Here is a 219,535-nt window from a genome sequence, read left to right as displayed (position 1 = left end):
GTAGGGTGCCCTGAGTCCATGCTGCCAAGACAGCCCCCATCTGGGTGGGGTGTCCTTTGGAAAAGGGGTTTGTAGAGAATGTGAAGGGGAACCCTGGAAGCCTCTTCTGCACGGGAAGGAACCCGGGGGCATGCTCTCCCCCAGACACGCCTCTTCCATGCCTCCACACTGGTCACCTCTCTTCCTCTGAAGGGAGGGCTTGGTCGAGTTAGTGAATGTCAGAGCCCACTTTTTGCTTGCCAGCTGGGGTTGAGGCTCAGGAATTCTCTGAACTGAGCGTCCTCCCCAGCCTTCCCAAAACCCTTCGGTGGGTTTTTTTTATCCCAAGCCTGAAGGGTCCGGTTGAGAAACGTGGAGAAAAAGCAAAACTGGCAGATCTGCGACTGCGGGGGCGGGGGGTAGGGCGGGGGGGTAGGGCTGAAGTCCAAGGGTAAAGCCGTTCCACCCCTCTAAGGCTGGATTTTCCAGCCTGCCGGGGAAATGGACTGGTGAGGCCAGTGGAAGGTCCCATGTGAGCCTGTGAGCCCTATTTGGACAATGGGAGTTGGGGGGGAGGGGTTGGGGAGGGAGGCACGGAGGCTGCCCAGTGAGGGGCTGGGGGTGGTTGCTGGCCCCTCTGCGGAATAGCGCATACAATGCAGACATTGATGTGTTCCAGTGAGCTGGGCACATCCAGAGAGCCCTGGCCTCGAGAGCATGGGGCAGTGCATGAAAACTCGGAAGAAATGCAGCAGGAGCTGCAGCTGGGTGGGGTGCACCTTCCTGGGTGGGGGAGGTGCTGCTGGGGGCGGGGCCAGAGAAGAAGCAAGACAGGCCCCGCCCAAAGGCAGGGGGCCATGAGGCCAGGGTCTCTGACACGGAGGGCCTGGAGGTCATGGGTAAGGCCAAGGGTGTAGGGAAGAGCGTCAGATGGGCTGGGGAAGGGCCCTGGGATGAGACCTGGGTCTGGCTCACCTGAACCCCTCCGAGTTTTAAATTTTTCCTTCACTGACTTCAGGGTCGGCTTTTCCCCTCCTTCACCATCGCCTCCAGCTGCAGTCTTCGTGGTCTCACACACCTCCAGCATCTCCCTCTCCACCCCAGTGTGTTTTTCCTCTTGATGGGTTGTCAGGCGGCCGCTGGGTCTCAGCCAACCGCGGAGGGTGCAGTGACCAGGGGTGGGGCCCGCCTGGCCCCGCCTCCCAGGCAGCCCCACCCCCTGACTCCCAAACCTGGTTTCTCCCTCCTAGGAACCCCAACCCTCACGGTTTTCCAGGGCTCCTGTGTGAATTCAGCAGGGCCTGAGACAGGAAGTCCCGGACCTAGGGCCCCTGTAGGTGAAGGTACTAGAGGAGGAGGCAGGGAGGCTGCGGGACTCCCTGTTCCGGTGCCCCTCTTACCCCTGGGCCTCCCCGCCCTCTCCACTGTCTGCCTCTACCTGGGCCTGCTCCGTTGACAGCTGCTGCAGCAGCTGGACCAGGAGCAGCTTCTCCTGCAGAACCGCCTGGTGCAGCTGCTCAGCCTTGGAACCCAGGTGACGGTGGGCATGCACATCCTGTTGGATTGCAGTTGTCTGCTGCATTGTATCGTCCTGCACCTGGGGGCAGGACATTGGCAGTGAGGACAGGCGCGAGGACCGTCCAGATCCCAGCCAGGAGATGCAGGGCTCAGTTTCTTACTCCCGGGTCCAATGCCTAGACAGCACCTGCCTAGACATGGGATCTCTCCCTGCCTACATCCCTTATCCTACCCCACAGCCTCCCACCTCCAGGACCCCTCTCTGTGCAGTGTGGGCCAGTCCGCACCCCCACAACCCTTCAGTGGCTGGCATCCTGGCCTGTCCTACCTCCCAAGAACTCAACGCGGGCTCTTGACCTTACCAGCCCATTTCACAGACCAGGAAAGTCACAGCCTAGAAGGCTGCAATGTCATGCCCCAAGAAGAGCCTTGGGTGGAGGGGAGCTGATGGCCGGCAGACCCCTGTACCCTCTCACAAAACTCTTGGTGTTCGGCAGCTGTTCGTGGGCTCGCAGTGAAGATGCGGGAAATATTGCCCAGACCCCTTCCACTGTTGCTGAGACACAGATCGAGCCTCGCCTGACTCAGGCCACCCTTCAGTCCTCAGCCTGCAGGAGGCGCTGCCCCCGGCTCCTGTCGCCCCAGCTCAGTCCCCTCAGTCCCCACTCGCATCTGCAGTTCTTCTCTAAGCCCACCCGTTGTTCCTGGAACCTCTTGGCCCCCAAATGGACTTGGGGGCTTGTCATAAGCAGGACCTCAGGTGGCTGAGTTGTGGGTGCCCCAGGGTCGGTGCACCTGAGAGGGAGCAGACAGTCAAGGACCCCAGACCCTCAGCCCCACCCAAACTTCATGGTCCACAGCCCCGACTCTTGGTTCCTCCTGCTCATCTCGGGGGCTGCTCATTTCTCACCGCCATCTGCTGCTCTGGGCCCCTTACAAAGTGGATTCTTTCCTGGTTTGGACCCACTGGAGCCCTCCTGGCAGTGCTGGAAGGGATACTAGGGACAACTAGAAACAAGCGTTCTATGTCCTGCCCCTAGAGCTCTCTGCATTTCTGTGCTCATAACATTCTGGGGAGTGGACAGCCGACCCCGATCTCTCCAGCTGCCCCACATAGGGGGACCCTGAGGTGCAGAGGGTGGGTGAGGTTCTCTCAGCTGCTGCTCCCGGCCTGTCTCTTCATATTTCCCCATGCCTCATTCACAGGGCGCTTCCCTGGATACTCTAAGCCACCCCTTTCTGCCTTGCCTTCCCCATATCTATCAGACTTGAAACCATGATCCCATGACCCCAACCCCCAAACTCACTAACCCAAACAAGTATAAGGCTCTCCCGTGCAGCATTCTGTTTTTTTTTTTCTTTTTGGGTCACACCCGGTTGAGGCACAGGGATTACTCCTGGCTCATGCACTCAGAAATTATTCCTGGCAGTGCTCAGGGGACCATATGGGATGTTGGGAATCAAATCTGGGTCGGCCACATGCAAGGCATATGCCCTACCCGCTGTGCTATCGCTCCAGCCCCACATTCTGATTTTTTAAAAATATATGGGGCTGGAGTGATAGCACAGCAGGGAGGGTGTTTGCCTTGCACGCAGCCAACCCGGGTTCGATTCCCAGCATCCCATATGGTCCTGAAAGCACCACCAGGAGTAATTCCTGAGGGCATGAGCCAGGAGTAACCCCTGTGCACTGCCGGGTGTGACCCAAAAAGCAAAATATGTATATATATATATGATGTTTTAAAATATATATATGTATGTTTGTAAAATTCTTCTCTTTCAGCTTGTTGGTCTGTCCCAAACATGGAGCAGGGCGTGATGTGAATGGTAGGACAGCTGGGGCAGGGTCTGAGACCCCAGGGTCTTGCTTTGAATCCCCAGCTGCACAGAGTTCCGGGCAGGGTCAGGCCTTACTCCTGAGCACAGAGCCAGGAAAAGCACCTGAGTACTGCTGCCTGTGGCCCAGCGCCGTACCCAGCTACCAATAATAGAACACCACAGGAGTGGACACGTGGAGGCAGTCATGGCCAGGGCACCACCTGCACTTCCTGCACCCACCGCTGTCTCTGCTGGCACAGCACATTTATGGGGGGCACGTGCCCCACAGGTCAAAATTCACCTCCTGGCAGGGGTGACTTGCTCTTCATTTTCATATGTCAGTTTGAGGTCCACCTGCTTCTTTTTCGTTGTTCTCACAACTTTAAGTTTTTCCATTTCCATATTTAAAGCAAGTGATATTAGTTTGTGATTTATGATACCCCTACAAAGTTCCTCTTTAACCTAAAGGCAATATCATCTAAAAACAGAAATTAGGTAATGACATGTTGAATGATCCTCAAAGCAGGACACGTTTGAACCACTGCTCTGCTCACCATGGACTGTCTCTAAACTCAAATCTGGCTCCCAATGTCCCTGCTCCTGTAATGATCCCAAAGCCTCAGGTAAGCTCCGGATTTTACCGCAGATAATGTACTACACATGTCCTTTGAAAACTTCAAATATAAGCCATTCATTTCTTTAAAAATGTATTTTCATAAAATCACTGTGGCTAGACCTTTACAGAGCTGTTCATAATTAGATTTCAGTCATCCTTTGTTCCAACACCCATCCCTCCACCAGTGCACATTTCACAGCACCAGTGTCCTCAGTTTCCCTCCCTTCAACATCCTTCCTCACCCAGCCAACCCAGGCCCTCCTCTATGGTAAGACACTTTTCTTCTCTCTCTCTGTCTCCCTTTTTGCAGTTTACAATACAGATACTGAAAGGGTATCAGGAATATCTCTTTGTCTACTTTTAACACTCAAGGATTTCAACTTCGGACAAAAATAGAATTGTTATTTCAGGCAGTTTTGCTGACAGAAGAACTGGGAATGGTCTCTGCTATGGACAACCAGGGATCTGCAGATCTGCAGTGACTAACCACAGCCTGGGCCCTGGTCTGAGTGTCCAGGCAGGTCCTGAAGATCGGGAGGTCTTCCAACCCTGAATAGGGATGGGATTAACTCCTGCCTGCCAGGACACTCCTACAGAAGATGAAGGCCCGAGGCCACCTGGGTTCACTAAACTGGCTGGTTTCACATCTTCACAATGGCCAGGCCTGGGTAACCATGACATGACAGGTAAAATATTCATAGTGTTATAAGTGTGTCACCACAACCTTTGAAAAACAGGGTGGAGGTCTGGTGGGATTTGGGGGATTGGAAACTGTCCTGAGATGCCAATACTTCTCCTGAGCTGCCGGCAGTCAGGGCTGGCACCTGCCCAGCACTCCCCTCCCCATGCCCCTCCAGCCTCCCATAGACTCCCTGATCCCAAGTAGGTGAGAGACAGGCAAAGTCTAAGGTGGCAAAATGGGCTGCTTCCTACCTGGCAAAGCTGCCGGGCGTTCTGCTGGGACCAGGCGGCTGGGTATGAAAAAAGACCCGCCCAACCGCAGGTGAAAGAGGCTCACATGGCAGTGGCAGGCAGAGCGCTGAGGTACCAGCCAGCTTCTCATGGCATAGAAATGGGGATAGGAGACAGACCGAAGGAACTTCCCTACTGGCAAGTTGTGACTGACAAGTATAGGCAGTTAGAGGCCATTACAAGTTAGGGTTTGCGGTCAGTTCTTTCAGCCCACATTCTCTTTTGAACATGTCCTCCCTTCACATCTTACCAAGTAACTTTCTTTCAGGAAAAACTATCTTGCAGGAAGGACAGGTTGCCCAGAGGGTAGGGCATTTGCCTTGTACACAGACGACCCAGATGTGACCCGGAGTCCCGGGCAACACAAATGTTCCCCTAAACCCCACCAGGAGTCATACAAATACAGAGCCAGGAGTGAGGCCTGAGCACCACTGTGTGTGTCCCTTCAAAAAAGTCCAAGAATAACAAAAAGAGGAGGGGAAGTGGGAGGTGGGGTTGGTGCTAATTGACACGTGACTTCTTGGTACTCGCTGGAATGTTTGTGAATTTTACATGCACCATTGTAAACGTGCATTCCTTTTGGGATGCAGTACAGAAAAACAACAGTCAGTTAAAAATTTTATTTTGAAAAAGATAAGAGCGGCCGAGAGATAGTACAGTGGGAAGGGCATTTGCGCTATCTGGGTTCGATATCTGGCATCCCATAGAATGCCCCTTGAGCATGGCCAGGACTGATCCCTGAGTCAGAAACAGGAGTGAACCCTGAGCACCGCTGGATGTGGCCCCCAAACCAAATAGACAAGCAAGCAAGGAAATGTAATACATCAAAATCTAGCATACAGGTGGTAAGGTGTCTGCTTTGTGTTATTCTAACCTGGGGTGATTCATGGTACCTCATATGAACCCTTGAGCACCACTAGGGGTGATCCCTGAGCACAGAGCTTCAAAACTAACATAGAAGCTGGGAAATGGTATAGTGCTAAGAGTGCACGCCTAGCATGGCTAGTGGTTCAGTTATTTGGGTTTTGTGTTTGATTTTGATTTTTGCTTTGATTTGCTTTGGTTTGGAGGCCACAGCCAGTTGTGCTCATGGCTTACTCCTAGCTCTGCACCCATGGCTCTGCAGACATGGAGGGCTCAGGGGACACCAGGGCATGCCAGGGGTCCAGCCCAGGTCACCACGTTGCATGATATGGCAGGGTGAATTGGACCCTTTAGGCCAGTGAGACCACCCAGTGTTTCCCGCCCCTCACACTCTGCTCCTAGTCTGTCTCTCAGAGAAGCAGATAGAGAGTTCTGCTGGCATGTTAGATCATGGCCAATTACTATAAAGTCAAGGCAGTGGACATGACCATTTTCAACATCCCTGGTCTGAGGTAGACAATTCCCATTCTCTTCTCAGCCTATGGGAATTCTGGCTGGCGTCCCTTCAGCAGACCTGAGAGAGAGATGGAACTGATGGCTTAGCCTGGCTTAACCTCCTCTCCTTCTGGCAGGGAGCAGGACCCAGGTGGACAGGCCCCTGGTGAGTGTGAGAGCATGGAGGGGGCCAGAACACTCCCCTTTTTCAGGCCCCAGCCATGCCAATACTCTGGCAGGTTAGAATCATCAGGCACTTTGTCTAAAAATAACTTGATAGAGGAAAATTCATCAATAGTGAGTTCTGGGTGTTCATCCTCCCCTTTTTTAAGGAGAGCAAGGTCTAATGGGTTGAAATCTTTGGAATTTGAGAAACAGAGGGAGGAGTCATTTAAGTGCAAGAGCACTTAAGTGCTAGTCATTTAGAGTGCAGATATAAGGCTGTGAGGTATGAGAAACTTCTCAGTTTTTATTTTAGTTTCCTCTTCCATAAAGGCTCATACAGAACTCTAATCATGGCATTCACTAATGCCCACTGTTTCAGAACCTTGTATACATTGTCCTTTGCCCTCTTAATCAAGGGTGTTAGCTTTGTATTCATTTTGTTTCATTTTCCCACTTACCATGTTAATGTGGGGGCTTCCCTGATCATTAGCTCTTAACACCATTCAGGTCCCTATTCAGGTGCCACTTTGTCACCATCCCATGGTGACACAGTACCTGGGAGGGATGGACTATTCGAACATGGTCTAAGGCTGATAGTTCATAGACACGGACGCAGACTATTGACGGGAAAGCAATGGATCAGGCGAATGACTGGTGGTTCATCGACAAGTTTATTCAGGACAATCAGTGAATAAAGGCAAAAGCAGGAATGTGATAAAGGTAGATGGAATGGAAAAAGGTTTGGCAGTAACAAATAGATTCAGGTGGACACAGACTCTGCATCTCCAATCTCCCCGAAACAGAAACAAAGCTTAATCTCCTTCAAGGTTTCTAAAGGCAGCCATGAAGGTTTCAGGCAAGACACATCCCTGAGTCCAGCCAAAGGGGAATTACTAATCTGAACCATTCCAAGAGGAGCTATAGGACCACTGGTGACAGTCAGCTGCCATTGTCTGGACTTTGAATCTGAAACCATTGCTATTGTCTGGACTTAGTTCCAGCAGCCATTGCCTCTAGGAACCCTGGAGTGATCACACGGGTTACTCAGTTCAGGGATGTGCCCCAGGACTGCAATAAGTGGGGATAAAGCATTTTTTTTACTGTGGTTGAAATTGGTGTTTCCCTACTGATGAGTAGTGTTGAGCCTCTTTACATGCTTCTAATAGCCATTTGTCTATCTTCTTTGACTAAATTTCTACTTAAATATTTTCCCCATTGTGGGGGGCCATATTCAGTGGATCATGGGCTCTACTCTGGGCTCCGTGCTTGTGGTCAGTCCTGGGGTGCACGAGGGCTCACTACTGGTGACCTTGAGTCCTAGGAGTCACTCCTGATAGAGCTCAGGGGACCACGCGGTTTTGGGGATCCAGGTGGAGTTAGACACGTGCAAGGCCTGTACTACCTCTCTGGCCCCATTTATTTTATTATTTTTTAGTTCTATAAAGACTAGTACTGGAACTCAGTCTGCGTTTATTTGTTTGAGCGGCCCTCCTCCCATGGTGCTGGGGTGATCACGCAGTGCAGAAGATTGAATATAAGCTCCAACCCATGCCTCCCCCCCCACAGTGACCCAGTTTACTGTGGAACAATCATTGTGAACACCCACAATCACAAGATGTGGTCCACACCTCTGCCTGGTGTGGACTCTTTGATGAACAGAAAATGCAGCTCATAGGAATAGAGAAGACAATAAGAGCAAAGTGCTTGGATGGGGCTCCCTGGCCATCCCAAGGCCCTGCAAATGGGCCACCATGGACAGAGTGTTGTCCAGAAGCTGCAGGATGAACTCCAGACCCCACTTCTAGGTCCAAGATTCCTGGTTCTCCAGGATGGGGACACCCAGGGGCTTCCGCTTCGGCCCCGGGAGCAAGACCCTGGGTGCTTGTGCAGGGGACAGATTGCCCAGGTGCTGCCAGCCTTGGACCTGGGAGTCAGTGCTGACCTCCACATCCCTGGGCCCAGAGCAGGACGCCCCAGCTGCCTGTCCTCACTTTCACCATTGTGCCCACAGGTGGGATTGCAGGACAAACAGGTGAGTGTTGGCGGCAGCAACGGGACAACTATCCCCTATTTCCTGCAATGGTAGGTGGCCTCTGACCAGTATCAGTCTCTGAGAATGAGCGACTTGACCAGCAGGTGCTACTGCAAAGTCAGCTCCTGGATCGACTGCAGCGAGAATGAATCAGGACAAGGTGAATAAGGAGAAATGACAGGAGGAGCTGTGAAAGACCCACTGTGAGGCCAAGAGCCTGCCTTGGGTGAGGGGAGGAAGGACAGGGCAGGATGCCATCCACTGCGGGATAGGAGGGGTGTAATCTGGCCCTTACTGTACAGAGAGGGTCCTCATAGAGGGGAGGCTGCCAGGTAGGATTAAGGGCTCAAGGCAGAGGGAGGCCCTATCTCTTAGGCCCTGGGAGAAAGACCCCATGGGGGTCTGGGGGGGGGGGTGTCGGATTCCTGCATCTTCTGGCTGGGATCTGGTCGGCCCTCCTGCCTGTCCTCACAGCCAAAGTCCTACCCACAGATGCAGGTGCAGGACGAGACGGTGCAATGCCCATGGCCTTATTGCTTAGCTTCTGCTGCTACCTAGAGCATCACAAACTGCAATCCAAGAGCACCTGGATGCCAGCAATCACCTGTGTTCCAAAGTGGAGCAGCTGCACAAGCTGGTGCTTTAGCAGAAGCAGTTCATGAACCAGCTGCAGCAGGTGCTAACAAGGCAGCAGGCCCTGCTGGAGGCAGCCTTCAGGGGGCCGAGGGAGACCCAAGTGAGATAGGGGTCACAGGCTCCCAGACAAAAAGGGGGCAGCCGGCTCCCACCCTGCCGGCTCACCTAGTACCTTCACCTTCAAGGGTTCCTCAGTCAGACATAACAGGAGAAAAGCAGCTCCAGGCCCTCTGGAATCATAAGGATACCCCGAGAAAAGTGAGTGACAGGTTCCTCAGGTGGGAGACCACCCCCCCCCCCCCCCGGCCTTGGAGGTCAGGAGGCGGGGCTGCAGAGGAAGCAGAGCTTCCTCTTGGTGAGGCCTGTTGACCTCCCTTGGTTGTCTGAGACCTTGGACACATGCTTCCAAAGTACGTCCTGTGCCAGAAGCATGGAGGAGGAGCCCTTTGGCCTTCGAACATAGTGGAGGTTTGTGAGACCCTGAAGTCTGTTTAGCTGGAGGCTACGTACGAGGAGACCGGCTGGAGGAGTGTGAGAAGACTTTGGAGCTGGAGGCTGCGGTCCATATCTAGGCTTGCGGGGACAGTAGAGTGTGTGAGGATCCCAAGAGACTCTATTTCTGTCTGAGGAACAGGAGGCCACAGACCCCTGACCCGGGACCCAGAGTGACCCGACTACAAATCACACAAATCCAGCTCGTAAGCACAAGTTCAGCTGACAACCTTATTCACCATTAATCCCCTTATTTTGCTGCACACATGAACTCTACCCTCTCCAAATCCAAATAATTCAGCCCCATCCGTCCTTCCCGCCCTGCTCCTTCCCTCAATGCTCTGTCCCACCCTCTTCCCTCCCTTCTCTTTCCACCCCCCCCCACTGCACTCAGTACTAGACACCAGGGTGTGGGGGGGCAGACCCCCTAAAGACACAAGGTATTATTAGGTGGGCAGAAATGACCGCCACCTAAAGACACAAGAGTTCAGGGAGGCAGAAAGTCCCCCATCACTAGACCCCATGGATTGGGGGGACAGAATTATCCCACACCACTAGACTTGAGTTGTGAGGGACAAAAATGTCCCCCACCACTAGAACCCAGGGATCAGTGGAATAGAGGTGTCCCCCACTACTGGATTCCAAGGATTAGGGGGACAAATATCTTCCACTACTAGAAACCTGGAATGTGTGGAGAGGGGATGCAGAAATGAAAACTGGGCCAACTCAAATCCCAGTCCTAATGATTTCTAATGATTCAGTCCTAATAACTTTTTGGGGGGGTAGGGGGGAACTCCCTGTGGCCTGACTCTGCCTTCCACCATGTAACGGCCTCCTCGCCTACCCTCTAGTTCACAGACCCAACAGGGCAACAGGGCAGCGACCCCCAGGCTGCTGAAAAGCTGCGTGCAAAAGAAGAATTGAGAAACATGAGGTGTGGGAGAGGGAGAGATGGGGATACCAGAAGCACCCCTGTGTGAAGTGAGGGATGCGAGAGACCCAATTCTCTGAGCTCAACAATAGTCGAGACAGGCGCAGGCTGAGACAGACAATTCTAAGAAGCAGGTGGATGTTCAAACTGATAGGTGGAAGGAAAGAGTGAGGTATTCCTTCCAGGAGGTTCCTTGCGGGAACACGTCCCCCCCACCTCCAGATTCAGGGATTGTGCAGGGGGCATGGTGCCATGGCCATGCCCACCCAACATGTCCAATCCCATGGTGTTCTTTTATTGGGGGGCAGGGCGTTGAGCCAGAGCTCCTGTGGTCAGGAGCTTTTCCTGGCTCCGTACTCAGGAGTGAGGCCCGGCAAGTGCTCAGGGCTTCCCTTGTGGTGCTGGGAAATCAAAGCAGGGTCCCTGAATGCCTAAACCACTCTCCAGCTGTCCTACCATTTCAAGAGGCCAGTCTCAGAGAAACAAGCTGGAGACAGGAATTAAAACAACATAAAACCTATTTTTAAAAATATGGAAGCCCACATTGCAGAGCTTCATGTATGATTGGATGAGTGAGTGTGGGGGCTGGAGTCACGAGATCAGAGCTTTCAAGTCTGTGACGTAGAGGGCGGGCAAGGCAGAGGGGTGGCTTAGAGTGTCCAGGGAGAGGCCCTGTGAACGGGGCATTGTGAATGGGGAGACAGGCTGGGAGCAGGAGCTGGGCGAGTCTCCCTGACCCTCTGCACCTCGGTGTTCCCCTGCGTGGGGCAGCAGGTGGGGATCCACTCCTCCAGAATGTCATGAGCATGAACGTGAAGAGAAAAGTAGGGCCCGGGCCTGGAACCCTCCTTTCTGCCCTGTCCTGGTGCCCCCTTCCAGCAGTGCCAGGCGGGCACAAATGGTTCCAAACAAGAAAAGAATTGATTTTGTGAGGAACCCAAAGCAGCAGAAGGCTGTGAGAGAGAGCAGCCCCCCAAGATGAGCAGGAGGAACCCCAAGTCCGAGGATGGGGGCCCAGGAAGTTGGTGGTGGGGTGAAGGCTCTGGGGGCCTTGACTGCCTACCCTCTCTCAGGTGCATTAGCCCCGTGGTGCCCCCAGCTCTTCCATCTGGGCTACGGAATATGAAAGAACAGCTACAGTGGAGGTCAGGAAGTTTCCACCAGATCCAGGCAAGATGCAGGTTCGTCTGAGGTACGAGGACACTGACCTGAGTCTACAGGAGCAGGGGCAGCATCCCCGGAGGGGGCTGTGGTGTGGGGTGAGCAGGGCTAGGTTCAGAGCTGCATCTTAGACGGAATGGAACATGAGTCGGGAACCGTTCCCACGCCCTTTGCCCACCCCATGAGCCCTCCAGCAGCTGGCTGAGCTCTGGGGCAGATTGTTGAGACTGGGGCACGGCCCTTCTGGAAAGCCTGCTACCCTCCGCCCGAAGCCTTTCTTGGCGTGAGAGGCTTCTGATGTTTGGGTCTGGACTTTCCTGTCCAGAAGTTCCCCTGGGAGGACAAGAGACCTACTTGGATTATGGGGCCGGGGGAAAGGACAGGGCAGGAGGCCTCCCAGTGATGTTGACTGGCCCATCCTGCTCCAAATGGTTCTGAGGATGTGGGTGGCAGCAGGGAAAGAGACAAGGGCTAGTTGCCCGGGGAGGCCCCATGTCTTAGGCCCCGGGAGCAAGAACATCAGGGCTGGTTGCACCAGGTGCTGCCTGCCTGGGCCTGGGAGTCTGAGCCTGCCTCTCCTGGCAGGGATTGGGCGACAGGCACTCCCAGGGTTGTCACAGGTGCAGGCGCAGTGCACCTGCAGCGACAGCTCTTTCCAGCAGCACTGGGCCACCGCCCAACAGCACCTGGGCTCTGGGAAGGAGTAGCTGCCTCACAAGAAAGATGAAGAAAAGGAAGATTTAGAGACAACAAGGCGTGGGCTGATGGGGACGCGGGTGAGAAGGGCCGTGGGCTCTGGGCAGGAAGGCGGCAGCCGGCTCCTCCTGCTCCTCACCTACTCTCTTCACCTTCAGGGGTTGCTCAGTCAGCCCTGTAGGTGAACTGGAAGCGGCAGTTATCCACCCCTGAAATGGCAGATACCCTGAAAAGGGTGAGTAGCAGGGTCCCAGGAGGGAGAAGCCACCTACGGGGGTCAGGAGGCAGGGCTACGGGGGAGGTGGAGCCAGGTGGGCCCTGCCCCATGCCACTTCACCTCCCCTTGGTTGGTTAAGACCACAGGGCTGCTCCACAGCCCAACAGAACCAGGATGTCAATCATGGGAAATAGACCATGAAGACTGAGGAAGATCAATCAGATTGTGATGCCCATGAGATAAGGAGGCTGGTGCAATCGTGAAGGAAGAGGAAGGGAGCACCGAGTCAAAGGAACAAAAAGCAAAAACCCTGAGTTTGGCATGCAAACGGATCACCCAAGAGGCCATGGTAAGCATGACACCTGCTCGGAGACCCCTGTGACTGCCCCTCCTAACGCTTGGTCTCCCTCCTCAGAGTTCTCTCAACCCCCAACATCCCGCTCAGGAACCAATGGACAGCCACACCTTCCTTGGAACCCCAAGTGTCCTGTGACAGTCAGAAGGGACTTCCTAAAGACACCCTCATGCACACCCCATCCTCCCTGTTACCCAGAGATGGAAATCACACCTAGATAAAAGGGCAATGTGAGCCAATACACAGAAAACCTGTGTCGGCAGAAGATCAATCAGACTGTGATGCCCATGAGATAAGGAACCCGCAGACACCCGGCCCAGGGCCCCAAGTGACCTGCCTGGAAACCATGTTGTCCCCTAGCATCAGCAATAGTTAAACTGGGATTCTTACTGACCTGGAATTCCATTTTTCATCAACCCTGTCAAAATCTTATTCACCTACCCCAACCCTGTCCTTCCTCCCTCTTCCTTCCCACCCTTCTTCTCTCCACCCTCCTCCTTCCCGCCCCCTCCCTTCTCCCCTCCTTTGTCCCTTCCCATTGAGGGAGGGACACATATTTCGATAAGGGGCTAAACAAAGCAGTTGCAGACTTGCCCCCATGGTAGGGATGCTGCGTGCTAGGAGTAGCTAGATGACCCAAACAGAATAACATTGGGCCTCAGACCCTGCATGTAAACAAGACAGACATCCTCCAACACATCCATATGTGCAGGAAGAAACTGAAACCATAAATCGTAATAATAATAGTAGTAAATCCAAGAAAAGAATTTAAACATCCAAAATTTATCCAAAATTGGGACTCAAAAGTCTCCCTGAAGTTAGTCAAACCCCCACCACACTTGGCAGCAGGGGAGTACTTTTCCCGAAGAAAAAAGATGGAAGTGAGAGAGGAACACCAATGGGCACCGTAGAGCATGGCAATGCTCTTGCCCACAAACACAAATGGTTCTATCAAATGCCCATCATCAGCTTAGGAAGAAGGAACATGTGTGCTGCGATGGACACATGATCACTAGAAGGGGCAGGAATGAGCCTCCCATAATACCCCAGGCATTTGGGAGACACTGTCACCTACAACAGACTCTGTGGAGTTGCAGGGGGCTAGAATGTCGTCAACCTAGGCACTTTGTTTTGGGGGACAGACATACCCCCTGGAGGCATCTCAAACAAGTGACAGACATAGCCCCCATTGTAGGCACCTGACCTGGGGGACAGAGCTGTCCCCTAGTGTAGGCAATGTGTTCTGAGGGACAGAGATGTCCCTAGTGTAGCACCTCAATCTGGAGTACATACACGAACCTCAATGTATGTACTTGGTTCAGGGGACAGACATGTCCTCCCCTGCAGTCATCTTGATCCAGAGGACAGAGATGTCTCCCTGTGTTAGCACCTTGATATGGAGGAACAGAAATGCTTCCCAAAATGGGCACCAAGTATCTGGGGTTAGATGTGTCCTATCCCTAGGATCCTTGATCACTGGGACAGAATTGTCCACCAACTCTACAGTCTGTGTTAAGGGTTACACATAAGCCACCCAAAACTAGACACAGGGAATAACTCCTGGATGCAGAAATGTTAGTGCTAGACATCACGGATCCAAACGTCAGAACTGTCTCCCACCCCTGAACACCAAGTTTCAGGGTCAGAAATGCCCATGCCCCCTCAACCCTCTAACCCAGTCAGAGAAGATTGAGACAGGAAATGATCACCCCCTTGCCCTGAGCAGGCCTGATGCAACAGACTTTGGTGCTAAATGCTTCCCCACCTCCTTTTACTTCTGAAATTTAGAATTGTGGGAAAAGCCGAAGTAATAGCAGGTTGTGAGATGCCCTTGCAGTGGGCCAGGACATTTCCCCCCATTTTGACTTAAATTTATGTGCAGAAGGGGCCAGAGAGAAGGCTCAGGTGACTCAATGCAGACTTTGAGAGCTGGAGGTTCTAGTCCATTCCCTGGTACCACATGGTCTCCCAAGCGCAAAGCTGGAAGTAACCTGAGAACCCCTCCCCCCGCCTCCAACAAGAGCAACTCAAATACATATTTTGGGCAATGAAGCTCAATAAAGCAGTTATTGGGAGGTCATGTGGAGGAATATATCCAGTAAATGAAACTCAATACCACAGCTACTGGGAAGGCGTGTGGACCAGCTCCGTGCCTTAGAGGAAACCCTTGTTCTGAGGGTCTCATCCTCTCCGAATAAGGCACTTTTAGGGCAAAAACACCCCCTCATGACCATATTAAAACTAGACTATGCTCAAACCTTAGTCTAAGGGCTCCCACAGCCAAACCAAAGTCTGAGCTGAAAATTCCCCCTCCATGGTTGCACAGTCTCTATTCTTTGAAAGGCCCGCCTGTAGCTAATGGGGGCTGGAATCATCAGAGTTCGAGGCACTGTTGGGGCTGTTTGGGGTACTAACGAATTGGTGGCAGAGGAGAGAGTAGGGAGGAGGTGCTGGTTCCACTCTCCCTGACAGCTACTGTCTTGTTTCACTCTTGTTAAAGTCAGTGGATGTGGATCCATACTGGGCTGTGTGGGTGTGTGTCTCTGGGCGGGGCGGGTCCTGCAAAGGAGGGTGCTTGCTTTTGGATTGTGAGGAGCCCGTCCCATGGGGTCTCACCATGTTTTGAGCCTGTACCTGTTATCTCCCTGCCTCCTGGGAGGAGCCTGTCAGGAGACCCCAGGGGTCCACTCTAAGGGACATAAGTCTCATAGACCGCTGTCTTCAGGAGGGAGGGCAGGATGGTAGCACCACACAATGCTGCCTTCCAGTGCAGCCCCTCCATGGTCCCACCTCACCGCCCCCCTTCCCGTGCCTGTTCCCCCTGTCCCTCTCCGCAGTGCCGCCCAGGGAAAGTCCCCACCTTGCCCCTAGCTCAGTGGGGGCCCTCCAAGTGCACCGCTACAGGCCAGCAGAAACTGGGGAGAGTCCAGGCATGTGCTGTCTGGCCAGCTTCCCGGAGGGAAGTTGTCAAACAGAGCTGTCATCTGGGTCGGCTGATGCTTTAACATGTGTGACGATCTGGGGCATTAAGTCTGCAACTTTAGGAACTTGTAGGGGTGCCAAGCACCTGGGGTCCGGCCTTTCCAGAAGGGGTGGAGAGCTTAATGCAAGTCAGCTTTGGCCTCAGTGCCCCGATAGTGACTTGCTTTGACACCAGAGATGGGGTGGGATGGAGGTGAGAGTCACTTGCCCTTCCTCGTACGTGTCACCTTCTGAGTTTGTTTGCTTTGGTTGGTGGTGAAGATGACGCTAGAAGCACACATGCCTTTGCTTTGCAGCAGCTCTGGGAGTGTGAGGAAAAAAAAAATGAACTCATTCCCACAAGAGAGCAAAAGCAGTGAGACAGCAGCCGTGACACTGTTAGTTGAGAGCTATCACTTGTCCAAGGGAGTAACTCCTGCCCTGGGCAGCATCCCTGGGAGAGGTTACTCAAGACCATGGCGGAGTGGATAGGGTTATGGAAGGAGGGGGTGCGACCACCACAATCTCTGGTGGTTCTGGTTGTTAAAGTGCCAGGACCCTGCCCTATCTGCTATGGTTCGCAAGGCCTCAGCGCGGGGTCTGAGGGGTGGGGGGGTGGGGTCACTCTCCTGGGCAAGTTTGGCCTTTGATACAAAGTTAGGAGATTAGGGGAGGAGTTTTCCTTTGGCCACCAACATGGTAGGGACCTCAGAAGCCAAGCTCCTGTGTCCTTTCTCCTGTCTCATGCCATGGGCAGACAGATTAGACCTTTCGCTTACCATTCAACTGTGGCTCCTCTGTTGAAGCGACCCCTTAATTGGAAGTATGGCTCTGGTTGGGGGGGGCAGAGGAGGATTATGGAGCCATGCTCGGTTCCTCCCCTCTTCCTGGACCTGATGAGAGGGACTCCAGTCACAGTGAGAAGAGTGTCGCCTTGAGAAGGGGACACTTCAGGGACAGTGGCCATGGGCCTGTTCGGGATGACCCTTTGTTCTTTCCTGCAGCATGTAAGGGTCCTCTGGGGCAATGAGCTGGAACCTACCCTCTGCCCCTCCCCATCCTCCACCCCTGACCCCTGCTCCTGCTCTGGCTCCCCTCTTTCTCCCTGGCCCTCGTCTGCCATGCCCGTCTCGCCTCCTCTAGACGAAGGGCACACTGGAGGTGCTGGGGTCTGACATTAACCACCTCAGTGCAGTAGTGCTGTCTCCATTGGAAGAGTGGCAGTGCCACCCAGCTGCCATGCTCTCTGCCAACTCCTCCTGTGCCCCAGGTGCCACTGCTTGAGTGTCACTCTTTTTCCTTTTGGTCTTGTCTTGCTTTCTCCCCTGCTTGGTAGTGAGGCTGGTGAACTCCCCTCGTGACTTAGGTGAAACCTCAAGAAGGATCTGTTGCTTTGTCCCGATCCACCGCTGCCTCCCTGGGGGCAACTGGGAAGTCTAGGACTGATGGAGTCCGCAGTGAGACTCTACGCAGCACAGACCTCACGTCCTGGCAGTGCCACTAGGCAGCCATCAAGCCACACCTGATGTTGTTCTTTGTGGCATGGGAGTTAATCCCCACCACCCAATTTCTCAGGAGCTGTGGACTGAGGCTGGAGTGAGGAATTGCTCTTTGCAGGAAAGGAAAGTCAGTCCTGGGCTTTATCCAGGTGTTCACAAGATGGGTTTTCACAGCTTTGGGCTATTGATTTTACTACTTCCCAGAAATCCATTGCCTTGGAGGGCCCTTCCCTCTGTACCTGCCTGCCTCCTATTCCCCACTAGAGATTTCATCGTCTTCAATATTTCAGAGGAAAGTGGGTGAAGGTCCATCTTCTGTAACTTCTTCATGCTGACAAAAGGACTATTGACCCTGCCTGCATAAGGGATGGAATCTCACGCAACCTTCATTTTAATGGAACCCAGGCAATGAATTGAATGAGTTTTCGAAGCTATCAATATGTGAAAGTAAAATATCAGATCAAATAAGGCAGAGGAATGCCACTTTAAAATGATTATATCCTGGAGGAGTAAAGGACCCTCTCTGACCTGGTAAGGGCAGTGTGGTTTGCTGCTTTAGAAAACACTCTCTCTTGGATGGTAAGACTAAAGTTGATTCAATCCAGTTCCATCAACTTGGAAAGGAGTTCTCAAAAGACTGTCCCTGTACTTTCACACCATCTAGAATGTTAGACTCATTGACAGTATTGTCTGGAATGTACATGCAGCACTCAGTCCTTATGATAGCACAGCTTCTCCCTGAGGGGCTGTGAGTATAGCTAAGGTCATTTGGGTTTAAAGGATTGCTTTCCTCATTTGACACATTTCTGAATTAATGAGAGACTATTATGGGTGTCATTCAATGCCTTTTTCATATACTTCGTCAAGATCTCAATATGCTCAGCAACCTCTTCTACTTCAAGTATTTATGGAGAAAGGAAAAACCCAAAGGATAATACTCTAAAAAACTGACCTTGTCCAGTGGTGGACCATTTGCTGGAAATTGGCTGTTTTATGGGACTGGCCTATCAGTGCATGTCTTCCCTGTCCAGGTAAAGCTTAAAGTCCATCTGTGACTTCCATCCAGTGCCAGAGGTTATGTCTACACAACCAGTTGGAATCATTTGGTGCTAACCATCTACTTCTTGGCCTCCTTGTCCAATCTCTTGCAAACCAGTCAGTGACTTTAGATCTTGAATTTGTTCATACATCAAGGACTAGAGCCTCCCCATGTTTAGAAAATAGTCATAGTATTTGGAAGTTGATGGGCAAATTTTGTTCCCAACATACTGTAGCTATTTTACTTAGGGTCCCGGTAGAAGGAGTCATCCACATGTACTGATCCCAGATGAAGAAAGTTCTTCTTCATCGATCTAATTCTCTTGGATGGAGTTTAAAGGTTTTTGGTGGTTTTTTGTTTGTTTTTGTTTTTGTTTTTTTGCTTTTTGTGTCACACCTGGATATGCACAGGGGTTACTCCTGGCTCATGCACTCAGGAATTACTCCTGGCGGTGCTCAGGGGACCATATGGGATTCTGGAAATTGAACCTGGGTTGGCGGCGTGCAAGGCAAACGTTCTACCTGCTGTACTATCACTCTGGTGTCTGAAGTTTAAAGTTTTGATGAAGTTGGTTGCTGTTTAAGATGGTCATTGGCCACTAGATGAGTCTGGTAAATAGAAAATAACTTCCTGTGTCCAGGTTCTCCTCTGGACATAGAGACACCAGGCCATTCCTTTACATTGGACCTGGTTATAGAGATGTTTAAAGAAAGAAATAGTTACTTATAAAGATTTATGAGTTCCTGAAGAGCTTCCCAGTCAGTTCCTTGAAATTGAGACCCCTACTTGGGCAGCCCCGAGGTGCTAATAGGGGCAGACACCCACATATCCAGCATGGACTCTAATTTCTTTCTTTGGCATACTGCTGGTCCCTCTGTAGGAATATGTTAGGCCCTGTTTCTGCCAGGTGCATATCAATCATTTTTAGGAATAGTTTCAAATAAATAGACATTCTCTGATGGGAGAAGTCTTTTCTAGCTTGTCTTTAAGCAAGTTTTAAGTCTCAGTGGATTCACAGGAGTAGATCACCTTGTTCACTGTCAGAATCTCATCTTTGCTTGGTGCAGATTGAACTGATTTTATTCTGGAAAGAAGAACCCGACTAGAAATTCCATTAAGTTTCACAGCCATGGGAGAGCTCAGACAAACTTGGTAAGACCCCTTCCACTTAGGCAACCGTTGATCTGAAGGTAAGTCAGTATTCCAAGGTTTTAGTAAGATCCAACTTCCAGGCTACAATTTGTTTGGACACAGTTATTTGTTTGCTTGTTTGTTTTTGCTTTTTTATAACCCGGTGATGCACAGGGGTTATTCCTGACTCTGTACTCAGGAATTACTCCTGGCGGTGCTCAGGAGACCATATGGGATGCTGGGAACCAAACACAAGTCAGCTACGTGCAAGGCAAATGCCCCTATCTGTTGTGCTATCGCTCTAGCCCCTGGACATAGTTCTTTGTTCAGGCTCAGGCAAAGCAGCATTCCCATATTCCTGAATTGCCTCCTGCACTTGTTGCAGATTAAAAATGTACTTTCTTACTTCTAAACTTTTCGAGTCTAGTTAGAAATCTACAGTTAAAAGGAGCCTGCCATATAGAAAGTCAAAGGGACTAAGTTGAAGTTGGGCTCTCCGTGCCTACTCTGTGTCTGAGGATGGCCAGAGGCAAGAGGGGAAAGCTATGACTCAGAGGTTTCCTGACACAACTTCACTAATATCCTTCCAAGGGTGTGACTGAATTCCTCCACCTTTCCTGATGATCGGGGATGCCAAGTTGTGTGGAGTTAATCATTTTTTGAGCAGACGCTGCATCCTGTGTGGTTTTAGAAGTGAAAGAAGTTCCATTGTCACTCAGTAGTAACCTGGGCAATCCAAGTGTAGGGATTATTTCCTTAAGAAATACCTTAGACACTTCTCTGGCTTTCTCGATATGGTTTAGAAATGCTTCTACCCATCCTGTGATGCTGTCAGTAAGAGCCAAGAGATATTTGTCGCCTGAACAGTTAGGCATCTGTGTGGAGTCAAGCTGCCAATCCTCCCCTGGATAAGTTCTTTAATGCTGGACAGGTAGTGTTAGGAGAGAGAGCAAGAGAGGCGGCCGTGGCTCCCACTAAGTTCATTAACGGCACATCAAGCACAGCTCTGACTACTTCTATTACTCTTCTGGTCAGCCCCTTCCCGTGGAAGATAGTTTTCACTAATGTTGTTAAAGCATCTCTTCCTAGGCAGGAAGCTTCAGGGAATCCCTTGATAATTTTCCACTGCATTGGTCCAGGAATAAGCGCTTTTCCTTGTTTGGTGAACCATTCATTAATTGTCTGCAGGCTGCATGACCTTTTCAGTTACCTCCTGCAGATCTCTGGTCAATCCTCTTTGTTAAACAGAGAGAGAGAGAGCAGGGATCAGGATAGGGCTTTGCCTTGGGAGTTAATCTCCTGCCCTAGTGTCCCAGCATCTTTCACTAGTAAGTTTTGTCCTATCCATCCCACAGTGGGCTGAGGTGCCCAAGACATACAGAGGGTGCAGCTGCCTCCTCCCCGAGACCATGCAGATTCAGTCTGGTCATGGTGAACTAAGCCTTACTGATTCAGCACTTTGATTTATGCCAGTGTCTATGCCAGTGCCACCCTTGACGATATGTTCTGCTGTGGAATCTCAAGTAGCCCTTTAAAGCTCTGTGACCTAAGAGTGCTAAGTCATGGAGCTACAGAATCACGCCTGAGAGGAGGACCTGTTAGGGTGTGTATGTACGTACACTTTCATACAGAGGTTATTCCATTCCTGCCCCATGCCGCCTAGAGATTGCTAAGGAAGTGTACCTCCACAGCAGATTTTCACCCATTGCTTCTTTCCTCTTGGAGTTCTTCAGTGCATTCCTTTCATGGACACCACTTGACAATGCCCAGGAGGTCCCCAGGTCACTTCTAGGAAATGTAAAGGAGAGATGGCAGCCTTGAGAAGGGGATCTTCCACTTTCTTCCAATCCATCTCTACCATCATGGGAACGACCAGGAAATCTAGGACTGATAATTCTGCAATGAGACTCCTGCTGCACAGACCTCATGTCCCCCAGCCCTATTAGGCAGTCATCAACTGAACAGCTACATGTTCTGCATGGAACGGGAGTTAATACCTGCCACCCAATTTCTCGGGGAGCTGTGAACTGTGGCTGGAGTGAGGAATGGCTCTCTGCAGGAAAGGAGAATTAGTTCCAAACCTTATGCAGTCCTTAGTTCCGGTGTCCATAAAGTGGGCTTTCGCAGCCAAGGGGCTATTGTGGTTTTATTACTTTCCAGAATTCATTGCCATGGAGATGCCCTTCCCTATCTTTTTTTTTTTCACTTTTCCCTTTTCCTCCTTTACAATCAGGGAGCAGGGGCTGCGGAGATATGGGAAATAAAGTGGGTAGGACACTTGCCTTGTACAGCGCTGATCTGCTAAGTTCCCCCGAGTCATGCCAGGACTGATCTCTGAGTGCAAAGCCAGGAATAAGTCCCGAGTACTGCCGGATATAGAAAAAGGGAAAATTCGCATGCTACAGAGAACAACATGAAGAAAAAGGAACTTACTACCAAGATACTCAAATTGGGAAGAATCAGGTCAGCTCCCTTGAGAGCCCACAGTGCCAGACCAGGCCCCGTCTTCCTCTGAGAATCCAAAGTATGTCGAGGGAGAAGATAAAGTCGGGGGCCCCTATGTGCTGAAGGAGCCCCGGGCATGGGTCTCCCTCACACTCTCTGCTATCTCCCACCTTCACCAAGTCCAGGAAGTGAAGGGCTGGTCCCACTCAGCACCACAGAGGCTGGGTCCTTAGTCCCCTGATGTGGAGTTAGGGGCTGTCAGATCCCTGCTTTTGATTCAGCAGTCTGGGCTAAGGGTTCAGGAACTCGTTGGTTGAAGGCCCCTACCCAGCCCCTCCAAACCTTTTTGCAGGTTTCCACCCTGTGGGGGACCCAGAGAGAATCAGAGCTGGCAAAACTACTAATGCAGCAGGTGAGGGGCCGGGGTCCTAGGGTCTGCACCCTATCAACTGGGCCAGGGTCTCTAGGGCTCATCCTGGCCCAGCCCAGACCCTGTAGGGAAGCATCCTGGTCTTCCCACCTCCTCACTCTCCTTCCAGTTCACTGAACCAAAAGCAGCAGAAGCAGGCAGAGACCTTCCGGCTGAGGCTTGGAGCTCTATTTCAGAACGAAGAACAATGAAGAATAATGGTATAACCATTACCTGAGCCCTATTCCCAAAGCAGAAAGTCCAGGACAAATTTGCAAGCCCCCTGCCTGGATAGCTTATAGACCCACTCCCCCCTACTCCCCTTTATGACCCCCTCCCCCACATATGCCTTCTTAGCTCTCCTGTGGGACAAGATGTTTCACCCCTCAGGACCTTGATTTTTCTGTCTGTGAAATGGGCTGGTGAGGCTTATGGAAGGTGCCCTGTGAGGCTGAGAGCCCTACTCAGATGATGGGGAAGAGGGACAGGAGGCCACCCAGTGAGGGGCTAGGGTGGCACTGACCAGCACACAGGTGCACCACAGTGTAAAGAGCATGTCCAGGAACCACTGGGACTTCTGCAGGGGGTATGAGCAGAGAGAGAGAAAGAGAGAGAAGAGAGAGAGAGAGAGAGAGAGAGAGAGAGAGAGAGAGAGAGAGAGAGAGAGAGAGAGGAGAGAGAGGGCACCCTGTTTCAGTTGGGAGAGGCACCTGCCTGAGGGAGCCAGAGAGGGCAGTGGAGTCTCTTGACAGCGAGGGCCCAGGGGTCATGGATAAGGCCTGAGGGACAAGAAAGAGTCCCAGGCATGGGGAATTGGGGGTGGGGACAGGAACTGGGCCAGGGGCTGTGACCTGACACTGAACTGGGGGGGGGGGGTCTCCTAGGAGTTGGGAGGCTGCAGTAATTAGGCTGGGGGCTCCAGGCACAGGGAGGCCCCATCCCTTTTGTCCTCCCAGCTAGAACTCCTGATCAGGGACAGATTGCCCACGTGCTGCCTGCCCGGACCTGAGCATCCATGTCTGCTCCCGCAACTCCTGGCTGGGACCAAAACGGCCCGCCGGCTGTCTGCTTTCCCAGCATCCTGCCCTCAGCTGCAGGTGCAGGAGAGAGAGGCTCACTCACTGCAGCCCCAGTTTTACCTAGACCATGGTTCCTGGCCGTAGCACGTTTCCCTGGGAATAGGAGGAGCTCGAGAAGGGGCCTCTTGTGGACAGTCCAGCAGCAGCAGAGGAGAGCAGCAGCTGAGGACTTCTGGGCAGGGAAGCCTGCAGCTGGCTCCTGTCCTGCCTCCTACCTTCTTCCCTGACACTTAGAAGCACTGTAGCACTGTCCTCCCATTGTTCATCAATTTGCTCAAGCGGGCACCAGTAACGTCTCCATTGTGAGACTTGTTGTTACTGTGTTTGGCATATTGAATACGCCACGGGGAGCTTGCCAGGCTCTGCCGTGCTGGCAGGACAGTCTCGGTAGCTTGCCAGGCTCTCAAGAGGGACGGTGGAACCAAACCTGGGTCGGCCGCGTACAAGGCAAATGCCCTACCCACTATGCTGTTGCTCCAGCCCGATGCTTAGAAACTCCCAAAAAAAACATCAAGAGGAAAAGTAGTAGGCCCAGGCCTGACTGGATGCAGTACTGATTCTCGTGAGGGCTGAGTGGCGGATCCCCGGGAGGATGAAGCCTGGCCGAGGCTCCGTTCCACATTTGCTTTTCCTCATACCTTTTTTTCACTAGGTGAATGAAAAGAACCAGCCAATGAGCCTGAATCGTGACGGGCAGGCAGGCGGGCGGTGTTGGCGTCTCCTGTTGAGGGGAGATGGCAGGTGACTACTAATGGACTTTATTGGGTGGAAACCCATACCGTAAGGCCTGTAGCCCCAGCCCAGCCTCACAGTTGCCTGCTCTGGCCGGCCGAGCCCTCTCTGCCTGACCAAGGCTGACGACTCCAATGCCCTGTCCATGCCCCCACCACCATCAGCTTCTACATTTGCTCCATGGCACCCCACTCCCTCCCTCCCTCTGTCAGCACCCCCTTCAGGTCTCGGTTACTCTAGACCAGGGCCAGAGTTGGCTGGATGGACCAGGGACCTGAACCGAGTTCCAGCAAAGAACTGGGCAAGCCTGGCAGCTGCAGGGGCTGCTCTTTGTGACTAAGCGCAGGGAGCCCCAGAAGGGTGCCTGGAGTGATGGACGGGGGTGGTCAGACATTTCCTCAGTGGCCGCTCCCCCCATCCTGTCTGCAAAGCTGCCTTTGGTTAGGGCTGGTCCCAGCCTGGCTCTCTCCTCCCCGTGCCCTTTCAGCCTCCATCCAGAGACTTCTCTAACCCTTGAATAATGAGAGATGAGCCCTAAGGGAGCAAAATGGGCCAACTCCTACCTGGCAAAGCAGCTAGGAGTCAGCTGGGGCCAGTCTGGAGGGTGGGGCAGCAGACGAGCCCGGCATGGGATGACAGCACTCTCCTGCCAATGCTGGGCAGGGGCTGGGGAGCAGCTGACACTGGCATCCTGCAGTGGCCTCAAAGGGTCCAAAGATGGGGGTGAGGAGGGCTTAAGGGAACCTTAGCCCAGGCAGTTACTTCCTGTCAGTTACAGGCAGTTAGAAGTTACAGTTGGTGGTTTACAAGTCCCTGTTGTCTCCTGTGGTTTTTTTTTTTGTTATGCTATATTTCAGGGGTCACACCCAGCAATGCTCAGGGGTTACTCCTGGCTCTGCGCTCAGGAATCACTCCTGGCAGGTCTCACGGGACCATGTGTAATGCCAAGGATCAAACCCGGGGCTGTAGTGTACAAGGCATATGCCATACTCGCTATACTATCTTTCTGCTCCCTTGTCTCTTTATTTTTGTTTGTTTGCTTTTTTTTTTCACGTTTGCTTGTTTATTATTATTATTATTTTTGGGGGGGTGACAAATGGCATTGCTTATGGGTTACTGCTAGCCTTGTTCTCAGGAGTTATTCCTGGTGGTGCTCAGGGGAATATATCGGGTGCCAATGATTGAATCTAGGCCAGCCATGTGCAAGGCAAATGCCCTACCCATCATATGTATTTCTCCATCTCATCCCCACTCCATGTTATGTCTGTTGAACACATATTTATCTCTGCTTTCTCTCTCTCTCTCACTCCCTCTCCCCCCGTCTCCTTTCTTTCTCTTTCTTCTTAAGTAAGATAGTTTTCATTAAAAGACATTTACCTAGCAAGATGTGACTGGAGAGTAAAAAGAATACTTGTTCAACAGAGAACATAGGCTTCTCCAGAGTGGAAAAAAGCAGAGAGAAATATGTGGTCAAGAGACATAATAGTGCCCCTGAGACACACCCAATTCCACCAAGCTCTAATAATCCTATATTGCTTTTCTTTTTCCTTTGTGTCATTTGCATGGTTTAGCAATGGTCTTTTTTGTATAGACACAGGAAGACAGTTGATGCTATGCTTTAGTAACATGGGAGTTAATTGACTCCAGATAATATTTACTCCTGGACACCCAGCATATTTACCTGACTTAAGCCTCAATTTTCCTTACATCCTAACACCCTCCAAAAAAGGGTCCCAACTGGATGGATCCAGGGCAAGTTGTAAGCTACCCTGGCATCGAAAAGGGACAAGCTAAGCACCTTAAGTATAATAAGTTAAGAGCATGGTCATGGACAAACTCTGTCATGACCCAAAAAGAGGTAACTGAATAAGGACACTGCTAGGGTTAGGAAAGCCTAACCTGGCTGACAACTGTGGTCTGGGATATATAGCGAGATGTCCCCAGGCAGAGCCAACACTTAGGCTTATTATATATCTTACTGTGTTCTTACAAAATGACTAGAAATATAAGAAGTGAATTTACTATGATTGGTTAAATGGATTACTAGCTGAGGAAATAAGAAAGCAATATACCCTAGATGGAATCTCGCCCTTGAGTGGATTTCCTAGTAATCTGGAGTGCTGAACCCTCAGATGAAATTTTTTTGTCCTCGAGTTAATCCCCTAGAATTTCCCCTGAAGGTGTGGCTTTTGTCTCATTTTGCTATGACAATGTTCAACTCCACCCATGTGTAGCCCCATCTTTCATGATTTCTATATAACTAAGGGGTAAGAGGGGTAGAGGACTTTGAGGCCTAGAAGGAGGAAGAAGATAAGGAAGAAGAGGGCAAAGATGAGGACAAGGATGATGGAGCTATGATGACTGGGACTACGACCAAAACTACGACTATGGTTGTGCTATATGGGCAGAGATCAGACTACACTGGGGAGGAGAGAGAAACTGACTATTGACCAACCTGGGTCCCAGCTCCTGTTTCTTCTTCCCCTGGTCCTTTGTCTGTCCATTGCCGTCATCCAGCCTGGGGAGGCAGCTCTCAGCCACTGAACACTTGAGTCCCGTGCTCCCCACGCTTTTCTTATGTGAAACTCACAAAGACTGAGTGCTGCAGGCACATGCCAGACAATACTGCACATGGGTCTACATTCTAGATGGTGTGAAAGTACAGGGACAGTCTTTTGAGGACTCCTCTCCAAGTTGATGGAACTGGATTGAATCAATTTTTGTCTTACCATCCCAGACAGCAAACCACACTGCCCTTACCAGGTCAGAGAGGGTCCTTTACTCTTCTGGGATCTAATCATTTAAAAGTGGCATTCCTCTACCCTAATTGATTTGTTCTTTTAGATGTTGATAGCTTCAGAAACCCAACCAGTTCATTGCCTGGATCCCATTAAAATGAAGGTTGTGTGAGATTCCATCCCTTATGGGTGGGGGCAGGGTCGACAGTCCTTTTGTCAGCATGAAGAAGTTACAGAAGATGGACCTTCACTCACTTTCTTCTGAAATATTGAAGATGATGAAATCTCTAGTGGGGAATAGGAGGCAGTCAGGTACAGAGGGAAGGGCCCTCCAAGGCAATGAATTTCTGGGAAGTAATAAAACCAATAGCCCAAAGCTGTGAAAGCCCATCTTGTGAACACCTGGATAAAGCCTAGGACTGACTTTCCTTTCCTGCAAAGAGCAATTCCTCACTCCAGCCTGAGTCCATAGCTCCTGAGAAATTGGGTGGTGGGGATTAACTCCCATGCCACAAAGAACAACATCAGGTGTGGCTTGATGGCTGCCTAGTGGCACTGCCAGGACGTGAGGTCTGTGCTGCGTAGAGTCTCACTGCAGACTCCATCAGTCCTAGACTTCCCAGTCGCCCCCAGGGAGGCAGCGGTGGATCGGGACAAAGCAACAGATCCTTCTTGAGGTTTCACCTAAGTCACGAGGGGAGTTCACCAGCCTCACTACCAAGCAGGGGAGAAAGCAAGACAAGACCAAAAGGAAAAAGAGTGACACTCAAGCAGTGGCACCTGGGGCACAGGAGGAGTTAGCAGAGAGCATGGCAGCTAGGTGGCACTGCCACTCTTCCAGTGGAGACAGCACTACCGCACTGAGGTGGTTAATGTCAGACCCCAGCACCTCCAGTGTGCCCTTCGTCTAGAGGAGGCGAGACGGGCATGGCAGACGAGGGCAAGGGAGAAAGAGGGGAGCCAGAGCAGGAGCAGGGGTCAGGGGTGGAGGATGGGGAGGGGCAGAGGGCAGGCCCCAGATCATTGCCCCAGAGGGCCCTGACATGCTGCAGGAGAAAACAAAGTGCCAATATGACACCAGACAAGCTGTGACCCTCTGTGAATGGGAGTGGCAGACATTCAAAGTTGGGAAGGTTCCAGAAATGTCTACTGACTACTGACATCAGGACCACTTGGACAGTCTGACAGAGTCACAGGAAGTCCCCAGGCATGCAGGGAAGACAGGGTAACATTGTACCTACACTCTCAGGGAAGCCTCATGGAAAGGGTGGGCCCCATGACCCCCAAGACAGGGCAACATAGGAAGGAGAACTCGATGAGGGTATCAGAGGTGCAGCCCTTCCCTGCTTTTGCTGGGCCCGAGAATCCATGGTCTCAGCAGATGCTGAGGGTTCCACATGGGAAACAAGCTTCTCCCTGTTCCCAACTTTAGTATCTTATTGGCGTTAGATCTCCCGACAGAACTAGAAGCACAAATAAATGTCCACCTTGACACTGTGTATTCCCCCTTTGGAAAATACCCTCTCCAGGCGCCCTCTAATGGCAGTATCCAGAGACAGGAGGAAACCTCAGTTACCGTGGACCCATTGCCCAAGGATTCAAAAACTCGGCCACCTTCTTCAGGAAGACCCTGGCTCTGGACTTAAGAAAATCCTCGTTGGAGCCCTGGAATGCACCATCCTGCAGTCTGTAGATGATTCAGTCCTAGTGTCAGAAGCCAAGAGGACTGAAAGAGAGCCTCAGAGGCTCTGCTCCACCTCTTGGTTGAGGCTGGGCACCAGACCTCCTGGAAGAATGAGCATTTAGAAGTGAAAAAAAGAAAAACAAATAACCTAAAAAAAGCCCTCTCAAAGCAGCAGTAGGGCTCCAGAGGCATAGAGGTTGATCCTCTTAGTGCCTGAGAAAGGGCACCAGGCTCTAGGTGCCCCGACCCTGAGTAGGGCCATTGGCAGAGGTCTGGGCATACCTGTCTCTGAGGCAGGGGGCTCTGATCTCTCGCTGTGCCACAGAGGTAAACAAACTATCTACCTCCAGGTCCCCATTCAGGGGTGACACTGATGAGTAACAAAGGGCCCCAGTGGCTACCAATTGCCCAGATGGCACAGTCCCTGGGATTATGTGAAAACCCACATCTAACTTTTGCGACTCTAGATTTTGGTGTGAAAACCCACTCTAACTTTCGCGACCCCAGCCTTTCTGCTTATTGGATGGGACCCCATCCTCTGACTTGCAAGAAGCAGTGGATTGAATCTCTTGCTGAGAACGACTGAACAGTTCAGGAGCAGTTTCCAACCTGAGGGGCATCCGGGTAAAGACCATAAGAAAGAAGCCCTGAATCTCTCTGGAAAGGCTGGGGGGGGGGGGGGGGGGCGCTCGGGGAGGGATAGGGACAAGCGTGAAACATGGTGAGATCCCATGATCCCTTAATTTTCATATTAAAAATTGAAATTTATTTCTTTGGATTTATTTTTGATTGGGTTTTCATTTTATGTTTTGAGTTTGTTTCTGCATATATGGATGTGTTGGAGACTGTGTAACTTTTTTTTATCCAAGTATTTTTTTAATTTTTTTATTAGTGAAACACCATGAGGTACAGTTATAGACTTATAAATTTTTCTGCTTGGGATTCAGTCACACAATGATCAAGTACCCATCCCTCCACCAGTGCCCATCCTCCACCACCACGGGTCCCAGCATCCCTCCCACGCCCCCATCCCCCCCCTTCCCACCCTGCCTCTGTGGAAGGGCATTCCCCCTTGTTCTCTCTCTCTTCTTTTGGGTCCTGTGTTTTGCAAGAGAGGCATTGAGTGGCAATCATGTTTGGTCTATAGTCTACTTTCAGCATGCTTCTCCCACCCTGGGAGGATCCTCCCAACGCCCTTCATTTGGTGCTCTCTTCTCTAGCTGAGGTTCCTTGGAGGCTGTGTAACTTCTTTACATGCAGAGCACGAGTCTCAGTGTTGTTCTGTTTGGGTCATCTCGCCACTCCTAGTACGCAGCATCCCTGCCACGGGGGCACATCTGCAATTGCTTTGTGTAGCCCCATAGCCTCAAAGCCCCATAGCCCCATTCCTCGATGGGAAGGGGCAGAGGAGGGGAGAAGGGAGGGGGCAGGAAGGAGGAGGGGGAGAGGATAAGGGCGGGAAGGAAGAGGGAAGAAAGACAAGGTTGGGGTAGATGAATATGATTTTGACAGGGTAGGTAAAAGACGGAATTACAGGTGAGTAAGAATTCTGTTGAACCATTTCTGACTCTTGGGGGGAACACATCACTTTCAGGCAGGTCACTTCGTGCCCTGGGCTGGGTGTCTGCAGCCTCCTTACCTCATGGGCATCACAGTCTGTCTGATCTTCTGCCAACACAGTTTGTCTTTGTCGGGTTGTTGGTGCAGGTCTGTGTTGGATCTGGGTGTGATTTCCGCCTCTGGGTGAGAGGGAGGATGGGGTGTGCATGGGGGTGTCTTTAGGAAGGACACTCCCTTCTGGTTCTCTAAGAACACTTGGGGTTCCAAGGTAGGTGTGGCCATAGGATGGCGGGGATCAAACTCAGATCAGCCACGTGCAAAGCAACAACCTCCCACTGTACTATCGCTCCAGCCCTTGAATTTCTTTTTTGAGGAAGTTTCTGTTCATTATTCCTCTCTGCATTTGTTTGATATAGTTGGGTGATATTTTCTTGTAAAGTTCTACCAATGTGCTATATAACTTGGATATTAACTTTTAATCAGATAGGTATTGGGTAAATAATTTTTCCCATTCTGTGGGCTTTCCCATATCTTTGTAGCTTAGACACCATTTCTTTTTTTTAAATAAAAATATTATATTGGTGTATCTTTGATTTTTCTGCTCTCTTTTCATGCTTTATATTTCGCTGACTTTTTTGCACATTTTTATTTTGTTTTTATAAAGTTGTTTACAATAATTTATTACATTTAATATTCAAACACCAATTCCACCACCATCGTACCTTCCCACCACCATATTTTAAATGTTAACACTCCAAATCTTAGAGGTACTCTCCTGGGGTCATTGACATTGTACTCAGGGGCATGCAGATGACAGGCTCTAGACATGGTGAATCCCATGGCAAGGGCCACCCACAATCTAGAAGCAACTGCCAACTGCTGGCAGGACACACCTCGCCCAAGACACATACCCACATGGCCTGGGATGGATCCATTTATTGAAACAAACTTGGAAATAGGACAGTGACTGTCAGAGAGTGACCCAGCATGCCTCCTTCCTCTCTCCTCCCCTCAATTCATGAGTGCCCAAATAGCCCCCAAAGAGTATCTAGAACTGGTTGCTCTGATGTTTCCAGCCCCCATTAGCTTCAGGGCTGCCATATGCAGAAACGGGACTGTGTACTGGGGAGGGAGAGCTCCCACCTCAAGCCCTTATTTGGCTTTTGGAGCTATCATGACTGAGGTTTGAGTGTGGCCCAGTTTAAATTTCTTCTCCCAACATCCCTGGTGACTAGAGGTAGGAGACATTTTTGTCCCACTGATCCCTGCGGTTTAGTGTTGGGGACCATTCTGGCCCCTTGATCCCTAGGTTCTAGTGCTGAGTGAAAGTGGAAGAGTGGGGAGGAGGGAGGAAGGAGGATGGTGGGAAGATACAGATATTGAAAGGGCATCAGGAATATCCCTTTACCTACTTTTAACACTCAAGGATTTCGAATTTGGACAAAAAATAGAATTGTTGTTTCAGGCACGTTGGCCAAAGGCAGAACTGGAAATAGTCTCTGCTATGGACAACCAGGGATCTGCATATCTGCAATGACTGACCACAGCCTGGGCCCTGCTCTCAGGGTCCAGACAACTCCTGAAGACCGGGAGGTCTCCCAACCCCAGATAGGGATGGGATGGACACCTTCCTGCCAGGACACTCCTACAGAAGATGAAGGCCCGAGGCCACTGGGCTCACTAAACTGGCCTGGTTTCTCATCTCCACAATGGCCAGGCCTGGGTAACCATGACATGACATGACATGACATGACATGACATGACAGGTAAAATACTCATAGTATTATACATGTGTCTCCTGGGTGGGTCACCACAGTCTTGGAAGAACAGAGTGGGTGTCTGGTGTTCTTTGGGAGGTCAGGAACTGTGCTCAGGGGCCGCTACTTCTCCTAATCTGCCGGAGGTCAGGGCTGGCACATGTCCAGCACTCCCCTCACGCTGCCACTTTTCTGCCCTAAGAAGAGCCTTCCACCTACCCCGTGACTTTCAGGAAGTGCAAGATGACATGTATTTCCTAGCCCTGGGGAAATACCATGTGACCTTCGGGGCTCAGGCACAAAATTTCCAACTGTGGGCTAGTGTTGGGTGAGGACTGGAAGGATGAAGCCCTCCACGTGCCCCCTCCCCTGCCCCAGGAACGGACCCTTTTGCAAGGTCCCTGAACCCCACGGCTCTCACAGCGGCAGGTATCTTGCCCTAGACTCACCACACTCAGGAAGACACAGGGGTCCCAGAGAGTGTTGGCAGAAGAGGGGACCTGCTTGGTATTCCACTGAGCAGTCAGCCTTGCCCTGGCCGTGTCCCAGGAGCTGCCTGTCAGCGCAGTGCGGGAGTGTGAGGATCCCACACGGGCCTCATCGGGTCTCTGCTGCTTCCTAGCCTGTGACTATTTGTCTCTTACATCTGTAATGTGGGGTCCCCGATAAACTGACTCTGGAATTGATCTTTTTATGTGGGTTTGAGGCATTGATTGCTCTAGGATGTTGACTCCCAAGTTCCAGGTAAAGCCCATATGTTTCCTTTGGTATTTGGCATGTGGTTCAGTGAGGATGTTGGGAATTTTCTACTGTGAAACTATGTAGACATACGGGCATCATTTCCCAGACCAGACTATCAGGGAAATGTTAGTTTTTCTCTCCTTGATGGCCTTGTTACGCTCTTGGGCTCCTGGCAAAGAGACCCCTACACAGACACTGCTTGATGCTTGATGCAGTCACAGGTGGGTCCTGATCTCATCCTGGACATTCATCTTACTAAAACTTCATTTTCTCAGTGATTGTCCTTGGTTCAATCATTCCCAAATGTGCATCACGTGGAGGGCCTTGGATGAACCTCGGACAGGCGCCAGGTGACCCTGATTTGGACAAGGGAAGGCCTAAGGTCCCACATGTGATATGGTCCAGAGTACAGCATGGGACAGTCTCTGGCCAAAAGAATGGTCAAGGACCCCTTGGGTCTGGGATAGGCAAAATAAAACTGGCCCCAGGCCTGGAGTCTGGGGAGTAGGAGCAGATGACATGTGCCCAGGAAAAGCCAACAGATATTAACTTTCATGCCTGACTTTACAGGAGCCATTGAACTCAATCTTAAGTCACAGATTAAAGGAATCTGTGAATCTCTTGCTGAGCTTATGCAAGATGACAGGCAACATTGATGAGAAACAAATTTCACCATTGCTGTAAACATTCAACAACAAGGAGGTGAAGAAACAGAAACATCTGCATCAGCAACTTGTCACCGTGTCCAACTGTAGAACCGTGGATCTTCTGGCAGGGAGACCTAGAGGCAGGCAGGGTGTGAGCAGGGCAGGAAATGCTCAGGTACTGAGGGTCTGCCCCAATGGCACTGCTCCCAGCACCCAGACTAGCCCTGGTCTCTTTGGTCACAAATACAAACAGTAATAGAAATGGGGAGTTGTGCTGAGCCCCCAGGGTCGACTCTCTGGTGCACTGAGCAAACACCATGGATTTCCTGAGGCTGCCAAAGCAGATGCAAACTCTGCAGGCGCCCGCAGAGACCAGACAGGGGAAGGAGACAGAGTCTGGGTGGGGAGGCGGGGTGCAGGGCAGGAATCCTGACAAAGGTGATCAGTAAGTGCTGACCTGGGCGCTAGTTTCATCTTGATTGACAGTGACCCTTGATGAGCATGGTGTCATTGAGAATACACCCTGGAGGTAGGATCCTGAGGGGGGGGGCAGGGGGGGATGTGCCTGCTAACTGTGCTCTGCTCATTTGCCTGAGCAGCCCAGAGGTGAAAACACATCACCCCATCCCCAGGGCTGATTCTGGTCTCCTCCCTGCTCTGTGTGCCCCAGAGGCCAGATGGGGGCTGTGGTGACTGGGAACAGGCAGAGGGTCTCTAACTCAACTGGCCACCCAGGTAGAAAAACTCCTTAAGGTCCAGAATGCCATGGGCACTAAGGGACCAGAACAAAACTGACTCCCTGGCCTTAGCTGTCTTTCCAATCTATGGGCCCTGGGCCTGCTCAGTGCCCAGCAAGGAGGAAAAGGTGTTTTCTCCAATGAGGACTGAACACTGCTCTGCTCCAATCAGTCATTGGGGGGGGGGGGGCTTTGAGCCAGTTGAAAGAATGAATTCCTGATGGGGGAGGGAGCTGGAGGCTGGTCAGGCCCAACTTTGGTCAGATTTGGCCACTCCTGAGGGCCTCACTGTAGAATGGGCAACTATCAAGGTCAGGCCAGAAATGAGAAACTGTCCCAGAGAGTCACTCATCACTGAGCATCGCCAGAAGATTAACTTGCAGATGCTAGTTTGTCAGGATCAGCCGCAGCGGGGTGAGCTAAGGGGGCTCACAAATGATTCTGTCTGCCAAGCCTAAGGGGAGGGAACCAAGCAGGCAACAAGAGGCAGAAGCGAAAAACTAGGCAGGACCTCTGAGAGACCCACTCTAGGAGGTGGAAAAGATGATTGGGTCAGGAATCACCAAATTTGACAAGAATCAAATGTGAGGTTTGCTCTGACAAAATGGTGACCAAAACCAAATGGCAACCGGCTGAGTGGACAGCAACATTCCTGGAGTCAGAGATCACCTTGTCCCAGGTGAGGAAGACAAGACTTATCGCCCATGTGGTGACAGGAAGCCACCAGGCCTCATTCCAGGGTCCTTACCAATGACCCACGAACAGATGAGTAGGAACAGACCAAGACAACTTAAAAGCCCCCTTAGTCTAACCCAGGGCGCGGGTGTACCATTGCCTCACCTGAGGTTCGGAGAGTCCGCCCGGGAGCGCCCCCAGCAAGCTACTCCTATTTCCTTAACTTTATTTCTATGGAGCGATAGCACAGCGGTAGGGCGTTCGCCTTACACGCGGCCAACATGGCCGACCCGAGTTCGATTCCTCCGCCCCTCTCGGAGAGCCCGGCAAGCTACCGAGAGTATTCGATATGCCAGACACAGTAACAACAAAGTCTCCAATGGAGACGTTACTGGGCCCGCTCGAGCAAATCGACGATCAACGGGAGGGCCTTTACCTTTACCTTTACCTTTATTTCTATGTCTCTGTCCCTCTGTCTGACCCAGATGGGGTTCCCAAATCTCTCACCGAGCAAGAGAGTGAGAGCAGGTTACCCGAGCAGGGATGGAAGAGGCTCACGGGAACGCTCAAACAATGGAGTTTAGAAACTGGAGTCACCACTGTGGGAGCACCTGAGAGCACTAGGCACCACTGTATGTTAGATGAAAGTTGTTACCGCAGAATCGAGGTAAACTGTAAACAACCTACAGAATTATGCTGTGACCTGCTAATGCCCGTTTGGGGGATAGCTGGATAGAGCCCGCACACATGGAATACACTGGGGTGCTTCTAGCAAACTCTTGGGTTCCACCTATGTCTTGGTGAGACTCTGTAAGATCCTAAGAGGAAAAACTCCCAAGACAGTCTTTCAATGTCCAGGGAGAACAGCTCTCCCCACTGGCAAGGGTGGATAGGGGTGAGCTGCTGATCCCCCACAGTCTCTCAGCTCCCCAAACCTCAAGGCAAACCTGGTCTTGGTGTTTCCAGAGCCCAGGGACCCAGAGGCAGGACAGGGGGAGCTAAGCCCAGAGCCCCAGTAGAGGCTGCGAGAGGGTGTGCAGGACATATGTGAGGTGTGCAGAACCGTGAGAGTGAATGGGCGGCCCCAGGCCCATGGTGCAGGTAGAGGGGCAGGGCTATGAACTGAGCACCGAGGGGTAAACCAGGAGCTGCCTGTGCCTGCCCTGGCCAGCTTTACCAGGAGTGTGACTCCCAGTAGCAGTGTGACTGGCAGGAAGGGGCATGGCTGACCAAATTCCTGGAAATGACTGGAACAGGATGGCTCTTCCTTCTGAGGCTGTGCCATCTGGTCTGACACATGGATCTGGACACACTTCTTGTCATCAGTAGAGTGTCACTCAGCCAACGCTGTTCCAACAGGTCCATGTGTGCAGGAGCAAAGAGGAGTCAGGGCCTGGTTCTCTATTACATGGGGTCTGACCGTGCTGTGATGGTGGCAATGGGACTTGTATTAGGGAACCTGATGGTCCACACAGAAGTGGGGCGCTACTATCAGGGATCAGCTCCGTACAGACTCGGGGACACTAGAAACATGTTCCATCTCACAGCCCCATCCTGCTCCACTGATAACACACTGTCTTCCTGCCAGGGCAGGTGCCATGGAGAGGGACCCTGGCTGAGGGGACAGCACCTTGGACCCACCTGCTGCAGGAGCACTTTCAAGTCCTCATCCTGAGAAACCTGATATGGCCACTAGGGGGCAAAGTGGGGTCTGTCCCTGGTGCCACTGCAGTGAGGGGATGGGGGAACAGGACCAGGGGCAAGGGGAGGCCAAGGAGGTGCTGCAGTGGAAGGCAGGGCTCTGGGTGCTGCATCCTGCCCTCCCTCCTGGGGACGCATCCGTGATTGAGACCTTCAACCCTTGGGGTGGACTCTCCTGGGGTCATTGACAGGCTTCACACAGGGGCAGGCAGGTGACGCGTCTTGGCATGGTGACATGGCCGAGGCTTCCCACAATCTAGAAGCAATTGTCAACTACTGGCCAGACCTGCCCCGCCCAGTGACACACACACCCACACAGGCCTGGGATAGATCCATTTATTGCAACAATCGTGAAAATCAGACAGTGGCAGTCAGGGAGAAAGCCCGCCTTCCTCCTTCCCCCTTCTCAGCCAGCAATACAAAGTCCCCAAACAGCCCCAAAGAGTGTGTAGAATCCGGTCACTGTATGGTACCAGCGGCCAAGCTTCAGGGCTGTCATGCGCAGAAACAGGACCCCACAATGGGGAGGGGAGAGCTGAGTTGTGACTTCTGACCTCCAAATCATTGTTTGCTAGTGCTGGGGGGATATATCTGCCATCCTGATCCCTCGGACCTTGTGGAGGGGACATTACTTCCCTCCGATCCCTCGGACCTTGTGGAGGGGGACATCTCGGGCCCCCCGATCCCTGGCGTCTAGTGGTGGGGGGGACATCTCGGCCCCCACCAATCCTGGCGTCTAATGGCGGAGGGCATCTCTGAACCCCCAATCCCTGGTGTATAGTGGTGGGGGGTGCATTTCTGGCCTCCCCCGATCCCTGGCGTCCAGTGGTGGGGGGAGGCATCTCTGGCCCCCCCGATCCCTGGCGTCAAGTGGGGGGGCATCTCTGGCCCCCCCATCCCTGGCGTCCAGTGGGGGGGGGGCAATCTCTGCCCCCCCCCTCGATCCCTGGCGTCTAGTGGGGGGGGACATCTCTGGCCGCCCTCGATCCCTGGCGTTAGTGGTAGGGGGGCATCTCTGGCCCCCCTCTGATCCCTGGCCTCTAGTGTTGGGGGCATCCCTGTCCCCCCGAATCCTGGAATGTAGTGGTGGAGGGGCATCTCTGCCCCCCCGTCCCTGGCGTCTAGTGGGGGGGGACATCTCTGGCCCCCCGATCCCTGGGGTCTACGGGGGGAGACATTTCTGCCCCCCTGATCCCGCGGTCTAGTGGAGGGGGAAACTGTGCCCCCTGATACCTGGGGGGCCCAGGGGTGGGGGCATTTCTTCCCCCACATCTCTGGGTCTCGTGAAGGGAGACTTTACTGTCCCCCTGATCTCATGTCTTGAGGTGGAGAATAGTTGTGGCTTTGCCCTGATCCCTGGTCTTGCAGTGAGGGATATCCCTGGTTCTAGTGGAGGGAGAAGAGCAAAGGGCAGAGGAAGAAGGCAGAACTCGGGTGGCGTGGGGAGGACGGGGCTGGGCTAGATCAATTGGGTGAGAGAGGCAGGGTGCTTAGGTGCAGTAAAATCGAGGTATCAGCGGGGTGTCAGGCTGCCAGTGGAGCTCTTGCTGACCAGCTGCGTTTTCTGGATTTTCGGCGGGTCATTACAGGACCTGGGTCCGATGTCAGTGGACTCCTCTTCCTTAAGGACAGCAACAGGAGCGTCTCCGGATCTCACACAGGTCATGGTCCCTGCCCCCTGGGACTTGACTGACTCCTCCAGCTCCTGGACTCTGGCACTCCTCCTGCCTGGCCCCCTGCGCCTCCTCCTTCTCTGTGGCCTCCAGCTCCTCACGTTTTGTGCCCAGGAGCACCTGTGTGTTGTTCGTATCCATGCCAAAGCCTTTGGACTGGATGGGATGTGGGGCAGCATTAGGGTCTCAGCCAAGCAAGGGAGGTGGGGGGCTGGGGGTGGGGCCGCCTGGCTCCCCTCCCCAGTAGCCCCACCCTCTGACCCACAGGGGCTTCTCCCTGTCACTCACTCTTTTTCGGGTCTCCTTTCCATTTCACCAGGTTCTGCAGCTGCTGTTTCTCCTGCTGAGTCCCACAGAAGAGCACCTGGGGTGAAGGCACTAGCTGAGGAGGCAGGTCTAGGGCCTTCCTGCCCCAGAGCCCATGGCCCCTCTCTCACCTGGTCTCCCTCAGCTCCCTGATGGCGGCCTCCAGCAGGGCCTGCTGCCTTGGTGGCACCTGCAGCAGCTGGTCTATGGGCTGCTTCTGCCGCAGCATCCGCTGGTACAGCTGCTCCTCCTTGGAGCCCAGGTGACTATGAGCATCCAGGTGCTCTTGTCGGCAGCTATGTGCATTCCAGGTACAAGCAGAATCGGCCCCAGGGAAGCCACTGGCACTGCACCTTTTCGTCCTGCTCCTGCATCTGTGGTTATAAATAAGCAGGTTATTTTTGATATCAGGAAAGAGCTTCCAATGAAGGCTATAACTTGCCACATTGGTTTTTTTTTTTCACTCGCCCATGTGCCAGGGCCTACTAATATCATCTCAGATTCAGTTTATGTTGGTCTCTTCCCTGGTATTGTAACTGAGTTTCTAAGTACATCATCAAATGCTATATAGCTCAACAATTGCTTCAGCAGCAACAGGCTCTTTTACAAAAGTGCTCTGAACTTGTTTTTATTACTGTTATCAGATCTCATTCTGGTCTTCCTGGACCTATGAATCGGGCATAGTTAATAATAAATAAATAAACAAATAAATAAATAAGGAGGAATGCCCCGTTTGAGTCAACTATTCTTTGACATTGTTTTCTTTAAAATTTTGAATTTACCTCAAGGGGAGCCATATACAGCAGCTGAAAAGCATTTTCAGGAAGATGCACAGACTCAGAAAATTATTAACTTTCTCCTAATTTGATTAAAAATTGACAAAGACTGGTTAGCAGGGAGACACCTCATTTGAGGAAAAGGCTATATTTTTCTTTCAACAGATAACTCCACTAAGAAGCTTTGGGTCCCATTGTATTTCATCAGGAGCCGAATTCATCTACCTGCATTAATTTTCAGACCTTTGCAGTCTTACAACTCTCTAAAGCTCCAAGCCATCGCCAAGCTGATTTCACTTGGAATTCACAAGGAAATCAGAAGAGCCAGCATCAGAAGGCCTGAAGCAATGGCCTTTAACGTATCATGAGATCAAATTAAGAGCATTCCTTATACCCTTCTCTTATATGTTGTGGATTGGACAACGCCTGGACCCCATATTTTGGATTAACAATTCTTTACTTTTACCCTCTCCTTGGAATTCACAGGTGCCTCATCTCCTGAAGGAGGAAGGAATGACTTTTAATAGGAAAACCTTTTAATTTCTCTCTAGGGTAACTGTTTCTCTCGGAGTTTCCCCCTGCCTCTTTCTCTACCCCCAGACATGGAGATGAACCAAACCCCAATGCTCAAAGCCTCTGATAACTTTTAAAAAGTGTTTTTTCCAGACATAAGCTAGGTTGTACATCTATGACTGCCGTGAACCTGAACAGAGAATGGCTGCATTCCCCTGCTGAAGAGCTCCTGACAGAAGTTGTGATGCTCCTGTTCCAGTGCTCCCTGCCTGATCCAGTGCTTCCTGAAGTTCATAGGACTCTTTGACAGTTGTTTCTCTGGGACTCATTGCTGGAACTCATTGCTGTGACCACTACTACTGATGTTGCAAAAACAACTCTTCAAATTGTGATCTGGACACCTCATTTCTTCAAAAGGCGACTAAATGACTCTGATTACACTTGAACAGTGCAGGACTATTGGACACTTTACAACAAGCACTGCTCTGGGTTCTGGGGCGAACTGAAGTTTTACTACTACTACATATGTTTTGTGATTGGAATTGTTCCTTTGTCTATTTCAAATTTTTGTGTTTTTGTAAACAGAAAAGGGTGAGATGTTGGAGTACACGGAGCTTGGGTTTATCAGATTGTACCCATCACAGTGCTCCCGAGTCACTCCCATTACTTTGTCTCTCTGTAACCTCTTCTATGCTCTCTTCCCCAACCAATTTGTAAGGTCTCATCCTTCTTAGACACTGAAGCTGTACTGTAAGTTAATATTGTCTTTCTCCTCTCCTTATGTCTTTTGAGCAGTTTACTTTAATGCAATGTCCTTTTGTATAGATACAGGAAGACAATTAATTAATATGCTCCGTAACTTAGGAATTGATTGGCTTTGAATGTTATTTACTCCTGGGCATCTGCCTTCTCAACTTAAGCCTCAGTTGCCCTACTTCCTAGCACCCCAAGGGCAGGGTCCCGGCGTGGGACTGGATGGAACCAGGGCAAGCCGGTAAGTTATGTGCTACCCTGGCATCGCGATGGGCCAGGCCAAGGTGCCACGATTCTTAACTATAAGTTAAGAGTTTGATCATAGGCAAATGATGTCATGATCCAAAAGTAACGACAAGACTAGGGCCCTGCTGCTAGGAATAGGAAAGATGTCTGGCCTGAGCACTGCAGTCTGAGATTGAGATGGCCCTAGGAGAGCAATTCTATAAGCTCAAAGTATTTCTTGCTGTGTCCATACAAAATGATTAATATTATGTATGCTTATGTTGGTTGGACAAGGAGAGGAGAAACACGTCCTAGAAGCAGTTTCCTGTGTGTCCTGACTAGCTTGGATGAGACTGCTTTTTTGGAGATGTAGATTCCAAGCTCTAGCAGACTGGTCTTTGTTGTGCTAATCTAAGTGCTTGTAGCTTGTGAAAAGGTGAGGCCAGGATTACTGGCCTGCAGATGTAAGGAAACAATGTATGTTTGCAGCCTCAATGTTCTTTCTGTAACTCCTTTTGATGACATCATTATATTGCGCCCTTTAGAGGTACTATGATCTATATAAGGGAGATTTCAGGGCTCTCTGGGGGGACACTTGCATCAGAGAACCTGGGAAGATGGGGCTGAGGACAGAAGATGAGAGAACAAAGGAGCACATGCTTGAGGATTCCTGAGGCCTCCACGACATACAGCTCTTCCATGTAATAAACGGCTGCTAAGATCAACCAGCTTGGCCTCGTTTCCTTCCTTCGCCTGACCATCGCCATCGACCTCCCTGGAGTGGGGAAGCGGCCAGACCGCCGGCCCTTTTATTTTTTGTGTGTTTACACAGGACAGTGTCTGTGAGGACAGGCAGGAGGACCGACTAGATCCCAGCCAGGACATGCAGGGCTCAGACCCTCACCCACAGGCCCCCATGGGGTCTTTGTTCCAGAGCTGGGGCACAGGAATGGTCGGACACAGGTGGACACCACGGGGCAGCCTTGTGGGGAGAGGAGGTTCGGGAACACGTATGTCTGGCTGAGAATCAAATCCATCTCTGATGGTGGGGCACAGGGTCACTGTGGACTTTGCTGTCTGGGGAGCGTGTGGGCAGTGAAGGGTTCCACACTGGGGGGAGGCTCTGGGCAGAGAAAGTCCATCCAGTCCTTGAGAGGTTTGGGAAATACCTGGAGGTTTGAAGGTCCTTTACCTGAGGCATGATCTGGCCACTAGGGGGCCTGGCACCCACGAAGCATTGGGGGCAATGTGGGGGCTCTTCCAGGTGGGCACTGCAGAGGGGGTGTGGACGCAACAGGCACCATGGGCATGGGCATGTCATGTCAGGTTCTCATCCATGGTGAGACCCCCACAGGACAGCTCATGCTTCATCAAGAAGCATGAGCCGTTCCCTGGCAGGACCTGCTCCACCCAATGCCACACACCCACACAGGCTGGGATGCATCCATTTGTAGAAACAATCTTGGAAACAGGACAGTGGCTGTCAGGGAGACTGATTCAGCCCTCTCCCCTCTCTCTCCTCTGCCACCAATTCATGATCCCGAAACTGTCCCAGGGAGTGCCTAGAACGCAGTTGCTGACTGTTCCAGCCTCCATCCTTTTCAGGACTTCCTTTCCCAGAATAGAAAAAGTGCACTGGAGGAGGGGGAGCTCTCGGCTCAGACTTTTGCTTGGTCTGTAGCCCATGAACTGAAGGTTTGAATGTTGCCTCATTCTACCTGGGCCAAGGAGGGGTAGATGGTTGTACCCAAGTGCCGTTTTGAAAATCAGATGCTCTGAATGAGTGTTTCCCCTAAGCACTGAGATCCTTCCAAGTACTGCTTCATTGACCCTCATGGCCTGTGTACATACCTGAGAGGTTTGGGGTTTTGGGCTTCTTCCTCCTGAGGACTCTGACACACATTTTCAGGACACTTTTCTGTCAAAGCAGCAGCCAAGTCCTGCCCTGAGTCAGGCCACTATGGACTGTCCAAGTGGACTGTCACTGCTCAGGCAGAGTCACGACTGGAGACCCAGTGCTGTCACCTCCTTCCCCTCCCTCACCCCTACCACCTAACAGGGAAATTCCTCTTATGGCCTCTAAGAATTTGAGCAGTCCTTCCTTAGGGCACTGGGAAAAGGCCGGCCCTGTCTGCTTGCAGCACTTTTCTTTGGGTGTTAGCACCACACCCAGACATGCTCAGGCTTTACTTCTGACTTAGCTCAGGGACCATACCTAGTGGAACTACGGGGGCCCATTGATCCAACGTCAGCAGTGCGCAAGACGATCACTTTATCTGCTGGACTAATGCCCTGCTCCAAGCAGTACTTTTCTTTCAGCTGCTTCCCACCTAACTCTCCTTCCTGTAGAGTTGGGCTCCCTTAAAGATGCCTCACTCCCCCTTCTGTACGGCACAGTGCCCAGGGAGACAGCCCCGTGGAACCCGAGGCTTCCACTCCCAAGCACTCTCAGACTTTTCAAGAATGGGCCCCAGGGATATTGCAGGGGTTAAGGTGCTTGCCTTGATGCGGCCCAGCCCTGTTCAAGTCCTGATACTAGGATCTCCTGAGCCCTGCTGAAGAGGAGAGGGGACCTCTGCCCACACTTCCCGCAGGCTAACTTCAGACAGGCTACCCTGGAGAGCAGGAGCTGCCATGAGGCATAGGGTCTGGGAGAGACGAGACAGCCACGGAAATCACCCGGGATGTCCCAGAGGTGGTCTGTCACACTGTTCAACTTAGAAACCTGGGAAAATCCCCCAAATTTTCCTACGTTATTGATATGCTCCAGATCTTCTCTGCACCAAGAAAGCTTGGTCATTTCTTGTTCCATACTCTCCTGTCAGCTGCTTGCTAATACCCCGTCGCCCATCAGATCTGCTGTAAAACTGATCTCTTGCCTTGTGCGGTGTTCAGACTTTGGAGCTGTTCATTCCATTACCACTATTATCTCATCATGTTCTCCCACTTGCCAAAATGTGCTTTTTTTTCCTTTATGGGTCACACCCAGCGATGCACAGGGGTTACTCCTGGCTCATGCACTCAGGAATTACTCCTGGTGGTACTCAGGGAACCATATGGGATTCTGGGAATCAAATCCAGGTCAGCCGCGTGCAAGGCAAACACCCGCGTGCAAGGCTATCACTCCAGTCCCTGCTGCTTGGTTTTTAGTTAGCCTTAGGCAGAAATTTTGGCAAAGTACGTATGTGTTCATAGTTGTTGAAAACTCAAACTTATATTAGTGCTGCAATTCTCATTTGTGAAACAACAAAACTCACTACCAAGCAGGGAAGAAAGTAAGACAAGACCAAAAGGAAAAAGAGCAACACCCAAGCAGTGGCACCTAGTGTACAGGAGGAGTTGGCAGAGAGCATGGCAGCTGGATGGCACTGCCACTCATCCAGTAGAGACAGCACTACCCCAGTGGAGTGGTTAAGGCCAGGCCCCAGCACCTCCAGTGTGCCCTTGGTCTAGAGGAGGCGAGAACTGGCAGGGCAGACAAGGGGCAGGGAGAAAGAGGGGAGCCAGAGCAGGAGCAGGAGTCAGGGGTGGAGGATGGGGAGGGGCAGAAGGCAGGCCCCAGATCATTGGCCCAGAGGGCCATGCCATACTGCAGGAGAGAACAAAGAGCCAATATGACACCAGAAAAGCTGTGACCCTCTGTGAATGGGAGTGGCAGACAATCAAAGTTGGGCAGCTTCCAGAAATGTCTACTGACACCAGGACCACTTGGACAGTCTGACAGAGTCACAGGGAGTCCCCAGGCAGGCAGGGAAGGCAGGGTAACTTGGTACCTACACTCCCAAGAAAAGCCTCGTGGAAACGATCGCCCCATGACCTCCAAGACAGGGCAATATAGGAAGCAGAGCTCGATGAAGGTATCGGAGGTGCAGCCCTTCCCGGCTTTTGCTGGGTCTGAGAATCCATGGTCTCAGCAGATGCTGGGGGTTCCATATGGAAAACAAGGCTCTCCCTGTTCCCCACTTTAGTATCTTATTGGCGTTCGATCTCCCGACAGAGCTAGAAGAGCAAATAAATGTCCACCTTGACACTGTGTATTGCCCCTTTGGAAAATACCCTCTCCAGGCGCCCTCTAATGGCAGTATCATGCCCCTCTGCTGATAAACTCATGCTAGGAGTGAGCCTCCAGAGACAGCCACAATGTCGGTAGCCCATGAGGTGTGGCTAGGGATAGGGAAAGATACTGCGCAGGTCTGGGAGGCAGGAATAGTGGTGGGATGCAGCTCAACTGGGAGCAACCCATTGGCCTCAGTTGAGAAGTCAGACCTGCGCCGAGTCAGTGTGGTCGCTCCTTCTGGTCACCTTATGGTACCCAGCCCTTCCACTCTCTTGAGTCTATTTTCCTCTAGTGCCTAATGATTGACAGGCCCGAACCTCAAAACATGTGTTTCTCCCTTTGCAAATTGTTCCAGGAAGCAGACCCCCGTTTGTCTTTTGGCCAAAGGATCTAGAGACAGGAGGAAACCTCAGTTACTGTGGACCCGTTGCCCAAGGATTCAAAAACTCAGCCACCTTCTTCAGGAAGACCCTGGCTCTGAACTTAAGGAAATCCTTGTTGGAGCCCTGGAATGCACCATCCTGCAGTCTGTAGATGATTCGGTCCTAGTGTCAGAAGCCAAGAGGACTGAAAGTGAGCCTCAGAGGCTCTGCTCCAGCTCTTGGTTGAGGCTGGGCACCAGACCTCCTGGAAGAATGAGCATTTAGAAGTGAAAAAAAGAAAAACAAATAACCTAAAAAAAGCCCTCTCAAAGCAATTGTAAGGCTCCAGAGGCAAAGAGGTTGATCGTCTTAGTGCATGAAAAAGGGCACCAGGATCTAGGTACCCTGACCCTGAGTAGGGCCATTGGCAGAGGTCTGGGCATACCTGTCTCTGAGGCAGGGGGCTCTGATCTCTCGCTGTGCCACAGAGGTAAACAAACTATCTACCTCCAGGTCCCCATTCAGGGTTGACACTGATGACTATCAAAGGGCCCCAGTGGCTACCAATTGCCCAGATGGCACAGTCCCTGGGATTACGTGAAAACCCACATCTAACTTTTGTGACTCTAGATTTTGGTGTGAAAACCCACTCTAACTTTCGCGACCGCAGCCTTTCTGCCTATCGGATGGGACCCCATCCTCTGACTTGCAAGAAGCAGTGGATTAAATCTCTTGTTCAGAACCACTGAACAGTTCAGGAGCAGTTTCCAAGCTGAGTGGCATCCGGATAAAGACCATAAGAAAGAAACCCTGAATCCCTCTGGAAAGGCTGAGGGGGGCGCGCTCGGGGAGGGATAGGGACAAGCGTGAAACATGCTGAGACCCCACGATCTCTTCATTTTCATATTAAAAATTGAAATTCATTAATTTGGATTTATTTTTGATTGGGTTTTTATTTTATGTTTTGAGTTTGTTTCTGCATATATGGATGTGTTGGAGGCTGTGTAACTTTTTTTTATCCAAGTATTTTTTAAAATTTTTTTATTAGTGAAACACCATGAGATACAGTTATAGACTTACAAATTTTTCTGCTTGAGATTCAGTCACACAATGATCAAGTACCCATCCCTCCACCAGCGCCCATCCTCCACCACCACGGGACCCAGCATCCCTCCCACCCTCCATCCCCCTCTTCCCACCCTCCCTCTGTGGCAGGGCATTCTCCCCTTCTTCTCTCTCTCTCCTTTTGGGTGCTGTGGTTTGCAAGAGAGGCATTCGTGCCCAAACAGCCCCCAAAGAATGTCTAGAACTGGTTGCTCGATGTTTCCAGCTCCCACTAGCTTCAGGGCTGCCATATGCAGAAACGGTGCTGTGTACTGGGGAGGGAGAGCTCCCACCTCAAGCCCTTGTTTGGCTTTTGAAACTATCATGACTGAGGTTGGAGTGTGGCCCAGTTTAAATTTCTGCTCCCAACATCCCTGGTGCCTAGAAGTAAGGGACATTTTTGTCCCACTGATCCCTGCGGTCTAGTGTTGGGGGACCTTTCTGCCCCCTTGATCCCTAGGGTCTAGTGCTGAGGGAAAGTGGAAGAGTGGGGAGGAGGGAGGAAGGAGGAGGGTGGGAAGAACTGGATCAGGGCTAGATTAGTTGGAATTGAAGAACACAGGGTATATCATCAGGGTAGAAAAAGTGGGTTAATGGTGAACAAGCTGTCCAGCAGAACTCAAGTGGACGAGCTGGATTCTGGTTATTTGTGGGCAGGTCATTACAGGACCCGGATCTGAGGTCTGCGGCCTCCTGGTCCTCACAGACAGGAACGGGAGGTTCTCTCTGGGTTCTTCACACAATCCATGATCCCTCTCCCCAGGTCTGGACGCCAGACCTTAGTCTCAGACCTTAGTCATCCAGGTCCTTAGTCTTCTCACACGCCACCAGCCTGTCCTACATGACCATCATCTCGAGTTCCATAGACGTCCTGGTTTCACAAACCTCCACTATGTTCACCTCCAACTCCGTGGGCTTCGACACTGGATTGACTGTGGGGCACTCCAGGGTCTCAGCCAAGCAAGGAAGGTGGAGGCATCTCAGGGGTCCCGACTGGCTCCACCTCCAGTATACCCCACCTCCAGATCCCTATCAGGCACTTCTCCCTCCTGGAGACCGACCCCACCACTCACCCTCTTCAGGGTACCCTTGGGATTCCCAACACTCACCCTCTTCAGGGTACCCTTGGGATTCCAGCAAGGCCTGGGGCTCAGTTGCTCCTGATTTCAGGACTGAGGATCCCCTAAAGATGAAGGCACCTGGTGAGTAAGCAGGTCTAGGGCCGGATGCGCCTTCCTGTCCCTGAGCCCCTGCCCACCCCCTCACCTGGGTTTCCCTCAGCAACCTGAAGGTGGCCTCCAGCAGGGCCTGCTGCCTTCTTAGAACCTGCTGCAGCTGGTCCATGATCTGCTTGTGCCTCAGCACCTGCTCAGCCTTGGAGCCCAGGTAAGTGGGACATACAGGTGTGGGGTTGCCGCTGTGTGCTGCTTTTTGTACCAGCAGAAGCATTCCAGGCTGCAGGCACTGCACCTTCTGGTCTTGCATGCACATCTTGCATGTCATGAAAAAGGGCCGAAGGCTGTCCAAATCCCAGCCACAACATTCAGGGCCCAGACACTCACACACAGGCCCAAGAAAAACAGCACATCGGGTAACCTGTCCCCTGCACATACCCCTGGGGGTCTTTCTCCCAAGGCCTAAGAGATGGGGCCTACCCCTACCTCGACCCAGCAACCTCCCCTCTCCTAGGACCCTCTCTGTGCAGTGAGGGCCAGTCTGCACCCCCACAACCCCTCTAGCCTCTTCTAGATTTTGATACATTATAGAGGGTGGCGTCCTGGCCTGTCCTTCCTCCCACCACCCCAGGGGGCTCCTACCCTCACAGTGGGTCTCCCCCGGCACCTTCTGTCATTTCTACATATCCACCGTGTCCTGATTCACTCCCCTTGCAGCTGATGGAGCTGGCTCTGCAATAGCACCTGCTCCTCCTCCTGCTCATTCTCAGAGACCGACACTGGTCAGAGGCCACGTCCTACTGCGGGGGGCCGATATCCTAGACCTGTTGCTGCCGCAGACACTCACCTGTTTGTCCTGCAGTCCCACCTGTGGGCACAAGGCTGGGAGTGAGGACAGGCAGCCAGGGCATCCTGCTCTGGGTCCAGGGATGTGGAGGTCAAGCACCGACTCCCAGGCCCAAGGCTGGCAGCGCCTGGGCAATCTGTCCCCTGCACAGGTCCCCATGGTCTTGCTCCAGGGCCCTCAGAGATAAGACCTCCCTTGACTGAGGACCCTGTCTCCTGTCCTGTGCTCAGGGATCACCCCTAATGGTGCTCAAGGATCCATAGGAGGTGCCAGGAATCCACCCAGGATAGAAGTATGCAAAGCAGACACCTTACCACCTGTTCTAGCTTTTGATATATTACATTTCTTTGTTTGTTTGCTTCTTTGGTTTTGGAACCACAGCAGGAATCAGTCCCAGTCATGCTCAAGGGCCTCTATGGGACGCCAGAGATTGAAGTCAGATAGCCCAAGTGCCCTTCCCGCTCTACTATCTCCCGGCCTCTTTGATCTTTTTCAAAATAAAAATTTTAACTTACCGTTGATTTTTCTACACTGCATCCCGAAAGGAACACCAGTTTACAATGGTGTGTGTGAAAGTCCCAAATGCTCCAGCGGGTCCCACTGCAGTCAGAACCACTCCTCTAACTCTTCCCCCTTCTCTTTTTGGCATACTTGGACATTTTTGGAGGGACATACCCAGTGTTGCTCAGGCCTCACTCCTGGCTCTGTATTCATCGACGACTCCTGGTGGGGTTTCGGGGATCATATGTGGTGCCCGGGGTCACATCTGGATTGGCTGATCCACAAGGCAAATGCCCTACCCTCTGGACTACCCCTCCAATCCTGCAAGATAGTTTTCTTGAAAAAAACTTACTCAGTAAGATGTGAAGGGAGGACGTGTTCAAAAGAGAATGTGGGCTGAAAGAGCTGACCACTCCCCCTAACTTCTAACGGCCAGTAACTGCCTGTACCTGTCAATCACAAACTGCCACTAGGGAAGGTACCTTGGGCCTGTCCCCCACCCCCATCTCTGTACCCCGAGAGGCCTCTGCAGGTCCCCTGCAGCATTTTCCCACTTCCACATCTAATGCAAATGAAATTTGTTTGCCATTTATAAATGCCCATACAGAGTTTCCCCTTAAAGTCAATGAAATAATCATTTTTTAAAAAGAAATTAAGTAATGGCATGTTGAATGGTGCTCAAAGCAGGACCCATTTGAACCACTCATCATGGACTGTCTCCAAACTCAAGTCCAGCATCACAGTTCTCCAATTCTATAATGATCCCAGCGACTCAGCTGAGCTCTGGATTTTACCTCAGAAATTGTACTACACATCTCATTGTATACATCCAAATATAAGCCATTGTCCTCTTAAATTTTTATTGAATTGATGTGAGATAGACCCTTACAAAGCTGTTCATGCTCAGGCTTCAGTCATCGTTGTTCACCCATCCCTCCACCAGTGTACATTTCCCACCTTCAATGTTTCCAGTTTCCTTGCCATCAACCCGCACCTCTCTACCCAGGCCAGCCTTTTAAAAAAAGAATTTATTAGTGAAACATCATAAGGTACAGTTATAGACTTACACATTTTTGTGTTTGAATTTCAGTTATACAATGATCGAAACCCATCCCTCCACCAGTGCCCATTCTCCACCACCACGGATCCCAGTATCCCTCCCAACCCCCCTTCCCCCCACTCCACCCTGGCTCTGTGGCAAGGCATTCCCTTTTGTTGTCTCTCTCCTTTTGGGTGCTGTGGTTTGCAAAAGAGGCATTGAGTGGCAATCATGTTTGATCTATAATCTACTTTCAACATGCTTCTCCCATCCAGGCAGGACCCTCCCGACACCCTTTACTTGGTGCTCCCTTCCCTATCTGAGCTGCCTTTTCCCCCAGCATGTGTGGCTGGCCTCCAAGCCATGGAGCAAACCTCCTGGTACTTATCGCGACTATTCTTGGGTGTTAATCTCCTATTTTGTTACTTTATATTCTACAGATGAATGCAGTCTTTCTATGTCTGTCCCTCTCTTTCCGACTCATTTCACTTAGCATGGTACTTTCCATATAGTACCATTTGTATGTAAATTTCATGACTTCATCCTTTCTAACAGCTGCATTGTATTCCATTGTGTAGATGTACCAAAGTTTCTTTAACCAGTCATCCGTTCTCAGGCACTTGGGTTTTTTCCAGATATTCAGGTCAGCCTTTTTGGAAGATATTTTTATTATCTATCTTTCTCTCTGTTTGTTTCTGTCTCTGTCTGTCTCTGTCTCTGCCTTGTTTTTCTCTCTCTCTCTTTCTCTCTCTCTCTGTCTCTCTCTGTCTCCCTTTTTGTGGTTTACAATATAGATACCGAAAGGGTATCAGGAATATCCCTTTACCTACTTTTAACATTCAAGGATTTCAAATTTGGACAAAAATTAGAATTGTTGTTTCAGGCACATTGGCCAAAGGGAGAACTGGAAATGGTCTCTGCTATGGACAACCAGGGATCTGCAGATCTGCAATGACTGACCAGACCCTGGGCCCTGCTCTCAGGGTCCAGACAAGTCCTGAAGATCGGGAGGTCTCCCAACCCCAGATAGGGATGGGATGAACACCTGCCTGCGAGGACATTCCTACAGAAGATGAAAGCCCGAGGCCACCAGGGCTCACTAAATTGGCCTGTTTTCTCATCTTCACAATGGCCAGGCCTGGGTAACCGTGACATGACATGACAGGTAAAATATTCATAGTATTATACGTGTATCTCCTGGGTGGCTCACCACAGTCTTGGAAGAACAGAGTGGGTGTCTGGTGTTCTTCGGGAGGTCAGGAACTGTGCTCAGGGGCCACTACTTCTCCTAAGCTTCCGGAAGTCAGGGCTGGCACATGTCCAGCACCCCCCTCACCCTGCCACCTTTCTGCCCTAAGAGGAGCCTTCCACCTACCCCGTGACTTTCAGGAAGTGCAAGATGACATGTATTTCCTAGCCCATGGGGAAGTACCTTGTGACCCTGGGGGCTCAAGCACCAAATTTCCAACTGTGGGCTAGTGTTGGGTGAGGACTGGAAGGAAGAAGCCCTCCAAGTGCCCCCTCTCCTGCCCCAGGAACAGACCCTTTTGCAAGGTCCCTGAACCCCACGGCTCTCACAGCGGCAGGTATCATGCTCTAGACTCACCACACTCAGGAAGACACAGGGGTCCCAGAGAGTGTTGGCAGAAGAGGGGACCTGCTTGGTATCCCACTGAGCAGTCAGCCTCGCCCTGGCCGTGTCCCAGGAGCTGCCTGTCAGCGCAGTGCGGGAGCGTGAGGATCCCACATGGGCCTCATCGGGTGTCTGCTGTTTCCTAGCCTGTGAGTATTTCTCTCTTGCATTTACAATGTGGGGTCCCCGCTAAACTGATTCTGGAATTGATCTTTTGATGTGGGGTTGAGGCATTCATTGGTCTAGGACGTTGACTCCCAAGTTCCAGGTAAAGCCCATGTTTCCTTTGGTTTTTGGCATGTGGCTCAGTGAGGATGTTGGGAATTTTCTGGTGTGAAACTATGTAGACAGAAGGGCGTCATTTCCCAGACCAGACTACCAGTGAAATGTTAGTTTTTCTCTCCTTGATGGCCTTGGTATGCTCTTGGGCTCCTGGCAAAGAGACCCCTACACGGACACTGCTTGATGCTTGATGCAGTCACAGGTGGGTCCTGATCTCATCCTAGACATTCATCTTACTAAAGCTTCAGTTTCCCAGTCATTATCCTTGATTCAAACATTCCCAAATGTGCATCACGTGGAGGGTCTTGGATGGACCTCAGACAGGTGCCAGGCGACCCTGATTTGGACAAGGGAAGGCCTATGGTCCCACATGTGATATGATCCAGAGTACAGCATGGGACAGTCTCTGGCCAAAAGAATGGTCAAGGACCCCTTGACTCTGGGATAGGCAAAATAAAACTGGCCCCAGGACTGGAGTCTGGGCAGTAGGAGCAGATGACGTGTGCCCAGGAAAAGCCAACAGATCTGACCTTTCTTGCCTGACTTTACAGGAGCCATTGAACTCAATTTGAATTGACAGATTAAAGGAATCTGTAATTCTCTTGCTGAGCTTATGCAAGATGACAGGCAACATTGATGAGAAGCAAATTTCACCATTGCTGTAAACGTTTATCATAAAGGAGGTGAGGAAACAGAAACATCTGCATCAGCAACTTGTCACCGTGTCCAACTGTAGAACCGTGGGTCTTCTGGCAGGGAGAGCTGGAAGCATGCTGGGTGTGAGCAGGGCAGGAAATGCTCGGGCACTGAGGGTCTGCCCCAATGGCACTGCTCCCAGCACCCAGACTAGCCCTGGCCTCCTTGGTCACAAATACTAACAGTAATAGAAATGGGGAGTTGTGCTGAGCCCCCAGGGTCGAATCTATGGTGCAATGAGCAAACAACATGGACTGCCTGAGGCTGCCAAAGCAGATGCAAACTCTGCAGGGGCCCACAGAGACCAGGCAGGGGAAGGAGACAGAGTCTGGGTGGGGAGGCAGGGTGCGGGGCAGGAATCCTGACAAAGGTCCCCAGCAAGTGCAGACCCGGGCACTAGTTTCATCTTGATTGACAGTGACCCTTGATGAGCATGGAGTCATTGAGAATATACCCTGGACGGTGGGATCCTGAGGGCGGGGGCTGGGGGGGATGTGCCTGCTAACTGTGCTCTGCTCATTTTTCTGAGCAGCCCAGAGGTGAAAACATATCACCCCATCCCCAGGGCTGATTCTGGTCTCCTCCCTGCTCTGTGTGCCCCAGAGGCCAGATGGGGGCTGTGGTGACTGGGAACAGGCAGAGGGTCTCTAACTCAACTGACCACCCAGGTAGAAAAACTCCTTAAGGTCCAGAATGCCATGGGCACTAAGGGTCCAGAACCAAACTGACTCCCTGGCTGCAGTTGTCTCTTCAATCAATGGGCCCTGGGCCTGCTCAGTGCCCAGCAGGGAGGAAAAGGTGTTTTCTCCAATGAGGACTGAACGCTACTCTACTCCAATCAGTCATGGGGGGAGGGGGGTTTGAGCCAGTTGAAAAAATGAATTCAAGATGGGGGAAGGAGCTGGAGGCTGATCAGGCCCAGCTGTGGTCAGGTTTGGCCACTCCTGAGGGCCTCACTGTAGAATGGACATCTCTAAGAGTCAGGCCAGACATGAGAAACAAGCCCAGAATGTCACTCATCACTGAGCATCGCCAGAAGATTAACCTGCAGGTGCTAGTTTGTCAGGATCAGCCGCAGCGGGATGAGCTAAGGGGGGCTCGCAAATGATTCTGTCTGCCAAGCCTAAGGGGAGGGAACCAAGCAGGCAACAAGAGGCAGAAGCGAAAAACTAGGCAGGACCTCTGAGAGACCCACTCTAGGAGGTAGAAAAGATGATTGGGTCAGGAATCACCAAATTTGACAAGAATCAAATGTGAGGTTTGCTCTGACAAAATGGTGACCAAAACCAAATGGCAACCGGCTGAGTGGACAGCAACATTCCTGGAGTCAGAGATCACCTTGTCCCAGATGAGAAAGACAAGACTTATCGCCCACCTGGTGACAGGAAGCCACCAGGCTTCATTCCAGGGTCCTTACCATTGACCCACGAACAGATGAGTAGGAACAGACCAAGACAACTTAAAAGCCCCCTTAGTCTAACCCAGGGCGCGGGTGTACCATTGCCTCACCTGAGGTTCGGAGAGTCCGCCCGGGAGCGCCCCCAGCAAGCTACTCCTATTTCCTTAACTTTATTTCTATGTCTCTGTCCTTCTGTCTGACCCGGATGGGGTTCCCAAATCTCTCACCGAGCAAGAGAGTGAGAGCAGTTTGCCTGAGCGGGGATGGAAGAGGCTCACGGGAACGCTCAAACAATGGAGCTTAGAAACTGGAGTTACCACTGTGGGAGCACCTGAGAGCAGTAGGCACCAATGTATGTTAGATGAAAGTTGTTACCACAGAATCGAGGTAGCCTGTAAACAACCTACATAATTATGCTGTGACCTGCTAATGCCCGTTTGGGGGTAGCTGGATAGAGCCTGCACACATGGAATACTCTGGGATGCTTCCGGCAAACTCTTGGGTGCCACCTGTGTCTGGGTGAGACTCTGTAAGATTCTAAGAGGAAAAACTCCCAAGACAGTCGTTCAATGGGAGAACAGCTCTCCCCACCGGCAAGGGGTGAGAGGGGTCAAGCTGCTGATCCCCACAGTCTCCCAGCTCCCAAACCTCAAGGCAAACCTGGACCTGGTGTTTCCAGAGTCCAGGGACCCAGAGGCAGGACACGGGGAGCTAAGCCCAGAGCCCCAGTAGAGGCTGCGAGAGGGTGTGCAGGACATGTGTGAGGTGTGCAGAACCGTGAGAGTGAATGGGCGGCCCCAGGCCCATGGTGCAGGTAGAGGGGCAGGGCTATGAACTGGGCACCAAGGGGTAAACCAGGAGCTGCCTGTGCCTGCCCTGGCCAGCCTTACCAGGATTGTGACTCCCAGTAGCAGTGTGACTGGCAGGAAGGGGCATGGCTGACCAAATTCCTGCAAATGACTAGAACAGGAAGACTCTTTCTTCTGAGGCTTTGCCATCTGGTCTGACACATGGATCTGGTCACCAGTAGCGTGTCACTCAGCCAAGGCTGTCCCACCAGGTCCAGGCGTGCAGGAACAAAGAGGAGTCAGGGCCTGGTTCTCTATTACATGGGGTCTGAAGGTGCTGTGATGGTGGCAGTGGGACTTGTATTAGGGAACCTGATGGTCCACACAGAAGTGGGGCGCTATTATCAGGGATCAGCTCTGTACAGCTCGGGGACACTAGAAACATGTTCCATCTCACAGCCCCATCCTGCTCCACTGATAACACACTGTCTTCCTGCCAGGGCAGGTGCCATGGAGGGGGACCCTGGCTGAGGGGTCAGCACCTTGGACCCACCTGCTGCAGGAGCACTTTCAAGTCCTCATCCTGAGAAACCTGATGTGGCCACTAGGGGGCAAAGTGGGGTCTGTCCCTGGTGCCACTGCAGAGGGGAAAGGGGAAACAGGCACCAGGGGCAGGGGAGGCCATGGAGGTGCTGCAGTGGAAGGCAGGGCTCTGGGTGCTGCATCCTGCCCTCCCTCCTGGGGACGCATCCGTGATTGAGACCTTCAACCCTTGGGGTGGACTCTCCTGGGGTCATTGACAGGCTTCACACAGGGGCAGGCAGGTGAAGCGTCTTGGCATGGTGACATGGCCAAGGCTTCCCACAATCTAGAAGCAATTGTCAACTACTGGCCACACCTGCCCCGCCCAGTGACACACACACCCACACAGGCCTGGGATAGATCCATTTATTGCAACAATCATGAAAATCAGACAGTGGCAGTCAGGGAGAAAGCCCGCCTTCCTCCTTCCCCTCTTCTCAGCCAGCAATACAAAGTCCCCAAACAGCCCCAAAGAGTGTGTAGAATCCGGTCACTGTATGGTACCAGCGGCCAAGCTTCAGGGCTGTCATGCTCAGAAACAGGACCCCACAATGGGGAGGGGAGAGCTGAGTTGTGACTTCTGACCTCCAAATCATTGTTTGCTAGTGCTGGGGGGATATATCTGCCATCCTGATCCCTCGGATCTTGTGGAGAGGGACATTTCTTCCCCACTGTTTCCTGTGGCCTAGTAGGGGGGGACATCTCGGCCTCCCCGATCCCTGGTGTCCAGTGGTGGGGGGCCTCACTCTGGCCCCCCCAATCCCTGGCGTCCAGTGGGGGGACTCTCTCTGCCCCCCCATCACTGGCGTCCAGTGGGGGGGCCTCTCTCTGCCCCCCCGATTCCTGGCGTCCAGTGTGAGGGGGCCTCTCTCTGGCATCCCCCGATCCCTGGCGTCCAGTGGGGGGGGCCTCTCTTAATGGCACCCCCCATCCCTGGCGTCCAGTGGTGGTGCGGCCTCTCTCTCTGGCCCCCCCTCAATCTCAGGCGTCCATTGGTGGGGGGGTCTCTCTCTCTGGCCCCCCGATCCCTGGCGTCCAGTGGTGGGAGGCCTCTCCCTCTGCTCCCCCGATCCCTGGCGTCCAGTGGGGGGCCTCTCTCTCTGCCCCCCCGATCCCTGGCGTCCAGTGGTGGGGGGGCCTCTCTCTTTGGCTCCCCCGATCCCTGGCGTCCAGTGGGGGGGGGCCTCTCTTAATGGCACCCCCCATCCCTGGCGTCCAGTGGTGGTGCGGCCTCTCTCTCTGGCCCCCCCCTCAATCTCAGGCGTCCATTGGTGGGGGGGTCTCTCTCTCTGGCCCCCCGATCCCTGGCGTCCAGTGGTGGGAGGCCTCTCCCTCTGCTCCCCCGATCCCTGGCGTCCAGTGGGGGGCCTCTCTCTCTGCCCCCCCGATCCCTGGCGTCCAGTGGTGGGGGGGCCTCTCTCTTTGGCTCCCCCGATCCCTGGCGTCCAGTGGGGGGGCCTCTCTCTGCCCCCCCGATCCCTGGCGTCCAGTGGTGGGGGGGGAGTCTCTATCTGTCTCCTCCCAATCCTTGGCATCCAGTGGTGGGGGGGGCCTCTCTTAATGGCACCCCCCGATCCCTGGCGTCCAGTGGGGGGGCTCTCTCTGGCTCCCCCCAACCCTGGCGTCCAGTGGTGGGGTTGCCTCTCTCTCTGCCCCCCCGATCCCTGGCATCTAGTGGGGGGGCTCTCTCTCTGGCCCTCCCCAATCCCTGGCGTCCAGTGGTGGGGGGGTCTCTCTCTCTGGCCCCCCGGATCCCTGGCGTCCAGTTGTGGTGGGGGCCTTTCTGGCCCCCCCCGATCCCTGGCGTCCCGTGCTGGGGGTGCCTCTCTGCCCCCCCAATCCCTGGCGTCCAGTGGTGGGGGGACCTCTCTGGCCCCCCCGATCCCTGGCATCCAGTGGTGGGGGGACATCTATGGCCCCCCCGTTCCCTGGCATCCAGTTTTGGGGGAGACATCTCTGGCCCCCCATCCCTGGTGTCTAGTGGAGGGGGTGTCTCTGGCCCCCCTGATCCCTGGCATCTAGTGGGGGGGACATCTCTAGCCCCCCGATCCCTGGGGTCTAGGGGTGGAGACATTTCTGTCCCCCTGCTCCCGGGGTCTAGTGGAGGGGGAAACTGTGCCCCCTGATCCCTGGGGGGCCCAGGGGTGGGGACATTTTTTCCCCGACATCTCTGGGTCTAGTGGAAGGAGACTTTACTGTCCCCCTGATCTCCCGTTTCTTGAGATGGAGAATAGTTGTGCCTTCGCCCTGATCCCTGGTCTTGCAGGGAGGGATATCCCTGGTTGTAGTGGAGGGAGAAGAGCAAAGGGCGGAGGAAGAAGGCAGAACTCGGGTGGCGTGGGGAGGACGGGGCTGGGCTAGATCAATTGGGTGAGAGAGGCAGGGTGCTTAGGTGCAGTAAAATCGAGGTATCAGCGGGGTGTCAGGCTGCCAGTGGAGCTCTTGCTGACCAGCTGCATTTTCCGGATTTTAGGCGGGTCATTACGGTACCTGGGTACCTGGCCACTCAGCCTGGCCACGCTGCCCTCACGAGTCCTGCAGCCTGAAAGGAACCCCAGCTCCCCCATATCGCCCGTGCCCACTATGGCACCCCCGAGTGCCCCTGTCCTCCCTGCCCTGAGCACATTCAGGCCCCAGTGGTCTGCGGCTGTCTCCTGTAGCTCTGACATCTCCCCCTCTCACTTTCGCTGGGCTGAGAATCAAATCCATCTCTGATGGTGGGGCACAGGGTCACTGTGGGCTTGTGCTGTCTGGGGAGCCTGTGGGCATTGAAGGGTTCCACACTGGGGTGAGGTTCTGGGCAAAAAAGATCCATCCAGTCCTTGAGAGGCTTAGAAAATACCTGGAGGTTTGTAGGTCCTTATCCTGAGACATGGTCTGGCCACTAGGGGTGGGAACCCAAGTAGCATTGGGGCAAGGTGGGGGGCTCTCCCTGGGGGGCACTGCAGAGGGGGTATAGACAGGATAGGCACCATGGGTGGGCAGTGACAGGCTCTGGACATGGTGAGACCCCACGGCACGGATTCCTCATCATCCAGAAGCAGGAGCCATTTCCCGGCAGGACCCGCCCCGCCCAATGCCACACACCCACACAGCCTAGGATGGATCCACTTATTGAAATAGTCGTGGTAACAGGACGGTGGTTGTCAGGGAGAGTGGCCCATTCCCCTCCTCTCTCTCCTCTGCCACCAATTTATGATTTCCTAAACTGCCCGAGACATGCCTACCACTCAGTTGCTCTGACTTCTAATGTCTGCTGCTACAATAACTTATTAGTCCTTGTTTCTGGCAATTTTTCAGGTTTTACTGTTATTATTCAATCTCTTTTATGTATCATAAAGTTTCTCTTTCTCCTCCTTCTTCCTCTCCCTCTGTTTCTCTCTCTCTCTCTCTCTCTCTCTCTCTCTCTCTCTCTCTCTCTGCTTCTTAAAGTTTTCCATTAGCAACCCCTTTTTGTTAGGAAATTTTTTCTGTGGCCCCTGATTTTGAGGTATGTAAAATAAGGATACAAATATTTATTTGATAAATCATAAATAAATTTATTTGATTTTTTCTTTCTTTTTGGGTCACATCCAGCGATGCACAGGGGTTTCTCCTGGCTCTGCACTTAGGAATTACTCCTGGCAGTGCTCGGGGGACCATATGGGATGCTGGGAATTGAACCTGGGTTGGCCGCCTGCAAGGCAAACACCCTACCTGCTGTGCTATCGCTCCAGACCCCTACATCATAAATAAATTTAAAGTAAAACAAGTATCTTTTAAGTTATGCAAACCCCATGTGTAGTCTTGATCTACAGTTTAAGAAGCCAGGCCTGGTGCTCACACAAAGTGCTACCCTTATTTCTACACATATGTGAACAAAAGTGTGCACACATACATGCATACACATATTCCATCTTTTACATACACGTGCACACACATAAACTTGCACACTTATACACATGCACATACAGTACAATCCACACATCTATACACATGCACACACACACCATGTACATACAGTGCCATCCTCACATCTACACATGAACATAAGATTGAGACTTCGGGCAGGAAACGCAGGTCAGGGATGGGCCGTTACCTTCCAGGTGTGACACCCTAGATTCGATCCCCCGTACTGAAGGGAAAATTGCAAGTTTGATAGAATGCTGTTGGAATATAGCTCCAAATATTTTAGGCTTAACATTGGTTTGCCCTTTCCCCTTTGCCACGAGGAACTCCGGTTTATTACAGTGCTCGTAAGGCACTTCCATTCCGTTGTGTTTATCTATAAATTCTTCCCTATGCTCTCCTCCCCAACCAGTCAATCAGCTTTTCACTCCTAATCAGTATCTTTTCCTTTGTAAGGTCAGATCCTTCTAGACACTGAAATTGTACTGTAAATTAATATTGCCTTTCTCCTCTCCTTATGCCTTATAAATAGTTTACTTTAAAGCAATGCCCTTTTTGTATAGATACAAGAAGACTGTTAACACTATGCTTTGTAACTTAGGATTTAATTGGCTTTGAATATTATTCACTGCCAGGCATCTGCTTTCTCGACTTAAGCCTCAGTTGCCCTTAGTTCCTAATACCCCAAAAGCAGGGTCCCGACGAGGAACTGAATGGACCCAGGGGAAGTGGTAAGCTACCCTGGTATCGAAATGGGCCAGGTCAAAGTGCCACGATTCTTAACTAAAAGTTAAGAGTTTGATCATAGACAAATGCTATCATGATCCAAAAGTAAACAATGAGATTAGGATCCTGGTAGGGGAGGGAAAGACTATCTGGCCTGAGCACTGTAGTCTGAGATCGAGATGGCCCTAGGAGGGCAATTCTATAAGTTTAAGGTATTTCTCACTGTATCCATACAAAATGATTTATATTATATATGCTAATATGCTTGTTGGACAAGGAGAGGAGAAACACACCCATGGGATTCCGCTCGAGGGTGGGTCGTCCTGCTGAGAGAGGATCTGTCCTAGGAGTGTCTTTCCCTGAGGGAAAGAATTCTACCTCTATTGATTGTGACCACACCTATGTGTAATTGTTCCCCCAATCCCTCATCCTGGGTGATATAATGAGACTGTAGAATGGGCAAGGGGAGGCAGAGGAGAGAGAGACCTGAGTGGATGGAGAGAGGATTGGAATAAACTGCAACTAAGACCAACCAGCCTGGCCCTCGTTTCCTTCCTTCGCCTGCCCATCGCCATCGACCTCCCCGGGGTGGGGGAAGCAGGGTGAGACTATCAAACGCGGGTGGTGGGAGAGACAGAGCCACCATCGCAGCTGTGCCCTTTTTGAGTTTACACATCTGGCGTCTCTGGGTGGGCCCGAACCACCAACCTTTCGGTTAATAGCCGAAGCTGTGCCCTTTTTGAGTTTACACAGAATGCTGCATGAGAACTCACTCCTCAGCAGACTGGAGCAGGGCAGTGTCCAGCCCTGGGCCCAGTATACACTGTGACTCAGACACAACAAGGCAAGTGGCAAAGCCTTTAGAGGCTTTTTCTCAAGAGGGGTCATTTACTCTATTTGTTTCTCCTTTTGTTTCACCAGGGGGTGCTGAGGACTCACAGCTGACTCTGCACTCAAGGGTTCTCTCCTGGTGGCTCCAGGGATCAAATGGGGTATGGAGATCAAACACTCATCTACCGCATGCAAGGCAAAAACCTTACCCACTGGACTGTCTCTCTGGCCCTGAGGTGAGTAGCTTGACTTTAAAGTCTAGTCCAGTGCCATAGAGGAAAGGGGGATTTCCCATGGAGACAGCTGACAGCACCCTTTAAGTAGAGAACACGCTGGCTATTTTAGAATCCAGGTCCCTAACCCATGTGGAGGATGCTAAGTAGGAGGAAGCTGTCTCAACCTTGCTATGATATTTCAGGCCAACTCCCTTCCCTCGCTGGCCTCCTGCTGATCCCGCCGGCTACATCAGCACAGGTTTCTGGTGCCTTCCAGATCTGAATCCCTGGGCCTAGGATTTGGAGTGATTTTCTGCCAATAGGTTTGCGGGGCCAGAGCGATAGCACAGCGGGTAGGGTGTTTGCCTTGCAAGTGGCCGACCCGGGTTCAATTCCTCTGTCCCTCTCGGAGAGCCTGGCAAGCTACCGAGAGTATCCCGCCCGCACGGCAGAGCCTGGCAAGCTACCATGGCATATTCAATATGCCAAAAACAGTAACAGCAAGTCTCACAATGGAGACGTTACTGGTGCCCACTCCAGCAAATCAATGAACAATGGGAGGACAGTGCTACAGTGCTACAGATTTGATGGCTAAGGCGATTAGGTTTCCTAGGTGGACAACACCATCTCGTGGGCACGTCAGAGTAATACAGTAGGGACTGGTCAGACCCAGGGTTGATGCCTCTCCCTTAGTCCCACAGGAATATGCTGTTCCTCAAACACCATCCCTGGTCCATGAGATTGGCACCACCTGGAGCTTGTGAGGTGGCAGCATCTCCCCTCCTGGGCCGGATCCTGCCTCTTCACAAGGTACAGGTAAGTCTGTGCACATCATAATAAGCCTGAAAATAACTGCTTTTCCGAAAGAGAAAAAGGAAGCCAATGAATTGGGAATGTTATGTTTCATCCGTATTCGACCAGCAAGAAACATGCAAGTAGCCCATTTAAATAAAATGAATCCTACCCAGCTGACACAAAGGGGCTTGTCCAGCGACAAAGGTTCAGTTTCCTGGGAGACTGAGCACCTGCTTTGCATGAAGGTTGGTTCCAACACCCCTGGGAGCAACCCCTCAATACAGAGATGGGAGTAACCCCCAAGCACTACTGGGAATGGTTCCCTACCCTCAGTCCCCGAAAATGTTCTTGGGAATTGATAAAGGTTTTTTTTCTTTTTGGGTCATACCCAGAAATTCTCAGGGGTTACTCCTGGCTTTGCACTCAGAAACTATTCCTGGCGGTGCTTGGGGGACCATATGGGATGCTGGGGATCGAACCCGGGTCGACCACGTGCAAGGCAAACGTCCTGCCCACTGTGCTATCACTCCGGCCCCGGGAATTGTTACAGGTTTTTAAAAGGGAATCTTTTCACCTGGTAAGCAGACATCTTCCAGAGAGAGGGTCACCTCTGAAACCAGTTCCAAACGCACCTGCATCATTTACAATATTAGTCAAATAACCCACTGGACCAGGGAAAGCAAAATTCCAGGCCACTCTGCAGAAATCTTGTTTTCTGGCCCCCATAGTCCCCTCCCCTCGAGAGTGAGCAGAACCTGGAAGATAATGGGATAACATTTTAAAAACACGAATTTTGTAGGATGGCATTAAGGCCCCTAATCAGTTAACTTTTTACTTTTTTTTAATGTCAAATGAAGTTGACTTTTTAACCTCATCAGCTGACTCTGAACTTCAATCTCAATTTAACTTTTAACTTAAAACTTAAATCTTTTTCAACAAAGGAAATTATACTGGGTAGACCTGATTTAATTCAGTGAACCCTAAAAAGAAATAATATCATTTAGCAACAGACCCTCTCCTACTGGCTGAATCAGCAGCAAACTCATGCTAATGGAGAGGGGTTAAAAACAACCAATGGCCTCTTAGAGTTGTTTTAAGTTGCTGAATCATAAAATCTTTCAAAGCTGTTATTAATATATTCTGAGAACTAAGGAAATCTGTTCAAAGGATTAATGGAACATGTGTTAACATTAAATCAATATATTGGGGATCTCAGCAGAGAAACAGACATCATCAGATGTTTGAAAAACCAGAGAGATATTTGGAGTTGAAAGTACTGTAACTGAAATTTAAGTCCAAAAAACTCACAAAGCTTCATGATGTCAACAGGTTTGAGATGGCAGATGATGTGAAATGAAAAGATTACTCATTAGACATTATCTAACTTAAAGAACAGAGAAAGGAGCAGCAAAACCTAAGACGAAGACCATCCCATATTGACTTTTTAAAGCTCTTTTTCTCAAAATCTCAGTGAATCCCAAGGATGATAAACACAAATCCACTACACCTAGACATCTATTCTTTTTTTGTTTTGTTGTTTTGGAGTGAAGATAGATGGTCGGTAACTACACCACCTCCGCTTTGCTGATGACATCGTTCTAATAACACCAAACATCAGCCAAGCGGCACAAATGCTGAACGACTTTAACCGTGAATGTGGAAAGGTCGGACTACAGCTGAATCTTACGAAGACAATGTTTATGAGAAACAGCCTTGTTCCTGATGCCCCATTCGCTCTCAACGGAATGACCATCTCCGAATGCAACAGCTATGTGTACCTAGGTCAAGAAGTCAACATGACAAATGACCTGGCACCCGAGCTGCGCAGGAGGAAGAGAGCGGCTTGGAACACCTTCAAGAACGTCGAAGAAATAGCTAAGAGGACGAAGAACCTCTGGCTCCGGGCATATCTCTTTGATTCTACTGTTCTTCCTGCATTAACATATGCCTCAGAGACCTGGACCCTACGCAAACAGGATGAGAACGCTATTCAGGTCTCCCAAAGAAGAATTGAAAGAGCTATGCTTGGAATATCACGTTTCACTCAAATGAGACAAAGAATCCGGAGTTCCGACATCCATAGACGATCAAGAATCAGGGACACTGTCTCATTTGCCAAGGTGTCAAAAATCAGATGGGCTGGTCATGTAATGAGATTTAAAGATGACCACTGGACTAGAGCTGTTACCAACTGGATTCCACGGGATGTCAAAAGACCGCGTCCTGCCCACCTACCAGATGGTCAGACTTCATCAAGGTCCTGAACGATCGGTTTGAGGTTCTTCATGTTCCCAGAGCGAACAGATGCCATTGGGCTACACTAGCAGGCAACAGGGACAAATGGAGACGTTACTGGTGCCCACTCGAGCAAATCAACGACTAACGGGAAGATAAGTGATTAAGTGATTAAGTTTTGGGGCCACATCAAGAGATGCTCAGGGGTTATTTCTGGTTCTGTACTTAGGAATCAATCACTCTCGGTGGGGCTTGGGGGACCATCTAGGATGTCAGGAGATGAACCCAGGTCGCCTGTGTGCAAGGCAGTGCCCTTCCCGCTGTGCTATCACTCTATGTTTACACCAAGAGACATCCTAAACTGTTAAAACACACACACGCACACGCACACACACACACACACACAGAAAAATCGTAAAGCAGCAAGAGAAAAATGACTCGCTACATATAGGCAAATGGCACATATATGGGTAATATAAGAGAATGTGGGGCTGGAGCGATAGCATGGTAGGTAGAGCATTTGCCTTGCATGTAGCCAACCTGGGTTCAATCCCTGGCACCCCATATGGTCGCCTGGGCACTGCCAGGAGTGATTCCTGAGTACAGAGCCAGGAGTGAGTCCTAAGAACTGCGGGAAGTGGCCCCAAAACAACAACAAAAAAAGTAAGCAAAATAAAAAAGATAGTCCATGATATCACAGTGGGGGCGGGAGGGTTACAATTCTACTGATGCAAATGTGCTGTCTTTTACTGGAAATAACAGGAAGAAGTTGAAAAGAGTGTGATAAGTTCAGAAAGCATATTATGGGAACCCCTGAAAAACACGGCTATGAAATCCACAGAAAACATTCTCTTCTCCACGAGGCTGACAAAGAAGTGGGTGTGGCCTCCACCAAAATAAATAACTAAATAGCCTTTATTTTTTTCGTTTCGGGTCACACCTGGCAATGCACAGGGGTTACTACTGGCTCTGCACTCAGGAATTACCCCTGGCGGTGCTCAGGAGACCATATGGGATGCTGGAAATCGAACCCGGGTTGGCCACGTGCAAGGCAAACGCCTTACCCTCTGTGCTATCGCTCCAGCCCCAACTAAATAGCCTTTTTATTAAATATGTAAATACGTCAGTAATCTCTAAATGCCCAGAAGGAACCAATGCCAGATTCCTAGATTTTATCTATCTACAGGGAGGAAACACCCAACCCAGCGTGTGAGGTAGTACCAAGGGATGCAAAGTACATGCCGTGAGTCTGATTTCCTGGGAACTCATGCAGACATGCCCTGGGAACTACTGCAAGTACCAACTTGAATTATATACCTCTTTTCAAGAGGAAATAAAACAACACAATAGGAAAAAAATAATAGAAAAATATTTGAAAATTTTAATTCCCTGAAAACCACAAGTGAACATTTGATGGTTACCCTTTGAAAACGGGGGTAATTGGGAACGGTGGCAAATGTTTCCAAACCAGTACCAAGTGCATTCACATTATGCACCGAATCCCACCCCACCTTAACCTTGGCATCGGAGGAAGGCAGCTGAGTGGGCGTTCATGGTGGTGGAAAATGGGCACTGGTGGAGGGATGGGTATCTGATCATTGTATAATTTAAACCAAAGCACAAAAAATTGTAAATCTACAACTGTAAAAAAAAATAAAATAAAATAAAGGGGAAAAAAATAATAAAAAAAAAGGGAAAAAAAAAAAAAGAACCACTGCTGACGGCTTGAGAGGGTGCAGTCCCATAAGAGTGGCACAAACTTGTCGTTGGATTCCTTCTCGGCCTGAACACATTCCTTCGACTGTTCGTGAAACAAAGAACCATCCTAGGAAAGATCACAGGCAATTTCAGAGAATGACAAGTGATTGCTCACAGGATTTTTCCTGAAAATGTGTTCTTGCAGGGCTGGATCAATAGTACAGCAGGTAGAGCATTTGCCTTGCACACCGCTGAACCGGGTTCGATCCCCGGCATCCCATAAGGTCCCCCAAGCACTGCCAGGAGTCGTTCCTGATTGCAGAGCCAGGAGTAACCCCTGAGCGTCGCCAGGTGTGGCCCCCAAACAAAAAAAAATAAATAAAATTTGAAAATAATTTTTTTAAAAATGTGTTCTTAAGCCTGTGGATCTTTTTTTTGTCCTTTCAGAAATATATATATATATATATATATATATATATATATATATATAAAATGTCTGCACTGGGTGAAGGAACCCAGAAGGTCTGGGGCACGGAGGTACAGCCTGTCATACAGCCTCCCTCTGACCCAAGAATCATCACCCTTCCAGACTCCACTTCTCATTCCTAACTGTAACATTTTTCTACCAGAAAATGTCCTCTACTTTCTTCTCATACATAGAATGAACCCTTTGTAAGTATGACAGAAGAATCTTCCCATCCCTGGGGCCAGGCTGAGAATGAATCCAAGGAAAGAGGACAGGTTTTTTGTTTTTTGGGGTTTTTTTTTCATTTTTCATTCTTATTTGTCTCCTCTTCAGTGCTCAACCGTGCTTGAATGAGCCAAAGCTACAGCCGAATTACAAATCTCCTCAGGGTCCACAGCAGAGGGGGTCACAGCATGAGGGACCTACTGCCTCTTGGGCCTGCATCCACTGCCTGCTCCAAATCCACGGTGATGGAGAACAGACCCCAGCGGGGGTAATGTACACTGCAAGGAACATTTCTGTGGGGGGTGGGATGCTCAGGTCCTCAGGGGTCACTTCTAGAGGGGCCTGGGTATCAGAGGTGGTGCCAGGGATTGAACCAGGGATGGCTGCCCACAGGACAAGCACCTTAGTAAACCCCTGCCTGGCCCTGTGCTACAAGTGACCACTCAGCGCCCCTGCCTGGGCTTGACAGCTTCCAAGGAAGCTGCCGGCTATCCACCGAGTCCTTCCTAGAGTTGGCCAAAGCTATGGGTACTGCCCTCGTTTTATTTGGTTCACCTCTTAAGTTATTTATTTACTGGAGGGGGTCCTCTAGAGCACTCTTGGGATAGAAAACCGTGGAGATTTGGGCCAAGCAGACCATCTTCTTGAATGCTAAGACCTGAGGAGGTGATGCTTAGGTCCTACAGTGCTGGGGCCACCAGGGCCATCCCAGTGATGCTCAGGACCTCCAGGGCTGCAAATGGTGAAGCTCAGGAGGGGCCACGTGGGATAAATCCAGGGCTGGGTGTGTGCTTTGGTGACCCCTGTAACCATCTCCCTGCCGCTCCCCCTGATTCCAGAGCTGGGGAAGATGGGGGTGAGATTTACAGAAGTAAAAGTTTCCCCACCACCCCAACTCTCCCCCCACAGGATCTGCCCTCACATCTGCTTTAAGGAGACCCCATTCCAGCAGCAGCAGCAGCAGCCCCCAGGTGAGTCCCAAGCCCCGCCCAGCCCCCAGCAACTCCAAGTGAACAAGAGAAGACAGACCAAGCATTAGGGATCCTGCAAGACAAAGGCCACAACAGTTCCCCATCCCACCCCACCCCCATTCCCAGTATGTCCCTTATCCCAGCATGCCTGGAGCCCGCTCCTCCCTGAGACTTCCAGGGTCTACTACAGCCCCAAGACTGACAGCATGGATGACACTGCCCACTCACCACTCACCGGGCGCAGGAGGAAGTAGTGGTTCTCGGGGACCAGGTCCTGGCAGAGCTCCATGACCAGGCTCTCCCCGCCCGCCTCCACCGCCAAGCACCCCTCGGGCTGGTGGGTGTTGTACCGGATCTCCTTCCGGGATGTATACTCGAAGAACTGCAAAGGAGCCGTCTGTGGGCAACGGTTACTGTCGGCCATGGAGAAATGGACAGACACCAGGCGGGATCAGAGCGCAGGGGCCAGGCAGAGAGCCTGAGTGTCCAGTCTTGAGGGTCTGGGAGTGCCTGGCCAGAGTTCCCCAAGGTCCCCTTCTCATGCTCTGCTTCTTCCCTGGGTGTTTGAGACCCCACACAGTCCCTACCCTTGAGCTGGCCAGAAAACGGACGGTCTCAGTAGCCAAGTGGGCAACTCTGAGGCCTGAGCTGCCCTTTCTCTTCTCTGGGCTTTTCTGCCTCTTCCCGGAAAACTTGAGGGAGTTTGATCCAAGGCAATGGCACCGTGGAATCACTAAAATGTCCTGTGCAGGCAGGAACTGCACTGCCAGGGAGAAGGTAGGCCTGGGTCACACAGGGAGACAGGGTGCTGGAATCCAGCCTCTCCGGCCAAGTAGGTGCCCTCCTGAGCCGACCCAGATCTGCAGGGTTTTCCTTTTTCTTCCTCTAACTGTAGGTATTGGTGCACGGTTAGTCATAACTTCACAAACGGGTTTCTCTGGGTCCTATCAGGCACTGCTTGCTCCGTTTTCTATTTCCCAGATGTTCTACAATGAGTCTGTATTACCTTTGCACGCAGAGAATCAGTTCATCTCACCGCTCCAGAATTACATGGTGCAGGGCCAGAGGGATAATACAGTGAAGAGGGTGTTAGCCTTGCTGACCTGAGTTCAATCCCTGGCATCCCATATGGTCCCTTTAGCACTGCCAGGAGTGATTCCTGAGTGCAGAGCCAGGAGGAACCCCTGAGTATTGCCAGGTGTGACTCAAAAACAAAAATAAAAACAAACAAAGAACTACATGATGTGAACCACCAAGAGGCCAAAAGGCACAATATTCCCAAAAAAGACATCTGAGCATGCATGGATCATGCAAGAGGAAATCATCAAATATAAACCATAAACATACAATGATGACAATTAGTTAAAACACAGAAGCCAGAGTCTGTGCATAGGAGAAAGAGGGACAAGAAACCCATCTTCATCCTAAGGCGTTTCTCTAGGTCCTCTCGGGCACACTTGCTTCACTTTCTATTTCTCAAATATTTTACAATGAGTCTCTATTACCTTTATAAATTGAAGAGGTCAAATATTCACTTTTTAAAAAAACACACATAGATGTGCTGAAAGATAAAGGACCAAACATAATGGCCTCTCAGTATCTGTACTGCAAACCATAATGCCCAAAAGTAGAGCGAGAGTAAGAAGGAAATTGTCTGCCATAGAGGCAGGGGAAGGGGGTGGCAGGAGGGACACTGGGAACATTGGTGTTGGAAAATGAGCACTGGCGGAGGGATGGGTGTTTGATCATTGTATGACTGAAACTCAATCATGAAAGCCTGTAACTGTATACCACAGTGATTCAATAAAAAAATAATAAAAATTAAAAAACAACAACACACATAGATTTTCCCCAATTTCCCTCTTTAAGAGGCTCCCAAGACCTTGAATCCAGGGCCCCCTGCTGCCTTTTTCCAGAGAGAAGCGTCACCTACCTGGTTCTGGCCCAGGCCGTGACAGGTGTACAGAATGAACCTGGTGCCCCACAATCTGGTTTTCATCAGGAGGATTATAGTCAAAGCAGAGTCCTTGCAGTCCTTTATTCTGGAGCTACCAAGAAACATAAGGGGAGTTTCCAGTTCAGGTTTACACACAACTGAGTCAACCCAGGATGCTGCGGGAGGAGAAACAGGGAGTGAGGAGGGGACGGCACAAGAACCAGGCCCAAAAGTAAGAGCTTCTGGGACCTGAGCGATAGTACAGCAGGTCAGATGGCTGGCCTTGCACATGGACAAACCCCAGCACCCCACAGGACCTCCTGAGCACCGCCAAGAGTGATCCCTGAGCGCAGAGCCAGGAGTAAATCCCTGAGCACCGCCAGGCATGGCCCCCACACCAAAAATAAACAAATAAGTAAATAAGAGCTTCCTTAATTTATTCATTTTGGATTTTTTTGGGGGGGAAGGAGGGGAGCATCACATCTAGCAATGCTCAGGGCTTACTTCTGGCTCTGTGCTCAGAGATCACACCTGGTGGTGCTTGGTGGGGAATCCTATGGGGTGCTGGGGATAGTGCCCAGTTTGGTCACGTGCAAAGGCCTGAAGAGCATCATGCCCCATCATCCTCTCCAGGGCTGCGCTTGGACAAAAGAGAAATGCAGTGGGATGGGGTGGGGTGGGGATGCAGGAGACAGAGGCAGGGCGAGCAAGAGTAACACACTCCCTGGGGCAGGCAGCCCACGACGGCCTCCTGATACTCTCGGCACCTCGGAGACCTGGACACTTCACAGTGGCCAAGGATTTGATCGTATTCAAAGCCCGCTGGGCTCTGACCAAAGGGCTTCCAGAATGGGGGAAGCAGCGTCGCCCAGCCGTGCAGCCCAGGAGAGGGGAGTCTCTACCTTGGTGTGATTTCTCTCCAGAGTGAATGGCGCACTGGGGCCGGAGAGGGTCTGGGGGGTGAGGGCACTTGCCAGGCAGGCAACCAAGCCCCAGTCTGATGCCAGCACCATCATGAGTGACCCCTGAGCACCACCGGGTGAAGCCCAACCCCAACCCCCACAGCCCAAATACTTCCCATTTGTGTGCAGGGGTTGGGGAGGGGGGGAACGGGTGTTTAGGCCATACTTCGAGGTACTCAAGGGCCACTCCTGACGGTGTTCAGGGGCCCACGTCTGGCACCGGGGATCAAACTAGGGTTGGCCACACAGAGGGCAAAGCTTAACCTTAACCCCGGGACTATCTCTCTGCACCCCCCCCCCCAAAGATTTCTTTTCTCTTTCTTTTGGTGAACAACAGAAGTGACTCTCCTTTTCCTGCCCCATCCTCCTCTACCCCCCCTCCGGTCCCTAAGGACCCCTGAGGTGGGAGTGACTGACTGGTCCAGACACTGAGACTCGGGTGTGAAGTGATGTGATGGGTAGAGGTGGTGTGGAGAGTCCAGGCAAGCCTCAGTCTCCTCATGCACAAAATCACAGGCAGAACCTGACTCTCGTTCACATGCTCCCACGTGAGCGAGCTGAGAGCCAAACCCAGCCGGGGGAGGGGAAGAGTCGGGGAGAGGGCCGGGGCTGGGGAGCCCAAGGGACCCCATCGAGGACCTGCCCCATGCAGGGCGTGGGGACCCTGCCGGCAGCCCCCCCGGGCGCAGCCCTCTCACCATCCCGAAGCAGCCGGGCCGGTCCTCGGGCACGTGCAGCTCAGGATACACGTTCTCCAGGAACCACCTGAAGTCCTTACACTTGAGCTTCTCACGGAGCTGCTGCCTCTCGGTCACGTCGCCAAAGGACTCCTAAGGGGGGTCCATGCGGTCAGCCTGAAGGTCCTCCACAGTCCCCCACTCCACCCCACCCCAGTCCTGGGGCGTGACGATGCCCCCAAGCCCCAGCTGTGCAGATGTGGGTGGGTGCCCAGGCAGAGAGCTGTGGCAGCCTGGGTACCACCCCCCCCACACACATACACGCGCACACACACACACACACACACACACACACACACACACACAGGGTTCCCTGTTGCCCAGCTCCAGCATGGGGAGACCCTGTGCACCTCGATGGTCATGAAGCACCTAGGACATGATGGGAGCCCCAAACCCCAGCCCTGTGGGCATCCCTGGACACGCAGCACTTCTTCAATGGGACAGATTGAGGAAGGCTGGCTGAGGTAGACACGCATGCAAAGCCAAGAGATGGGGCTGGGATGAGATGAGATAGCGCACATATGCATGACCCATCCCCGGCACCACACACACACACACACACACACACAAACACACACACACACTCACACACACATACATACTCTGTGTTGAAGAGATAGCTCAATGGTCAAGAGCACAAACAGGAGGCCCAGGTCCGAGTCCCGGCACGGCAGGGAACCCCCAGCACTGAGTCAAGGGTAGACGCCAAGCACCTCCAGGTGGGGGTCCAAAGTAAAAAGGAACCAGAGAGCTCGTGCAAAGGGCAGGGCGCTTGCCTGGCAGGTGGCCACCCTGCCCTGGTCCCTGCCACCTTATTTGGTTCCCAGAAAAAAAATCGGCACCGCTGTCCCTTGAGTACAGAGGCCGGGCACCAAGCATCACCCAAAGAGACACTGCCGAGACCCCACCCTCCAGGGCATGAAACAGGCGACCCCCCCCCACCCCACTCCTCACCCCACCACCCATCCCTGCCTCACCCACCCCCATGCACACGCGGGCTCCAGAGCGCAGCCAAAGAACAAGGGAGCGGCCCCAAGGTCTAGAAACCAGAACCAAGACCACAAGCCCATGCACTGCTTGCTCATGCGCGGGGCTCACAGGGACCAGAGTGCGTCCGGCCAGGAGCCCGTGGGTGGGTGACAGTCCACACGGGCTGATTACCTGATCTCCTAGCCAGAGAAGAGAGGAAAGCAGCTAGGAAGGAGAGAAGTTGGGAAGGGAGAAAGAGAAACTGCCAGACACAGGAAGAGCAGCCTGGCACCTGGAGGAGAGGCAGAAAGACCATTAAAAGCGCACCTCAAAACCCAACGAGGTAGACTCATGCAAGGGCAGAGGGGTGTGAACCACCACACCCCACCACTGGCCCCCAGGATGAACCATCCAGAAAAGCAGCTGAAGCGCTGGAGACACAGTACAATGGGGTTGGGCACCTGCCTTGCATGTACCTGACCCAGGTTCAGATTCTGGCAGCTCCGACCGTCCCCTGAGCACCGCCAGGAATGAGCCCTGAGTTTGGGTTTCAACCAAATTCAAAAAGAAAATTTTTTTGAAAAAAAAGACCCAAAAGGAGAGTACCTTATGAAGGGAGAAGGAAAGCCCTGCGTGGAAGATAAAATTTCTATTTGGTTCACTCTTTATGCAAAGCTGGGATGTTCTATTACTTAAAAAAAAAATTCCAGGGGCCAGAACACTAGTACAGCGAGAAGAGCATACTGCCTGGCATGGGGCCAACCCAGGTTCAATCCGCGGCATCCCATATGGACCCCGAGCACAGATAGGAGTCATCTCTGAGGGTAGAGCCCAGTGCAACCCCTGAGCACCACTGTGTGTGGCCCCAAAACAAAACAAGCAAGCAGAAAAGATGAAAAAATACCTCACAAAAATTAAACAGAGGGGCTGGAGCGATAGCACAGTGGGTAGGGCGTTTGCCTTGCACGCGGCTGACCCAAGTTTGATTCCCAGCATCCCATATGGTCCCCCAAGCACCGCCAGGAGTAATTTCTGAGCACAGAGCCAGGAGGAACTCCTGAGCATCGCAGGGTGTGACCCAAAAAGCCGAAAAAAAAATTAAACAGAAATTTTTAACATCATCAAAAAGCATGACCAATGGCATATGGTCTTGAAATGTAATATGCCAGACACAAGTTCATTGGGAATCCCACGGAAATGGCGGGGGTTCTCACAGAACTGTCCCTCGGGGATTCTGAGGGCAGAGGGCGGCCTCAGGGGGTTCACTCGTTTAGAATGTGACTCTTGCTCCGGCCTGCACGTCCAGCCACTGAACCTGACCCCTTTAACAAGCTCTCCCGAGAATCCTTCTCGGTGTCAGACTCTGAAAGTCACCCTGCTACATACATACAGAGGCGACTTCCTAAAGAGCTCAGCAAGCCTGGCGACCAAAGGTGGACCAGGAGGCAGGATGCTGTGTCTGGGGCCAACCTCGGCCCAGGGCAGCAGAGGGAAAGAAAAGAACCAGGGGACCTAGGAGGTTCCTTCCCTGCCTCCTGCTTTTCTAGTTAAAAGCACGTTCTGTGAGAAGGTCAGATGAGAGAAGCACATATATAGGCTGTCCACGTGTCCACTCTCAGGACACTGGACAAAAGGCCAAGGCGGGGAAAAGTCCAACAGGTTTTCATGAAATCCAGAGAGACAGAGGCATGGAGAGAGAGAGAGAGAGAGAGAGAGAGAGAGAGAGAGAGAGAGAGACAGACAGACAGACAGACAGACAGACAGACAGCCATGCACGGCTACAGAAAGAGACAGAGACAGACACAGAGCCACAAGAGAGTACAGGAGAGGCTAAACACGCACAAGGGGAGACTAGAACACTTACCCGAAAGGAGAATTCGAGGTTTTCTCCGCCCCAAACTTCCATTCCTGTATCATAAGACCCCAGATACTGAAAATATTTCTTACTCACAGCAAACAGCCCACCAGCCATTGTCGGGGACCTGGAAGAGTTGCAACACATGCGTCTCAGTGCCAGCCGCAGGAACCCTTACCCAGGCCTGATCTGCCTTCATCAGTCTGGGAGCACTGGTGGTGGGGGGGCTCTGCTGGGAGTCCTAGCTGGGGAAGCTCCCAGACCCCTCCAAATAATCACAGAACTGCGTGTGATGCATGTGCTCTCGAGGGGTCAAGGGCAGGGACAGCTGTTTCCAGGGAGGAGAGGGTACAGGTCCGGGGCGTGTCCAGTACAGAGGAATGAACGGTGCTGGGAAGGCCTCAGCATGGGCAAAGTCTAAGCATGAGAGGACCCCGGCAGCTGCAGATGGACCCGGAGAGAGGGCGGAGAGAGCACATGGCTGGGAGGGTGGCGGGGTGGGCGGTGGTGGTGGTCTCACAGCAGAGCCCAGGCACTCACAGATGTAGCTGGGGGCTGCTGGAGGCCATGAAAGATGATTCTAGCACATTTTCCTGAAGCCCTCGATTCCGCCAACCCCACTGAGCAGGCATGGCATCTTCCCCGGCCCCCAGAGGTGGCTCAGGTCGAAAGCTGGAAGGGAAGCACCCCAGAGTGCAGATGTGGGTGTGGGAAACTGGTGGCAGCCGGGTCCCTGTGGTGGCACTGGGAGTCCTCCCAGCACTGCAGGCTCAGAGTACACGGGGAAAGGTCAGTGGGACTCCTTGGTGGGGGATGGAAGAACAGGAGGGAGGGAAGACCAAGGAAGGGAGAGAAGAGAGAGAAAAGGGAGGGAGAGAAGGATGGAGGGAGAGAGAGAGGGAGGCAGAGAGAGACGGAGGAAGGAAGGAAGGAAGGAAGGAAGGAGGGACAGAAGGAGGGAGGGAAAGAAGGAAGGAAGGAAGGAAGGAAGGAAGGAAGGAAGGAGGGACAGAAGGAGGGAGGGAAAGAAGGAAGGAAGGAAGGAAGGAAGGAGGGAGGGAAAGAAAAAAGGGAGGGAGTGAGGGAGGGAGGGAGGGAAGGAAGGAAGGAAGGAAGGAAGGAAGGAAGGAAGGAAGGAAGGAGTGGGGGAGGGAAGTAGGGAAAAGGGAGGGAGGGAGGGAGGGAGGGGTGTCAGCATGAGAGCACTTTCACATGGCTTTAGGGTATAAGATTAGGGAACAGGGTGACTGAAACACGCAAGAAAGCTGAGATGATGTGTGGAGTTCATGCACAATTCAATCAGCTAATCAGTGGCTGAATAAATAGCAGTACTCCTACATTAAAAAAAAAAACTGAGATGAGACTTTGGGAGGGGCAGGCAACTGACCATGAAGCTGCTGCATTTGTCCATGTGTGTGGGTGTGTGCACATGTCTTCATATGTGTGCACTGGGGGAGGGGTTGGAGGGAGGGAGTATGTCTCCACATCATAGGCTGCATCTATGACCTGACACATGATCCCTCCTCCTCTGCCTCAGTCTCTAAATCTGCTGTGTGAGGGGCAATGCCAGCGGCCCCCCAGTGGCCACTCCAGCAATCCGGGTGTCACCCTCAATCCGTCCTTTTCCCCAGATGTCAATCAGGTTCTCCAAATCCCCCCACCGCCCCGGAGGTCCTCCCACCCCCCAGTCTCAGCCTCCGTCTTCTCCTGCGCCCGCATTTCTGACGGGGAAGTCTGCAGAGCCTCCTAACACATGCCTGGTCCCTGCACCCCATTCTGTGCCCACCAGCTCCCTCACCACGAGGCACCAGGAGTAATTCCTGAGTGCAGAGCCAGGAGTAACCCCGAGCCTCAGCAAGTGTGGCCCGAAAACTAAGCCAAACAAATGAAACAGAACGCGAGCAGCCGGGCTCAGACCCAGGCTCACCCACTGACCAACGCTGGCTCTCGGCCGCCCTCACCCTGCACCCTCACCCATCCCCTAACTGGCTTCAGTCCCACAGAGGCCTGCCACTAAGTGCTCAGAGTCGTCACCATGGAGTCGCCACCTGACCCAGAACCCCACGCCCACGTGGACAGCCGGAAGTGGCAGCCAGCCACCTCGGGCCCTGGAGACTGGCACCAGTCCAGGGGGCAGGGCACCTGTGATATCAGTCCTCCCCGGGGCATGGCACACAACTCCTGAAAGGCGGACACACCCACCGGAGGTGAAGGGGCCAACAAAACCGGCCACATTGACACAAGGCAGAATTATGGGTTCCCAAGGCAAACATCTCGGGACCGGCAAGAAGGCAAACGCGAAGGGACAAAGCGTGGTGGCCTCATTCACGTGAGGCGTCTGGAAGGGGGAAAGTTTTTGTGGGGGTGTGTTAGAGGCCATGGAGCCGTTAGGGGCTGGGGTTGACACACACCGCCTGACGGTTGGAGAGATTCTGCGAGGTCGAGGGAAAAGCGCGCTTGAGTCTCCCAAGTTATATATTTAAGAACGGTCAGAGCAGTACATTTTAGGATACATACTTCACCCTATTTTTATTTATCTTGTTTTGGCTTTGGCTTTGGGACCACACCCGGCAATGCTCGGGAGCAACTTCTGGCTCTGCACTCAGGAATCACTCCTGGCGGTGCTCGGGAAACCATAACAGGGTGCCTGGGGGATCGAACCCAGGGCAAACTCCTGCAAGGCAAGCGCCCTACCCACTGAACTATCTCTCCAGCCCCCTCACCTTTGTTTTTAAATAAACAAAATAGGCCAATGAATATGAACCCCACACTTAGAGCGGGGTGGGTGTAGAGTAAAAAAATAATCAGCAGATGCTTTAGAACAAAACCAGGTGGGGCCCCAGCGAAGCATCCGTGCCCTCCCCCGGGGCGTCTGCTGCAGTTGGTGGGGGGGGTTACGCTCCCAGCCAGTCCTGACCTGATGACATCGATGGGGGACCGCATCCGCTTCCGCTCCCGCTCAGGGACCACGTGCCACGTGAACAACAGCCACCAGTCAAAGCCACCACTCTGAGGCTCTCCGGAGTTGCCCAGGTACTCAAAAGTGTTCCAGTCAATCACGTCGATCACGGGGCACACCACCGCCGTCTCCTCCTCCCCGATCCTGCAGTGACCACACACACACACACACACACACACACACACACACACACACACACCACCCAGATATGGCCAGGACCGGAGTGACCGGGAACACCCGCGCCCCTTCCAAGCCATGCTCGCTCCCACTGAGGCCCAGTGTGTGCCCTCAGGTCCCCTGCTTCTGGACCCTGCATGGCATCGGTCCCCAATGCCACCCTCCAGCCTGGGATTCAGAGGGAAAGCGAGACACGATGATGGCTCTGCTCTCAGCCCCTGGCACTGGCCTGGGCCCCTGGGAGTCCAGCTGCCGGGACCCTCTTTGAAGCTGGGGAAGAGAAAGAAGCCATGAAGGGAGCCAGAGTGGGTGAGGACAGGGATGGGGAGGGCAGAGAGCAGCAAGGTGAGGCTGGGGGCCGGATGATGGACACCGACACCTGGGAGAGGAGACAGTGGGTGCATGTGCTTCCAGAGGCCAGCTGCGCAGACCCTGAACCCCCCCGCATCCTTGTCCACGCCACATGGGGGCACAGCCCACCTGGAGAAGTCTGGGGGTGGCCTACAACAGTGATGCAGCATCAGGAGGGAGGAAGTGGAGGGAGTAAAGTGGGTCTGGGGGAAGGGCAGCCTGGAGTGGTTCCCCTCCCCCCTGCATTTAAAACCCTTTCAAAGAATGATACTTAAAAGCATAGTTTAAGACTACAGGGGTAAGAAGATAAAAATAACCCAGGCGAGGGCCATCTGCTTCCTGTCCATGATTCTGCTCATGGTTTCCTAGTGACGCTAAGGAAGGTGGACGCCAGAGACACAGGACCCCAGGGAAGGTGCCTGCCCGACAGGTGGCTGCCCTGGTTCAATCCCCGGGACCCCATGTGGTCCCCTGAACACCACCAGGAGTGATCCCTGAGCAGAGCCAAGAGTAAGCCCTGAGCACTCACGGGTAAGCCCCTTCACACACACAACTCCCCCCCCCAAAAAATACAGGGGCTGGAGCCATAACACAGTGGGTAGGGCTTTTGCCTTCCACGGGGCTGACCCGGGTTTGATTCCCAGCAGCCCATATAATCCCCTGAGCACCACCAGGAATAATTCCTAAGTGCATGAGCCAGGAGTGACCCCCTGTGCATTGCCGGGTGCGACCCATAAAAGCAAAAAATAAATAATAAATAAATACATAAGAGAAATTACTGTGAATCACCATTTCTGTGGGTCCCTTCAGGCTTGAGGAGCCCCAGGCAACACAGGTACTGGATGACCTGGGAAAGTCAGCCCAGCATGAAGGAAAGAAGACCAAAATGTGCTGCCTAGGGCTGTGATCTGATAAGATCCACACCATCCTGTTCTTGGCCTCTCTGCCCACGGCAGCAGTTTTCGACTCAGGCACCTGACCAGCGGCAGTAAAAGCAACTCCCCTGCACCAGTAAGCCGTGGGTACAGCAGCTCCTGATGCCCTCGAAGGCTCCCAGCCCAGGGTCCCTGATCATGTGACCAGGGATGGAGCCGTGGCCTGAGACTGGGGGACGGGGCAGCCAGGCCGAGCCCGAGACCCATGGAGCTGGGTCTCCCGTGTTCCCACTGGGCACCGCCCACGCAACTCTGCAGCAGTGGCTCCAGCCAGCCCTCGTGGCACTCGCAGTGGCAGTCCAGGAAGGTGAGGACGTCGCCCTTGGCCCCCGAAGCCCCGAGCAACAGGGCGCGCACCAGGCCCTCCCTCTTGGTGGCGCGGATGAGGCGCACCTTGGGCAGGTGGGCCAGCTCGGCTTCCAGGCGCTCCTTCAGGTGCTCTGGGGAGGAGAATGGGGCAGCCGGCTCACTCCCGCCCTGCCCGGGCAAGGGAAGGCTGGGATGGAGAACTCTAGAACAACCAGCAACGTTCCCACGTGCCCCCCTTGGACCCAGACCCCCAGGTCTCAGGACTGTCAGGACTTGGTGCCCAGCTGGCTCTATCGGCATCGCCTCACGCTCACCTGCCCTGCACTCTGTCATGGGCAACGCTGTCATGGGCAACGCTGAATGACCCCGAATACTCTTCCCACGATTTCCAGCCGAGCACATGGCCACCACCCCAAAGACATCAGTCACCCAGGTTAAGATGTGTGATCCCCAACGCCCCACCTGGTCCTCTGAGCACACCAGGAGTGAGCCCTGAGAACAGTGCCAGGAGCAAGCCCGGAGAACCGCCCAGCAGGCCCCAGAACAAACAAGCGAGACTACAGTCCTGAGCGTGCCCTGCAGCCAGGTGTGGCCAGGTGACTGTTCTTCTGCAGGGTGGGAGGTGAGACCCCTACTAGGTGCTGCCCGAGGCCCCTGGACACCCTTCAGGACAGGTGGGAGTGAGAGAGAGAGGGGAGGGGCCAGGCTGGGGCAGCCCAGGGAGGACAGCACCCCAAAGAAGGCGAGTGTTCACCCCTGCCCCCACCCCTGGCCCCCACACCTGCCTCCACACCTGCCCCCACACCCTCCCTCACAGTTGGCCCCCAACACCTCTCCCCCACCTCTGTCCCCAAGACCTCTCTCTCACACCCACCCCCCAACACCTGCCCTCTACACCTGTTTCCCCATGCCTATAGCCCATACCTAACCCCAACACCTGTCCCCCACACCTGCTCCCACACCTGCCCTCTACAGCCATACCCCAACTGCACGGAGACGTTTCCTGTTGTCTCCTGTAAATCACTGTTATCTAGAGCCTCACAGAGAACAGCCCAGCACAGCCTTCAATCAGAACCCGTCCACAGCGAGAACCAGACAGAGCTCAGAGGCAAGAGCAGGGGAGGGGAGGATGGGGGTCAAGGGAGGGCGGGGTGGGGGGAGGGGAGGTCAGGGCAGGGTAGAGGGGAGGCCAGGTACCTCTATCGCTGAAATCATCGACCAGGATGACCTCCTCCAGCAGGATGTCTGGGGACATCTCGAGGACACTGTAAACGGTGCGAAGGAGGGTTGACCAAGCTTCGTTATAAAACGCGATGATCACGGACGTCGTTGGCAGACTTTCATAATTGTACTTCTGCTCTCTGCACCTGCAGAAGCAACACATCCTCAGGGACGGGGAACACCCGGCACAGGGGCATCCCAGGCCTGGCACGGTGCTTCGAAGGACCTCTGAAGGGAACGTCAATCATGGTTGAGACCTGCCATAGAATTTGGTCGCATCTTCTAGAAATGCTTTGCCCTGGAGCCTCCTGGAAGCCTCGGTAGCTCCCAAGAAAGGTTGTACAACGACACCCAAAAAGCCTGAAGTCACTCTGGTAAGGGCAGGCTGGGTCACCCACGAAGTCGTACTGTTGACATGGCCTCCAGGGACAGATGGGCCAATGATGAACCTGGCTCAGATCCAATGCTACAGGGCCATCCCTGGGCTGGGATGGGATCCTCCAGAGCCAAACTTGATGGTGCCCAGGGGGCAGGCAGTGTCCAGGAAGGCACTTGGGTCTTTTCACACGGTCCCCTGACCCTGAGCTCTCTCCCTGCTCTGAGGTTGTGTATTTAAGCTGGGCAGCAACGCTCACAGTTGTGCCACCCAAAACCTAGGCTGTCTCCAAAGACAGGAAGACGGTTCCATCCTTAGGCTGAGCAGGTTTCACCTTTGTCCACTCCCACTTCAACCCCACTGCCCAGCTTCTACTCAGCTCTCTCCTCCTCTGCCTGGCACCCTCCCAGCCCTCCTTCCAGAACCACCTGGAAAAAGCCCTGTGTGGAGAACACCTGTCTGGGGTGGCCGCTCCCTCCGGCCGTCGCCCGTTCCTGCATACCAAAAACTCATGTCCCCTCCACTCATCCCCTCCTCCCATGGCCCACGTCTCCTCACAGACATGTTTGACTCATGCGAGGCTTGGGGCTGGGGCACAGGAATGCTAGGGACACTGGTGGACACCACGGGGCAGCCTTGTGGGGAGAGGAGGTTCGGGAACACGTATGTCTGGCTGAGAATCAAATCCATCTCTGATGGTGGGGTACAGGGTCACTGTGGGCTTGTGCTGTCTGGGGAGCCTGTGGGCATTGAAGGGTTCAACACTGGGGTGAGGCTCTGGGCAGAGAAATTCCATCCAGTCCTTGAGAGGTTTGGGAAATACCTGGAGGTTTGCAGATCCTTTACCTGAGGCATGATCTGGTCACTAGGGGGCCTGGCACCCAGGAAGCATTGGGGGCAAGGTTGGGGCTCTTCCCAGTGGACACTGCAGAGGGGGTGTAGACACAACAGGCACCATGGGCATGGGCATGACATGTCAGGTTCTGATCCATGGTGAGACCCCACAGGACAGCTCATGCTTCATCAAGAAGTATGAGCCGTTCCCTGGCAGGACCCGCCACACCCAATGCCACACACCCACACAGGCTGGGATACATCCATTTGTAGAAACAATCTTGGAAACAGGACAGTGGCTGTCAGAGAGAATGATTTAGCCCTCTCCCCTGTCTCTCCTCTGCCACCAATTCATGATCCCCTAAACCGTCCCAGGTAGTGCCTAGAACTCAGTTGCTGACTGTTCCAGCCTCCATCCTTTTCAGGACTTCCTTTGCCAGAATAGAAAAAGTGCACTGGAGGAGGGGGAGCTCTCGGCTCAGACTTTTGCTTGGTCTGTAGCCCATGATTCTGTCTGCCAATCCTAAGGGGAGGGAACCAAGCAGGCAACAAGAGCCAGAAGCGAAATACTAGGCAGGACCTCTGAGAGACCCACTCTAGGAGGTGGACAAGATGGATGGGTCAGGAATCACCAAATTTGACAAGAATCAAATGTGAGGTTTGCTCTGACAAAATGGTGCCCAAAACCAAATGGCAACAGGCTGAGTGGACAGCAACATTCCTGGAGTCAGAGATCACCTTATCCCACGTGAGGAAGACAAGACTTATCGCCCACCTGGTGAAAGGAAGCCACCAGGCTTCATTCCAGGTTCCTTACCATTGACCCACGAACAGATGACTAGGACCAGACCAAGACAACTTCAAAGCCCCCTTCATCTAACCCAGGGCGCGGGTGTACCATTGCCTCACCTGAGGTTCGGAGAGTCCGCCCGGGAGCGCCCCCAGTAAGTTCCTCCTATTTCCTTAACTTTATTTATATGTCTCTGTCCCTCTGTACGACCCAGATGGGGTTCCCAAATCTCTCACCGAGGAAGAGAGTGAGAGCAGTTTGCCCGAGCAGGGATGGAAGAGGCTCACGGGAACGCTCAAACAATGGAGCTTAGAAACTGGAGTCACCACTGTGGGAGCACCTGAGAGCAGTAGGCACCAATGTATGTTAGATGAAAGCTGTTACCACAGAATTGAGGTAGCCTGCAAACAACCTACATTATTATGCTGTGACCTGCTAATGCCCGTTTGGGGGTAGCTGGATAGAGCCTGCACACATGGAATACACTGGGATGCTTCCGGCAAACTCTTGGGTGCCACCTGTGTCTGGGTGAGACTCTGTAAGATTCTCAGAGAAAAAACTCCCAAGACAGTCGTTCAATGGGAGAACAGCTCTCCCCACTGGCAAGGGGTGAGAGGGGTCAAGCTGCTGATCCCCACAGTCTCCCAGCTCCCCAAACCTCAAGGCAAACATGGACTTGGGGTTTCCAGAGCCAAGGGACCCAGAGGCCGGACACGGGGAGCTAAGCCCAGAGCCCCAGTAGAGGCTGCGAGAGGGTGTGCAGGACATGTGTGAGGTGTGCAGAACCGTGAGAGTGAATGGGCGGCCCCAGGCCCATGGTGCAGGTAGAGGGGCAGGGCTATGAACTGGGCACTGAGGGGTAAACCAGGAGCTGCCTTTGCCTGGCCTGGCCAGCCTTACCAGGAGTGTGACTCCCAGTAGCAGTGTGACTGGCAGGAAGGGGCATGGCTGACCAAATTCCTGCAAATGACTAGAACAGGATGACTCTTCCTTCTGAGGCTTTGCCATCTGGTCTGACACATGGATCCGGACACAGTTCTTGTCACCAGTAGCGTGTCACTCAGCCAAGGCTGTCCCACCAGGTCCAGGCGTGCAGGAACAAAGAGGAGTCGGGGCCTGGTTCTCTATTACACGGGGTCTGAAGGTGCTGTGATGGTGGCAATGGGACTTGTATTAGGGAACCTGATGGTCCACACAGAAGTGGGGCGCTATTATCAGGGATCAGCTCTGTACAGCTCGGGGATACTAGAAACATGTTCCATCTCACAGCCCCATCCTGCTCCACTGATAACACACTGTCTTCCTGCTGGGGTGGGTGCCATCCAGGGGGAGCCTGGCTGAGGGGACAGCACCTTGGACCCACCTGCTGCAGGAGCACTTTCAAGTGCTCATCCTGAGAAACCTGATGTGGCCACTAGGGGGCAAAGTGGGGTCTGTCCCTGGTGCCACTGCAGAGGGGAATGGGGAAATAGGCACCAGGGGCAGGGGAGGCCATGGAGGTGCTGCAGTGGAAGGCAGGGCTCTGGGTGCTGCATCCTGCCCTCCCTCCTGGGGATGCATCCGTGATTTAGACCTTCAACCCTTGGGGTGGACTCTCCTGGGGTCATTGACAGGCTTCACACAGGGGCAGGCAGGTGACGCGTCTTGGCATGGTGACATGGCCAAGGCTTCCCACAATCTAGAAGCAACTGTCACCTACTGGCCAGACCTGCCCCGCCCAGTGACACACACACCCACACAGGCCTGGGATAGATCCATTTATTGCAACAATCGTGAAAATCAGACAGTGGCGGTCAGGGAGAAAGCCCGCCTTCCTCCTTCCCCTCTTCTCAGCCAGGAATACAAAGTCCCCAAACAGCCCCAAAGAGTGTGTAGAATCCGGTGACTGTATGGTACCAGCGGCCAAGCTTCAGGGCTGTCATGCGCAGAAACAGGACCCCACAATGGGGAGGGGAGAGCTGAGTTGTGACTTCTGACCTCCAAATCATTGTTTGCTAGTGCTGGGGGGATATATCTGCCATCCTGATCCCTTGGACCTTGTGGAGGGGGACATTTCTTCCCTCTGATCCCTCGGACTTTGTGGAGGGGGACATCTCGGCCCCTCTGATCCCTCGGACCTTGTGGAGGGGGATATCTCGGCCCCTCTGATCCCTCGGACCTTGTGGAGGGGGACATCTCGTCACCCCCCAATACTGGCGTCTAGTGGGGGGGGGCATCTCTGGCCCCCCCCATCAATCGCGTCAAGTGGTGGGGGGCATCTCTGCCCCCCCCCGATCAATGGCGTCTAGTGGTGGGGGGGCATGTCTGGCCCCTCCCTCGATAAATGGCGTCTAGTGGTGGGGGGAGGCATCTCTGACCCCCCCCGATCCCTGGCGTCTAGTGGGGGGGAGCATCTCTGGCCCCCCCATCCCTGGCATCTAGTGGTTGGGGGGGCAACTCTGGCCCCCCCAATCCCTGGTGTCTAGTGGTGGGGGGCATCTCTGGCCCCCCTGATCCCTGGCGTCTAGTGGTGGGGAGGCATCACTGGCCCCCCATCCCTGGCGTCTAGTGGTGGGGGGCATCTCTGGCCCCCCCGATCCCTGGTGTCTAGTGGGGGGGGCATCTCTGGCCCCCCTGATCCCTGGCGTCTAGTGGTGGGGAGGCATCACTGGCCCCCCATCCCTGGCGTCTAGTGGTGGGGGGCATCTCTGGCCCCCCCAATCCCTGGTGTCTAGTGGTGGGGGGCATCTCTGGCCCCCCTGATCCCTGGCGTCTAGTGGTGGGGAGGCATCACTGGCCCCCCATCCCTGGCGTCTAGTGGAGGGGCGGCATCTCTGGCACCCCCATCCCTGGCGTCTAGTGGTGGGGGGGCATCTCTGGCGCCCCCATCCCTGGTATCTAGTGGTGGGGGGACATCTCTGGCCCCCCCGATCCCTGGTGTCTAGTGGTGGGGGGCATCTCTGCCCCCCTTTGATCCTTGCCGTCTTGTGGGGGGGGAATCTCGGCCCCCCCCGATTCCTGGTTTCTAGTGATGGGGGGCATCTCTGGCCCCCCATCCCTGGCGTCTAGTGGTGGGGGGGCATCTCTGGCCCCCCCGATCCCTGGTGTCTAGTGGTGGGGGGCATCTCTGCCCCCCCTTGATCCTTGCCGTCTGGTGGGGGGGGGAATCTCGGCCCCCCCCGATCCCTGGTTTCTAGTGATGGGGGGCATCTCTGGCCCCCCCATCCCTGGCATCTAGTGGGGGGGCATCTCTGTCCCCCCGATCCCTGGTGTCTAGTGGTGGGGGGCATCTCTGTCCCCCCGATCCCTGGTGTCTAGTGGTGGGGGGCATCTCTGGCCCCCCGATCCCTGGTGTCTAGTGGTGGGGGGCATCTCTGGCCCCCCCGATCCCTGGTGTCTAGTGGTGGGGGGCATCTCTGCCCCCCCTTGATCCTTGCCGTCTGGTGGGGGGGGGAATCTCGGCCCCCCCCGATCCCTGGTTTCTAGTGATGGGGGGCATCTCTGGCCCCCCCATCCCTGGCATCTAGTGGGGGGGCATCTCTGGCCCCGCGATCCCTGGTGTCTAGTGGTGGGGGGCATCTCTGTCCCCCCGATCCCTGGTGTCTAGTGGTGGGGGGCATCTCTGGCCCCCTTTGATCCTTGCCGTCTGGTGGGGGGGGGAATCTCGGCCCCCCCGATCCCTGGTTTCTAGTGATGGGGGGCATCTCTGGCCCCCCCATCCCTGGCATCTAGTGGGGGGGCATCTCTGTCCCCCCGATCCCTGGTGTCTAGTGGTGGGGGGCATCTCTGTCCCCCCGATCCCTGGTGTCTAGTGGTGGGGGGCATCTCTGGCCCCCTTTGATCCTTGCCGTCTGGTGGGGGGGGGAATCTCGGCCCCCCCGATCCCTGGTTTCTAGTGATGGGGGGCATCTCTGGCCCCCCCATCCCTGGCATCTAGTGGGGGGGCATCTCTGGCCCCCCGATCCCTGGTGTCTAGTGGTGGGGGGCATCTCTGTCCCCCCCATCCCTGGCATCTAGTGGGGGGGCATCTCTGGCCCCCCGATCCCTGGTGTCTAGTGGTGGGGGGCATCTCTGTCCCCCCGATCCCTGGTGTCTAGTGGTGGGGGGCATCTCTGCCCCCCTTTGATCCTTGCCGTCTTGTGGGGGGGGAATCTCGGCCCCCCCGATTCCTGGTTTCTAGTGATGGGGGGCATCTCTGGCCCCCCATCCCTGGCGTCTAGTGGTGGGGGGGCATCTCTGTCCCCCCGATCCCTGGTGTCTAGTGGTGGGGGGCATCTCTGCCCCCCTTTGATCCTTGCCGTCTTGTGGGGGGGGAATCTCGGCCCCCCCGATTCCTGGTTTCTAGTGATGGGGGGCATCTCTGGCCCCCCATCCCTGGCGTCTAGTGGTGGGGGGGCATCTCTGGCCCCCCCGATCCCTGGTGTCTAGTGGTGGGGGGCATCTCTGCCCCCCCTTGATCCTTGCCGTCTGGTGGGGGGGGAATCTCGGCCCCCCCGATCCCTGGTTTCTAGTGATGGGGGGGCATCTCTGGCCCCCCCATTCCTGGCATCTAGTGGGGGGGGCATCTCTGGCCCCCCCGATCCCTGGTGTCTAGTGGTGGGGGGCATCTCTGCCCCCCCTTGATACTTGCCGGCTTGTGGGGGGGAATCTCTGTCCCCCCTCCGATCCCTGGTTTCTAGTGATGGGGGGGCATCTCTGGCCCCCCCATCCCTGGGGTCCAGTGGTGGGGGGCATCTTTGGCCCCCCCGAACCGTGGGGTCTAGTGGGGTAGACATTTCTGCCCCCCTGATCCCGGGGTCTAGTGGAGGGGGAAACTGTGCCCCCTGATACCTGAGGGGTCCAGGGGTGGGGACATTTCTTCCCCCACATCTCTGGGTCTAGTGGAAGGAGATTTTACTGTCCCCATGATATCCTGTGTATTGAGATGGAGATTAGTAGTGCCTTTGCCTGGATCCCTGGTCTTGCAGTGAGGGATCTCCCTGGTTCTAGTGGAGGGAGAAGAGCAAAGGGCAGAGGAAGAAGGCAGAACTCGGGTGGCCTGGGGAGGACAGGGCTGGGCTAGATCAATTGGGTGAGAGCGGATGGGTGCGTAGGTGCAGTAAAATCGAGGTGTCAGCTGGGTGTCAGGCTGCCAGTGGAGCTCTTACTGAGCAGCTGCGTTTTCTGGATTTTCGGCGGGTCATTACAAGACCTGGGTCTGATGTCAGTGGACTCCTCTTCCTTAAGGACAGCAACGGGAGCGTCTCTGGATCTCACACAGGCCATGGTCCCTGCCCCCTGGGACTTGACTGACTCCTCCAGCTCCTGGACTCTGGCACTCCTCCTGCCTGGTCTCCTGTGCCTCCTCCTTCTCTGTGGCCTCCAGCTCCTCACGTTTTGTGTCCAGGAGCACCTGTGTGTTGTTCGTCTCCATGCCAATCCCTTTGGAGTGGATGGGATGTGGGGCAGCATTAGGGTCTCAGCCAAGCAAGGGAGGTGGGGGGCTGGGGGTGGGGCCGCCAGGCTCTCCTCCCCAGTAGCCCCGCCCTCTGACCCACAGGGGCTTCTCCCTGTCACTCAGCCTTTTCCGGGACTTCTTTCCAATTTACCAGGTTCCGCAGCTGCTGTTTCTGCTGCTGAGTCCCACAGAAGAGCACCTGGGGTGAAGGCACTAGCTGAGGAGGCAGGTCTAGGGCCTTCCTGCCCAAGAGCCCGTGGCCCCTCTCTCACCTGGTCTCCCTCAGCTCCCTGATGGCAGCCTCCAGCAGGGCCTGCTGCCTTGGTGGCACCTGCAGCAGCTGGTCTATGGGCTGCTTCTGCCGCAGCATCCGCTGGTACAGCTGCTCCTCCTTGGACCCCAGGTGACTGCGGGCATCCAGGTGTTCTTGTCGGCAGCTATGTGCATTTCCAGGTACCAGCAGAATCGGCCCCAGGGAGGCCACTGGCACTGCACCTTTTCGTCCTGCCCCGGAATCTGTGGGAGGTAGGACAGTGTCTGTGAGGACAGGCAGGAGGACCGACTACATCCCAGCCAGGAGATGCAGGGCTCAGACCCTCAGCCACAGGCCCCCATGGGGTCTTTGTCCCAGAGCCTAGGAGTTGGGTCTCCCTCTGCCTCGGACCCTGACTCCTACCTGGCAACTGCCAACTCCAGACCCCTCTATGTAGTGTGGGCCAGTCAGTGCCACAACAGCCCTCAGGGCATTCTGACCTGTCCATCCGGCCATCACCCAAGGCAGACTCTTGGCCTCACAGGGGGTCTCACCAGCCCATTTCACAGAGCAGGAAAGTCACAGCCCAGAAGACTGAACTGTTATGCCCCAAGAATACCCCAGGGTGGAGGGGAGCTGATGGCCAGCAGACCCCTGCACCCTCTCTCAAAACTCTTCGTGTACGGCAACTTTTCGTGGGCTCGCAGTGAAGACAACTTGGAATGATAGGTGATAATTGGAGATGATAGGAGACTCGCTCAGCTCCAAGACTGGGGAATGTTACCCAGACCCCTTCCACTGTTACAGAGATACAACTCGAGCCTGGCCGGGCTCCCGGCCGGCCACCCCACAGCCCTCAGACTCCAGGCGGTGCTGTGCCCGCTTCTCTCACCCCAGCTCAGTCCCCTCGGCCCCCACTCGCATCCGCAGTTGTTCTCCGGGTTCACCCATTGTTCCTGGAAACTCCTGCCTCCACCTGTCCTTCGAAATGTTTTCAACGATGTGGCTGTTTCGGGGGCACCCAGAGGCCGGTAAACCTGAGAGGAAGCAGACAGTCAAGGACTCCAGACCTTCAACCCCACCCAAACTTCATGGTCCACAGCCCCGACTCTTGGTTCCTCCTGCTCATCTCGGGGGCTGCTCATTTCTCACCGCCATCTGCTGCTCCGGGCCCCTTAAAAAGTGGATTCTTTCCTGCTTTGGACCCACTGGAGCCCACCTGGCAGTGCTGGCAGGGACATGAGGGACAACGAGAAACAAGCGTTCTATGTCCCGGCCCTAGAGCTCTCTGCATTTTCAGGGTCGTAATATTCTGGGGAGTGGACAGCTGACCCCATTTCCTCTGGCTGCCCACAGAGCAGGACACAGGTGTGGAGGGACAGGGAGACTCGCCCAGCTCCTGCTCCCAGCCGGTCTCCCGTGTCACAATGCCCCATTCACAGGACCCCTCCCTGGAAAGTCAGTCCTCCCCGACTTGCCCTCCTCGGACATCACAGACTTCAAGCTCCTGGTGCTGTGCACCAGCCCAAATCACTCAACCCTTAAGGATGACGCTCTGCATTGCAAACTTCTGCCTTTATCAGATACACTTGATGTTTTAAAATTCTGTTCTTTCAGCTCTTTCTGTCCCAAGCAAGAGGGGAACGGTGTTTTTGCACAGTTAACCCACTGCCAGGAGGGTCTGTGGTGAGGTTTCTGGGAGTCGGGGACCCTGCTTTGACTCCCCAACTTCTCAGTGCTGTCCTGAGCTCCCACCCCCATTGTTTCCTGAGCTGGGTGGGCCAGTGTCCAGCCACCCAGGTCTTTGGTCAGCGGGAGCCCAGGAGATCCTATTCTGGTGGCAGGAGGAAACAGGGCCTCGAGAGAGTGTCTCTGGGGACTTCCATCCCAGAGTCCCGGGAGACCCTGGCGAGGACAGAAGTTGCTGGAGGACAAGACTGCCTGAAAACGTGGCTGTCAATGGGCGGAGGCTTTATCCTGGGACTCCAGGCCACACACTGACCAGTGCAGAACCAGCGCATGGCCCAGGGTTGGCGGGTTAGCACCGACCTAGCACTTTTTCTTCCCATCTTTTCATGCTCTGCCAATTTCCAATGATCCCCTAGGGAAAGGGTCAACATGCAGAAGGTGCATTGGGGCCACTTCTCCCTTAAGCCTCCTTGAGAGAGGGTGTCCCGAGGGGCGGGGCCACGAGCATTTCTATAGGCAGGGATGTGGCCGTGGCCTCAGGACACTTTGGGTGATTCCTCCCTGCCTTGCCCTGCTCAGACATCACAGGCTTCAAACTCCTGGTGCCAAGCACCAGCCCAAATCATTCACCCCTAACGGATGAGGCGCTGCCATGTGACTCTCCGCCTTTACAAGATATACCTGATGTTTTAAAATTCTGTTCTTCCATCTCTTTCTGTCCTAAATTAGACGGGAAGGGTGTGGTTGCATGGTAGGAGGTTTTTGGCAGGAGGGTCTGTGGTGAGGGGTCTGTGTACCCGGGGACCTTGCTTTGAATCCTCAGCGCCACTGAGGCAGCTCCTCACCATTGCCCTGAGCTCCCACCCCCATTGTTTCCTGAGCTGGGGAGCCAGTGTCCAGCCACCCAGGTCTTAGACAGCAGGAGCCCAGGAGGTCCTCTTCTGGGGACAGGAACGGACAGGTCCTGGAGAGGGGCTCTCTGGGGACTCCCATCCCAGAGTCCCGGGAGACCCTGACGAGGACAGAGGCTGCTGGGGACAAAACTGCCGGAAGACTTGCTGGAAATGGGCCGGGCTTGATCCTGTGGCCTCAGGGCCATACACTGACCAGTGCAGGGCCAACGCAGGGCCTTTTCTTACCGTCCGTTGCGCTCTGCCAATTTCGAACGATCCCCTAGAGATGACCCCTAGAGCTTACCCGTAGATGACCCGTGGAAGGGTCACCATCTGGAGGTGACCCCTAGATGACCCCTCGAAGGGTCAACAGGGGGAAGGTGTGATGGGGCCACTTCTCCCTCAAGCATCCTTGAGAAAGGGTGCCCCGAGTGGCGGGGCCACGAGCTTTTTTTATAGGCAGGGAAGGGGGCGTGGACTCGGGGCTGCAACCCCATTGGCCAGGGAGAAATCTAGAGCTCCCAGGTGTAACCTCACAATGAAGGCTGCACCAGCCTCTGCCCTGGTGGGCCTGACGGGCCTCCCCAACCCCACCCGGAACCTCGGGCACTGCCCCCTACCGACGATGGTGGCTTGGAACTCTGGGCCCCACGGTTGGCCAGGAGCACTGACCCTTTCGGTCTCCCGTAGCTCAGTCCACGACTTTCTCATTCCCAGAGATCACGTCCCCCATGCCCAGGCTGGGGTGCAGCTGCCAGGATTCGCCCCTGAGCACCCCTAGGTCTTCCCTGGCTGCTGCTGTGGGAGCCCAATGAGCCTGGCAGAGGGGCTGTCCTGGTCGCTGTCCCAACCGCCCCTCACTCCCTGCCCCTCTCCTTTGACTCCTTGGAGCCCCTGCCCCCCTGCCCTGCCCCTCTCCTCTTCTGAAGCCCTCAGAGTTCTTGCTCCTGCCTTACCGGTGTCCACCTTCTCTCTGTCCTTCTGTCTCTGCTTCCTCCCAGACTGGCAGCAGCCAGTTTGTGGGGCCTTCGAGCCCTCAGACCCAGTCAGTCCCTGACCAATTCCCCCTGTTGCTCAGAGACTTCCCTTTCTGAGTCCTGGAGGGCTCTTAATGACCCCATAGAACCTCCGCACCCCAGCTCTGCCCCTTTCTCTGAGGCTCAGTCCATCCTACTGCGAGCTGGACACCAGAATTAGCCTTGGGGAACCTTGATGCTTCTCTGGTGTTGATCCCGGCCTGCTCTGGAAATCCCTCTCAACACACACACTCCCAACTAGGGCCACTAAGCCTGGTCACGCTGCCCTCACGAGTCCTGCAGCCTGAAAGCAACCCCAACTCCCCCATATCGCCCGTGCCCACTATGGCATCCACGAATGCACCTGTCCTCCCTGCCCTGAGCACATTCAGGCCCCAGTGGTCTCCGGCTGTCTCCTGTAGCTCTGACATCTCTCCCTCTCACTTTCACTGGGCTGAGAATCAAATTTATCTCTGATGGTGGGGAACAGGGTCACTGTGGGCTTGTGCTGTCTGGGGAGCCTGTGGGCAGTGAAGGGTTCCACTCTGGGGTGAGGCTCTGGACAGAGAAAGTCCATCCAGTCCTTGAGAGGTTTGGGAAATACCTGGAGGTTTGCAGGTCCTTTACCTGAGGCATGATCTGGCCACTAAGGGGCCTGGCACCCACGAAGCATTGGGGGCAAGGTGGGGGCTCTTCCGGGTGGGCACTACAGAGGGGGTGTAGACGGAACAGGCACCATGGGCATGGGCATGTCATGTCAGGTTCTGATCCATGGTGAGACCCCCAGATGATAGCTCATGCTTCATCAAGAATCATGAGCCGTTCCCTGGCAGGACCCACCCACCCAATGCCACACACCCACACAGGCTGTGATGCATCCATTTGTAGAAACAATCTTGGAAACAGGACAGTGGCTGTCACGGAGACTGATTCAGCCCTCTCCCCTCTCTCTCCTCTGCCACCAATTCATGGTCCCCGAAACTGTCCCAGGTAGTGCCTAGAACTCAGTTGCTGACTGTTCCAGCCTCCATCCTTTTCAGGACTTCCTTTCCCAGAATAGAAAAAGTGCACTGGAGGAGGGGGAGCTCTCGGCTCAGACTTTTGCTTGGTCTGTAGCCCATGAACCGAAGGTTTGAGTGTTGCCTCGTTTTCCCTCGGCCAAGGAGGGGTAGATGGTTGTAGCCAAGTGCCGTTTTGAAAATTGGGTGCTCTGAATGAGTGTTTCCTCTAAGCACTGAGATCCTTCCAAGTACTGCTTCATTGACCCTCATGGCCTGTGTACATACCTGAGAGGTTTGGGGTTTGTGGGGATCTCTATTTGCTCCAGCCTTTGTGATCAGGAGACCCTGTGGTGCCAGGGAACGTTCTTGACCTCATGCATCCCAAGCCTGTACTGAGTCTCCTGAGACTTCTCTCTGGCCTTCTGGACAGAATTTTTACTCAAAAAGTGGAAAATGCCCTGGACCGTGCAAGGACAGCCCACAAACCGGAAATATCTCAACATTTAGGTAGGAAAGCGGGGGTGAGCAGGCATTCTCCACTCCTCTCTCCGGGGGTATAGTCTAAGGTGGAGGGTGGGGAGGTGGTCATTTCTTATTGCTACTCTTTGAACTATTTCTATGGGGGTGAGTATTTCTGCTCCTGGGACTCTTTATTGTGTAGTGTTGGAGGACATGTCTCCTATCTGAGCTCTGTTCTCTGTTGTGGGACATTTCTCCCCCCAGAGCTCTTGTGTCTAGTATTGGAAAAGAATTTTCCCCAACATCCCTAGTGTTTTTTTCTGGAGGAAATTTCAGCTTTGCTCATACCTGGTGCCGAGTTATTGTGAACATTTCTGTCCCTGGAACCCTGCTGTCTATTGTTATGGGAAACCTCTGCACCCCATGTTACTGGTGCCTACTGCTGAGGGCCTTTATTTGCCTCCCAGACCACTAGTGTCTATTACTAGGGGACATTTCTGCACCCCACATCCCCGGTGCCCAATGTTGGGGGAGATTTCTGCCTCCAGATGCACGGTCTTCCCCACACCACCAGCTTGTCCTTCTTGAGTGTTACCACCTCCAGCTCCTCGGGCTTTATGATTCCCACTGTGTTTACCTCCACTTCAGTGCCCTTAGATTGACTGAAACTGGATAGACTGAGGGGCAGCCCCAGGCTCTCAGCCAACCAAGGGAGGTGGAGGGCTTGGGGGCAGAGTCAGCCTGGTTCTGCCCCCCTGCCCCGGGTATCGTGCCTCCTGACCCTCATTGGGGGCTTCTCCCTCCTAAGGACACTGACATTCACAATTTCAGGACACCTTTGTGTCACAGCAGCATCCAAGTCCTGGCCTGAGTCAGGCCACTGTGGACTGTCCAAGTGGACTGTCACTGCTCAGGCAGAGTCACAAGTGGATGGCCAGTACTGTCACTCTCTTCCCCTCCCTCACCCCTTCCACCTAACAGGGAAATCTCTCTTATGCCCTCTAAGAATTTGAGGAATCCTTCCTTAGGGCACTGGGAAAAGGTCGGCCCTGTCTGCTTGCAGCACTTTTCTTTGGGTGTTGGCCCCACACCCAGACATGCTCAGGCTTTACTCCTGACTTAGCTCAGGGACCATACCTAGTGGAACTAGGGGGGCCCATTGATCCAACGTCAGCAGTGTGCAAGAAGATCACTTTATCTGCTGGACTAATGCCCTGCTGCAAGCAGTACTTTTCTTTCAGCTGCTTCCCACCTAACTCTCCTTCCTGTAGAGTTGGGCTCCCTTAAAGATGCCTCACTCCCCCTTCTGTACGGCACAGTGCCCAGGGAGACAGCCCCGTGGAACCCGAGGCTTCCACTCCCGAGCACTTTCAGACTTTTCAAGAATCGGCTCCAGGTATATTGCTGGGGTGAAGGTGCTTGCCATGATATGGCCCAGCCCTGTTCAAGTCCTGATACTAGGATCTCCTGAGCCCTGCTGAAGAGGACAGGGGACCTCTGCCCACATTTCCCGCAAGCTAACTTCAGACAGACTACCCTGGAGAGCAGGAGCTGCCATGAGGCACAGGGTCTGGGAGAGACGAGACAGGACGGAAATCACCTGAGATGTCCCAGAGGTGGTCTGAAACACTGTTCAACTTAGAAACCTTGGAAAATCCCCCAAATTTTCCAACGTTATTGATATGCTCCAGATCCTTCTCTGCACCAAGAAAGCTTGGTCATTTCTTGTTCCTTACTCTCCTGTCAGCTGCTTGCTAATACCCCGACGCCCATCAGATCTGCTGTAAAACTGATCTCTCACTTTGTGCGGTGTCCAGACTTTGGAGCTGTTCATTCCATTAGCACTATTAACTCATCATGTTCTCCCGCATTCAAAAATGTGCATTTTTTTCCTTTATGGGTCACACCCAGTGATGCCCAGGGGTTACTCCTGGCTCATGCTCTCAGGAATTACTCCTGGTGGTGCTCAGGGAACCATATGGGATACTGGGAATCAAATCCAGGTCAGCCGTGTGCAAGGCAAACACCCTACTCACTGTGCTATCACTCCAGTCCCTGATGCTTGGTTTTTAGTTAGCTTTAGGCAGAAATTTTGGCAAAGTAAGTATGAGTTCATAATCGTTGAAAACTCAAAGTTATATTAGTGCTGCAATTCTCATTTGTGAAACAACAAAACTCACTACCAAGCAGGGGAGAAAGCAAGACAAGACCAAAAGGAAAAAGAGCAACACCCAAGCAGTGGCACCTGGTGCACAGGAGGAGTTGGCAGAGAGCATGGCAGCTGGGTGGCACTAACACTCGTCCAGTGGAGACAGCACTACCCCAGTCGAGTGGTTAAGGCCAGACCCAGCACCTCCAGTGTGCCCTTGGTCTAGAGGCGGCGAGAACTGGCAGGGCAGACAAGGGGCAGGGAGAAAGAGGGGAGCCAGAGCAGGAGCAGGAGTCAGTTGTGGAGGATGCGGAGGGGTAGAAGGAAGGCCCCAGATTATTGCCCCAGAGGGCCATGACATGCTGCAGGAGAGAACAAAGTGCCAATATGACACCAGACAAGCTGTGACCCTCTGTGAATGGGAGTGGCAGACATTCAAAGTTGGGTAGCTTCCAGAAATGTCTACTGACACCAGGACCACTTGGACAGTCTGACAGAGTCGCAGGGAGTTCCCAGGCAGGCAGGGAAGGCAGGGTAACTTGGTACCTACTCCCAAGAAAAGCCTCGTGGAAACGGTCGCCCCATGACCTCAAGACAGGGCAACATAGGAAGCAGAGTTTGATGAAGGTATCGGAGGTGCAGCCCTTCCCGGCTTTTGCTGGGCCTGATAATCCATGGTCTCAGCAGATGCTGGGGGTTCCATATGGAAAACAAGGCTCTCCCTGTTCCCCACTTTAGTATCTTATTGGCGTTCGATCTCCCGACAGAGCTAGAAGAGCAAATAAATGTCCACCTTGACACTGTGGATTCCCCCTTTGGAAAATACCCTCTCCAGGCGCCCTCTAATGGCAGTATCATGCCCCTCTGCTGGTAAACTCATGCTAGGAGTGAGCCTCCAGAGACAGCCTCAATGTCAGGTAACTCGTGAGGTGTGGCTAGGGATAGGGAAAGATACTGCGCAGGTCTGGGAGGCAGGAATAGTGGTGGGATGCAGCTCAACTGGGAGCAACCCATTGGCCTCAGTTGAGAAGTCATGACCTGCGCCGAGTCAGTGTGGTCGCTCCTGCTGGTCACCTTGTGGTACCCAGCCCTTCCACTCTCGAGTCTGTTTTCCTCTAGTGCCCAAAGATTGACGGGCCTGAACCTCAAAAGATGTGTTTCTCCCTTTGCAAATTGTTCCAGGAAGCAGACCCCTATTTGCGTTTGGGCCAAAGGATCCAGAGACAGGAGGAAACCTCAGTTACTGTGGACCCATTGCCCAAGGATTCAAAAACTCGACCACCTTCTTCAGGAAGACCCTGGCTCTGGACTTAAGAAAATCCTCGTTGGAGCCCTGGAATGGACCATCCTGCAGTCTGTAGATGATAAGGTCTTAGTGTCAGAAGCCCAAGAGGACTGAAAGAGAGCCTCAGAGGCACTGCTCCAGCTCTTGGTTGAGGCTGGGCACCAGACCTCCTGGAAGAATGAGCATTTAGAAGTGAAAAAAAGAAAAATAACCCCAAAAAACCCTTTCTAATCAGCAGTAGGGCCCAGAGGCAAAGAGGTTGATCCTCTTAGTGCCTGAGAAAGGGCACCAGGTTCTAGGTGCCCTGACCCAGGGTAGGGCCATTGGCAGAGGTCTGGGCATACCTGTCTCTGAGGCAGGGGGCTCTGATCTCTCGCTGTGCCACAGAGGTAAACAAACTATCTACCTCCAGGTCCCCATTCAGGGGTGACACTCATGACTAACAAAGGGCCCCAGTGGCTACCAATTGCCCAGATGGCACAGTCCCTGGGATTATGATGTGAAAACCCACATCTAACTTTTGCAACTCTAGATTAATCCCCTAGCCTTTCTGCCTGTCGGATGGGACCCCATCCTCTGACTTGCAAGAAGCAGTGGATTACATCTCTTGCTCAGAACCACTGAACAGTTCAGGAACAGTTTCCAACCTGAGTGGCATCTGGGTAAAGACCATAATAAAGAAGCCCTGAATCCCTCTGGAAAGGCTGGGGGAGGGGTGCGCTCGGGGAGGGATAGGGACAAGCGCGAAACATGGTGAGACCCCAGGATCTCTTAATTTTCATATTAAAAATTGAAATTTTTTTCTTTGGATTTTTTACTGGTTCTTTATTTTATGTTTGAGTTTGTTCCTGCACATATGGATGTGTTGGAGGCTGTGTAACTATTTTTTTATTCAATAATTTTTTAATTATTTTTTTATTAGTGAAACACCATGAGGTACAGTTGTAGACATAAATTTTTTGCTTGGGTTTCAGTCACACAATGATCAAGTACCCATCCTCCACCACCACGGGTCCCAACATCCCTCCCACCTCCCTTCCCCCTCCTTTCCCACCCTACCTCTGTGGCAGGGGATTCCCCCTTGTTCTCTCTCTCCTTTTGGGTGCTGTGGTTTGCAAGAGAGGAACTGAGTGGTAGTCATGTTTGGTGTATAGTCTACTTTCAGCATGCTTCTCCCACCCTGGGAGGATCCTCCCAGCACCCTTTATTTGGTGCCCTCTTCTCGAGCTGAACTTCCTTGGAGACTGTGTAACTTCTTTAATTGCAGAGTACGAGTCTCAATGTTGTTCTGTTTGGGTCATCTCGCCACTCCTAGTACGCAGTATCCCTGCCATGGGGGCACGTCTGCAATTGCTTTTTGTAGCCGCAGAGTCTCATAGTCCCATAGCCCCATTCCTCAATGGGAAGGGGCAGAGGAGGGGAGAAGGGAGGGGGCAGGAAGGAGGAGGGGGAGAGGAGAAGGGCGGGAAGGAAGAGGGAAGAAAGACAAGGTTGGGGTAAATGAATATGATTTTGACAGGGTAGGTAAAAGACGGAATTACAGGTGAGTAAGAATTCTGTTGAACCATTTCTGACTCTTGGGGGGAACACATCACTTTCAGGCAGGTCACTTTGTGCCCTGGGATGGGTGTCTGCAGCCTCCTTACCTCACGGGCATCACAGTCTGTCTGATCTTCTGCCAACACAATTTGTCTTTGACGGGTTGTTGGCTCAGGTCTGTCTTGGATCTGGGTGTGATTTCCACCTCTAGGTGAGAGGGAGAATGGGGTGTGCATGGGGTGTCTTTAGGAAGGACACTGCCTTCTGGTTCTCACAGAACACTTGGGGTTCCAAGGCAGGTGTAGCCCGTAGGATGGCGGGGATCAAACCCAGATCAGCCACGTGCAAAGCAACAACCTACCACTGTACTATTGCTCCAGCCCTTGAATTTCTTCTTGGAGGAAGTTTCTGTTCATTATTCCTCTCTGCATTTGTTTGATGGGGTTGGGAGATATTTTTTTGGTAAAGTTCTACCAATGTGCTATATAACTTGGATATTAGCCTTTCATCAGCTAGGTATTGGGTAAATAATTTTTCCCATTCTGTGGGCTATCTTAGTAGCTTAGACGCCATTGCTTTTTTTTTTAAATAAAAGTTTTATATTGGTGTATCTTTGATTTTTCTGTTCTCTTTTCATGCTTTATATTTTGCTGACTTTTTTGCAAATTTTTATTTTGTTTTTATAAAGTTGTTTACAATAATTTATTACATTTAATATGCAAACACCAATTCCACCACCATCGTACCTTCCCACCACAGTATTTTGAATGTTACCACTCCAAATCTTAGAGGTACTCTCCTGGGGTCATTGACATTGTACTCAGGGGCATGCAGATGACAGGCTCTAGACATGGTGAATCCCATGGCAAGGGCCACCCACAATCTAGAAGCAACTGCCAACTGCTGGCAGGACACACCTCGCCCGAGACACATACCCACACGGCCTGGGATGGATCCATTTCTTGAAACAAGCTTGGAAATAGGACAGTGACTGTCAGAGAGTGACCCAGCATGCCTCCTTCCTCTCTCTTCTCCTCAATTCATTAGTGCCCAACCAGCCCCCAAAGAGTGTCCAGAACTGGTTGCTCTGATGTTTCCAGCCCCCATTAGCTTCAGGGCGGCCATATGGAGAAACGGGACTGTGTACTGGGGAGGGAGAGCTCCCACCTCAAGCCCTTGTTTGGCTTTTGGAGCTATCATGACTGAGGTTGGAGTGTGGCCCAGTTTAAATTTCTGCTCCCAACATCCCTGGTGCCTAGAGGTAGGAGACATTTTTGTCCCACTGATCCCTGCGGTCTAGTGTTGGGGGACCTTTCTGCCCCCTTAATCCCTAGGGTCTAGTGCTGAGGGAAAGTGGAAGAGTGGGGAGGAGGGAGGAAGGAGGAGGGTGGGAAGAACTGGATCAGGGCTAGATTAGTTGGAATTGAAGAACACAGAGTACATCATCAGGGTAGAAAAAGTGGATTAATGGTGAACAAGCTTGCCAGCTGAACTCAAGCGGACGAGCTGGATTCTGGTTATTTGTGGGCAGGTCATTACAGGATCCGGATCTGAGGTCTGCGGCCTCCTGTTCCTCACAGACAGGAACGGGAGGGTCTCTCTGGGTTCTTCACACAATCCATCATCCCGCTCCCCAGGTCTGGACACCAGACCTTAGTCTCAGATCTTAGTCATCCAGATCCTTAGTCTTCTCACACGCCACCAGCCTGTCCTTCATGACCATCACCTCGAGTTCCATAGAGGTCATGGTCTCACAAACCTCCACTATGTTCACCTCCAACTCCGTGTTCTTCGACACTGGATTGACTATGGGGCACTCCAGGGTCTCAGCCAAGCAAGGAAGGTGGAGGCATCTCAGGGGTCCCGCCTGGCTCCACCTCCCATATAGCCCCACCTCCAGATCCCCATCAGGCACTTCTCCCTCCTGGAGACCCACCGCACCACTCACCCTCTTCAGGGTACCCTTGGAATTCCAGCAAGGCCTGGGGCTCAGTTGCTCCTGATTTCAGGACTGAGAGTCCCCTAAAGATGAAGGCACCAGGTGAGTAGGCAGGTCTAGGGCCTGATGTGCCTTCCTTCCTGTCCCTGAGCCCTTGCCCACCCCCTTCACCTGGGTTTCCCTCAGCTCCCTTAAGGTGGCCTCCAGCAGGGCCTGCTGCTTGGTTAGCACCTGCTGCAGCTGGTCCATGAGGGGCTTGTGCCTCAGAACCTGCTCGACCTTGGAGCCCAGGTGAGTGGGACATCCAGGTGAGGGGTTTCCAGCTGTGTGCTGCTTTTTATACCAGCAGAAGCATTCCAGGCTGCAGGCACTGCACCTTCTGATCTTGCATGCTCATCTCTGTCATGAGACAGGGCCGAAGGCTGTCCAGATCCCACCACAACATTCAGGGCCCAGACACACACACACAGGCCCAAGGAAAACAGCTCATGGGGTTACCTGTCCCCTGCACATTCCCCTGGGGGTCTTTCTCCCAAGACCTAAGAGAGGGGGCCTCCCTATACCTGGACCCCGCAGGCTCCCTGCTACTAGGACCCTCTCTGTTCAGTGAGGGCCAATCCACACCCCCACAACCCCTCTAGCCTTTTCTAGATTTTGATATATTATAGTGGGTGGCGTCCTGGCCTGTCCTTCCTCCAACCAACCCAGGCGGGCTCCTACCCTCACAGTGGGTCTCCCCCGGCACCTTCTGTCATTTCTCCATATCCACCTTGTCCTGATTCACTCCCCTTGCAGCTGATCCGGAGCTGACTCTGCAGCAGCACCTGCTCCTCCTCCTGCTTATTCTCAGAGACCGACACTGGTCAGAGGCCACGTCCTACTGCGGGAGGCCGAGATCCCAGTCTTGTTGCTGCCGCAGACACTCACCTGTTTGTCCTGCAGTCCCACCTGTGGGCACAAGGCTGGGAGTGAGGACAGGCAGCCAGGGCATCCTGCTCTGGGTCCAGGGATGTGGAGGTCAAGCACCGACTCCCAGGCCCAAGGCTGGCAACGCCTGGGCAATCTGTGCCCTGCACAGGCCCCCATGGTCTTGCTCCAGGGGCCTAAGAGATGAGACCTCCCTTGACTGGGGACCCTGTCTCCTGTCCTGTGCTCAGGGATCACCCCTAATGGTGCTCAAGGATCCATACGAGGTGCCAGGAATCAGCCCAGGATAGCAGTATGCAAAGCAGACACCTCACCACCTGTTCGAGCTTTTGATATATTACATTTCCTTGTTTGTTTGCTTCTTTGGTTTTGGAACCACAGCAGGGATCATTCCCAGCCATGCTCGAGGGCCTCTATGGGACGCCAGAGATTGAAGTCAGATAGACTGAAGTCCCACTTCCATATCTAATGCAAATATAATTTGTTTGCCATTTATAAGTGCCCATATAGAGTTTCCCCTTAAAGTAAATGAAATAATTATTTTTAAAAAAGAAATTAAGTAATGACATGTTGAATGGTGCTCAAAGCAGGACACATTTGAACCACTGATCTACTCATCATGGAATGTCTCTAAAGTCAAGTTCAGCATCACACTTCCCCAATTCTATAACGATCGCAGCGACTCAGCTGAGCTCTAGATTTTACCTCAGAAAATGTACTACACGTCTAATTCTATAAATCCAAATATAATCCATTCTCCTCTAAAAAATTTTTTATTGAATCGATGTAAGATAGACCCTTACAAAGCTGTTCATGATTAGGCTTCAGTCTTCGTTGTTCACCCATCCCTCCACCAGTGTACATTTCCCACCTCCAATGTTTCCAGTTTCCCTCCCAACACCCTCCACCTCTCCACCTAGGCCAGCCTTTTTTTAAAAAAATTTATTAGTGAAACACCATAAGGTACAGTTATAGACTTACAAATTTTTGTGTTTGGATTTCAGTTATACAATGATCGAGTACCCATCCCTCCACCAGTGCCCATTCTCCACCGCCACGGATCCCAGTATCCTTCCCACCCCCCTTCCCCTCATCTCACCCTGCCTCTGTGGCAGGGCATTCCCTTTTGTTCTCTCTCTCCTTTTGGGTGCTGAAGTTTGCAAAAGAGGCATTGAGTGGCAATCAAGTTTGGTCTATAGTTTATTTCCAGCATGCATCTCCCATCCTGGGAGAATGTTCCCAATACCCTTTACTTGGTGCTCCCTTCCCTATCTGAGCTGCCTTTTCCCCCACCATGTGTGGCTGGCCTCCAAGCCATGGAGCAAACCTCCTGGTACTTATCGCGACTATTCTTGGGTGTTAGTCTCCTATTTTGTTACTTGATATTCTACAGATGAATGCAGTCTTTCTATGTCTGTCCCTCTCTTTCTGACTCATTTCACTTAGCATGGTACTTTCCATGTAGTATCACTTGTATGCAAATTTCATGAATTCATCCTTTCTAACAGCTGCATTGTATTCCATTGTGTAGATATACCAAAGTTTTTTAACCAGTCATCCGTTCTCAGGCACTTGGGTTTTTTTCCAGATATTCAGTTCAGCCTTTTTGGAAGATGTTTTTATTATCTATCTTTCTCTCTGTTTGTTCCTGTCTTTGTCTGTCTCTGTCTCTGCCTTCTCTCTCTCTCTCTCTCTCTCTCTCTCTCTCTCTGTCTTCCTTTTTGTGGTTTACAATATAGATACTGAAAGGGTATCAGGAATATCCCTTTACCTACTTTTAACATTCAAGGATTTCAAATTTGGACAAAAAATAAAATTGTTGTTTCAGGCACGTTGGCCAAGGGAGAACTGGAAATGTCTCTGCTATGGACAACCAGGGATCTGCAGATCTGCAATGACTGACCACACCCTGGGCCCTGCTCTCAGTGTCCAGACAAGTCCTGAAGTCCGGGAGGTCTCCCTACCCCAGATCGGAATGGGATGGACACCTGCCTGCCAGGACACTCCTACAGAGGATGAAGTCCTCAGGCCACCTGGGCTCACTAAACTGGCCTGGATTCTCATCTTCACAATAGCCCGGCCTGGGTAACCGTGACATGACATGACAGGTAAAATACTCATAGTATTATACGTGTATCTCCAGGGTGGCTCACCACAGTCTTGGAAGAACAGAGTGGGGGTCTGGTGTTCTTTGGGAGGTCAGGAACTGTGCTCAAGGGCCGCTACTTTTTCTTAGCTGCCGGACATCAGGGCTGGCACATGTCCAGCACCCCCCTCACCCTGCCACCTTTCTGCCCTAAGAGGAGCCTTCCACCTACCCCGTGACTTTCAGGAAGTGCAAGATGACATGTATTTCCTAGCCCTGGGGAAATACCATGTGACCTTCGGGGCTCAGGCACCAAATTTCCAACTGTGGGCTAGTGTTGGGTGAGGACTGGAAGGATGAAGCCCTCCACGTGCCCCCTCACCTGCCCCAGGAACGGACCCTTTTGCAAGGTCCCTGAACCCCACGGCTCTCACAGCGGCAGGTATCATGACCTAGACTCACCACACTCAGGAAGACACAGGGGTCCCAGAGAGTGTTGGCAGAAGAGGGGACCTGCTTGGTATCCCACTGAGAAGTCAGCCTTGCCCTGGCCGTGTCCCAGGAGCTGCCTGTCAGCGTAGTGCGGAGTGTGAGGATCCAACACGGGCCTCCTCGGGTCTCTGCTGTTTCCTAGCCTGTGACAATTTCTCTCTTGCATCTACAATGTGGGGTCCCCGCCAAACTGACTCTGGAATTGATCTTTTAATGTGGGGTTGAGGGCATTGTTTGGTCTAGGATGTTGACTCCCAAATTCCAGGTAAAGCCCATAAGTTTCCTTTGGTTTTCGGCATGCGGCTCAGTGAGGATGTTGGGAATTTTCTGGTGTGAAACTATGTAGAACGAAGAGCGTTATTTCCCAGACCAGACTATCAGGGAAATGTTAGTTTTTCTCTCCTTGATGGCCTTGGTATGCTCTTGGGCTCCTGGCAAAGAGACCCCTACACGGACACTGCTTGATGCTTGATGCAGGAGTCACAGGTGGGTCCTGATCTCATCCTGGACATTCATCTTACGAAAGCTTCAGTTTCCCAGTGATTGTCCATGATTCAAACATTCTCAAATGTGCATCGCGTGGAGGGCCTTGGATGGACCTCGGACAGGCGCCAGGTGACCCTTATTTGGACAAGGGAAGGCCGAAGATCCAACATGTGATATGGTCCAGAGTACAGCATGGGACAGTCTCTGGCCAAAAGAATGGTCAAGGACCCCTTGGGTCTGGGATAGGCAAAATAAAACTGACCCCAGGACTGGAGTCTGGGGAGTAGGAGCAGATGACATGGGCCAGGAAAAGCCAACAGATCTGACCTTTCATGCCTGACTTTACGTTGAGCTAAATTTGAAGTGACAGATTAAAGGAATCTGTAATTCTCTTACTGAGCTTATGCAAGATGACAGTCAACATTGATGAGAAGCAAATTTCACCATTGCTGTAAACGTTTAACTTAAAGAGGTGAGGAAACAGAAACATCTGCATCGGCAACTTGTTACCGTGTCCAACTGTTGAACCGTGGGTCTTCTGGCAGGGAGAGCTGGAGGCATGCTGGGTGTGAGCAGGGCAGGAAACGCTCGGGCACTGAGGGTCTGCCCCAACGGCACTGCTGCCAGTACCTAGACTAGCCCTGGTCTCTTTGGGCACAAATACTAACAATAATAGAAATGGGGAGTTGTGCTGAGCCCGCAGGGTCGACTCTCTGGTGCACTGAGCAAACACCATGGATTGCCTGAGGCTGCCAAAGCAGATGCAAACTCTGCAGGTGCCCACAGAGACCAGGCAGGGGAAGGAGACAGAGTCTGGGTGGGTGGCGGGATGCAGGGCAGGAATCCTGACAAAGGTGATCAGGAAGTGCTGACCTGGGCGCTAGTTTCATCTTGATTGACAGTGACCCTTGATGAGTATGGTGTCATTGAGAATATACCCTGGATGGTGGGATCCTGACGAGGGTTGGGGGGGGGGCAGGGGGGATATACCTGCTAACTGTGCTTTGCTCATTTACCTGAGCAGCCCAGAGGTGAAAACACATCACCCCACCCCCACGGCTGATTCTGGTCTCCTCACTACTCTGTGTGCCCCAGAGGCCAGATGGGGGCTGTGGTGACTGGGAACAGGCAGAGGGTCTCTAACTCAAGTAGCAACCCAGGTGGAAAAACTCCTTAAGGTCCAGAATGCCATGGGCAGTAAGGGTCCAGAACCAAACTGACTCCCTGGCTGCAGTTGTCTTTTCAATCAATGGGCCCTGGGCCTGCTCAGTGTCCAGTAGGGAGGAAAAGGTGTTTTCTTCAATGACTGAACACTGCTCTACTCAAACCAGTCAGGAGGGGGAGGGGGCTTTGAGCCAGTTGAAAGAATGAACTCGAGAAGGGCCAGTGAGCTGGAGGCTGGTCAGGCCCAGCCGTGGTCAGGTTTGGCCACTCCTGAGGGCCTCACTGTAGAATGGACATCTCTCAGAGTCAGGAGAGAAATGGGAAACAATCCCAGACAAACTCATCACTGAGCATCGCCAGAAGATTAACCTGCAGGTGATAGTTTGTCAGGATCAGCCGCAGCGGGGTGAGCTAAGGGGGGCTCGCAAATGATTCTGTCTGCCAAGCCTAAGGGGAGGGAACCAAGGAGGCAACAAGAGGCAGAAGCGAAAAACTAGGCAGGACCTCTGAGAGACCCGCTCTAGGAGGTGGACAAGATGGATGGGTCAGGAATCACCGAATTTGACAAGAATCAAATGTGAGGTTTGCTCTGACAACATGGTGACCAGAACCAAATGGCAACCGGCTGAGTGGACAGCAACATTCCTGGAGTCAGAGATCACCTTGTCCCAGGTGAGGAAGACAAGACTTAATGCCCACTTGGTGACAGGAAGCCACCAGGCTTCATTCCATGTTCCTTAACATTGACCCACGAACAGATGACTAGGACCAGACCAAGACAACTTCATAGCCCCCTTAGTCTAACCCAGGGCGCGGGTGTACCATTGCCTCACCTGAGGTTCGGAGAGTCCGCCCGGGAGCGCCCCCAGTAAGCTACTCCTATTTCCTTAACTTTATTTATATATCTCTGATCTTCTGTCTGACCCGGATGGGGTTCCCAAATCTCTCACCGAGCAAGAGACTAAGGGAAAGCAGGTTACCCGAGCAGGAATGGAAGGGGCTCACAGGAACGCTCGAACACTGAGCGTAGAAACGGGAATCACCACTGTGGGAGCACCTGAGAGCACTAGGCACCACTGCATGTTAGACGAAAGTTGTTACCGCAGAATCAAGGTAGCCTGTAAACAACCTACATAATTATGCTGTGAATTGCTACTGCCCGTTTGGGGGATAGCTGGGTAGAGCCTGCACACATGGAATACACTAGGATGCTTCCAGCAAATTCTTGGGTGCCACCTGTCTTGGTGATACTCTGTATGATCCTAAAAGGAAAAACTCCAAAGACAGTCGTTCAATGGGAGAACAGCTCTCACCACTGGCAAGGGGTGAGAGGGCTCAATCCGCTGATCCCCACAGTCTCCCAGCTCCCCAAACCTCTAGGAAAACCTGGACTTGGTGTTTCCAGAGCCCAGGGGCCCAGAGGCAGGACACAGAGAACTAAGCCCAGAGCCCCAGTAGAAGCTTCGAGAGGGTGTGCAGGATATGTGTGAGGTGTGAAGATCCATGAGAGTGAACGGGCGGCCCCAGGCCCATGGTGCAGTTAGAGGGGAAGGGCTATGAACTGGGCACCCAGGGGTAAACCGGGACCTGCCTGTGCCTGCCCTGAACAGCCCTACCAGGCTGATCCCTGGTGCCTCCCCGATCCCTGGTTCCCATCCAAGTAGGAATGTGACAGGCAGGAAGGAGCATGGCTGACCAATTTCCTGGAAATTACTGGAACAGGATGGCTCTGCCTTCTGAGGCTTTGCCATCTGGTCTGACACATCAATCTGGACACACTTCTTGTCACCAGTAGAGTGTCACTCAGCCAAGGCTGTCCCAACAGGTCCAGGTGTGCAGGAGCAAAGAGCAGTCAGGGCCTGGTTCTCTATTACATGGGGTCTGACCGTGCTGTGATGTTGGCAGTGGGACTTGTATTAGGGAATCTGATGGTCCACAAAGAAGTGGGGCGCTATTATCAGGGATCAGCTCCGTACAGCTCGGGGACACTAGAAACATGTTCCATTCACGGCCCCATCCTGCTCCACTGATAACACACTGTCTTCCTGCTGGGGTGGGTGCCATTCCGGGGGAGCCTGGCTGAGGGGACAGCACCTTGGACCCACCTGCTGCAGGAGCACTTTCAAGTCCTCATCCTGAGAAACCTGATGTGGCCACTAGGGGGCAAAGTGGGGTCTGTCCCTGGTGCACTGCAGAGGGGAATGGGGAAACAGGCACCATGGGCAGGGGAGGCCACGGAGGTGCTGCAGTGGAAGGCAGGGCTCTGGGTGCTGCATCCTGCCCTCCCTCCTGGGGACGCATCCGTGATTGAGACCTTCAACCCTTGGGGTGAACTCTCCTGGGGTCATTGACAGGCTTCACACAGGGGCAGGCAGGTGACGCGTCTTGGCATGGTGACATGGCCGAGGCTTCCCACAATCTAGAAGCAATTGTCAACTACTGGCCAGACCTGCCCCGCCCAGTGACACACACACCCACACAGGCCTGGGATAGATCCATTTATTGCAACAATCGTGAAAATCAGACAGTGGCAGTCAGGGAGAAAGCCCGCCTTCCTCCTTCCCCTCTTCTCAGCCAGCAATACAAAGTCCCCAAACAGCCCCAAAGAGTGTGTAGAATCCGGTCACTGGATGGTACCAGCGGCCAAGCTTCAGGGCTGTCATGCGCAGAAACAGGACCCCACAATGGGGAGGGGAGAGCTGAGTTGTGACTTCTGACCTCCAAATCATTGTTTGCTAGTGCTGGGGGGATATATCTGCCATCCTGATCCCCCGGATCTTGTGGAGGGGGACATTTCTTCCCCACTTTTTCCTGGGGCCTAGTGTGGAGGGGGACATCTCGGCCCTTCCGGTCCCTGGGGCCTAGTGGGGGGGACATCTCGGCCCCCCCGATCCCTGGCTTCCAGTGGTGGGGGGGCCTCTCTCTCTGGCCCCCACGATCCCTGGCGTCCACTCATGGGGGGGCCTCTCTCTGTGGCCCCCCCCCCGATCTCAGGCGTCCACTGGTGGGGGGGCCTCTCTCTCTGGCCCCTCTGATCCCTGGCGTCCAGTGGTGGGGGGCCTCTCTCTCTGGCCCCGCGATCCCTGGCGCCCAGTGGGGAGGACCTCTGTCTCTGCTCCCCCGATCCCTGGCGTCCAGTGGGGGGGCCTCTCTCTCTGCCCCCCCATCCCTGGCGTCCAGTGGTCGTGGGGGGGGAGTCTCTATCTGTCTCCTCCCAATCCCTGGCGTCCAGTGGTGGGGGGTCCTCTCTCTGGCGTCCCCCGATCTCTGGCGTCCAGTGGTGGGGGGGGCCTCTCTTAATGGCACCCCCCGATCCCTGGCGTCCAGTGGGGGGGGCCTCTCTCTCTGGCTCCCCCCGATCCCTGGCGTCCAGTGGTGGGGGTGCCTCTCTCTCTGGCTCCCCCGATCCCTGGCGTCCAGTGGTGTGGGGGCCTCTCTCTGCCCCCCCGATCCCTGGCGTCCATTGGGGGGGGAGTCTCTATCTGTATCCTCCCAATCCCTGGCGTCCAGTGGTGGGGGGGTCCTCTCTCTGGCGTCCCCCAATCCCTGGCGTCCAGTGGTGGGGGGCCTCTCTTAATGGCACCCCCCGATCCCTGGCGTCCAGTGGTGGGGGGGCCTCTCTCTCTGGCTCCCCCCGATCCCTGGCATCCAGTGGTGGGGGTGCCTCTCTCTGCCCCCCCGATCCCTGGCGTCCATTTGGGGGGGGGAGTCTCTATCTGTATCCTCCCAATCCCTGGCGTCCAGTGGTGAGGGGCCTCTCTCTCTGCCCCCCCCGATCCCTGGCGTCCAGTGGTGGGGGTGCCTCTCTGCCCCCCCGATCCCTGGCGTGCAGTGGTGGGGGTGCCTCTCTCTCTGGCCCCCCAGATCCCTGGCGTCCAGTGGGGGGGGTGCCTCTCTCTCTGCCCCCCCGATCCCTGGCATCTAGTGGGGGGGCCTCTCTCTCTGGCCCTCCCCAATCCCTGGCATAGAGTGGGGGGGTCTCTCTCTCTGGCCCCCCTGATCCCTGGCGTCCAGTTTGGTGGGGGCCTTTCTGGCCCCCACCCCGATCCCTGGCGTCCCGTGCTGGGGGTGCCTCTCTGCGCCCCCGATCCCTGGCGTCCAGTGGTGGGGGGACCTCTCTGGCCCCCCCGACCCCTGGCGTCCAGTGGTGGGGGACATCTCTGGCCCCCCCGTTCCCTGGCGTCCAGTTTTGGGGGAGACATCTCTGGCCCCCCATCCCTGGTGTCTAGTGAGGGGGGTCTCTGGCCCCCCTGATCCCTGGCGTCTAGTGGGGGGGACATCTCTAGCCCCCGATCCCTGGGGTCTAGGGGGTGAGACATTTCTGTCCCCCTGCTCCCGGGGTCTAGTGGAGGGGAAACTGTGCCCCCTGATCCCTGGGGGACCAGGGGTGGGGACATTTTTTCCCCGACATCTCTGGGTCTAGTGGAAGGAGATTTTACTGTCCCCCTGATATCCTGTGTCTTGAGATGGAGAATAGTTGTGCCTTTGCCCTGATCCCTGGTCTTGCAGGGAGGGATATCCCTGGTTCTAGTGGAGGGAGAAGAGCAAAGGGCAGAGGAAGAAGGCAGAACTCGGGTGGTGTGGGGAGGATGGGCTGGGCGAGATCAATTGGGTGAGAGAGGCAGGGTGCTTAGGTGCAGTAAAATCGAGGTGTCAGCTGGGTGTCAGGCTGCCAGTGGGGCTCTTGCTGACCAGCTGCGTTTTCTGGATTTTAGGCGGGTCATTACGGTACCTGGGTCCGATGTCGGTGGACTCCTCTTCCTTAAGGACAGCAACAGGAGCGTCTCCGTATCTCACACAGGTCATGGTCCCTGGCCCCTGGGACTGGACTGTCTCCTCCAGCTCCTGGACTCTGGCACTCCTCCTGCCTGGCCCCCTGCGCCTCCTCCTTCTCTGTGGCCTCCAGCTCCTCACGTTTTGTGTCCAGGAGCACCTGTGTGTTGTTTGTCTCCACGCCAATCCCTTTGGAGTGGATGGGATGTGGGGCAGCATTAGGGTCTCAGCCAAGCAAGGGAGGTGGGGGGCTGGGGGTGGGGCCGCCTGGCTCCCCTCTCCAGTAGCCCCGCCCTCTGACCCACAGGGGCTTCTCCCTGTCACTCACCCTTTTCCGGGTCTCCTTTCCCTTTCACCAGGTTCTGCAGCTGCTGTTTCTCCTGCTGAGTCCCACAGAAGAGCACCTGGGGTGAAGGCACTAGATGAGGAGGCAGGTCTAGGGCCTTCCTGCCCCAGAGCCCGTGGCCCCTCTCTCACCTGGTCTACCTCAGCTCCCTGATGGCAGCCTCCAGCAGGGCCTGCTGCCTTGGTGGCACCTGCAGCAGCTGGTCTATGGGCTGCTTCTGCCGCAGCATCCGCTGGTACAGCTGCTCCTCCTTGGAGCCCAGGTGACTGCGGGCATCCAGGTGCTCTTGTCGGCAGCTATGTGCATGTCCAGGTACCAGCAGATCGTCCCCAGGGAAGCCACTGGCACTGCACCTTTTCGTCCTGCCCTGGCATCTGTGGGAGGTAGGACAGTGTCTGTGAGGACAGGCAGGAGGGCCGACTAGATCCCGGCCAGGAGATGCAGGGCTCAGACCCTCAGCCACAGGCCCCCATGGCATCTTTGTCCCAGAGCCTAGGAGTTGGGTCTCCCTATGCCTCGGACCCTGACTCCTACCTGGCAACTGCCAACTCCAGACCCCTCTGTGTAGTGTGGGCCAGTCAGTGCCACCACAGCCTTCAGTTAGGGCATTCTGACCTGTCCTTCCTGCCATCACCCAAGGCAGGCTCTTGGCCTCACAGGGGGTCTCACCAGCCCATTTCAGAGACCAGGAAAGTCACAGCCCAGAAGGCTGAAGTGTTATGCCCCAAAAATACCTTAGGGTGGAGGGGAGCTGATGGCCAGCAAATCCTGCACCCTCTCACAAAACTCTTGGTGTACAGCAACTTTTCGTCGGCTCGCAATGAAGACATGTTGGAATGATAGGTGATAATTGGAGATGATAGGAGACTCGCCCAGCTCCAAGACTGGGAAATGTTACCCAGACCCCTTCCACTGTTGCTGAGACACAACTCAATCCTGGCAGGGCTCCCGGCTGGCCACCCCTCAGCCCTCAGACTCCAGGCGGTGCTGCGCCCGCTTCTCTCACCCTCGGCCCCCACTCGCATCCGCAGTTGTTCTCTGGGTTCACCCGTTGTTCCTGGAACCTCCTGCCTCCACCTGTCCTTGGAAATGTTGTCAACGATGTGACTGTTTCGGGGGCACCCAGAGGCTGGTAAACCTGAGAGGAAGCAGACAGTCAAGGACCCCAGACCTTCAACCGCACCCAAACTTCATGGTCCACAGCCCCGACTCTTGGTTCCTCCTGCTCATCTCGGGGGCAGCTCATTTCTCACCACCATCTGTTGCTCTGGGCCCCTTACAAATTGGATTCTTTCCTGGTTTGGACCCACTGGAGCCCTCCTGGCAGTGCTGGCAGGGACACGAGGGACAACTAGAAATAAGCGTTCTATGTCCCGCCCCTAGAGCTCTCTGCATTTTCATGGTCGTAAAATTCTGGGGAGTGGACAGCTGACCCCATTTCCTCTGGCTGCCCGCAGAGCAGGACACAGGTGCGGAGGGACGGGGAGAATCGCCCAGCTCCTGCTCCCAGCCTGTCTCCCCTGTCACAGTGCCCCATTCACAGGGCCCCTCCCTCAACACTCGAAGTCACTCCTCCCCGCCTTGCCCTCCTCAGACATCACAGGCTTCAAGCTCCTGGTGCTGTGCACCAGCCCAAATCACTCTCCCCTAAAGGATGACGCTCTGCCAAGCAATCTTCCGTCTTTATAAGATACACTTGATGTTTTAAAATTCTGTTCTTTCAGCTCTTTCTGTCCCAAACAAGAGGGAAGGGGTGTTTTCGCACAGTTAGACCCACTGCTAGGAGGGACTGTGATGAGGGGTCTGGGAGTCGGGGACCCTGCTTTGACTCTCCAGTTCCTCAGTGCTGCCCTGAGATCCCACCCCCATCATTTGCTGAGCTGGGTGGGCCAGTGTACAGCCACCCAGTTCTTTGATCAGTGGGAACCCAGGAGATCCTATTCTGGTGGCAGGAGGAAACTGGGCCTGGAGAGAGGGTCTCTGGGGACTCCCATCCCAGAGTCCCGAGAGACCCTGTCGAGGGCAGAAGTTGCTGGAGGACAAGAATGCCTGAAAACTTGGCTGGAAATGGCCGGCGGCTTTATCATGGGCCTCCTGGCCACACACTGACCAGTGCAGAACCAGCGCATGGCCCAGGGCTGGCGGGTTAGCACCGACCTAGCACTTTTTCTTCCCATCTTTTCATGCTCTGCCGATTTCCAATGATCCCCTAGGGAAAGGGTCAACATGCGGAAGGTGCATTGGGGCCACTTCTCCCTTAAGCCTCCTTGAGAGAGGGTGTCCCGAGGGGCGGGGCCACGAGCATTTCTATAGGCAGGGATGTGGCCGTGGCCTCAGGACACTCTGGGTGATTCCTCCCTGCCTTGCCCTCCTCAGACATCACAGGCTTCAAACTCCTGGTGCCAAGCACCAGCCCAAATCATTCACCCCTAACAGATGACGCGGTGTCATGTGACTCTCCGCCTTTACAAGATATATCTGATGTTTTAAAATTCTGTTCTTCCATCTCTTTCAGTCCTAACTTAGGGGGAAGAGTGTGGTCGCACGCTAAGAGGTTTTTGGCAGGAGGGTCTGTGGTGAGGGGTCTGCGCACCCGGGGACCCTGCTTTGACTCCCCAGCGCCACTGAGGCAGCTCCTCAGCATTCCCCTGAGCTCCCACCCCCATTGTTTCCTGAGCTGGGGAGCCAGTGTTCAGCCACCCAGGTCTTTGGACAGCAGAAGCCCAGGAGGTGCTATTCTGGGGACAGGAACGGACAGGTCCTGGAGAGGGGCTCTCTGGGGACTCCCATCCCAGAGTCCCGGGAGACCCTGACGAGGACAGAGGCTGCTGGGGACAAAACTGCCGGAAGACTTGCTGGAAATGGGCCCGGGCTTGATCCTGTGGCCTCGGGGCCATACACTTACCAGTGCAGGGCCAACGCAGGGCCTTTTCTTACCGTCCGTTGTGCTCTGCCAATTTCCAAAGATCCCCTAGAGATGACCCCTAGAGGTGACCCGTAGATGACCCGTGGAAGGGTCACCATCTGGAGGTGACCCCTAGATGACCCCTCGAACGGTCAACAGGGGGAAGGTGTGTTGGGACCACTTCCCTCTCAAGCATCCTTGAGAGAGGGTGCCCCGAGGGGCGGGGCCACGAGCTTTTTTTATAGGTAGGGATGGGGGCGTGGCCTCGGGGCTGCAACCCCACTGGCCAGGGGGAAACCTAGAGCTCCCGGGGCAACCTCAGGATGAAGGCTGCACCAGCCTCTGACCTGGTGGGCCTGACGGGCCTCCCCACCCCCACCCGGACCCTCGGGCACTGCCCCCTACCGACGATGGTGGCTTGGAACTCTGTGGGCCCCATGGTGGGCCAGGAGCACTGACCCTTTCGGTCTCCCATAGCTCAGTCCACGCCTTTCTCATTCCCAGAGATCACGTCCCCCTGTGCCCAGGCTGAGCTGCAGCTGCCAGGATTAGCCCCTGAGCACCCCTAGGTCTGGCCTGGCTGCTGCTGTGGGAGCCCAGCGAGCCTGGCAGAGGGGCTGTCCTGGTTGCTGTCCTCACCGCCCCTCCCTCCCCAGGCCCCTCTCCTTTCTGTCGTTGGAGCCCCTGCCCTCCCTGCCCTTCCCCTCTCCTCTCCTCGGGCCCGCAGAGTTCTTGCTCCCGCCATATCCGTTGTCCACGTTCGCTCTGTCCTTCTGTCTCTGCTTCCTCCCAGACTGGCAGCAGCCAGTTTGTGGGGCCTTTGAGCCTCCAGACCCAGTCAGTCCCTGACCAGTTCCCCGTGTTGCACAGAGACTTCCCTTTCTGAGCCCTGGAGGGCTCTTAATGACCCCACAGAATCTCCCCATCCCAGCTCTGCCCCTTTCTCTGAGACTCAGTCCATCCTATTGGGAGCTGGACACCAGACTTGGCCTTGCGGAAGCTGGACGCTTCTCTCATGTTGCTCCCAGCCTGTTCTGGAAATCCCTCTCAATACACACACTCCCGACTAGGGCCACTCAGCCTGGCCACGCTGCCCTCACGAGTCCTGCAGCCTGAAAGGAACCCCAACTCCCCCATATCGCCCGTGCCCACTATGGCACCCCCGAGTGCCCCTGTCCTCCCTTCCCTGAGCACATTCAGGCTCCAGTGGTCTGCGGCTGTCTCCTGTAGCTCTGACATCTCCCCCTCTCACATTCGCTGGGCTGAGAATCAAATCCATCTCTGATGGTGGGGCACAGGGTCACTGTGGGCTTGTGCTGTCTGGGGAGCTTGTGGGCAGTGAAGGGTTCCACACTGGGGTGAGGCTCTGGGCAGAAAAGGTCCATCCAGTCCTTGAGAGGCTTAGAAAATACCTGGAGGTTTGTAGGTCCTTATCCTGAAACATCGACTGGCCACTAGGGGTGGGAACTCACATAGCATTGGGGCAAGGTGGGGGGCTCATCCTGGGGGGCACTGCAGAGGGGGTATAGATGGGATAGGCACCATGGGTGGGCAGTGACAGGCTCTGGACATGGTGAGACCCCATGGCACGGATTCCTCATCATCCAGAAGCACGAGCCATTCCTGGCAGGACCTGCCCCGCCCAATGGCACACACCCACACAGACTATGATGGATCCACTTATTGAAATAGTCATGGTAACAGGATGGTCGTTGTCAGGGAGAGTGGCCCAGTCCTCCTCCTCTCTCTCCTCTGCCACCAATTTATGATTTCCTAAACTTCCCCAAGACATGCCTACCACTCAGTTGCTCTGACTTCTACTGTCTGATGCTACAGTAACTTATTAGTCCTTGTTTCTGGCAATTTTTCAGGTTTTACTGTTATTATTCAATCTCTATTATGTATAATAAAGTTTCTCTTTCTCCTCCTTCTTCCTCTCCCACTCTTTCTCTCTCTCTCTCTGTCTCTCTCTCTCTCTCTCTCTCTCTCTCTCTATGAGCTTCTTAAAGTTTTCCATTAGCAACCTCTTTTTGTTAGGAAATTTTTTCCGTGGTCCCTGATTTTGAGGTATGTAAAATAAGGATACAAATATTTATTTGATAAATCATAAATAAATTTATTTGATTTTTTCTTTCTTTTTGGGTCACATCCAGCGATGCACAGGGGTTACTCCTGGCTCTGCACTTAGGAATTACTCCTGGCAATGCTCGAGGGACCATATGGGATGCTGGGAATTGAACCTGGGTTGGCCGCCTGAAAGGCAAACACCCTACCTGCTGTGCTATCGCTCCAGACCCCTACGTCATAAATAAATTTAAAGTAAAACAAGTATCTTTTAAGTTATGCAAACCCCGTGTGTAGTCTTGATCTACAGTTTAAGAAGCCAGGCCTGGTGCTCACACAAAGTGCTACCCTTATTTCTACACATATGTGAACAAAAGTGTGCACACATACATGCATACACATAGTCCATCTTCACTTTTACATACACGTGCACACACATAAAAATGCACACTTTTACACATGCACATACAGTACAATCCACACATCTATACACATGCATACACACACCATGTACATACAGTGCCATCCTCACGTCTACACACGAACATAAAAGTCAGACGTATGTTCTCACTGGTGCTGGGGGCCACCAGGGCCATCCCAGTGATGCTTGGGACCTCCAGGGCTGTAAATGGTGAAGTTCAGGAGGGGCCACGTGGGATAAATCCAGGGCTGGGTGTGTGCTTTGGTGACCCCTGTGACCATCTCCCCTTCCGCTCCCCCTGATTCCAGAGCTGGGGAAAATGGGGGTGAGGTTTACAGAAGTAAAACAGTTTCCCCACCACCCCAACCCTCCCCCCGCAGGATCTGCCCTCACATCTGCTTTAAGGAGACCACATTCAAGCAGCAGCAGCAGCAGCCCCCAGGCCTGTCCCAAGCCCCGCCCAGCTCCCAGCAACTCCAAGTGAACCAGAGAAGACAGGCCAAGCATTAGGGATCCTGCAAGACAAAGGCGCCAACAGTTCCCCATCCCACCCCACCCCCATTCCCAGCATGTCCCTTATCACAGCATGCCTGGGGCCTGCTCCTCCCTGAGACTCCCGGGGTCTACTTCAGCCCCAAGATTGACAGCACAGATGACACTGCCCACTCACCTAGTGCAGGAGGAAGTAGTGGTTCTCGGGGACCGGGTTCTGGCAGAGCTCTATGACCAGGCTCTCCCCGTCCGCCTCCACTGCCAAGCACCCCTCGGGCTGGTGGGTGTTGTAGCGGATCTCCTTCTGGGATGTATACTCGAAGAACTGCAAAGGAGCCGTCCGTGGGCAACGGTTACTGTCGGCCATGGAGGAATGGACGGACACCAGGCGGGATCAGAGCGCAGGGGCCAGGCAGAGAGCCTGAGTGTCCAGTTTTGAGGGTCTGTGAGTGTCTGGCCAGAGTTCCCCAAGGCCCCCTTCTCATGCTCTGCTTCTTCCCTGAGTGTTTGAGACCCCACGCTGTCCCTACCCTTGAGCTGGCCAGAAAATGGACGGTCTCAGTAGCCGAGTGGGCAACTCTGAGGCCTGAGCTGCCCTTTCTCTTCTCTGGGCTTTTCTGCCTCTTCCCGGCAAACTTGAGGGAGTTTGATCCAAAGCAATGGCACTGTGGAATCACTAAAATGTCCTTTGCAGGCAGGAATTGCACTGCCAGGGAGAGGGCAGGCCTGGGTCACACAGGGAGACAGGGTGCTGGAATCCAGCCTCTCCGGCCAAGTAGGTGCCCTCCTGAGCCGACCCAGATCTGCAGGGTTTTCCTTTTTCTTCCTCTAACTGTAGGTATTGGTGCACAGTTAGTCATAACTGCACAAACGGGTTTCTCTGAGTCCTATCGGGCACTGCTTGCTTCATTTTCTATTTCCCAGATGTTCTACAATGTCTTGCCTGCACGGGAGAGCCTGGCAAGCTGCCCGTGATGTATTCCATATGCCAAACACAGTAACAATAAAGTCTCCAATGGAGACGTTACTGGGCCCACTTGAGCAAATCAATGAACAACGGGAGGACAGTGACCGTGAGCTACAATGAGTCTGTATTACCTTTGCAGGCAGAGAATCAGTTCATCTCACCGCTCCAGATTACATGGTGCAGGGCCAGAGGGATAATACAGTGGAGAGGGTGTTAGCCTTGCTGACCTGAGTTCAATCCCTGGCATCCCATATGGTCCCCTGAGCACTGCCAGGAGTGATTCCTGAGTACAGAGCCAGGAGTAACCCCTGAGTAACCCCAGGTATGACTCAAAAACAAAAATAAAAACAAAAAAAGAACTACATGATGTGAACCACCAGGAGGTCAAAAGGCACAATATTCCCAAAGAAGACATCTGAGCATGTATGGATCATGCAAGAGGAAACAATCAAATATAAACCATAAACATACAATGATGACAATTAGTTAAAACTAATTTTAACTTGTCAACACAAACTTGGCCAAGAGCATTGATTCATTCGAATGCCTAACAACCGGAATTGGACGTTTACATTTGAATGATGTGGCTCACTGCCTGCAGTTTCTATCTTTGTTGTCTATGCACCAACATCTCATTATGATGAAAGAGAAATCGAGAAGTTCTACATGGAGCTAGAGAAGTTCTATAAAGAAGACCACACCTTCTACAAGATCATTGTGGGTGATTTTAATGCCAAGATAGGACCGAGAAGATCAGCTGAAGAACTTCACATCGGGACCCATGGCCTAGAATGGAACGAACAGGGTGAGAGACTGTCTGAGTTCATCATGTCGACCAAGACCATTCATGGTAACTCACAGTTCCAGAAGGCAGAATCTAAACGATGGACATGGGAGTCTCCCGGTGGACGATTCCACAACGAAATAGACCACATCATATTCAATCGACGGTTTTGCCTGACTGATGTCGCTGTTGTCCCAAAATTTCGAACGGGATTGGACCACCGTCTCCTTCGTGCAAAATTCTACTTCACAGAGCGGGGAGAAAGGGCTGCAAAGTTCAAAAAGAGAACTCCCAGAATGACCACCAACTGGGAACTCTTTGGTACTATTGCGGCAACATGGGAAGATGCCATTGTTGACAACATTGACGAGGAATACGATCGACTGGTTCAGCACCTCCATGAATGTGCGAGGAACGCCAAGAGAGAGATAGCCACAAAAAATCACCTATCTTCAAAAACTCTTGAGCTAATTCGCCAGCGTGGTTTGGCGCGTGCCTCAGGCAACCGCAAGCTAACGTCCAAGCTCCCAAAGCAGTGCAGAGATGCAATCAAGGAAGACCTCAAAGAGAAAAGAGCAGAAGTACTGGGAGATGCGGCAGAAGCCGGGAAAAGTATTCATAACGCCCGCCTGTCCTTCGCCAACTACAAGACCAAGATGACTGCCCTCCAATGTCCTGATGGATCCATCACATCCTCCAAAACGGCAATGGAGAAGATTATCTATGACTTCTACTCAAATCTCTTCGACAGCCATGTCCACTTGCCAACATACCAAATTCTACAGGATGGATATGTCGTTCCCAATGTTCTCCCTTCCGAAATCCGACACACCATTTCGTCGGTAAAGAAACAAACAGCACCCGGCCCAGACAAGGTCAGACCTGAACACCTGAAAAACCTGCCGTCAGTACTCATCAATACACTGGCTCGGCTCTTCACTCGCTACCTGTCTGAATGCAAGGTTCCGTCCCAATGGAAAACCAGCAGGACCGTACTACTGTTCAAGAAGGGAGACATCCATGACATTGGCAACTATCGCCCGATCTGCCTATTGTCTGTCATCTACAAGTTGTTCACTCGAGTCATCCTAAATAGGATTGGCAGAACACTAGATGAAGGACAACCATGCGAGCAAGCCGGGTTCCGCAAAGGATTCAGCACCATCGACCATATCCACACGATAACCAAGCTCATTGAGGTTTCTCGGGAGTTCAAGATGCCGCTTTGTTTAACGTTCATTGATTTAAAGAAGACCTTTGATTCTGTTGATACGGAAGCAGTCATTGAAGCCCTAGCCAATCAGGGCATTCAAGCCCAATACATCAGGATCCTCCATGAGCTGTATTGCGGATTCACTACCAGGATCTCACCATTCTACAAAGAAGTGATCGTTGATGTCAAGAGAGGGGTGCGGCAGGCTGATACCATTTCACCGAAACTCTTCAGTGCCACCCTCGAGAACATCATGCGACGACTGGAATGGGAAGGAATGGGAGTGAAGATAGATGGTCGGCAACTACACCACCTCCGCTTTGCTGATGACATTGTTTTAGTAACACCAAACATCAGCCAAGCAGCACAAATGCTGGCTGACTTTGACCGTGAGTGTGGAAAGTTAGGACTACAGCTGAATCTTACGAAGACAATGTTTATGAGAAACAGCCTCGTACCTGATGCCCTAATCGCTCTCAATGGAACGACCATCTCCGAATGCAACAGCTATGTGTACCTAGGTCGAGAGATCAACATGACAAATGACCTGGCACCCGAGCTGCGCAGGAGCAAGAGAGCGGCTTGGAACGCCTTCAAGAACGTCGAAGAAATAGCTAAGAGGATGAAGAACCTCCAGCTCTGGGCACATCTCTTTGATTCCACTGTTCTTCCTGCATTAACATATGCCTCAGAGACCTGGGCCCTACGCAAACAGGATGAGAACTCTATTCAGGTCTCTCAAAGAAGAATAGAAAGAGCTATGCTTGGAATATCACGTTTCACTCAAATGAGAGAAAGAATCCGGAGTTCCGACATCCGTCGACGATCAAGAATCAGGGACACTGTCTCATTTGCCAAGGTGTCAAAAATCAGATGGGCTGGTCACGTAATGAGGTTTAAAGACGACCACTGGACTAGAGCTGTTACCGACTGGATTCCACAGGATGTCAAAAGACCGCGTGGCCGCCCACCTACCAGATGGTCAGACTTCTTCGTCAAGATCATGAACAATCGGTTTGAAGCCCTTCATGTTCCTGGAGCGAACAGATGCCATTGGGCTACACTAGCACGCGACAGGGACAAATGGAGACGTTACTGGCGCCCGCTCGAGCAAATCGACGACTAACGGGAAGTTAAGTGATTAAGTGATTAAGTTAAAACACAGAATCCAGAGTCTGTGCATAGAGGAAAGAGGGACAAGAAACTCACCTTCATCCTAAGGCGGTTTCTCCAGGTCCTCTCGGGCACACTTGCTTCACTTTCTAGTTCTCAAATATTTTACAATGAGTCTCTATTACCTTTACAAATTGAAGAGGTCAAATATTCACTTTTTAAAAAACACACATAGAGGTGCTGAAAGTAGATAAAGGACCAAACATAATGGCCTCTCAGTATCTGTATTGCAAACCATAATGCCCGAAAGTAGAGCGAGAGTAAGAAGGAAATTGTCTGCCATAGAGGCAGGGGATGGGGGTGGCAGGAGGGACACTGGGAACATTGGTGGTGGAAAATGAGCACTGGTGGAGGGATGGGTGTCTGATCATTGTATGACTGAAACTCAATCATGAAAGCCCTGTAACTGAATACCACAGTGATTCAACAAAAAAAAATTAAAATTAAAAAACAACAACACACATAGATCTTCCCCAATTTTCCTCTTTAAGAGGCTCCCAAGACCTTGAACCCAGGGGCCCCTGCTGCCTTTTTCCAGAGAGAAGCGTCACCTACCTGGTTCTGGCCCAGGCCATGACAGGTGTACAAAATGACCTGGTGCCCCACAATCTGGTTTTCATCAGGAGGATTATAGTCAAAGCAGAGTCCTTGCAGTCCTTTATTCTGGAGCTACCAAGAAACATAACGGGAGTTTCCAGTTCAGGTTTACACACAACTGAGTCAACCCAGGATGCTGTGGGAGGAGAAACAGCGAGTGAGGAGGGCCCGGCACAAGAGCCAGGCCCAAAAGTAAGAGCTTCTGGGACCTGAGCGATAGTACAGAAGGTCAGATGGCTGGCCTTGCACATGGACAAACCCCAGCAACCCACAGGACCTCCTGAGCACCGCCAAGAGTGATCCCTGAGCACAGAGCCAGGAGTAAATCCCTGAGCACCGCAAGGCATGGACCCCACACCAAAAGTAAACAAATAAATAAATAAGAGCTTCCTTAATTTATTCATTTTGGATTTTTTGGGGGGGATTGAAGGAGGGGAGTATCACATCTAGCAATGCTCAGGGCTTACTTCTGGCTCTGTGCTCAGAGATCACACCTGGTGGTGCTTGGTGGGGAATCCTATGGGGTGCTGGGGATAGTGCCCAGTTTGGTCACGTGCAAAGGCCTGAAGAGCATCATGCCCCATCATCCCCTCCAGGGCTGCGCTTGGACAAAAGAGAAATGCAGTGGGACGGGGTGGGGTGGGGACGCAGGAGACAAAGGCAGGGCGAGCAAGAGTGACACACTCCCTGGGGCAGGCAGCCCACGACGGCCTCCTGATCCTCTCGGCACCTCGGGAGACCTGGACACTTCACAGTGGCCAAGGATTCAAACGTGTTCAGAGCCCGCTGGGTGCTGACCAAAGGGCTTCCAGAATGGGGGAAGCAGCGTCGCCCAGCCGTGCAGCCCAGGAGAGGGGAGTCTCTACCTTGGCGTGATTTCTCTCCAGAGTGAATGGCACTGGGGCCGGAGAGGGTCTGGGGGGTGAGGGCACTTGCCAGGCAGGCAACCAAGCCCCAGTCTGATGCCAGCACCATCATGAGTCACCACTGAGCACCACCGGGTGAAGCCCAACCCCAACCCCCACAGCCCAAATACTTCCCATTTGTGTGCAGGGGTTTGGGGGGGAGCGGAACGGGTGTTTAGGCCATACTTCGAGGTACTCAACGGCCACTCCTGACGGTGTTCAGGGGACCACGTCTGGCACCGGGGATCAAACTAGGGTTGGCCACACAGAGGGCAAAGCTTAAACTTAACCCCGGGACTATCTCTCTGCCCCCCCCCCAAAGATTTCTTTTCTCTTTCTTTTGGTGAACAACAGAAGTGACTCTCCTTTTCCTGCCCCATCCTCCTCTACCCCCCCCTCCGGTCCCCAAGGACCCCTGAGGTGGGAATGACTGACTGGCCCAGACACTGAGACTCGGGTGTGAAGTGATGTGATGGGTAGAGGTGGTGTGGAGAGTCCAGGCAAACCTCAGTCTCCTCATGCACAAAATCACAGGCAGAACCTGACTCTCGTTCACATGCTCCCACGTGAGCGAGCTGAGAGCCAAACCCAGCCGGGGGAGGGGAAGAGCCGGGGAGAGGGCCGGGGCTGGGGAGCCCAAGGGACCCCATCGAGGACCTGCCTCATGCAGGGCGTGGGGACCCTGCTGGCAGCCCCCCCGGGCGCAGCCCTCTCACCATCCCGAAGCAGCCGGGCCGGTCCTCGGGCACGTGCAGCTCAGGATACACGTTCTCCAGGAACCACCTGAAGTCCTTACACTTGAGCTTCTCACAGAGCTGCTGCCTCTCGGTCACGTCTCCAAAGGACTCCTAAGGGGGGTCCATGCGGTCAGCCTGAAGGTCCTCCACAGTCCCACACTCCACCCCACCCCAGTCCTGGGGCGTGATGATGCCCCCAAGCCCTAGCTGTGCAGGTGTGGGTGGGTGCCCAGGGAGAGAGCTGTGGCAGCCGGGGTACCACCCCCCCCCACACACACACACATGCGCGCGCACACACACACAGGGTTCCCCGTTGCCCAGCTCCAGCCTGGGGAGACCCAGTGCACCTCGATGGTCATGAAGCGCCTAGGACATGATGGGAGCCCCAAACTCCAGCCCTGTGGGCATCCCTGGACACACAGCACTTCTTCAATGGGACAGATTGAGGAAGGCTGGCTGAGGTAGACACGCATGCAAAGCCAAGAGACAGGGCTAGGATGAGATGAGATAGCGCACATATGCATGACCCATCCCCGGCACCACACACACACACACACACACACACACACACACACACACACACACTCACACACACATACATACTCTGTGTTGAAGAGATAGCTCAATGGTCAAGAGCACATACAGGAGGCCCAGGTCCGAGTCCCGGCACGGCAGGGAACCCCCAGCACTGAGTCAAGGGTAGAACCCAAGCACCTCCAGGTGGGGGTCATAAGTAAACAGGAACCAGAGAGCTCGTGCAAAGGGCAGGGCGCTTGCCTGGCAGGTGGCCACCCTGCCCTGGTCCCTGCCACCTCATTTGGTTCCCAGAAAAAAAATCACCAGGCATGATCCCTGAGTGCAGAGCCAGGAAGAGGCCCTGGCGACCATGGCATGGGGCCTGACCTCCCCTCCACGACAGAAATACCCACGATCTGAAGAACATGCAATGGCTGGAGGTAGCTGAAACCCAGCCCTGATTTTCCTAGAAGCAACAAGCTCAGGGTCCCCCAACCTGGGGTGGGCAGCATGAGCTGCTGGCTGTGATTCTCAAGGCCGGGTGGGCATCAAGAGACATCAGCAAAGGGTCATCACAACCATGGAGGAATCAAGTAGTCCCCCACTGGCCTCACCAAGGCCCACCGCAGCTTCTCCCTCCGGAAGTGGATGTGCGGGCACGGAGGGTAGAGGGAGGACGGAGGAGGAAGGGGGGGTTGGTTCTGAGGAGGCCTGCAGGGGTGAAGGCAGACGGGGCGGGTGGGAGGAGCTCACCAGGCGTGCGTGGGGGTTGCGGTGGTAGAAGAGTTCCTTGAACTCATCCAGCCACACTTCGGCAGCGCGGACACTGTTGGCCAGAGCCTTTTTGCGTGAGTAGGGAGCTTGCTTGGGGAAGACGTGGCCGACGTGTGAGCAGGGGTGCGTTTCCAGTGTCCCGCCGCACTGCCAGATCTGCAGGGCAGAGGAGTGGCTGGGTGAGGGGAGCGGGTCCATCGGCACGGCTGTCCCTTGAGTACAGAGGCCGGGCACCAAGCATCACCCAAAGAGACACTGCGGAGACCGCACCCTCCAGGGCATGAAAAAGGCGGCCCCCTCCACCCCACTCCTCACCCCACCGCCCATCCCTGCCTCACCCACCCCCATGCACACACGGGCTCCAGAGCACAGCCAAAGAACAAGGGAGCGGCCCAAGGTCTAGCCACCAGAACCAAGACCACAAGCCCATGCACTGTTTGTTCATGCGTGGGGCTCACAGGGCCCAGAGTGGGCCCGGCCAGGAGCTTGTGGGTGGGTGACAGTCCACATGGGCGGATTACCTGATCTCCTAGCCAGAGAAGAGAGGAAAGCAGCTAGGAAGGAGAGAAGTTGGGAAGGGAGAAAGAGGAACTGCCAGACACAGGAAGAGCAGCCTGGCACCTGGAGGAGAGGCAGAAAGACCATTAAAAGCACACCTCAAAACCCAACAAGGTAGACTCATGCAAGGGCAGAGGGGTGTGAACCACCACACCCCACCACTGGCCCCCAGGATGAACCATCCAGAAAAGCAGCTGAAGGGCTGGAGACACAGTACAATGGGGTTGGGCACCTGCCTTGCATGTACCTGACCCAGGTTCAGTTTCTGGCAGCTCCGACGGTCCCCTGAGCACCGCCAGGAGTGAGCCCTGAGTTTGGGTTTCAACCAAATTCAAAAAGAAAATTTTTTTTGAAAAATAAGACCCAAAAGGACAGTAGCTTACGATGGAGAAGGAAAGCCCTGCGTGGAAGATAAAATTTCTATTTGGTTCACTCTTTATGCAAAGCTGGGATGTTCTGTTACTTAAAAAAAAATTCCAGGGGCCAGAACACTAGTACAGCGAGTAGAGCATACTGCCTGGCATGGGGCCAACCCAGGTTCAATCCCCGACATCCCATAGGGTCCCTCGAGCACAGACAGGAGTCATCTCTGAGGGTAGAGCCCGGTGTATCCCCTGAGCCCCACTGTGTGTGGCCCCAAAACAAAACAAGCAATCAGAAAAGATGAAAAAAATTCTCACAAAAATTAATCAGAGGGGCTGGAGCGATAGCACAGTGGGTAGGGCGTTTGCCTTGCACGAGGCTGACCCAAGTTTGATTCCCAGCCTCCCATTTGGTCCCCCAAGCACCGCCAGGAGTAATTTCTGAGCACAGAGCCAGGAGGAACTCCTGAGCATCGCAGGGTGTGACCCAAAAAGCCAAAAAAAAAAATTAAACAGAAAATTTTAACATCATCAAAAAGCATGACCAATGGCATATGGTCTTGAAATGTAATATGCCAGACACAAGTTCATTGGGAATCCCACGGAAATGGCGGGGGTTCTCACAGAACTGTCACTCGGGGATTCTGAGGGCAGAGGGCGGCCTCAGGGGGTTCACTCGTTTAGAATGTGACTCTTGCTCCTGCCTGCACGTCCAGCCACTGAACCTGACCCTTTAACAAGCTCTCCCGAGAATTCTTCTCGGTGTCAAACTCTGAATGTCACCCTGCTATCTACATACAGAGATGACTTCCTAAAGAGCTCAGCAAGCCCGGCGACCAAAGGTGGACCAGGAGGCAGGATGCTGTGTCTGGGGCCAACCTCGGCCCAGGGCAGCAGAGGGAAAGAAAAGAATCAGGGGACCTAGGAGGTTCCTTCCCTGCCTCCTGCTTTTCTAGTTAAAAGCACGTTCTGTGAGAAGGTCAGATGAGAGAAGCACATATATAGGCTGTCCACGTGTCCACTCTCAGGACACTGGACAAAAGGCCAAGGCGGGGGAAAGCCCAACAGGTTTTCATGAAATCCAGAGAGACAGAGGCATAGAGAGAGAGAGAGAGAGAGAGAGAGAGAGAGAGAGAGAGAGAGAGAGAGAGAAAGAGAGAGAGAGAGAGACAGACAGACAGACAAGCACGGCTACAGAAAGAGAGACAGACCCGAAAGGAGAATTCGAGGTTTTCTCCGCCCCAAACTTCCATTCCTGTATCATAAGACCCCAGATACTGAAAATATTTCTTACTCACAGCAAACAGCCCACCAGCCATTGTCGGGGACCTGGAAGAGTTGCAACACCTGCGTCTCAGTGCCAGCCGCAGGAACCCTTACCCAGGCCTGATCTGCCTTCATCAGTCTGGGAGCACTGGTGGTGGGGGGGCTCTGCTGGGAGTCCTAGCTGGGGAAGCTCCCAGACCCCTCCAAATAATCACAGAACTGCCTGTGATGCATGTGCTCTCAAGGGGTCAAGGGCAGGGACAGCTGTTTCCAGGGCGGAGAGGGTACAGGCCCGGGGCGTGTCCAGTATAGAGGAATGAACGGTGCTGGGAAGGCCTCAGCATGGGCAAAGTCTAAGCATGAGAGGACCCCGGCAGCTGCAGATGGACCCGGAGAGAGGGCGGAGAGAGCACATGGCTGGGAGGGTGGCGGGGTGGGCGTTGGTGGTGGTCTCACAGCAGAGCCCAGGCACTCACAGATGCAGCTGGGGTCTGCTGGAGGCCATGAAAGATGATTCTAGCACATTTTCCTGAAGCCCTCGATTCCCCCAACCCCACTGAGCAGGCATGGCATCTTCCCCGGCCCCCAGAGGTGGCTCAGGTCGAAAGCTGGAAGGGAAGCACCCCAGAGTGCAGATGTGGGTGTGGGAAACTGGTGGCAGCCGGGTCCCTGTGGTGGCACTGGGGGGCCCTCCCAGCACTGCAGGCTCAGAGTACACGGGAAAGGTCAGTGGGACTCCTTGGTGGGGGATGGAAGAACAGGAGGGAGGGAAGACCAAGGAAGGGAGAGAAGAGGGAGAAAAGGGAGGGAGAGAAGGAGGGAGGGAGAGAAGGAGGGAGGGAGAGAGAGAGGGAGGGAGAGAGAGACGGAGGAAGGAAGGAAGGAAGGAAGGAAGGAAGGAAGGAAAGAGGGAGGGAGGGAGGGAAAGAAAAAAGGGAGGGAGTGAGGGAGGGAGGGAGGGAAGGAAGGAAGGAAGGAAGGAAGGAAGGAAGGAAGGAAGGTAGGAAGGAAGGAAGGAAGGAGTGGGGGAGGGAAGGAGAAAAAAGGGAGGGAGGGAGGGGTGCCAGCATGAGAGCACATTCACATGGCTTTAGGGTATAAGTCTAGGGAACAGGGTGACTGAAACACGCAAGAAAGCTGAGATGATGTGTGGAGTTCATGCACAGTTCAATCAGCTAATCAGTGGCTGAATAAATAGCAGTACTCCTACATTTAAAAAAAACTGAGATGAGACTGTGGGAGGGGCAGGCAACTGACCATGAAGCTGCTGCATGTGTGCATGTGTGTGGGTTTGTGCAAATGTCTTCATATGTGTGTACTGGGGGAGGGGGTTGGGGGGGAGGGAGTATGTCTCGACATCACAGGCTGCATCTGTGACCTGACACATGATCCCTCCTCCTCTGCCTCAGTCTCTAAATCTGCTGTGTGAGGGGCAATGCCAGCGGCCCCCCAGTGGCCACTCCAGCAATCCGGGTGCCACCCTCAATCCGTCCTTTTTCCCAGATGTCAATCAGCTTCTCCAAATCCCCCCACCGCCCCTGAGGTCCCCCCACCTCCCAGTCTCAGCCTCCGTCTTCTCCTGCGCCCGCATTTCTGACGGGGAAGTCTGCAGAGCCTCCTAACACATGCCTGGTCCCTGCACCCCATCCTGTGCCCACCAGCTCCCTCACCACGAGGCACCAGGAGTAATTCCTGAGTGCAGAGCCAGGAGTAACCCCGAGCCTCAGCAAGTGTGGCCCGAAAACTAAGCCAAACAAATGAAACAGAACGCGAGCAGCCGGGCTCAGACCCAGGCTCACCCACTGACCAACGCTGGCTCTCGGCCGCCCTCACCCTGCGCCCTCACCCATCCCCTAACTGGCTTCAGTCCCACAGAGGCCTGCCACTAAGTGCTCAGAGTCGTCACCATGGAGTCGCCACCTGACCCAGAACCCCACGCCCACTTGGACAGCCGGAAGTGGCAGCCAGCCACCTCGGGCCCTGGAGACTGGCACCAGTCCAGGGGGCAGGGCACCTGTGATATCAGTCCTCCCCGGGGCATGGCACACAACTCCTGAAAGGCGGACACACCCACCGGAGGTGAAGGGGCCAACAAAACCGGCCACGTTGACACAAGGCAGAATTATGGGTTCCCAAGGCAAACATCTCCGGACCGGCAAGAAGGCAAACGCGAAGGGACAAAGCGTGGTGGCCTCATTCGCGTGAGGCGTCTGGAAGGGGGAAAGTTTTTCTGGGGGTGTGTTAGAGGCCATGGAGCCGTTAGGGGCTGGGGTTGACACACACCGCCTGACGGTTGGAGAGATTCTGCGAGGTCGAGGGAAAAGCGCGCTTGAGTCTCCCAAGTTATATATTTAAGAACGGTCAGAGCAGTACATTTTAGGATACATACTTCACCCTATTTTTATTTATCTTGTTTTGGCTTTGGCTTTGGGACCACACCCGGCAATGCTCGGGGGCAACTTCTGGCTCTGCACTCAGGAATCACTCCTGGGGGTGCTCGGGAAACCATAACAGGGTGCCTGGGGGATCGATCCCAGGGCAAACTCCTGCAAGGCAAGCGCCCTACCCACTGAACTCTCTCTCCAGCCCCCTCACCTTTGTTTTTAAATAAACAAAATAGGCCAATGAATATGAACCCCACACTTAGAGCGGGGTGGGTGTAGAGTAAAAAAATAATCAGCAGATGCTTTAGAACAAAACCAGGTGGGGCCCCAGCGAAGCATCCCTGCCCTCCCCCCGGGCGTCTGCTGCAGTTGTTGGGGGGGTTGTTACGCTCCCAGCCAGTCCTGACCTGATGACAACGATGGGGGACCGCATCCGCTTCCGCTCCCGCTCAGGGACCACGTGCCACATGAACACCAGCCGCCAGTCAAAGCCACCGATCTGAGGCTCTCCGGAGTTGCCCAGGTACTCAAAAGTGTTCCAGTCAATAACGTCGATCACGGGGCACACCACCGCCGGTTCCTCCTCCCCGATCCTGCAGTGACCACACACACACACACACACACACACACACACACACACACACACACGCACACACACGCACACATACGCACACCACCCAGATGTGGCCAGGACCGGGGTGACCAGGAACAGCCCCCCATCCAAGCCGTGCTCGCTCCCACTCCACTCAGGGCCAGTGTGTGCCCTCAGGTCCCCTGCTTCTGGACCCTGCCTGGCATCGGTCCCCAATGCCACCCTCCAGCCTGGGATTCTGAGGGAGAGCGAGACACGATGATGGCTCTGCTCTCAGCCCCTGGCACTGGCCTGGGCCCCTGGGAGTCCAGCTGCCGGGACCCTCTTTGAAGCTGGGGAAGAGAAAGAAGCCATGAAGGGAGCCAGAGTGGGTGAGGACAGAGATGGGGAGGGCAGAGAGCAGCAGGGTGAGGCTGGGGGCCAGATGATGGACACCCACGCCTGGGAGAGGAGACAGTGGGTGCGTGTGCTCCAGAGGCCAGCTGCGCAGACCCTGAACCCCTCCCCCCGCATCCTTGTCCACGCCACATGGGGGCACAGCCCACCCGGAGGAATCTGGGGGTAGCTGACAATAGTGATGCAGCATCAGGAGGGAGGAAGTGGAGGGAGTAAGGTGGGTCTGGGGGAAGGGCAGCCTGGAGTGGTTCCCCTCCCCCCTGCATTTAAAACCCTTTCAAACAATGATACTTAAAAGCATAGTTTAAGACTACAGGGGTAAGAAGATAAAAATAACCCAGGCGAGGGCCATCTGCTTCCTGTCCATGATTCTGCTCATGGTTTCCTAGTGACGCTAAGGAAGGTGGGGGCCAGAGACACAGGACCCCAGGGAAGGTGCCTGCCCGACAGGTGGCTGCCCTGGTTCAATCCCCGGCACCCCATGTGGTCCCCTGAACACCACCAGGAGTGATCCCTGAGCAGAGCCAAGAGTAAGCCCTGAGCACTCACGGGTAAGCCCCTTCACACACACATAACCCCCCCCCAAAATAAAATGCAGGGGCTGGAGCCATAACACAGTGGGTAGGGCATTTGCCTTCCACGCGGCTGACCCGGGTTTGATTCCCAGAATCCCATATAATACCCTGAGCACCACCAGGAATAATTCCTGAGTGCATGAGCCAGGAGTGACTCCCTGTGCATTGCCGGGTGCGACCCAAAAAAGCAAAAAATAAATAATAAATAAATACATAAGAGAAATTACTGTGAATCACCATTTCTGTGGGTCCCTTCAGACTTGAGGAGCCCCAGGCAACACAGGTACTGGATGACCTGGGAAAGTCAGCCCAGCATGAAGGAAAGACGACCAAAATGTGCTGCCTAGGGCTGTGATCTGATAAGATCCACACTAATCTGTTCTTGGCCTCTCTGCCCATGGCAGCACTTTTCGACTCAGGCACCTGACCAGCGGCAGTAAAAGCAACTCCCCTGCACAAGTAAGCCGTGGGTACAGCAGCGCCTGATGCCCTCGAAGGCTCCCAGCCCAGGGTCCCTGATCATGTGACCAGGGATGGAGCCGTGGCCTGAGACTGGGGGACGGGGCACCCAGGCCGAGCCCGAGGCCCACGGAGCTTGGTCTCCCGTGTTCCCACTGGGCACCGCCCACGCACCTCTGCAGCAGCGGCTCCAGCCAGCCCTCGTGGCACTCGCAGTGGCAGTCCAGGAAGGTGAGGATGTCGCCCTTGGCCCCCGAAGCCCTGAGTAACCGGGCGCGCACCAGGCCCTCCCTCTTGGTGGCGCGGATGAGGTGCACCTTGGGCAGGTGGGCTTCCAGGCGCTCCTTCAGGTGCTCTGGGGAGGAGAATGGGGCAGCTGGCTCACTCCCGCCCTGCCCGGGCAAGGGAAGGCTGGGATGGAGAAATCTAGAACCACCAGCAACGTTCCCACGTGCCCCCCTTGGACCCAGACGCCCAGGTCTCAGGACTGTCAGGACTTGGTGCCCAGCTGGCTCTATCGGCATCGCCTCACGCTCACCTGCCCTGCACTCTGTCATGGGCAACGCTAAATGACCCCGAATACTCTTCCCACGATTTCCAGCCGAGTACATGGCCACCACCCCAAAGACATCAGTCCCCCAGGTTAAGATGTGTGATCCCAACGCCCCACCTGGTCCTCTGAGCACACCAGGAGTGAGCCCTGAGCACAGTGCCAGGAGCAAGCCCGGAGAACCGCCCAGCAGGCCCCAGAACAAACAAGCGAGACTACAGTCCTGAGCGTCCCCTGCAGCCAGGTGTGGCCAGGTGACTATTCTTCTGCAGGGTGGGAGGTGAGACCCCTACTAGGTGCTCCCCAAGTCCCCTGGACACCCTGCAGGACAGGTGGGAGTGAGAGAGAGAGGGGAGGGGCCAGGCTGGGGCAGCCCAGGGAGCACAGCACCCCAAAGAAGGCGAGTGTTCACCCCTGCCCCCACCCCTGGCCCCCACACCTGCCTCCACACCTGCCCTCACACCCTCCCTCACAGTTGGCCCCCAACACCTCTCCCCCACCTCTGTCCCCAAGACCTCTCTCTCACACCCACCCCCCAACACCTGCCCTCTACACCTGTTCCCCCATGCCTATAGCCCATACCTATCCCCCACACCTGTCCCCCACACCTGCTCCCACACCTGCCCTCTACAGCCATACCCCAACTGCACGGAGACGTTCCCTGTTATCTCCTGTAAATCACTGTTATCTAGAGCCTCACAGAGAACAGCCCAGCACAGCTTTCAATCAGAACCCGTCCACAGCGAGAACCAGACAGAGCTCAGAGGCAAGAGCAGGGGAGGGGAGGATGGGGGTCAAGGGAGGGCGGGGTGGGGGGAGGGGAGGTCAGGGCAGGGAAGAGGGGAGGCCAGGGCAGGGTAGAGGGGAGGCCAGGTACCTCTATCGCTGAAATCATCCACCAGGATGACCTCCTCCAGCAGGATGTCTGGGGACGTCTCAAGGACACAGTAAACGTTGCGAATTAGGGTTGACCAAGCTTCGTTATAAAACGCGATGATCACGGACGTCGTTGGCAGACTTTCATAATTGTACTTCTGCTCTCTGCACCTGCAGAAGCAACACAGCCTCAGGGACGGGGAACACCCTGCACAGGGGCATCCCAGGCCTGGCACGGTGCTTCGAAGGACCTCTGAAGGGAACGTCAATCATGGTTGAGACCTGCCATAGAATTTGGTCGCATCTTCTAGAAATGCTTTGCCCTGGAGCCTCCTGGAAGCCTCGGTAGCTCCCAAGAAAGGTTGTACAACGACACCCAAAAAGCCTGAAGTCACTCTGGTAAGGGCAGGCTGGGTCTCCCTATAAGTCGTACTGTTGACATGGCCTCCAGGGCCAGATTGCCCAATGATGAACCTGGCTCAGATCCAATGCTACAGGGCCATCCCTGGGCCGGGATGGGATCCCCCAGAGCCAAACTTGATGGTGCCCAGGAGGCAGGCAGTGTCCAAGGAGGCACTTGGGTCTTTTCACACGGTCCCCTGACTCTGAGCTCTCTCCCTGCTCTGAGGTTGTGTATTTAAGCTGGGCAGCAACGTTCACAGTTTTGCCACCCAAAACCTAGGCTGGCTCCAAAGACAGGAAGACGGTTCCATCCTCAGGCTGTGCAGGTTTCACCTCTGTCCACTCCCACTTCAACCGCACTGCCCAGCTTCTACTCAGCTCTCTCCTCCTCTGCCTGGCACTCTCCCTGCCCTCCTTCCAGAACCACTTGGAAAAATCCCTGTGTGGAGAACACCTGTCTGGGGTGTCCACTCCCTCCGACCGTCTCCCGTTCCTGCATACCACAAACTCATGTACCCTCCACTCATCCCCTCCTCCCACGCCCCAAGTCTCCTCACAGACACGTTTGACTCATGCGAGGCTTGGGGCTGGGGCACAAGAATGCTAGGGACACTGGTGGACACCACGGGGCAACCTTGTGGGGAGAGGAGGTTCGGGAACACGTATGCCTGGCTGAGAATCAAATCCATCTCTGATGGTGGGGCACAGGGTCACTGTGGGCTTGTGCTGTCTGGGGAGCCTGTGGGCAGTGAAGGGTTCCATTCTGGGGTGAGGCTCTGGGCAGAGAAATTCCATCCAGTCCTTGAGAGGTTTGGGAAATACCTGGAGGCTTGCAGGTCCTTTACCTGAGGCATGATCTGGCCACTAGGGGGCCTGGCACCCACGAAGCATTGGGGGCAAGGTTGGGGCTCTTCCCGGTGGACACTGCAGCGGGGGTGTAGACGCAACAGGCACCATGGGCATGTCATGCCATGTTCTGATCCATGGTGAGACCCCCACAGGACAGCTCATGCTTCATCAAGAAGCATGAGCCGTTCCCTGGCAGGACCCGCCCCACCCAATGCCACACACCCACACAGGCTGGGATGCATCCATTTGTAGAAACAATCTTGGAAACAGGACAGTGGCTGTCAGGGAGACTGATTCAGCCCTCTACCCTCTCTCTCCTCTGCCACCAATTCATGATCCCCTAAACCGTCCCAGGTAGTGCCTAGAACTCAGTTGCTGACTGTTCCAGCCTCCATCCTTTTCAGGACTTCCTTTCCCAGAATAGAAAAAATGCACTGGAGGAGGGGGAGCTCTCGGCTCAGACTTTTGCTTGGTCTGTAGCCCATGATTCTGTCTGCCAAGCCTAAGGGGAGGGAACCAAGTAGGCAACAAGAGGCAGAAGCGAAAAACTAGGCAGGACCTCTGAGACACCCAGTCTAGGAGGTGGACACGATGGATGAGTCAGGAATCACCAAATTTGACAAGAATCCAATGTGAGGTTTGCTCTGACAAAATGGTGACCAGAACCAAATGGCAACCGGCTGAGTGGACAGCAACATTCCTGGAGTCAGAGATCACCTTGTTCCAGGTGAGGAAGACAAGACATATCGCCCACCTGGTGACAGGAAGCCACCAGCTTCATTCCAGGATCCTTACCATTGACCCACGAAGAGATGACTAGGAACAGACCAAGACAACTCCAAAGGCCCCTTCATCTAACCCAGGGCGCGGGTGTACCATTGCCTCACCTGAGGTTCGGAGAGTCCGCCCGGGAGCCCCCCAGTAAGCTACTCCTATTTCCTTAACTTTATTTATATGTCTCTGTCCCTCTGTATGACCCGGACGGGGTTCCCAAATCTCTCACCGAGGAAGAGAGTGAGAGCAGTTTGCCCGAGCAGGAATGGAAGAGGCTCACGGGAACGCTCAAACAATGGAGCTTAGAAACTGGAGTCATCCCTGTGGGAGCACCTGAAAGCAGTAGGCACCAATGTATGTTAGATGAAAGTTGTTACTGCAGAATCGAGGTAGCCTGTTAACAACCTACATAATTATGCTCTGACCTGCTAATGCCCGTTTGGGGGTAGCTGGATAGAGCCTGCACACATGGAATACACTGGGATGCTTCTGGCAAACTCTTGGGTGCCACCTGTGTCTGGGTGAGACTCTGTCAGATTCTAAGAGGAAAAACTCCCAAGACAGTCATTCAATGGGAGAACAGGTCTCCCCACCGGCAAGCGTGGATAGGGGAGAGCCTCTGATCCCCACAGTCTCTCAGCTCCCCAAACCTCAAGGCAAACCTGACTTGGTGTTTCCAGAGCCCAGGGACCCAGAGGCAGGACACGGGGAGCTAAGCCCAGAGCCCCATAGAGGCTGCGAGAGGGTGTGCAGGACATGTGTGAGGTGTGCAGAACCGTGAGAGTGAATGGGCGACCCCAGGCCCATGGTGCAGGTAGAGGGGCAGGGCTATGAACTGGGCACCGAGGGGGTAAACCAGGAGCTGCCTGTGCCTGCCCTGGGCTGCCTTACCAGGAGTGTGACTCCCAGTAGAAATGTGACTGTCAGGAAGGGGCATGGCTGACCAAATTCCTGGAAATGACTGGAACAGGATGGCTCTTCCTTCTGAGGCTTTGCCATCTGGTCTGACACATGGATCTGGACACAATTCTTGTCACCAGTAGAGTGTCACTCAGCCAAGGCTGTCCCACCAGGTTCAGGCGTGCAGGAACAAAGAGGAGTCAGGGTCTGGTTCTCTATTTCATGGGGTCTGACCGTGCTGTGATGGTGGCAGTGGGACTTGTATTAGGGAACCTGATGGTCCACACAGAAGTGAGGCGCTATTCTCCTGGATCAGCTCTGTACAGACTCGGGGACACTAGAAACATGTTTCATCCACGGCCCCATCATGCTCCACTGATAACACACTGTCTTCCTGCCAGGGCAGGTGCCATGGAGAGGGACCCTGGCTGAGGGGACAGCACCTTGGACCCACCTGCTGCAGGAGCACTTTCAAGTTCTCATCCTGAGAAACTTGATGTGGCCACTAGGGGGCAAAGTGGGGTCTGTCCCTGGTGCCACTGCAGAGGGGAATGGGGAAACAGGCACCAGGGGCAGGGGAGGCCTTGGAGGTGCTGCAGTGGAAGGCAGGGCTCTGGGTGCTGCATCCTGCCCTCCCTCCTGGGGATGCATCCGTGATTGAGACCTTCAACCCTTGGGGTGGACTCTCCTGGGGTCATTGACAGGGGCAGGCAGGTGAAGCGTCTTGGCATGGTGACATGGCCAAGGCTTCCCACAATCTAGAAGCAACTGTCAACTACTGGCCAGACCTGCCCCACCCAGTGACACACACACCCACACAGGCCTGGGATAGATCCATTTATTGTAACAATCGTGAAAATCAGACAGTGGCAGTCAGGGAGAAAGCCCGCCTTCCTCCTTCCCCTCTTCTCAGCCAGCAATACAAAGTCCCCAAACAGCCCCAAAGAGTGTGTAGAATCCGGTCACTGTATGGAACCAGTGCCCAAGCTTCAGGGCTGTCGTGCGCAGAAACAGGACCCCACAATGGGGAGGGGAGAGCTGAGTTGTAACTTCTGACCTCCAAATCATTGTTTGCTAGTGCTGGCGGGATATAACTGCCATCCTGATCCCTCTGACCTTGTGGAGGGGGACATCTCGGCCCCTCTAATACCTGGGGTCTAGTGTAAGGGGACACATCGGCACCCCCCGATCCTGGCGTCTAGTGGTGGGGGGCATCTCTGGCCCCCCCCTCGATCAATGGCGTCTACTGGTAGGGGGAGGGATCTCTGCTCCCCCATCCCTGGCGTCTAGTGATTGGGGGAGCATCTCTGGCCCCACTGATCCCTGGCGTCTAGTGGTGGGGGGCATATCTGCCCCCCTGATCAATGGCGTCTAGAGGTGGGGAGCATGTCTGGCTCCCCTCGATCAATAGCTCTAGTGGTGGGGGGAGGCATCTCTGGCCCCCCCGATCCCTGGCGTCTAGTGGTTGGGGGGGCAAATCTGGCCCCCCCAATCCCTCGTGTCTAGTGGTGGGGGGACATCTCTGACCCCCCCATCCCTGGCATCTAGTGGTTGGGGGGGCATCTCTGGTCCCCACAATCCCTGGCATCTAGTGGTGTGGAGCCATCACTGCCCCCCCCCCGATCCCTGGCGTCTAGTGGTGGGGAGGCATCACTTGCCCCCCCATCCCTGGCGTCTAGTGGGGGGGGCATCTCTGGACCCCCCGATCCCTGGTGTCTAGTGGTGGGGAGGCATCACTGGCCCCCCCACCCCTGGCGTCTAGTGGTGGGGGGGCATCTCTGGCCCCCCCGATCCATGGCGTCTAGTGGTGGGGGGGCATCTCTGGCCCCCCCTTGATCCTTGCCCTCTAGTGGGGGGGGAATCTCTGGCCCCCCCCGATCCCTGGAATCTAGTGGGGGGGCATATCTGGCCCCCCCTTGATCCTTGCCCTCTAGTGTGGGGGGGAAATCTCTGGCCTCCCCCGATCCCTGGCGTCTAGTGGTGGGGGGCATCTCTGCCCCCCCCTTGATCCTTGCCCTCTAGTGGGGGCAGAATCTCTGCCCCCCCACCTGATCCCTGGCGTCTAGTGGTGGGGGGCCATCTCTGGCACCCCCATTTCCTGGGGTCTAGTGGAGGGGGAAACTGTGCCCCCTGATCCCTGGGGTGCCTTGGGATGGGGACATTTCTTACCCCACATCTCGGGGTCTAGTGGATGGAGACTTTACTGTCCCCCTGATCTCCCGTTTCTTGAGATGGAGAATAGTTGTGCCTTTGCCCTGATCCCTGCTCTTGCAGTGAGGGATATCCGTGGTTCTAGTGGAGGGAGAAGAGCAAAGGGCCAAGGCGGAAGGCAGAACTCGGGTGGCGTGGGGAGGACGGGTCTGGGCTAGATCAATTGGGTGAGAGTGGCAGCGTGCGTCGGTGCAGTAAAATCGAGGTGTCAGCGGGGTGTCAGGCTGCCAGTGCAGTTCTTGCTGACCAGCTGCGTTTTCTGGATTTTTGGCGGGTCGTTACAGGACCTGGGTCCGATGTGGGTGGACTCCTCTTCCTTAAGGACAGCAACAGGAGCGTCTCTGGATCTCACACAGGCCATGGTCCCTGCCCCCTGGGACTTGACTGACTCCTCCAGCTCCTGGACTCTGGCACTCCTCCTGCCTGGCCCCCTGCGCGTCCTCCTCTGTGGCCTCCAGCTCCTCACGTTTTGTGTCCAGGAGCACCTGTGTGTTGTTCGTCTCCACGCCAATCCCTTTGGACTGGATGGGATGTGGGGCAGCATTAGGGTCTCAACCAAGCAAGGGAGGTGGGGGGCTGGGGGTGGGGCCGCCTGGCTCCCCTCCCCAGTAGCCCCGCCCTCTGACCCACAGGGGCTTCTCCCTGTCACTCACCCTTTTCCGGGTCTCCTTTCCCTTTCACCAGGTTCTGCAGCTGCTGTTTCTGCTGCTGAGTCCCACAGAAGAGCACCTGGGGTGAAGGCACTAGCTGAGGAGGCAGGTCTAGGGCCTTCCTGCCCCAGAGCCCATGGCCCCTCTCTCACCTGGTCTCCCTCAGCTCCCTGATGGTGGCCTCCTCAGGGCCTGCTGCCTTGGTGGCACCTGCAGCAGCTGGTCTATGGGCTGTTTTTGCCGCAGCATCCGCTGGTACAGCTGCTCCTCCTTGGAGCCCAGGTGACTGCGGGCATCCAGGTGCTCTTGTCGGCAGCTATGTGCATTTCCAGGTACCAGCAGAAAATTCCCCCGGGAAGCCACTGGCACTGCACCTTTTCGTCATGCACCGACATCTGTGGGAGGTAGGACAGTGTCTGTGAGGACAGGCAGGAGGGCCGACTACTTCCCAGCCAGGAGATGCAGGGCTCAGACCCTCAGCCACAGGCCCCCATGGGGTCTTTGTCCCAGAGCCTAGGAGTTGGGTCTTCCTCTGCCTCGAACCCTGACTCCTACCTGGCAACTGCCAACTCCAGACCCCTCCGTGTAGTGTGGGCCAGTCAGTGCCACCACAGCCCTCAGTTAGGGCATTCTCACCTGTCCTTCCTGCCATCACCCAAGGCAGGCTCTTGGCCTCACAGGGGGTCTCACCAGCCCATTTCAGAGACCAGGAAAGTCACAGCCCAGAAGACTGAATGGTTATGCCCCAAGAATACCCCAGGGTGGAGGGGAGCTGATGGCCAGCAAACCCCTGCACCCTCTCTCAAAACTCTTCGTGTTCGGCAACTTTTCGTGGGCTCACAGTGAAGACAAGTTGGAATGATAGGTGATAATTGGAGATGATAGGAGACTCGCTCAGCTCCAAGACTGGGGAATGTTACCCAGACCCCTTCCACTGTTACAGAGACACAACTTGAGCCTGGCCGGGCTCCCGGCCGGCCACCCCACAGCCCTCAGACTCCAGGCGGCACTGTGCCCGCTTCTCTCACCCCAGCTCAGTCCCCTCAGCCCCCACTCGCATCCGCAGATGTTCTCCGGGTTCACCCGTTGTTCCTGGAACCTCCTGCCTCCACTTGTCCTTGGAAATGTTGTCAACGATCTGGCTGTTTCAAGGGCACCCAGAGGCCGGTAAACCTGAGAGGAAGCAGACAGTCAAGGACCCCAGACCTTCAACCCCACCCAAACTTCATGGTCCACAGCCCTGACTCTTGGTTCCTCCTGCTCATCTCGGGGGCTGCTCATTTCTCACCGCCATCTGCTGCTCCGGGCCCCTTGCTAAGTAGATTCTTTCCTGGTTTGGACCCACTGGAGCCCTCCTGGCAGTGCTGGCAGGGACACGAGGGACAACTAGAAACAAGCGTTCTATGTCCCGGCCCTAGAGCTCTCTGCATTTTCATGGTCGTAAAATTCTGGGGAGTGGACAGCTGACCCCATTTCCTCTGGCTGCCCGCAGAGCAGGACACAGGTGCGGAGGGACGGGGAGACTCGCCCAGCTCCTGCTCCCAGCCTGTCTCCCCTGTCACAGTGCCCCATTCACAGGGCCCCTCCCTGGAAACTCGAAGTCAGTCCTCCCCGACTTGCCCTCCTCGGACATCACAGGCTTCAAGCTCCTGGTACTGTGCACCAGCCCATATCACTCTCCCCTAAAGGATGACGCTCTGCCAAGCAATCTTCCGCCTTTATAAGATACACTTGATGTTTTAAAATTATGTTCTTTCAGCTCTTTCTGTCCCAAACAAGAGGGGAGGGGTGTTTTCGCACAGTTAGACCCACTGCCAGGAGGGTCTGTGATGAGGGGTCTGGGAGTCGGGGACCCTGCTTTGACTCCCCAGCTCCTCAGTGCTGCCCTGAGCTCCCACCCCCATTGTTTCCTGAGCTGGGTGGACCAGTGTCCAGCCACTCAGGTCTTTGGACAGCAGGAGCCCAGGCGGTCCTATTCTGGGGACAGGAACGGACAGGTCCTGGAGAGGGGCTCTCTGGGGACTCCCATCCCAGAGTCCCGGGAGACCCTGACGAGGACAGAGGCTGCTGGGGACAAAACTGCCGGAAGACTTGCTGGAAATGGGCCCGTGCTTGATCCTGTGGCCTCGGGGCCATACACTGACCAGTGCAGGACCAACGCAGGGCCTTTTCTTACCGTCCGTTGCGCTCTGCCAATTTCCAACGTTCCCCTAGAGATGACCCCTAGAGGTGACCCATAGATGACCCGTAGAATGGTCACCATCTGGAGGTGACCCCTAGATGACCCCTCGAAGGGTCAACAGGGGGAAGGTGTGATGGGGCCACTTCTCCCTCAAGCATCCTTGATAAATGGTGCCCCGAGGGTCAGGGCCACAGGCTTTTTTTATAGGCAGGAATGGGGGTGTGGCCTCGGGGCTGCAACCCCATTGGCCAGGGAGAAATCTAGAGCTCCAGGGGTAACCTCACAGTGAAGGCTGCACCAGCCTCTGCCCTGGTGGGCCTGACGGGCCTCCCCACCCCCAGCCGGACCCTCGGGCACTGCCCCCTACCGACGATGGTGGCTTGGAACTCTGTGGGCCCCATGGTGGGCCAGGAGCACTGACCTTTTCGGTCTCCCGTAGCTCAGTCCACGACGTTCTCATTCCCAGAGACCACGTCCCCCCCTGCCCAGGATGGGGTGCAGCTGCCAGGATTCGCCCCTGAGCACCCCTAGGTCTGGCCTGGCTGCTGCTGTGGGAGCCCAGCGAGCCTGGCAGAGGGGCTGTCCTGGTGGCTGTCCCCACCGCCCCTCACTTCCCAGGCCCCTCTCCTTTCTCTCCTTGGATCCCCTGCCCTCCCTGCCCTTCCTCTCTCCTCTCCTCAGGCCCGCAGAGTTCATACTCCCGCCTTATCCGGTGTCCACGTTCTCTCTGTCCTGTCTCTGCTTCTTCCCAGACTCGCAACAGCCACTTTGTGGGGCTTTTGAGCCCGCAGACCCAGTCAGTCCCTGACCAGTTCCCCATGTTGCACAGAGACTTCCCTTTCTGAGCCCTGGAGGGCTCTTAAGGACCCCACAGAACCTCCCTATCCCAGCTCTGCCCCTTTCTCTGAGACTCAGTCCATTCTATTGGGAGCTGGACACCAGACTTGGCCTTGGGGAAGCTGGACGCTTCTCTCATGTTGCTCCCGGCCTGTTCTGGAAATCCCTCTCAATACACACACTCCCAACTAGGGCCACTCAGCCTGGCCACACTGCCCTCACGAGTCCTGCAGCCTGAAAGGAACCCCAACTCCCCCATATCGCCCGTGCCCACTATGGCACCCCAGAGTGCCCCTGTTCTCCCTGCCCTGAGCACATTCAGGCCCCAGTGGTCTGCGGCTGTCTCCTGTAGCTCTGACATCTCCCCCTCTCACTTTCAATGGTCTGAGAATCAAATCCATCTCTGATGGTGGGGCATAGTGTCACTGTGGGCTTGTGCTGTCTGGGGACCCTGTGGGCAGTGAAGGGTTCCACACTGGGGTGAGCTCTGGGCAGAGAAAGTCCATCCAGTCCTTGAGACGTTTGGGAAATACCTGGAGGTTTGCAGGTTCTTTTCCTGAGGCATGATATGGCCACTAAGGGGCCTAGCACCCAGGAAGCATTGGGGGCAAGGTAGGGGCTCTTCCCGGTGGGCACTGCAGAGGGGGTGTACACGGAATAGGCCCCATGGCATGGGCATGTCATGTCAGGTTCTGATCCATGGTGAGATCCCCACAGGACAGCTCATGCTTCATCAAGAAGCATGAGCCGTTCCCTGGCAGGACCCGCCCCACCCAATGCCACACACCCACACAGGCTGGGATGCATCCATTTGTAGAAACAATCTTGGAAACAGGACAGTGGCTGTCAGGGAGACTGATTCAGCCCTCTCCCCTCTCTCTCCTCTGCCACCAATTCATGATCCCCTAAACTGTCCCAGGTAGTGCCTAGAACTCAGTTGCTGACTGTTCCAGCCTCCATCCTTTTCAGGACTTCCTTTTCCAGAATAGAAAAAGTGCACTGGAGGAGGGGGAGCTCTCGGCTCAGACTTTTGCTTGGTCTGTAGCCCATGAACCAAAGGTTTGAGTGTGGCCTCGTTTTCCCTGGGTCAAGTAGGGGTATATGGTTGTACCCAAGTGCTGTTTTGAAAATCGGATGCTCTGAATGAGTGTTTCCTCTAAGCACTGAGATCCTTCCAAGTACTGCTTCATTGACCCTCATGGCCTGTGTACATACCTGAGAGGTTTGGGGTTTGTGGGGATCTCTATTTGCTCCAGCCTTTGTGATCAGGAGACCCTGTGGTGCCAGGGAACGTTCTTGACCTCATGCATCCCAAGCCTGTACTGAGTCTCCTGAGATTTCTCTCTGGCCTTCTGGACAGAATTTTAACTCAAAAAAGTGGAAAATGCCCTGGACCATGCAAGGACAGCCCACAAACCGGAAATATCTCAACATTTAGGTACTAAAGCAGGGGTGAGAGGCATTCTCCACTCCTCTCTCCTGGGGTATCGTCTAAGGTGGGGGGTGGGGAGGTGTTCATTTCTTATTGCTACTCTTTGAACTATTTCTACTTTCTGCTCTGGGGACTTCTAATTGTGTAGTGTTGGAGGACATGTCTCCTATCTGAGCTCTGTTCTCTGTTGTGGGACATTTCTCCCCCCAGAGCTCTTGTGTCTAGTATTGGAAAACAATTTTCCCCAACATCCCTAGTGTTTTTTTCTGGAGGAAATTTCAGCTCTGCTCATCCCTGGTGCCAAGTAATTGTGAACATTTCTGTCCCTGGAACCCTGCTGTCTATTGTTAGGGGAAACCTCTGCACCCCATGTCACTGGTGCCTAATGCTTGGTGCCTGTTTTTGCCTCCCAGACCACTAGTGTCTATTACTGGGGGACATTTCTGCCCCCCATATCCCCGGTGCCCAGTGTTGGGGGAGATTTCTGCCTCCAGATGCACAGTCTTGCCCACACTACCAGCTTGTCCTTCTTGACTGTTACCACCTCCAGCTCCTCAGGTTTTATGATCTCCACTGTGTTTGCCTCCACTTCAGTGTCCTTAGATTGACTGAAACTGGATAGACTGCGGGGCAGCCCCAGGCTCTCACCCAACCAAGGGAGGTGGAGGGCTCGGGGGCAGAGTCAGCCTGGTTCCGACCCCCCGGGTGTCCTGCCTCCTGACCCCCATTGGGGGCTTCTCCCTCCTGAGGACCCTGACACACATTTTCAGGACACTTTTGTGTCAAAGCAGCAGCCAAGTCCTGGCCTGAGTCAGGCCACTGTGGAATGTCCAAGTGGACTGTCACTGCTCAGGCAGAGTCACAAGTGGAGGGCCAGTGCAGTCACCCCCTTTCCCTCCCTCACCCCTTCCCACTAGCAGGGAAATCCCTCTTATGGCCTCTAAGAACTTGAGCAATCCTTCCTTAGGGCACTGGGAAAAGGCCGGCCCTGTCTGCTTGCAGCACTTTTCTTTGGGTGCTGGCACCACACCCAGGCTTTACTCCTGACTTAGTTCAGGGACCATACCTAGTGGACCTAGGGGGGCCCATTGATCCAACGTCAGCAGTGTGCAAGACTGTCACTTTACCTGCTGTACTAATACCCTGCTCCAAGCAGTACTTTTCATTCAGCTGCTTCCCACCTAAATCTCCTTCCTGTAGAGTTGGGCTCCCTTAAAGATGCCCCACTCCCCCATCTGTCCGGCACAGTGCCCAGGGAGATTGCCCCGTGGAACCCGAAGCTTCCACTCCCAAGCACTTTCAGACTTTTCAAGAATGGGCCCCAGGGATATTGCAGGGTTTAAGGTGCTTGCCTTGATGCAGCCCAGCCCTGTTCAAGTCCTGATACTAGGATCTCCTGAGCCCTGCTGAAGAGGAGAGGGGACCTCTGCCCACATTTCCTGCAGGCTAACTTCAGACAGGCTATCCTGGAGAGCAGGAGCTGCCATGAGGCACAGGGTCTGGGAGAGACGAGACAGCCACGGAAATCACCCGGGATGTTCCAGAGGTGGTCTGTCACACTGTTCAACTTAGAAACCTGGGAAAATCCCCCAAATTTTCCTACGTTATTCATATGCTCCAGATCCTTATCTGCACCAAGAAAGCTTGGTCATTTCTTGTTCCATACTCTCCGGTCAGCTGCTCGGTAATACCCCGTCGCCCATCAGATCTGCTGTAAAACTGATCTCTCGCCTTGTGCGGTGTTCAGACTTTGGAGCTGTTCATTCCATTAGCACTATTATCTCATCATGTTCTCCCACTTGCCAAAATGTGCTTTTTCTTTCCCTTTATGGGTCACACCCAGCGATGCACATGGGTTACTCCTGGCTCATGCACTCAGGAATTACTCCTGGTGGTACTCAGGAAACCATATGGGATTCTGGGAATCAAATCCAGGTCAGCCCCGTGCAAGACAAACACCCTACTCACTGTGCTATCACTCCAGTCCCTGCTGCTTGGTTTTTAGTTAGCTTTAAGCAGAAATTTTGGCAAAGTACGTATGTGTTCATAGTCGTTGAAAACTCAAGATTATATTAGTGCTGCAATTCTCATTTGTGAAACAACAAAACTCACTACCAAGCAGGGGAGAAAGCAAGACAAGACCAAAAGGAAAAAGAGCAACACCCAAGCAGTGGCACCTGATGCACAGGAGGAGTTGGCAGAGAGCATGGCAACTGGGTGGCACTGCCACTCGTCCAGTGGAGACAGCACTACCCCAATAGAGTTGTTAAGGCCAGGCCCCAGCACCTCCAGTGGAGACAGCACTACCCCAGTGGAGAGGTTAAGGTCAGACCCCAGAACCTTCAGTGTGCCCTTGGTCTAGAGGAGGCGAGAACTGGCAGGGCAGACAAGGGGCAGGGAGAAAGAGGGGAGCTGGAGCAGGAGCAGGACTCAGGGGTGGAGGATGGGGAGGGGCAGAAGGCAGGCCCCAGATCATTGGCCCAGAGGGCCATGCCAAACTGCAGGAGAGAACAAAGTGCCAATATGACAGCAGACAAGCTGTGACCCTCTGTGAATGGGAGTGGCAGACATTCAAAGTTGGGTAGCTTCCAGAAATGTCTACTGACACCAGGACCACCTGGATAGTCTGACAGAGTCACAGGGAGTCCCCAGGCAGGCAGGGAAGGCAGGGTAACTTGGTACCTACACTTCCAAGAAAAGCCTCGTGGAAACGGTCGCCCCATGACCTCCAAGACAGGGCAACATAGGAAGCAGAGCTCGATGAAGGTATCGGAGGTGCAGCCCTTCCCTGCTTTTGCTGGGCCCGAGAATCCATGGTCTCAGCAGATGCTGGGGGTTCCATATGGAAAACAAGGTTCTCCCTGTTCCCCACTTTAGTATCTTATTGGATTTAGAGCTTCCGACAGAGCTAGAAGCACAAATAAATGTCCACCTTGACACTGTGTATTCCCCCTTTGGAAAATACCCTCTCCAGGCGCCCTCTAATGGCAGTATCATGCCCCTCTACTGGTAAACTCATGCTAGGAGTGAGCCTCCAGAGATAGCCTCAATGTCAGGTAACTCGTGAGGTGTGGCTAGGGATAGGGAAAGATACTGCGCAGGTGTGGGAGGCAGGAATAGTGGTGGGGTGCAGCTCAACTGGGAGCAACCCATTGGCCTCAGTTGAGAAGTCATGACCTGCGTCGAGTCAGTGTGGTCGCTCCTGCTGGTCACCTTGTGGTACCCAGCCCTTCCACTCTCTTGAGTCTGTTTTCCTCTAGTGCCCAATGATTGACAGGCTTGAACCTCAAAAGATGTGTTTCTCCCTTTGGAAATTGTTCCAGGAAGCAGACCTCCGTTTGCCTTTGGGCCAAAGGATCCAGAGACAGGAGGAATCCTCAGTTAGTGTGGACCCATTGCCCAAGGATTCAAAAACTTGGCCACCTTCTTCAGGAAGACCCTGGCTCTGGACTTAAGGAAATCCTTGTTGGAGCCCTGGAATGCACCATCCTGAAGTCTGTAGATGATTCGGTCCTAGTGTCAGAAGCCAAGAGGACTGAAAGAGAGCCTCAGAGGCTCTGCTCCAGCTCTTGGTTGAGGCTGGGCACCAGACCTCCTGGAAGAATGAGCATTTAGAAGTGAAAAAAAGAAAAACAAATAACCTAAAAGAAGCCCTCTCAAATCAGCAGTAGGGCTCCAGAGGCATTGAGGTTGATCCTCTTAGTGCCTGAGAAAGGCCACCAGGCTCTAGGTGCCCTGACCCAGGGTAGGGCCATTGGCAGAGGTCTGGGCATACCTGTCTCTGAGGCAGGGGGCTCTGATCTCTCGCTGTGCCACAGAGGTAAACAAACTATCTACCTCCAGGTCCCCATTCAGCGGTGACACTGATGACTAACAAAGGGCCCCAGTGGCTACCAATTGCCCAGATGGCACAGTCCCTGGGATTATGTGAAAATCCACGTCTAACTTTTGCGACTCTAGATTTTGGTGTGAAAACCCACTCTAACGTTCGCGACCCCAGCCTTTCTGCCTATCGGATGGGACCCCATCCTCTGACTTGCAAGAAGCAGTGGATTAAATCTCTTGCTCAGAACCACTGAACAGTTCAGGAGCAGTTTCCAAGCTGCGTGGCATCCGGATAAAGACCATAAGAAAGAAGCCCTGAACCCTCTGGAAAGGCTAAGAGGGGCGCGCTCGGGGAGGGATAGGGACAAGCGCGAAACATGGTGAGACCCCACGATCTCTATATTTCATATTAAAAATTGAAATTTATTTCTTTGGATTTATTTTTTGATTGGGTTTTTATTTCATGTTTTGAGTTTGTTTCTGCATATATGGATGTGTTGGCGGCTGTGTAACTTTTTTATCCAAGTATTTTTTTAAATTTTTTTATTAGTGAAACACCATGTGGTACAGTTATAGACTTACAAATTTTTCTGCTTGGTATTCAGTCACACAACGATCAAGTAACCATACCTCCACCAGCGCCCATCCTCCACCACCACGGGTCCCAGCATCCCTCCCACCCCCCCATCCCCCCTCCCCACCCTGCCTCTGTGGAAGGGCATTCCCCCTAGTTCTCTTTCTCCTTTTGGGTGCTGTGGTTTGCAAGAGAGGCACTGAGTGGCAATCATGCTTGGTCTATAGTCTACTTTCAGCATGCTTCTCCCAACCTGGGAGGATCCTCCCAACACCCTTTATTTGGTGCTCTCTGCTCTATCTGAGCCTCCTTGGAGGCTGTGTAACTTTTTTACATGCAGAGTACGTGTCTCAATGTTGTTCTGTTTGGGTCACCTCGCCACTCCTAGTACGCAGTATCCCTGCCATGGGGGAACGTCTGCAATTGCTTTGTGTAGCCGCAGAGCCTCATAGTCCCATAGCCCCATTCCTCAATGGGAAGGGGCAGAGGAGGAGAGAAGGGAGGGGGCAGGAAGGAGGAGAGGGAGAGGAGAAGGGCGGGAAGGAAGAGGGAAGAAAGACAAGATTGGGGTAGAGGAATATGATTTTGACAGGGTAGGTAAAAGACGGAATTACAGGTGAGTAAGAATTCTGTTTGACCCTTTTCAGGGGCATGCAGGTGACAGGCTCTAGACATGGTGAATCTCATGGCAAGGGCCACCCACAATCTAGAAGCAACTGCCAACTGCCGGCAGGACCCACCTCGCCCAAGACACATACCCACACGGCCTGGGATGGATCCATTTATTGAAACAAGCTTGGAAATAGGACAGTGACTGTCAGAGAGTGACCCAGCATGCCTCCTTCCTCTCTCTTCTCCTCAATTCATTAGTGCCCAACCAGCCCCCAAAGAGTGTCTAGAACTGGTTGCTCGATGTTTCCAGCTCCCGTTAGCTTCAGGGCTGCCATATGCAGAAACGGGGCTGTGTACTGGGGAGGGAGAGCTCCCACCTCAAGCCCTTGTTTGGCTTTTGAAGCTATCATGACTGAGGTTGGAGTGTGGCCCAGTTTAAATTTCTGCTCCCAACATCCCTGGTGCCTAGAGGTAGGAGACATTTTTGTCCCACTGATCCCTGCGGTCTAGTGTTGGGGGACCTTTCTGCCCCCTTGATCCCTAGGGTCTAGTGCTGAGGGAAAGTGGAAGAGTGGGGAGGAGGGAGGAAGGAGGAGGGTGGGAAGAACTGGATCAGGGCTAGATTAGTTGGAATTGAAGAACACAGGGTACATCATCAGGGTAGAAAAAGTAGATTAATGGTGAACAAGTTGTCCAGCAGAACTCGAGTGGACGAACTGGATTCTGGTTATTTGGGGGCAGGTCATTACAGGACCCGGATCTGAGGTCTGCGGCCTCCTGTTCCTCACAGACAGGAACAGGAGGGCCTCTCTGGGTTCTTCACACAATCCATGATCCCGCTCCCCGGGTCTGGACGCCAGACCTTAGTCTCAAACCTTAGTCATCCAGATACTTAGTCTTCTCACACGCCACCAGCCTGTCCTTCATGACCATCACCTCGAGTTCCATAGAGGTCATGGTCTCACAAACCTCCACTATGTTCACCTCCAACTCCGTGTTCTTCGACACTGGATTGACTATGGGGCACTCCAGGGTCTCAGCCAAGCAAGGAAGGTGGATGCATCTCTGGGGTCCCGCCTGGCTCCACCTCCCTATAGCCCCACCTCCAGATCCCCAACAGGCACTTCTCCCTCCTGGAGACTGACCCCACCACTCACCCTCTTCAGGGTACCCTTGGGATTCCAGCAAGGCCTGGGGCTCAGTTGCTCCTGATTTCAGGACTGAGGATCCCCTAAAGATGAAGGCACCTGGTGAGTAGGCAGGTCTAGGACCGGATGTGCCTTCCTGTCCCTGAGCCCCTGCCCACCCCCTCACCTGGGATTCCCTCAGCTCCCTGAAGGTGGCCTCCAGCAGGGCCTGCTGCCTTGTTAGCACCTGCTGCAGCTGGTCCATGATCTGCTTGTGCATCAGCACCTGCTCAACCTTGGAGCCCAGGTGAGTGGGACATCAAGGTGTGGGGTTGCCGCTGTGTGCTGCTTTTGGTACCAGCAGAAGCATTCCAAGCTGCAGGCACTGCACCTTCTGGTCTTGCATGCACATCTATGTCATGAAAAAGGTCGAAGCCTGTCCAAATCCCAGCCACAACATTCAGGGCCCAGACACTCACACACAGGCCCAAGGAAAACAGCACATCGGGTAACCTGTGCCCTGCACATTCCCCTGGGGGCCTTTCTCCCAAGGCCTTAGAGATGGGGCCTACCCCTACCTCGACCCAGCAGCCTCCCCGCTACTAGGACCCTCTCTGTGCAGTGAGGGCCAGTCCGCACCCCCACAACCCCTCTAGCCTCTTCTAGATTTTGATACATTATAGTGAGTGGCGTCCTGGCCGGTCCTTCCTCCCACCACCCCAGGCGGGCTCCTACCCTCACAGTGGGTCTCCCCCGGCACCTTCTGTCATTTCTCCATATCCACCTTGTCCTGATTCACTCCCCTTGCAGCTGATCTGGAGTTGGCTCTGCAGTAGCACCTGCTCCTCCTCCTGCTCATTCTCAGAGACCGACACTGGTCAGAGGCCACGTCCTACTGCGGGAGACCGAGATCCCAGTCCTGTTGCTGCCGCAGACACTCACCTGTTTGTCCTGCAGTCCCACCTGTGGGCGCAAGGCTGGGAGTGAGGACAGGCAGCCAGGGCATCCTGCTCTGGGTCCAGGGATGTGGAGGTCAAGTACCGACTGCCAGGCCCAAGGCTGACAGCACTTGGGCAATCTGTCCCCTGTGCAGGCCCCCATGGTATTGCTCCAGGGGCCTAAAAGATGAGACCTCCCTTGACTGGGGACCCTGTCTCCTGTCCTGTGTTCAGGGATCACCCCTAATGTTGCTCAAGGATCCATAGGAGGTGCCAGGAATCAACCCAGGATAGAAATATGCAAAGCAGACACCTCACCACCTGTTCTAGCTTTTGATATATTACATTTCCTTGTTTGTTTCCTTATTTGGTTTTGGAACCACAGCAGGGATCAGTCCCAGCCATGCTCAAGGGACTCTATGGGATGCCAGATATTGAAGTCAGAGAGCCCAAGTGCCCTTCCCGCTCTACTATCTGCCGACCTCTTGTATCTTTTTCAAAATTAAAATTTTAACTTACCGTTGATTTTTCTACATTGCATCCCGAAAGGAATACCAGTTTACAATGGTGCGTGTGAAATTCCCAAATGCTCCAGAGAGTCCCACTGCAATCAGAACCACCCCTCTAACTCTCCCCTGCTCTCTTTTTGCTATACTTGGACATTTTTGGAGGGACATACCCAGTGTTGCTCAGGCCTCACTCCTGGCTCTGTACTCAGGGACGACTCCTGGTGGGGTTTCGGGATCATATGGGGTGCCCTGGGTCACATCTGGATTGGCTGGTCCACAGGGCAAATGCCCTACCCTCTGGACTACCTCTTTAATCCTGCAAGATAGTTTTCTTGAAAGAAACTTACTCAGTAAGATATGAAGGGAGCACGTGTTCAAAACAGAATCTGGGCTGAAAGAGCTGACCACTCCCCCTAACTTCTAACAGCCAGTAACTGCCTGTACCCCTCATCACTGTTTCTTGTGTGTGTGTGTGTGTGTGTGTGTAATTTATATTTTTAATTTTTTTTATTTTTATTAGAGAGGCATCCTGAGGTACAGTTGTAAACTTACAAACTTTTGTGTTTGGGTTTCAATTATACAATGATCAAATACCCATCCCTCCACCAGTTCCCATTTCCCACCAACACGGATCCCAGTATTCCCCCTACCCTTCATCCCCCACATCCCACCCTGCCTCTGTGGCAGGGCATTCCCTTTGGTTCTCTCTCTCTTATTGGGTGTTGTGGTTTGCAAAAAAGGCAATGGGTGACAATCATGTTCGGTCTATCTACTTTTAGCCTGCTTCTCTCATCCTGGGAGGATTCTCCCAACACCCTTTATTTGGTGTTCCCTTCTCTATCTGAGCTCCCTTTCCCCCTAGCATGTGTGGCTGGCCTCCAAGCCATGAAGTAAAATTCCTGGTACTAATCTTGGCCAATCTTGGGTGTTAGTCTACTATTTTGTTGCTTTATGTTCCTCAGATGAATGCAATCTTTCTATGTCTATCCCTCTCTTTCTGACTCATTTCACTTAGCGTGATACTTTTCATGTAGTACCACTTGTATGTAAATTTCATGACTTCATCTTTTTAACAGCTACATAGTACTCCATTATGTAGATGTACCAAAGTTTCTTTAACCAGTCATCTGTTCCTGGGCACTCAGGTTTCTTCCAGTTTCTGGCTATTGTAGAGTGCTGCAGTGAACAAACAAGTGCAGATGTCATTTCGACTATACTTTATTGCCTCTCTGGGATATATTCCCAGGAGTGGTATTGCTGGGTCAAATGGAAACTCAATTTCTAATTTTTTGAGAATCGTCCATACTGTTTTCCAAAAGGGCTGAACCAGTCGGCATTCCCAACAGCAGTGAAGGAGGGTCCCTTTCTCGCCACATCCGTGCCAGCACCGGTTGCTTTTATTCTTGTGGATATGGGCCAGGCTTTGTGGTGTGAAATGATATCTCATTGTGGTTTTGATCTGCATCTCCCTGATGATTAATGATGTGGAGTATTTTCTCATGTGCCTTTTAGCCATTTGGATTTCTTCTTTGTGAAAGTTTCTATTCATTTAATCTGCCCATTTTTTTTTAATGGGGTTGGATGTTTTCTTCTTGTGGAGTTCAACCAGTACTTTGTACATCCTTGATAAATCAACCCCTTATCGGATGCGTATTTGGCAAATATCCTTTCCCATTCTGTAGGCTGTCTTTGTATTTTGGTCACTGTTTCTTTTGAGGTGCAGAAGTTTCTTAGTTTAAGATAGTCCCATTTGTCTATCTCCGCTTTCAATTGCTTGGCCAGTGGCGGGAATGACTAAATTTGACAAGAAACAAATGTGAGGTTTGCTCTGACAAAATGGTGACCAAAATCAAATGGCAACCGGCTGAGTGGACAGCCACATTCCTGGAGTCAGAGATCACCTTGTCCCAGGTGAGGAAGAAAGACTTATCGCCCACCTGGTGACAGGAAGCCACCAGGCTGCATTCCAGGTTCCTCACCATTGACTCACGAACAGATGACTAGGACCAGACCAAGACAACTTAAAAACCCCTTTGGTCTAACCCAGGGCACGGGTGTACCACTGCCTCACCTGAGGTCCGCCCAGGAGGGCCCCCAGTAAGCTACTTCTATTTCCGTAGCTTTATCTGTCTCCTTCGCTCTGTCTGGCCTGGATGGGCTTCCCAAATCTCTCACCGAGCAAGAGAGTAAGGGAGAGCAGTTTGCCCGAGCAGGGATGGAAGAGGCTCACGGGAACGCTCGAACACTGGAGCTTAGAAACTGGAGTCACCGCTGTGGGAGCACCTGAGAGCACTAGGCACCACTGTATGTTAGATGAAAGTTGTTACCGCAGAATCGAGGTAACCTGAAAACAACCTACATAATTATGCTGTGACCTGCTAATGCCCGTTTGGGGGTAGTTGGATAGAGCCTGCATACATGGAATACACTAGGATGCTTCCAGCAAATTCTTGGGTGGCACCTGTGTCTGGGTGAGACTCTGTAAGATCCTAAGAGGAAAAACTCCCAAGAGAGTCATTCAATGGGAGAACAGCTCTCCCACCGGCAAGGGGTGAGAGGGGTCAAGCTGCTGATCCCCACACTCTCCCAGCTCCCCAAACCTCAAGGCAAACCTAGACTTGGTGTTTCCAGAGCCCTGGGACCCAGAGGCCGGACACGGGGAGCTAAGCCCAGAGCCCCAGTAGAGGCTGCGAGAGGGTGTGCAGGACATGTGTGAGGTGTGCAGAACCGTGAGAGTGAATGGGCGGCCCCAGGTCCATGGTGCAGGTAGAGGGGCAGGGCCATGAACTGGGCACCGAGGGGTAAACCAGGAGCTGCCTGTGCCTGCCCTGGCCAGCCTTACCAGGAGTGTGACTCCCAGTAGAAATGTGACTGGCAGGAAGGGGCATGGCTGACCAAATTCCTGCAAATGACTGGAACAGGATGGCTCTTCCTTTTGAGGCTTTGCCATCTGGTCTGACACATGGACCTGGACGCACTTCTTGTCACCAGTAGCGTGTCACCCAGCCAAGGCTGTCCCACCAGGTCCAGGCGTGCAGGAACAAAGAGGAGTCAGGGCCTGGTTCTCTACTACATGGGGTCTGACCGTGCTGTGATGGTGGCAGTGGGACTTGTATTACGGAACATGATGGTCCACAAAGAAGTGGGGAGCTATTATCAGGGATCAGCTCCGTACAGACTCGGGGACACTAGAAACATGTTCCATCCACGGCCCCATCCTGCTCCACTGATAACACACTGTCTTCCTGCTGGGGTGGGTGCCATGGAGAGGGACCCTGGTTGAGGGGACAGCACCTTGGACCCACCTGCTGCAGGAGCAATTTCAAGTCTTTTGCCTTGCACGCAGCCAACATGGCCGACCCGAGTTCGATTCCTCCGCCCCTATCTGAGAGCCCGGCAAGCTACCGAGAGTATCTCGCCCGCACGGCAGAGCCTGGCAAGCTCCCCATGACGTATTCGATATGCCAAACACAGTAACAACAGTCTCCAATGGAGACATTACTGGGCCTGCTGCAGCAAATGGATGATCAAGGGGAGGGCCATCCTGAGAAACCTGATGTGGCCACTAGGGGGCAAAGTGGGGTCTGTCCCTGGTGCCACTGCAGAGGGGAAAGGGGAAACAGGCACCAGGGGCAGGGGAGGCCACGGAGGTGCTGCAGTGGAAGGCAGGGCCCTGGGTGCTGCATCCTGCCCTCCCTCCTGGGGACGCATCCGTGATTGAGACCTTCAACCCTTGGGGTGGACTCTCCTGGGGTCATTGACAGGCTTCACTCAGGGGCAGGCAGGTGACGCGTCTTGGCATGGTGACATGGCAGAGGCTTCTCACAATCTAGAAGCAATTGTCAACTACTGGCCAGACCTGCCCCGCCCAGTGACACCCACACCCACACAGGCCTGGGATAGATCCATTTATTGCAACAATCGTGAAAATCAGACAGTGGCAGTCAGGGAGAAAGCCCGCCTTCCTCCTTCCCCTCTTCTCAGCCAGCAATACAAAGTCCCCAAACAGCCCCAAAGAGTGTGTAGAATCCGGTCACTGTATGGTACCAGCGGCCAACTTCAGGGCTGTCATGCGCAGAAACAGGACCCCACAATGGGGAGGGGAGAGCTGAGTTGTAACTTCTGACCTCCAAATCATTGTTTGCTAGTGCTGGCGGGATATAACTGCCGTCCTGATCCCTCGAATCTTGTGGAGGGGGACATCTCGGCCCCTCCAATACCTGGGGTCTAGTGTGGGGGGACACATCGGTACCCCCCGATCCTGGCGTCTAGTGGTGGGGGGCATCTCTGGCCCCCCGGATCCCTGGCGTCTAGTGGTGGGGAGGCATCACTGGCCCCCCCACCACTGGCGTCTAGTGGTGGGGGGGCATCTCTGGCCCCCCCGATCCCTGGTGTCTAGTGGTGCGGAGGCATCACTGGACCCCCCATCCCTGGCGTCTAGTGGGGGGGGCATCTCTGGCCCCCCCGATCCCTGGTGTCTAGTGGTGGGGAGGCATCACTGGCCCCCCCAATCCCTGGCGTCTAGTGGTGGGGGGGCATCTCTGGACCCCCGTTGATCCTTGCCCTCTAGTGGGGGGGAATCTCTGGCCCCCCCAATCCCTGGAGTCTAGTGGTGGGGGGGCATCTCTGGCCCCCCCTTGATCCTTGCCCTCTAGTGGGGGGGAATCTCTGGCCCCCCCAATCCCTGGCGTCTAGTGGTGGGGGGCATCTCTGGCCCCCCCCTTGATCCTTGCCCTCTAGTGGGGGGGGAATCTCTGGCCCCCCCGATCCCTGGTGTCTAGTGGTCGGGGGGCATCTCTGGCCCCACCTTGATACTTGCCCTCTGGGGGGGAATCTCTGGCCCCCCCCGATCCCTGGCGTCTAGTGGGAGGGGCATCTCTGGCCCCCCCTTGATCCTTGCCCTCTAGTGGGGGGGGGGAATCTCTGGCCCCCCCGATCCCTGGCGTCTAGTGGGAGGGGCATCTCTGGCCCCCCCTTGATCCTTGCCCTCTAGTGGGGGGGGGGAATCTCTGGCCCCCCCGATCCCTGGCGTCTAGTGGTAGGGGGGCATCTCTGGCCCCCCCTTGATCCTTGCCCTCTAGTGGGGGGGGAATCTCTGGCCCCCCCAATCCCTGGCGTCTAGTGGTAGGGGGGCATCTCTGGCCCCCCCCTTGATCCTTGCCCTATAGTGGGGGGGGAATCTCTGGCCCCCCCCGATCCCTGGTGTCTAGTGGTGGGGGGGCATCTCTAGCCCCCCCTTGATCCTTGCCCTCTAATGGGGGGGGAATCTCTGGCCCCCCCCGATCCCTGGTGTCTAGTGGTGGGGGGGCATCTCTGGCCCCCCCTTGATACTTGCCCTCTAGTGGGGGGGAATCTCTGGCCCCCCAATCCCTGGCGTCTCGTGGTGGGGGGGCATCTCTGGTCCCCCCTTGATCCTTGCCCTCTAGTGGGGGGGAGAATCTCTGGCCCCCCCCGATCCCTGGTGTCTAGTGGTGGGGGGGCATCTCTGGCCCCCCCTTGATCCTTGCCCTCTAGTGGGGTGGGAATCTCTGGCCCCCCCCGATCGCTGGCGTCTAGTGGGGGGGCATCTCTGGCCCCCCCTTGATCCTTGCCCTCTAGTGGGGGGGAATCTCTGGCCCCCCCGATCCCTGGCGTCTAATGGGGGGGCATCTCTGGCCCCCCCTTGATCCTTGCCCTCTAGTGGGGGGGGAATCTCTGGCCCCCCCGATCCCTGGCGTCTAGTGGGGGGGGCATCTCTGGCCCCCCTTTGATCCTTTCCCTCTAGTGGGGGAGGGAATCTCTGGCCCCCCCTTCCCTGGCGTCTAGTGGGGGGGGCATCTCTGGCACCCCCATTTCCTGGGGTCTAGTGGAGGGGGAAACTGTGCCCCCGTATCCCTGGGGTGCCTTGGGGTGGGGACATTTCTTACCCCACATCTCGGGGTCTAGTGGATGGAGAATTTACTGTCCCCCTGATCTCCCGTTTCTTGAGATGGAGAATAGTTGTGCCTTTGCCCTGATCCCTGGTCTTGCAGGGAGGGATATCCCTGGTTCTAGTGGAGGGAGAAGAGCAAAGGGCAGAGGAAGAAGGCAGAACTCGGGTGGCGTGGGGAGGATGGGGCTGGGCGAGATCAATTGGGTGAGAGAGGCAGGGTGCTTAGGTGCAGTAAAATCGAGGTGTCAGCTGGGTGTCAGGCTGCCAGTGGAGCTCTTGCTGACCAGCTGCGTTTTCTGGATTTTCGGCGGGTCATTACAGGACCTGGGTCCGATGACGGTGGACTCCTCTTCCTTAAGGACAGCAACAGGAGCGTCTCTGGATCTCACACAGGCCATGGTCCCTGCCCCCTGGGACTTGACTGACTCCTCCAGCTCCTGGACTCTGGCACTCCTCCTGCCTGGCCCCCTGCGCCTCCTCCTTCTCTGTGGCCTCTAGCTCCTCACGTTTTGTGTCCAGGAGCACCTGTGTGTTGTTCGTCTCCACGCCAATCCCTTTGGAGTGGATGGGATGTGGGGCAGCATAAGGGTCTCAACCAAGGAAGGGAGGTGGGGGGCTGGGGGTGGGGCCGCCTGACTCCCCTCCCCAGTAGCCCCGCCCTCTGACCCACAGGGGCTTCTCCCTGTCACTCACCCTTTTCCGGGACTCCTCTCCACTTTACCAGGTTCTGCAGCTGCTGTTTCTGCTGCTGAGTCCCACAGAAGAGCACCTGGGGTGAAGGTACTAGCTGAGGAGGCAGGTCTAGGGCCTTCCTGCCCCAGAGCCCGTGGCCCCTCTCTCACCTGGTCTCCCTCAGCTCCCTGATGGCGGCCTCCAGCAGGGCCTGCTGCCTTGGTGTCACCTGCAGCAGCTGGTCTACGGGCTGTTTTTGCCGAAGCATCCGCTGGTACAGCTGCTCCTCCTTGGAGCCCAGGTGACAGCGGGCATCCAGGTGTTCTTGTCGGCAGCTATGTGCATTTCCAGGTACCAGCAGAAAATTCCCCCGGGAAGCCACTGACACTGCACCTTTTCGTCGTGCACCGGCATCTGTGGGAGGTAGGACAGTGTCTGTGAGGACAGGCAGGAGGGCCAACTACTTCCCAGCCAGGAGATGCAGGACTCAGACCCTCAGCCACAGACCCCCATGGGGTCTTTGTCCCAGAGCCTAGGAGTTGGGTCTCCCTCTGCCTCGGACACTGACTCCTACCTGGCAACTGCCAACTCCAGACCCCTCTGTGTAGTGTGGGCCAGTCAGTGCCACCACAGCCCTCAGGGCATTCTGACCTGTCCTTCCTGCCATCACCCAAGGCAGGCTCTTGGCCTCACAGGGGGTCTCACCAGCCCATTTCACAGACCAGGAAAGTCACAGCCCAGAAGACTGAATTGTTATGCCCCAAGAATACCCCAGGGTGGAGGGGAGCTGATGGCCAGCAAACCCCTGCACCCTCTCTCAAAACTCTTCGTGTTCGGCAACTTTTCGTGGGCTCGCAGTGAAGACAAGTTGGAATGATAGGTGATAATTGGAGATGATACTCGCCCAGCTCCAAGACAGGGAAATGTTACCCAGACTCCTTCCACTGTTACAGAGACACAACTCGAGCCTGGCCGGGCTCCCGGCCAGCCACCCCACAGCCCTCAGACTCCGGGCAGCACTGTGCCCGCTTCTCTCACCCCAGCTCAGTCCCCTCATCCCCCACTCGCATCCGCAGTTGTTCTCTGGGTTCACCCGTTGTTCCTGGAACCTCCTGCCTCCACCTGTCCTTCGAAATGTTTTCAACGATGTGGCTGTTTCGGGGGCACCCAGAGGCCCGTAAACCTGAGAGGAAGCAGACAGTCAAGAACCCCAGACCTTCAACCCCACCCAAACTTCATGGTCCACAGCCCTGACTCTTGGTTCCTCCTGCTCATCTCGGGGGCTGCTCATTTCTCACCGCCATCTGCTGCTCCGGGCCCCTTACAAAGTGGATTCTTTCCTGCTTTGGACCCACTGGAGCCCTCCTGGCAGTGCTGGCAGGGACACGAGGGAAACTAGAAACAAGCGTTCTATGTCCCGGCCCTAGAGCTCTCTGCATTTTCATGGTCGTAACATTCTGGGGAGTGGACAGCAGACCCCATCTCCTCTGGCTGCCCGCAGAGCAGGACACAGGTGCGGAGGGACGGGGAGACTCGCCCTGCTCCTGCTCCCAGCCTTTCTCCCCTGTCACAGTGCCCCATTCACAGGGCCCCTCCCTCAACACTCGAAGTCACTCCTCCCCGCCTTGCAATCCTCAGACATCACAGGCTTCAAGATCCTGGTGCTGTGCACCAGCCCAAATCACTCTCCCCTAAAAAATGACGCTCTGCCAAGCAATCTTCCGCCTTTATAAGATACACTTGATGTTTTAAAATTCTGTTCTTTCCGGAGGGGCTCTCTGGGGACTCCCATCCCAGAGTCCCCGGAGACCCTGACGAGGACAGAGGCTGCTGGGGACAAAACTGCCGGAAGTCTTGCTGGAAATGGGCCCGGGCTTGATCCTGTGGCCTCGGGGCCATACACTGACCAGTGCAGGGCCAACGCAGGGCCTTTTCTTACCGTGCCTTGCGCTCTGCGAATTTCCAACGATCTCCTAGAGATGACCCCTAGAGGTGACCCGTAGATGGCCCGTATAAGGGTAAACATCAGGACGTGACCCCTTGATGACCCCTCCAAGGGTCAACAGGGGGAAGGTGTGTTGGGCCCACTTCTCCCTCAAGCATCCCTGAGAGAGGGTCCCCGAGGGGCGGGGCCACGAGCTTTTTTATAGGCAGGGAAGGGGGCGTGGCCTCGGGGCTGCAACCCCATTGGCCAGGGAGAAATCTAGAGCTCCCAGGGGTAACCTCACAATGAAGGCTGCACCAGCCTCTGCCCTGGTGGGCCTGACGGGCCTCCCCACCCCCACCCGGACCCTCGGGCACTGCCCCCTACCGACGATGGTGGCTTGGAACTCTGTGGGCCCCACGGTGGGCCAGGAGCACTGACCCTTTCGGTCTCCCGTAGCTCAGTCCACGACTTTCTCATTCCCAGAGATCACGTCCCCCCATGCCCAGGCTGGGCTGCAGCTGCCAGGATTAGCCCCTGAGCACCCCTAGGTCTGGCCTGGCTGCTGCTGTGGGAGCCCACCGAGCCTGGCAGAGGGGCTGTTCTGGTCGCTGTCCCCACCGCCCCTCACTCCCCAGGCCCCTCTCCTTTCTCTCCTTGGAGCCCCTGCCCTCCCTGCCCTTCCTCTCTCCTCTCCTCAGACCCACAGAGTTCTTGCTCCCGCCTTATCCGGTGTCCACGTTCTCTCTGTCCTGTCTCTGCTTCTTCCCAGACTCGCAGCAGCCACTTTGTGGGGCTTTTGAGCCCGCAGACCCAGTCAGTCCCTGACCAGTTTCCCATGTTGCACAAAGACTTCCCTTTCTGAGCCCTGAAGGGCTCTTAATGACCCCACAGAACCTCCCTATCCCAGCTCTGCCCCTTTCTCTGACACTCAGTCCATCCTATTGGGAGCTGGACACCAGACTTGGCCTTGGGGAAGCTGGACGCTTCTCTCATGTTGCTCCCGGCCTGTTCTGGAAATCCCTCTCAATACACACACTCCCAACGAGGGCCACTCAGCCTGGCCACGCTGCCCTCACGAGTCCTGCAGCCTGAAAGGAACCCCAACTCCCCCATATCGCCCGTGCCCACTATGGCACCCCAGAGTGCCCCTGTCCTCCCTGCCCTGAGCACATTCAGGCCCCAGTGGTCTGCGGCTGCCTCCTGTAGCTCTGACATCTCCCCCTCTCACTTTAAATGGTCTGAGAATCAAATCCATCTCTGATGGTGGGGCATAGGGTCACTGTGGCCTTGTGCTGTCTGGGGACCCTGTGGGCAGTGAAGGGTTCCACACTGGGGTGAGGCTCTGGGCAGAGAAAGTCCATCCAGTCCTTGAGACGTTTGGGAAATACCTGGAGGTTTGCAGGGTCTTTTCCTGAGGCATGATATGGCCACTAAGGGGCCTAGCACCCAGGAAGCATTGGGGGCAAGGTAGGGGCTCTTCCCGGTGGGCACTGCAGAGGGGGTGTAGACGCAACAGGCACCATGGCATGGGCATGTCATGTCAGGTTCTGATCCATGGGGAGACCCCCACAGGACAGCTCATGCTTCATCAAGAAGCATGAGCCGTTCCCTGGCAGGACCCACCCACCCAATGCCACACACCCACACAGGCTGGGATGCATCCATTTGTAGAAACAATCTTGGAAAAAGGACAGTGGCTGTCAGGGAGACTGATTCAGCCCTCTCCCCTCTCTCTCTTCTGCCACCAATTCATGATCCCCTAAACTGTCCCAGGTAGTGCCTAGAACTCAGTTGCTGACTGTTCCAGCCTCCATCCTTTTCAGGACTTCCTTTCCCAGAATAGAAAAAGTGCACAGGAGGACGGGGAGCTCTCGGCTCAGACTTTTGCTTGGTCTGTAGCCCATGAACCAAAGGTTTGAGTGTGGCCTCGGTTTCCCTGGGTTAAGGAGGGGTAGATGGTTGTACCCAAGTGCCGTTTTGAAAATCGGATGCTCTGAATGAGTGTTTCCGCTAAGCACTGAGATCCTTCCAGGTACTGCTTCATTGACCCTCATGGCCTGTGTACATACCTGAGAGGTTTGGGGTTTGTGGGGATCTCTATTTGCTCCAGCCCTTGTGATCAGGAGACCCTGTGGTGCCAGGGAATGTTCTTGACCTCATGCATCCCAAGCCTGTACTGAGTCTCCTGAGACTTCTCTCTGGCCTTCTGAACAGAATTTTTACTCAAAAAGTGGAAAATGCCCTGGACCATGCAAGGACAGCCCACAAACCGGACATATCTGAATATTTAGGTGGGAAAGCAGGGGTGAGGAGGCATTCTCCACTCCTCTCTCCTGGGATATAGTCTAAGGTGGAGGGTGGGGAGGTGGTCATTTATTATTGCTACTCTTTGAACTATTTCTATGGGGGTGAGTATATCTGCTCCTGGGACTCCTTATTGTGTAGTGTTGGAGGACATGTCTCCTATCTGAGCTCTGTTCTCTGTTGTGGGATATTTCTTATCCCAGAGCTCTTGTGTCTAGTTTGGAAAACAATTTTCCCCAACATCCCTAGTGTTTTTTTTTTTTGGAGGAAATTTCAGCTCTGCTCATTCCTGGTGCCGAGTAATTGTGAACATTTCTGTCCTCGGAACCATGCTGTCTATTGTTAGGGGAAACATCTGCACCCCATGTCACTGGTGCCTACTGCTTGGGGCCTTTTTTTGCCTCCCAGACCACTAGTGTCTATTATTGGGGGACATTTCTGCCCCCCACATCCCCATTGCCCAGTGTTCGGGGACATTTCTGCCTCCAGATGCACGGTCTTCCCCACACCGCCAGCTTGTCCTTCTTGACTGTTACCACCTCCAGCTCCTCAGGCTTTATGATCTCCACTGTGTTCGCCTCCACTTCAGTGCCCTTGGATTGACTGAAAATGGATAGACTGAGGGGCAGCCCCAGGCTCTCAGCCAACCAAGGGAGGTGGAGGGCTCGGGAGCAGGGTCCGCCTGGTTCTGCCCCCCCCCCCCCCCGGGTGTCCTGCCTCTTGACCCCCACTGTGGGCTTCTTCCTCCTGAGGACTCTGACACACATTTTCAGGACACTTTTGTGTCAAATCAGCAGCCAAGTCCTGGCCTGAGTCAGGCCACTGTGGACTGTCCAAGTGGACTGTCACTGCTCAGGCAGAGTCACAACTGGAGAGCCAGTGCTGTCACCCCCTTCCCCTCCCTCACCCCTTCCACCTAACAGGGAAATCCCTCTTATGGCCTCTAAGAATTTGAGCAATCCTTCCTTAGGGCACTGGGAAAAGGCCGGCCCTGTCTGCTTGCAGCACTTTTCTTTGGGTGTTAGCACGACACCAAGACATGCACAGGCTTTACTCCTGACTTAGCTCAGGGACCATACCTAGTGGAACTAGGGGGGCCCATTGATCCAACATCAGCAGTGTGCAAGACAATCACTTTATCTGCTGGACTAATGCCCTGCTCCAAGTGGTATTTTTTTTTCAGCTCCTTCCCACCTAAATCTCCTTCCTGTAGAGTTGGGCTCCCTTAAAGATACCTCACTCCCCCTTCTGTACGGCACAGTGCCCAGGGAGACAGCCCCGTGGAACCCGAGGCTTCCACTCCCCAGCACTTTCAGAATTTTCAAGAATGGGCCCCAGGGATATTGCAGGGTTTAAGGTGCTTGCCTTGATGCGACCCAGCCCTGTTCAAGTGCTGATACTAGGATCTCCTGAGCCTTGCTGAAGAGGAGAGTGCACCTCTACCCACATTTCTCGCAGGCTAATTTCAGACAGGCTACCCTGGGGAGCAGGAGTTGGTACCTACACTCCCAAGAAAAGCCTCGTGGAAACTGTCGCCCCATGACCTCAAGACAGGGCAACATAGGAAGCAGAGCTCGATGAAGGTATCGGAGGTGCAGCCCTTCCCGGCTTTTGCTGGGCCTGAGAATCCATGGTCTCAGCAGATGCTGGGGGTTCCATATGGAAAACAAGGCTCTCCCTGTTCCCCACTTTAGTAATTTATTGGCGTTCGATCTCCCGACAGAGCTAGAAGAGCAAATAAATGTCCACCTTGACACTGTGGATTCCCCCTTTGGAAAATACCCTCTCCAGGCGCCCTCTAATGGCAGTATCATGCCCCTCTGCTGGTAATCTCATGCTAGGAGTGAGCCTCCAGAGACAGCCTCAATGTCAGGTAACTCGTGAGGTGTGGCTAGGGATAGGGAAAGATACTGCGCAGGTGTGGGAGGCAGGAATAGTGATGGGGTGCAGCTCAACTGGGAGCAACCCATTGGCCTCAGTTGAGAAGTCATGACCTGCGTCGAGTCAGTGTGGTCGCTCCTGCTGGTCACCTTGTGGTACCCAGCCCTTCCACTCTCTTGAGTCTGTTTTCCTCTAGTGCCCAATGATTGACCGGCCTGAACCTCAAAAGATGTGTTTCCCCCTTTGCAAATTGTTCCAGGAAGCAGACCCCTGTTTGCCTTTGGGCCAAAGGATCCAGAGACAGGAGGAAACCTCAGTTACTGTGGACCCATTGCCCAAGAATTCAAAAACTCGGCCACCTTCTTCAGGAAGACCCTGGCTCTGGACTTAAGAAAATCCTCGTTGGAGCCCTGGAATGGACCATCCTGCAATCTGTAGATGATAAGGTCTTAGTGTCAGAAGCCCAAGAGGACTGAAAGAGAGCCTCAGACGCACTGCTCCAGCTCTTGGTTGAGGCTGGGCACCAGACCTCCTGGAAGAATGAGAGTTGAGAAGTGAAAAAAAGAAAAATAACCCAAAAAAACCCTTTCAAATCAGCAGTAGGGCTCCAGAGGCACAGAGGTTGATCCTCTTAGTGCTTGAGAAAGGGCACCAGGTTCTAGGTGGCCTGACCCAGGATGGGGCCATTGGAAGAGGTCTGGGTATACCTGTCTCTGAGGCAGTGGGCTCTGATCTCTCACTGTGCCACCGAGGTAAACAATCTACCTATCTGCAGGTCCCCATTCAGGGTTGACACTGAGGACTAACAAAGGGCCCCAGTGTCTACCAATTTCCCAGATGGCACAGTCCCTGGGATTATGATGTGAAAACCCACATCTAACTTTTGTAACTCTAGATTAATTCCCTAGCCTTTCTGCCTATCGGATGGGACCCCATCCTCTGACTTGCAAGAAGCAGTGGATTACATCTCTTGCTCAGAACCACTGAACAGTTCAGGAACAGTTTCCAACCTGAGTGGCATCTGGGTCAACATAATAATAAAGAAGCCCTGATTCCCTCTGGAAAGGCTTGGGGGGGAGGGGTGCGCTCGGGGAGGGATAGGGACAAGCGCGAAACATGGTGAGACCCCATGATCTCTTAATTTTCATATTAAAAATTGAAATTTATTTCTTTGGATTTTTTACTGGTTCTTTATTTTATGTTTTGAGTTTGTTCCTGCACATATGGATGTGTTGGAGGCTGTGTAACTATTTTTTTATTCAAGAATTTTTTTATTATTTTTTTATTAGTGAAACACCATGAGGTACAGTTTTAGACTTATAAATTTTTTGCTTGGGTTTCAGTCACACAATGATCAAGTACCCATCCTCCACCAGCGCCCATCCTCCACCACCACGGGTCCCAGCATCCCTCCCACCTCCCTTCCCCCTCCTTTCCCACCCTACCTCTGTGGCAGGGGATTCCCCCTTGTTCTCTTTCTCCCTTTGGGTGCTGTGATTTGCAAGAGAGGCACTGAGTGGTAGTCATGTTTGGTCTATAGTCTACTTTCAGCATGCTTCTCCCACCCTGGGAGGATCCTCCCAGCACCCGTGATTTAGTGCCCTCTTCTCTAGCTGAGCTTCCTTGGAGACTGTGTAACTTCTTTACTTGCAGAGTACAAGTCTCAATGTTGTTCTGTTTGGGTCATCTCGCCACTCCTAGTACGCAGCATCCCTGCCATGGGGGCATGTCTGAAATTGCTTTGTGTAGCCCCATAGCCTCACAGCCCCATAGCCCCATTCCTCAATGGGAAGGGGCAGAGGAGGGGAGAAGGGAGGGGGCAGGAAGGAGGAGGGGGGAAGAGGGGAAGGGCGGGAAGGAAGAGGGAAGATAGACAAGGTTGGGGTAGAGGAATATGATTTTGACAGGGTAGAAAAAGACGAATTACAGTTGAGTAAGAATTCTGTTTAGCCATTTCTGACTATTGGGGGGAACACATCACTTTCAGGCAGGTCACTTCGTGCCCTGGGATGGGTGTCTGCAGCCTCCTTACCTCACGGGCATCACAGTCTGTCTGATCTTCTGCCAACACAATTTGTCTTTGACGGGTTGTTGGCTCAGGTCTGTCTTGGATCTGGGTGTGATTTCCACCTCTAGGTGAGAGGGAGGATGGGGTGTGCATGGGGTGTCTTTAGGAAGGACACTGCCTTCTGGTTCTCACAGAACACTTGGGGTTCCAAGGCGGGTGTAGCCCGTAGGATGGTGGGGATCAAACCCAGATCAGCCACATGCAAAGCAACAACCTACCACTGTAGCTCCAGCCCTTGAATTTCTTCTTGGAGGAAGTTTCTGTTCATTATTCCTCTCTGCATTTGTTTGATGGGGTTGGGAGATATTGTTTTTGTAAAGTTCTACCAATGTGCTATATAACTTGGATATTAGCCTTTCATCAGCTAGGTATTGGGTAAATAATTTTTCCCATTCTGAGAGCTCTCTTTGTAGCTTAGACGCCATTGCCTTTTTTGTTTTTTAAAAAAAAAACATTAGATTGGTGTATCTTTGATTTTTCTGTTCTCTTTTCATGCTTTATATTTTGCTGACTTTTTTGCAAATTTTTATTTTGTTTTTATAAAGTTGTTTACAATAATTTATTACATTTAATATTCAGACACCAATTCCACCACCATCGTACCATCCAACCACCATATTTTGAATGTTACCACTCCAAATCTTAGAGGTACTCTCCTGGGGTCATTGACATTGTACTCAGGGGCATGCAGATGACAGGCTCTAGACATGGTGAATCCCATGGCAAGGGCCACCCACAATCTAGAAGCAACTGCCAACTGCTAGCAGGACACACCTCGCCCAAGACACATACCCACACGGCCTGGGATGGATCCATTTATTGAAACAAGCTTGGAAATAGGACAGTGACTGTCAGAGAGTGACCCAGCATGCCTCCTTCCTCTCTCTTCTCCTCAATTCATTAGTGCCCAACCAGCCCCCAAAGAGTGTCTAGAACTGGTTGCTCTGATGTTTCCAGCCCCCATTAGCTTCAGGGCTGCCATATGGAGAAACGGGACTGTGTACTGGGGAGGGAGAGCTCCCACCTCAAGCCCTTGTTTGGCTTTTGGAGCTATCATGACTGAAGTTTGAGTGTGGCCCAGTTTAAATTTCTGCTCCCAACATCCCTGGTGCCTAGAGGTAGGAGACATTTTTGTCCCACTGATCCCTGCGGTCTAGTGTTGGGGGACCTTTCTGTCCCCTTGATCCCTAGGGTCTAGTGCTGAGGGAAAGTGGAAGAGCGGGAAGGAGGGAGGAAGGAGGAGAGTGGGAAGAACTGGATCAGGGCTAGATTAGTTGGAATTGAAGAACACAGGGTACATCATCAGAGTAGAAAAAGTGGATTAATGGCGAACAAGCTTGCCAGCTGAACTCAAGCGGACGAGCTGGATTCTGGTTATTTGGGGGCAGGTCATTACAGGATCCGGATCTGAGGTCTGCGGCCTCCTGTTCCTCACAGACAGGAACAGGAGGGTCTCTCTGGGTTCTTCACACAATCCATCATCCCGCTCCCCAGGTCTGGACACCAGACCTTAGTCTCAGACCTTAGACATCCAGATGCTTAGTCTTCTCACACGCCACCAGCCTGTCCTTCATGACCATCACCTCGAGTTCCATAGAGGTCATGGTCTCACAAACCTCCACTATGTTCACCTCCAACTCCGTGTTCTTCGACACTGGATTGACTATGGGGCACTCCAGTGTCTCAGCCAAGCAAGGAAAGTGGAGGCATCTCAGGGGTCCCGCCTGGCTCCACCTCCCATATAGCCCCACCTCCAGATCCCCATCAGGAACTTCTCCCTCCTGGAGACCCACCGCACCACTCACCCTCTTCAGGGTACCCTTGGAATTCCAGCAAGGCCTGGGGCTCAGATGCTCCTGATTTCAGGACTGAGAATCCCCTAAAGATGAAGGCACCATGTGAGTAGGCAGGTCTAGGGCCTGATGCGCCTTCCTTCCTGTCCCTGAGCCCCTGCCCACCCCCTCACCTGGGTTTCCCTCAGCTCCCTGAAGGTGGCCTCCAGCAGGGCCTGCTGCTTGGTTAGCACCTGCTGCAGCTGGTCCATGAGCGGCTTGTGCCTCAGAACCTGCTCGACCTTGGAGCCCAGGTGAGTGGGACATCCATGTGTGGGGTTACACCTGTGTGCTGCTTTTGATACCAGCAGAAGCATTCCAGGCTGCAGGCACTGCACCTTCTGATCTTGCATGCACATCTCTGTCATGAGACAGGGCCGAAGGCTGTCCAGATCCCACCACAACATTCAGGGCCCAGACACTCACACACAGGCCCAAGGAAAACAGCACATCAGGTAACCTGTCCCCTGCACATTCCCCTGGGGGTCTTTCTCCAAAGTTCTAAGAGATGGGGCCTACCCCTAACTCGACCCAGCAGCCTCCCCGCTTCTAGGACCCTCTCTGTGCAGTGAGGGCCAGTCCGCACCCCCAAAACCCCTGTAGCCTCTTCTAGATTTTGATACATTATAGTGGGTGGCGTCCTGGCCTGTCCTTCCTCCCACCACCCCAGGCGGGCTCCTACCCTCACAGTGGGTCTCCCCCGGCACCTTCTGTCATTTCTCCATATCCACCTTGTCCTGGTTCACTCCCCTTGCAGCCGATCCGGAGGTGGCTCTGCAGTAGCACGTGCTCCTCCTCCTGCTCATTCTCAGAGACCGACACTGATCAGAGGCCACGTCCTACTGCGGGAGGCCAAGAACCTACTCCTTTTGCTGCTGCAGACACTCACCTGTTTGTCCTGCAGTCCCACCTGTGGGCGCAAGGCTGGGAGTGAGGACAGGCAGCCAGGGTATCGTGCTCTGGGTCCAGGGATGTGGAGGTCAAGCACCGACTCCCAGGCCCAAGGCTGGCAGCGCCTGGGCAATCTGTGCCCTGCACAGGCCCCCATGGTCTTGTTCCAGGAGCCTAAGAGCTGAGACCTCCCTTGACTGGGGACCCTGTCTCCTGTCCTGTGCTCAGGGATCACCCCTAATGGTGCTCAAGGATCCATACGAGGTGCCAGGAATCAGCCCAGGATAGAAGTATGCAAGCAGACTCCTCACCACCTGTTCTAGCTTTTGATATATTACATTTCCTTGTTTTTTTCCTTATTTGGTTTTGGAACCACAGCAGGGATCAGTCCCAGCCATGCTCAAGGGATTCTATGGGACGCCAGAGATTGAAGTCAGATAACTCAAGTGCCCTTCCTGCTCTACTATCTCCTGGCCTCTTTTATCTTTTTCAAAATAAAAATTTTAACTTTCCGTTGATTTTTCTACACTGCATCCCGAAAGGAATACCAGTTTACAATGGTGCGTGTGAAATTCCCAAATGCTCCAGTGAGTCCCACTGCAATCAGAACCACCCCTCTAACTCTCCCCTGCTCTCTTTTTGCTATACTTGGAGATTTTTGGAGGGACATACCCAGTGTTGCTCAGGCCTTACTCCTAGCTCTGTACTCAGGGACGACTCCTGGTGGGGTTTCGGGGATCAAATGCGGTGCCCGGGGTCACATCTGAATTGGCTGGTCCACAAGGCAAATGCCCTTCCCTCTGGACCACCCCTCCAATCCTGCAAGATAGTTTTCTTGAAAAAAACTTACTCAGTGAGATGTGAAGGGAGGACGTGTTCAAAAGAGCATGTGGGCTGAAAGAGCTGACCACTCCCCCTAACTTCTAAAGGCCAGTAACTGCCTGTACCTGTCAATCACAAACTGCCACTCGGGAAGGTCCCTTGGGCCTGTCCCTCACCCCCATCTCTGTACCCCGAGAGGCCTCTGCAGGTCCCCTGCAGCATTTTCCCACTTCCATATCTAATGCAAATGAAATTTGTTTGCCATTTATAAATGCCCATACAGAGTTTCCCCTTAAAGTCAATGAAATAATCATTTGTCAAAAAGAGATTAAGTAATGACATGTTGAATGGTGCTCAAAGCAGGACACATTTGAACCACTGATCTACTCATCATGCACTGTCTCCAAACTCAAGTCCAGCATCACATTTCCACAATTCTATAAAGATCCCAGTGCCTCAGCTGAGCTCTGGATTTAACCTCAGAAAATGTACTACACATCTAATTCTATAAATCCAAATATAAGGCATTCTCCTATTAAATTTTTTTTTATTGAATCGATGTGAGATAGACCATTACAAACCTGTTCATGATTAGGCTTCAGTCATCATTGTTCACCCATCCCTCCACCAGTGTACATATCCCACCTCCAAAGTTTCCAGTTTCCCTCCCATCACCCGCCCACCCACCTCTCCACCCCGGCCAGCCTTTTTTTAAAAATTTTTATTAGTGAAACACCATAAGGTACAGTTATAGACTTACAAATTTTTGTGTTTGGATTTCAGTTACACGATGATCGAGTACCCATCCCTCCACCAGTGCCCATTCTCCACCACCACGGATCCCAGTATCCCTTCCACACCCCATTCCCTCCATCCCTCTCTGGCTCTGTGGCAGGGCATTCCCTTTTGTTCTCTCTCTCCTTTTGGGTGCTGTGGTTTGCAAAAGAGGCATTGAGTGGCATTCATGTTTGGTCTATAGTCTACTTTCAGCATGCTTCACCCATCCAGGCAGGACCCTCCCAACACCCTTTACTTGGTGCTCCCTTCCCTATCTGAGCTGCCTTTTCCCCCACCATGTGTGGCTGGCCTCCAAGCCATGGAGCAAACCTCCTGGTACTTATCTCGACTATTCTTGGGTGTTAGTCTCCTATTTTGTTACTTTATATTCTACAGATGAATGCAATATTTCTATGTCTGTCCCTCTCTTTCTTACTCATTTCACTTAGCATGGTACTTTCCATGTAGTACCACTTGTATGTAAATTTCATGAATTCATCCTTTCTAACAGCTGCTTAGTATTCCATTGTGTAGATGTACCAAAGTTTCTTTAACTGTTGCCTACTGACCAAGTAAAAGAATGCTTGATTTTTCATTCCCCCTTTGTCCTGCTCAAAGCTGGGCAACTTCCCAGGTTTCCAGGCTTTCAGGGATTCTCCACAAAAACCCAAGCAAAGCTGCTATCAATGCGGACAGCCAGGCCATTTCAAAAAGGAATGTCCCAACAACCCCTTGCAGAAGAAGGGGGGATCACCCGGGGTATGTCCCAGATGCAAGAGAGGCAATCACTGGGCAGCCGAGTGTCGCTCCAGACGGGATAACTTAGGCAATCCACTGCCGCATGGAAACGGCGGGAGGGGCCTGCCTCGGGCCCTGCAAGCCTTCAGGCAGGAGGCCTATCAGACATCAGGTCAAAGTATCAGCCTGCTCCCTATAGCTTCCCTCCCTCTGTCAGGGGCTCCTCAATTCCCAGCTCAGGTCTAGACCTTTATGCCTCTGTCCGGGCGGTACTAACACCATCTATGGGAATTGAAAGTTTGGAGACGGAGGTCTATGGCCCCCTACCGCCCGGAACCACTGGCCTCATTCTAGGGTCAGAAAAGGCTCTCCTGCAAGGATTGCAGATATACCCAGGATCTATCACAGAGAGCTACATAGGACAAATTCATGTCTTGGCAGATTCCCCCCGTGGCATTGTGACGATAGAAAAGGGACAGCTGATTGCACGCCTGCTCCTCCTCCCAACGTGGCAAGGCCCCACCTCGACGCTCTCGGTCCAGGGTCAGACAAACGGAGGCTGCTCAGATAATCCAGCCCAAATATTTTGGATTGCCCATATGGCTTCCTGACCATGCTATGCGCTAAGAAACAACTCAAAGGAATTCTCTGGGCTATTAGATACTGGGGCGGATGTCTCAGTGATATCCAGTAAATATTGGCCTGCCAACTGGCCTGCCACAATGGCTACAGCCGTTTTGCAAGGACTTGGCCAAGTCCGACCCAGCCGTAGCACCCAAGTATTGACCTGGGACGACGCGGAGGGCCATAAGGGCCAGTTCCAGCCTTATATTGTCCCAGACCTCTCCACCAATCTTTGGGGACGAGATATACTCTCAGCTATGGGCGCGGTTCTGGTTACATCACCCAGTCGCTCGCAGACATCGCCAGTCTCCTTTAAGACCATAGTCCATATCACTAGTGACTGCCCATCCTCCGGGCAGGGAAATCCAGTGACTTTAATGCCCGTTGAGGAACTGGAAGAAACTAGCCCTTTTTAATCGGGGCCACTGTCGAGCGGCCTCCCACTCCAATTACCTGGAAATCAGATGATCCAGTCTGGGTGGAGCAGTGGCCCACACCTAAAGAGAAATTACAGGCCGCACATGCCCTAGTGTCTGAGCAATTAGAAAAGGGGCACATTACCCCATCCACATCTCCCTGGAATACCCCAATCTTTGTTATAAGGAAAAGGACAGGCGGGTGGAGATTATTGCAAGATCTCAGAGCAGTCAATGCCACCATGCATCCAATGGGGGCCCTGCAGCCAGGGCTCCCCCATCCCTCCGCTATACCAAAGTCCTGGCAATTGTTAGTGATAGATCTTAAAGATTGTTTTTTCAATATTCCATTAGCTCCTAAAGATTGTCAAAGATTTGCCTTCTCTCTACCTTCCCCCAATTTTCAGGAGCCCTATCAGCGCTAGCAATGGGTAGTCCTTCCCCAGGGCATGACTAATAGTCCCACTATGTGTCAGATATATGTTGCAGCGGTTTTAGCGCCAGTCCGGGCTCGTTTCCCCAGTGCACTTTTGATTCATTATATGGATGGCATCTTAGCCGCCTGCCCCACCAAAGACCTGTTACTTCAACTCTATGATCATGTCCGGGTCGCCCTGGAATCAGCAGGCCTTGTAATCTCCCCGGACAAGGTACAGCTCTCCCACCCATACAGATATTTAGGATACACCATAAACAAGGTGGGAATAGTGCGTCAAAAAATACAGTTTGCCACCTCTCATTTAAAGACTCTACACCAGTGGCAACAGTTTTTGGGAGAACTCCAATGGCTCCGACCATCCTTCTCCCTGCCCACGGGAGAGCTCAAACCTCTTTTTGAACTATTGAAGGGGGATTCTGACCCCTCCTCACCTTGTCAATTGACCCCAGAGGCACAATTGGCTCTTAGAAAAGCAGAACATGCCTTAGAAGAAATGCAAATACACCATATTGATTACAATCTACCACTACAATTTATAGTGCTTGCTTCAGAGTTTGCCCCAACTGGAGTTTTCTGGCAGATTGGTCCATTATATTGGGTCCACCTCTCAGCTTCCCCCACCCGAACGGTGATTCCCTATCCCACCTTAGTTTCTCAATTACTCTGGAAGGCCAGAACCATAGGGTGTGCACTCTTTGCTAAGGATATGGACATATTGGTCGTTCCCTATTCCAAAGACATGATTAATAATCTGATGCAATATGATGATTCCTGGTGCCTTTTTGTCTGCTCCTTTAAAGGCCAAATTACACAGGCATATCCCAAACATAAACTCCTGCAAAGCTTCAGGATTTGCCCTATTATCTTCCCTCGAATCATAAAGACCACCCCCCTTCCGGGTGCACGGACCCTCTTCACTGATGGCTCTAAGAGCGGTCGAGCCGTAGTGGTTGATGGGCAGGATGTTCACGCCATACAGCTTGCTGAGACCTCGGCGCAATTTGCAGAAGTAACTGCTGTATTATTGGCCTTGCAGACATTCCATAATGAGCCCCTCAATATTTACACTGATAGTGTGTATGTTGCTAATATCTTCCCCCGATTAGAAAGAGCACCCCATATAGGTGAGGGCTTGAAAATTTTATCTCAATTACAAACATTGCAACTGTTGATTTGGGCCAGAAAGGACCCCCTCTGTGTGGGTCATATTAGAGGACACTCTGGCCTCCCGGGACCCCTTGCAGAAGGCAATGAACGAGCAGATAAAGCTACCCGCTTTATAATGACATCCCTAGAATGTGATAAGGCCATGCAGCTACATAAAAAATTCCACCTTAATGCCCAGTCTCTTCGTTTTCATACGGGTTGTTCCAAAGCTGAGGCTCTCTCCATAACCACTGTCTGTCCCGCTTGCGCTCCTTATATACATTCCCCATCCCTAGGAGTCAATCCTAGAGGACTGAGAGCAAATGGTATTTGGCAAATGGATGTGACCCACACTAACTCATTGGGTAACCGGCATTATCTCCATGTCTCGATAGACACACACTCGGGCATGATTTTTGCCGCACTACATGCCGGGGAAAAAACGAAACATGTTATAGATCACCTTACTGCTGCTTTCTCATATATGGGAAATCCCAGGCAAATTAAAACTGACAATGGACTGGCCTATACAAGCCGCGCTTTTCATTCCTTTTGTGAAACCTGGGATATTACACATACAACAGGCATTCCCTATAACCCCCAAGGACAGGCTATCATAGAGCGAGCGCACTGACATCTCAAAACTTACATTTCTAAAACAAAAGAGGGTGAGATCTACCAAGGCTGTCAAGGGCCACAAGCGCTCCTATCCACAACCTTATTCATTTTAAATTTTTTGCTCCTCGATGATTCAGGCCGCAGTGCAGCCCAACGTCACTTTGCTACTCCGGCTCCCCTTAAAGCAGTGGTGAAATGGAAGGATCTGTCCTCAGGAACCTGGCAACCACCGGCAGCAATCCTTGCCAGAGTCAGAGGCGCAGTCTGTGTATATCCAACTAATACACAAAAACCCATTTTGGTGCCGGAACGCCTGGTCAGGCCAATACATGAGCCCCCCGATCATTTGTCCCCCACAGCTGGGAAAAATAATGAAACTCACCTCCAGGGTACTTAGCCCTGAGACGAATTTCCTTCTCTTTTTTCCACAGGAACAAAATGACCACAATGACGCTTGTCGCCTGGACCCTCGCTATATTATTAATGAAGGACCCTACCGAAACTCATGGCAATCGACACCAACCATTCAGGCAGACCTGGGTCATAAGGAGTGGAGAGGACTATGAGGTTTGGAGTACCACAAGTGCCCCTCTTTTCTGAGCCATGCTCCATTCTGGTCAAGCCACACTGGGTCCTGCCTGGTTTGGCAGCACCCCTTAATCAGTGCTTCCCTGACTTATATTTTTCCCTGGAAGACGCCTACCCCTTTCAGGATGGTTTTGAAAGGTCCGGGGCCAGAGCCTCTATGAGACGCAATGGCTTTTTCACCTGCCCCGGGTTCCGGACAGGCCAAGGGAGGAGAACCTGCGGTGGACCTGAATCTTACTATTGTGCCAGCTGGTCTTGCGTAGATTCTAACGATGGCTATTGGAAATGGTCGGTTGACCACGACCTGGTTAATATTTCTTATGCTGTGCCACTGAGATATGGCTCATATTCTGTACAATACCACCCCCAAATGCTTCTGGTCAAAATCTCCTTCACTGATAAGGGAAGGTCGGAGACCCGATGGGTTAACCGCCTGAATTGGGGACTTATGTGGTATAGCAGGCCATGGCATGGGGTTATCCTGCAGATCCTCTTAAAAATCGAACCCGTGTGCTGGGAGAAGAGTGCTGCTTTTACGCCGACCACACGGGGGTAGTCGAGATTCCATGGCTAAGCTGAGAGAAGACCTGGAACGGCGTAAGAAGGAGAGAGAGGCTCAGGAAGGGTGGTTTGAGTCATGGTTTAATCAATCCCCCTGGTTCACCACCCTGATATCTACTATAGCAGGCCCTCTGATCATACTATTACTGATGCTTACATTCGGGCCCTGCATCCTGAGTCGACTTGTCTCATTTGTCAGAGACCAGATTGGCAGGGTTGATCGGCAAATCACTCAAATTCACTTTATGCAACTGAGAGAAACTAGCAAAGAGCAGCCCTATTCAGAAAGGTATTTCTAATGGGCCTGGGAAGCCTCTTCCTTTATCTGTTGCAGTGACCTGATCCCGTGGCCGGTACCGGAAAACGCAGGAGGAGAAGGAGTGCGGACCGGACCTGTACAGAACCCCCCCGATCACTGAACGAAGAGATCCCCATCACCCCTCTACCCTACCCCTGCCCCTCTTTTCTGAGCCATGCTCCATTCTGGTCAAGCCATACTGGGTCCTGCCTGGTTTGGCAGAAATGTCATCAATCCTCCCCTGTGCCTCCTCGTGGTTAAGGAAGTATGCCCTTGCCCAGGATACCCAATGACGGCCAACTTCTGTCACCGCCGCGCACACCTAAGACAGGGGCTAAAGCATTCTCCCCAATGACGGGTACCACGGCGAGGCGACGGACGACCTAAGACAGGGGTCCTGGCGTGCCATAATTGGAAAAAGGGGTGAGATGTTGCCTACTGACCAAGTAAAAGAATGCTTGATTTTTCATTCCCCCTTTGTCCTGCTCAAAGCTGGGCAACTTCCCAGTATAGGAGGTTTCAATTTGGGGGACAAAGCTGGGCAGCTTCCCAGTACATGACGTTTCAGTTTGGGGAAAATGCACCCTCGTAAATGATTTGTAAATGATGTACGAGGAACAGCAGTCTCTATGGATATGTCAAAACTGTAACAAAGCAGTCCGCTCCGACCGGTAGCGTTAGGTCGAAAGGGTCACCAGGTGGCTGACCAACGGTGCATGGCTCTGCCCACTGTGACTGACCAACGGTGCATGGCTCTATTCATCGTCCCATCCACTTTCCCACGTCCCATCCCCTTTCCTTTCTTTTGGGTGGGTTGTGGAAACATACTTAAGTCTGTACCTGTGCTCTGAATAAACGCACGCATTCATGCCATCTCCTGAAAGACGGAACCCTGTGTGACTCGAGTGTTGATTTCACCCTGATGGCCCACCCTGGCTCGGCCCCGCAGCGCCGGACGCGACATTTAACCAGTCATCCGTTCTCAGGCACTTGGGTTTTTTCCAGATATTCAGGTCAGCCTTTTTGGAAGAGGTTTTTATTATCTATCTTTCTCTCTGTTTGTTTCTGTCTCTGTCTGTCCCTGTCTCTGCCTTTTCTCTCTGTCTCTCTCTCTCTCTCTCTCTCTCTCTCTCTCTCTCTCTCTCTTTCTCTGTCTTTATCTCTCTCTCTCTCTTTGTCTCCCTTTTTGTGGTTTACAATATAGATACTGAAAGGGTATCAGGAATATCCCTTTACCTAATTTTAACACTCAAGGATTTCAAATTTGGACAAAAAACAGAATTGTTGTTTCAGGCACGTTGGCCAGAGGGAGAACTGGAAATGGTCTCTGCTATGGATAACCAGGGAACTGCAAAACTGCAATGACTGACCACAGCCTGGGCCCTGCTCTCAGGGTCCAGACAAGTCCTGAAGATCGGGAGGTCTCCCAACCCCAGATAGGGATGGGATGGACACCTGCCTGCCAGGACACTCCTACGGAAGATGAAGGTCCGAGGCCACCTGGGGTCACTAAGCTGGCCTGGTTTCTCATCTTCACAATGGCCAGGCCTGGGTAACCGTGACATGACATGACAGGTAAAATACTCATAGTATTATATGTGTGTCTCCTGGGTGGCTCACCACAGTCTTGGAAGAACAGAATGGGGGTCTGGTGTTCTTTGGGAGGTCAGGAACTGTGCTCAAGGGCCGCTACTTTTTCTAAGCTGCCGGAGGTCAGAGCTGGCACATGTCCAGCACTCCCCTCACCCTGCCACCTTTATGCCCTAAGAGGAGTCTTCCACCTACCCCGTGACTTTCAGGAATTACAAGATGACATGTATTTCCTAGCCCCTGGGGAAGTACCTTGTGACCCTGGGGGCTCAGGCACCAAATTTCCAACTGTGGGCTAGTGTTGTGTGAGGACTAGAAGGAAGAAGCCCTCCACGTGCTCCCTCCCCTGCCCCAGGAACAGACCCTTTTGCAAGGTACCTGAATCCCATGGCTCTCACAGCGGCAGGTGTCATGCCCTAGACTCACCACACTCAGGAAGACACAGGGGACCCAGAGAGTGTTGGCAGAAGAGGGGACCTGCTTGGTATCCCACTGAGCAGTCAGCCTTGCCCTGGCCGTGTCCCAGGAGCTGCCTGTAAATGCAGTGCGGAGTGTGAGGATCCCATGCGGGCCTCATCGGGTCTCTGCTGTTTCCTAGCCTGTGACTATTTCTCTCTTGCATCTACAATGTGGGGTCCCCGCCAAAATGACTCTAGAATTTTTATGTGGGGTTGAGGGCATTGATTGGTCTAGGATGTGGACTCCCAAGTTCCAGGTAAAGCCCATATGTTTCCTTTGGTATTTGGCATGTGGTTCAGTGAGGATGTTGGGAATTTTCTACTGTGAAACTATGTAGACAGAAGGGCATCATTTCCCAGACCAGACTACCAGTGAAATGTTAGTTTTTCTCTCCTTGATGGCCTTGGTATGCTCTTGGGCTCCTGGCAAAGAGACCCCCACACAGACACTGCTTGATGCTTGATGCAGTCAGAGGTGGGTCCTGATCTCATCCTGGACATTCATCTTACTAAAGCTTCAGTTTCCCAGTGGTTGTCCTTGATTCAAACATTCTCAAATGTGCATCACGTGGAGGGCCTTGGATGGACCTCGGACAGGCGCCAGGTGACCCTGATTTGGACAAGGGAAGGCCTAAGGTCCCACATGAGATATGGTCCAGATTACATCATGGGACAGTCTCTGGCCAAAAGAATGGTCACAGACCCCTTGAGTCTGGGATAGACAAAATAAAACTGGCCCCTGGTTTGGAGTCTGGGGAGTAGGAGCAGATGACATGGGCCAGGAAAAGCCAACAGATCTGACCTTACATGCCTGACTTTACATTGAACTAAATTTGAAGGGGCAGATTAAAGGAATCTGTAATTCTCTTACTGAGCTTATGCAAGACGACAGGCAACATTGATGAGAAGAAAATTTCACCATTGCTGTAAACGTTTAACTTAAAGAGGTGAGGAAACAGAAACATCTGCATCAGCAACTTCTAACCGTGTCCAAATGTAGAACCGTGGGTCTTCTGGCAGGGAGAGCTGGAGGCATGCTGGGTGTGAGCAGGGCAAGAAACGCTCGGGTACTGAGGGTCTGCCCCAACGGCACTGTTGCCAGCACCTAGACTAGCCTTGGTCTCCTTGATCACAAATACTAACAGTAATAGAAATGGGGAGTTGTGCTGAGCCCCCAGGTTCGACTCTCTGGTGCACTGAGCTAACACCATGGATTGCCTGAGGCTGCCAAAGCAGATGCAAACTCTGCTGGTACCTGTAGAGACCAGACAGGGGAAGGAGACAGAGTCTGGTTGGGGAGGCGGTGTGCGGGGCAGGAATCCTGACAAAGGTCACCAGCAAGTGCAGACCTGGGTTCTAGTTTCATCTTGATTGACAGTTGACCCTTGATGAGCATGGAGTCATTGAGAATATACCCTGGATGGTAGGATCATGGCGGGGGGGGGGGCAGGGGGAGGATGTGCCTGATAACTGTGCTCTGCTCCTTTGCCTGAGCAGCCCAGAGGTGAAAAAACATCACCCCATCCCCAGGGCTGATTCTGGTCTCCTCACTGCTCTGTGTGCCCCAGAGGCCAGATGGGGGCTGTGGTGATTGCGAACAGGAAGAGGGTCTCTGACTCAACTGGCCACCCAGGTAGAAAAACGCCTTACAGGTCCAGAATGCAATGGGCATTAAGGGTTCAGAACTAAAATGACTCCCTGGCTGCAGTTGCCTTTTCTATCAATGGGCCCTGGGCCTGCTCAGTGCCCAGCAGGGAGGAAAAGCTGTTTTCTCCAATGAGGAATGAACGCTGCTCTACTCAAACCAGTCAGGAGGGGGAGGGGGCTTTGAGCCAGTTGAAAGAATGAACTCGAGAAGGGCCAGGGAGCTGGAGGCTGGTCAGGCCCAACTTTGGTCAGATTTGGCCACTCCTGAGGGCCTCACTGTAGAATGGACATCTCTCAGAGTCAGGCCAGAAATGAGAAACAATCCCAGAGAGTCACTCATCACTAAGCATCGCCAGAAGATTAACCTGCAGGTGCTAGTTTGTCAGGATCAGCCGCAGCGGGGTGAGCTAAGGGACTCGCAAATGATTCTGTCTGCCAAGCCTAAGGGAGGGAACCAAGCAGGAAGCAAGAGGCAGAAGCGAAAAACTAGGCAGGACCTCTGAGAGACCCACTCTAGGAGGTGGAGAAGATGGATGAGTCAGGAATCACCGAATTTGACAAGAATCAAATGTGAGGTTTGCTCTGACAAAATGGTGACCAGAACCAAATGGCAACCGGCTGAGTGGACAGCAACATTCCTGGTGTCAGAGATCACCTTGTCCCAGGTGAGGAAGACAAGACTTAATGCCCACTTGGTGACAGGAAGCCACCAGGCTTCATTCCATGTTCCTTACCATTGACCCACGAACAGATGACTAGGACCAGACCAAGACAACTTCAAAGCCCCCTGAGTCTAACCCAGGGCGCGGGTGTACCATTGCCTCACCTGAGGTTCGGAGAGTCCGCCTGGGAGGCCCCCAGTAAGCTACTCCTATTTCCTTAACTTTATTTATATGTCTCTGTCCCTCTGTCTGACCCAGATGGGGTTCCCAAATCTCTCACCGAGCAAGAGACTAAGGGAGAGCAGGTTACCCGAGTAGGATGGAAGGGGCTCACGGGAACGCTCGAACATTGAGCGTAGAAACTGGAGTCACCACTGTGGGAGCACCAGAGAGCAGTAGGCACCACTGCATGTTAGATGAAAGTTGTTACCGCAGAATCAAGGTAGCCTGTAAACAACCTACATAATCATGCTGTGGCCTGCTACTGCCCCTTTGGGGGATAGCTGGGTAGAGCCTGCGCACATGGAATACACTTGGATGCTTCCAGCAAATACTTGGGTGCCACCTGTCTTGGTGAGACTCTGTATGATCCTAAAAGGAAAAACTCCAAAGACAGTCGTTCAATGGGAGAACAGCTCTCACCACCGGCAAGGGGTGAGAGGGCTCAAGCCGCTGATCCCCACAGTCTCCCAGCTCCCCAAACCTCAAGGCAAACCTGGACTTGGTGTTTCCAGAGCCCAGGGGCCCAGAGGCAGGACACAGAGAACTAAGCCCAGAGCCCCAGTAGAAGCTTCGAGAGGGTGTGCAGGATATTTGTGAGGTGTGAAGATCCATGAGAGTGAACGGGTGGCCCCAGGCCCGTGGTGCAGTTAGAGGGGAAGGGCTATGAACTGGGCACAGAGGGGTAAACCGGGACCAGCCTGTGCCTGCCCTGAACAGCCCTACCAGGCTGATCCCTGGTGCCTCCCCGAACCCTGGTTCCAATCCAAGTAGGAATGTGACAGGCAGGAAGGGGCATGGCTGACCAAATTCCTGGAAATTACTGGAACAGGATGGCTCTGCCTTCTGAGGCTTTGCCATCTGGTCTGATACATGAATCTGGACACACTTCTTGTCACCAGTAGAGTGTCACTCAGCCAAGGCTGTCCCAACAGGTCCAGGTGTGCAGGAGCAAAGAGAGTCGGGGCCTGGTTCTCTATTACGTGGGGTCTGACCGTGCTGTGATGGTGGCAGTGGGACTTGTATTAGGGAATCTGATGGTCCACAAAGAAGTGGGGCGCTATTATCAGGGATCAGCTCCGTACAGACTCGGGGACACTAGAAACATGTTCCATCCACGGCCCCATCCTGCTCCACTGATAACACACTGTCTTCCTGCTAGGGTGGGTGCCATCCAGGGGGAGCCTGGCTGAGGGGACAGCACCTTGGACCCACCTGCTGCAGGAGCACTTTCAAGTGCTCATCCTGAGAAACCTGATGTGGCCACTAGGGGGCAAAGTGGGGTCTGTCCCTGGTGCACTGCAGAGGGGAATGGGGAAACAGGCACCAGGGGCAGGGGAGGCCATGGAGGTGCTGCAGTGGAAGGCAGGGCTCTGGGTGCTGCATCCTGCCCTCCCTCCTGGGGACGCATCCGTGATTGAGACCTTCAACCCTTGGGGTGGACTCTCCTGGGGTCATTGACAGGCTTCACACAGGGGCAGGCAGGTGACGCGTCTTGGCATGGTGACATGGCCGAGGCTTCCCACAATCTAGAAGCAATTGTCAACTACTGGCCAGACCTGCCCTGCCCAGTGACACACACACCCACACAGGCCTCGGATAGATCCATTTATTGCAACAATCGTGAAAATCAGACAGTGGCGGTCAGGGAGAAAGCCCGCCTTCCTCCTTCCCTCTTCTCAGCCAGCAATACAAAGTCCCCAAACAGCCCCAAAGAGTGTGTAGAATCCGGTGACTGGATGGTACCAGCGGCCAAGCTTCAGGGCTGTCATGCGCAGAAACAGGATCCCACAATGGGGAGGGGAGAGCTGAGTTGTAACTTCTGACCTCCAAATCATTGTTTGCTAGTGCTTGGGGGATATATCTGCCATCCTGATCCTTGGACCTTGTGGAGGGGGACATTTCTTCCCTCTGATCCCTCGGACCTTGCAGAGGGGGACATCTCGGCACCCCGATCCCTGGCGTCTCGTGGTGGGGGGGCATCTCTGGCCTCCCCGATCAATCGTGTCAAGTGGTGGGGGGGCATTTCTGGCCCCCCATCCCTGGCGTCTAGTAATTGGGGGGCATCTCTGGCCCCCCCAATCCATGGCTTCTATTGGTGGGGGGGCATCTCTTGCCGCCCCCGATCCCTGGCGTCTAGTGGTTGGGGGGTATCTCTGGCCCCCCGATCCCTGGCGTCTCGTGGTGAGGGGTATCTCTGGCCACCCCAATAACTGGCATCTAGTGGTTGGGGGGGCATCTCTGGCCCCCCATCCCTGGCGTCTAGTGGGGGGGCATATATGGCCCCCCCATCCCTGGCGTCTAGCGGTGGGGGGGCATCTCTGCCCCCCCGTTAATCCTTGCCATCTAGTGGGGGGGGAATCTCTGGCCCCCCCAATCCCTGGCGTCTAGTGGGGGGGCATCTCTGGCCCCCCTTGATCCTTGCCCTCTAGTGGGGGGGAATCTCTGCCCCCCCCGATCCCTGGCGTGTAGTGGGGGGGGCATCTCTGCCCCCCTGTTAATCCTTGCCATCTAGTGGGGGGGGATCTCTGCCCCCCCCAATCGCTGCCGTCTAGTGGTGGGGGGGCATCTCTGGCCCCCCCTTGATCCTTGCCCTCTACTGGGGGGGGAATCTCTGCCCCCCCCGATCCCTGGAGTTTAGTGGTGGGGGGCATCTCTGCCCCCCCGTTAATCCTTGCCATCTAGTGGGGGGGAATCTCTGGCCCCACCGATCCCTGGCGTGTAGTGGTGGGGGGGCATCTCTGCCCCCCCGTTAACCCTTGCCATCTAGAGGGGGGGAATCTCTGGCCTCCCCTTGATCCTTGCCCTCTACTGGGGGGGGGAATCTCTGGCCCCCCCCCCGATCCCTGGAGTTTAGTGGTGGGGGGGCATCTCTGCCCCCCCGTTAATCCTTGCCATCTAGTGGGGGGGAATCTCTGGCCCCACCTTGATCCTTGCCCTCTAGTGGGGGGGGAATCTCTGGCCCCCCCTTGATCCTTCCCATCTAGTGGGGGGGGGAATCTATGGCCCCCCCTTGATCCTTCCCATCTAGTGGGGGGGAATCTCTGGCCCCCCCTTGATCCTTGCCCTCTAGTGGGGGGGTAATCTCTGGCCCCTCCTGATCCCTGGCGTCTAGTGGTGGGGGGGCATCTCTGCCCCCCCTTAATACTTGCCCCCTAGAGGGGGGGGAATCTCTGCCCCCCCCGATCCCTGGCGTCTAGTGGGGGGAGCATCTCTGCCCCCCCATAATCCTTGCCCTCTAGTGGGGGGGAATCTCTGCCCCCCCCGAATCCTGGCGTCTAGTGGGGGGCATCTCTGGCACCCCCATTTCCTGGGGTCTATTGGAGGGGGAAACTGTGCCCCTTGATCCCTGGGGTGTCTAGGGGTGGGGACATTTCTTACCCCACATCTCGGGGTCTAGTGGATGGAGACTTTACTGTCCCCCTGATCTCCCGTTTCTTGAGATGGAGAATAGTTGTGGCTTTGCCCTGATCCCTGGTCTTGCAGTGAGGGATATCCCTGGTTCTAGTGGAGGGAGAAGAGCAAAGGGCAGAGGAAGAAGGCAGAACTCGGGTGGCGTGGGGAGGACGGGCCTGGGCTAGATCAATTGGGTGAGAGCGGCAGGGTGCGTCGGTGCAGTAAAATCGAGGTGTCAGCTGGGTGTCAGGCTGCCAGTGGAGCTCTTGCTGACCAGCTGCGTTTTCTGGATTTTCGGCGGGTCATTACAGGACCTGGGTCCGATGACGGTGGACTCCTCTTCCTTAAGGACAGCAACAGGAGCGTCTCTGGATCTCACACAGGCCATGGTCCCTGCCCCCTGGGACTTGACTGACTCCTCCAGCTCCTGGACTCTGGCACTCCTCCTGCCTGGCCTCCTGTGCCTCCTCCTTGTCTGTGGCCTCCAGCTCCTCACGTTTTGTGTCCAGAAGCACCTGTGTGTTGTTCGTCTCCACGCCAATCCCTTTGGAGTGAATGGGATGTGGGGCAGCATAAGGGTCTCAACCAAGGAAGGGAGGTGGGGGGCTGGGGGTGGGGCCGCCTGTCTCCCCTCCCCAGTAGCCCCGCCCTCTGACCCACAGGGGCTTCTTCCTGTCACTCACCCTTTTCCGGGACTCCTTTTCACTTTACCAGGTTCTGCAGCTGCTGTTTCTGCTGCTGAGTCCCACAGAAGAGCACCTGGGGTGAAGGCACTAGCTGAGGAGGCAGGTCTAGGGCCTTCCTGCCCCAGAGCCCGTGGCCCCTCTCTCTACTGGTCTCCCTCAGCTCCCTGATGGCGGCCTCCAGCAGGGCCTGCTGCCTTGGTGGCACCTGCAGCAGCTGGTCTATGGGCTGCTTCTGCCGCAGCATCCGCTGGTTCAGCTGCTCCTCCTTGGAGCCCAGGTGACAGCGGGCATCCAGGTGCTCTTGTCGGCAGCTGTGTGCATTTCCAGGTACCAGCAGAATCGGCCCCAGGGAGGACATTGGCACTGCACCTTTTGGTCGTGCACCGGGATCTGTGGGAGGTAGGACAGTGTCTGTGAGGACAGGCAGGAGGGCCGACTACTTCCCAGCCAGGAGATGCAGGGCTCAGACCCTCAGCCACAGGCCCCCATGGTGTCTTTGTCCCAGAGCCTAGGAGTTGGGTCTCCCTCTGCCTCGGACCCTGACTCCTACCTGGCAACTGCCAACTCCAGACCCCTCTGTGTAGTGTGGGCCAGTCAGTGCCACCACAGCCCTCAGGGCATTCTGACCTGTCCTTCCTGCCATCACCCAAGGCAGGCTCTTGGCCTCACTGGTGGTCTCACCAGCCCATTTCACAGACCAGGAAAGTCACAGCCCAGAAGACTGAATGGTTATGCCCCAAGAATACCCCAGGGTGGAGGGGAGCTGATGGCCAGCAAACCCCTGCCCCCTCTCTCAAAACTCTTCGAGTACGGCAACTTTTCGTGGGCTCACAGTGAAGACATGTTGGAATGATAGGTGATAATTGGAGATGATAGGAGACTCGCTCAGCTCCAAGACTGGGGAATGTTACCCAGACCCCTTCCACTGTTACAGAGACACAACTCGAGCCTGGCCGGGCTCCCGGCCGGCCACCCCACAGCCCTCAGACTCCAGGCGGCGCTGCGCCCGCTTCTCTCACCCCAGCTCAGTCCCCTCGGCCCCCAGTCGCATCCGCAGTTGTTCTCCGGGTTCACCTGTTGTTCCTGGAACCTCCTGCCTCCACCTGTCCTTCGAAATGTTTTCAACGATGTGGCTGTTTCGGGGGCACCCAGAGGCCCGTAAACCTGAGAGGAAGCAGACAGTCAAGGACCCCAGACCTTCAACCCCACCCAAACTTCATGGTCCACAGCCCCGACTCTTGGTTCCTCCTGCTCATCTCGGGGGCTGCTCATTTCTCACCGCCATCTGCTGCTCCGGGCACCTTACTAAGTAGATTCTTTCCTGCTTTGGACCCACTGGAGCCCTCCTGGCAGTGCTGGCAGGGACACGAGGGACAACTAGAAACAAGCGTTCTATGTCCCGGCCCTAGAGCTCTCTGCATTTTCAGGGTTGTAACATTCTGGGGAGTGGACAGCTGACCCCATTTCCTCTGGCTGCCCGCAGAGCAGGACACAGGTGTGAAGGGACAGGGAGACTCGCCCAGCTCCTGCTCCCAGCCGGTCTCCCGTGTCACAATGCCCCATTCACAGGACCCCTCCCTGGAAACTCGAAGTCAGTCCTCCCCGACTTGCCCTCCTCGGACATCACAGATTTCAAGCTCCTGGTGCTGTGCACCAGCCCAAATCACTCAACCCTTAAGGATGACGCTCTAAATTGCAAACTTCTGCCTTTATCAGATACACTTGATGTTTTAAAATTCTGTACTTTCAGCTCTTTCTGTCCCAAACAAGAGGGGAAGGGTGTTTTTGCACAGTTAAACCCACTGCCAGGTGGGTCTGTGGTGAGGTTTCTGGGAGTCAGGGACCCTGCTTTGACTCCCCAGCTCCTCAGTGATGCCCTGAGCTCCCACCCCCATTGTTTCCTGAGTTGGGTGGGCCAGCGTCCAGCCACCCAGGTCTTTGGTCAGCGGGAGCCCAGGAGATCCTATTCTGGTGGCAGGAGGAAACAGGGCCTGGAGAGAGTGTCTCTGGGGACTCCCATCCCAGAGTCCCGGGAGACCCTGGCGAGGACAGAAGTTGCTGGAGGACAAGACTGCCTGAAAACGTGGCTGTCAATGGGCGGAGGCTTTATCCTGGGCCTCCTGGCCACACACTGACCAGTGCAGAACCAGCGCATGGCCCAGGGCTGGCGGGTTAGCACCGACCTAGCACTTTTTCTTCCCATCTTTTCATGCTCTGCCATTTTCCAATGATCCCCTAGGGAAAGGGTCAACATGCAGAAGGTGCATTGGGGCCACTTCTCCCTTAAGCCTCCTTGAGAGAGGGTGTCCCGAGGGGCGGGGCCACGAGCATTTCTATAGGCAGGGATGTGGCCGTGGCCTCAGGACACTCTGGGTGATTCCTCCCTGCCTTGCCCTCCTCAGACATCACAGGCTTCAAACTCCTGGTGCCAAGCACCAGCCCAAATCATTCACCCTAACGGATGAGGCACTGCCATGTGACTCTCCGCCTTTACAAGATATATCTGATGTTTTAAAATTCTGTTCTTCCATCTCTTTCTGTCCTAAATTAGACGGGAAGGGTGTGGTCGCACGGTAAGAGGTTTTTGGCAGGAGGGTCTGTGGTGAGGGGTCTGTGTACCCGGGGACCCTGCTTTGACTCCCCAGCGCCACTGAGGCAGCTCCTCAGCATTTCCCTGAGCTCCTGAGCTGGGGAGCCAGTGTCCAGCCACCCAGGTCTTTGGACAGCAGGAGCCCAGGAGGTCCTATTCTGGGGACAGGAACGGACAGGTCCTGGAGAGGGGCTCTCTGGGGACTCCCATCCCAGAGTCCCGGGAGACCCGGACGAGGACAGAGGCTGCTGGGGACAAAACTGCCGGAAGTCTTGCTGGAAATGGGCCCGGGCTTGATCCTGTGGCCTCGGGGCCATACGCTGACCAGTGCAGGGCTAACGCAGGGCCTTTTCTTACCGTCCGTTGCGCTCTGCGAATTTCCAACGATCTCCTAGAGATGACACCTAGAGGTGACCCGTAGATGACCCGTGGAAGGGTCACCATCTGGAGGTGACCCCTAGATGACCCCTCGAAGGGTCAACAGGGGGAAGGTGTGATGGGGCCACTTCTCCCTCAAGCATCCTTGAGAGAGGGTGCCCGAGGGGCGGGGCCACGAGCTTTTTTATAGGCAGGGAAGGGGGCGTGGCCTCGGGGCTGCAACCCCATTGGCCAGGGAGAAATCTAGAGCTCCCAGGGGCAACCTCACAATGAAGGCTGCACCAGCCTCTGCCCTGGTGGGCCTGACGGGCCTCCCCACCCCTACCCGGACCCTCGGGCACTGCCCCCTACCGACGATGGTGGCTTGGAACTCTGTGGGCCTCACGGTGGGCCAGGAGCACTGACCCTTTCGGTCTCCCGTAGCTCAGTCCACGACTTTCTCATTCCCAGAGATCACGTCCCCCCATGCCCAGGCTGGGCTGCAGCTGCCAGGATTCGCCCCTGAGCACCCCTAGGTCTGGCCTGGCTGCTGCTGTGGGAGCCCAGCGAGCCTGGCAGAGGGGCTGTCCTGGTCGCTGTCCCAACTGCCCCTCACTCCAGCCCCTCTCCTTTATCTTCTTGGAGCCCCTGCCCCCTGCCCTGCCCCTCTCCTCTCCTGAAGCCCGCAGAGTTCTTGCTCCCACCTTATCCTGTGTCCACGTTCTCTCTGTCCTTCTGTCTCTGCTTCCTCCCTGACGTGCAGCAGCCAGTTTGTGGGGCCATGAGCCCCCAGACCCAGTCAGTCCCTGACCAATTCCCCCTGTTGCTCAGAGACTTCCCTTTCTGAGTCCTGGAGGGCTCTTAATGACCCCATAGAACCTCCCCACTCCAGCTCTGCCCCTTTCTCTGAGACTCAGTCTATGCTACTGGGAGCTGGACACCAGACTTGGCCTTGGGGAACCTTGATGCTTCTCTGGTGTTGATCCCGGCGTGCTCTGGAAATCCCTCTCAATACACACACTCCCAACTAGGGCCACTAAGCCTGGCCACGCTGCCCTCACGAGTCCTGCAGCCTGAAAGCAACCCCAACTCCCCCATATCGCCCGTGCCCACTATGGCATCCACGAATGCACCTGTCCTCCCTGCCCTGAGCACATTCAGGCCCCAGTGGTCTCCGGCTGTCTCCTGTAGCTCTGACATCTCCCCCTCTCACTTTCGCTGGGCTGAGAATCAAATTTATCTCTGATGGTGGGGCACAGGGTCACTGTGGGCTTGTGCTGTCTGGGGAGCCTGTGGGCAGTGAAGGGTTCCACACTGGGGTGAGGCTCTGGGCAGAGAAATTCCATCCAGTCCTTGAGAGGTTTGGGAAATACCTGGAGGTTTGCAGGTCCTTTACCTGAGACATGATCTGGCCACTAGGGGGCCTGGCACCCACGAAGCATTGGGGGCAAGGTGGGGGCTCTTCCCGGTGGGCACTACAGAGGAGGTGTAGACGGAACAGGCACCATGGGCATGGGCATGTCATGTCAGGTTCTGATCCATGGGGAGACCCCCACAGGACAGCTCATGCTTCATCAAGAAGCATGAGCCGTTCCCTGGCAGGACCCACCCACCCAATGCCACACACCCACACAGGCTGGGATGCATCCATTTGTAGAAACAATCTTGGAAACAGGACAGTGGCTGTCAGGGAGACTGATTCAGCCCTCTCCCCTCTCTCTCCTCTGCCACCAATTCATGATCCCCTAAACTGTCCCAGGTAGTGCCTAGAACTCAGTTGCTGACTTTTCCAGCCTCCATCCTTTTCAGGACTTCCTTTCCTAGAATAGAAACAGTGCACTGGAGGAGGGGGAGCTCTCGGCTCAGACTTTTGCTTGGTCTGTAGCCCATGAACCGAAGGTTTGAGTGTTGCCTCGTTTTCCCTCGGCCAAGGAGGGGTAGATGGTTGTAGCCAAGTGCCGTTTTGAAAATCGGATGCTCTGAATGAGTGTTTCCTCTAAGCACTGAGATCCTTCCAGGTACTGCTTCATTGACCCTCATGGCCTGTGTACATACCTGAGAGGTTTGGGGTTTGTGGGGATCTCTATTTGCTCCAGCCTTTGTGATCAGGAGACCCTGCGGTGCCAGGGAACGTTCTTGACCTCATGCATCCCAAGCCTGTACTGAGTCTCCTGAGACTTCTCTCTGGCCTTCTGGGCAGAATTTTAACTCAAAAAGTGGAAAATGCCCTGGACCATGCAAGGATAACCCACAAACCGGAAATATCTCAATATTTAGGTGGGAAAGCAGGGGTGAGAGGCATTCTCCACTCCTCTCTCCTGGGATATAGTCTAAGGTGGGGGGTGCGGAGGTGGTCATTTATTATTGCTACTATTTGGACTATTTCTACGGGGGTGAGTATTTCTGCTCCTGGGACTCCTTATTGTGTAGTGCTGGAGGACATGTCTCCTATCTAAGCTCTGTTCTCTATTGTGGGATATTTCTTGCCCCAGAGCTCTAGTGTCTAGTTTGGAAAACAATTTTCCCCAACATCCCTAGTGTTTTTTTTTTTGGAGGAAATTTCATCTCTGCTCATTCCTGGTGCCTAATAATTGTGAACATTTCTGTCCTCGGAACCCTGCTGTCTATTGTTAGGGGAAACCTCTGCACCCCATGTCACTGGTGCCTACTGCTTGGGGCCTGTTTTTGCCTCCCAGACCACTAGTGTCTATTACTAGGGGACATTTCTGCCCCCCACATCCCCGGTGCCCAGTGTTGGGGGACATTTCTGCCTCCAGATGTACGGTCTTCCCCACACCGCCAGCTTGTCCTTCTTGACTGTTACCACCTCCAGCTCCTCAGGCTTTATGATCTCCACTGTGTTCGCCTCCACTTCAGTGCCCTTAGATTGACTGAAACTGGATAGACTGAGGGGCAGCCCCAGGCTCTCTGCCAACCAAGGGAGCTGGAGGGGTCGGGGGCAGTGTCCGCCTATTTCTGCCCCCAGGTGTCCTACCTCTTGACCCCCACTGGGGGCTTCTTCCTCCTGAGGACCCTGACACACATTTTCAGGACACTTTTGTGTCAAAGCAGCAGCCAAGTCCTGCCCTGAGTCAGGCCACTGTGGACTGTCCAAGTGGACTGTCACTGCTCAGGCAGAGTCACAACTGGAGAGCCAGTGCTGTCACCCCCTTCCCCTCCCTCACCCCTTCCATCTAACAGGGAAATCCCTCTTATGGCCTCTAAGAATTTGAGCAATCCTTCCTTAGGGCACTGGGAAAAGGCCGGCCCTGTCTGCTTGCAGCACTTTTCTTTGGGTGTTAGCACCACACCCAGACATGCTCAGGCTTTACCCCGACTTAGCTCAGGGACCATACCCAGTAGAACTAGGGGGCCCATTGATCCAACGTCAGCAGTGTGCAAGATGATCACTTTATCTGCTGAACTAATGCCCTGCTCCAAGCAGTATTTTTTTTCAGCTGCTTCCCACCTAAATCTCCTTCCTGTAGAGTTGGGCTCCCTTAAAGATGCCTCACTCCCCCTTCTGTACGGCACCGTGCCCAGGGAGACAGCCCCGTGGAACCCGAAGCTTCCAATCCAAGCACTTTCAGACTTTTCAAGAATGGGCCCCAGGGATATTGCTGGGGTGAAGGTGCTTGCCCTGATGCAGCCCAGCCCTGTTCAAGTCCTGATACTAGGATCTCCTGAGCCCTGCTGAAGAGGAGAGTGCACCTCTACCCACATTTCTCGCAGGCTAATTTCAGACAGGCTACCCTGGAGAGCAGGAGCTGCCATGAGGCACAGGGTCTGGGAGAGACCAGACAGCACGGAAATCACCCGAGATGTCCCAGAGGTGGTCTGTCACACTGTTCAACTTAGAAACCTGGGAAAATCCCCCAAATATTCCTACATTATTGATATGCTCCCGATCCTTCTTGGCACCAAGAAAGCTTGGTCATTTCTTGTTCCATACTTCCTGTCAGCTGCTTGCTAATACCCCGTCGCCCATCAGATCCGCTGTAAAACTGATCTCTCGCCTTGTGCGGTGTTCAGTCTTTGGAGCTGTTCATTCCATTAGCACTGTTATCTCATCATGTTCTCCCACATTCCAAAATGTGCTTTTTTTTCCTTTTATGGGTCACACCAAGCGATGCCCAGGGATTACTCCTGGCTCATGCACTCAGGAATTACTCCTGGTGGTGCTCAGGGAACCATATGGGATTCTGGGAATCAAATCCAGGTCAGCCGTGTGCAAGGCAAACACCCTACTCACTGTGCTATCACTCCAGTCCCTGATGCTTGGTTTTTAGTTAGCTTTAGGCAGAAATTTTGGCAAAGTTCGTATGAGTTCATAGTCGTTGAAAACTCGAAGTGATATTCGTGCTGCAATTCTCATTTGTGAAACAACAAAACTCACTACCAAGCAGGGGAGAAAGCAAGACAAGACCAAAAGGAAAAAGAGCAACACCCAAGCAGTGGCACCTGGTGCACAGGAGGAGTTGGCAGAGAGCATGGCAGCTGGGTGGCACTGCCATTCGTCCAGTGGAGACAGCACGACACCAGTCGTGTGGTTAAGGGCAGGCGCCAGCACCTCCAGTGTGCCCTTGGTCTAGAGGCGGCGAGAACTGGCAGGGCAGACAAGGGGCAGGGAGAAAGAGGGGAGCCAGAGCAGGAGCAGGAGTCAGGGGTGGAGGATGCGGAGGGGCAGAAGGCAGGCCCCAGATCATTGCCCCAGAGGGCCATGACATGCTGCAGGAGAGAACAAAGTGCCAATATGACACCAGACAAGCTGTGACCCTCTGTGAAAGGGAGTGGCAGACATTCAAAGTTGGGTAGCTTCCAGAAACGTCTACTGACACCAGGACCACTTGGACAGTCTGACAGAGTCGCAGGGAGTCCCCAGGCAGGCAGGGAAGGCAGGGTAACTTGGTACCTACACTCCCAAGAAAAGCCTCGTGTAAATGGTCGCCCCATGACCTCAAGACAGGGCAACATAGGAAGAGAGCTCAATGAAGGTATCGGAGGTGCAGCCCTTCCCGGCTTTTGCTGGGCCTGAGAATCCATGGTGTCAGCAGATGCTGGGGGTTCCATATGGAAAACAAGGCTCTCCCTGTTCCCCACTTTAGTATCTTATTGGCGTTCGATCTCCAGACAGAGCTAGAAGCGCAAATAAATGTCCACCTTGACACTGTATATTCCCCCTTTGGAAAATACCCTCTCCAGGCGCCCTCTAATGGCAGTATCATGCCCCTCTCCTGGTAAACTCATGCTAGGAGTGAGCCTCCAGAGACAGCCACAATGTCAGGTAACCCGTGAGGTGTGGTTAGGGATAGGGAAAGATACTGCGCAGGTCTGAGAGGCAGGAATAGTGGTGAGATGCAGCTCAACTGGGAGCAACCCATTGGCCTCAGTTGAGAAGTCATGATCTGCGCCGAGTCAGTGTGGTCGCTCCTGCTGGTCACCTTGTGGTACCCAGCCCTTCCACTCTCTTGAGTCTGTTTTCCTCTAGTGACCAATGATTGACCGGCCTGAACCTCAAAAGATGTGTTTCTCCCTTTGGAAATTGTTCCAGGAAGCAGACCCGTTTGCGTTTGGGCCAAAGGATCCAGAGACAGGAGGAAACCTCAGTCACTGTGGACCCGTTGCCCAAGGATTCAAAAACTCGGCCACCTTCTTCAGGAAGACCCTGGCTCTGGACTTAAGCAAATCCTCGTTGGAGCCCTTGAATGGACCATCCTGCAGTCTGTAGATGATAAGGTCCTAGTGTCAGAAGCCTAAGAGGACTGAAAGAGAGCCTCAGAGGCTCTGCTCCAGCTCTTGGTTGAGGCTGGGCACCAGACTTCCTGGAAGAATGAGCATTTAGAAGTGAGAAAAAGAAAAACAAATAACCTAAAAAAATCAGCAGTAGGGCTCCAGAGGCATAGAGGTTGATCCTCTTAGTGCCTGAGAAAGGGCACCAGGCTCTAGGTGCCCTGACCCAGGGTAGGGCCATTGGCAGAGGTCTGGGCATACCTGTATCTGAGGTAGGGGGCTCTGATCTCTCGCTGTGCCACAAAGGTAAACAAACTACCTCCAGGTCCCCATTCAGGGGTGATAGTGATGACTAACTAAGGGCCCCAGTGGCTACCAATTGCCCAGATGGCACAGTCCCTGGGATTATGATGTGAAAACCCACTCTAACTTTCGCGACCCCAGTCTTTCTGCTTATCGGATGGGACCCCATCCTCTGACTTGCAAGAAGCAGTGGACTAAATCTCTTGCTCAGAACCACTGAACAGTTCAGGAGCAGTTTCCAACCTGAGTGGCATCCGGATAAACACCATAAGAATGAAGCCCTGAATCCCTCTGGAAAGACTGGGTAGGGGCGGGTGCGCTCGGCGAGGGATAGAGACAAGCACGAAACATGGTGAGACCCCACGATCTCTTAATTTTCATATTAAAAGGTAAAGGTAAAAGGTAAAGGCACTCCCGTTGATCGTCGATTTGCTCAAGCGGGCCCAGTAACGTCTCCATTGGAGACTTTGTTGTTACTATGTTTGGCATATCGAATACTCTCGGTAGCTTGCCGGGCTCTCCAAGAGGGGCGGAGGAATTGAACTCGGGTCGGCCATGTTGGCCGCTTGTAAGGCGAACGCCCTACCACTGTGCTATCACTCCATCCCCCGGAGCTTCTCGGCCTTTTGGCTAAGATCAAGTGTAGTATCTGTTCATATTAAAAATTTAAATTTATTTATTTGGATTTATTTTTTAATTGGGTTATTATTTTATGTTTTGAGTTTGCTCCTGCACATATGGATGTGTTGGAGGCTGTGTACCTTTTTTTTAATCCAAGAATTTTCTTTTTATTATTTTTTTATTAGTTAAACCCCATGAGGTACAATTGTAGACTTATAAATTTTTGTGCTTGGGTTTCAGTCACACAATGATCAAGTACCCATTCCTCTACCAGCACCCATCCTGCACCACCACGGGTCCCAGCATCCCTCCTACCCCACCAACCCCCTTTCCCACCCTGTCTCTTTGGCAGTGCATTCCCCCTTGTTCTCTCTCTCCCCATTTGGGTGCTGTGGTTTGCAAGAGAGAAACTGAGTGGTAGTCATGTTTGGTCTATAGTCTACTTTCAGCATGCATCTCCCACCCTGGGAGGATCCTCCCAGCACCCTTGATTTGGTGCCCTCTTCTCTACCTGAGCTTACTTGGAGACTGTGTAACTTCTTTACTTGCAGAGTACGAGTCTCAATGTTGTTCTGTTTGGGTCATCTCGCCACTCCTAGTGCGTAGCATCCCTGTCATGGGGGCACGTCTGCAATTGCTTTGTGTAGCCACAGAGCCTCATAGTCCCATAGCCCCATTCCTCAATGGGAAGGGGCAGAGGAGGGGAGAAGGGAGGGGGCAGGAAGGAGGAGGGGGAGAGGAGAAGGGCGGGATGGAAGAGGGAAGAAAGACAAGGTTGGGGTAAATGAATATGATTTTGACAGGGTAGGTAAAAGATGGAATTACAGGTGAGTAAGAATTCTGTTTAAACATTTCTGACTCCTGGGGGGAACACATCACTTTCAGGCAGGTCACTTCGTGCCCTGGGATGGGTGTCTGCAGCCTCCTTACCTCACGGGCATCACAGTCTGTCTGATCTTCTGCCAACATAATTTGTCTTTGACGGGTTGTTGGCTCAGGTCTGTCTTGGATCTGGGTGTGATTTCCACCTCTAAGTGAAAGGGAGGATGGGGTGTGCATGGGGTGTCTTTAGGAAGGACACTCCCTTCTGGTTCTCACAGAACACTTGGGGTTCCAAGGCGCGTGTAGCCCGTAGGATGGCGGGGATCAAACCCAGATCAGCCACGTGCAAAGCAACAACCTAGCACTGTAGTATCGCTCCAGCCCTTGAATTTCTTCTTTGACGAAGTTTCTGTTCATTATTCCTCTCTGCATTTGTTTGATGGGGTTGGGAGATATTTTTTTTTAAAGTTCTACCAATGTGCTATATAACTTGGATATTAGCCTTTCATCAGCTAGATATTGGGTAAATAATTTTTTCCATTCTGTGGGCTATCTTAGTAGCTTAGACGCCATTTCTTTTTTTTTTTTTTTAAAACAACGCATTAGAACTGCTTTGTCACCTCTTGATCGATCAACCAGACTCAAGCTTAGCAAGGACATACTTCATTTGAGGGAAACAATGGAAGAAAGGGGCTTAGTAGATATATACAGGACACTTCATCCACAAAAAGCTGAATACACATTCTTCTCAAGCGTACATGGAACATTCTCCAAGATAGACCATATGCTGAGCCACAAAACATGCCTCCATAAAATTAAGAAGGTAGAGATTGTATCAACAATCTTCTCAGACCATAATGCGCTGAAATTAGAAGTAAATCACACACAAAAACAGAAAACTATATCAAACACCTGGAAATTAAACAGTGCACTATTGAACAATGAGTGGATTAGACAGGAAATCAAAGAGGAAATCAAAAGATTCCTAGAAACGAATGAAAATGAGAACACGGGTTACCAAAACTTATGGGACATAGAAACGGCTGTGTTAAGAGGAAAGTTTATAGCTCTACAAGCATTCCTCAGAAAGGAGGAGCGAGCACACATAAGTAACCTAACCTCACAGCTTAAGAGCTTGGAGAAGGACCAAAAAAAGGAGCACAACCCGAACAGGAGAAAGGAAATAATAAAACTCAGAGCAGAGATTAACGAGATGGAAACACAAAAAACAATCCGAAAGATCAATGAAACCAAAAGCTGGTTCTTTGAGAAAATTAACAAGATCGATAAGCCTCAAGCAAAACTCACAAAGAAAGGGAGAGAGTAAACCCTAATAAATCGAATCAGAAATGAAAAGGGGGTCATTACAACAGAAACCAGAGAAATTCAGAGAATCCTCAGGGAGTACTTTGAGAAGCTTTATGCCACGGAACATCAAAACCTCGAGGAAATGGATAAATTCCTAGACTCCTACAGACTCCCAAGGCTGAACCAAGAAGACCTGGAATACCTGAACAGACCTATCACCGTCAAGGAAATTGAAATGGTAATAAAAAGTCTCCCCCAAGCACAAAAGTCCTGGCCCGGATGGATTCACTAGTGAATTCTTCCAAATCTTTAAAGAGGACTTACTCCCAATGCTCTTTAAGCTTTTCTACGAAATTGGAATATCAAAAACACTTCCGAACAGTTTCTACGAAGCAAATGTCACACTGATACCAAAAGCAGACAGAGATACCACAAAGAAAGAGAATTACAGGCCGATATCCCTGATGAACACAGATGCAAAGATCCTCAACAAACTACTAGCAAATAGAATCCAACTACTCATCAAAAAGATCATACACCATGACCAAGTAGGATTCATCCCAGGGATGCAAGGATGGTTTAACATTCGGAAATCAATCAACATAATCCACCATATCAACAAAAGAAAAGATAAAAAGCATATGATCATATCAATAGATGCAGAGAAAGCATTTGATAAGATCCAGCACCGCTTTATGATGAAAACCCTAGCCAAAATGGGTATAGAGGGGACTTTCCTCAACATAATTAAAGACATCTACCACAAGCCTACAGCAAGCATCATCCTCAATGGGGAAAAACTGAGAGCCTTCCCTCTAAGATCAGGGACGAGACAGGGATGCCCACTCTCTCCACTGCTGTTCAATATAGTACTGGAAGTACTTGCAATAGCGATTAGGCAGGAAAAAGATATTAAGGGCATTCAGGTAGGAAAGGAAGAAATCAAGCTCTCACTATTCGCAGATTATATGATACTCTACTTAGAGAACCCAATAACCTCCACCAAAAAACTCCTAGAAACAATAGACCTGTATAGTAAAGTTGCAGGTTATAAAATCAATACCCAAAAGTCCATGGCTTTCCTATACGCAAACAGTGAGAGAGAAGAAAGCAACATGAAAAAAACAATCCCGTTCACAATTGTGCCCCAGAAAATCAAGTACCTAGGAATCAGCTTAACTAAGGAAGTAAAGGAACTGTACAAAGAAAACTACAAAATGCTACTTCAGGAAATAAAAGAGGACATGAGGAAATGGAAAGATATCCCCTGCTCATGGGTCGGGAGACTTAACATTGTCAAAATGGCAATACTACCGAAAGCATTGTATAAATTCAATGCAATCTCTATAAGGATACCCATGACATTCTTCAAAGAAATGGAGCAAACACTCCTGAAATTTATATGGAACAATAAGCCCCCACGAATAGCTAAAGCAATTCTTAGGAAAAATAAAATGGGAGGAATCAACCTCCCTAACTTCAAACTGTACTACAAAGCAGTAATAATTAAAGCAGCATGGTACTGGAACAAAGGCAGAACTGCAGACCAATGGAAGAGGGCTGAATACACTGACATCTCCCCTCAATCATATGCTCATCTAATCTTTGATAAAGGTGCAAGTAATGTGAAGTGGAGTAAGGAAAGCCTGTTTAATAAATTGTGTTGGCATCACTGGACGGCAACATGCAAATAAGTAGGCTCAGAACTCTGCCTAACACTATGTACAAAAGTAAGATCAAAATGGATTAAAGACCTCAACATCAGACCAGAAACCATAAGGTGCATTGAAGATAACGTTGGCAACACCCTCCATGACATTGAAGCTAATGGTATCTTCAAAGATGCCACGCCACTGGCCGAGCAAGTGAAAACAGAGATAGATAAATGGGACTATCTTAAACTAAGAAGCTTCTGCACCTCCAAAGAAACAAATACAAAGACAGTCTACAGAATGGGAAAGGATATTCACCGAATACACATCTGACAAGGGGTTGATATCCAGGATATACAAAATACTGGTTAAACTCCACAAGAAGAAAACATTCAACCCCATCCAAAAATGGGGCAATGAAATGAACAGAAACTTTCTCAAAGAAAAAATCCGAATGGCAAAAAAGCACATGAGAAAATGCTCTACATCATTAATCATCAGGGAGATGCAGATCAAAACCACAATGAGATACCATCTCACACCTCAGAGACTGGCCCACATTCAAAAGAACAAAAGCAACTGATGCTGGCGTGGATGTGGCGAGAAAGGGACACTCCTTCACTGTTGGTGGGAATGTCCACTGGTTCAGCCCTTCTGGAAAACAGTATGGATGATGCTCAAAAAATTAGAAATTGAGCTCCCATTTGACCCAGCAATACCACTCCTGAGAATATATCCCAGAGAGGCAAAAATGTATCGTCGAAGTGACATCTGCACTTGTTTGTTCATTGCAGCACTCTTGACAATAGCCAGAAACTGGAAGAAACCTGAATGCCCACGAACAGATGACTGGTTAAAGAAACTTTGGTACATCTACACAATGGAGTACTATGTAGCTGTTAGAAAAGATGAAGTCATGAAATTTACATACAAGTGGTACAATATGGAAAGTATCATGCTAAGTGAAATGAGTCAGAAAGAGAGGGATAGACATAGAAAGATTGCATTCATCTGGGGGATATGAAGTAACAAAGTATGAGATTAATACCCAAGAATAGGTGAGATCAGCACCAGGAGGATTACTCCATAACGTAGAGGCCAGCCGGGTATCCTAGAGGAAAGGGCAGTTCAGATAGAGAAGGGAGCACCAAATAAAGGATGTTTGGAGGATCCTCCCAGGAGGGGAGATGCATGTTGAAAGTAGACTATGGACTGAACATGTTTGCCACTCAATGCCTCTTTTGCAGACCACAACACCCAAAAGGAGAGAGAGAACACAGGGGATTGCCCTGCCACAGAGACAGGGGGATGGGGGGATGGGGGTGGGAGGGATATTATCCATGGTGGAGGAAAATGGGCACTGGTGGAGGGATGGGTATCTGATCATTGTATAATTGAAACCAAAGCACAAAAAATTGTAAATCTACAACTGTAAAAAAAAATAAAATAAAAAAAACACGTCTAGGGAAAAAAAAACGCATTAGATTGGTGTATCTTTGATTTTTCTGTTCTCTTTTCATGCTTCACATTTTATTGAATTTTTTGCAAATTTTTATTTTGTTTTCATAAAGTTGTTGACAATAATTTATTACATTTAATATTCAAACACCAATTCCACCACCATCGTACCTTCCCACCACCATATTTTGAATGTTACCACTCCAAATCTTAGAGGTACTCTCCTGGGGTCATTGACATCGTACTCAGGGGTATGCAGATGACAGGCTCTAAACATGGTGAATCCCATGGCAAGGGCCACCCACAATCTAGAAGCAACTGCCAACTGCTGGCAGGACACACCTCGCCCAAGACACATACCCACACGGCCTGGGATGGATCCATTTATTGAAACAAGCTTGGAAATAGGACAGTGACTGTCAGAGAGTGACCCAGCATGCCTCCTTCCTCTCTCTTCTCCTCAATTCATTAGTGCCCAACCAGCCCCCAAAGAGTGTCTAGAACTGGTTGCTCTGATGTTTCTAGCCCCCATTAGCTTCAGGGCTGCCATATGGAGAAACGGGACTGTGTACTGGGGAGGGAGAGCTCCCACCTCAAGCCCTTGTTTGGCTTTTGGAGCTATCATGACTGAGGTTGGAGTGTGGCCCAGTTTAAATTTCTGCTCCCAACATGCCTGGTGCCTAGAGGTAGGAGACATTTTTGTCCCACTGATCCCTGCGGTCTGGTGTTGGGGGACCTTTCTGCCCCCTTGATCCCTAGGGTCTAGTGCTGAGGGAAAGTGGAAGAGCGGTGAAGAGGGAGGAAGGAGCAGGGTGGGAAGAACTGGATCAGGGCTAGATTAGTTGGAATTGAAGAACACAGGGTACATCATCAGGGTAGAAAAAGTGGATTAATGGTGAACAAGCTTGCCAGCTGAACTCAAGCGGACGAGCTGGATTCTGGTTTTTTGGGGGCAGGTCATTACAGGATCCAGATCTGAGGTCTGCGGCCTCCTGTTCCTCACAGACAGGAACAGGAGGGTCTCTCTGGGTTATTCACACAATCCATGATCCCGCTCCCCGGGTCTGGACCCCAGACCTTAGTCTCAGTCCTTAGTCATCCAGATCCTTAGTCTTCTCACACGCCACCAGCCTGTCCTTCATGACCATCACCTCGAGTTCCATAGAGGTCATGGTCTCACAAACCTCCACTATGTTCACCTCCAACTCCGTGTTCTTCGACACTGGATTGACTATGGGGCACTCCAGGGTCTCAGCCAAGCAAGGAAGGTGGAGGCATCTCAGGGGTCCCGCCTGGCTCCACCTCCCATATAGCCCCACCTCCAGATCCCCATCAGGAACTTCTCCCTCCTGGAGACCCACCGCACCACTCACCCTCTTCAGGGTACCCTTGGAATTCCAGCAAGGTCTGGGGCTCAGTTGCTCCTGATTTCAGGACTGAGGACCCCTAAAGATGAAGGCACCAGGTGAGTAGGCAGGTCTAGAGCCGGATGCGCCTTCCTTATCCTGAGCTCCTGGCCACCCCCTCACCTGGGTTTCCCTCAGCTCCCTGAAGGTGGCCTCCAGGAGGGCCTGCTGCCTTGTTAGCACCTGTTGCAGCTGGTCCATGAGCTCCTTGTGCCTCAGCACCTGCTCAACCTTGAAGCCCACATGAGGGGGTCATTCAGGTGTGGGGTTGCAGCTGTGTGCTGCTTTTGGCACCAGCAGAAGCATTCCAGGCTACAGACACTGCACCTTCTGGTCTTGCGTGCACATCTCTATCATGAGACAGGGCCGAAGGCTGTTCAGATCCCACCACAACATTCAGGGCCCAGACATTCACACACAGGCCCAAGGAAAACAGCACATGGGGTAACCTGTCCCCTGCACATTCCTCAGGGGGTCTTTCTCCCAAGACCTAAAGGAGGGTGCCTCCCCATACCTCGACCCGGCAGCCTCCCCGGTACTAGGACCCTCTGTGTGCAGTGAGGGCCAGTCCGCACCCCCACAACCCCTCTAGCCTCTTCTAGATTTTGACACATTATAGTGGGTGGCGTCCTGGCCTGTCCTTCCTCCCACCACCGCAGGCGGGCTCCTACCCTCACAGTGGGTCTCCCCCGGCACCTTCTGTCAGGGTGGGCCTGACGGGCCTCCCCACCCCCACCCGGACCCTCGGGCCTGGCACCCACTAAGCATTGGGGGCAAGGTGGGGGCTCTTCCCGGTGGGCACTACAGAGGAGGTGTAGACGGAACAGGCACCATGGGCATGGGCATGTCATGTCAGGTTCTGATCCATGGGGAGACCCCCAGAGGATAGCTCATGCTTCATCAAGAAGCATGAGCCGTTCCCTGGCAGGACCCACCCACCCAATGCCACACACCCACACAGGCTGGGATGCATCCATTTGTAGAAACAATCTTGGAAACAGAACAGTGGCTGTCAGGGAGACTGATTCAGCCCTCTCCCCTCTCTCTCCTCTGCCACCAATTCATGATCCCCTAAACTGTCCCAGGTAGTGCCTAGAACTCAGTTGCTGACTTTTCCAGCCTCCATCCTTTTCAGGACTTCCTTTCCCAGAATAGAAAAAGTGCACTGGAGGAGGGGGAGCTCTCGGCTCAGACTTTTGCTTGGTCTGTAGCCCATGAACCAAAGGTTTGAGTGTGGCCTCGTTTTCCCTGGGTCAAGGAGGGGTAGATGGTTGTACCCAAGTGCTGTTTTGAAAATCGGATGCTCTGAATGAGTGTTTCCTCTAAGCACTGAGATCCTTCCAAGTACTGCTTCATTGACCCTCATGGCCTATGTACATACCTGAGAGGTTTGGGGTTTGTGGGGATCTCTATTTTCTCCAGCCTTTGTGATCAGGAGACCCTGTAGTGCCAGGGAACGTTCTTGACCTCATGCATCCCAAGCCTGTACTGAGTCTCCTGAGACTTCTTTCTGGCCTTCTGGACAGAATTTTAACTCAAAAAGTGGAAAATGCCCTGGACCGTGCAAGGACAGCCCACAAACCGGAAATATGTCAACATTTAGGTGGGAAAGCAGGGGTGAGCAGGCATTCTCCACTCCTCTCTCCTGGGATATAGTCTATGGTGGGGGGTTGGGAGGTGGTCATTTCTTATTGCTACTCTTTGGACTATTTCTATGGGGGTGAGTATTTCTGCTCCTGGGACTCCTTATTGTGTAGTTTTGGAGAACATATCTCCTATCTGAGCTCTGTTCTCTGTTGTGGGACATTTCTCCCCCCAGAGCTAGTGTGTCTAGTATTGGAAAACAATTTTCCCCAACATCCCTAGTGTTTTTTTCTGGAGGAAATTTCAGCTCTGCTCATCCCTGGTGCCGAGTAATTGTGAACATTTCTGTCCTCGGAACCCTGCTCTCTATAGTTAGGGGTAACCTCTGCACTGCATGTCACTGGTGCCTACTGCTTGGGGCCTGTTTTTGCCTCCCAGACCACTAGTGTCTATTATTGGGGGACATTTCTGCCCCCCACATCCCCGGTGCCCAGTGTTGGGGGACATTTCTGCCTCCAGATGCACAGTCTTCCCCACACCGCCAGCTTGTCCTTCTTGACTGTTACCAGCTCTAGTTCCTCGGGCTTTATGATCTCCACTGTGTTCGCCTCCACTTCAGTGCCCTTAGATTGACTGAAAATGGATAGACTGAGGATCAGCCCCAGGCTCTCAGCCAATCAAGGGAGGTGGAGGGCTCGGGGGCAGAGTCCGCCTGGTTCTGCCCCCCCGGGTATCCTGCCTCCTGACCCCCATTGGGGGCTTCTCCCTCTTAAGGACCCTGACACTCACATTTTCAGGACACCTTTCTGCCAAAGCAGCAGCCAAGTCCTGGCCTGAGTCAGGCCACTGTGGACTGTCCAAGTGGACTGTCACTGCTCAGGCAGAGTCACCAGTGGAGGGCCAGTACTGTCACCCCCTTCCCCTCCCTCACCCCTCCACCTAACAGGGAAATCCCTCTTATGTCCACTAAGAACTTGAGCAATCTGTCCTTAGGGCACTGGGAAAAGGCTGGCCCTGTCTGCTTGCAGTACTTTTCTTTGGGTGTTGGCATCACACCCAGACATGCTCAGGCTTTATTCCTGACTTAGCTCTGGGACCATACCTAGTGGAACTAGAGGGGCCCATTGATCCAACGTCAGCAGTGTGCAAGAAGATCACTTTATCTGCTGGACTAATGCCTGCTCAAAGCAGTACTTTTCTTTCAGCTGCTTCCAAACCTAACTCTCCTTCCTGTAGAGTTGGGCTCCCTTAAAGATGCCTCACTCCCCCTTCTGTACGGCACAGTGCCCAGGGAGACAGCCCCGTGGAACCCGAGGCTTCCACTCCCGAGCACTTTCAGACTTTTCAAGAATGGGCCCCAGGGATATTGCTGGGGTTAAAGTGCTTGCCATGATGTGGCCCAACCCTGTTCAAGTCCTGTTACTAGGATCTCCTGAGCCCTGCTGAAGAGGAGAGGGGACCTCTGCCCACATTTCCCGCAAGCTAACTTCAGACAGACTACCCTGGAGAGCAGGAGCTGCCATAAGGCACAGGGTCTGGGAGAGATGAGACAGCACGGAAATCACCTGAGATGTCCCAGAGGTGGTCTGTAACACTGTTCAACTTAGAAAGCTTGGAAAATCCCCCAAATTTTCCTACGTTATTGATATGCTCCAGATCCTTCTTTGCACCCAGAAAGCTTGGTTATTTCTTGTTCCATACTTCCTGTCAGCTGCTTGCTAATACCCCGTCGCCCATCAGATCTGCTGTAAAACGGATCTCTTGCCTTGTGCGGTGTTCAGACTTTGGAGCTGTTCATTCCATTAGCACTGTTATCTCATCATGTTCTCCCTCATTCCAAAATGTGCCCTTTTTTCTTTTTTTTTTTTTTTCAATTTTTTTTTTATTTATTGAATCACCTTGGGAAAGGTTACAAAGCTTTCAGGTTTAGGTCTCAGTCATGCAAATATCAAACACATTTCCCTTTACCAATACTTTTTTTTTTACCATGAAGAACCCCAATAAAACCCCACCCTCCACCCCTCCCAGTCCCTGTGGGGCAGATGAATTCTAGTTAACACTCTATCTGCTTTGATTAGATTCATTGTTTCAATAAAAGATTCACCACTATAATTTTGAGTTTACCCCCCCCCCCAAATCAGACATGCTGAAAAAGCATTGTGACGTGATTTGCTTTCTACAGCTGGGTTCAAGAATTAAATGTTGGTTTTGGATTTCTGCTATTTTACTTATTGACCCTGGAAGTATTTATACTGAAAGTCAGATAGTTAAGAAATTGGTTTCTGTGCTCTGGAGTCGTGGCCGTGCTGGAGAGCCGCTAGTGGGGGGCAACTGGTGGCCTCGGAAGGGCGTGAAGGGCGGACCGAAACGCCCCCTTCCCATGAGGTTTTAGTCGCCCCGCCACTCCCCCGGCTCATACCTGCTGTCCACAAGGCTCCCATGCGGCCGCCATCTTTCTTTCCAGAGAGGAGAAGGCGACTGGGGCAACACCCTTTCCCTTCCGGACAGACATGATGGCCTGGATTAACGCATAGTCCGTTCACTTTTCTGCTCCAAGCTGCCGGGTTCTGCATTAAGTCCCTGTGCTTCTGGGGCTGTGGCCGTGCTGGAGAGCCGCTCGCGGGGGGGCAACTGGTGACCTCGGTAGGGCGTGAAGGATGGACCGGAACGCCCCCCTTCCCATGAGGTTTTATTCGCCCCCACACCCCCGGCTCATACCTGCTGTCCACAAGGCTCCCATGCGGCCGCCATCCTTCTTTCCAGAGAAGAGAGGGCGAATGGGGCAACACCCTTTCCCCTCTGGCAGACTTGATGGCCTGGATTAACGCATAGTCCGTTCACTTTTCTGCTCCAAGCTGCTGGGTTCTGCATTAAGTCCTTGTGCTTCTGGGGCTGTGGCCGTGCTGGAGAGCCGGTCATGGGGGGCAACTGGTGACCTCGGTAGGGCGTGAAGGACGGACCGGAACGCCCCCCTTCCCATGAGGTTTTAGTCGCCCCCACACCCCCGGCTCATACCTGCTGTCCACAAGGCTCCCATGCGGCCGCCATCCTTCTTTCCAGAGAAGAGAGGGCGAATGAGGCAACACCCTTTCCCCTCTGGCAGACTTGATGGCCTGGATTAACGCATAGTCCGTTCACTTTTCTGCTCCAAGCTGCTGGGTTCTGCATTAAGTCCTTGTGCTTCTGGGGCTGTGGCCGTGCTGGAGAGCCGCTCGTGGGGGGCAACTGGTGGCCTCGGTAGAGTGTGAAGGACGGACCGGAACGCCCCCCTTCCCATGAGGTTTTAGTCGCCCCCGCTCCCCCGGCTCATGCCTGCTGTCCACAAGGCTCCCATGTGGCCGCCATCTTTCTTTCCAGAGAGGAGAGGGCGAATGGGGCAACACCCTTTCCCCTCCAGCAGATTTAATGGCCTGGATTAACGCATAGTCCGTTCACTTTTCTGCTCCAAGCTGTTGGGTTCTGCATTAAATCCTTGTGCTTCTGGGGCTGTGGCCGTGCTGGAGAGCCGCTCGTGGGGGGCAACTGGTGGCCTCGGTAGGGCGTGAAGGACGGACCGGAACGCCCCCCTTCCCATGAGGTTTTAGTCGCCCCCGCTCCCCCGGCTCATGCCTGCTGTCCACAAGGCTCCCATGTGGCCGCCATCTTTCTTTCCAGAGAGGAGAGGGCGAATGGGGCAACACCCTTTCCCCTCCAGCAGATTTGATGGCCTGGATTAACGCATAGTCCGTTCACTTTTCTGCTCCAAGCTGTTGGGTTCTGCATTAAGTCCTTGTGCTTCTGGGGCTGTGGCCGTGCTGGAGAGTTGCTCGTGGGGGGCAACTGGTGGCCTCGGTAGGGCATGAAGGAAGGACCGGAACGCCCCCCTTCCCATGAGGTTTTAGTCGCCCCCACACCCCCGGCTCATACCTGCTGTCCACAAGGCTCCCATGTGGCCGCCACCTTTCTTTCCAGAGGGGGGAGGGCGGAAGGGACCAACACCCTTTCCCCTCTGGCAGACTTGATGGCCTGGGTTAACACATAACCCGTTCACTTTTCTGCTCCAAGCTACTGGGTTATGCATTAAGTACTTGTGTTTCTGGGGCTGTGGCCGTGCTCAAAGCTTAACTATGATTTTCAGAGAGAAACGTTAGGTGGTTTACTTCCCATGGATCACTTTGTATATAGAGAGATGTCACGCGGCCGCATAAGCGGCCGCGCGGTTTTGAGGAAAAGTCCTAGTTCCCGCATACTCGAGCTGTGCTTGTAGAGGTTTCTGGTCACTGGGGTTCCATCTGGGGGAGGCGGAATGCGGTACCTACTCCATCTGGGACTTCCCGATGATCTCGGCTCTTTTTGGAACCTGTTTTTTTTTTTTTTTTCCTTCGGGATCTGTGGATCCCACCCTCCATGTTGTCCTTCTCTTCAGCTAAATGCTGTCAAGATGGCGCTGGGGGGCGGGCTGTGGGCGTGACTTCCGGAATCTGAGGTTACCTGGGAGGTGTAGTCCCGGCATTTTTGAGGAAAAGTCCTAGTTCCCGCATACTCGAGCTGTGCTTGTAGAGGTTTCTGGTCACCGGGGTTCCATCTGGGGGAGGCGGGATGCGGTACCTACCCCATCTGGGACTTCCCGATGATCTCGGCTCTTTTTGGAACCTGTTTTTTTTTTTTTTCCTTCGGGATCTGTGGATCCCGCCCTCCATGTTGTCCTTCTCTTAGGCTAAATGCTGTCAAGATGGCCGCCCTTTTTTCCTTTATGGGTCACACCCAGCGATGCCCAGGGGTTACTCTTGGCTGATGCACTCAGGAATTACTCCTGGTGGTGCTCAGGGAACCATATGGGACTCTGGGAATCAAATCCAGGTCAGCCGTGTGCAAGGCAAACACCCTACTCACTGTGCTATCACTCCCGTCCCTGCTGCTTGGTTTTTAGTTAGCTTTAGGCAGAAATTTTGGCAAAGTTCGTATGAGTTCATAGTCGTTGAAAACTCAAAGTTATATTAGTGCTGCAATTCTCATTTGTGAAACAACAAAACTCACTACCAAGCAGGGGAGAAAGCAGCAAGACAAGACCAAAAGTAAAAAGAGCGACACTCAAGCAGTGGCACCAGGGGTACAGGAGGAGTTGGCAGAGAGCATGGCAGCTGGGTGGCACTGCCACTCGTACAGTGGAGATAGCTCTACCCCAGTGGAGTGGTTAAGGCCAGACCCCAGTATCTCTAGTGTGCCCTTGGTCTAGAGGAGGCGAGAACAGGCAGGGAAGACAAGGGCCAGGGAGAAAGAAGGGAGCCAGAGCAGGAGCAGGGGTCAGGGTTGGAGGATGAGGAGGGGCAGAGGGCAGGCCCCAGATCATTGCCCCAGAGAGCCATGACATGCTGCAGGAGATAACAAAGTGCCAATATGACACCAGACCAGCTGTGACCCTCTGTGAATGGGAGTGGCAGACATTCAAAGTTGGGTAGCTTCCAGAAATGTCTACCGACACCAGGACCACTTGGACAGTCTGACAGAGTCACAGGGAGTCTCCAGGCAGGCAGGGAAGGCAGGGTATCTTTGTACCTACACTCCCAAGAAAAGCCTCGTGGAAACGGTCGCCCTATGACCCCCAAGACAGGGCAACATAGGAAGGAGATCTCGATGAAGGTATCGGAGGTGCAGCCCTTCCCTGCTTTTCTGGGCCCGAGAATCCATGGTCTCAGCAGATTCTGGGGGTTCCACATGGGAAACAAGGTTCTCCCTGTTCCTAACTTTAGTATCTTATTGGCATTAGATCTCCTGACAGAGCTAGAAGCGCAAATAAATGTCCACCTTGACACTGTGGATTCCCCCTTTGGAAAATACCCTCTCCAGGCGCCCTCTAATGGCAGTATCATGCCCCTCTCCTGGTAAACTCATGCTAGGAGTGAGCCTCCAAAGACAGCCGCAATATCTGGTAGCCCATGAGGTGTGGCTAGGGATAGGGAAAGATACTGCGCAGGTCTGGGAGGCAGGAATAGTGGTGGGATGCAGCTCAACTGGGAGCAACCCATTGGCCTCAGTTGAGAAGTCATGACCTGCGCCGGGTCAGTGTGGTCGCTCCTGCTGGTCACCTTGTGGTACCCAGCCCTTCCACTCTCTTGAGTCTGTTTTGCTCTAGTGCCCAATGATTGACCGGCCTGAACCTCAAAAGATGTGTTTCTCCCTTTGCAAATTGTTCCAAGAAGCACACCCCTGTTTGCGTTTGGGCCAAAGGATCCAGAGACAGGAGGAAACCTCAGTCACTGTGGACCCGTTGCCCAAGGATTCAAAAACTCGGCCACCTTCTTCAGGAAGACCCTGGCTCTGGACTTAAGAAAATCCTCCTTGGAGCCCTGGAATGGACCATCCTGCAGTCTGTAGATGATAAGGTCCTTGTGTCAGAAGCCTAAGAGGACTGAAAGAGAGCCTCAGAGGCTCTGCTCCAGCTCTTGGTTGAGACTGGGCACCAGACCTCCTGGAAGAATGAGCATTTAGAAGTGAGAAAAAGAAAAACAAATAACCTAAAGAAATCAGCAGTAGGGCTCCAGAGGCTAACAGGTTGATCCTCTTTGTGCATGTGAAAGGGCATCAGGTTCTAGGTGCCCTGACCCAGAGTAGGGCCATTGGCATAGTTCTGGGCATACCTGTCTCTGAGACAGGGGGCTCAGATCTCTCGCTGTGCCACAGAGGTAAACAAACTATCTACCTCCAGGTCCCCATTCAGGGGTGACACTCATGACTAACAAAGGGCCCCAGTGGCTACCAATTGCCCAGATGGCACAGTCCCTGGGATTATGATGTGATAACCCACATCTAACTTTTGCAACTCTAGATTTTGATGTGAAAACCCACTCTAACTTTCGCGACCCCAGCCTTTTTGCTAATCCGATGGGACCCCATCCTCTGACTTGCAAGAAGCAGTGGATGAAATCTCTTGCTCAGAACCACTGAACAGTTCAGGAGCAGTATCCAACTTGAGTGGCATCCAGGTAAAGACCATAAGAAAGAAGCCCTGAATCCCTCTGGAAAGGCTGGAGGGGGGTGCGCTCGCAGAGGGATACGGACAAGCGTGAAACATGGTTAGATCCCATGATCCCTTAATTTTCATATTGAAAATTGAAATTTATTTCTTTGGATATATTTTTTGATTGGGTTTTTATTTTATATTTTGAGTTTGTTCCTGCACATATGGATGTGTTGGAGGCTGTGTACCTTTTTTTTTTATCCAAGAATTTTCTTTTTATTTTTTTATTAGTGAAACACCATGAGGTGCAATTGTAGACTTATAAATTTTTGTGCCATGGTTTCAGTCACACAATGATCAAGTACCCATTCCTCTACCAGCAGCCATCCTCGACCACCATGGGTCCCAGCATCCCTCCCACCCCCCAAACCCTTCCCACCCTGCCTCTTTGGCAGTGCATTCCCCCATTTTCTCTCTCTCTCTCTCTCCATTTGGGTGCTGTGGTTTGCAAGAGAGGCACTGAGTGGTAGTCATGTTTGGTCTATAGTCTACTTTCAGCATGCATCTCCCACCCTGGGAGGATCCACCCAACACCCTTTATTTGTTGCCCTCTTCTCTAGCTGAGTTTCCTTGGAGACTGTGTAACTTCTTTACATGCAGAGTGAGTCTCAATGTTGTTCTGTTTGGGTCAACTCGCCACTCCTAGTACGCAGCATCCCTGCCATGGGGGCACGTCTGCAATTGCTTTGCGTAGCCCCATAGCCTCATAGCCCCATAGCCCATTCCTCAATGGGAAGGGGCAGAGGAGGGGAGAAGGGAGGGGGCAGGAAGGAGGAGGGGGAGAGGAGAAGGGCGGGAAGGAAGAGGGAAGAAAGACAAGGTTGGGGTAGATGAATATGATTTTGACAGGATAGGTAAATGACAGAATTACAGGTGAGTAAAAATTCTGTTGAACCATTTCTGACTCCTGGGGGGAACACATCACTTTCAGGCAGGTCACTTTGTGCCCTGGGATGGGTGTCTGCAGCCTCCTTACCTCACAGGCATCACAGTCTGTCTGATCTTCTGCCAACACATTTGTCTTTGACGGGTTGTTGGCTCAGGTCTGTCTTGGATCTGGGTGTGATTTCCACCTCTAGGTGAAAGGGAGGATGGGGTGTGCATGGGGTGTCTTTAGGAAGGACACTCCCTTCTGGCTCTCACAGAACACTTGGGGTTCCAAGGCGGGTGTAGCCCGTAGGATGGCGGGGATCAAACCCAGATCAGCCACATGCAAAGCAACAACCTACCACTGTACTATCGCTCCAGCCCTTGAATTTCTTCTTGGAGGAAGTTTCTGTTCATTATTCCTCTCTGCATTTGTTTGATGGGGTTGGGAGATATTTTTTTTTGTAAAGTTCTACCAATGTGCTATATAACTTGGATATTAACATTTTATCAGCTAGGTATTGGGTAAATAATTTTTCCCATTCTGTGGGTTATCTTTATAGCTTAGACGCCACTGCTTTTTTTATTAAAAAAAAGTATTAGATTGGTGTATCTTTGATTTTTCTGTTCTCTTTTCATGCTTTAAATTTTGCTGACATTTTTGCAAATTTTTATTTTGTTTTTATAAAGTTGTTTACAATAATTTATTACATTTAATATTCAAACACCAATTCCACCACCATCGTACCTTCCCACCACCATATTTTGAATGTTACCACTCCAAATCTTAGAGGTACTCTCCTGGGGTCATTAACATCGTACTCAGGGGCATGCAGATGACAGGCTCTAGACATGGTGAATCTCATGGCAAGGGCCACCCACAATCTAGAAGCAACTGCCAACTGCTGGCAGGACACACCTCGCCCAAGACACATACCCACACGGCCTGGGATGGATCCATTTATTGAAACAAGCTTGGAAATAGGACAGTGACTGTCAGAGAGTGACCCAGCATGCCTCCTTCCTCTCTCTTCTCCTCAATTCATTAGTGCCCAACCAGCCCCCAAAGAGTGTCTAGAACTGGTTGCTCTGATGTTTCCAGCCCCCATTAGCTTCAGGGCGGCCATATGGAGAAACGGGACTGTGTACTGGGGAGGGAGAGCTCCCACCTCAAGCCATTGTTTTGCTTTTGGAGCTATCATAACTGAGGTTTGAGTGTGGCCCAGTTTAAATTTCTGCTCCCAACATCCCTGGTGCCTAGAGGTAGGAGACATTTTTGTCCCACTGATCCCTGCGGTCTAGTGTTGGGGGACCTTTCTGCCCCCTTGATCCCTAGGGTCTAGTGCTGAGGGAAAGTGGAAGAGTGGGGAGGAGGGAGGAAGGAGGAGGGTGGGAAGAACTGGATCAGGGCTAGATTAGTTGGAATTGAAGAACACAGGGTACATCATCAGGGTAGAAAATGTGGATTAATGGTGAACAAGCTTGCCAGCTGAAATCGAGCGGAAGAGCTGGATTCTGGTTATTTGGGGACAGGTCATTACAGGATCCAGATCTGAGGTCTGCGGCCTCCTGTTCCTCACAGACAGGAACAGGAGGGTCTCTCTGGGTTCTTCACACAATCCATCATCCCGCTCCCCAGGTCTGGACACCAGACCTTAGTCTCAAACCTTAGTCATCCAGATACTTAGACTTCTTCCATGCCACCAGCCTGTCCTTCGTGACCATCACCTGGAGTTCCATAGAGGTCATGGTCTCACAAACCTCCACTATGTTCACCTCCAACTCCGTGTTCTTCGACACTGGATTGACTATTGGGCACTCCAGGGTCTCAGCCAAGCAAGGAAAGTGGAGGCATCTCAGGGGTCCCGCCTGACTACACCTCCCATATAGCCCCACCTCCAGATCCCCATCAGGCACTTCTCTCTCCTGGAGACCTACCCCACTACTCACCCTCTTCAGGGTACCCTTGGGATTCCAGTAAGGCCTGGGTCTCAGTTGCTCCTGATTTCAGGACTGAGGATCCCCTAAAGATGAAGGCACCAGGTGAGTAGGCAGGTCTAGGGCCTGATGCGCCTTCCTGTCCCTGAGCCCCTGGCCACCCCCTCACCTGGGTTTCCCTCAGCTCCCTGAAGGTGGCCTCCAGTATGGCCTGCTGCTTTGTTAGCACCTGCTGCAGCGGTTCCATGAGCGAATTGTGCCTCAGCACCTGCTCGACCTTGGAGCCCACGTGAGTGGGGCATTCAGGTGTGGGGTTGCAGCTGTGTGCTACTTTTGGTACCAGCAGAAGCATTCTAGGCTGCAGGCACCCCTACCTCGACCCGGCAGCTTCCCCGCTACTAGGACCCTCTGTGTGTAGTGAGGGCCAGTCCACACACCCACAACCCCTCTAGCCTGTTTTAGATTTTGTTATATTATAGAGGGTGGCGTCCTGGCCTGTCCTTCCTCCCACCACCGCAGGCGGGCTCCTACCCTCACAGTGGGTCTCCCCCGGCACCTTCTGTCATTTCTCCATATCCACCTTGTCCTGATTCACTCCCCTTGCAGCTGATCCGGAGCTGACTCTGCGTAGCACCTGCTCCTCCTCCTGCTCATTCTGAGAGACCGACACTGGTCAGAGGCCACGTCCTACTGCGGGAAGCCGAGATCCCAGTCCTGTTGCTGCCGCAGACACTCACCTGTTTGTCCTGCAGTCCCACCTGTGGGCACAAGGCTGGGAGTGAGGACAGGCAGCCAGGGCATCCTGCTCTGGGTCGAGGGATGTGGAGGTCAAGCACCGACTCCCAGGCCCAAGGCTGGCAGCGCCTGGGCAATCTGTCCCCTGCACAGGCCCCCATGGTCTTGCTCCAGCGGCCTAAGAGATGAGACCTCCCTTGACTGGGGACCCTGTCTCCTGTCCTGTGCTCAGGGATCACCCCTAAAGGTGCTCAAGGATCCATAGGAGGTGCCAGGAATCAATCCAGGTTAGAATTATGCAAAGCAGACACCTTACCACCTGTTCTAGCTTTTGATATATTACATTTCCTTGTTTGTTTGCTTCTTTGGTTTTGGAACCACAGCAGGGATCAGTCCCAGCCATGCTCAAAGGACTCTATGGGATGCCACAGATTGAAGTCAGATAGCCCAAGTGCCCTTCCCGCTCTACTATCTCCCAACCTCTTTGATCTTTTTCAAAATACAAATTTTAACTTTCCATTGATTTTGCTATATTGCATCCCAAAAGGAATACCAGTTTACAATGGGGCGTGTGAAATTCCCAAATGCTCCTGTGAGTCCCACTGCAATCAGAACCGCCCGTCCCACTCTTCCCTCTCCTCTTTTTGCTGTACTTGGACATTTATGGAGGGACATACCCAGTGTTGCTCAGGCCTCACTCCTGGCTCTGTACTCAGGGACGACTCCTGCTGGGGCTTCGCGATCATATGCGGTGCCCGGGGTCACATCTGAATTGGCTGTCCACAAGGCAAATGCCCTACCCTCTGGACTACCTTTCCAATCCTGCAAGATACTTTTCTTGAAAGAAACTTACACAGTAAGATGTGAAGGGAGGACGTGTTCAAAACAGAATGTGAGCTGAAAGAGCTGACCACTCCCCCTAACTTCTAATGGCCAGTAACTGCCTGTACCTTTCAATCACAAACTGCCACTAGGGAAGTTCCCTTGGACCTGTCCCCCATCCCCATCTCTGTACCCTGAGAGGCCTCTGCAGGTTCCCTGCAGCATTTTCCCACTTCCATATCTAATGCAAATGAAATTTGTTTGCCATTTATAAATGCCCATACAGAGTTTCCCCTTAAAGTCAATGAAATAATCATTTTTAAAAAAGAAATTAAGTAATGACATGTTGAATGGTGCTCAAAGCAGGACACATTTGAACCACTGATCTACCTGTCATGGACTCTTTCCAAACTCAAGTCTAGCATCACATCTCCCCAATTCTATAACGATCCCTGCGCCTCAGCTGAGCTCTGGACTTTACCTCAGAAAATGTACTACACATCTAATTCTATAAATCCAAATATAAGCCATTCTCCTATTAAACTTTTTTTTCATTGAATGGATCTGAGATAGACCCTTACAAAGCTGTTCATGATTAGGCTTCAGTCATCATTGTTCACCCATCCCTCCACCAGTGTACATTGCCCACCTCCAATGTTTCCAGTTTCCCTCCCAACACCCGCCCACCCACCTCTCCACCCAGGCCAGCCTTTTTTATAAAATTTTTATTAGTGAAACACCATAAGGTACAGTTATAGACTTACAAATTTTTGTGTTTGGATTTCAGTTATACAGTGATCGAGACCCATCCCTCCACCAGTGTCCATTTTCCACCACCACGGATCCCAGTATCCCTCCCACCCCCATTCCCTCCATCCCACTCTGGCTCTGTGGCAGGGCATTCCCTTTTGTTCTCTCTCTCCTTTTGGGTGCTGTGGTTTGCAAAAGAGGCATTGAGTGGCATTCATGTTTGGTCTATAGTCTACTTTCAGCATGCTTCTCCCATCTAGGCAGGACCCTCCCAACACCCTTTACTTGGTGCTCCCTTCCCTATCTGAGCTGCCTTTTCTTCCAGCATGTGTGGCTGACCTCCAAGCCATGGAGCAAACCTCCTGGTACTTATCTCGACTATTCTTGGGTGTTAGTCTCCTATTTTGTTACTTTATATTCTACAGATGAATGCAGTCTTTCTATGTCTGTCCCTCTCTTTCCGACTCATTTCACTTAGCATGGTACTTTCCATGTAGTACCACTTGTATGTAAATTTCATGAATTCATCCTTTCTAACAGCTGCTTAGTATTCCATTGTGTAGATATACCAAAGTTTCTTTAACTGTTGCCTACTGACCAAGTAAAAGAATGCTTGATTTTTCATTCCCCCTTTGTCCTGCTCAAAGCTGGGCAACTTCCCAGGTTTCCGGGCTTTCAGGGATTCCCCACAAAAACCCAAGCAAGGCTGCTATCTATGCGGACAGCCAGGCCATTTCAAAAAGGAATGTCCCAACAACCCCTTGAGGAAGAAGGGGGGATCACCCGGGCTATGTCCCAGATGCAAGAGAGGCAATCACTGGGCAGCCGAGTGTCACTCCCGACCATAACTTAGGCAATCCACTGCCTCATGGAAACGGCGGGAGGGGCCTGCCTCGGGCACTGCAAGCCTTCAGGCAGGAGGCCTATCAGACATCAGGTCAAAGTATCAGCCCGCTCCCGATAGCTTCCCTCCCTCTGTCAGGGGCTCCTCAATTCCCAGCTCAGGTCTAGACCTTTATGCCTCTGTCCGGGCGGTACTAACACCACCTATGGGAATTGAAAGTTTGGAGACGGGGGTCTATGGCCCCCTACCGCCCGGAACCACTGGCCTCATTCTAGGGTCAGAAAAGGCTCTCCTGCAAGGATTGCAGATATACCCAGGATCTATCACAGAGAGCTACATAGGACAAATTCATGTCTTGGCAGATTCCCCCCGTGGCATTGTGACGATAGAAAAGGGACAGCTGATTGCACGCCTGCTCCTCCTCCCGACGTGGCAAGGCCCCACCTCGACGCTCTCAGTCCAGGGTCAGACAAACGAAGACTGCTCAGATAATCCAGCCCAAATATTTTGGATTGCCCATATGGCTTCCAGACCACGCTATGCGCTAAGAATCAACTCAAAGGAATTCTCTGGGCTATTAGATACTGGGGCGGATGTCTCAGTGATATCCAGTAAATATTGGCCTGCCAACTGGCCTGCCACAATGGCTACAGCCGTTTTGCAAGTACTTGGCCAAGTCCAACCCAGCCGTAGCGCCCAAGTATTGACCTGGGAGGACGCCGAGGGCCATAAGGGCCAGTTCCAGCCTTATATTGTCCCAGACCTCCCCACCAATCTTTAGGGACAAGATATACTCTCAGCTATGGGCACGGTTCTGGTTACATCACCCAGTCGCTCGCAGATATCGCCAGTGTCCTTTAAGACCATAGCCCATATCACTAGTGACTGCCCATCCTCCGGGCAGGAAAATCCCGTGACTTTAATGCCCATTGAGGAACTGGAAGAAACTAGCCCTTTTTAATCGGGGCCACTGTCGAGCGGCCTCCCACCCCATTTACCTGGAAATCAGATGATCCAGTCTAGGTGGAGCAGTGGCCCCTACCTAAAGAGAAATTACAGGCCGCACATGCCCTAGTGCCCGAGCAATTAGAAAAGGGGCACATTACCCCATCCACATCCCCCTGGAATACCCCAATCTTTGTTATAAGGAAAAGGACAGGCGGGTGGAGATTATTGCAAGATCTCAGAGCAGTCAATGCCACCATGCATCCAATGGGGGCCCTGCAGCCAGGGCTCCCCCATCCCTCCGCTATACCAAAGTCCTGGTAATTGTTAGTGATAGATCTTAAAGATTGTTTTTTCAATATTCCATTAGCTCCTAAAGATTGTCAAAGATTTGCCTTCTCTCTACCTTCCCCCAATTTTCAGGAGCCCTATCAGCGCTAGCAATGGGTAGTCCTTCCCCAGGGCATGACTAATAGTCCCACTATGTGTCAGATATATGTTGCAGCGGTTTTAGCGCCAGTCCGGGCTCGTTTCCCCAGTGCACTTTTGATTCATTATATGGATGGCATCTTAGCCGCCTGCCCCACCAAAGACCTGTTACTTCAACTCTATGATCATGTCCGGGTCGCCCTGGAATCAGCAGGCCTTGTAATCTCCCCGGACAAGGTACAGCTCTCCCACCCATACAGATATTTAGGATACACCATTAACAAGGTGGGAATAGTGCCTCAAAAAATACAGTTTGCCACCTCTCATTTAAAGACTCTACACCAGTGGCAACAGTTTTTGGGAGAACTCCAATGGCTCCGACCATCCTTCTCCCTGCCCACGGGAGAGCTCAAACCTCTTTTTGAACTATTGAAGGGGGATTCTGACCCATCCTCGCCTTGTCAATTGACCCCAGAGGCACAATTGGCTCTTAGAAAAGCAGAGCATGCCTTAGAAGAAATGCAAATACACCATATTGATTACAATCTACCACTACAATTTATAGTGCTTGCTTCAGAGTTTGCCCCAACTGGAGTTTTCTGGCAGATTGGTCCATTATATTGGGTCCACCTCTCAGCTTCCCCCACCCGAACGGTGATTCCCTATCCCACCTTAGTTTCTCAATTACTCTGGAAGGCCAGAACCATAGGGTGTGCACTCTTTGCTAAGGATATGGACATATTGGTCGTTCCCTATTCCAAAGACATGATTAATAATCTGATGCAATATGATGATTCCTGGTGCCTTTTTGTCTGCTCCTTTAAAGGCCAAATTACACAGGCATATCCCAAACATAAACTCCTGCAAAGCTTCAGGATTTGCCCTATTATCTTCCCTCGAATCATAAAGACCACCCCCCTTCCGGGTGCACGGACCCTCTTCACTGATGGCTCTAAGAGCGGTCGAGCCTTAGTGGTTGATGGGCAGGATGTTCACGCCATACAGCTTGCTGAGACCTCGGCACAATTTGCAGAAGTATCTGCTGTATTATTGGCCTTGCAGACATTCCCTAATGAGCCCCTCAATATTTACACTGATAGTGTGTATGTTGCTAATATCTTCCCCCGATTAGAAACAGCACCCCACATAGGTGAGGGCTCGAAAATTTTATCTCAATTACAAACATTGTAATTTTATCTCAATTACAAACTGTTGATTTGGGCCAGAAAGGACCCCCTCTTTGTGGGTCATATTAGAGGACACTCTGGCCTCCCGGGACCCCTTGCAGAAGGCAATGAACGAGCAGATAAAGCTACCCGCTTAATAATGACATCCCTAGAATGTGATAAGGCCATGCAGCTACATAAAAAATTCCACCTTAATTCCCAGTCTCTTCGTTTTCATACGGGTTGTTCCAAAGCTGAGGCTCTCTCCATAACCACTGTCTGTCCCACTTGCGCTCCTTATATACATTCCCCATCCCTGGGAGTCAATCCTAGAGGACTGAGAGCAAATGGTATTTGGCAAATGGATGTGACCCACACTAACTCATTGGGAAACCGGCATTATCTCCATGTCTCGATAGACACACACTCGGGCATGATTTTTGCCTCACTACATGCCGGGGAAAAAACGAAACATGTTATAGATCACCTTACTGCTGCTTTCTCATATATGGGAAATCCCAGGCAAATTAAAACTGACAATGGACTGGCCTATACAAGCCGCGCTTTTCATTCCTTTTGTGAAACGTGGGATATTACATATACAACAGGCATTCCCTATAACCCCCAAGGACAGGCTATCATAGAGCGAGCGCACTGACATCTCAAAACTTACATTTCTAAAACAAAAGAGGGTGAGATCTACCAAGGCTGTCAAGGGCCACAAGCGCTCCTATCTGCAACCTTATTCATTTTGAATTTTTTGCTCCTCGATGATTCAGGCCGCAGTGCAGCCCAACGTCACTTTGCTACTCCGGCTCCCCTTAAAGCAATGGTGAAATGGAAGGATCTGTCCTCAGGAACCTGGCAACCAACGGCAGCAATCCTTGCCAGAGTCAGAGGCGCAGTCTGTGTATATCCAACTAATACAGAAAAACCCATTTGGGTGCCGGAATGCCTGGTCAGGCCAATACACGAGCCCCCCGATCATTTGTCCCCCACAGCTGGGAAAAATAATGAAACTCACCTCCAGGGTACTTAGCCCTGAGACGAATTTCCTTCTCTTTTTGCCACAGGAACAAAATGACCACAACGACGCTTGTGGCCTGGACCCTCGCTATATTATTAATGAAGGACCCTACCGAAACTCATGCCAATCGACACCAACCATTCAAGCAGACCTTGGTCATAAGGAGTGGAGAGGACTATGAGGTTTGGAGTACCACAAGTGCCCCTCTTTTCTGAGCCATGCTCCATTCTGGTCAAGCCACACTGGGTCCTGCCTGGTTTGGCAGCACCCCTTAATCAGTGCTTCCCTGACTTATATTTTTCCCTGGAAGACGCCTACCCCTTTCAGGATGGTTTTGAAAGGCCCGGGGCCCGAGCCTCTATGAGACGCAATGGCTTTTTCACCTGCCCCGGGTTCCGGACAGGCCAATGGAGGAGAACCTGCGGTGGCCCTGAATCTTAATATTGTGCCAGCTGGTCTTGCGTAGATTCTAATGATGGCTATTGGAAGTGGTCGGTTGACCACGACCTGGTTAATATTTCTTATGCTGTGCCACTGAGATATGGCTCATATTCTGTACAATACCACCCCCAAATGCTTCTGGTCAAAATCTCCTTCACTGATAAGGGAAGGTTTGAGACCCGATGGGTCAACCGCCTGAATTGGGGACTTATGTGGTATAGCAGGCCATGGCATGGGGTTATCCTGCAGATCCTCTTAAAAATCGAACCCGTGCAGCAGATTCTGCTAGGCCCTAACCAGGCACTTGAGGCTCCAAAACCCCCTCTTAAGCCCACCATTACTACCATGGCTGGCCCTAAGACGACACCACCTCCTGTTACAGCCGGCCTATCCATCCCAAAACCCAGTTTTGGCCCAATCATTAACCCCCTCAGGAGTGTTATCGAAGCCACATATCAGACTCTGAATGCTACTGCCCCAAACCTGACTGAAGCCCCACGCCACCGTTTTATGAGGCTATGGGTATTAACGCCTCATATAATGTTAATTACAGAGCCCCAGGAGAGTGGAAGGCCCACCCCCAGGGACTAACCATGACCCAAATTAGCGGTCAAGGGACATGTGTAGGTACAGTCCCTCAAAACAAGAAGGAGTTGTGTGCACAGAATGTGGAGTCCCCGGGATGGAGTAACTCCGCCTGGATCTCACCAAAAATGGGAGCTTGGTGGGACTGTTCACGTTCAGGATTAACTCCCCACTTGGCAGGCTCAGTATTTAATGCCTCCCAAGAATTTTGTCTTATGGTTATTGTTGTCCCAAAAATTATATACCACCCTGCTGAGGTACTCCTTGACTATTGGTGCAATTCCCCTGATGTCCTGCGTAGGAACCGTAGGGAACCCATATCCGCACTAACCATCGCCACTCTGTTTGGCATAGGCCTGGCAGGTGCCGGCACTGGCATCGCTGCTCTGGTAACCCAATATTCTGGTCTAACTTCTCTAAGAGCAGCTATTGATGAGGACCTGGACCGAATAGAAAAATCTATTAGCCATCTTGAAAAGTCCTTGACCTCCCTGTCGGAAGTAGTCTTGCAAAATAGGAGGGGGCTCGACTTGCTCTTCCTTAAAAATGGAGGTCTGTGTGCAGCGCTGGGAGAAGAGTGCTGCTTTTACGCCGACCACACGGGGGGTAGTCGAGATTCCATGGCTAAGCTGAGAGAAGACCTGGAACGGCGTAAGAAGGAGAGAGAGGCTCACGAAGGGTGGTTTGAGTCATGGTTTAATCAATCCCCCTGGTTCACCACCCTGATATCTACTATAGCAGGCCCTCTGATCATACTATTACTGATGCTTACATTCGGGCCCTGCATCCTGAGTCGACTTGTCTCATTTGTCAGAGACCAGATTGGCAGGGTTGATCGGCAAATCACTCAAATTCACTTTATGCAACTGAGAGAAACTAGCAAAGAGCAGCCCTATTCAGAAAGGTATTTCTTTTTTTTTTTTTTTTTTTTTTTTTTTTTTTTTTTTTTTTTTTTTTTTATTTATTGAATCACTGTGGGAAAGGTTACAAAGCATTCAGGTTTATGTCTCAGTCATGCGAATATCAAACACATTTCCCTTTACCAATACTTATTTTTACCATGAAGAACCCCAATAAAACCCCACCCCCCACCCCTCCCCGTCCCTGTGAGGCAGATGCATTCTAGTTAACACTCTATCTGCTTTGATTAGATTCATTGTTTCAATAAAAGATTCACCACTATTATTTAGAGTTTACCCCCCCCCCAAATCAGACATGCTGAAAAAGCATTGTGAAGTGATTTGCTTTCAGAAAGGTATTTCTAATGGGCCTGGGAAGCCTCTTCCTTCATCTGTTGCAGTGACCTGATCCCGTGGCCGGTACCGGAAAACGCAGGAGGAGAAGGAGTGCGGACCGGACCTGTACAGAACCCCCCCGATCACTGAACGAAGAGATCCCCATCACCCCTCTACCCTACCCCTGCCCCTCTTTTCTGAGCCATGCTCCATTCTGGTCAAGCCACACTGGGTCCTGCCTGGTTTGGCAGAAATGTCATCAATCCTCCCCTGTGCCTCCTCGTGGTTAAGGAAGTATGCCCTTGCCCAGGATACCCAATGACGGGCAACTTCTGTCACCGCCGCGCACACCTAAGACAGGGGCTAAAGCTTTCTCCCCAATGACGGGTACCACGGCGGGGCGACGGACGACCTAAGACAGGGGTCCTGGCGTGCCATAATTGGAAAAAGGGGTGAGATGTTGCCTACTGACCAAGTAAAAGAATGCTTGATTTTTCATTCCCCCTTTGTCCTGCTCAAAGCTGGGCAACTTCCCAGTATAGGAGGTTTCAGTTTGGGGGACAAAGCTGGGCAGCTTCCCAGTACATGACGTTTCAGTTTGGGGAAAATGCACCCTCGTAAATGATTTGTAAATGATGTACGAGGAACAGCAGTCTCTATGGATATGTCAAAACTGCAACAAAGCAGGCCGCTCCCACCGGTAGCGTTAGGTCGAAAGGGTCACCAGGTGGCTGACCAACGGTGCATGGCTCTGCCCACTGTGACTGACCAACGGTGCATGGCTCTATTCATCGTCC

At 53.2% G+C, this 219,535-nt stretch overlaps 1 protein-coding gene and 2 pseudogenes across 1 annotated transcript; 1 reads left to right on the top strand and 2 right to left on the bottom strand.

Annotated features, from left to right (window-relative positions):
• Window positions 1-1,375: 1,375 nt before the first annotated feature.
• Window positions 1,376-73,753, bottom strand: LOC130026618 (polypeptide N-acetylgalactosaminyltransferase 12-like; annotated as a pseudogene).
• Window positions 73,754-76,089: 2,336 nt separating this feature from the next.
• LOC130026617 (polypeptide N-acetylgalactosaminyltransferase 12-like) lies at window positions 76,090-133,238 on the bottom strand. Its single transcript, XM_056117453.1, has 15 exons — window positions 133,180-133,238; window positions 131,135-131,304; window positions 129,882-130,062; window positions 128,093-128,278; window positions 125,247-125,364; window positions 123,095-123,271; window positions 121,805-121,936; window positions 120,142-120,255; window positions 115,635-115,774; window positions 115,055-115,070; window positions 109,181-109,209; window positions 79,631-79,800; window positions 78,371-78,564; window positions 76,601-76,738; window positions 76,090-76,134 (listed from the first exon to the last, which is right to left on the bottom strand). The coding sequence occupies exons 1-15, from the start codon at window positions 133,236-133,238 to the stop codon at window positions 76,090-76,092; spliced, it is 1,869 nt and encodes a 622-aa protein (XP_055973428.1).
• A 58,478-nt stretch (window positions 133,239-191,716) lies between these two features.
• LOC130026768 (uncharacterized) lies at window positions 191,717-191,797 on the top strand (annotated as a pseudogene).
• The last annotated feature ends 27,738 nt before the right edge of the window (window positions 191,798-219,535 follow it).

The sequence above is a fragment of the Sorex fumeus genome, unplaced genomic scaffold, assembly GCF_029834395.1.
Source record: "Sorex fumeus unplaced genomic scaffold, SorFum_2.1 ptg000034l, whole genome shotgun sequence".
Taxonomy (NCBI): Eukaryota; Metazoa; Chordata; class Mammalia; order Eulipotyphla; family Soricidae; genus Sorex; species Sorex fumeus.
Note: the sequence above shows the minus strand (reverse complement) of the source record. Positions and strands in the feature narration are given on the sequence as shown.

Excerpts from the sequence above, each read along its gene's own strand:
- LOC130026617 (XM_056117453.1), bottom strand. The coding sequence starts at position 133,238 with ATGAAGGGGCCTTTGGAGTTGTCTTGGTCTGTTCCTAGTCATCTCTTC. Across the intron at positions 130,063-131,134 it reads GGATGATTTCAGCGATAGAG|AGCACCTGAAGGAGCGCCTG; the intron begins GTACCTGGCCTC and ends TCTCCTCCCCAG. Across the intron at positions 79,801-109,180 it reads TCCACCGACATCGGACCCAG|GTGCAGAGAGCAGAAGTACA; the intron begins GTACCGTAATGA and ends TTGCTTCTGCAG.